This window comes from Odocoileus virginianus, chromosome 5 (assembly GCF_023699985.2).
Source record: "Odocoileus virginianus isolate 20LAN1187 ecotype Illinois chromosome 5, Ovbor_1.2, whole genome shotgun sequence".
Classification (NCBI taxonomy): domain Eukaryota; kingdom Metazoa; phylum Chordata; class Mammalia; order Artiodactyla; family Cervidae; genus Odocoileus; species Odocoileus virginianus.
In genome coordinates, this window is record NC_069678.1 from 9,065,437 (window position 1) to 9,353,794 (window position 288,358).

The 288,358-nt window shown below is 41.0% G+C and overlaps 4 protein-coding genes, 1 long non-coding RNA gene, 2 other non-coding genes and 1 pseudogene across 8 annotated transcripts; 1 reads left to right on the forward strand and 7 right to left on the reverse strand.

Moving 5' to 3' along the window:
* Nucleotides 1-2,715: 2,715 nt before the first annotated feature.
* Nucleotides 2,716-3,290, reverse strand: LOC110125375 (glycine cleavage system H protein, mitochondrial pseudogene; annotated as a pseudogene).
* Nucleotides 3,291-3,555: 265 nt separating this feature from the next.
* LOC139035131 (uncharacterized) lies at nt 3,556-136,026 on the forward strand. The gene is made up of 3 exons (XR_011487655.1): nt 3,556-3,698; nt 8,439-8,527; nt 135,980-136,026. It is a non-coding gene; the product is annotated as an uncharacterized lncRNA (long non-coding RNA).
* On the reverse strand, nt 40,488-40,559 carry TRNAY-AUA (transfer RNA tyrosine (anticodon AUA)). Its single transcript has one exon. It is a non-coding gene; the product is annotated as a tRNA-Tyr (tRNA).
* Nucleotides 90,997-95,775, reverse strand: LOC139035003 (hornerin-like). The gene is made up of 2 exons (XM_070467104.1): nt 95,518-95,775; nt 90,997-95,260 (listed from the first exon to the last, which is right to left on the reverse strand). Exons 1-2 carry the CDS (start codon nt 95,773-95,775, stop codon nt 91,949-91,951), a joined length of 3,570 nt encoding a protein of 1,189 aa, XP_070323205.1. The 3' UTR covers nt 90,997-91,948.
* Nucleotides 133,633-146,327, reverse strand: LOC110145759 (filaggrin). Of its 2 annotated transcripts, XM_020906201.2 has the most exons (3): nt 146,281-146,327; nt 135,854-136,012; nt 133,633-135,282 (listed from the first exon to the last, which is right to left on the reverse strand). In XM_020906201.2, exons 2-3 carry the CDS (start codon nt 135,989-135,991, stop codon nt 133,657-133,659), a joined length of 1,764 nt encoding a protein of 587 aa, XP_020761860.2. In that variant the 5' UTR covers nt 135,992-136,012; nt 146,281-146,327; the 3' UTR covers nt 133,633-133,656. The 2 variants fall into 2 exon arrangements, with proteins under 2 accessions (XP_020761860.2, XP_070323457.1); XM_070467356.1 differs by lacking the exon at nt 146,281-146,327 and having other exon boundaries at nt 135,854-136,123.
* A 43,387-nt stretch (nt 146,328-189,714) lies between these two features.
* On the reverse strand, nt 189,715-189,787 carry TRNAS-GGA (transfer RNA serine (anticodon GGA)). Its single transcript has one exon. It is a non-coding gene; the product is annotated as a tRNA-Ser (tRNA).
* Nucleotides 189,788-192,394: 2,607 nt separating this feature from the next.
* LOC110140013 (filaggrin-2-like) lies at nt 192,395-199,879 on the reverse strand. Its single transcript, XM_070467123.1, has 2 exons — nt 199,738-199,879; nt 192,395-198,771 (listed from the first exon to the last, which is right to left on the reverse strand). Exons 1-2 carry the CDS (start codon nt 199,873-199,875, stop codon nt 193,837-193,839), a joined length of 5,073 nt encoding a protein of 1,690 aa, XP_070323224.1. The 5' UTR covers nt 199,876-199,879; the 3' UTR covers nt 192,395-193,836.
* A 60,076-nt stretch (nt 199,880-259,955) lies between these two features.
* Nucleotides 259,956-263,196, reverse strand: LOC110140006 (cornulin-like). Its single transcript, XM_020898251.2, has 2 exons — nt 263,058-263,196; nt 259,956-262,111 (listed from the first exon to the last, which is right to left on the reverse strand). The coding sequence occupies exons 1-2, from the start codon at nt 263,193-263,195 to the stop codon at nt 260,309-260,311; spliced, it is 1,941 nt and encodes a 646-aa protein (XP_020753910.2). The 5' UTR covers nt 263,196; the 3' UTR covers nt 259,956-260,308.
* Between the last annotated feature and the right edge of the window lie 25,162 nt (nt 263,197-288,358).

The window sequence follows — 288,358 nt, forward strand, 5'->3', positions numbered from 1 at the left end:
GATGTCTGGCTCTAGGTGAGTGATCATACCACTGTGGTTATTTGGGTCATGAAAATCTTTCTTGTATAGTTTTTCTGTGTTTTCTTGCTACCTCTTCTTGATATCTTCTGCTTCTGCTAGGTCCATACCATTTCTGTCCTTTATCGTGCCCAGCTTTGCATGAAAAGTTCCCTTGGTATCTCTAATTTTCTTGAAGAGGTCTTTAGTCTCTCCCATTTTATTGTTTTCCTCTATTTCTTTTCATTGATCACAGAGGAAGGCTTTCTTATCTCTCCTTGCTATTCTTTGGAACTCTGCATTCAAATGGGTATATCTTTCCTTTTCTCCTTTGCCTTTAGCTTCTCTTCTTTTCACAGTTATTTGTAAGGCCTCCTTAGACAACAATTTTGCCTTTTTGGATTTCTTTTTCTTGGGTATGGTCTTGATCACTGCCTTCTATACAATATCATGAACCCCCATCCATAGTTTTCAGGCACTCTGTCTTACTCCATTATATGTTTTCCACTGAGGGTGTATGGTTGTATAATGTTTACCAGAAAGCATTTTCAATTTCTTATAGTATCTATGAAGGGTGACATTAGAGAGAATTTATTCACTGGATATTTTCATTGAGGCTAGAAGGAAATGCAACAAATCACATCCTACCTCCTGCTCTATTTCTAAACAGTGTTGGAATATTAAGCAGGAAGAAAATACAGTAGCCAGAATGCTACTTTCTTACTGATAGTCATGCAGTTATAGGCCGTGGCTCTAGATCTGTTGCTGGGGATTACTCATGACTCGTGGTAGGCCCCATGTTTAGGCAGAGTTACCCACCTAATGGCAGTCCTGGGCTCGGGCAGGCTTCCTTGAACTTATGTAGGTCTCTGCTGTGCCATGGAGGATCTCTGTAGCTCCCAGCGGAAGGCTGGCAGACCTGAGCCATTTACCCTTACTAAATTTTACCAATCAGATAAGTCTTTCTACCATTTCAGGGGCAGAGACAAAAAGAAGTGGAAAGAGTCCAGACATGGGGAAAGGCACTCACATCCTCCAGAGACCTTAGACATCTTGTTGTCTTGCCCTCTTATCCTACAGATACAACAGAATTCCATGGAGGGAAAGGACTCTGATAAGCAAGTGTTACAAGGTCATCAGGGAGCAGAGCCAGGAAACTATATATCCTTACCTGGGTCCAGACTCCACCTACTTTGCACTATTTAGTTCTCCTCCAGGAAGAGTGAGCAGTGGGAGTGCTCTTAGACCTGGTGTGCAAGGGCCCTGGTGGGAAGGGAAGGATGGAAGCCATGAAGCCAGGGTGAATGTGCCTTGTGAACAGAGAATAGAGTGACCCCCTCAGCACTTCAGAGCATCAAATATTGGAGTCAACCTTTCTTTCCCCTGCTGTCCTCCTCACAGTTCTACCTACGTGGAAGCTGGAAAGACTATTTGAAATGACTCACTCTATTAGGTTTCAAATTGGGAAAAGAGTACGTCAAGGCTGTATACTGTCACCCTGCTTATTTAACTTATTATGCAGAGTACATCATGCAGAATGCCAGGCTAGATGAAGCACAAGCTGGAATCAAGATTGCCAGGAGAAATATGAATAACCTCAGATATGCAGATGACACCACCCTTATGGCAGAAAGTGAAGAAGAACTAAAGAGCCTCTTGATGAAAGTGAAAGAGGAGAGTGAAAAAGCTGGCTTAAAACTCAACATTCAAAAAACTAAGATTATGGCATCTGGTCCCATCACTTCATGGCAAAAAGATGGGGAAACAATGGAAACAGTGATAGACTTGGTGATGGACAGGGAAGCCTGACGTGCTGCAGTCCATGGGGTGGTAAAGAGTTGGACCCGACTGGACGACTGAACTGAACTGAGCTCTATTAGGATTCCTCAGTGAAACAGAGCCAATAGGATTTGTATATATGTGGGGAAAGTTTTATTGTAAGATACTGGCTCAGGCAACTATGGAGGCAGGCAAGTCCAGCATCTTCAGCTTGGCGACCCAGGAGATGCCATGGTATAGATGAAGTCTGAAGGCATTCCACTGGAGAATTCCTTCTTGCTCAGGTCATCATCGTTGTTGTTCAGTCATTAAGTCATGGCTGACTCTTTGGAACCATACAAACTGCAGCATGCCAGGCTTCCCTGTACTTCACTATTTCCTGGAGTTTTCTTAAACTCATGTCCATTGAGTTGGTGATGCCATCCAACCGTCTCATCCTGTTACCCCCTTCTCCTTCTGCCCTCAATCTTCCCCAACATCAGGGTTTTTCCCAATGAGTTGGCTCTTTGACTCAGGTTGGTGGGTGTTTTTATTCTATTTACACCTTCAGTTGATTGGATAAGATCTGCTGATGTTATGCATGGCAACCTGCTTTATTCAAAGTGCACTGATTTAAATGTTGAAAGTGAAAGTCGCTCAGTCGAGTATGACTCTGCGACATCATGGACTCCGTGGAATTCTCCAGACCAGAATGCTGGAGTGGGTAGCCTTTCTCTTCTCCAGGGGATCTTTCCAACCCAGGGATCGAACTGGGGTCTCCTGCATTGCAGCCGGATTCTTTACCAACTGAGCTATCAGGGAAGCCCTTTAATGAAACATCCATGTAGTATTTATTCAATTATTTCCTTTAAACTAATGTTAAAGTTAACATTAGTTAACTTAAAAAAGTTAGCCTCAGAGCAAAATAATATTCGAGAAAAGGGGTTGTTATACTAGTAATTTCTTTTTTTTTTTAAAGTTGTTTCAAAGTAGTTTATTTAGGGGTTCCATTTTCATTCCTCAATAGATTTTATGTATTTTTCATATGCGTCTTCACTCATTAGTTCATCTAGTTCTGAAGGGTTACTGAATGTCATCTTGATCAGCCAACCATCTTCAATAACAAGACTTGTTGACAAGTCCTGGATTTTCTGCTAGAGCTTTATTAATTTCAGTTACTTCTCCTGATAGAGGGGAATAGAGTTCATTAGCAGCTTTCACACTTTCCAAAGCACCAAACTCCTGTTGTTTGTTCAACTTTGTCCCAACTTTAGGCTGACTGCAGGAAACAACATCTCCCAAAGCTTCCTGTGCAAAATTGCTGATTCCCACTGTTCCAACACCGTTTTCTGTTGTTACCCATTCGTGTTTTTCTGTGAGTTTCCGCACCGACAGCAGAGCAGGGCCGGTGCGCAGTCCCGGACGGCACCCGCCCGCAGTCCCCAGGGCCCCGGCGAGCAGGGCGCGCTGGGTGCCGAGATGGCGCGCAGGCTGCCGACCGAGGCCCGCACGCTCCGCACCGCTTGCAGCGCCATGTTCGCACGGGTGCAGACGGTCTCCGCGCGGCACCCAGAGCACCCCGGCCGGCGGGGGCGGGGCGGGGCGGGGCCTAGTAATTTCTTTTTAAAACACTCAAGAGTAAATAATTCAAGCATTTCAAAAAAGCTTACCCTGAACCTAAAACCATCTTGCTTTGGGGAAATGGTGTCAACAGAGCTGCAATTAAGGAACGAGCCTAACGCCCCGCTTGACCACTAGGGGGCATACTTGCCCGCCGTCCCAGAAGCCCCGGGCTTTTATCCTATCGAGAGGTGCTGTGCCCCTTCCCCTGGAGGGCTGCCTCGGTGCTCCCAGACCTGGGAGCCATGAGAGGCCCAGAGCTGAGCCCTGGGGTGCCAGGGCCACTCGCTATCCTGAAAGGGCTGCTGGGGTTCGCAGGGAAGGTAAGGACTCTGGCACGGCGCCCTCCCTGATGCGGAGGATCCTAGAAGCAGAGCTCTCTTCACCGAGGAGGTGGGAGCGAGCGGGGGTGGTCAGGCAGCCCAGCTGCCTCGTGCACTGGGAGTGTGTCTGGAAAGTGCGAGAGGCCCTGCTTCAGGTATCTGCCTCAGAGACACTGGTGCGCGTGGCTTTGTCTGACCCGGGGAGAGTGGAGAAGGCTACTTCCGGAAAGAGGGTCAGGGTCCGGCTGACTCAGCCAAGTGAGGCAGTTGGGAGCATCCTAGGGTCACATGGCCTTCTGGGCAACGTCCACTTTCTTCTGAGGTGGCCAGGATGAACTGGGCGGCGTTGGGATCCAGAGCTCAGGACTGAGGTCGTGCCTGGCTTGAGGGGAGGAATGGTTGGTCTGTCACACCTGTCACAGACAGGTGCCCTAGGACTCACTCCCCAGGTGCCGCCAGCACACCGTGCCTTGATTTCTCGTATCAGTATTTTAATTTAAATGGTTTCACTACTTTACTTAAGAGAAAACATTTTTTTAAAAGGAAACTTTCTTCATCTATAAAATGGTAGTCATGGTATGTGTGTCAACGGATTGATACGCAGATAAAACAAATTAATACATGAAAGTTCTTTAAACAGTACCTGACACTAAGAACTCAGTATGTGGTACTGACTAGGAAACACTGGTACAGATAGTCCTTCAGAGGAGGTTTTAACTCTCTTCCAGAAACTTCCCTGATGGCTCAGACTGTAAAGGATCTGCCTGCAATAAGGGAGACCTGGGTTTGATCCCTGGGTTGGGAAGATACCCTGGAGAAGGGAATGGCAACCCACTCCAGTATTGTTGCCTGGAGAATTCCATGGACAGAGGAGCCTGGCGGGCTACAGCCCATGGGGTCACAGAAAGTTGGACATGACTGGTGACTTTTACCACCATTCCAGAAACTTTTGGAAGCTGCTGATTTGCAGTCTGGCTTTCTTTTTTTTTAATGGGTAGCCTGAGTGTCCTCACTTGCTGAAAGGAGAAGTTCCCTACAACTCCATTCCTCACTGTAAATTCATCAAGTTAATTGCTGAATTAGCTACTAAGTAGGATTGCCAGCAGACAGCCCTAGTGCACCATGGTTGCACATGGTTTGCCTTTTGGGGTTTCATTTAGGGATGTTTGAGGGCGTGGGAAGGAGATTTCTTACTGTAGTTTTTTCCTTTCATCAAGTTTTTGCCTTTGATTCATTATTCAAATATTTATTGGATGCTTATTCTGTACCAGATGCTATTCATAGACTTGATATATATCAGTGAACTGGAACAGAGAAAGAGCTTTGCTGTCATGGAATTTACATTCTAGCAGGCAGCAGTAAAGGTAATAGATAAATGATACAGTATGTTAGAAATGTTATGGAAAAGTATAAATCAGAGTGTGTGTGGGTGAGGTTGTTGAAATAGGCTGGTTGCAGTATTGAATAGGGTGTCTAGGATAGGGCTCATTAGGGCGGTGAGATTTGATCAGAGTCAAAAGAAATGAAGTTAGCCAAGCAGAGATCTGGGTAAAAAGTAAGTATATTTTTATTTGAAGCAGTTACATGTGTGCATGCTAAGTCACTTCCGTTGATTCTGACTCTTTGTGACCCTGTGGACTATAGCCCACTAGGCTCCTCTGTCCATGGGATTCTCCAGGTGAGAATACTGGAGTGGGTTGCCATGCCTTCCTCTGGGAATCTTCCCAACGTAGGGATTGAATCATCTTGCATCTCCTGCACTGGCTGGCAGGTTCTTTACCACTTGGAAATTCCCTAGAGCAGTTACATTTACCCTAATTGAGGCTCAGAGAAGTGAAATGACATGGCTGAGGCTGTACAAAGCTGAGGTTGCTTACAAAGGTGGTATAGTTACCCCTCCCAATTTCTAGCTCCATCTTTCTTTACCACTCTGTTTTCCAGGGTGTTGGAGATTTCCTGTAAACCTGCAATTATGTCTTTCCTCCAACTCCTCTCTATCCCTGTTTGTCAGTCTTTTCCATACTCTGTATAAAAGTAGATTTTTGTGTTTTAAAGCAAGCATAACTTGCTTAAATGATGACTTAGGTTGGCTCGGCATATTTCCCCAATTGGGCAATACCAAACTTTTCTCTGTGATCTTTCTTTTTAAGGTAATCAATAAATGTGTATTTGCTTCATGCTGTGGAGGATAGAACTGAGGCATGGTCCCTGCACCTAAGGGACTAATAACCCATCCATGAACATTTTTGACCTTTATTTCTTCTCTTTCATCTAGTGTAGATACTTTCCCCAAACAAGTCCACTGATGATCTGTATCTACAGCTTAACCTTACAATTGAGTCAGGTTATCAGACTTAGTCACCCAGTCTTGGTATATAGGTTCCTGAACTCTCCCCTAGATTCCTTTTATTGCCAGTTGATGCATGATTTCCGTGGTTATCCCCCAGTCACAAGGCTGCACTCCCTGTAGCCTGTTTCTGGACCAGGTCTATGGGACCAGGCTTATGCTTTATCCTCTACTCCTTGGCTTTGATTACATACCCCACCTAGACTTTTACTTCATCACGTAGAACTGTCTCCTTGCCATATATATTCACAATTTTAGAAATCTCTTCATTCTCTTGATTGGAGGTTTTATGTCTTCCTGTTTGGAAATTATGCTTCTTGGACACTGATATATAGACTTGTGGACTTGGAGACTATTCTTGTTTCCCTTGAACTGCCTCTCTGAGCCTGAGTTATTTCTCTTAGCCTTTGGCCCTGAGAACTCTGGGTGTATACTGAATTCAAGTTTGAAAGAAGACACGACTGCACAGAATCTTTCTTTCTTTTTTTTTCTAATCTGCTTTTATATAGAGTATGGAAAAGACTTAAAAACAGGGATAGAGAAGAGTTGGAGGAAAATAAAGAGTATGATGCAGTGTATGAATCTGTGCTCTTTCTTTGCCCCAGAGTGAGTGTGAGGATTTTTTTTTCTTCTGAAAAGAAAGGCATCAGTGTGTTTTCCGAATAAGACCTTGATCACGGTAAGCAGTTCTTTGTGTAGCACATAATACTCACCCCAGAATTAAAGGAGTCCCTTTAAATGCATGTTTCCAGTGTCAGCAAATAGTTTTCTTTCTCTAATATGGGCATCCTAGAGCTAGGTGACAGGTGCCTTTATTCATGTCTCCAAGGTGATTGCAAGCCTTGTAGAGAGGCCCTTTCATTCTGTGGAGGTTAAACATGGTTGGCATGTCTTGGCATGAATGAGTGGGCTGAATTTCTCCTACTCCAAAAGTGGCATTTGCAAGTTCCATCCAATTATTCCGCTTCCTTTCCTGCATACCTGCTGGACTTCCTCTTTACCATTCTGACTTGTCACTTCTCTATTCTGTCTTGAAAAGAGTTAAGTCGAAGGATATGATTTTACCTTGTTCATTTGGGTTCATTTAGACTCACCTCAAATCTCTTCATATGTGACCTCTGTCTCCATTCATCCTTTGACACTTTCCCACAGGTGTTTCCAGAGCTAAAACCACTTCCTAAACCAGAGTCATCTCTTTGTTGACAATATTCTGAAATACCTCTATCTGCTCCCTTGGGTGTGCGTGTGTGTATGTGTAAAATGTAATTTTTTTTAAACCCACATGGTTAAACCATTACTGTAGCTTATTTACAACTTCTTCACTCATTGTCATGTTTAAATAATCAATATGTATGTAATAGTTCATTCTTTTTAAGTATTCCGTAGCTTTGCAATATGAGGATGTTGTGTAGTTTATTTACCCATTTCCACATTCTTCATTACAAGCAGTGCTGCATCAGCCTCATAAATATCTTCTTACACAAGATAGTCAGTGTAGTGCTTTATAAAAAATTGCAACATTATTCCCAAGTGACTGTATTGTTTCACTTTCCCACAGGAAAACACTTGGTGTTGCCAGTATTTTAAATTTTGGCTGTTCTAAGGGGTTTGTAATAGTACTCATTATGTTTTCATTTGCAGTTTTAGATAACTAATGACATTAAACATCTTTTCTTGTATTTATTAGCCATTTGTGCATCTTGTCTTCTAAGTGTCTGTGCAAACTTTTGCTCATTTTTAAATTGAATTGTTTGACTCATTATTTGGTTTAAAAATTTCTTTATATATTCTGACTTGTTTGTGAAGAATTGGACCTTGGGAAATAACTATTTGAGTTAGTTCCTTCTCTGACTACTTGTTTGTGAGAATGGAATGAAACAGAAATGAGACAAATCTCAGTATTTGATCACCATTATTTATTGTTAGTTTTAATACAGTTCAGTTATTTGAACCCAAAGGCTTGAAACAAATATGTTACAATCAAAGCAAGAAACTACATAGCCATGGCACATAGTCTTCCTTTCCATACGAGTATAAATGATATTTTCCTATGTGGAAAGGCCAGTGAAATGCAGCAATAGTTTGGAACCATTGTATTTCCTTGCTATTGCTTTTCCAGAGTTTTTAAACCTGAAACAAATTCTTTTGAGTTGGTAGGGGTGGGGAAGGGAGGTCTTTCTTGATGAAACCAAGTCAGAGCCCACATTTGGATCTTTTCATCTTGAACTGAATCTTCCCTGCTCGTTAAGAAATATGCTGTAACATACTGACTTGGAAGAAGCACCATCTGTTTTAATTTCTCTTGTTAGCTTACTGATTAAAGATGCACCTAAGAATAAAGGCTTGGTGGTTTGATAAGCAAAGAAACTACCAGGGCTTATCTTTACTTTTAGGGCCTTCTCCGTCCTGCCACTATCCAGTATGGGGCACGCCAAGAATTGTGGTCCATGTTGCTATAAGAGAAGCTTTGGTTCCAGAACTGGTAATGTAAATTTTTTGCTCTTTAGAGATGAAAGCTTAGCTTTGGCATCCTGTAATGAGTAAGGAGCTGTCAAAAAGACAGCTAAGCCTCAAGTTCCTAAAATGTTTTGCATTATTCTTCCAAATTTATTCTCACATCTTATTTATTTCCTAAAAGAGTAGTCCCCATAGCCTTACATTCTTTGAAAGGAACTCTTTAACAACGAATTGAGTATAAGGTATTGATAGTATTGGATTTAGACTATCCATAGAAGGGTGTGAACTGTCTAAAGCCACAGCTTGAGGAGCTTTCTACTTATCTATAACTGCTTCCTGGTTGCCCTTCATTATAATTTTTCTTTTGCTTCATTATAATTTGATGGCTGCAATCATCAAATCAGATTCCCTTTGACCTTGGCTGCATCCTTGGCTTTGTTGCCTACATGTCACTGATTATCCATGAATACCCTCATATCCATCAAACTTGCTATGTGATGAGCTACAACTTCTACTTCTTTCTTTTTGACTTTCTACTCTGACCATTCCTGGCTGTTTCTTCTTGATTGATTGGTGTATGTGTGCTAAGTTGCTTCAGTCATGTCCAACTTTTTGCGACCCTATGAACCGTAGACTGCCAGGCTCCTCTGTCCATGGAATTCTCCAAGCATGAATACTGGAGTAGGTTGCCATGTCTGCCCTCCTCCAGGGGATCCTCCTGACCCAGGGCTCAAACCCACATCTTTTAGGACTCCTGCATTGGCAGGCAAATTCTTTATCACTAGCGCCACTGGGGTTTGAGTCTATTTGGGGTTTACTCTGCCTATCATAAGTTCCACTTGGGCTTGACCTACATCTCCTTTGTAATTCAAGTTGTTCATAGCTTGAATACTGACCAGATCTAGAACCACCTTATTTAGAGCAAGATGAGTGACACAAACCAGACCCATATTGTTCAGAACTGAAACATTGACCCAAGTCAGATCCATGTTGACTCTGAGTAGAACACTGACTTGAATTCCCAGAGTATGTATGTTAAAAAGGAGCCTGGTACCCAGAGCCTGTTTGCCTTAGAGCACATTCTAGTAATTGATAGCCTTTGGGAGTATTTCTACTCCTGCTCACTTACATGGTTCACCAGAGGACAAAGTAGGATGGAGACTGAAGCAGCTTACAGGGTGTTGCTAGTTGGGGATAGTGGCCTTTTTATAGAAGGAATAATGGTCTATCTTAGGGAGGAGCTGCTTTCTCTGAGATGTGCTAATTCATTCCCAGACAAGCCCAACTCCACCTCCATCTCTATGTCCCAGGTGTTTACCTTCTCACTTCCTTGCCTGTGCACCTGAGATTGTGTTAGCAGTTCCCAAATCTGGGTTAGTCTCAACCCCACTTGCCAGAGTCTCTGGACACTGCAAAGAAAGACCTCTGTGCTGTTCAATAAAGAGTAAAGCATAATGCATTGATAATGAACTTTGTGGACTTTTCATTGAAGTTGAGTGGACATCAGGGACCAAATGTCAATGAATCATGGAATCTGATCTTTAGAAAGAACCCTGAAGATCATCTAGTCAAACTGTCTTTTTTAAACTTAATTTTCATATACAAAATTCTAGTCAAGGTGTCACCCATGATATTATTACCTCCTGGAATGGAGAATGTCTGCAGAGGCATTTTTACCTAAGTCTGTTTATGAAACCTTAGTCTTTTTACCTAAGTCCATTTATGAAACCTTAGTGGGCACTCATAAATGCAGCTTTCACTCAACCAGCATGTAACCTTGGGAAGAAATCCATGCTCTTTAGAATGGTATCCAGGGTTCCTCATGATCTGAGTTGTGGCCTGTCAACAGCCACATCTCCTCATTCCCTATTCCTGTTTGTGTTCTACCAGTAATTAATTTCATAAACCTTCCTGAATATACCAAACTATTTCATATATATATATATATATTCCCCTCATTATCTGCCTGGAAAATTCATACTCATTTTTCAAACCTATCTTTGATATCCTGTAGGTAATCTTCCTTGAGATGCTTGAGAGAGTATAATTGTGTCCCAATTATTTTATTGTAAGATCAATCACACTATATTATACTCTCTTAAAATTGTGTTACTAGGTAATTAATATTTAATATAAAATTTAGAGAATATAGACAGTCAAAGAAAATGAAAATATTACATGTAATCCTAATACCCAGAGATAGCTGCTGTTGATTATTTGGTGCATATCGTTTCATGCACGCTAAGTTGCTTCAGTCATGTTGACTCTTTGTGACAACATGAACTGTAGCCAGCCAGGCTCCTCTGTCCATGGGATTCTCCAGGCAAGAATACTGGAGTGGGTTGCCATGCCCTCCTCCAGGGGATCTTCCCCACTCAGGGATCGAACCTGTGTCTCCTTTTATACACACACATATATATTTGTCCTTGTGCCTGTGTCACTTCCAGACTATGAGCTCCTTAGAATAGAGAACAGGCTTTATATACTCCCTGGGCTTCCCAGGTGGCTCAGACAGTAAAGAATCTGCCTGCAATGCAGGAGACCTGGGTTTGATCCCTGGGTCAGGAAGATCCCCTGGAGAAGGGAATGGCTACCCATTCCAGTATTCTTGCCTGCAGAATTCCAGGGACAGAGGAGCCTAGCGGGCTACAGTTCATGGAGTTGCAAAGAGTCAGACACGACTGAGTGACTAACACTTTCACTCATGTAATCCCTATGTTACTTATAGACACAGCACATTGGTTGGCACATTAAGGTCCCCCTAAGTGTTTGCCAAATTGAAGTGAAAGCGGAGTAAGGATCATGACTGCAGTGATCTGCATTGACACTTCTAATTTTTCACAGGATTAGGATCTGTCCTTTCTCTTCCCGTGTTTACCTCAGAGGACATGATTTCACATGGATATAAACTGAATCATATGTTAGGGGTCGTCCTTGAGGACCTTGCTCTACACACCATCTGTTGTAAATGTATAGCACAAGTCTCACTGAAGCTGAGTGAAGTCACATAGGCTTACAACTTATACAGTATGATCATCAGGGATTGGGAAGGTGTGGTAGCAACTTTTGGGAAATTCAACCATTATTAGGCTGCATGCTTTGTTCCAAGTGTTACTCAGAAGGCTGCAGAGTCAGTACCCATTCTGTGGCCATGTTTCCTCTGGATGCCTGATTTGGGCCAGGTTGCCACGCTTCATCAGAGGTGTGACTGAGACCGTGGAATTGCAGGGGGAATTTGTTGAGGGCTAATTTCCTGCAGGAGCTGGCTGTCATCACAGGGAAGAAAGCATGGTGGGTGAAACCTGTTTTTGGGGCCAGTGCTCTCCTGCAGCAGGGGTTGGCAGGCTTTTCTGTAAAGGATCAGGTATTAAACATTATAGGCTTGTAGACCGGGTGGGCTACTCACCTCTGCTCTTACAGCACTAAAGGACTCTATAAACAGATGAGTGCCGCTGCGCTTCAATAAAACCTATAGATTGACCTGACCCTTAAATTTCATAATTTCACGTCAAAAGTTTTTTTCAACTTAAAATGTGGAAAACATTTTTAGCTTATGGGTCGTATAAAAACTAATGGTGCCCTAGAGAGGGCCTATGGGCTATAGTTTGCCATCAGCTGGCCCTATTTATTTGCTTGTCAGGAAGTCTTCCCTGGTGGCTCAGACGGTAAAGCGTCTGCCTACAATGCGGGAGACCCGGGTTTGATCCTTGGGTCAGGAAGATCTCCTGGAGAAGGAAATGGCAATCCACTCCAGTGCTCGTGCCTGGAAAATCCCATGGATGGAGGATTCTGTTAGGCTACAGTCCATGAAGTTGCAAAGAGTTGGACACAACTGAGCGACTTCACTTCAGGAAGATTCACAGGTGAGGAGAATCTAGAGGGAAGAGAAGGGCAGGGATGTGTGGGACATCAGACGACTGTTGGGAGAGAAATGCATGGGTGTCTGTGAAAGTTGATGTATGTGAGGTTACAAGAAAGGGAGCAAGTGACCATGAAAGGGAGGTAAAGTTTGACTTGGTTAAAGGAACTAACTTTTAATGTTTGTGTTAGCTGAAAATGCAGTGAGCTCTTTGGGAGGTTGGCTGAAAATTCAACGAAGTCTTTGCATAGTAGTTGAATTTTTTGTCAGGGGGTATTAAAGGAACTTTCACGTATTATGTAAGCGTTTTAATCCTTTCAGTGCTTTATTTTCTGATTTTCCTCCAGAATCAACAACCAGTGTTTGCTGAGCTTTATTTCTCAGTTTGTGTCATGAAAAAACAGGTATTTGGCCTCTTGTCTACTTTTTGAAAATTACTAATGTAAGAATTTTAGCAGATTGTCACAGAAGTCATTTTGAAAACTGAGATTCATGATTTTATCAGAGTAAGTTCTCCACATTAATAGGGTGGGCTGAAATCCCCCTCCCCAGTCTGCCATTGGTTTGGTTGCTGGTTTTCCCCTTGGAGGTGACAGGGTTCAGGAGAAGATATATCTTAAGATATGTGACATGTTATAGGTTTTCCATTGCCTCATATGTTGGTAGAAGAAAGGAAATTATGTTCCCCTTTATGCCAAGCACAGTGCTCTGTGCCCTTGGGTACATCATTCTATTGATCTTCACAATAAGAGAAAATATGAAACTTATTATTAGTCACTCAGTTATTAAGTGGAGAAGGAAGACTCATCTGTTTCTTTCTAAGAATAACTAGGGAATAGGGAACTCTTCCTGTCTTGGGTAAGGAAGGGTTTGGGGGACAGTTCATGAGGAATCTAATTTGACTTAAAAAAAATTAACCAAGAAACAAACAAGACTGAGGAGGATAAACAGCGAGTTTTCTTCCCACCCCTGTTCACATATTTGCACTTGTCTACAAGGTACACTGTTCTCGCCATCAGCTGAGTCTAAAATATGCTAGGAAAAGTCTCTCTGCTTGTCCTTTCCTCTCCTTTTTCCCCATCTCTCCATAAAGTTTCTGAGAACTTTTTGTAGTTTAGAATCTATGAATGAGGAAATTATAAAAATAGGGACAGAACAAGCAGAGAGTGTTGCTGGTCACGATTGGGGTATTTAGTTCAGTTCAGTTGCTCAGTCGTGTTCGACTCTTTGTGACCCCATGAACCACAGCACACCAGGCGTCCCTGTCCATCACCAACTCCTGGAGTTTACCCGAACCCATGTCCATTGAGTCGGTGATGCCATCCAACCATCTCATCCTCTGTCATCCCCTTCTCCTCCTGCCCTCAATCCTTCCCAGCATCAGGGTCTTTTCCAATGAATCAGCCCTTCGCATCAGGTGGCCAAAGTATTGGAGTTTCAGCTTCAGCATCAGTCCTTCCATTGAATACCCAGGACTGATCTCCTTTAGGATGGACTGGTTGGATCTCCTTGCAGTCCAAGGGACTCTCAAGAGTCTTCTCAAACACCACAGTTCAAAAGCATCAATTCTTTGGTACTCAGCTTTATTTATAGTCCAACTCTCACATCCATATATGACTACTGGAAAAATATAAATGGAGTCAAAAGAAGTCAGCTGTAATATAAAACCGGCCAAGAAGCCTTTCTCCTCATATCCTTCTCTTCATTTTTTCTATCTCAAAATAATAAAAATGGATCTGATGTAACTTTATAGTTTATCATGGTTTATTTGGGAGTTGGGCCAGGCACCATGATCTATCTTTCAGCTCCAGACTCAGGCCATGGAATAACTGCTTAAGGACTGACCTTCCTATTCAGTTGCTTCTTTGTCTCAGTGTTCTCTCTTTTTTTTCCTTCAAGTTCTCACAAATGCCCTAGTTGGTTGGACTCCAGAGCTCATTTTTATTGTATCCTCTTATTCTGTCAATGTCTTTCACTAGTGTGTTTCCATCTCCTTAACTTGTTGTATGATTCTGTTACTGACATGGCCATTTATAGCCTGTGTCCCTTAGTTCCTGGCTTCCCTTGTAGCTAAGCTGGTAAAGAATCCGCCCGCAGTGCAGGAGACCCCGGTTCAATCCCTGGGTTGGGGAGTTCCCTAGGAGGAGGGCATGGCAACCCACTCCATTATTCTTGCTTGGAGAATCCCCACGGACAGAGGAGCCTGGAGGGCTACAGTCAATGGGGTTGTGAAGAGTCAGACACGACTGAGCAACTACATTAGGCTTTCTGCATGCAGACCTGGTCTGTCAAAATGAAATGAGCAGATGGGAGTGCTCCCTCGGGATCCTCCAGGTGTTACAGAGGTGGCACAAAAGACCTGCTAGTATGGGAAAGAGCAGAGAGGATGTTGGAGCTTCAGATATGGGATGGGTAAGCTGAGACCTTGGTTGCTGGGAGTCAGATCCAGAAACTTTAACTTTTAGTGTGTGTGTGTGTGTGTGTGTGTGAGAGAGTGTGTGAGTGAGAGAGAGAGAGAGAGAGAGAATGAAAGGAGGGGGCAGGCAGAAGGGAAGAGGGACTGGAAAAAGAGGGAATGTAACGAATGTAATGAATGTAAAGCTGATTGGGTCTCAGTTTCCTCTCTGATCTTCTAACCAAACACTTGAAGGCTCTGTCTGTAAATTCAAGGTATTGCAGTCACAGTGATCTGGTCATGCTGTAGGACTTAATACATCACCTTTAAGAGTCATGTGTAATATCACATTTGGCGCAAATATCAAGATGAGTGCTCATATTTAACTCTAGTTAACCCCACAGATCAAAAATTTTAAATAAAATCGTTAGAATTTAAACTTATTATCAGATGCTAACTGAGGAAGACAAGCATATACTATCATTTTAAATAAGATTAACACTTAGTGGAAGGATTAAAGTGGAATTGCACTATTAAAGAAAAGGATGAAGATAAATAGCTATGTCCTCAAAAATAAGTTTTTCACAATAAATTCCATGATTTTTGTTCTTCTCATGTCTTCACTTTTTTTTTTTTTAGAGTTAGGTCTTTTCTTGGTCGTGATGATAATGTTTCCTTTGCACATGGATAATGTTTCCTTTGCACATAGACTAGAGTGTAGCTTTAATAAAAACTTTTTGTTTGCTTGCTTCCACTATTACTTGTTGTCTCAGAGCTGCCATTTTGATGAACATCTTCATCTGTATCTTGCACTGTCCCTAAGTTGACTTTGCCCAGATACATGTCTATGCTGTCCATTGAGGTGTCTGACCTTGATGAGACCCTGAATGTATACACTGCTGATGACTGGCCATAAGTGGATTCATATTCATTCCTTAAACTGGATTTGGACCATCCATGGGTTTATTCTGACTGCATCTCTGAATCTTATGATTGCCCTTCATTATCACTGGCCTGACCAATGCTGGACCCCTGATGTTTTCTTGTTCTGAATCTAATCTGTGTAAATGATTGCCTATGATATGACCCAGTTTGTCCATAAATAGATCCATGTCTTTATCTTGTGATGAAACCTAATCACCTTGGTAGACCTTGCTCACCTGTGGATAAATGTCTACTCTTGATGAAATACAGGCCTATTTCCAGATTTCCTACAGCTAGAGTAATCTCTCTCTTCTGTTAGACCCAGATTCCTATGGCCATTTCTCAGACACATCATGGGAAAGGGAATAGTGTCTTTCCCTGTTTTCTGACTGTCCTTCAGTATCTTTGACTATAACTGGATGCTCCTTGTCTATTGATAATGGACTCAGTAATTGATGATTTAATTGTTAAGACTGAGTAAATGATGATTGTATATGAGTATATCTTGAGTGTCCACAGCTATGTCTTGTTTGCCCATGGCTAAATTGTTTACTTTTGGATCTGGACTGTTCAGTGTCTTCCAGTGCTTTTATGTTCCTGGTGAGACTCTGAGTGTTTAGAGCTCTAGTCTTCTGACTTCCTGTTTCTCAACTGTTCATAATCATACTCAGACCATGCAGAGACTGATGTTGACTTTCTGTATGTCTCCTGATTGTGTGTTGTGAGTACTGTAACTGGACCCTCAGTAGACATTGCCTTAACTTGATCCAGACCTTGTATGTGCAAATTGTCTATAAGAGTCTCTAGAGATATCTCCTGATTGTCCATAGCCATGTCTTTCTATTATACTGCACCATGTTATCCTTGGGTGGACCCAGAATGTCCTTGAATTGTTGTCTGGTCATGTTGATATCCTGAATGTCTAGACCTGTCTTCTAATTCTCCATGGCTGGAACCTTGTCTTCCTCTTGTATTGGACCAAGATTGCACATGACTATACTCAGACTGACCACAAGTGGAAGCTGTCTCATCAATCTCCTGATTGTCCACCACTATCACTAAATTGACTATAACTGAATGCCTATTTTCTGCTGACACTGATAGCAGGCTGTGTGGATGTAGACCTTGAATGTCCATTGCATTCTCTTGACTGTCTGTGGCTAGGTTGTTGTCTCTTTTTTTCTGCTGGATCTAGATTTTTCAGGGATTAATGCTGGTTCTCCACCTGAGTCTCCTGATTATCATTCACCTCCACCAGGTAAAGGTGACTATAATCAGATTCTTGTCTATTTGTGTTAGTTCCAGACTGTGTTAGTGGTGATTGTCTAGGAGTGGACTCTAAACATTTAGCACTATCTTCCAGGTGTTCGTGGGTGTTTCTGTGTCTTTCTGTTTTACTGGATTTAGCTTCTCCATGATTAGACCTAAACTGTCCATGAATTTATATGTGGCTATGAGGAGATACTGATTGCCCAGAGCTGTCTCATGTCTGTTTAAGCTGTTTTTTCTTTCTAGTGTTGGATCCTGACCATCCACTTGTATATTCAGACTGACCAGTGATGGATGTCTGTCTAGCCCTAGAGTCTATAGAGTTTATAGTGTTATCTCTTCAGTTTCTAAGACTGAATAGTAGTTTTTCTCTTGTGTTTGAGTCTAACTATCTTTGTCTATGACTTCCCTGGTGGCTCATATGGTAAAGTGGTAAAACCTACAATGTGGGAGACATGGGTTCAATCCCTGGTTTGGGAAGATCTCCTGGAGAAGGAAATGGCAACCCACTCCAGTATTCTTGCCTGGAAAATCCCATGGAGGAAGAGCCCGGTAGGCTACAGTCCATGGGGTTGCAGAGTTGGACACGACTGAGTGACTTTTCACCATCACCATCTTTGTCTATACCGACTGCCAGTGGGTTTATTCTGACTTTTACTGTATCTTCAAATTGTATTTCATCATCATTGATCTGAGTATAACTGTGTCTGTTGATGTCTGCATCAAGTGGATCTAGGATATGTTAATGGTGCCTGTCTGTGAGTTGACCATGAAGTTCTGGTGCTGCCTGTTGATTGTCCACAAGTGGATCCATTTCTTTCCCATATGTTGAACAAAGTTTGAGTGGTTGAGTGGATACCCATCTTTGATGAGTTCCTGGCCTATCTTTTAACTGTCCATGGCTAGAGCCATCTTTTTCTTGTGCTAGATCCAGACTGTACATGCTTATATTCAGGTGGGCTTTGAGAATAGTCTGTCCGGTCTCTATTGTCTTTCATTATCACTGGACTGAGTAAAATTAGATCTCTACTGTTTGTACTGAATCTAGATTGCAGAGGTTGAGGACTGACTATGAGAAGTGTCTGGAGCTCTCTCTTAAACTGACTGTGGCTGAATCCATGTCTTCTTATATTGGGTCCAGATTCACCATATGTAGATCCAGACTGTCCATGGACAAATGTTTGTCTTGAGGATCTTGCACTATCTTGTGATTGTCTGTGGCTAGAGTCTTGTTTCTTAATTTTGTCAGATTTTGATTATTTATGGCTATATCCAGATTATTCATGGCTTGATGCTGACTGTGTCTGAGTTTTCTGATTGTCTTTCACTATAACTAGGTTGGATATACCTGGGCACCATTGTCTACTTGTACTGACTCCAGAGTCTGTAGGTAATGATTGGCTATGAGATGATCCTGGATGTCTGGAACTCTCTTGATTGTCCATGATTGGATACATGTCCTCTTATCGCTGACCCAGATTTTCTTGCATAGAACCAGCTAATCCAGAATTAGTTATTTCGGCCTGTTGAGATCTTGACTATCTAAAGTTGTTCCTTCTTTGGCCATGGTTAGAGTTTTGTTTTCCTCATGTCACTGAGCTGAATCTATCTGTACCCACTGATACTGATGGCATGCCACAGGACTGGGTTGTGACTACCTAGTAGATGTGTAGAGATATATGGAAAAAAAGTAAAGGATAGAATTGTTCAACCTTAGATCAAGCAGAGCCAGCTAAGCAGACCAGAAGTAATGGCCACTGAGGGAGGAGGACTCCATGAAAATATGGGAGTGTGGGAGATAAGAGGAATAAGGAGGAAGAGGTCAATTGTGCTACATGCTAAGATATTAAGCAGTAAAAATGAACACTGGCACATGGATGTTATTCAGCTGCCTTTTTGTATTTCAGGATGTGTGTAGGCATTCAAACCTAACATGACCAATATAAATGGAACCATAAAAGGCACCATCATCTATCAACTTGGTCAGACTGTATTGTTGGAAATCATTCTTCATTCCCCATTTCCTCATCTTCAGTATATAATCCATTAACAAGTCATATTGACTTTCTCTTCAAAATACCTTCCATTCATCTTTTTTCCATTTTCACTGCTACCAACCTAGTCAATGCCACCAGCATCTCAGCTATATTATTGCAGTTAGTCTCCCTCTTTCTTCTTGCTTCTTCCCACAATCTACTCTATACAGCAATCAGCTTAAAGTTAAAAAAAAAATGTAAGTCAGGGTGTTACTGCTACTTACAGCTCTCCAAGGGATTTCCATAATATTTAGAATAGTAGATAACTTACTACTACTCTTTGTGATTGGATCCCCATTTGCTTTTCTGATCTCATTTTGTACCTCTATGCCCTCCTTTTTTTTTTTTTTCCCCATCAGGTTGAAGACATACTGAAATTTTCAGCTTGGGATATTGTGTCTGTTCAGCCTGTACCTTCCCAAAGACCTTGTTTTCTAACATGATTACTGATGGTAATTACATGGTTACTGATTCATTGTTTTATGCATAGCTGACTTCTGTTTTTAACTCTGGTCTCTGCTCAATTGATGCCTCCTCAGAGTAACTCTCTTTCCTGCCTAGATACTCTTTACATATTTACTTTCTTTATATTATTTATTTATTTATTTTAAAATTTATTTTAATTGGAGGCTAATTACTTTACAATATTGTAGAGGTTTTGCCATACATTGACATGAATCAGCCACGGGTGTACATGTGTTCCCCATCCTAAACCCCCCTCCCACCTCCCTCCCCATCCTATCCCTCTGGGTCATCCTAATGCAGCAGCCCTGAGCATCCTATCTCATGCATCGAACCTGGACTGGCGATCTGTTTCACATATGATAATATACATGTTTCATGCTATTTTCTCAAATCATCTCACTGTTGCCTTCTCCCACAGAGTCCAAAAGACGGTTCTATACATCTGTGTTTCTTTTCCTGTCTTGCATATAGGGTTATCATTACCATCTTTCTAAATTCCATATTTCAGAATTTTCGACAGTTTAGTGATCCACACAGTCAAAGGCTATGGCATAGTCAATAAAGCAGAAATAGATGTTTTTTGGAACTCTCTTGCTTTTTCAATGATCCAGCGGATGTTGGCAATTTGATCTCTGGTTTCTCTGCCTTTCCTAAAACCAGCTTTAACATATGGAAGTTCATGGTTCATGTGTTGTTGAAGCCTGGCTTGGAGAATTTTGAGCATTACTTTACTAGCATGTGAGATGAGTGCAATTGTGTGGTAGTTTGAGCATTCTTTGGGATTGCCTTGCTTTGTGATTGGAATGAAAACTGACCTTTTCCAGTCCTGTGGCCACTGCTGAGTTTTCCAAATTTGCTGGCATATTGAGTGCAGCACTTTCACAGCATCATCTTTCAGGATTTGAAATAGCTCAACTGGAATTCCATCACCTCCACTAGCTTTGTTCATAGTGATGCTTTCTAAGGCCCACTTGACTTCACATTCCAGGATGTCTGGCTCTAGGTGAGTGATCATGCCATCATGATTATCTGGATCATGAAGATCTTTTTTGTACAGTTCTTCTGTGTACTCTTGCCACCTCTTCTTAATATCTTCTGCTTCTGTTAGGTCCATACCATTTCTGTCCTTTATTGAGCCTATCTTTGCATGAAATGTTCCCTTAGTGTCTCTAATTTTCTTGAAGAGATCTCTAGTCTTTCCCATTCTGTCTATTTCTGCTTTATTGACTATGCCAAAACCTTTGTGTGGATCACAATAAACTGTGGAAAATTCTGAAAGAGATGGAAATATCAGACCACCTGACCTGCCTCTTGAGAAACATATATGCAGGTCAGGAAGCAACAGTTAGAACTGGACATGGAACAACAGACTGGTTCCAAATAGGAAAAGGAGTATGTCAAGACTGTATATTGTCACCCTGCTTATTTAACTTCTATGCAGAGTACATCATGAGAAATGCTGGGCTGGAAGAAGCACACGCTGGAATCAAGATTGCCGGGAGAAATATTGATAACCTCAGATATGCAGATGACACCACCCTTATGGCAGAAAGTGAAGAGGACTAAAAAGCCTCTTGATGAAAGTGAAAGAGGAGAGTGAAAAAGTTGGCTTAAAGCTCAATATTCAGAAAACTAAGATCATGGCATCTGGTTCCATCACTTCATGGGAAATAGATGGGGAAACAGTGGAAACAGTGTCAGACTTTATTTCTTTTGGACTTCAAAATCACTGCAGATGGTGACTGCAGCCATGAAATTAAAAGACACTTACTCCTTGGAAGGAAAGTTATGACCAACCTAGATAGCATATTAAAAAGCTGAGACATTACTTTGCCAACAAAGGTCAGTCTAGTTGAGGCTATGGTTTTTCCAGTGGTCATGTATGGATGTGAGAGTTGGACTGTGAAGAAAGTTGAGCACTGAAGAATTGATGCTTTTAAACTGTGGTGTTGGAGAAGACTCTTGAGAGTCCCTTGGACTGCAAGGAGATCAGTCCTCGGTGTTCGTTGGAAGGACTGATGCTGAAGCTGAATCTCCAATACTTTGGCCACCACATGCGAAGAGTTGACTCATTGGAAAAGACCCTGATGCTGGGAGGGATTGGGGATAGGAGGAGAAGGGGACGACAGAGGATGAGGTGGCTGGATGGCATCACTGACTCCATGAACATGAGTTTGAGTAAACTCTGGGAGTTGGTGATGGACAGGGAGGCCTGGCATGCTTCGTTTCATGGGGTTGCAAAGAGTTGGACACAACTGAGCGACTGAACTGACTGAAATCCATATGTATGTGTTAGTATACTGTTTTGGTGTTTATATTTCTGGCTTACTTCACTCTGTATAATAGGCTCCAGTTTCATCTACCTCATTAGAACTGATTCAAATTTATTCTTTGTAATGGCTGAGTAATATCCCATTGTGTACCTCTACCACAGCTTTCTTATCCATTTGTCTGCTGATGGACATCTAGGTTGCTTCCATGTCCTGGCTGTTATAAACAGCGCTGTGATGAACGTTGGGGTACATGTGTCTCTTTCATTTCTGGTTTTCTCAGTGTGTATGCCCAGTAGTGGGATTGCTGGGTCATATGGCAGTTCTATTTCCAGTTTTTTAAGGAATCTCCATACTGTTCTCCATAGTGGCTGTACTAGTTTGCATTCCCACCAACAGTGTAAGAGGGTTCCCTTTTCTCCACACCCTCTCCAGCATTTACTGTTTGCAGACTTTTGGATAGCAGCCATCCTGACCGTCGTGAAATGGTACCTCATTGTGGTTTTGATTTGCATTTCTCTGACAATGAGTGATGTTGAGCATCTTTTCATGTGTTTGTTAGCCATCTGTGTGTCTTCTTTAGAGAAATGTCTGTTTAGTTCTTTGGCCCATTTTTTGATTGGGTCATTTATTTTTCTGGAATTGAGCTGCAGGAGTTGCTTGTATATTTTTGAGATTAATTGTCAGTTGCTTCATTTGCTATTATTTTCTCCCATGCTGAAGGCTGTCTTTTCACCTTGCTTATAGTTTCCTTCGTTGTGCAAAAGCTTTTAAGTTTCATTAGGTCCCATTTGTTTATTTTTGCTTTTATTTCCAATATTCTGGGAGGTGGGTCATAGAGGATCCTGCTGTGATTTATTTCGGAGGGTGTTTTGCCTATGTTTTCCTCTAGGAGCTTTATAGTTTCTGGTCTTACGCTTAGATATTTAATCCATTTTGAGTTTATTTTTATGTATGGTGTTAGAAAGTGTCCTAATTTCATTCTTTTACAAATGGTTGACCAGTTTTCACAGCACCACTTGTTAAAGAGATTGTCTTTTCTCCATTGTATATTCTTGCCTCCCTTGTCAAAGATAAGGTGTCCATAGGTTCGTGGATTTATCTCTGGGCTTTCTATTTTGTTCCATTGATCTATATGTCTGTCTTTGTGCTAGTACCATACTGTCTTGATGACTGTGGCTTTGTAGTATAGCCTGAAGTCAGGCAGGTTGATACATTATTTAAAAGTTGTGTGGTGTCTCTCTTCCTGCTATCGAGTGTATAAGCTCCTGGGACTTTCCTGGTGGTCCAGTGGTTAAGGATCTACCTTGCAATACAGGGCACACAGGTTTGATCCCTAGTCAGGGAGCTAAGATCCCACATGCCATGGGGCAATTAAGCCCATGCATCACAACTAGGGAGCCTGCATATTGCAACTAAGACCTGACACAGACAAATACATAAATTAATTAATTTAAAAACGAATATGTGAGCTCTTTGAGGGGATGATTTTGTCTGTCTTGCCATCTGCAGTAAACTTAGAACCTGGAACAGAGCCTGGCTCAGAGTAGGCACTTATGAACAAATGAATAGGGTGTCCTTCCTTAGCACATTGTTCACATTGTATCCTTTGCACACTTAGCACATTGTTCTATGTCTAGTATGTAATATACTAAATTATAGTTAGCATTTTATGAAATTGTCTCATGTGATAAGTAATCTTTGTAGTTTATTGATTTTTGTATCTTAAGAGCTTATTCATCTTTGTGTCTCTAGCATATATAGAGTACCTGTTTGATAGTAGAACTCAGTAAATGTTACCTAAATAAATGGAGTCATTGAATTATAATTAGATGAAGTATTGAACTAGAATTTTGCCATCATTTGTCTAGATTATAGGGAATCACAGGATTGGTCTCCTGAGATCAGCTTCTATTTCACTGAAGACTTGTCTAAATTTTCATATATCCCAAAGATTGTAGGAGGACATAGGAGTTTCCTACAAATTTAGATTCAACAGTACAGGAGGCAGTTTGACTCATCTGGTCCAGTTAGACTTGTATGTTATTTAAATAAAGCTCTCTGAAGACATTAGAGTCTGTCAATGATGCAGACCCTCTTTTGACCTCCCTTGTCTTATATAGCTGTACAGTGAGGCTCTGCAAAGAGAGTACTGAGTGACTCAGAAAAGGTACATTTCTCTCCTCAGTTTCCTTTTGTGCAGAATCTCATGATAATAGGCAACTACTGTGGGCCAAGAATCACTTAGAAGAAATGGAGTAGCCCTCACAATCAACAAGAGTCCAAAATGTGGTGCTTGGGTGCAATCTCAAAAACAACAGAGTGATCTTGGTTCATTTCCAAGACAAACCATTCAACATCACAGTAATCCAAGTCTGTTCCTCAATGACTAATGCTGGAGAAGCTGAAGTTGACTGGCTCTGTGAAGACCTACAAGACCTACAAAACCTTCCAGAATTAACAACATGGAAAGATGTCCTCTTCATCATACGGGATTGGAATGCAAAAGTAGGAAGTCAAGAAGTACCTGGAGTAACAGGCAAATTTGGCCTTGGAATACAAAATGAAGCAGGGCAAAGGCTAACAGTTTTGCTGAGAGAACACACTGGTCAAACAAATGTCTGTTTCCAATAACACAAGAGACACCTCTACATATGAATATCACCAGGTGGCCAATACTGAAATCAGATTGATTATAATTTTTGCAGCTGAAGATGGAGAAGCTCTATGTAATCAGCAAAAACAAGACCTGGAGCTGACTGTGGCTCAGTTCATGAGCTCCTTTTTGTAAAATTCAGGCTTAAATTAAAGAAAATAAGGAAAGCCACTAGGCCACTCAGGTATGACCTAAATGAAATCCCTTATGATTATACAGTGGAAGCGACAAATAGATTCAAGGGATTAGATCTGATAGACAGAATGCCTGAAAAACTATGGATGGAGGTTTGTAACATCATACAGGAGGCATTGACCAAAACCATCCCAAAGAAAAGAAATGCAGGAAGGCAAAGTGGTTGTCTGAGGAGGCTTTACAAATAGCTGAGGAAAGAAGAGACATGACAGGCAAGGGAGAAAGGGAAAGATATCCCCAACTGAATGCAGAGTTCCAGAGAATAGCAAGGAGAGATAAGAGGGCCTTCTCAAAGGAACAATGCAAATTGAAGGGAAAAATAGAATGGGAAAGACTAGAGATCTCTTCAAGAAAACTGGAGATATTAAGGGGACATTTCATGTAAGGATGGGCAAGATAAATGACAGAAACAGTAAGGACCCAACAGAAGTAGAAGAGATTAAGAAGAGGTGGCAAGAATACGCAGAACTATACAAAAAAGATCTTCATGACCCAGATAATCACGATGGTGTGATCACTCATCTAGAGCCAGACATCCTGGAATGTGAAGTCAAGTGGACCTTAGAAAGCATCACTATGAACAAAGCTAGTGGAGGTGATGGAATTCCAGCTGAGCTATTTAAAATCTTAGAAGACGATGCTGTGAAAGTGCTGCACTCAGTATGTCAGCAAGTTTGGAAAACTCAGCAGTGGCCACAGGACTGGAAAAGGTCAGTTTTCATTCCAATCCCAAAGAAGGGCAATGCCAAAGAATGTTCAAACTAACATACAATTGCGCTCATTTCAAAAGCTGACAAGGTAATGCTCAAAATCTTTCAAGCTAGGCTTCAACAGTACATGAACCATGAACTTGAACTTCTGGAGGTAGAAACTGGATATAGAAAAGTCGGAGGAACTGGAGATTAAACTGCCAACATTCATTGGCTCATAGAGAAAGCAAGGGAATTCCAGAAACACATCTATTTCTGTTACAGTGACTACGCTAAAGCCTTTGACTGTGTGGATCACAACAAACTGTGGAAAATTCTTCAAGAGACAGGAATACTAGACCACCTTACCTTACAGGAATCATGTCTCCTGAGACACCTGTATGCGGGTCAAGAAGCAACAGCTAGAACTAGACATGATGGTGTGCTCAGGGACTTGTTTGTGGAGCAAAGAGGGTTAGAGTTACCAGTGTATTATTTGTAATTTCTCACCTATTGATAGCTTAGGGGAAGATATTCAAGAAGTAGGGGATAATAATATAAATAAGTCTCCCAAACTGTAAATTTCTGTAAGACCAGAGTAGTCACTGAGACAGTTTCAGAAGTCCTTCAAGTATGGTCTTGTGTCACCAATGATGCATTTCTTCATTGAAGCCATAGATTCTTCATGCAATGCTTGTGGTAGTTTCTCTATCAGTGTCTCCATTAACATTTAAATTACTTTAAATTACTTTATCAGCCTCCCTCAGTGATGAAATGCTGTCACATTTTCCTGTGGTTTCCCAGGGTTTATTGTAGATAAGAGGTTGGTTTCCTGGGTTGGTTTCTGCAGGTGTGGATCAGAGTTCTATTTCTATGCATGGTCTTGTCATTGTTTGTTTACATGTTCAGTTTCTTAGGGCCAGAGTAGAAACTGCCAGTCCTTGAAGACTAGGCCTGAAAATGACCTAGATCACTTTCATTTTAACTCTGTTGGCTCAATCAGTCATGGGTCATGGGACAGATTGAAGTGGAGTGGGACACAAACTCTACCTCTATGATGCCAAGAATGACAAAGAATTTGTCACACTATGACAAACCTAGACAGTGTATTAAAAAGCAGAAATATTACTTTGCCGACAAAGGTCTGTATAGTCAAAGCTATGGTCTTTCCAGGAGTCATGAGAGTTGGACTGTAAAGAAGGCTGAGCATCGAAGAATTGATGCTTTTGAACTGTGGTGTTGGAGAATACTCTTGAGAATCCCTTGGACTGCAAGGAAATCAAACCAGTCAATCATAAAGGAAATCAATCCTGAATGTTCATTGGAAGGACTGATGTTGAAGCTGAAGCTTTAATACTTTGGCCACCTAATACGAAGAACTGACTCATTGGAAAAGACCCTGATTTGGGGAAAGATGAAGGCAAGAGGAGAAGGGGATGACAGAGGAGAAGATGGTTGGATGGCATCACCAACTCAATGAACATGAATTTGAGCAAACTCTGGGAGATAGTGAAGGACAGGGAAGCCTGGTGTGATGCAGTCCATGGGTTTGCAGAGAGTGAGACATGACTGAGTGACTGAACAACAATAGGGAGCATGCAATTTCTCTCTGCAAAGATATTAATAGTTCTTTTATTACTCTAACTGCCTTTTTGAGAGTTCTTCATAAAGTATTTAATGTGAAAATTTACTCTCCTCACACAGATGACAGTTTATGAACTCTTTTCCACGGAGGTAGCTACCCAAGGGTACACATAAGATGAATGCATGCTTCCCAAGGTTCAACCCCACACCTCTCTCCAGATTAACTTTGTGACCAAGGAGAATTTCTTGAATTTATTGTAGTCCTTTAGTTTGATACCTGTAAGAGTGGTTAGTCCTAGAAGCTTGTTTTAGATTTCTTCCTCCTAATCCTGCTCTGATTCCCTCTTGGTATTTAATCCCACCAAGTATCTCAGAACAAAGGAACACATAAGAGATCTGGTAAGAAGAAGAGAATTTTTGGCTCTTTATATCATCGCTGAATTGTATACTTAAAAATTGATGAGATGATAAATTTCATGTTGTGTATTTTTTTAACCACACATACATATCCATTATATGTGGAGTTTACTGTGACTTCCAAGATGCTACATAGTCTTGTTTCTGCTTAATTCTAAAAAAATTATGCTGACTGCTTTTCCAGCTCCCAGCCCAGAATCCATGTATTCCTGGGCACTTAGGAATGGGAAAACCCTAAGGGATTTGGTTAGAAAGTAATTTTTGACTTTCTCACAGAAGTAATGAGGCTAGTTCACTACTCTGAACTTCCTTTATTATGTCCAACTCTCCCCAAACCATTCATTCTTAAGTTTTCCAACAAAGTTTATATATCATCACCTCTCCACAGAAATAGCTGTTTTCAAGTCTCAGATGTCACGTTACCAAATCAGTGGACATATTTCATTTCTCATTTTACTTGACCATTCTTGGAAGTTGAACTATTGAAACTTTGATAAAACTTGTCTCCTTTTCAGTAAGAAGGCAAAATTCTTCTTGGACTTGGAAGACAAAATTCAGTTTCAAATCTTATTTCCACCACTTAGTTGTTATGTGGTTGTGGGTTGAACTTTTAATAGTGGGTTTTCTCAATATTCTATTCTTGGTTTTCACTTTGTATCTTCTCATTCAATCATACCTGTAGCTCCATCCATAATTGTAAACATTTACTGAATGCTTGTTATGTTCTAGGCAACATTTCATGTATCAGCCCAGTCTTCACAGCAATGTTAAGGTGGGTATGTACCTTTCTCATTGATTTCGATGAGAAATCGAGATCCTGAGTAAGTTGCCTAAGGTACACAGCAAATTAATGATAAAACTGACTCTGCCTAGACAGCATCTGGCTTTAGAACTTTCAACCAGTTTAGTAAACTACCTATATATGGATGACTGAGGTCTGATCTTTTGTTTGAAATAGAGATATTTATGTCCATTTACTCATAAGAAAGCTCTACTAGAGTCTCTCCTGGGATTATCAAACTCATGATGTTCAAAACTGATCTTACTGTTTTTCCGTCTCTAATCTTATTCCTTACCTCACTGAATGGCCTCATTCTTCATTCAGTTGCCCAAGTAACAATCCTCTCTTCCTCTTCTTTACCTCTAGATTTGATCAGTAATCAAATTCTGTTGACCTTATTGTTCAGATATTCTATGACCACTAAACTGGTTCAGATTCTCATTTTGTCTCTCCCTTGGATTGATGTGTTTTGGAGAGAGTTTTCCTGCAGGTAGGGGAAGATGGAGTCTGCCCTGTAGGATTGTCCTGGTCAAAGAAAAACTTAACAGACATTTAGCTATTTGGTAAGAAGAATTTTGATTCACGTGTGAAGGAGTTCATTGACTGAGTTAAGGAACAATGTCACAGATAAATTCCACAAGAGAAGGAGAGCATAGAGAAATACCGAAGTCTAGAATGTTCCCAGTGAATCTTGTTTGTACCTTTTGAGGTAGATGATTTTCTGTCAGCTATCAAAGAGGAATGTCTGGTAATTCTGTCCTCAAGGGGATAGATATATGAAAAAAAAAAAAAAAAAGCAATTTCCATTGTTTATGGCATCTTAAGAAAAGGATGAAAGTTTAGCTCTAGGGTATATGTATCTGGCTATCTCTGTTGTAATACCCATCACTGTCCTATCAACCTGCCCCTTACTGAGGCTAGGTCAGCACTGTTTCCTTTGTTATAATTTAAATTATTCAGAATGTTAGTTAGTCCTGACTCCTCTAGAGAAGGGCCTCAAGTGGGAGTTCAGTTACTTCCTTTTGAGACTAAAGTGGCAAATGTGTCACAAAAATGGAAAGAAGCATTTTTTTCCATATCTGTGTCTGTGGCAAATCCATGAAACCTGCATATTTGGTGCTGCCAACTTTGTAGCTTTGTAGGAGTATTTTGGGGACAGCACCTCAAGCAAGGAAGAAGGATGCTTACTGCGGCTAGTGCCCCTTTTATGTGTTGCTTGTGGAGCACAAGCATAGACATAATATTGTTTGAGTCTAATTAGAAGAATTGAGCTTGTTTTATTGATCCTGATGATGAATACATGGAACAATGACTATGTTGGAAAAAATACAGGATTTGATTAAATTACTTCTTCCTTGTATTCCTTATTTATTTATTTATTTTTGGTATGATATATATCTGCCATTTGCAAATACAGTTTTCAGTGAAAGAGGAAAAGCTGTTATTCTTACCTTGGGGAAATAAGTGTTTTAGGGTATATAAGAAATAAGCATGGAAGAGACATACTATGATATATGGTCAATTGTTTATTTTCAGTTTTCATGTAGATCATTTTACTGGATTCTATATGCCCAAGGTGATTAATGAATGCAGAATAATACAGAGTTCTAATAGGAGGATAATAGAAGCAGGTGTGCAAACCCATTATAATATAAAGCAGCTTTGATAAATGGAAGGTGACTTTATATTATTTCCATTGATATTATTGAATATATTGAAGAACCAGTCTGGAGAGATACTGAAATTTAACCTCTCAAGAGAAAAATGCTTACTTGAATGCCAAACTCTAAATATTCACTTTTCAAATTAGAGCAGCTATGATATAGATTTCATCCAAAACCAGTTTCTTACTTCATATTCAACCGTTCCAAGAAAGAAAAAGAAACAACCAGGCTAAAAAAAAGTCACTCAGTCCAAAATAAAGAGAAAAAAATGCAAATTTCCAGAAAGATTAATGAAAATTTCCTTGATTCAAAGCAGTGACATTCAGCTACTCTTTGAAATAATGCTTTTTTTTTCCTTCAAATTAGCTTCTCTCTAATAAGGGCCTCCTGATTGCTCATAGTGGCCCACTTCTTCCGGGAAAGTGCTGGGACCTGAGTCTCCATGGACAGATTCACTCTGCCTATAAGTGTCTGTCCACTTTTGATGTGACTGTGAGTTCCTGGGGGAGTCTCGTGACTGGCCATAGGAAGACCCATGTTGGTTCCTTGAAGTGGATCCGGACCTTCCTTGGGTGGTCACAGAATGCCTCCCTACATCTCCTGAATATCCTTCGCTGTCACTGCCCTGACTAACACTGGATTCCCTGTGTCTACTACTTCCAGTTCCCGTGGAGGTTTGTCCATGGCCAGTCCCAGAGTGTCTGGTTGTGTCGCTTGATTGTTCATGGCGACTGCCCTGTCCGTGGGAAGTTCTGGATCCTGAGTCTCTGTGGACAGATTCTCTCTGCCTATGTGTGTCTGTCTGCCCATGACGCGACTCTGATCGCCGAGAGGTGTCTCTTGACTGGCCATGGGAAGCCCCATGTTGGTTCCTTGAAGTGGATCCGGACCTTCCTTGGGTGGTCACAGAATGCCTCCCTTCATCTCCTGAATATCCTTCACTGTCAGTGGCCTGACTAACACTGGATTCCCTGTGTCTTCTGCTTCCAGTTCCGGTGGAGATTTGTCCATGGCCAGTCCCAGTGCGTCTGGAACCATCTCTTGATTGTTCATGGTGACTCCCCTGTCCGTGGGAAGTTCTGGATCCTGAGTCTCTGTGGACAGATTCTCTCTGTCTATGTGTGTCTGTCTGCCGATGACGTGACTCTGAGTGACCTGCGGTGTCTCCTGACTGGCTATGGGAAGCCCCATGTTGGTTCCTTGAAGTGGATCTGGACCTTCCCTGGGTGGTCACAGAATGCCTCCCGTCGTCTCCTGAATATCCTTCACTGTCAGTGGCCTGACTAACACTGGATTCCCTGTGTCTTCTGCTTCCAGTTCTGGTGGAGGTTTGTCCATGGCCAGTCCCAGTGCGTCTGGAGCCATCTCTTGATTGTTCATGGTGACTCCCCTGTCCGTGGGAAGTTCTGGATCCTGAGTCTCCGTGGACAGATTCTCTCTGCCTATGTGTGTCTGTCTGCCCATGACGTGACTCTGAGTGACCTGCGGTGTCTCTTGACTGGCTATGGGAAGCCCTATGTTGGTTCCTTGAAGTGGATCCGGACCTTCCTTGGGTGGTCACAGAATGCCTCCCTACATCTCCTGAATATCCTTCGCTGTCACTGCCCTGACTAACACTGGATTCCCTCTGTCTTCTGCTTCCAGTTCCGGTGGAGGTTTGCCCATGGCCAGTCCCAGAGTGACTGGTTGTGTGTCTTGATTGTTCATGGCGACTCCCCTGTCCGTGGGAAGTTCTGGATCCTGAGTCTCTGTGGACAGATTCTCTCTGCCTATGTGTGTCTGTCTGCCCATGATGTGACTCTGATCGCCGAGAGGTGTCTCTTGAATGGCTATGGGAAGCCCTATGTTGGTTCCTTGAAGTGGATCCGGACCTTCCTTGGGTGGTCACAGAATGCCTCCCTACATCTCCTGAATATCCTTCGCTGTCACTGCCCTGACTAACACTGGATTCCCTGTGTCTTCTGCTTCCAGTTCCGGTGGAGGTTTGTCCATGGCCAGTCCCAGAGTGTCTGGTTGTGTCTCTTGATTGTTCATGGTGACTCCCCTGTCCGTGGGAAGTTCTGGATCCTGAGTCTCTGTGGACAGATTCTCTCTGCCTATGTGTGTCTGTCTGCCCATGACGTGACTCTGAGTGACCTGCGGTGTCTCCTGACTGGCTATGGGAAGCCCCATGTTGGTTCCTTGAAGTGGATCCGGACCTTCCTTGGGTGGTCACAGAATGCCTCCCTACGTCTCCTGAGTATCCTTCGCTGTCACTGCCCTGACTAACACTGGATTCCCTGTGTCTTCTGCTTCCAGTTCCGGTGGAGGTTTGTCCATGGCCAGTCCCAGAGTGTCTGGCAGTGTCTCTTGATTGTTCATGGTGACTCCCCTGTCCGTGAGAAGTTCTGGATCCTGAGTCTCTGTGAACAGATTCTCTCTGCCTATGTGTGTCTGTCTGCCCATGATGTGACTCTGATCGCCGAGAGGTGTCTCTTGACTGGCCATGGGAAGCCCCATGTTGGTTCCTTGAAGTGGATCCGGACCTTCCTTGGGTGGTCACAGAATGCCTCCCTACATCTCCTGAATATCCTTCGCTGTCACTGCCCTGACTAACACTGGATTCCCTGTGTCGACTACTTCCAGTTCCGGTGGAGGTTTGTCCATGGCCGGTCCCAGAGTGTCTGGTTGTGTCTCTTGATTGTTCATGGTGACTCCCCTGTCCGTGGGAAGTTCTGGATCCTGAGTCTCTGTGGACAGATTCTCTCTGCCCTTGTGTGTCTGTCTGCCCATGATGTGACTCTGATCGCCGAGAGGTGTCTCTTGACTGGCTATGGTTGGCCCTAATTTGGTTCCTTGAAGTGGATCCGGACCTTCCTTGGGTGGTCACAGAATGCCTCCCTACATCTCCTGAGTATCCTTCGCTGTCACTGCCCTGACTAACACTGGATTCCCTGTGTCTTCTGCTTCCAGTTCCGGTGGAGGTTTGTCCATGGCCAGTCCCAGAGTGTCTGGTTGTGTCTCTTGATTGTTCATGGTGACTCCCCTGTCTGTGGGAAGTTCTGGATCCTGAGTCTCTGTGGACAGATTCTCTCTGCCTATGTGTGTCTGTCTGCCCATGATGTGACTCTGATCGCCGAGAGGTGTCTCTTGACTGGCCATGGGAAGCCCCATGTTGGTTCCTTGAAGTGGATCCGGACCTTCCTTGCGTGGTCACAGAGTGCCTCCCTACATCTCCTGAATATCCTTCGCTGTCACTGCCCTGACTAACACTGGATTCCCTGTGTCTACTGCTTCCAGTTCCGGTGGAGGTTTGTCCATGGCCAGTCCCAGAGTGTCTGGTTGTGTCTCTTGATTGTTCATGGCGACTCCCCTGTCCGTGGGAAGTTCTGGATCCTGAGTCTCTGTGGACAGATTCTCTCTGCCTATGTGTGTCTGTCTGCCCATGACGCGACTCTGATCGCCGAGAGGTGTCTCTTGACTGGCCATGGGAAGCCCCATGTTGGTTCCTTGAAGTGGATCCGGACCTTCCTTGGGTGGTCACAGAATGCCTCCCTACATCTCCTGAGTATCCTTCGCTGTCACTGCCCTGACTAACACTGGATTCCCTGTGTCTTCTGCTTCCAGTTCCGGTGGAGGTTTGTCCATGGCCAGTCCCAGAGTGTCTGGTTGTGTCTCTTGATTGTTCATGGTGACTCCCCTGTCCGTGGGAAGTTCTGGATCCTGAGTCTCTGTGGACAGATTCTCTCTGCCTATGTGTGTCTGTCTGCCCATGACGTGACTCTGAGTGACCTGCGGTGTCTCCTGACTGGCTATGGGAAGCCCCATGTTGGTTCCTTGAAGTGGATCCGGACCTTCCTTGGGTGGTCACAGAATGCCTCCCTACGTCTCCTGAGTATCCTTCGCTGTCACTGCCCTGACTAACACTGGATTCCCTGTGTCTTCTGCTTCCAGTTCCGGTGGAGGTTTGTCCATGGCCAGTCCCAGAGTGTCTGGTTGTGTCTCTTGATTGTTCATGGTGACTCCCCTGTCCGTGGGAAGTTCTGGATCCTGAGTCTCTGTGGACAGATTCTCTCTGCCTATGTGTGTCTGTCTGCCCATGACGCGACTCTGATCGCCGAGAGGTGTCTCTTGACTGGCCATGGGAAGCCCCATGTTGGTTCCTTGAAGTGGATCCGGACCTTCCTTGGGTGGTCACAGAATGCCTCCCTACATCTCCTGAGTATCCTTCGCTGTCACTGCCCTGACTAACACTGGATTCCCTCTGTCTTCTGCTTCCAGTTCCGGTGGAGGTTTGTCCATGGCCAGTCCCAGAGTGTCTGGTTGTGTCTCTTGATTGTTCATGGTGACTCCCCTGTCCGTGGGAAGTTCTGGATCCTGAGTCTCTGTGGACAGATTCTCTCTGCCTATGTGTGTCTGTCTGCCCATGACGTGACTCTGAGTGACCTGCGGTGTCTCCTGACTGGCTATGGGAAGCCCCATGTTGGTTCCTTGAAGTGGATCCGGACCTTCCTTGGGTGGTCACAGAATGCCTCCCTACGTCTCCTGAGTATCCTTCACTGTCACTGCCCTGACTAACACTGGATTCCCTGTGTCTACTACTTCCAGTTCCGGTGGAGGTTTGTCCATGGCCAGTCCCAGAGTGTCTGGTTGTGTCTCTTGATTGTTCATGGCGACTCCCCTGTCCGTGGGAAGTTCTGGATCCTGAGTCTCTGTGGACAGATTCTCTCTGCCTATGTGTGTCTGTCTGCCCATGACGCGACTCTGATCTCCGAGAGGTGTCTCTTGACTGGCCATGGGAAGCCCCATGTTGGTTCCTTGAAGTGGATCTGGACCTTCCTTGGGTGGTCACAGAATGCCTTCCTACATCTCCTGAGTATCCTTCGCTGTCACTGCCCTGACTAACACTGGATTCCCTGTGTCTTCTGCTTCCAGTTCCGGTGGAGGTTTGTCCATGGCCAGTCCCAGAGTGTCTGGTTGTGTCTCTTGATTGTTCATGGTGACTCCCCTGTCCGTGAGAAGTTCTGGATCCTGAGTCTCTGTGGACAGATTCTCTCTGCCTATGTGTGTCTGTCTGCCCATGACGTGACTCTGAGTGACCTGCGGTGTCTCTTGACTGGCTATGGGAAGCCCCATGTTGGTTCCTTGAAGTGGATCCGGACCTTCCTTGGGTGGTCACAGAATGCCTCCCTACGTCTCCTGAGTATCCTTCGCTGTCACTGCCCTGACTAACACTGGATTCCCTGTGTCTTCTGCTTCCAGTTCCGGTGGAGGTTTGTCCATGGCCAGTCCCAGAGTGTCTGGTTGTGTCTCTTGATTGTTCATGGTGACTCCCCTGTCCGTGAGAAGTTCTGGATCCTGAGTCTCTGTGGACAGATTCTCTCTGCCTATGTGTGTCTGTCTGCCCATGACGCGACTCTGATCTCCGAGAGGTGTCTCTTGACTGGCCATGGGAAGCCCCATGTTGGTTCCTTGCAGTGGATCCGGACCTTCCTTGGGTGGTCACAGAATGCCTCCCTACATCTCCTGAGTATCCTTCGCTGTCACTGCCCTGACTAACACTGGATTCCCTCTGTCTTCTGCTTCCAGGTCCGGTGGAGGTTTGTCCATGGCCAGTCCCAGAGTGTCTGGTTGTGTCTCTTGATTGTTCATGGTGACTCCCCTGTCCGTGGGAAGTTCTGGATCCTGAGTCTCTGTGGACAGATTCTCTCTGCCTATGTGTGTCTGTCTGCCCATGACGTGACTCTGAGTGACCTGCGGTGTCTCTTGACTGGCTATGGGAAGCCCCATGTTGGTTCCTTGAAGTGGATCCGGACCTTCCTTGGGTGGTCACAGAATGCCTCCCTACGTCTCCTGAGTATCCTTCGCTGTCACTGCCCTGACTAACACTGGATTCCCTGTGTCTTCTGCTTCCAGTTCCGGTGGAGGTTTGTCCATGGCCAGTCCCAGAGTGTCTGGTTGTGTCTCTTGATTGTTCATGGTGACTCCCCTGTCCGTGGGAAGTTCTGGATCCTGAGTCTCTGTGGACAGATTCTCTCTGCCTATGTGTGTCTGTCTGCCCATGACGCGACTCTGATCGCCGAGAGGTGTCTCTTGACTGGCCATGGGAAGCCCCATGTTGGTTCCTTGAAGTGGATCCGGACCTTCCTTGGGTGGTCACAGAATGCCTCCCTACATCTCCTGAGTATCCTTCGCTGTCACTGCCCTGACTAACACTGGATTCCCTGTGTCGACTACTTCCAGTTCCGGTGGAGGTTTGTCCATGGCCGGTCCCAGAGTGTCTGGTTGTGTCTCTTGATTGTTCATGGTGACTCCCCTGTCCGTGGGAAGTTCTGGATCCTGAGTCTCTGTGGACAGATTCTCTCTGCCTATGTGTGTCTGTCTGCCCATGACGTGACTCTGAGTGACCTGCGGTGTCTCCTGACTGGCTATGGGAAGCCCCATGTTGGTTCCTTGAAGTGGATCCGGACCTTCCTTGGGTGGTCACAGAATGCCTCCCTACGTCTCCTGAGTATCCTTCGCTGTCACTGCCCTGACTAACACTGGATTCCCTGTGTCTTCTGCTTCCAGTTCCGGTGGAGGTTTGTCCATGGCCAGTCCCAGAGTGTCTGGTTGTGTCTCTTGATTGTTCATGGTGACTCCCCTGTCCGTGGGAAGTTCTGGATCCTGATTCTCCGTGGACAGATTCTCTCTGCTCATGTGTGTTTTTCTGCCCATGATGTGACTCTGATCGCCGAGAGGTGTCTCTTGACTGGCTATGGGAAGCCCCATGTTGGTTACTTGAAGTGGATGCGGACCTTCCTTGGGTGGTCACAGAATGCCTCCCTATGTCTCCTGAGTATCCTTCACTGTCACTGCCCTGACTAACACTGGATTCCCTGTGTCTCCTGTATCCAGATCCAGTGGAAGTTTGTTCGTGGCCATTCCCAGATTGTCTGGCACTATCTCGTGATTGCTCATGGTAGAATCCATGACTTTGTGTAGTTCTTGATTTCGTTTCAGTGTTGGGAAAGGTGTTTCCTTGCAGAGCAGCCATTTTTATGTGTTTTTGAAGCTCTGTAAAAGAAAATGAAATGTATTCTCATTACAGTTCCTTTCTGTTTCTGCATTATTAGTCTTATTATAATTTATTTCCACATTTTAAGATCTCTGCAGTGTTGGGCAGCTTTAATATTGTTAAAACAAAAAGATGAAAAAATTCTATGCTTTGCATCTTAATATTAGTATGGCTTTATTGAATTACTAAGATTCCCGATTTCTTGTCCATGAATTCTTAACAGTAGGAGCAATACATTGTTACAGACCTCAGTGTGATGTAGATAAGCATGTCATGCTCATCTGGCAGTTTCTTATAGGAAGTTTATTGAAGGACCCTAACAGCAGCTAACTGAAATTTTCTTCATACGAATTTTCTGAAATAAATTTTCTAAAAGCTTATTTCCTAAATTATTAGTGTGTTGAGATACAATTTGCTGTTAGTCAGTTTGCCAAATGCCCCAGCACTTAGTGAGTGTCAGCCTAGTGTTTCTTTTTTCCTGAATAATTCTTGAAGTTTTCATCATTTTTTGTTGTATAGTGTTTTTAATGTATTAAAATATATACATTTTAAATGTATACATATTATATATGTAGAAATATTTATACAATATTTATATTGTATACTGACTTTCAGTATTAGGGAAAACTTTTTTTTTTTGCCTCTTAAGTAATAGCATATAAGCAATGTTATTTTATCTCTTTGAGGAAGCAAGGAAGCTCCCAAGCATTATCAGTAACTCTAAATAAGCATTTATCCTATAATAATACTACATAAAATTTATTATAAAATGATAATTATATTATTTTATGAAAACATTATTTGAAAACAGACAAATTAAAATAGTATAGGAAACAACAATGTGTTAGTCATAGGCATATTAGTCACAGCAAAAGCGTTTATGAACCTTGCCTTGTTTGATAAGAAGAATAGGTGTTGATCAGTCTTTCACATGGTTACACATGTAATTTTGGTAAGTTTATTGGAAATCCTAACAGACTAGAATTTATAACTTTTTAAGCATTAGAGGAAAAAGTGGAATAAAAAACACAATTTTCAGGCCAGGAAGGATCTGGCACAGTAAATGCAGGGTAAGGAAAGTAAAAAATGAGTAGAATTACATAATTTTATCATTAATTACAGTACATATAGTAGGAATAAGACTGCAGATCAAAAGGTAGATTCTAAACATTGTTAAATAAAGTTATATGCTTCTTACAAAATAACACACCTAAGATTTAATATTTTTTCATTCTTTGTTGTTTATGGTAGTATTCAACCTTGAACTTGATTGTAATTACAGTGTCTCCAAAATCTTAGTCTCAAGAATGGCACACTGACTTCCTCTAATACTCTGACTTCAGTCATTCTTAGATCTCGCTGTCTGTTTACGTTCTGTGCACTCACTTTACTTTTTTCCTTGGTTGGCGATTATGTTTAGTCTCTCTCAGTGTGCCTTTGCCACTCCCTCTATTTCTTAACCTACTTTTTGTTATACACACTGGGGAAGCTCCAATGGCTTCTTATTTTCCTTTATTTTAGGACATATCCTTGATGTGGGGGCCTTCTCTGGTGGCTCAGACAGTAAAGAATCTGCCTGCAATGCAGGAGACCCAGGTTCAGTCTCTGAATCAGGAAGATGCCATGGAGAAGGGAATGGCTACCCACTCCAGTATTCTTGCCTGGAGAATTCCATTTTATTTACTGAGAACTTTGGATCTGTGACAAAATAATTTCCTCATTTTTGGCAGTGTCTGATCATCCAACCTATTGCATTTATGTCCATATACCTTAATCTTCACTGCTGTTACACAGATAGATTAACTGTTTGTACTTCTGTCCTTTATTTTGGCACTGGACGTGACTCTCTCTTGACTGTTCAAACTGCTTTTTCAGTTGTCCACTTCCATGAATCATCAATTTATCTTTCTCTACTGGATAATTTCCTTCAGCATATACTCATGCGGATATGTCTCTTATTGAACACCCTCTCCTGCTGTCCCACATAGCCCTTGAGGCATGACCTGATTTGTATTTTCTCTTTTATAGCAAAATCACTCAAAATATAGGCCCATATTTTCTTTCTTCACTTCTTATTTTTTTAACTCAAATTTTCTTTCTCTCTCAAAAATTCACCAAAACTTCTCATGAAGCTAAAAATTCCCTTCACCTTACCAAATCCACCTATCCATTTTCATTTCACGAATTGCTTGACATGTCAGTATCATTTGATGCCGCTTGCTACACCCTCCTTTAAAAAGACCTGACATTTTCTTGTTTCTCCTTTAGCCTCACTACTCACTTTCTCTTAGTCTCCTCTTTTGGCCCCTGATGTTGATATTTCTTGAGATTCACTCCTAAGCTTCTTTTGTCTTTATAGTCCATCAGAGGATCATCTAGCAGTAAGTCTGACAGATGAATTTTCAAAAGAAACAATAGAAGCCAGAAAATATTCTCATCTTTCTCTAGGAAAGTAAGTTCTAGTCTAGAATTCTATACCCAGTGAGAGTATTCATGAAAAAAAAAAAAAAGCCTAAGTAAGGATATTTTCAAGCAAATAGATCTGCTATGAAGGAAAATAAGCTGATAAACATTTACTATATTCAAAAAAGTCAAGAAGAGGGGAAAAAAATGAAAAAAATGGGAAACTAGAAAACAAATAGCAACATGGTAGATTTAAAACAATAATCCAAATCCACTGACTAACAAGTGGGCTAAATAATCTAATTTAAAAATAATGGTTGTCAGGTTGCAAAAAAAAAACAACTATGTGTTGCTTACAAGAAACGTACGTTAAATATGATAAAAATGGTTGAAAGTTAAAGGAGGAAATATATACTGTTCAAAAACTAAAAGAAAGCTATTTTTGCTGTATTAATATCTGTATAGTAGACTTTCAAACAAAAAGAATTACTAGAGGAATATTTCACAATTATAAAAAATTCACCAAGAAGATATAAAAAAACCTAAATTCATATATACCTAATAACATAGCCTCAAAATACATAAAACAAAAATTGATAAAACTATGAGGAGAAATAGACAAATGTATAATCTTAGTGGGTTACATACTGCTATTAACAACTGATAGAATGAGTAGACAAACAAATTGTAAGGATATAAAAGCTTCCACAAAATCTTTGATAAAAGCATCACCTAACATATATTGAACATTATATCCAAGAACTCCAAATTACACATCCTTTTAAAATGAACACAAAACATTTAAATTTTCCTATATGCTGGGTTATAAAGCAAATTTCAACAATTTTTAAAGGATTGAAATCATACAGAATTTTCTACCACAGTGAAATGAAGCTAGAATTCAATAATGGAAAGACACTGAGAAGAATCTCCAAATGTTTAGAAAGTAATAAATTGTTTCTAAATAAGAAATGTGTATAGAATAAATTACAATGTAAATTAGAAAATAGGTTAAGCTAAATGAAAGTGAGAAAAATGTGAAATTGCAAAACTTATAGGATATATTAATTCCATGACTAATGAGAAATGCATAGTTTAAATGCATATATTAAAAAAGAAGATAAAAAGGCTGGAAAGTCAATAACTTAAGCATACATCTCAAGAAGTTTGGAAAAACCCTCAAAGTCGGCTCAAAGATAGTATAATGAAAGTGAAGTGAGGTCGCTCAGTCGTGTCCGACTCTTTGCGACTCCATGGACTGTAGACTACCATGCCCTTCCCTCCATGGGATTTTTCAGGCAAGAGTACTAGAATGGGTTGCCATTTCCTTTTCCAGAGGATCTTCCCAACCCAGGGATCGAACCTGGGTCTCCCGCATTATAGGCAGACACTTTACCGTCTAAGCCATCAGGGAAGTCAATAAAAATAAGAACTGATATTAATGAAAGAGAAAACAAATGTCGAGAATCAACAAAGCCAAGATTTTTGCAAAAATCTAGTAAAAATGAGAAACCCTGAAAGATTAATCAAGGAAAGAGTAAAGGCATAATTAATTAGTATCAGAAAGATAAAAGGGGACATTGCTATAAATTTTACAGACAGTAGAAAGGTAAGTGTGTAATATTAAAAAAAAAACACTTTATGTAAAAAATGTTCAAATTTAAATGAAATGGATATATTTCCAGAAAAACACTTCACACCAAAATGAAAGCAAGAAGAATAGAAAACCTAAATAGAATTTAAAACCTAATAGAATTTAAAAATTCTATTTTTAAAAGAAATTGAATGTTAAATGAATACATTTCCAGTGAAGGAAGGTGGGAACTGCAGGTTAGATGAAAATACTTGTGAATTTTACTTAACTGAAAGTCATTCAGTTGTGTCCGACTCTTTGGGACCCCATGGATCGTAGTCCATGGAATTCTCCAGGTCAGAATATTGGAGTGTGTAGCCTTTCCCTTCTCCAGGGGATCTTCCCAACCCAGGGCTCAAACCTTGGTGGATTCTTTACCAGCTGAGCCACAAGGGAAGCCCAGCAATAGTGGAGTGGGTAGACTATCCCTTCTCCAGCAGATCTTCTCAAACCAGGAATCGAACTGGGGTCTCCTGCATTGCAGGTGGATTCTTTACCAACTGAGCTATCAGGGAAGCCCATTCCAAGTAATACTAACATCTCATGGATTATTTCAGAGAAATGAAAAAGGGGAAAGACACATTTTACAAATCTGGTATAACTTAAGTACTCATAACTTGACAAAGATATTACTGGAAAAAAACTTTTTATGACAATTTCTTTTGTAAATATAGATGCAAAAATCTGAAGGAAAAGAATTAGTAAGCTGAATCCAGTGTTTATACATCATACCTAATTAAGTTTTAATCCCCAGACTCAAGTTTGGTTTAATGTTTGAGAACTGATTGATTAAGTACTCTAATAGTACTTAATCAAATGGGGGAAGTTTTTATGACCCTCTCAAGAGATGTAAAAAACCATTTTATAAAATCAACCATAATTCTTACTTATAAATAAAAGAGATCAATTATATCTATGAAGATGCTATAGCAAACATCATACTTAATAGTTAAATGCTGAAAGCTTTCTGAGTTTGGGGATGAGATCAGTATACCTACTAATATCCTATTCAACACTGTATTGAAGGTCCTGGTCAGAGCAATAGTTAAGACAAAGAATTAAAAACAGAATAATTGGAAAGGAAGTAATAAAACTGTCATTACTCAGAGGATGATGTGATTTTTCTATGTGGAAAATTAAAACAAATGTACAGCTAAACTATTAGAATAAATAATACTAACAATGTTGCTTGGTAAAAGATAAACATAAAACCAATTGTATTTTTATATCAAATCAGTGAAGTATTAGAAAATGAAATTAGCAGTGATGCTATCTACAAAAGTATAAATTCCTAGTAATAAATCTAATGAAAGATATGAAATATCTGTCCTTAGAAAGTTATGAATATTATTGAGATTAAAGAAGATTTAGATAAATGGAGGAATATGCTTTGTTCATGGGTTGAAAGTTATTAAGATGGCAATATTAAGATATCAAATCTTGCCAAATTCATTTTTACATGCAGTAAAATTCCATTCAGAATCCATAAAGTTTTTAAAAATAAAGATTGATAAAATAATGTCTAAAATTTATATGAAAATGTGGAGGGACAAGATTAGCCAAGACAACATTGAAGAAGACAAAGTTTGAGAACATACCACACACTGTAAAGTGTGTTATAGAAGAAGACAGTCTGACATTGGTGAAATGCTAAGCAAATAGATCATTGAAAGGTAACATTCCAAAATCAGACCTATATCACAGTGGATATTTGATTTATGATAATGATGGTGGAGCAAGTCTGTTAGGAAAGGGTAGTCTTTTGAATAAATGGTGTTGGGTTAGTTGAATTCCTGTATGGAAAAATGAATTTGTTCCCAGGAAGTTTTTACATGTAAAAGATAGAAGAAGATAAAAGAAGACAATATAGAAGAATAAATTCAAGAACTTGAAGTAGAGAAATACCTCTTAAATAGAATTCAAAAAGTATTAATCATAAAGAAATTGATTTACAAATTGGACTGCATTAAAAATAGGAATATGTTCTTTAAACTCTTAAAGGAGAGAAGGGAAGCCACTGAGAGGGAGGATATATGTAATACATTTAACCAATAAAAGGATCTCTCCTGAGTATAAAAACAACTCCTGTAAGACAATACGAAAATAAAATGAAAGAGAAAAATGGATAGAGAACAGAAGAACTATAAAAGGATATCTAAATGGCTAACAAATGCACAAAAGATTTTAACCTTATTAATCATCAGATAAATACAAATTAAAATTACAGTGTGAGGCTATGGTAACCTCACCAAAATGACCGAAAAGACAAAAACAAAAAGAATCCCAATTCCACATACTGGTGAGGACATGGAGAAACTGGATCTTTCATACACTGCTAGAAGGAGCATAAACTTGCAGAAGTACTTTCAAAAACTGTTTGCTCATACCTAAGATCAGCAATTTGGACTTCTCTGGTGGCTCAGTAGTAAAGAGGAACCACAGAAGATGTGGGTTTGATCCCTGGGTGGGGAAGACACCTGGAGAATGGCATGGCAACCCACTCCATTATTCTTGCCTGGAGAATTCCATGGACAGAGGAGCATGGCAGGCTATAGTCCATAGGGTTGCGAAGAGTCAGACATGGCTGAAGCAACTTAGCATGCAAGATCAGCAATTTACTCCTAAGAATATTCCCAATATAAATCGCATTTGTAACCAAAAATCATGTACAAAAATGCTCATAGCTGTATTATTTATAATACCTCTGTAAATAGAAACAACCCAATAACTATCAATAAAAAATGACTAAATACATTGTGGAATTTTCATATAATAGAGGTGAGAGTGGAGGATAAACTAGACTAGGATGGAAGTGGTAGACAGGAAGACAGATGGATTGGCATGTGTGACAGTCAGAGTTGGCTGGTCAGAGAGAAAAATCAGTGTAGTGTAAAGCAGAGAATGGAGACATGCGTAGCTTCTAGACTTGTGTTTGAACAAATTACCCCATCGTCTCTCGTCTAAACTGCAGTCCATCTCCTTGCTCCTACCATTGCTTATGATCCTGGCGCTCAAAATGATCTTGTTATTCTTCCTGTTTAATAGTCTCCAATGGCTTCTCATCTACTTCAGATAATGTGCACTCTACTATGCCCCTCTTTACATGGCCTACCCATCTACCCCTTTGACTCACCATAGACCTCTGTTCCTCTTTTATGCATGCTCTAGGCATGCTATGTTCTTTTTTGTTTTAAACTAAGTTTACTCTTGCTTTAGAATCCTCTTATTTGCCTTGACTAGTTTCTTCTGTCATGAAGATCTCTGCTCAAAAGATAATTCCTCACAGAGGCCTTTTCTAACCCTCCAATCTCAAGTACTATCCTCCTATTACATTACTATATCACTGTCTTATTTTCTTCATTGTGCTTATCTCTATTCAAAATTTTCATTCATTTCTTGTTTACTGAATGTATCCCCCTACTAAGTTTACATTGTTCACTGCCACATAATCAGCCAAGAGCAGCATGTGGCAAACAGAAAGTAGTTAAGATGTATTTGTTCAATGAATGGATAAATAGATAATCCAGCAATATTAAGAGAGTAGCCTTGTAAAAAGCAAATTTATGCCCTCATTTTTGTTCTATATCAAAGTGAACTTTTAGTAACATTGCCACTAAAAATAGAGAACCCCAAACATCCAGAACTTTTGGCCTCAGACCACACAGACATCAAGATCTCCACTTTGCTTAAGAATAAGTAGACAAGGTGAGATTTAGTCCCTCTTACTTACTTCCTTCCTTCACCAGAAGAGCAAGGAGATTGTAGCCTGGAGGACCTTGTTGGGTGCTGAAGTCTGGGATCATCACCTTTTTATAGCAGGTCCATCCAGGGAGGAGCCATCCTCTGTAGAATGGTCTGATTCACTCCTAACCAAACTCAGGTCCACCCATATCTCCACCTCTATTTCTCCAGAGACCTGTTTACTTCCAAACTTGCTCACGTATTCATCTGTGCTTGTTTTACCAAGTTACAATTTAGGTTTACATCATTCCTGTGCATACTGTAGATTTCATGGAAGATTCCCTTTGGCTAGCATAGGTTCTTTGTGTGCAGGGTCCACACCTTCTGGGTTTTGTTGTTATTGTTGTTACCCCCACTTTGAAAGGTAGATACTTGATAAATATCTACTGATAAGTGTACTTCCTTATCCTTGTTTTTAGAGGAAAATAGAGTATACATTTTTGAAAAAATTAAATTTGGCTTATACTTAAGCCAACGTTACAAGCACCTACCTACAGGTCCCTTTTACTAATAAATTCCATCTCTGAATCCTGAGAGAATTTGCCATGATGAATGTTGACCTTCTACAAAGTATAGTGAGCACAGAGAAGACAGGCATATTTAATTTTGATTTTTCAAAAAAGCAAGAAAGTGGGCTCTTGAGTTAGAAGCAGTGATCACTAGGAGCTGACATGAACTTATTAGGTAAGAATCATTAGTTTTGTTTTCAAGGTTGCTAATTGGGGTACCAGAGACATGTTCTACCTACTCTTCCTATGGGATAAACTGTGACTTTTCTCATTGGTCTCATAAATATACAGGAGATGCCTATCCTTGGCCTCTCAATTTCCAGACTGTATGTCAGGTTACTTTTCTGCTTGGATGTCCCCTAGTTACCTCAGTCCATACTGTTCAAAACTGAACTCATTTTCATGCCTTATGCCAAAATATACCATCCTCCAGAGGTCTGTATATTGGTCCATCCGCTGAGTGTCTAAAGCCACATAAAGTCTTTTCCTGTCTCTCTCTCTCTCTTTAGCCCTTATGCTCATGTCATACTTGACATATCACTTCTCCCTAGACTTGTATTATGTTCTTAATATACAGGCCTATCCTCTATCTCCAGTATGGCAATTTTAGTTCTGGACCTCACCATCTTTCAGTTGGACATTAGTAAAAAGTGTCATAACCAGCCCCTCCACTAATAGCCTGCTGGATTCATCTTTTATGCTTTTCACTCCTTCTGGTGGCTGTTGCTTGCCTGGAGAATTCCAAATTTCTTTACTTGACATATAAGCTTCCTCACAGTAGGAATGAATCTGTATCTTTTTAGCAGCTTCTCTGTTCACCTTATTTTATGGAAAAGTCACTCTAGACTGATCCACATTCCTTGCATGACCTTTTAATGGTCCAGCACTATTTAGATTCTCCACATGCTGTCCTTACTACTGGGGAGTCCATCAACCTTAGCTTCTTTTCATCCTTTAAGCCTTTCCCGAATCACTACCTCCTTTATAAAGCCTCACCTTACATCTGCAGATAGATCATTGTTCCCTCACATACTCTGTATTTCTCTCTCTTATACCACTGGTGATATTTTAATGATTTATTTTTGTGTCTGCAGCAGCCCTCAGCTTCCCAATTTTGTGTCTCTTCTTACACAGTCAACTGGATCTTGACTCACTTTTTGTGTTCTTAGACCCATATAATTCCTAAGACATAATCAAAACAGAAATGCAGGGTCGGGTGGGGATAGGGTGAAGTTGATCTTGTCAAGGAGGTAAAAATATGCCCAAGTTTTAATACGTTGTTCAGTGCCCTCATTTTTAACCTTATGAGACCACCAGTTCTTTCTTTTCTTTTGTGGAATGTTTAGTTAACATCCACTGAACACAAGTCTTCATTTTCTCCTCTTTTCTTCTGGGCTTAATTATCTTTTTGTGCAAGGACTTTTGTCTCTCTCTTACCAGGCTATAATAATAGTCAAAATCCATATTGGGTGGCCATTCATTATGGGTCAAGAATGTGCTAAAGTTTTACACGCATTCCTCCTAATCCTCAGAACACTCTTTTGAGGTCATTATTATTATCTGTAATTTTGAGATGAGGGAACTGATAGTAATACAGCACCCAAGATTACCCAGCGAGTAGGTTACAGAATCAAGATTCAATCCCAGGTCATTCAGACTCCAATTCCCACATTATTTCCAGTGTAACACATTGCTCTGGGTGTGTGAACCTCCACCCATAAAGCCATTTTTGTATTTTGTTGTTTTAAACAGTGTTTCTCTCAAAGTGCCTTACATCCTGGGTGAACTAAACTATGGAAATCATTGCAGGGGCAGCAGTGTGAGTGAGCTGAGGAAAGTGGGATCAGGAGAGTGGCAAGACTGGGGCAATCTGGGCTGTGATGTTTTAGTGACCAGAGGACACAAATCTTTCAATTTCTATCCATAGAGGGCAGACCTGGTAGTCGGCTCCTGCACTGTTTTCTTGACTATGTTATGATCATTATATTCTTATCAATAACTTGGATGAAAATATGTGCAAATGGCAAATATTTTTAGGACAGAGTGAAGTTCCAAGGACATTGTATCGTGTTGCACCAATAGCTCAAATCTAATAAAAATGTTTTGTTGTTTAGTCGCTAAGTTGTATCCAACTCTTTGTGACCCCATGGGCTATAGCCCGCCAGGCTCCTCAGCCCGCCAGGCTCCTCGGTCCATGGGATTTCCCAGGCAAGAATACTGCAGTAGGTTGCCATTTCCTTCTCCAAGGGAATCTTCCTTGACCAGGGATTGATCCTGCATCTTCTGCATTGGCAGGCAAATTCTTTACCACTGAGCCACCAAGGAAGCCCAGAAAGAGACATACTAAGGACTGAGCTTCAAACTGAGGACAGAGTTAATACCACAACTGACCAGAGTAGGTTGTATGGAGAAAAAAGGAAGCAGCGAAGGCCTTTGTACAAGACAAATCCCACTATTTTTCAGCTGATGGGCCAAGATTTCAACTACAGGGTCCTGGGTGGGTTTAGTTCTGCTCCTGCAGGCCAAAGGCTGGAGATGCTAGCAGCACAGTAAGTAAAATTCTGACTTTGGTTCTAAATTAAACTTTACAAGGACAGGGTATAAGCCTTGAGTAAAACAGGGGATATTGTGGCAGTGGCAATGTGATGTAGTGGCCCCAAATGTATTGCTATTTCAGGCTACATTAAAAGAAGCACATTAACTGGAGCAAAATAAGTGGTGGTGTTCTTGTCAGATTGTTTCTACAGCTTTTTATTTAGTTCTGACCCCAACTTCTCAACAGGAATGTTGTCAACTTGTTATGTGTTCTGAGTCAAGTAAGTAGGGTGATTGACCAGATGGGTGGTAAAGGGAATGGCATGAGATGCAAGCGGTGGAAATAGAATATCTGCTTTCAAATATGTGGGAAGCTCTTATAATTGGGTTGTATAAAAGCTCAGATACATGGGTAGAAAAACATGGGAAAGTGTATTTTGGCTTTGAATAGACAGAACATTTTAATCATCATAATTGTCCAAGCATGGAAGTAAGATGGTTTGGAGACAGTTCCCTATCACTCAACTGAATTGGTTGAGCTGTTGGCATTCAGTTAGTCTAGGCCCCTTGTACTGTGGTTGACCATCAGGAGGTCCAATGCTACATGACTTATAAATCAACAATTCAGAACTTGGGCTTCCAACTCAGATTTTTCACTCCAGATGCACTTTTCATCTGCATCTATTACTGGAGATAGGGTTATTTTTGAGAGTTGTTGAGTAGAGGAACATTTGGATGGATGTTTGATAAATCCCTCTTTCAAACTGGGAGCTGTGATTCTATGATTCAGGTAAATTGCTTTGCCTGATTTGATTCAGCTCAGCTCAGATGGCCTGAGTGCAGCTTACTACTGATCAGTGCAGTTTACTACTGCAGGGGTAACAGAACTATCAATTCCACTTTATAGTGGAATTTCCACTACACTATATATATATGGAATATGCTTCCATATTCTGCTTCTTGCTAACAAACCTGATCTCTCTTACATATTAGCTTTTTACTTTTAGAATCCCAAAGAATTTTCCTTTTAAACTTTTAAAATCACTGACCATGAATAGTAAACTCTAAGATGTAAGGTATCTTCTCTATCCTCAGAGAGACCTTACTCTTCACGTCAGTGTTAACCAGAAAATGATATAGTTTCAGAGGCATTTTAGGTGTCCACAGTTACATCTCATGGCTGCCAGGATTTGATAAGTTGTGAAGTGCTAAGTATGAGCCATGTCCAACTCTTTGTGATCCCCATGGACTACTGTAGCCCACTAGGCTCCTCTGTCCAAGGAATTCTCCAGGCAACAATACTGGAGTGGGGTGCCATTTCCTACTCCAGGGGATCTTCCTAACCCAGGGACTGAACCTGCATTTTGCATGTTTCCTGCATTGGCAGGCAGATTCTTTACCATTGAGCCACCTGGGAAGCCTAAGTTGTGAAGAAAGCTCCCCAAATGTCAAGCATTATTGACAAATCAGAAATTATAGGATTTCAGTTGCAATTATTCATTTGTGGTTGTCCCTCCCTTTTCCTATCCAATGGGCTAGAAGGGCATTTTGCTGCCATATGGCCTGTAGGCCGCTGATGTGTGTCAAGCTGTCACGATTCATGGGAGCAGTCCTTTGAGATGTGTGACTGAGGCTGTAGGAGTGAAGGGGAGTTGGAATTTGTGGTTAAATGATTTCCTATTGGAGTTGTAGTCATCTCCTGGGAGGTGCTGTTTTGGGGGTGGAATTTTTCCAGGTTGAATATTCTCTTGGGTTCCTTGGCATATTGTAGGTGATGTTCCTACTTAGCTATCTGGTGGTGGAGCAATATCTGGCAGGAACACCTCTATTCATAGCTGGTATTTACCAGGACAATAGTGAAGAAAAGTAGTGCTGATCACAAGGAAAAAGTCAAGTGGTCTTCCGTGACTTGAGGTTCCTCTTCAATTGTGTGTGTGTGTGTGTGTGTGTGTGTGTGTGTGTGTGTGACAGAGAGAGAAAAAGAGAGAGAAAGGAGAGAAGGGGGATGAGAGTGAGAAAGACTTTTTTCTAGATGTACACAAGCCATTTTATGCCAATCTGGATTGCCTCTCAGTTTTTTTACATGCCCTATTGACAAGTTGGAAGTCAATAATTGAACTGAAGGAATCCTATTGCAAAGTGTGGTATGTGTGTGTGTGTGTGTATGTGTATGTGTAATTCATGTGATTCCAGCTACTAAAGATACAGGTCACACACATAAACACATGTATACACACAATTTGAATATGTATGAGACAAAAAGACACAGTGGAAATGATTGAAGACAAATCCTTTGAATGTGCTAAGTCACTTTTGTCATGTCTGACTCTTTGTGACCCCATGGACTATAGCCTACCAGGCTTTTCTATCCATGGGATTCTCCAGGCAAGAATACTAGAGTGGGTTGCCATTTCCTTCTCCAGGGGATCTCACCAACCCAGGGATCAAACCCGTGTCTCTTATGTCTCCTGCATTAGCAGGCACAAACACTTTACCATGACACCACCTGGGAAGCCAGATCTTTGTAATAGTGGGGAAATATTTCCCAGGAGCACTTATATCAGTAAGACATTATTTTTTCTGAAAAGCATAATGATTTAATAAATCCCTCAAGTACAACTCCAGAGAAGCCCATAGGCTTTCTTGGATGAGAAGGGTGTAGCATCTATGCAGTACTGTGTTATATGAAAGTTTTCTCTAACAATTATGGACAAAAGCAAGAAGAGAAAAAATAATAGAAAGGATGATAGAAAATGCAACTGATTACCTCATTGTGGTTAAGGAAAAAGCCTTCATGACTTAGCTTTTGAATAGTTATGAACAGAGGGATTGTAAGATCTTTAGAATGGTCACATTGGCAATGACTAATATCAGCACTGAAGGATTGACCAGTCCCCATTCCATGTTCCATAAAAACAGTGACTTTGGGTGACAGAGTGGTATAGCATTAGGAAACTGGAAAAGAAGGATCTAGGAGCAATCTAGGACAGAGACATTATAGCTATTATGACCAGACTTCACCAGTGTCACCTGTTCAGACAGAGACTAGCATAGACCAGTGATTTCAGGAGAATGGAGGGGCTAGAACTTTAAATAAACCCCACTCCCCTTCTTACCTGCTCCCTTTATATATAGGGATATTATAGGCAGAGATAGATTAGAATGTATTCTGGAGGGAATTATTTTTGCAGATATCAGAGGGAAGTTCAGATGAAGAACAGGGCACAGCATTCAGGGATCATTCATTCATTCAACAAACACATGTTACCAGCTGACTACTCACCAGTCATGCCTACCATGGCGGCATCAATGAAGAAGTTATGCTTGCCATCCTCAAAGAATTCATAATCTAAAGACAGACATGTGAACAACATGATATATATTCATATATGATATGAATGTTCTTTTTTATATATGTGTTAATATATCTATATATGTATAAAATTTCTTCATCCATTCATCTGTTGAAGAACATTTAGGGTGTTTCCATATTTTGGTGTTGTGAATAATGCTGTAAATATCTCTGAGATTCTGATTTTCTTTTTTTATATATATACCCCAAAGTGGGATTGCTGATAGCTCTCTTTCAATTTTTTGAGAAATCACTGTACAGTTTTCTATAGTGACTGTACCCATTAAAATTCCTACCAGCAGTGTATAAGGTTTCCCTTTTCTCTACAACTTCACCAACATTTGTTATCTCTTGTTTTTGAAAATAACCATCCTAACAGGTGTGAAGTGATATAGATCACTGTGGTTTTGATACATTTCACTGATGGTTAGTGAGGCTAAACACCTTTTCATGTATGTATTGGCCATTTGCCTGTCTTTTTTCAGAAAAATTTCCATTAGTCCCTTTGCCAATTTTAAATTGGATTATTTGCTATTTTTTCTATAAAGTTGTATGAGTTCTTTATTTTTGATACTAGCCCCTTGTCAGATAAATGTTTTACAAATATTTTCTCTCATTCTGTAGGTTACCTTTGCAATTTATCGATTGTTTCCTTACTGGGCAGAAGATACTTAGTTTGATGTAGTCCCTGTTGTTCATTTTAGCTTATCCTCTTTTAGAGAGATGAAGAAGATTTTATGCTTGAGCTGAGTTTTAAAGAATGTATATTTTTGGAAAAGAGCAGGGGGAGATGAACTTGAAAGTCTGTATGGAAAGACCTCAAAAGTCATAGTAAGTCATGTGATGTTATCCTAATTTACATTGGATAGCAACTGGAGAGTTGTTAACTAAAAATGTGTCAAGATCTAATTCTTACTTAGTAAAAATAACTCTACTAAGATTATGGATGGTAAGTTGAGTTTGATATAGGCAAGGATGCAAACATTTTGTGAAAAAGAAGGGAGATAATGACATTTCAGTTCGACAATGCATTGGATGCAGAGGTTGAGGAAGGGCAAAAACCAAGAGACAATAGGTTCGAGTTTTGCAATTGTGGGCAGACAGGTTACAGAGGAAGAGGGGCAGCCTCAATACATTAGGGTCTGACTGGTGGACAGAACTCAGTGATAGAGAACCTAGGAACAGGAGATTTAGGTGGGTAAGTGATGGGGAATTGCAATCAACAATATCAGTTAGTGGGTAGCAGGATTTTAGGGCTACTTTTTCAGACCAAGATTTTAATTTTGGAAGCAGGAAAGGCAGAAAAACAATGTCCTCACATGGGATACTGAAGGACCAGGAATCAGGCAGAGACCTAATTATAACTACCGAGAGGGATCAAAGCCAGACTAGCAGAAAAGGTGACCTAATGCTGATTCCTGAACTTTGGGCAACTTCCATTCTTAAAATCCTCCTCCTCAAGGTCAGTACTTGTTCTGGGTAATGAGGAATCTCACTGAACTTCCAGCACCTGAAGACCCGTCTACCTGCTCTGCACCCACTTTTTATCAACTTGGACGTTAGTTCTCCCTTGTAAATTTCCTGGTTATTCATCCATCATAATCCACCACCTACACACTGTAGATTATGCAGATGTTTGGCTGATAATCTCCATAATTATAGGTGTCGAGTAGCTCCAGCTACATCACACCCTTCTCACCCAGGTGTAGCTAGGGGAGGGCCCAGAATAATGTGTGTGTCTTAGCTGTGGGGCCAGAAGTTTTGTGTAGTCTAATAGTCCGGGGACTGATGGGTTCAGAAGGCAAACCACTCTGGCATATTGTTTATAATTTCTGCTTATAGCAAATATAAAAAAGCCATTTATGACTCTAAACTACCGTATGTCCAAAAGAATTGCTGAGACTGAAGGCTACAAAGTCCTTAAAGTGTGACTTCATGAGGTAAATGATTCTGTTGTTGTTAACCACATAGATTTCCTCATCAATGGTGATCATGTTGAAGTAGATTGACACACCAACATTTCCACTTGATTTTTCAGCATTGCCTAAAGTATGATCAGATTTTCTCTATTTCTTTTTTTTTTTTAAGTCTAATACCCTGTATTTAAGGGGCTGATAGCTATCAAGATAAGATTATTACACTTGTTTATGTTATTTGTTTTTCAGTGAGAGATAAGAGAAATAATAGCACAAATGGCCAATTCTAACTCTTGAGGTCAGGAATCTCATATCCAATTGGCATAAAGATACAGTGCTTAGGACCCACAATAATTTTAGGGGTCTATATTTTAATTTCTTTTAAAACAAGCTTTTAGGTTAGGTAGAAAGATATTTTAATATATTATTAAATTCAGTCGTGTAACAATTCAACTCTAAAGTATAAATTTTAATTTTAATAGAGAAAAAGGTCCACAGAGGAAAAATTGCTTAAAATCCACAAAAGTAATAAAGCAGTCCTAATTAGAAGAAAGATAAAGGAAAGTTTTTTGAGGAGATGGCTATTTAAGTTGATTAAAATGAAGATAGTTGCTCGCCTATAAGAGGAGGACAAGAGAAGCATTTTAACTAAATGGAGTAGCAAGAGCTAAGGTCCCAAAGGTATGAATTGGCTTAACATATGTTTCAGAAACTCTAAAATCACTATCAGCTCAAATGTATGGAAAAATTCGAGAATGAATATAGATGTTACCAAAATTGGTTTATGTACATGTAGCTCTTTTGGTACATTAAGAAGCAGAATACCTCAAGGATGAGAAATAGAAGATTGGTTTATTTCTGTAATAGATAGGAGCACAGGAAAACAAAGAAACAAAAAGAACACTGACAGACAGTACTATATCCTAGTAATTAACTCAGATAGAGCTCCTCATTTCTAGGCAGGTAAGTATAATTCTTGTGGCTTAGCTGGTAAAGAATCCGCCTGCAATGCAGGAGACCTGGATTCGATCCCTGGATTGGGAAGATCCCCTGGAGAAGGGAAAGGCTACCCACTCCAGTATTGTGGCCTGGAGAATTCCATGGAGTCACAAAGAGTCAGACATGACTGAGTGACTTTCACAAGTATACTTTTTTTAAAATATAAATTTATTTATTTTAATTGGAGGCTAATTACAATATTGTAGTGATTTTGCCATACATTGACATGAATCCACCACGAGTGTACATCAGACTTGCCCAATAAAGGAGTCAATGACATCTCATGTGCTTCCATTGGAATTTCTATGTAATTCATCTTGTTCCTGGGAAGTGTAAATAACAATTCCTAATCAACCCAGGACAAATAAAGAAACAATTGCTGATTACAAAGTATCTGTTTTAGTGACTCTGAAAATGGATGGTGATGTAGCATGGTGGTAACCAGGTAGAAAAACCTCTCTGACTTCTAAGTTCTAACAGCTGACTCCAGACAATTGACAAGTCAGTGAAGTAGCAAGGAACAAAAATGCCCCTGAGAAAGAGTCACCATGATTCAGTGGACCTTCTGCCCAGCTTAGGGGAAAGTCTAGTATTTCCAATGGTCAAAGTCACAGCCTGTGTTACCTCTCAGCAGCCCAGCATCTATTAGTTTAGAGAAGTCAGAGCCTGCTCTTTTCATAGAGAATATTTTGAGCTAATTTTGCTAAAAATGCCATGGTGGTTCTCTTCAAAGTTAGATGACAGGAATTAATCAAATTCACTAAAACAGAAATCTACAAAACAAATAGGCAACACAAGACCACCATAAATGGTACTTTTCCAAGTAATTCCAAGAATTCTACATTCTGAGACCATAGTGATTTAGGACAGGGTTTCTCATCCCCATCACTGTTGATATTGTGGGCTGGGTAATTCTTTGTTGTGAGGGGCTGTCCTGAGCATCACTGGATATTTAGTTACATCCCAGATTTTCTCAATTTCTAAGAGCATTGATTTTGAGGAATTTTTCTTATTTTAGGATATCCTGACAACCTGGGGCAAAGTCCCCCAGGGCTGGATCATTCACCTTTTCTTGACATTTCACAGTGTTGATTATCAAACCAGTGTGTTAGTCTGGAGCCCAGATATTCTGTCTTTGGCTTTTCTCAGAATGACTTCTCTCTTCTGTGACAACCTTTGAGAGACTGAAGTAGTTTTTGTCCTCAATTAAAAAAAATAATTTAAATCTGTATTCCCAGATTCTACCTCTTTAACATATATAGTTTTTATTGACTTGGTCATTAGTTACTCTTACAAAGTATACTCTGGTAGGAATTCATATAAGCAATTCATAGAAAACTATTTGCAGTTCTTTTTACAGTATGAATTTAACAATCCTCAACTATTTTATTTTCCCGTGAAATTACTAATTAACTTTTAAGATTAAGTACATTAAATGATTGAATTGAAATAACTCTGTGGTCACAGTGTTGGTGTCTCACTGGTGCCCGGATCACAAAATCCATGATTTAGAGTTGAGAGCTCAGTTTCACCAGTTCTACGGATTGCCTTAGACTTTTAGCTCCTCTAGTTACCAGCTCTATGATTTTGAACAAATTACTAACTCCTTGAGGGTTTAAAGTAAGAATAAATGTACATACTTTGCCTGGTTGTTGATGGTATTAAAGGAATTATATGTAAATGATTTGGCATTTTGCCTGATATTATAGCAGGTGTTCAATAAATGGCAGTTCTTAGTACTTAGTGTTATAAAATCTTACAGAATTGGTAACTCAATGTGAGGCACTCTTATTTTGACTTGATTTTTACATGTGTTTGTGTTTCCATCAAGAGAGAAGAGTAGGAAGTATTTATCTTTTCCTTATTTTGAGGTATAGTTGATTTATAATATTATATTAGTTTCAAGTATTATATTAGTTATAGCATAGTAGCTCAGTATTTTCACAGGTTGTACTCCTTAAAAGTTATTAAAAGATAATGACCATAATTCCCTGAGCTATAACAATATATCTTTGTTGCTTATCTATTTTATACATGGTAGTTTATACCTCTTAATCTCACACCTCTTTCTTGCCCCTCTCTCTTCACTCTCCCACTGGTAACTACTAGATGTTTTCTATATCTGTTAGTCTGTTTTGCTATATACATTTGTTTGTTTTATATTTTAGATTTAAGATTTATATTTATATTTAAGATTTAAACAGTATTGTCTTTCTCTATTATTTCACTAATGATAATATTTTCTAGGTCCATGCACATTTGCTGAAAATTACAGAATTTCATTCTTTTTTTTGACTGAGTACTATTTCCCTGGTGGCTCAGTGGTAATGAATCTACTTGCCAATGCAAGAGATGCGGGTTTGATCTTTGGGTTGGGCAGATCCCCTGGAGAAGGAAGTGACAACCCACTCCAGTATTCTTGCCTGGGAAATCCCATGGACAGAGGAGCCTGGTGGACTATGGCCCATGGGGTTGCAAAAGAGTCGGACACAATTTAGCAACTAAACAACAACCATTTCATTGTGTGCATATATATATAGATATAGATATCACATCTTTTTTCTAGTTTTATTTTATTTTAGAGTATACTTGATTAATAATGTTGTATTAATTTGGGGTGTATAGCAGAGAGATTCAGTTACACATATTTATGTATCTATTCTCTTTCAGATTATTTTCCCATTTAGGTTATTACACAGTATTGAGCAGAGTTCCCTCTGCGATACAGTATGTCCTTGTTGGATATATATTTTAAGCATAGTGGTGTGTACATCACGTCAACCCCAAACTCTCAATCTATTCCTCCCTACCCCTTTCCCTCTGGTAATCACAAATTCATTCTCTAAGTTTGTGAGTCTGTTTCTGCTTTGTAAATAAGTTCATTTGTATTATTTTTTAGATTCCACATCTAAGTGATATTATGTGATATTTGTCTTTCTCGCTTCACTCAGTTTGAGAATCTCCAGGTCCATCCATGTTGCTTCAGATGATACTATTTCATTTTTTAATGGCTGAGTAATATTTAATTGTTTATATGTACCACATCTTCTTTATCCATCATTTACTGATGTGCACTTGGGTTACGTCCATATCTTAGCTATTGTAAATTGTGCTGCTATGAACGTTGGGGTGCATGAACTTTCCAAATTAGTGTTTTGATTAGTTTTGGATATATACCCAGGAGTGCATATTGCTGGATCCTACAATAGTTCTATTTTCAGTTTTTAAGGAGCCTCCACACTGTTCTCCATAGTGGCTGTGACAATTTACATTCCCACCAACACTGTACAAGCATTCCCTTTTCTTCACATCCTCACCAACATTTTTTTATGTGTAGACTTAGCCATTTTGCTTCAGCAATCTTATGATGATAGGATACCAAAAACGGAGTCAGCAGAGAGGAAAGCAGAGCTAGAAATTAAGAAATGCCCTCAATCCTGATGATACACTTTGATCCTTGGGTTGAGTACCATCTACCAGACTCATGCAGGACTTTTCAATAAATATAGAAAAGCATAGTAAGATAACCAGGGCATCTTAAGGAAAGGGTGTTAATAGAGAAAGGGAGGAAGAGGAAAATCAAGCTTCCCTGCAAATTCTTTAATGGCTTCCTTTTCCCTCCAAACCGAAGACTGAACCAATATTCATCACATTATGATTTTTTTTAAAGATACATTCTTTTATGAGAAAGAGTAAGAACCTGTTTGAGGATGTTGGAAGCCTGTTTGGATGTTTGAACCTCTGCAGAAAGAGAAGTGTGTGTCTGTGACCTCTGCCCTGTTCAGTGTTAGAAGTTACCTGGCAGTCTAAGCATGGTTTCTATTTAGAAAATGATTTAATTTTCCTTTGTCCAACTTCCCTTTTGTCTTCTGAAGTCAGAGATCTGGAATCCGTTTGTTCTTAGGTCTTCTATTCTTTCCTGTGCCTTCACCCCTGCCAGCCCTTCTCACAGATGGTTTTGTGATCTTATAATATTATATTTGATAGACCTTGACCTCAGACTTTTTGCTGACTTGAGACCATCAACACCCAGGACACCAAGGTTCATCCACCTCATTAGAACTGAATTTGAATGTATTCCTTTTTATAGCTGAGTAATAGTCCATTGTGAATATGTACCACAACTTCCTTATCCATTTACCTGCTGATGGACATCTAGGTTTCTTCCATGTCTTAGTTATTGTAAATAGTGCTACAATGAATATTGGGGTGCATGTGTCGCATATTTCTTAATTTGTTTAGGTTCTTTGAAATATGCGTTATTTCTGTGTATGTGTGTACTTTTCTTTTATGCAGTGCTATTATATGGTAGAGCTCATCTGTTCCTTACCTTTTTCACTTAGCATCCATCCTGCTCTATTGTATATCTAGCCCGTTGCTTATAACTTGCCATCGTCATGTACCTACTCTGTATCCCTGTGAGCTCCCCTAGTAACGGACACTCATTTGTTTCTAATTTCTTGGCATTAAAAACAATATCATAATGAATATTGTCTTATGTCCATTAGGGATATCTGAGAAGTGTTTCTCCCAGGCTCTAAACACAGGAACAGAGTTACCTGGTGGTAGGATATATCTGTGCTCGATCTGACAAAATACTGAGATGGTGCTACAGCCCTGTACCATTTTACTTCCCTATCAGAAGTGCTTGAGGTTTCCTAAACATACATCTGTCCCAGCCAACTCCTAGCACTATCTAGTCTGTTTCACTGGTGTCTCAATTTGTGTTTCCCTAATTAATAATAAGTTTGAGTATCTCTATGAATATTTTAAAACAACTTTGGTTATCTTTCCATACATTTCCTGTTCAAATACATTTCTCATTTTTCAGTTAATTTTTTTGATTCGAAGGAGTTCCTTTAAAGTGATCATTATTTTTGTTTTATGTTGTGTGCTTATAAAGTTCTATCTACAATGTCTTTTCCTGCTCTGTGATTATGAAAATATCTTCATATGTTTTCTTCTATTTACTTTATTGTTTTATGTTTCACACTTACATCTTTATCGTGTTTGCAGTCTAGCTTTGAAATAGTTTTAGATAAATTTTATTTTAATTTATAGCGTGAGCTAGGTTTGCAACTCTATTGATGAAACAGTCTTTCTCCCACTGATGTGTGGTGCCCACTTTATTATGTATTAAATTCTAGTGGTTATATTTGTAAGCTCTCCATTATGTTTCACTGATCTATTTGTTGTTGCAGTATCACACTTTTATTATGACTTGTTCATCACTCAGTCGTGTCCGACTCTTTGTGACCCCGTGGACTGCAGCACACCAGGCTTCCCTGTCCATCACTATCTACTGGAGTTTGCTCAAACTCATGTCCATTGAGTAGGTAATGCCATCCAGCCATCTCATCCTCTGTTGTGCCCTTCTCTTCATGCACTCAATCTTTTCCAGCATCAGAGTCTTTTCCAGTGAGTCAGCTCTTCACATCAGGTGGCCAAAGTATTGGAGCTTCAGCTTTAGCATTAGTCCTTTCAATGATATTCAGGATTGATTTCCTTTGGGATTGACTGGTTTGATCTCCTTGCAGTCCAAGGGGCTCTCAAGAGTCTTCTCCAGTACTACAGTTCAAAGGCACCAATTCTTCAGTGCTCAGCCTTCTTTATGGTCTAATTCTCACATCCATACATGACTACTGGAAAAACCATAGCTTTAACTATACAGACCTTTGTCAGCAAAGTGATGTCTCTGCTTTTTAACCCACTGTCTAGGTTTATCACTGTTTTACTTCCAAGGAACAGTGTCTTTTAATTTCATGGCTACAGTCACCATCTGCAGTGATTTTGGAGCCCAAGAAAATAAAGGCTGTTACTGTTTCCATTTTTCCCCATATATTTGCCATGAAATGAGGGGACCAGATGTCATGATCTTAGTTTTTTGAATGTTGAGCTTTAAGCCAACTTTTTCACTCTCTTCTTTCACCTTCATGTAGTATCTAATACCTAGTGGGGCACACTCCTCTTTGCTCTTCTTTTGTTGACTTGTTGACTTACGTATTCACCTATTTTTATTCTTCCAAAAATTTTTTAGATTAAGGTTATCACCTTTCTACAAATTTTATGGTGTATTTGTTATTATATTAAATTTATAGATTCATTTGCTAGATTAATTAGGGATGAACTGATATATTTATAATATTTGGTATATCCCAAATAAGAAATGGAATGTCTCTCCATTTATTCAGATGATCTTCTCTGTTCTTTGTTAGATTTAAAAATTTTCTCCATGAAGGTTTTATGTATTGTCATTAATTTCTAACTTATGTTTTTGTTGGTAATCTGAATGATATCTTGTTTTTTTAAATACACTTTATGATTGGTTATTTTTGGTGAGAAAAATTGCTTTTATTTTTGTATGTTGACCTTACTGACAGATTGTGAATCATTATAGTGATTATAATAGTTTTCTGATTGTGTTTTTTCTAGCTAGAAGATTATATCACCCACAAATAATGATTTTTCTTTTTCTCATCCCCCACCTCACCCGATCAATATGCTTCTTTTTAGCATTTGTCAGGGCACCTCATACTTTTAAAAATACTAACAGTGATATTGTCCCTGATTTTGTTTCTGAAGGAAATGCCTCAATGTTTTTTCATAAATTGTGAGGTACAATGTAAGGTTTTGATATACAGACTTTACCAACTTAATAAACTTTCCATTCCCATCTATTTCTTGTTTGAGTTTTTAATCTCTGATATGCTTTGAGGTTTATCACATACATTCTCTGCATTGTTTTGTTTATTTATTTATTTTTGTTTTCAGCTATGCTAGGCCTTGCTGTCCACAGACTTTCTCTAGTTGTGGCGAGTGGGGCTCCTCTCTAGTTATACCCTCTAGGGGATACTCCCTAATTCTGAGGTGTGTGCACTTCTCATTGCCATAACTTCTCAGTGTGGAGCATGGGCTCTAGAGCAGGCAGGCTTCAGTAGCTGTGGTGTATGGGCTCAGTTGCCCCATGGCATGTGGAGTCTTGGACCAGGGATCAAACGTGCATCCCCAGCATTGGCAGGTAGATTCTTAACCACTGGACCACCAGGGAAATCCTAAAGTGAAATATTTTATCACAGCAGAATTTCTTTACAAAAAAATGAAAATGAGACCACAACCAAGGTAAGTTTCTGACTGACTCATTTGCTAGTCAAGCAAGGAAAGCTGTTTACCTGTGTTGAGTTAATTAAATCATATTCAATTGCAGCAGGTGACAAAATATGTCCAGAGAAAATCAAGTTGCTCTAAAAGACTAGGCTTTTGGAAAAGACTGAGGAAACTTCACCAATGTTCAGTTAAAAACAAAGCAAATAATTTTAAATTATTTTCTGTTGTTCCTGAGAGTTGATTGATGGTCTGAGGCGGCTTAGTTGTTAATCTGAGGAGTAAATGCTGAGTTAGAAGTTTCTCAGGAATTAGTTTCTATGAATAATCTGTGTGTAACAATTACCTGCAAGGTTATTTTCAAAGTAGAAAAAATACTAATTTCTGAAGTAGAATCTGCTAAGCTATATGACAACTGATGGTAAAAATACATGTGGGGAAAAAAAGGGCTGAGTTGGAGAAATGTTCAAGCTCTTGAAAATGTATTGTTAAAGCCTATGATTAATTATGGTGTTATTCATCAGCAGATACTCTGATACTTTGCCTTCGATGTTATGAAACCAGTGGTGCCAGTGGTGAAATTCCTTCACTCTTATGAACTTAGTCATGCTCACTTCTGGGATTTTGAGGTCAGAAGCAGAAGCTGAATACCCTCATTTGCCCTACCACACAACAGTTCAAGGCTTAGCAATGGCAATGTTTCATTGTGATGTCTTGAGTTCAAGGCTGAAATTGAAATTTTTATTGAATGAGAAGAATCATCTTCATCCACTGATTTTGAACATGAATGGCTTTGGAAATCAGCTTTTGTGACAGACTTGATAATGCTTTTTAATTAATTTAATCTAAAGTAACAAGGAAAACAGTGTTGAGGTGTGAAAGTTATACTGTGGTAAAGTTATTTCAAAGACAACTAACATTGTTTGAATCATAAAGTAATAACAAACTTTTATTGGCTTTCATGTTGTCCAGAGTTAAAATAGGAAGTGGGGTCTTCATTGCCATACAAGTTTGTAGCAGATGTATATTCTGAGCTCAAACTACAGTTCCCGCAGCACTTTTTTTAGACCTCAAATGCACATGTAAGGAAATTTCTATTTTTCAAAATCCATATAATTGAAGAGCTTTCTCCTTAACCTTCAATTTGAAGGAATTGCTTTTTAATATAATGCCATGTTTTAAAGTAAATATCAAGAGATTAATCTAGTAGAATTCTATTAATACCTTCAAGGAATGAATATACTCAATTAAATTCATATTTGTGGATTGATATCGGTACTTGGCAATATGTACCATGTGAGATATGAAATATGTAAAATCTCATTACACATCAGTTATTAATAGATGACCATTTGCAGTGGATTTTGGTGATAGGAAAAAATGACTTTGAGCCTCAATTTAATGTTAGTCCTTGAAATTGTAGTTTTTCTCGTTGGTAGACCTATATTACAAAAAGTTGTATTCAATTACTGTTTTAGAACTTTTTATGTTTCAAATGCGTTGCCAATATCTTGCATTTGTACTCTCTTTTTCTCGCAATTGTTGATTTTGATATATTTGTGTGTGGATGATTCCCTATGTTTACTATATATTTGCTGTTACCAGTGAGATTTCCCATTTGAAATTTTCTTATTTCTAGTTATGGGCTTTTCTTTTCCATCTAGAGAAGTTCCTCTAGCATATGTTGTAAAGTTGCTTTGGTGTTGCTAATTCTCTTAGCTTTTGCTTATCTGTAAAGCTTTCGATTTCTCAGTTGAATCTGAATGAGAGTCTTGCTGGGTAGAGTATTCTTGGTTGTAGGTTTTTCCCTTTCACCACTTTATTTTTTTTCAATTTTACAAAGTGGTTTTATTATTAAATTATTTACCAAGAGTGTAAATATTATGTGAGAAATGAATATTAAATGTAAATTGGGTGATTTGACTTAGAGACCTAAATAAGAAAATTTTAATGAAGTATATCGATTTAAAATATTATGTTAGTTTCAAAAAAAAAAAAATATTGTTAGTTTCAGATGTACAGCATAGTGATTTAGTATTTTAGCAGATTCTATTCTTTAAAGGTTATTACTGTAAAATTTATAGTGCCTTTATATTCTTTATAGTGGGTATAATTCCCTGTGTTAAACAGTGTATCCTTACTGCTTAACTATTTTATATGTAGTAGTTTGTATCTGTTAATCCCAAACTCCCAGTTTGTCCCTTCTCCTTTCTCCCCTTTGGTAACCACAATTTTCTTTTCTATGAATGTGAGTCCTTTTCTGTTTTATAGTATATTCATTTGTATTTTTTTATTTCACATATAAGTGGTAGTATATCATATTTTTTTTTCCCTCAGTCTGACTTATTCATGAAGTGTGATATTCTCTAGGTCCATCCATGTTAATGTAAATGACAGTATTTCATTCTTTTTAACAGCTGAGTTATACACACACACACACACATGCAGTCCATGGGGTTGCAAAGAGTTGGACATGACTCAGTGACTGAACAACAACAACAATATATATGTCACATCTGCTTGACCTAGCTGTCTCTTGTTTGGCACTTGGGTTCCTTCCATGTCTTGGCTATTGTATGCAGTGCTGGTGTGAACATATGTGTGCAGGTATAATTTGAATTAGTGTTTTTGATCTTTCTGGATATATACCCAGGAGTGGAATTGCTGGTTCATATATATAGTAGTTATATTTTTAGTTTTTAAATGAACTTCCATACATTTTTCCCCAGTGTCTACACAAATTTACATTGCCACCAACAATGTTTGAATGTGTTCCCTTTCCTCTACAACCCCTCTGACATTTATTATTTGTAGATATTGTGACAAGTGTGAGATGATACCTCATTGTAGTTTTGACTTGCATTTCTCTAATTATTAGTGATGTTGAACATCCTTTCATGTGCCTGTTAGCCACCTGGATATCTTCTCTGAAAAATATCTATTCAAGTCTTCTGTCCATTTGTTTTATTAATTTTTTTATGTTAAATGTGTGAACTGTTTGTATATTTTAAATATTAACCCCTTGTTGATCACATTATTTGAAAATATTTTCTCTCATTCTGTAGGTTGTCTTTTTATTTTGTTGATGGTTTCCTTTGCTGTGCAAAAGCTTTCTTTTATTTATTTATTTATTATTTTTTTTCATTTATTTTTATTAGTTGGAGGCTAATTACTTTACAACAAAAAAAAAAGCTTTCTTAGGTCCCAATTGTTTATTTTTACTTTAGTTTCTTTTGAGTTTGGAGACTGATCCAAGAAAATATTGCTATGATTTATATCAAAGAGTGTTTCATCTATGTTCTTCACCACTTTAAATATATCATGCCACTCTCTTCTGACCTGCAGAACTTGTGCTGAAAAATCAACTGATAACCTTATGGTGATTTTCTTATATGTTATTTGTTACTTTTCCCTTATTGCTTTTAATATTTTCTCTTTGTCTTTAATTTTTGTCAATTTGATGAGTATGTGTCTTGATGTGGTCATCCTTGGGTTTATCCTGTATGGGACTCTTTGCATTTCCTGGACTTGAATGAGTGTTTCCTTTTTTATGTTAGAGAAGGTTTTGACTATTATCTTTTCAAATATTTTCTCTCTCTTCTCCTCCATGGACCCCTATGATGTGAACGTTTGTGCATTTAATGTTGCCCCAACAGTCTCTTAGAATGTCCTCATTTCTTTTCACTCTTTTTTCTTTATTCTGTTCCATGGCAGTCTGTCTTCCAGCTCACTTATTCATTCACCTGCCTGATTTATTGATTCCTTCTAATGTATTTTTCATTTCAGTTATTGTATTGTTCACATCTTTTTTGTTCTTTAAAGTTTATAGCTCTTTATTAAACATTTCTTGTATCCTCTCAGTCTGTGCCTCCATTAATTTTCTTAGATCTTGGATCATCTTTACTATCATTATTCCAAATTCTTTTCCAGATGGATTGCCTATTTCCATTTTACTTAGCTGTTCTTTGGGGGTTTTATCTTATTCCTTTGTCTGGAATCTATTTCTCTGCCTTCTTATTTTGTCTAACTTTCTGTGTCTGTGGTCTTCATTCCTCAGGCCTTTGCTGTCTTCTGCCAGTTTTTCCCAGGATTCTTCAGACTCTGGAACAAGTGGAATGTCCCAGCTGCAGGTGTTAATAGATGTAGGTAAGGGAATCCATGTGCCTTCTGTGATACAGTACCTGATGTTCTCCTGCCAGCTTTTGACAGATATCCCAGGATCTCATAACTGCAGCAACTTTGGAGCAGAGTAATGTCCAGCTGGTAAAGTAGCATCTCATTGTTTTCACCAGCTGTCAGGGAGGTTCTTCTGGCTTGTTTTAAGTACTGTCCTCCGCTATTGAGATATTGAGAGTGGGACTGCTCTTTGTATGGTTGTGTTCAAGAAGGAGGGCGGGAACACTATTTTACAGCTAAGGAAAATGAGGCTCAGAGAAGCTAAGTAACTAATCAGTAACTTAACATATTCAGTATGAGGTGGAGTGAGGATAACCCAGGACTCTGCTTCGCCATGCCGTTCCCTTGCCCTCTGATTAGCATTCTGCTGGACACAGTTGGTTGATTGATCAGAGGATCTCAAGAGGACTTCCCCATTCAAATGGTGAAAAGCGAAAGTGAAAGTTGCTCAGTCATGTCTGACTCTTTGTGACCCCAATGTAGCCCACCAGGCTCCTCTGTCTATGGAATTCTCCAGGCTCAAAATACTGGAATAGGTAGCTGTTCCCTTCTCCAGGGAATCTTTCCAACCCAGGAATCAAACCCAGGTCTCCTGCATTGCAGGCAGATTCTTTACTGTCTGAGCCACCAAATGGTATTGTGCTGCAAACCCAGCAGTAGATTTGCTCATTGCTTTCTTGAAGCATTCTCTTTCAAAATGTGGATTGGCATATTAAGGCATTAACATCCTTGAGTAGGTTTTCTTCATTTACTCACATCCAAGACAAGAATGTGATGCTGAAATCAGGTTTTCCCTTTTCATAGTTTTGCTCAGGGCCTCACAGGACTCATGTCACATGAAAGCTTGTTCTAGGGGAAGAAGAAATGAATCTGGACTCTTCCAGGTAATCTCAGCAGTTGGTCTGTTGCCTGAACCTCTCACAAAGTGCAGGCTTGTTCCGGTGCCCCTCCCCATGGTGATGTTGAGCCTCTGTGTGGTCCTTCCCTCCCCAGTAGGCAGCCTGTCCCACACCTGGGTAGTTCCAGCCATAGGGAATATCTATCTGCTTGGAGCTATAATCTATGGGGAACTCTGTTCCCTGGTTCCCATTCTGCCTTCTGGAACAAGGTAAATCAGGGCTCCTCAGTTTCTTCCTTCAGATGACTTCAGAAAACAATTGTCCAGGCTCCTTCTCACATCTCCCTTTCTCTGTCTCTATCTCTTCTGTTTTTTAAAGTTTTTGTATAGGACAAGGTCTCTAGAACATTCACAATCCTGGCTGCCAGCTCTGGTTACACTGTAATTTGTCAACTCCTGTCATAAAGTTGGCACTCAGAACTGATTGGTCACATTCATTAATGTTAGTTTATTCAACAAACATTTATGTGAGCTTGCTCTATGCTGAGTCTTGAGCGCATGCCTGGGGGATGCAAGATCAGATTCAGTTCCTGGCTTTGTGGTGCTGATTAATTTGATTAGCAAATTATCAGGCTCATTCTCTCACCTCTAGTCTGTCTCACCCCCTTTTCTTCTCTTTGAGAAAGATACAGGCTGAGACAGGCCAAAGTTAGTTGCACAAAAAAGAGTTTTGAGGCAGGGCTCTGTTGGCTCAGCCAGTTCTGGGGAATGCTATGTCTGGGTGGCCATTTTTCACAGATATCAAGGACTTCGCCTCATCCCAGTGAGACTATGTTTCCCGCTAATGTCTTCCCTGGCCCTGAGGCACCAGTTTGAACCAAAGCCAGCTTGGTTGTCCTTGCCTGGCTACAACTGGCTAAGTCGCAGACCTCTGGGTGTCCGCTGTAGCCAGAGATGGTGCAGGTCGGTATGGCTTTTCCTGCCAGTCTTAGAGTAATGACAGGTGCAGACTGCATGGTTGTAGTGAAGTAGAATCTTGGTCTCTTCCCTTGGGCTCTTAAATAAAAAAAGACCAATTGATAACAGTATTATTTTTACTCTCGTTGCTCATGTTTCGCCATTATTATTATTTTTGCTTTCTTTTCTTTTTCTTTTTTTTACTGTAAACTGATTGTTCTGATCATGCAAAATCTAAAGAGGAGTTTCATTTCTAACAGTCAGCCCAGAGCCCAGTAGCTCACCCAGGTCAGAAGAAACCAGAGGGCATTATGAAAGGGCCAGACCTGAAGAGTAAGGCCTCCCCCAGGTGACAGAGCTGGAGCTGGGGCTTGTGGCAGGATTCTGACTTTGCAGATGATGAGGCACACTGGGAAGAGAAGGCTGAATTGCCTCTCAGTCTGAATTGAGAGAAGGTGAATTTCCACCCATCTCCCACTTAATGGGCTTGGGAGCATGGGGCCCACCTGCAGTGTTCCTTCCTGCCTGAGGGACTGTAGACCTGGCTTTGGAGTATGACCTGGTTATTAGAAGGGAAAAGGGTTATAAGGTTGAAAGAGCTCACAATTAAGCCAAAATGAGTAGACACAGAAAGTCTGGAAGAGAACAAAAGGCAGACGGATGGTGATATGATAAGCCTTGGATTCCTGCTTTGAACTCTGTTTGTCCTCCCAGCCAAGGAGCACTTTGCAGCTGGGCTGAGCACTAATCAGCCACTCAAACCTGGATTCTAGTGCAGAGTCAGCTGTCCACTACCAAACCATGTGTCCTTGGGTTAGTTACTCCCCTCTCTGTTTCAGCTTCCACTTTTGTTGACTTAGGAGCCAAAAAGGGGAAGTATGTGTCTGTAGACTGGTGGCAGTTTAGAGGAAATAAAACCAGTGTCATCAGAGAGCAGAGCCCTGGGTACATTGCTCGGGTGTGTGTCATGTGTCCCAAAGCAGTGCCTGCGTTTGGAAGCTAAGTTAGTTAATCTGATATCAATCTGAGGGTTTCGTTATGGGAAGATTGTCCTGTTTTCTAATTCATGTTTGTCTAGAAATGTATCCTTGCTCCTGGCCCAAATTCACATTTGGTTTAATTTGACTATTCCCATGACTTCTACCAAAAGTTTCCTTTCTAGATCCCACAGATTTTATTCTAGAAGTAAAATGCTTGTGGATCTGGAACTAACACAGCATATGAAACATGTTTGTTGTTGTTTAGCCAGTAAATTGTGTCTCACTTTTGGGATCACGTGTATCGTAGCCCACAAGGCTCCTCTATTCATGGAATTTCCCAGGAAAAGACTACTGGAATGGATTGCCATTTCCTTCTCCAGGGGATCCTCCCAAACCAGGGCTCAAACCCATGACTCCTGCATTGATAGATGGATTCTTTACTGTGGAGACATAAGGGAATCCCCATTGAGCATAGCAAGTCTTTCAAGTCCCCATTATTATCCCCATTCTATAGATGAAAAAACTGATGCACAGAGATCTTGAATGACCTACTAATTTCATATAGCTAGTTATGGAGAGGGAAAGGATTTGAACCTAAACAGTCTACTCTTATTCTTTTTTAACTTTGAATAAACCACTGACTGATTTATAGTCATGTATGTTTCTTGAGGGATCCTAAAAAAGGCCTTACTCCAATATATGTTTTCTGCTGAGGCTGTATCATTGTGTGATGTTTACCATAGAGCATTTCCCTTTCTCAGTTTCTTATAATACGTATGAAAGATTATATCAACCCATTGTTGTTGTTTAGTTGCTGAGGCATGTCTGACTCTTTTGCAACCCCATGGACTATAGCCTGCAAGTCTCCTTTATTCATGGGATCTTTCAGGCAAGAATACTGGAGTGGGTGCCATTTCTTTCTCCACATTGATCCACTAGAGAGAATTAATTCATTAGATGTCTTCATTGTCCTATTGAAATGAAGTGGTGGAAGGGCTTGAGGAATTGTTGCATTTTGCTGAAGAATGTCATAAATCACATCCTGCCCCTTGCTGTATTTCTGAATAGGTTTAGAAAATTAAACAGGAGGAAATATGGTAGGCAGAATGCCACTTTCTTACTGATAGTCATACAGTTGTAGACCATGACTCTAGGTTCTGTTGTTAGGTAGGTCACTGCTCATGGTAGACCCCATGGTTAGGCAGAGTTACCCATCTAATGGCAGTCCTGGGCTGAGGCAGGCCTTCCTGCACACTTGTAGGACCCTGTTATGGCAGGGAGGATCCCTGCAGCTCCCAGGAGAAGGAGAGCAGACCTGAGCCAATTACCCTTACTAAATTTATCAATCAGATAAGTCTTTCTACTATTTCAGAGGCAAATAAAGAAAGGGGTGGAAAGAGGCCAGGCCTGGAGAAAGGTACCCATATCCTCCAGGGACTTTAGACATCTTGTAGTCATGCCCTCTTATTCTGCAGATACAATCAAATTCTGGAGAGGGACAGGACTCTGATAAACCAGTGTTGCAAGGTCATCAGGGAGCAGAATTAGGAAATTAAGATATCCTGACCTGGGTCCAGACCCCACCTACTTTGCACTACTAAGTTCTCCTCCAGGAAGAGTGAATAGTGGGAATGCTCCAAAACCTGGTGTACAAGGGCCCTGGTGGGAAGGGAAGGACAGAAGCAGTGAAACCGGGGTGAATGTGCCTGTTGAACAGGACATAGAGTGATCCCCTCTGGACTTCAGAGCATCAGGTATTGATATTTCAGTCAAACTTTCTTTCCCCTGCTGTCCTCCTCACAGCTCTACCTAGTGTGAAAGCTGGAAAGACTATTTGAGATGACCTATTCTATTAGCTGGGCTTCCCAGGTGGTGCTAGTGGTAAAGAACCTGCCTACCAATGCAGGAGATGACAATGCATGAGAGACATTTGATCCCTGGGTTGGGAAGATCCCCCAGGGGAGGGCATTCTTGCCTGGAGAATCCCATGGAAAGAGGAGACTAGCAGGCTGCAGTCCATAGGGTTGCAAAGAGTAGGACACAACTGAAGTGATATAGCATGCATGTACTCCATGAGTTAGGATTCTTCAGTGAAACAGAGCCAATATGACATGTATATATGTAGGAAAATGTTTATTATAAGGAATTGGCTCATTGGAGGCAGGCAAGTCCAACATCTGCACCTTGGAGACCCAGGAGATCCTATGGTACAGGTGAAGTCTGAAGCCATTCCACTGGAAAATTCCCTCTTGCTTAGATTGGTGCTTTTATTCTGTTCACACCTTCAGCTGAATGGATAAGATCCACTCATATTATGGAAAGTCATATGGATATGCTCTACTCAAAGTGCAATGATTTAACTGTTAATGTCAGGGAAAAACACCTTGCAAGTTGACACATAAAAGTAACCATCATACCCACATATCCCCTTCATTTTCCTTGTAAGTCTGATAGTTTTCCTGGATTTTAGTCATTTGAGTACCACTGCCATGATTTTTAAATGCAAAATCCATGTATTATTTATTTAATTATTTCCTTTACTCCAGTGTTAATCACTTACTTTAAAAAAGTTAGCCTCACTAAAGGCATTGTTATATTAGTAATTTCTTTCCAAAAACACTCAAGAGTAAATAGCCAAAGCATTTCAGAAAAGTGACCAGTTCAGTCCTTCAGTTATTTCTGACTATTTGCGACCCATGGACGGCAGCATACCTGCCCTCCCTGTCCATCTCCAACTCCCGAGTTTACTCAAACTCATGTCCATTGAGTCAGTGATGCCATCCAACTTTCTATTCCTCTGTCATCCCTTTGTCCTCCCGCCCTCAATCTTTCCCAGCATCAGGGTCTTTTCAAATGAGTCAATTCTTTGCATCAGGTGGCCAAAGTATTGGAGTTTCAGCTTCAGCATTAGTCCTTCCAATGAATATTCAGGACTGATTTCCTTTAGGATGGACTGATTTGATCTCTTTGCTGTCAGTTCAGTTCAGTTCAGGTGCTCAGTCATGTCCGACTCTTTGTGACCCCATGAACCGCAGCACGCCAGGCCTCCCTGTCTATCACCAACTCCCGGAGTCTACCCAAACCCATGTCCATTGAGTTGGTGATGCCATCCAACCATCTCATCCTCTGTCATCCCCTTCTCCTCCTGCCCTCAATCTTCCCCAGCATCAGGGTCTTTTCAAATAAGTCAGCACTTCACATCAGGTGGCCAAAGTATTGGAGTTTCAGCTTCAAAATCAGTCCTACCAATCAGATCTCCTTTAGGACTGGAGATCTGATGGACTGGTTGGAACTCCTGGCAGTCCAAGGGACTCTCAAGAGTCTTCTCCAACTCCACAGTTCAAAAGCATCAATTCTTCAGTGCTCAGCTTTCTTTATAGTCCAACTCTCACATCCATACGTGACAACTGGAAAAACCATAGCTTTGACTAGATGGACCTTTGTGGCAAAGTAACGTCTCTGCTTTTTAATATGCTGTCTAGGTTGGTCATGGCTTTTCTTCCAAGGAGCAAACATTTTTTAATTTCATGGCTGCAGTCACCATCAGCAGTGATTTGGAACCCAAGGTAATAAAGTCTGTCACTGTTTCCACTGTTTTCCCATCTATTTCCCATGAGATGATGGGACCAGATGCCATGATCTTAGTTTTCTGAATGTTGAGTTTTAAGCCAGCTTTTTCACTCTCCTCTTTCAATTTCATCAAGAGGCTTTTTAGTTCTTCTTCACTTTCTGCCATAAGGGTGGTATCATCTGCATATCTGAGGTTATTGATATTTCTCCTGGCAGTCCTGATTCCAGCTTGTGCTTCATACAGCCCAGTGTTTCTCAGAATGTACTCTGCATACAAGTTAAATAAACAGTGTGACAATATACAGCCTTGATGTACTCCTTTCCTGATTTGGAACCAGTGTGTTGTTCTGTGTCCAGTTCTAACTGTTGCTTCCTAACCTGCATACAGATTTCTCAGGAGGCAGGTCAGATGGTCTGATGTTCCCATCTCTTTAAGAATTTTCCACAGTTTTTTGTGATCCACACAGTCAAAGGCTTTGGTATAGTCAATAAAGCAGAAGTAGACATTTTTCTGGAACTCTCTTGCTTTTTGATGATCCAACAGATGTTGCCAATTTGATCTCTGGTTCCTCTGCCTTTTCTAAGTCCAGCTTGAACATCTGGAAGTTCATGGTTCATGAACTGTTGAAGCTTGGCTTGGAGAATTTTGAGCATTACTTTGCTAGCGTGTGAGATGAGTGCAATTGTGTGGTAGTTTGAGCATTCTTTGGAATTGCCTTTCTTTGGGATTGGAATGAAAACTGACCTTTTCCAGTCCTGTGGCCACTGCTGAATTTTCCAGATTTGCTGGCATATTGAGTGCAGCACTTTCACAGCATCATCTTTTAGGATTTGAAATAGCTCAGCTGGAATTCCATCACCTCCACTAGCTTTGTTCATAGTGATGCTTTCTAAGGCCCACTTGACTTTGCATTCCAGAATGTCTGGCTCTAACTGAGTGATCACACCATCGTGATGATCTGGGTTGTGAAGATCTTTTTTGTACAGTTCTTCTGTGTCTTCTTGCCACCTCTTCTTAATATCTTCTGCTTCTGTTAGGTCCATACCATTTCTAATCTTTATCGTGCCCATCTTTGCATGAAAATTTCCCTTGGTATCTCTGATTTTATTGAAGAGATCTCTAGTCTTTCCCATTCTATTGTTTTCTTCTATTTCTTTGCACTGATCACTGAGGAAGGCTTTCTTATCTCTCCTTGCTATTCTTTGGAGTTCTGCATTCAAATGGGTATATCTTTCCTTTTCTCCTTTGCCTTTCGCTTCTCTTCTTTTCACAGTTATTCAGAAAAGTGTATTTGGTACCTAAAACCATCTTGCATCCTCTTTTGGGGAAACAGTGTTAGCAGAGCTGCAATTAAGGAACCAGCCTGTCGCCCCGCCTGACCACCAGGGAGTGCACTTTCCATCTATCCAGGAAGCCCCAGGCCTTTATTCTACCCTGGGGTGCCTACCAGGCCCGGAGCTGTGCCCCTTGCCTGGAGAGTCTGCCACGGAGCGCTGTCACCATGAGAGGCCCAGCCCCGAACCCTGGGGCGCCAAAGCCCTCTCCATTTGGAGGGGCTGCTGGGTCCCATAGAGGAGGTAAGGCTGGGACTCAGTCGCACCACCCTCCCAGACGTGGAGGATCCTTGAAGCCTTTCTCTTCGAGTAAGTTGTGGGGAGCTGAGGTGCCCAGATAGCCAGGTGGCCTCTTGGGTAGACCCTCGGCTGCTCGACTGTGTGTTTGGAAACTGCGAGATGGCTTGCTTTAGGCATCTGCCCTTAGAACACCGGTCCGTGGGGTGTCTGCTTGTCAAATGGGAAATTAGCGAAAATTACTTCCGGGAAGAGGGGTTGCATTTCCGGAAAGAGGGGGCAGGGCCCAGCTGACTCAGCTGGGAGACTGTTAGGAGCTTCAGAGGCCTGGATACCTGGCTCACATAGCCTTTTGGGGAGCGTTCTCCTTCTTCTGAGGTGACCAGAATGAACCAGGAGGTCTTGGGATCCTGAGACAGGACTGAGCTTGTGCCTGGCTTAAGGGAGAGATTGATGGCCTGTCACACTTTATGCAGGCACACTTTGGCCTCCTGAAGCACAGCATGCACACCTTGTCTTGATTTTTTAAAATCAGTGCATTCGTGCTTCAGTCGTATCCAACTCTTTGCGACCCTGTGGACTGTAGCCTGCCAGACTCCTTTGTTCATGGGATTCTCCAGGCAAGAATACTGGAGTGGGTTGCCATATCTTCCTCCAGGGGATCTTCCTGACCCAGGGATCCAACCGTGTCTCTTATGTCTTCTGCATTGGCAGATGGATTCTTTACCTCTATGGCTACCCGAGAAGCCCCTTTTAAGTCAGTGTTCAAATGATTTCATTGCTTTACATAATGGAATACAATTATTTTAAAAGGAAATTTTCTTATAAAGTTGTGGTAATGGTATGTGTGTCAATGGATGGATTTACAAGATTAAACAAAGTACATGAAAGTTCTTTAAACAGTGCCTGACATGTAAGATCTCAGTACTTGATTACTTAGTGTGATTATCCTAAGTGGAAAGGAGTTCTGGGAAACACTGGGGTATGTGGTCCTTCAGTTCAGTTCAATTCAGTTGCTCAGTCCTGTCTGACTCTTTGCTACCCCATGGACTGCAGCACGCCAGGCCTCCCTGTCCATCACCAATTCCGGAGTTTAGTGACACTCATGTCCTGTTGAGTTGGTGATGCCATCCAACCATCTCATCCTCTGTCATCCCCTTCTCCTCCCGCCTTCAATCTTTCCCAGCATCAGGGTCTTTTCAAATGAGTCAGTTCTTCACATCAGGTGGCCAAAGTACTGGAGTTTCAGCTTCAGCATCAGTCCTTCCAGTGAATATTCAGCACTGATTTCCTTTAGGGTGGACTGGTTGGATCTCCTCGCTGAGACGGTTTTAGCTCTCGTTTCCAAAAACTTTTGGAAGCTCCTGATTTGCGGTCTACCTTTCTTTTCCCTTTTACATGTGTAGCCAAGAGTGTCCTCACTGGCCAAAGGGAGAAGTTCCCTGCAACTCTACTGCTAAGTCACTTCAGTCATGTCCGACTCTGTGCGACCCCATCCCTGGGATTCTCCAGGCAAGAACACTGGAGTGGGTTGCCATTTCCTTCTCCAACGCATAAAAGTGAAAAGTGAAAGTCGCTCAGTCATGTCTGACTCTTCGCGACCCCGTGGTCTGCAGCCTACCAGGCTCCTCCATCCATGGGATTTTCCAGGCAAGAGTACTGGAGTGGGGTGCCATTGCTACCCACTGGAAATTCCTGTCAGGTTAATTGCAGAGGTAACTACTAAATAGAGTTGCCAGCAGGTGGCCCCAGAGTACCGTGGTCGTGTTTGTCTCTTTGGATCCCATCAAGAGGGTATTAGGGCTTCCCTTGTGGCTTAGTGGTAGAGAATCCACCTTCCTGTGCAGGAGAGGTGAGTTTGATCCCTGGGTTGAGAAGATCCCCTGGAGAAGGAAATGGCAACCTATTCCAGTATTCTTGCTTGGGAAATCCCATGGAGAGAGGAGCCTGGAGGACTTAGTCCATGGGGTAGCAAGCAGTCAGACATGACTTAGTGACTAAACAATAACAAGCAGGTGTTCATTTAGGGATGCTTGAGAATGTGGACAAAGAGATTTGTGATTGTTTTTTTCTCTTTCACAAGATTTTGACCTTTATTTGATTCATTCATATAGTCATTCTTCAGATATTATTTTGGATGCCTACAGTGTCAGACTTTATTTTTTTGGGGCTCCAAAATCACTGCAGATGATTATTGCAACCATGAAATTAAAAGATGCTTACTCCTTGGAAGGAAAGTTTTGACCAACCTAGATAGCATATTAAAAAGCAGAGACATTACTTTGCCAACAAAGGTCCGTCTAGTCAAGGATATGGTTTTTCCAGTGGTCATGTATGGATGTGAGAGTTGGACTGTGAAGAAAGCTGAGTCCCGAAGAATTGATGCTTTTGAACTGTGGTGTTGGAGAAGACTCTTGAGAGTCCCTTGGACTGCAAGGAGATCCAACCAGTCCATCCTAAAGGAGATGAGTCCAGGGTGTTCATTGGAAGGACTGATGCTGAAGCTGAAACTCCAATACTTTGGCTATCTCATGCGAAGAGTTGACTCATTGGAAAAGACCCTGATGCTGGCAGGGATTTGGGGCAGGAGGAGAAGGGGATGACAGAGGATGAGATGGTTGGATGGCATCACCGATGTGATGGACATGAGTTTGAGTCAACTCTGGGAGTTGGTGATGGACAGGGAGGCCTGGCATGCTGTGATTCATGGGGTCGCAAAAAGTTGGACACAACTGAGTGACTGAACTGAACTGAATTGAACTCTGTTCCAGATGCCATTCAGAAAGTTGATATCAATGAACTAAAACAAAGATCCTTGCTGTAATGGAGGTCCCATTCTAGCAGGTAGCAACAAAGATAGTAGATAAATTAGGTAGTGTGTTAGAAGTGTTATTGGCTTTTCTGATGGCTCAGTGGGTAAAGAATCCACCTGTAATGCAGGAGACACAGGAGATGCATTTTCGATCCCTGGGTCAGGAAGATCCCCTGGAGAAGAAAATAGCAACCCGCTCCAGTATTCTTGCCTGAAGAATCCCATGGACAGAGGAACCTGGCAGGCTACAGTCCAAAAGGTTGCAAAGAGTTGGACATGACTGAGCACACACAGAGGTGTTATGGAAAAGAAAAGTATAAACCACAGTCTGTGGGAGTGAAGTTGTTGGGATAGGCTGGCTGTAGTATTGAATATGATAGCTAGGTCGGGCTCATTAGGGAGACAGGATGTGAGCAAGATTCAAAAGAAATGAAGTTAGCCAAGCAGAGATCTGGGTGAAGAGTATTTTTATTTGTAACAGTTACATTTACTCTGATTGAGGCTAGAGAAGTGAAATGACATGTCTGAGGTTTTATAGGAGGTTGCTGGCAAAGCTGGAATAATTTCCCCTCTTCATTTCTACCCCCATCTTCCTCACCACAGGAATTACCTCACACAGACATACCACTCTCTGTTTCCCAGGGTGATGGAGGCTTCTTGTAAATCTGCAGTAATACATAGCTTGTTTAAGTGATGGCTCACATTTGCTTGGCATATTTCCCCAATTGGCTAATACCAAACTCTCTGTGATCTTTCTTTTTTATGTAATGAATAATTATGTGCTTCTTGTTGTGGAGGATAGAACTGAGGCATGGTCCCAGCACCTAAGGGCCTAATAATCTATCCAAGAACATTTTGCTCTTCATTTTTTCTCTTTCATCTACTTTCCCCACAAAAATCCACTGATAATCTTTGTCTACAGCTTAACCTCAGAACTGAGTCAGATGATCAAACTTAGTCCCCCAGCCTTGGTGTCTAGGTTCCTGAACTCTCCCCCAGATCTTTTTTGTTGCCTCTTGATACATGGTGCCCCTGGGTATCCCCTGGTCAGAAGAGTGCACTCTCTCTAGCCTGTGTTGGACCACATCTATGAGACAAGGCTTATGCTTTATCCTCTACTCCTAGGCTTTAATTACATACCCCATCTGGGCTTTTATCCCTCCCCGCAACCCCCATCCCCCTGCCAGAACTGTCTCTCTGCCACTTTTATTCACATTTGTAGAAATCTCTTCGCTTGACTGGAGACCCTGTGTCTTCCTGTTTGGAAATGGTGCTTTGTGGGCACTGGTGTGTGGACTTGGGTGCTCTTCTTGGTGCCTTCCAGCTGCTTCTCTGAGCCTGAGTCAGCTCTCTCAGCCTCTGACCCTGAGAACTCTGGTCGTATACTGAATCCCCTTCCCTTCCTGCCCACAGGTGCTGTCAGGAGATTGTGACTGTCTTTGTTAAAGTCCTTGGTTATGTATGGTGCTTGTGAAACAGCAGTGAAACTCAGCCAACTTTGAGGTATTTAAGTGTTTGAGAACTAGTAGTGTAGAGGAGAGGGAGCTTGGTAAGCCTGCAGTAGATAAAAATGAGGAAGCTTGGTCTTGAAGGGTGTGTAGAATTAATAGGTGTAGGGAGAGAACAGAGTGGGTGAGCATGAGGTTTTGTGGGACAATGAGACATTAGCCTAATGGAATGCTGGAGAGGGTGTGTTTGGAAGTGGTGGTGTGAAGAGGTAGGTAGGTAGGGCTGGGCCAGAACAGGGCTGGAGCACAGGTCAAGAAGGTTGCATTACAGTGTCCTAAACTATTCTAAATAGGAATTTTCCTGGGAAGTTGACATTAAGTCATAAGAGGGGCATGTCATTAGGACCTATAAATCCACCTGCCTATCTTTGAGGATCTCAAATTTACAACATTTCCAAATGCTGCTTATAAAAAAGGCTCCCTGGGCTGTTTGGTCGTGGCTTCTTGTTTCTTACCCATTTGCTTGTTTCTTTCTCAGTCTTCTCTAGCGTATCCTGGAATGAATGCTGCCAGAATCTGGTTTCCTTTTGTGTCCCCAGAGTCCCCCACAATATCAGATACTCAATGCTGTGAAAATACTTGTTGACTGAGTGAATAAACTAAACATCTGTTTCTCCCAAGGATTGCACAGAATCAGACACTACTGAAGAGACTTAGCACATGTGCACACACGCACCCAAGCTTATCTGCCCTCTCAATGCTCAAATCTGTTACGGCTGATAGAATCTATCAGGCCTGCAAGGTTGGAAACTTGGAGTCAATCTTGGTGAAGACATGAGCACAGGACCTGGCTGCTCTTGGACTTGACATGGGGGCAGTAATCCCACTGAGACCTTGTTTTTTTACTCCATTATGACAAGATAACACTTATATACCCTGTTGCATTTTAGATGTGAAGGCTGAAAGCCTCAGACTTAAACACTGATAGGAGTAAAAACTCACTGGAAGGCAGGGCTGTGAATTGTAAATTACATATTTCTACAGGTAAACATCATGTTAGCTGTTGTGATTTCTTCCAAGGGGCAGAATCACACAGTGGTCAAGAGTATGGGCTCTGGAATCAGATTGCTTGGGCTCAAATCCTTGTGCTATCTACCAGCTGTGTGTCTTTGGGAAAGCTGTGTAACCTCCCTATGGCTTAGTTTTCTCCTGTGTGAAATATGGGTGAGAATAATACTTCCCTCACAGAGTTGCCATGATCCAGCTCTCAGAGCAGTGCTGGCACATATTAATACTCAGCAAGTTTTAACTATAATTATTCACTCTGGATATTTAATGGACCATTGAGACAAGCTTGTTTCTCTTTCCATTTTGGGCTGCTGCTCTGAGACAAGTGGCCTGGCCTCATTTAAAATGTGGCCACAGGTGTGGTGGGAAGAGATGTTTGAATTTGTCAAGTAAGGAGTGGGTTCCTGCAGGAGATGACAGTGGGCACAGAGGGAGGTCCCAGGTCCAGACGGGATTATTTCAGGTGGAATGTGCATATAATTCACTGACACAGTGAAGGAAGTGTTACTGCCTAGCTATGTACACACAGTGCTGCACAGAGATGGAAGGATCTCTGCTCTGTCCTGGTTTTGCTTTGTAGTGGGAGAAGGCAGCCCAGTCTGAAGACTGTGTTCGGCCTCATCACAGTCCTGCTCTACTTCCCCATCCTCTCCTTCCTCAAATGACTCTCCAGTTCAGTGAGTTTAGCTGGACACTTCACCCCAAGAGGGGTGGTGGTGTTGAGGTGGACCAGAGGGCTTGGTGCTTTTTCCAAACTGGTCAACCGTGAAACTTTACTTTTCACCACTGAGTCCTAGTTCCCCGCAGTATCAAGCATTTAATTCTCCTGCTACTTCCCATAGAAACAGAGAAAATATTATTTTGCACTGTCTAGTGGTTTTATTGTGCTGACTTTTAAGATACTTGGAAATGAAAGTTTGGGGTTTTTTTTAGGTACAGAAACATCTGTGGTCAGCCATATGTAGTATTAATGAGGTCTTTCCCAGCCTGCTGTGGGCTTCACACAGGTGTGCTCTGAGGGCTGCACAGTCCAGATTGAGGGACCCGAGGACAGAAATATCAGCATCCCTTTCTTCTGAATGCAGAAGGCAAGGTGCAGGTGTGAGATGTTCAAATTTGAAAGATGATGCTATTGCACGGAACCTTTATTTTTTCCTACTATGCAGAATAGAGAAAAGACTGCCTAAACAGAGATGGAGGGGAGTTAGAGAAAAATAAAGAGTAGGATACAGTTTGTGGGACTGTATTCTTTCTTTGCCCCAGAGTTAGTGTGAAAGATGGTGAATTTTTTTCTCTTTTCTTTTTTTTACAGAAAGGCATCATTGTATTTTCTGAATAAGACCTTGATCAGGGTAAGCAGTTCTTTGTGTAACACACTGTGTTCTGCCCAGAAATAAAGGAATCTCTTTAAATAAATACTTCCAATGTCAGTGCAGAGTCCTTTCTAATGTGGGCATCTTAGAGCTGAGGGGACACATGCCTCTTTTAGTGTTACCAAGATGACAGCAAACCTTATGGAAAAGTCCTTTCAGACTGTGGAGGACAAACATGGTCTGGCGTGTCTTGGGGTGAGTGAGGGGGCTGAGTTTCTTCCAGCCCCAAAGTGGCATCAAAGGACACCTGCAAGTTCCATCCAGTTATTCCTCTTCCTTTCCTGGATACTCGTCTGTCTTCCTCTTCACCATTCTGACCTTGTCACTTTTCTATTTTGAAAAAATTTAAGTCTTAGAATATGGTTTCACCTTGTCCATTTGGGTCCATTTAGACTCAACCTCAAGTCTCTTCATATGTGACCCCTCTCTCCATTCATGCTTTGACACTTTCCTAGACCTGTTTCCAGAGCCAGAACCACTTCCTAAACTGGAGTCATCTCTTTGTTGACAATATTCTGAAATACCTCTATTTGCTCCCTCCTGTCATTTCACTCTTTCAGTGCCAACTTGATTTCCCAGGACTGAGTATTTTACTGCCTGTGGCAGGTAGGTAGGACCACAGCTAGACTTTGGTATCTTTGTGTGAGTTAGAAAGGCTTCCTCTTTGCATGGATCTAGTCCTCTGGACACATCACCTGGCAAATAGGGGGTCCCTGGGGAAAAGAAAAAAGTACTCAGGTGGACATAGTTTTTTGCTAAGGATACATGGGTTGTTAAGTGGACATGGATTGGATTTCTTGGACTTGCTTCCTGTGGGTACTTCTGAACAGTGGACAGATTTTACAGTTGTAGGTGGTGCCTTGTGTTAAGAAGAAAAACTTCAGAATCATACCACTTGGGTTCAAATGCTAGCTCTGGTGACCATAGCCAATTACTTAATTGCTGTGCCTCGCTGTCCTCATCAGTAAATTGGGTATATGGGATTATCTCTCATGGGGTAATTGAAAGGGTTAGATTCCATAATCACACTTTTGAAAGTATGGGCCTCAGTCATGTTATAATGCATTATGAGTATTGTCAGCATTGGGTAAGCATCTCAAAGAGGTGCAAATCTGATCATCCCAATTGCTCCCGGAGTGGGCAGAAGAGAAGGGTTGGATTAAGGGTGCATCAAGATCAGCTCCTCCTGCTAAGCTTGATGACTCCTCATCTAGACAGGGCTTCCACCTCCACTGAGAGATGTCACAGATAATGACTGTGATGGGCTGAGCTTGTTTTCTTCTCACTTCCTTCTCCTGCCTGTCCTCTCCCTCATGTCCTCAATGTACATATTCCTTCAATCAGCAATCTGATATAATATCTACAACTGCATATTGCTTATTATTTGCTTTCCTGTCACTGTTAATTCTGTATTTTGCTTGTCTCATTTTCTTTACTTCTGTTCCCAAGAAAGGTCCCCATATCCTCAATTCTTCCTTTGGAAACCCCCTGCAACCCCATGTTCTGTGAGACATCTGGTTTTCTGTGATGCTGTTTCTCTTTGCTCTGTGGAGTGGAGCCTGCTGCTCCCAGAGAAGGCAGTGTGGGCTGGTGGATTGAGAATGAGTTTTGTGGTCAGTCACAGCTGACCTACACATCTTGGCTGAGCTGTGTGTCCCTGGACTCACAGTTCACTTCTGAAAACCGCAGTTAGCGCACTGAAAAGCTTAAGGATCTCTGCTCCAAAGAGTTGTGAGGTTAAAAAGCAATAAGTGACCCAGCATTGATACATCAGTCCTAGTATATTCCATACTGTTACTTTACCTTTACCTGAAAAGCTTCTGCTGCTGCTTGGAAGGCCTGTCTTTACAACAGTAATGGAATTAGGGGGAAATTTGATTGCAAAATTATCCCTGCCTTCACAGGCACACAGTTTGGGTCCAGGAGAGGTCCTGTCCATATTTCCCATTCCTGAAACCCTCTCTAGGGATCATTCAGTGTCTGGGACCCTTCACTTGTCCTTCCACCTGCCCTGCCAATTCCATACCTGCCACTAACTTCACTTTATTGTCTATGCTTCCTCTGCCAGGTTGTTGTGTGTTGGTGAATATCATGTACTGTGGTGCATTCGCTGTTCTCTACACATTTGTGATTTTCCATCTTATTTAAGTTCTGAATCCTACCTGACAATCTCGTTCCTCATTCCTAGTTCATGCCCTTCCCAAAGCTCTCAGTGCTTCACACCTTTCTCACTCGTTTCAAACTTCCTTCCCTCCCTTCCCATACTCCTTTTAGCAGATTATTTCACATCCTTTTTTCTTTTTTTTTTTTTTTTTTTTAAATTTTCAATAAAATGAGCATTTACTGAACAATCTGTCAAACTGCTGGCTCTCTCTTCCCTACATTTCTATTTTTTGAGAAGTGTGTAACTTCACAGGCCTGGATGGCCCTCCGCTTTCTCCAGGTCCTGAATGCCTGCGGCCTGAATTTTCACAGCAGGTTTTTCAAGGCGTGTGGGAAACTTAAAAAGGTCAAACTTGAACTTCAGATCAAATGACATCAACTCCATACTCAAACACTGTTTTCATAGGGATTCTCAGTCAGCGGGGTTTTCTTTTCATTCCAAAGGACATCAAACACTACGAACAAGCTCTAAAAGGCATCGCTGGAGGCAGGGCCACGGGGTGAATCTGCTGAAAACGCTCAGGTTGGCCCCTCTGGTGTCGCGGGAGGAGAAGGCGAGGTCCAGGCTGGGCTGTGAGAGGGGGCACTCCTTCGCCAAGGAGCTCTGATTCATATCCTTCAGCAAGTCCTTCAACGCGTTCCTCACGGTGGTGTGCGACCACTGCTCGGGAGGCAGGTCTTCCAGTTTGGGGCAACTGTGTAACTGAATTTTCAATGTGACCACATGATACACGTCTTGAAGCATATCTGCTACTGTAGCATCGGGGGCATCTGTCACGTAAGACAGTGGGACCGGATTCCACTTCCCAACCTGGATCAGCCCTTTGGCCTGGGCAGCAGAACTATGTGAATAACCCAGAGACAGCAAGGCCATTTCTATCAGCTGGTTGAAAAGCATATCCTTCCTCACCAACACAAATTCTGCATGCTCCTCCTTACAATCGTATTCAATGGCATTTTCATAATGTTCCACCACGCAGAAAACCGGGAGCATGGTTCCTTTCCTCAGGGTGCTTTTCATCAGATGACCCGAGTGTTTCAAAGGCACTCCCTGCATTTTTGCACCTGTGCTCCCAAGCCTTCCTCGTCCTAGCGGGCTCCCGTTCTGTTCCAGGCGGGCAATCTTGGCTGGCGGGCCCTTCGCATCACTCACATTGTTAGACATTTCTGAATGTTCTTTCCCCTGAGTTGCCTCATTCAAATGATCCATACTCAGTCAGTCTCTGAAGATCACCTGCAACTTTCTTCCCGCAGCCTCGGGCCCCGCGCGGGGCATCTAGCGGGGGGCCGGGGGCGCCGGGGGCCGCAGGGCGCGCAGGAAGCCCCGGCAAGGCACTGGGGCGCCACTTTGGAGCCGGCCCTCGCGGACGAGCGCCCCGAGGACCCCCCCGCGGCCCATGGACGCGGGGCCGCGAGCGTCTGCGGAGCCTGGAGAGTGAGGCGGGGGGGGGGGGGGGGGGGGCCGGAGGGCGCCCCCGCCGCCTACCCGCCGCCCCCCGAAAGTCGCGGAGCCCTAGGTCAGCCGGAGTCCGAGGTAAACACCCGGGCCCACAATGGCCCCGGGGCGCGGGGGGCCCGGACGCCCCGCAAAACTGAGCAGGAGTTTCGGCGCGGGCGGGCTGGGGGCGCGGGGCGCCCCCCGAGCCGCCTGGGCCCCGCGCCGCCTAGAGCGCGGCGGAGGCGACGAGGCCGGCGGGCGCCGGGCGGCGCGGCGCCGAGTGCGCGCGCGGGCCGCTCCCCGCGCCCGGCCGCTCCGCTGCCCCCTGCGCCGCCGGCGCGGCCCCCATCAAACGCGGGGCGCGCTCCTCCCGGCCGCCGCCGCGCCCCGCTCGGCCCCGCGCGCCCCGCTCGGCCCCGCGCGCCCCGCCGCGCCGCCGCCGCTGCTGCCGCCGCCGCCGCTGTGGCTGCCGCTTCCCCGTCCTCGTCATCTTAACGCACGGCCCCCGCTCGCAGCCCCCGGGCCGCCCGCCGCCCGGCCCTTCCCCAGCGGGGCCGGCTGCGCCGCGTCCGGGCGGCCTCCTTTTTTTCTTAAGAGGGAGAAGTGCCTAAAAAAGCATTAGGGGTCCATTCTTGAGAACAATGTTTCTTTGAATAAATGACATGGAAGACATTTAAAGAAAAAAATGTCTTTGAGGTTACCAGGATTACAGTTGGTCATTTCTTGTGGGTAAAACAGCAATTTCCCCACATGATTAATTATCATACTTGTAGCTATCAGTATTATGAAAGTCAGGGAGAAATATTTTTACATTAGGGAGTCTGCAGTTTATAGGAAAGGGTTCAAGGCTTCATTGACTTGAAGAAACTAATTCTAGGTAGAATGTTGTTCCTTATTTTCAGGTTATCTCAGGGCATAAAGATTTTTTTCCCATCTGCAACAGTGGTATCTGATGTGTTTGGTCGTAATAGTGATGGACAAGGGGTCAGTTTTGTTTTCTCCATAGGGGCATGCGTGCTTGCTAAGTTGCTTCAGTTGTGTCCAGTTCTTTGCAACCCTATGGATTGTAGCCCGCCAGGCTCCTCTGTCCATGGATTCCCCAGGCAAGAATACTGGAGTGAGTTGTCAGGCTCTCCTCCAGAGGATCTTCCTGACTGAGGGGTGGAACTTGCATCTGTTTGTCTCCTGCATTGGCAGGCGGGTTCTTTACCTCTAGTGCCACCTGGGAAGCCCCTCCATAGGGACAACAGATGTGAATTCTCCTAACCTCCATTCTTCTCAAAGGAGTCCCCTGGATCCCAGATCATTTAAATGCAGACTGCTGGATCCTATCTTCTAGAAATTCTGACTCAGTGGGCCTAGCTAGGATAGAATCCAGGAATTGGCTTTTCGAATAAGTACCTCAAGTGATTATTCTCATCCTAGGAGCCTCTTTTAGTAACACTGAGGTAAGAATGTCGTCATTCATTTTTACCTCCTTTTAGCCTCAAGTGTATAGGGAAACCTACCCTTTTCTAAGGCTGATTTCGGTATATGTGCTCTTGTTTCCATTTCTGTCATTTCTTCCAGGTCCTTGAGCCAGCAATGAAACCCCTTTCTGGCATTGACTATCTCTTACTTTTCAGTCTCCTTCTGAAAATATGGCTTACAAATACCAATATTTTTTCAAATATTACAAATTATTAATATTTTCCACTCATTTAGCAAATTTTATTTGGTGTCTCCTAGGTTTTCAACACATACTTTAATTTCCTTCTTTGTAAAGGCTTCTTCTCTCTTCCTTGCCTACTCTTGTATTTCTCTTTCCTGTCCGGCTTCTTGAAAGAATCTTTCCTTTCCATACTGACTTGTAATAATGATAACAGCAACAACAAATAGTAACAAGGTGGCCTAACAGTAACACTTGGAGGGTGACTGTGGACAGGGCACTTTTCTAAGTGCTTTACATATGTTAACTATGTAGCAGATACTCTGTGTGTTCTTTAAAAAATGTATATATTTGTATGTATGTATATATATATACACACACACACACATACTTGTGTATATATGTATATATATTTCTGGACTGTTTATTCAGATATATTGACCTATTTGTTTACTCTTTTCCTAGTTCTCTCTGGTTTTATTTACTGTAACTTTATAAAATACATTTTATATTCATGCCTGTTACTGGAGTTCTCTTTTTTGGCTTCTGGAAGCAGCATTTTCTCCTTCTATCTTTATTCACCTTTATCAACATTCTTCACTGACTTTTCTTCTCTGTGTTCGTCACAGTCCACTTAAGTCTTTCCTAACTAGCATTTCTAGCCACAGTTCCCGATCCTTTTTGCCTGCCTGCTTCAGTCAAAGATGTCTACTCTTTGTTCCCTGAACACCCTACCTCTTTGATGTCTTTGTGCATGGAGTTTCGTTCTCTGCCTATGCAATCTGAGAGTATATTGTATGGCAGATTGTCACAGCTGTGTCTCAGAGTACCTGATGGTTTAATATCATCAACATCTGGAATGCTCTAAGAGTGGTAGACAAGGACCAAGGAGTAGCTGGGAGGGATCTCTCATACGTGGGATAGGGCATGCAGAGTTGGGGAGCCGGAGGACGCAGGAGGGGGTGATGGTGGCAGGGCTGAGGTGGGGGCTTCTGGGTATTGGGGGAGTTGACCTTGGGTCATTGTTTTTAAAGAGTGCTAGACTGTGGGAGGTTGTTTATAATAAGTCCTACCGAACCTTAAATGAGGCTTGCACTAGGGAGGACTAGGTCAGAAATGCCACCCTCTGGAATTGAAGCTAATGAGAGCCATTAATTGTGATGAGATAAATAAAATGTGAGGAGGTGAGTTATCTGCAACAGGGATCCTCCCTTAGGATTGTTCTCAGGTGTCTTGCTGATGAGCAAGGGTGTTTCCTGAAGGACATTAAGTATCTTTGCATGGAGGGTAGGAAAAGGAGAGTCAGAGGATGAGTACCCGTTGGTGTGTCTCCAGCAGTGTCTAGACCATGGGGCTGATCCAATCCTCGGTGTTTGACTGTAGTTGTTTAAAGAAAAATATTACTAGAGTGGACAACATATGGCAACAACACATGTGCTTTTGAGTCAGACTGGGTATAAATCTTGGCTCTACTAATATAGGCAGGTCACTTAACCTTTCAGAGTTTCAGTTTTTTCTTCAATAAAGTGAGTGTAGTTCCTCTAGTCATAGGGTTTCTGTGAGAGTGAAATTAAGCAACAAATAATATATTAGTAATATATGTAAAGCACATGATTTTGTATTCCCAGTTCATAAAATGTTAGTTTCATACTCTTTCCCTTTTAAGACAGATTATTAAAATCATCAGTTTACCGTATCATGGTAGGCCAGCTCTTTGAGAATCAAGCTTCTTTGCTGTAAAGCTCATTGAAGAATCTCTGCTATTTCTTAAATGAACCCAGCCAGTGGGAGGGAAGTTCCCAAGATAGACAACTGGTTCCTATTCTCAATGCATATCTATCTTGCATAAAAAAACTGGACCATTAAGACTTTGCTTTAGTATGAATCTGTCTCCCAGAAATTGATTACATATGAGTGCACAGAAAAACATTGACTTTATTTTCTGGATTGGGATGCAGACCCTGGATAAGTTACTGAGATTCTGTAAGATTCTACCCTCAAGAGTTAGTCTACCCCTTTCTCTTTTCTTTTTTTTTTGGTGAAATATTACAATTCTTAGATTTTGGAGTCATAATAAGGAGAAGAGGAATAGTATGAAAAATTTGACTTAGGTATACAATGAGGTATTTATTTGAAATTTTTTGCTTTATCTCAATTTTCTTTCTCCTGAACCCTGAAATTTAGAAGAGGTAAAGAATAAGGTTGAGATATTGCCTGGTAAAAGGGTCAGATTTGGTCCTCATCCTTGTCGACTTAGATGTGCACTGATGTTGGTGTCTCTAGTTACTTAGATTCAGGAAAGCTGTTTCTCTGTAACTAACCTAACCAGGTCTGAAACATTAAATTAGAATGCCAGATTATTAATTTCCAATCAGAAATGTGCTATCAGAAACACTGATTGTCTTTATTTTTTAAAATTATTATTTATTTATTTTTGACTGCACTGGGTCTTTGTTGCTGCTGAGGCTTTTCTCTAGTTGTAGAGAGTGAGGGCTCATCTCTAGTTGTGTTGTATGGGTTTCCCATTGTGGTGGCTTCTCATTGCGATGGCTTCTCTTGTTGCAGAACACGGGCTCTAGGCACACAGGCCTCAGTAGTTGTGGTACACTGGCTTAGTTGCCCCACGGTATGTGGGAGCTTCTCGGACCAGGGATCGAACCTGTGTCCTCTGCATTGGCAGATGGAGTCTTAACCACTGGACCACCAGAGAAGTCCCTAGGTGTCCTTTTAAATCTGATTAGTCAGTGCTTCCTCCTTTGGGGAAAATAACAGGAAGCCAGCATTTCAGAAGTCTCCCTGGTGAGTTTCAAGTCTGAAGCACACAGGTGGTTGTATGATTTGGATGGTGAATCTCATTAGGTGTTGATTCATTTATTTCAGCCATATGTCAGTGGAGTAGCTTGTCAGAACACTTTCTTCCTTGAATGGTCTTTGATGGCATGCTCACATTGATCTTTGTGTCCTTCTTTTTGTGCAATATTGAATAATTATGGCTTATAAATAAGTGTAGGGAATAATACAATAATACATATCAACTTGCTTAAGAAAACTTTTGGACTTGTTTTTTCTTTCAGTCCCATTTTCATCCCTCTCTCCAGAGGTAACTGCTGTTCTGAATCTGGTGTTTCATTCCCATAAAGACTTTTATATTTACCAAATATGTGTTAGCTACAAATAATAATTAAGTTAACACATATTTGACAAATAATAATGGACTTCCCTTATAGCTCAGTTGGGAAAGAATCTGCCTGCAATTCAGGAGCCCTGGGTTTGATTCCTTGGTCAGGAAGATCCCCTGGAGAAGGAAACGGCAACCCACTCCAGTATTCTTACCTGGAGAATCTCATGGACAGAGGAGCCTGGAGAGCTACAATCCATGGGTTGCAAGAGTCAGACACTACTTAACGACTAAACACCACCACAAATAATAATATAGATATTATGATGTGTATTGTAAGACTTTATAAAGGGTAACACACAGTATACAGATGTTTTACAGTTTTTTCATGTAATGTTTATATTTTGGGGACTTCTCCATATTGAGATACACAGATAGTCCCTGAATTACAGTGGTTTGGCTTATACTTTTTTCAGCTTTGTGATGGTTTGAAAATGATAAGCCTTCAGTGGAAACTGTTCTTTGAATTTTGAATTTAGATCTTTCCCTAGGCTAGTGCCATGTGGTACAATTCTCTCTAGGTGCTCGTCAGTGGCAGGGAGCCATAGCTTCTGGGCAGCTATGCAATCATGAGGGTAAACAACTGATAAACTTACAACCATTCTGTTTTTCTCTTTCAGTAAAATACTCAATAAATTACATGTAATGTACTATAATTTGTTATAAAATAGGCTTTGTTTTAGATGATTTTGCCCAGCTAAAGACTAATATAAGTGTTCTGAGCATATTTAAGGTAGGCTAGACTAATCTATGATGTTTGGTAGAATAGGTGTATTAAATGCATTTTCAGTGTAATATATTTAACCTTACAATGATTTTATTGGGATGTAGCTCCCATAATAAGTTGAGGAAGATTTGAATATACTTAGGAGCGGAAAACTTTTCCCTTCTTCCCTTCTAGTTTCTGTGGCTAGACTAATAATTAAGTTGATATAAGATAGATTAACTGGAGAAAAATAATTTTAATTTCATATATATGGGAGTTCCATAAAAATATGAGACTCAAAGGCAGTCAGGCAGTTGAGGCTTATATAACCATTCTGAGCAAAGGAAAGGAGGGTGTTGTGCTGTGCTGTGTTCAGTTGCTCAGTTGTGTCCAACGCTTTGCTACTCCATGGACTGTAGCCTGCCAGCCTCCTCAGTCCATGGAGTTCTCCAGGCAGGAATGCTGGAGTGGGTAGCTGTTCCGATCTCCAGGGGATCTTCCTGACCCATGAATTGAACCGGGGTCTTCTGCATTGCAGTGGATTCTTTACCAGTTGAACTACCAAGGAAGCCCAGAAACGAGGGTAGGGGACTTCAAAGGGAGGAAGACAATTCATAAGAAGATGAGAAGAGCAAATGTTTGGTTAACAAATGTTTTCCAGGCCATGTAGATAAGTCTTCCTGATGCAAAAAGTTATCTCTGCTAATAGCTTTGATTCTAGTATAGGCCTTGTGAAAAGTGAAAGTGTTAGTCATTCAGTTGTGTCTGACTCTTTGCAACCCCATGGACAGTAGCCCACCAGAGTCCTCTGTCCATAGAATTCTCCAGGTGAGAATACTGGAGTAGGTTGCCATTCCCTTCTCCAGGGGATCTTCCCAACCCAAGGATCGAACATGGCTCTCTTGTATTACGAAAGATTCTTCACCGTCTGAGCCACTCAAGAAGCCCCAATAGGCCCTGTACCTAAACTGTTTTAGACAGTTAAAGGGAGAGCCAAAAACAAACAAACCCCAGAAAAGGAGCTCTTCCCGAGTCAGCTAGGCCTTGATTACCTTCAGCTCAGAATAATCCATATGCCAATGTAGCATAATTTTTGGTGCTGTATTCTGTACTCCCTCCACCCCTTCCTCAGGTATATCTCATTAATTTTAACTGTTGTATAGAATTCTAGTGTATGGATATATCACAATTGATTTATCTATTCTTCTGTTAAACTTTTAAGTTATTTGCAACGTTTTTTGACTCTCGTGTCATCGCCAAATTTCTTCCTAAGTGGTTACCAATGTAGATCTTCATTGCTCAGTATCCTCTCCAATGTTCTATGCCAGAATAATTTTTTTGTAACATGATTGGTATGAAATGATATTTCATTATATCTTAATTTTATGTTTCTCTGAGCATTGTTTTAAAAATGCCACTTGGCTGTTAAAATTTCTATTTTGGTGAACTTTCTTTTTATAAGTTTTCCTGTTTTTCCCCATCATACAAAGAACCATCACCATACAAAGAACTTATAAATATCAAATCAGGGGAAGAACTGACTCATTTGAAAAGACCCTGATGCTGGGAAAGATTGAAGGCAGGAGGAGAAGGGGACAACAGAGGATGAACTGGTTGGATGGCATCACCGACTCAATGGACATGACTCTGAGTAAACTCTGGGAGTTGGCGATGGACAGGGAGGCTTGGCATGCTGCAGTCCATGGGGTCACAAAGAGTCAGACATGACTGAGTGACTGAACTGAATTGAAGAAATTGCCATACTATTTTTCAAAGTGAATATGTCATTTTACTTTTCACCAGTAATACCAGATCTTGGTATTGCCCACATTTTAAATTTTGGCCATTCTAGTGTTTGTGTGGTAGTATTTTATTATGTTTTAATTTGCATTTCTCTGATGACTAAGGACATTGAGCATAATTTCAGGTGCTTATTGTTCATTTTGTTTGGTAAGTGTCGAATCAGATCTTTTGTTCATTTTAAAACTGAGTTGTTTGTCTTGTTTTTGAATTAAAAAATATTTGTATATTCTGGGTTATTTGTGAAGGACAGGGTCTTGGACAATGACTATTTAAGTTAGTTTCTAGTATGCCACCTGTGTGTGAGAGTGAACTGAAGCAGAGATGAGACAAACCTCAGTATTTCATCATCATTATTTATTGTCAGTTTTAATACAGTCAGTTATTTGAATCCAGAGACTTGAAACAAATATGCTACAGTCAAACTAAGAAACTGTAAAGTAGTGGCTGACAGTATTTTGTTCCATTGCTGTATAAATGATATTTTCCTCTGAGGAAGGCCAGTGAACTACAGAGGTAGTTTGGAGCCATTGTGTTTTCATGCTCTTATTCTTCTAATTTTTTTTTTTAGCCTGGAGAAAATTCGTAGCAGTAGGGGTCAAAATCTTTCTTGCTGAAACCAAGTCAGAGCTAACATTTACTTCCTTCAATCCTTCATCCCTGCCCTTTAGGGAAAAAATGCTCTCACTCACAGGTTAGGGAGAAGCATCTGGGGCCAATTTTTAATGCCTCTTGTTAGTTTATTCATTAAAAATGCAGCTAAGAAAAGGAGCTTGGTGGTTTTGATAAGCAAAGATGTTATCAATGCTACATATTTGCTTTTAGGGTCTTTTCTGCCACCACCCATTGTGGAGCATACAGAAAATTATGGTCCATGTTGCTATAAGAGAAGCTTTGGCTCCAGAACTGGTAACACATTTATTATTTTTTGCTCTTTAGAGATGAAAGATTAGTTTTGGCATCATATGATGAGTAAGGAGCTATCAAAAAGACACCTCAACTAAACCCCAAGCTCCTTAAATGTTTTGCATTATTCTTCTGAATTCATTTTCATACATCATTTATTCAACTCTGTATTTCCTAGCAAAGTAGTCCCCATACCCTGCATTCTTTGGAAGGAACACAATAACAAGGAATTAAGTACAGTTACATGTTTAAAAGGAAAAGACAGAAATAGATATATCTACTTTTAGAAAGAAGTTTTGTAATGAATTGCTTGTATGTAAGTTTCATATTTTTTAAAATACTACTTGAGTTAGCTTCACTTCTATTTACTATTCATCACTTGAGTTAGCACCTCTGCTCTTGGACATACTCATAGAGTGGAGTGCTGCTTCGTAACTTGTAGAAACTTGAGTTTGTGTCTCTCCCTCCATAGTGACCTCCTTCTCTCTGGTAATATTTGCCACCTTGTCTATTATCCTCCTTGCATATTAACAATGTATTGCTACTGTTAGATCTAGATTCTCCATAGGACGGTGTAAACTGTCTAAAGCCACAACTTGAGGAGCTTTCCTCTTGTCTATAACTATCTCCTGGTTGCCCTTCATTACAGTTTGAATAGCTGTAGCCAGATTCCGTTTGACCCTGGCTGCATCCTTGGCTTTGTTGCCTACATGTTTCTGATTGTCCACAAATACTCTCATATCCATCAGACTTGCTACTTGTTGGGCTACAACTCCTACTTCTTTCTTTTTGACTGTACCTTGACCATTCCTGGCTGTTTCTTCTTGATTGATTGGGAGTTGAGCCTATTTGGGGTCTACTATACCCACCATGAGTTCCACTTGAACTTGACCTACATCTCCCTTGTAATTCATATTGCTCATAGCTAGAACACTGACCAGATCCAGAACCACATTGTCCAGAGCTAGATGAGTGACATGAGCCAGGCCCAGGTTGTTCAGAAGTAGAACACTGACCCAAGCCCGATCCATGTTGACTCTGGGTAGAACATTGACCTGAGCCAGATCTGTGTTGACTGTAGCTAGAAGACTGACTCCATCCAGACCCAAATTGTCTGCAGCTAGAGGACTGACTTGAGCCAGTGCCACACTGGACATGGCCAGAAGACTGTCCTAATCCAGACCTCTGTTGACTACAGTGAGAAGATTGACCTAATCCAGACCCACATTGGCCATAGCTAGAAGACTGACCTGATCCAGATATCTGTTGACCATAACTGGAAGACTGACCTGATCCAGATCCACCACAGCTTGATGATTGTCCTGAAGTAGACCCATGGTGTCTATATGTAGAAGACTGACCTAAGCCAGATTCATGTTGACCAAAGCCAGATGACTGTCTTGAGCTAGAACCATGCTGACCAAAACTAGAAGACTGACCTGAGGCAGATCCATGTCGTCTGCGGCCAGAATACTGACTTGAACCATATTGACTTGAGCCACGTTGACCATAGCTGGAAGACTGACCTAAGTTAGATCCCTGCTGGCCACAGCTTGATGACTGTCCTGAAGTAGAACCATGTTGCCCATAGCTAGAGGACTGACCTAAACCAGAGCCATGCTGACCAAAGCCAGATGACTCTCTTGAGCTAGAACCATGCTGACCAAAGCTAGAAGACTGACCTGAGCCAGATCCATGTTGGCTATGGCCAGAAGACTGACTTGAGCCAGATCTGTGTCTTCTGTGGCTATAAGATTGACCTGAGCCATATTGACTTGAACCATGTTGGCCATAGCTGGAGGACTGACCTAAGTTAGATCCCTGCTGGCCACAGCTTGATGACTGTCCTGAAGTAGAACCATGTTGCCCATAGCTAGAGGACTGACCTAAACCAGAGCCATGCTGACCAAAGCCAGATGACTCTCTAGAGCTAGAACCATGCTGACCAAAACTAGAAGACTGACCTGAGCCAGATCCATGTTGGCTGTGGCCAGAAGACTGACTTGAGCCAGATCTGTGTCTTCTGTGGCTATAAGATTGACCTGAGCCATATTGACTTGAACCATGTTGGCCATAGCTGGAGGACTGACCTAAGTTAGATCCCTGCTGGCCACAGCTTGATGACTGTCCTGAAGTAGAACCATGTTGCCCATAGCTAGAGGACTGACCTAAACCAGAGCCATGCTGACCAAAGCCAGATGACTCTCTAGAGCTAGAACCATGCTGACCAAAACTAGAAGACTGACCTGAGCCAGATCCATGTTGGCTGTGGCCAGAAGACTGACTTGAGCCAGATCTGTGTCTTCTGTGGCTATAAGATTGACCTGAGCCATATTGACTTGAACCATGTTGGCCATAGCTGGAGGACTGACCTAAGTTAGATCCCTGCTGGCCACAGCCTGATGACTGTCCTGAAGTAGAACCATGTTGCCCATAGCTAGAGGACTGACCTAAACCAGAGCCATGCTGACCAAAGCCAGATGACTCTCTTGAGCTAGAACCATGCTGACCAAAGCTAGAAGACTGACCTGAGCCATATCCATGTTGGCTGTGGCCAGAAGACTGACTTGAGCCAGATCTGTGTCTTCTGTGGCTATAAGATTGACCTGAGCCATATTGACTTGAACCATGTTGGCCATAGCTGGAGGACTGACCTAAGTTAGATCCCTGCTGGCCACAGCCTGATGACTGTCCTGAAGTAGAACCATGTTGCCCATAGCTAGAGGACTGACCTAAACCAGAGCCATGCTGACCAAAGCCAGATGACTCTCTTGAGCTAGAACCATGCTGACCAAAGCTAGAAGACTGACCTGAGCCAGATCCATGTTGGCTATGGCCAGAAGACTGACTTGAGCCAGACCTGTGTCGGCTGTGACCAGAATACTGACTGTACTGACTGGAGCTATATTGACTTGAGCCACATTGACCATGGTTGGAGGACTGACCTAAGTTAGATCCCTGCTGGCCACAGCCTGATGACTGTCCTGAAGTAAAACCATGTTGCCCAAAGCTAGAGGTTTGACCTAAGCCAGAGCCATGCTGACCAAAGCCAGATGACTCTCTTGAGCTAGAACCATGCTGACCAAAGCTAGAAGACTGACCTGAGCCAGATCCATGTTGACTGTGGCCAGAAGACTGACGTGAGCCAGATCTGTGTCTGCTGTGGCTATAAGACTGACTTGAGCCATATTGACTAGAGCCATGTTGCCCATAGGTAGAGGACTGACCTAAGTTAGATCCCTGCTGTCCACAGCTTGATGACTGTCCTGAAGTAGAACCGTGTTGCCCATAGGTAGAGGACTGACCTAAGCCAGATCCATGTTGACCAAAGCCAGATGACTCTCTAGAGCTAGAACCATGCTGACCAAAGCTAGAAGACTGACCTGAGCCAGATCCATGTTGGCTGTGGCCAGAAGACTGACTTGAGCCAGACCTGTGTTGACTGTGACCAGAATACTGGCTTGAGCCATGTTGACCATAGCTAGAGGAGTTAGATCCATGTTGGCCACAGCTTTGTGACTGTCCTGAGGTGGAACCATGTTGTTCATAGCTAGAGGATTGACCTAAGCCAGTTCTATGCTGATTAAATCCAGAAGACTCTCCTGAGCCAGACCTGTGTTGTCTAAAGCCAGAAGGCTGACCTGAACCAGTCCTTTGTTGGCCATAGCTAGATGTCTGACTTGATTCAGACCTATACTGGCCATGATTAAGAGATTGACTTGATCCAGAAATGTGTTGGCCACAGCTGGATGACTGACCTGACCCAGATCCATATTGACCACAGCTAGTAGAGTGACCTGAGCTAGGTCCATGTTGGCTACAGTTCGGTGACTGTCTTGAAGTAGAACTAGGCTGTTCATAGCTAGAGGATTGACCTATGCCAGTTCCGTGGTGACTAAAGCCAGAAGACTGACCTGAGCTAGATCTATGTTGTCCATAGCAAGAGGACTGACCTGATCCAGACCCATGTTGGATACTGCTAGACGGGTGTCCTGAGCCTGACCTGTGTTGGCCATAACTAGATACCTCACTTGAACTAGAAGTAGAACAGTTTCCTTGTTCTTCACAATTTCCTGATTGATATCCTTCATTTGATTCATGCCATCTCTCCTGAGAAGGCTGGCCTGAGCCATAGCCATGACCATAACCAGCAGGCTGATTTGAATTTGACCAGTGGCCTTGTCCTCCACAACTCCCTGAGATGAATCCATGATGCTCCTTACTAGGTGACTGGCTTGATTTTTTCTTATGTTGTCTATTACCCACAGATTCATTTGAGTCAGACCAATTTTGATCAGAACTGAAAGACTGATCCTCTGAGTGGCTCACATGCCCTTGTTCTCCATAAGTGCCTGACCAGTTTCTTGAGTTTGATCTTGTTCCATGGTTGCTTGAATGAGTATAACCAACTTCTTCACTTCTAGACCAAGCATGCTGATGAGAGCCATGCTTGTTTTTCTTGCTACCCTTGGAGTGGCCTGAAATTGACTCCCTCCTTCTTCCCCTAGAGCTTTGCCTGTCCCCAGAACTAGACAAGCCTCCTTGATGCCCAGTTATTCTGGAGCTGGACCTCGACCTGTGTCTAATGCTACCTCTCGAGCCTCTGGAATGGGAATCATTCTCTCCTTCACACCAACTTAAGTTACTGGAAGATGATTTTTGCCCTTCATCTTCTTCTGTTTCACTCTGTTCCTCTTGGTCCTGGTGACTGTGACCTCTTTGCTTTGACCCTGAAGCTTGGCAGTAATCTTTGCTGACGATTTTATTACAGGCCCGAGCCAGCTTGAATATCATCAGAAGATACTCAGTAAATTCTACTTTCTTGTTATGGTCTTGATCTAGATTTTGCATGATGATATCTACAGTGTCTGGATCATCTGGATTCTGTATAGGAACAAAGTACAAAAGGAAGCTCTGTGAGTGTGCAGCACACACTGAGCTAACCAATTGAAGGAAGACTGTAGAAATGTGAGTGCTTAGCTTAATTAAGTGGAGCTCAGTCTCATAGTCCTTTAGACTGGACTTCCCTATTCTGGGCAGAAAGAGAGAGAGTAATATGCAATGAAGACCTAGAAGGGGATGCAACTGGGTATGACAAGGAGCAGGGGATTATTTTTTAAGGAATGGGTCAAATGAATGTGATTAGCTAATTTATAAATAATAATAACCACTGGGGGTTCAAGGATGGTTAATGAGAGGAAGTGATGTCTTTTGATTGATAGGTTGGATTAGTCAAATAAAGAGGTGGGGAAAGGAGAGGGGAGAAAGGCTGTTGCAGACAGGGAACAATATGAACAGAGAGCTGGAGTTGAAAGGAAGCATGGCCCATACAAAGAACTGAGAGATTCGGGATTGCTAAATGTGGAGTCTCAATAGTCAAGAGATATGGCTGGAGAGATAAATCAGGACTAGATCATGCATTTTGAGCTGTGTTAAGGAAATTTGGGATTTTAGAGCTGGGAACTGTGAAGGATTTTGAGTTGAGTTGTGAAATGATTTGATTTGCATATAATGCTGAGCTTGGAAGTAGAAGGTGGTCTGAACCAAACGACTAGTAATAGTGATGAAGAGAAATGAGCTGTTGAGAGACTGTTGGTGAATTTTATGGGGGTTGGAGGGTGGAGGATCCTGCTGAGAGAGAAAGCCAAGAATGGCACCAGATTATGCCTTGGTTGAAGAGGAATAAGGAGTTTAGAGGGGAAGATGATGAGTTTTGCATCTGGTATCGAATTTAAGACCTCCATAGGAATCCAAATAAAACTATTCTGTACACAGCTTGATTTAATGAATTGAAGATCAAGAGCTAGATCTAAGTTTACGAATATTTACTCCTTAGCTAACATTAGAGGGTGGTAGTTACTTTATTTTATGATTTAGGAGTAACATGCTAATTTCCTGAACTCAGAAGCATTATTATGCCAGAATCTCAGAAATGGACAGTGGTCAGGATATCTGAAGAAAGGCAAAGAAAGGGAAGAAGATAAATTTCATCTATTTTAAAGTTTTTCTGAGAACCAACTCAGTTTCTTTCCAGAAGAATTATTCACACAGGACATTATTTAATCCATGGATTTCCCCCTATTGTTTAGTAGGATCACTTCCCTTGGACATGTTATGGAAAAATTATGAATCAACTTTTGATCTTACTGCAAGCCTGTGCTAAGTAGGAAAAGTCCTCTATGGGTTTGACATCTATGACAAAAAGGTAGGAAGGGGTGATGAAAAGAATTGCAGCTGTGTTCAGTCCTGACTTGGAGTTCTTACCTTCAGAATTTGACCAAACTCATTTTCCAAAAGTTCTTTCAGTTCTGCCTTGTTCAACATGTCACACTCCCCATCCTGGTTGGCATATTGGTAGAAAATATCGATGACAGTAACAATGCTTTGTAGAAGTTTTGACATCTTTTTGTAAATTCAAATTAACCTAGAGGGAAAATAAGGACAGAGATCCACCTACTATTATCCTTTTCTCATGTTTAAATAGATAAGTAGTCATTTGTAATAATTGTGCAGCATTAGTCAGCCATAATTAATTTCATCCTGTCACAATAAAGAACCAATCCAGAGTTGAATGACTGGTTCAACCCATGTAGCAAGAAAGTGATGTAATTAGGAACAGTGTCTCTTCTTTCTATGCCTGAATTAATGCAGCAGCAATCACTTTCTGTTTCTGGCTCCCTGCTTCTACCAGGGATAATTGTAAGAGCTTTGTTGTGGAGCTATAGGGATCCTAGGTGCTCCAGTCTGTCCACTTCCTCAGTTTCTCTCTAGTTCCAAACCCTCACTCTAGGGAGGGACAGCCCCATCATCTTTGTTTGTGCCTGCCTCTAGCTGAGAGGCACCAGGACTCACTTGGATGCTCAAGACTCTAGGCCAGAGGAAGTAGACAAAGTAGGCAAAGCCAACCAATATGGAGCTAGGGGCTGTTGCTATGAGGCTCAGCTTCTGTTTTTCTTCTTTAAGCAGGACTGACCCTCAGGCTTCAGGCTTCCCAGGTGGTCCAGTGAGTGGTAAAGAATCCTCCTGCCAATGCAGGAGACCCAGGAGACGTGAGTGCAATCCCTGGGTCAGAAAGATTCCCTGGAGGAGGAAATGGCAACCTACTCCAGTATTCTTGCCTGGAGAACCCCATGGACAGAGGAGCCTGGCAAGCTACAGACCATGGGGTAGCAAAGAGCTGAGTGTGACAGGATGATGAGCATGACTCTCAAGCTTTACACCAAAGAGAAAAATCTCAAAGGAGGCAACAATCCTGGTGGATAACTTGAGCCTTGTGATCTTTAAGGAAATGGCCCCAAAGAAGGAGATACTACTCGTCTCAGTCTTCACTTTCCTCCTCAACAAAGTTAAACTTACACCAAAGTTCCCCCAAGTATGTATATTAAAAAGGAGCCTGGTACCCAGAGCTTGTTTGCCTTAGAGCATGTCATGGATTCTCATAATTTATACCCCTAAATGCTCCTCACTTACCTGGCTCACCAGAGGAACAAGTAGGATGGAGGCTGAAGTAGCTTACAGGGTGCTGCTAGTGGGGATAGTGGCCTTTTTATAGAAGGAATAATGGTCTATCTTAGGGAGGAGCTGCTCTCTTTGAGATGTCCTAATTCATTCCCAGACAAGTCCAGTTCCACCTCCATCTCCACCTTCTCACTTCCTTACCCACCCACCTGAGATTGCGTTAGCAGTTCCCAAATCTGGGCTAGTACCAACCCCACCTGCCAGAGACCTCTTTGCTGTTCAACAAGGTATGAAGCATAATGTGTTGATAAGGAATTATCAACTTTAATTGAAGTTGAATGGAGTGTGTGCAGGGACATCAGAGACCAAATGTTGATAAATCATGAAATCTGATCTTTAGAAAGAACCCCAAAGATCATCTAGTCAAACTGTCTTTTTTAAACTTATTTTCTTCTATAAAATTCCAGTCAAGGTGTCACCCATGATATTATTACCTTTTGGAATGGATAATGACTGCAGAGGCTCTTTTATCTCTTTACTTAAGTCTGTTTATGAGACCTTAGTGTATGCATGTATCTGTGTGCTAAGCTGCTCAGTCGTGCCAACTCTTTGTGACCCCATGCAGTGTAGCCCACCAGGCTCCTCTGTCCATGGAATTCTCTAGGAAAGGATACTGGAGTTGGTTGCCACGCCCTTCTCCAGGGGATCTTCCTGACCTAGGGATCGAACCTGGGTTTCCTGCATTGCAGGTGGATTCTTTACCGTCTGAGACCTTAGTGGCCATTCATAAATGCAACTTTCATTCAACCAGTATCTAACCTTGCAAAGAAATCCAAGCTCTTTCTAGCATTGGTATCCAGGGTTCTTCATAATCTGGACTGCGGCCACTCTGTAACCGCATCTGTTTACTCCCTATTCTTTGTGCTCAACCAGTAATTAACTTCATAAACATTCCTGGATGTATCATACTATTTCATATGTATATTTTGGAATATCTTTTGTTGTTATCTGCTTGGCAAACTGCTATTCATTTTTGAATCTTACCTTTCATATTCTGTAGGAAATCTTTCCTGAATTACTTGAGAGAGAGATATAATTTTATCCCTTATTCATAATTTTAACATTAGTCACACACTATCATAGTCTTTTAAAATTGTCTTACTATGTAATTAATATTTAATAAAATTAGAAAATATAGATAAATATAGAAAGGTTAATGAAAATGCATGTACTCTTATTGCCCAGAAATAGCTGCCGTTAATTATTTGGTGCATATCCTTTCATACACACACGTATATATTTGTCTGTGTGCCTTTGTCACTTCCAGGCTATGATCTCCTTAGAACACAGAACACGCTTTATATAGTCCCTGTGTCGTTTGGAGACACAGCACATTGGTTGGCACATAAAGGTCCCCATAGATGTCTGTTGAATTGAAAGAGGAGTAAGGCTCATGACTGCAGTGATCTGCACTGATCACTTCTGTTTTTTCACAGGTTAGGGTCTGCCCTCTCTCTTCCTCTGTTCACTTCAGAGGACATGATTTTACCTGGATATAAACTGAATCTTAATTGAATCTTCCTTTACATTAGGAATCGTCCCTGAAGACTTTTCTCTACACTCTGTCTGTTGGAAATGTATAGTACAAGTCTCACTGAAGTTGGGTGAATGACACAGACTTACAACTTACACAATATGATCATCAGGGATTGGGAAGGAGTGGTAGCAACTATTGGGAAATGATAAATTATATGATTCCAAATTCAACCACTATTCGGCTGCATGCTTTGTTCTAAGTGTTACTCAGAGGGCTGTAGAGTCACTATCCATTCTGTGGTGATGTTTCCTTTGGATGCCTGATTTGGACCAGGTTGTCACGCTTCATCAGAGGTGTGACTGAGACTGTGGAATTGCAGGGGAGGTGGAATTTGTTGAGGGCTAATTTCCTGCAGGAGCTGGCTGTCATCACAGAGGGAAGAAAGCATGGTGGGTGAAACATGTTTCTGGGGCTAGTGCTCTCCTGCAGGAGGGGTTGGCAAGCTTTTCTGTAAAGGATCAGGTATTAAGTATTATAGGCTTGTAGACCAGGTGGGCTTTGTTACAACTCTCACCTCTGTTCTTGTAGCATGAAAGCATCATAGATGATGTGCAAACAGATCAGCATGGCTGTGTTTCAATAAAACCTAATGATTGACTTGACCCTTAAATTTCATAATTTCACATGTGACATATTTTTTTTTTTCCAACCCTTAAGAGTGTAGAAAGCATTCTTAGCTTGTGTGCCATTTTTAACAAATTGGTGATGCCCTACATATGGCCTGTGGGCTGTAGTTTGCCTCCTGCTGGCCCTGTTCTGTATTTGCTTGCCAAGAAAGCAGAGGAGAATCTAAAGGGAAGAGAAGGGCTGGGAAGTGTGGGACATCGTTACCACAAACAGTTGGGAGAGAAAAGTGTGTATGTCTGTGAAAGTCAGCATACATGAGGAGGCAGGAAGGGGAACAAGCTGACTGTTCAAGGGTGGTAAATTTTGACTTGATATAAGGGAGAAACTTTTAACATCTGTGTTGGCTGAAAGTGCAGTGAGCTTTTTACAAAGTACTTGTATTTATTGTCAGGGGTATTAAAGGAACTTTCATGTATCATGTAGCAGTTTTAATCCTTTCAGTACTTTATGATTTTCTGATTTTCTTCCAAAATCAACAACCAGTATTTGATGAGCTTTACTGCTCAGTTTATTGTCACGAGAAAACAGGCATGGCCAGTGCCTTTTGGCCTCTTGTCTACCTTTTGAGAATTACTAATGTAAGAGTTGGAATGATTGTCACAGAAGTCCTTTCTAAAACAGATTTGTGATTTTACCAGAGTAGGTTCTTTACATTAACAGGGTGGGCATGAAGTCCCCTTCCCCTATCCACCATCAGTTTGGTTGTTGGTTTTCCCCTTGGAGGTGACAGGATTCAGGAAAAGAGATTTCTTAAGGTAAGTGACATGTTATAGGTTTTTCAGTGCCTTATGTGTTGGCCCAAGAAAAAAATTACGTTGCCGTTTATGCCAAGCCTGGTGCTCTGTGCCCTTATGTCCTTCATTCTGTCAATCCTCACAACAACCGTATGATGTGGGTAATATTACCTGCATTTTTCAGATGAAAAAACTGAAGTTCAAAAACAAAACTCATTTCTAGTCACTCAGTTATTAAGTGGAGAAGGAAGTTTCAAACTCAAATTTGTTTCTTCCTAAAAATAGCTAGGGAATGGGGGACTTTTTTTTTCTTTTATTGGAAAAGAAAGGGGGTGAAGGACAGTTCATGAGGACTCTAATTTTAACTTAAAAAAAACCAATCAACAAACAAAAAGATCGGTGAGGATAAACAGTGAGTTTTCTTCCCACCCCTGTTCAGTCACATTTTCACCCTTGTCTGCAAGGTGCACTGTTCCTATAGCGCCATCTGCTGAGTCTGATGGAAATGCTAGGGAAAGCCTCCTTGTCCTTTCTTTTACCCTCAAATCCTCAAGTAATTTCTGAGCGTTCTTTAAAGTTTAGTGTCTTTGAATGAGGAGACTGTGTAAAAACAGGGGAATAACAGCAGAGAGTGTTGCTGGTCATGATTAGGGGATAAATGGAATCAAAAGAAGTCAGCTGTAATATAAAACTGGCCAAGAAGCCTTTCCTCTATATTCTCCCCAGGTACAGGGTTAATTTGTCCTCTTATCTCAAAAGAATAAAAAATGGATTTTATATAATTTTAAAGCTTTGTATGATGTGTTGATCTATCTCTAAGCTCCAGCTCCAGGCCCTGGAATATCTCTGCTTGAGAACTGACCTTCTTTTTCCTATTCTATCTCAGTATTCTCTTTTTTTGCCACCTGATGTGAAGAATTGACTCATTGGAAAAGACCCTGATGCTGGGGAAGATTACGAGATGGTTGGATTGTGTCACTGACGTGATGGACGTGAATTTGAGCAAGCTCCGGGAGTTTGTGATGCACAGGGAAGCCTAGTGTGCTGCAGTCCATGGGGTCGCAAAGAGTTGGACACGACTGAGCAACTGAACTGATTCTCACTTTTCTCCTTGAAGTCCTCACAAATGCTCCATTTACTGGGAATCCAGTGCTCATTCTTACTTGTATCCTCTTCTTTATTCTGTCGATATCTTTCACTAGTGTGTTTCCATCTCTTTAACTTGCTATTTGATTCTCTTATTGACATGTCCATTTATAGCCTGTGTCCCTTAGTTCCTAACTATGTGAGGCTTTCTGCATGTAGACCTGGTCCATCAATGTGGGCAGGTGAAGGAGGGTGATTGGGAGTGCTCCCTAGGGATTCTCCAGGTGTTACAGAGGTGGCCCAAAAGACCTGCTAGCATGGGAGATAGCAGAGGGGTTGTTGGAACTTCAGGTGTGGGAGAGGGTAAGCTGAGACCTTGGTTGTTGGGAGTGAGATCCAGAACCTGTGTGTGTGTGTGTGTGTGTGTGTGTGTGTGTGTGTGTGTGTGTGTGTGAGTGTGTGAGTGAGGGTGGAGGAGGGGCATGGGGATGGGGAAGGGCAGAGGAAGATGGAGAGGGACTGGAAGAACAGAGGAAATGTAGTGAACCTTTTGAGTATGAAGCTGATTGGGCCTTTCCTTTCTGACCTTTTCTCTTCCTACTTGCCCTCTCCTCATAGACTCTGCTGCTTAGAATCTGAAGCCCCACTGCTTCCTTGTTATTCTCCAGAACCTTCATGCACCCTCTTTCCTTAGGAATTTTGTTTCAAGAATGTCTCCCCTCAGCCTCCGCTTGGCTTAATCTTTTATCTCCTTCAAGTCTTTGCTGAAATATCACCACCTCATAAGGCCTCCGCTGCTTGTTCTATGTGATCCATATGTCTAACATACTATACTATGGTTGGCTTATCTATTGTGTAGGATTTTGAGCAGAGGAGACATGACCGACTCACTGCTGTGCTACTTGACAGTAGGGAGATGAGGTTAAATCAGGAAGGTCAGTGAGGTGAGAGATGAGGGGATGGGAGTACCAGTCTTCTGGCTTGGATGACTGTGTTGTTATCATACACACTGAGAAAAGCAATGCACAAGAAAGAGAGGGCTTGAGATGGGAGATGATGAATTGTCATCTAAGTTATCTCCATCATCTAATTCTTTCCACCCCTTCATAACTCTGCTTTCTAAGAGAGCAGTGAGCACTCCCTGTCTCTGATTTCCTTATCTTCTATTTACTTGTCAACCCTTTATGACCTGAGTTTCAGGATATTTTGGAGGCTCATCTTCCAGTCCTGTAAGTGCTTTTGTTCTGCAAAGTTCCATCCTTAGTTCTCAGCCTGTCTGGATCAATTTTTTTTTAACCACTTACAAAGTTAGATAATGGATAATGAATAAGGCAAGACATAGTGTTTATACTTCGTATTGGCAACTTTTATGCAGTTAGACAGTCTGAAACCAAACACTTGAAACTCCTGTCTATAAACTCAAGGTATTGCAGTCACAGTGATCTGATGATGCTGTAAGACCTAATAGGTCACCTTTGAGTCACATATATTATCAGACTTGGCAGAAACTTCAAAACTTCAGTGCTCATATTTAACTGTTATTGAATCCTGCAGTTGATGGTCTTCCTTCTCTGTTAGATTCAGAATGATCACTGGTATCAAATTAAGTTTATAACTTATTCTTGAGTTTAGTTCAGTTTAGTCACTCAGTTGTGTCCGACTGTTTGCAATCCCATGAACCACAGCATGCCAGGCCTCCCTGTCCATCACTAACTACCAGAGTCTACCCAAATCCATGTCCATTGAGTTGGTGATGCCATCCAACCATCTCATCCTCTGTCATCCCCTTCTCCTCCTGCCCTCAGTGTTTCCCAGCATCAGAATCTTTTCAAATGAGTCAGCTCTTCGCATGAGGTGGCCAAAGTATTGGAGTTTCAGCTTCAGCATCAGTCCTTCCAATGAGCACCCAGGACTCATCTCCTTTAGGATGGACTGGTTGGATCTCCTTGCAGTCCAAGGGACTCTCAAGAGTCTTCTCCAACACCACAGTTCAAAAGCATCAATTCTTCAGTGCTCAGCTTTCGTTATAGTCCAACTCTCACATCCATACATGACAACTGGAAAAACCATAGCCTTGACTAGACGGACCTTTGTTGGCAAAGTAATATCTCTGCTTTTTAATATGCTATCTAGGTTGTAACTTTCCTTCCAAGGAGTAAGCGTCTTTTAATTTCATGGCTACAGTCACCATCTGCAGTGATTTTGGAGCCCCCCAAAATAAAGTCAGCCACTGTTTCCACTGTTTCCCCATCTATTTGCCATGAAGTGATGGGACTGGATGCCACGATCTTAATTTTCTGAATGTTGAGCTTTAAGCCAACTTTTTCACTCTCCTCTTTCACTTTTATCAAAAGGCTCTTTAGTTCTTCTTCACTTTCTGCCATAAGGGTGGTGTCATCTGCATGTCTGAGGTTTTTGATATTTCTTGAGTACCTAAAATGAAATCCTCGCCTTCCTGTCTTACCTGTTGACCTGAACTCTGAATGATTAGAAGCAGATCCTGAGTGATCAAGCCTAGGCTTGTTGTACTTTTAATCCCAAATTTCAGTGACTGGAATCAAGGCTAAATGTTCTGTTCTATTGTGTTCAGACATCCGTAGTCATATTTAGCACTTCTGTAACTACCAGAAGCGCTACTGTTTTCAGTTACAACCCAGATGCTTCCCTTTGTCTCTACTAATGACTGTCTATATGTGATTAGACCCAAATTGGCCTTGATTTGATTTGTCTATCTTCTGAGTGTACTATCTTCTGTCTGATTATTACTATGCCTAAATTTTTCATGGAAAGACCTTGTTGTATACATTGTTCTTTTTGCTTTGGATTCTGACTGCTCATGAGTAGATAACATCTATTTATGACTAGACCCTGAGTTTCTAACATTGTCTTCAGAAATGTTCATGGATGGATCTTTTGGGGAGTTATTTTTTTGGGTTCTGTTTGTCCATGGCCCCTACTCACATTGTCTATAAGTTTATGTTGACTCTCTCTTTGAGTCTTCTTTACCACTTCTATGGAGAAGGAAATGGCAACCCACTCTAGTATTCTTGCCTGGGAAATCCCATGGACAGAGGAGCCTGGCAGTTTAGACTGAGCACTTCATGCTGTAATGAGATGCAACTGTGGACACCTGAAATGCCTCTGAAACCGTTTCATTGTTTGGTAACACTGAGGTGGACTATGGGAAGTAAGTGACTGTCTATCCAGTCTCCTGATTGTCCATTGTCACTGGACTGAGTAGAATTAGATCTCTACTGTTTGTTTGTACTGAATCTAGACTGCAGAGGTGAGGACTGTCTGTGAGAAGTGTCTGGAGCTCTCTCTTAAATGACTGTGGCTGGGTCCATGTCTTCTTGTATCGGGCCCTGTATTGGGCCCAGATTCTCCGTGTATATATTCAAACTGCCCATGGACAGATGTTTGTCTTGAGGATCTAGCACTATTTTATGATTGTCTGGGACTAGAATCTTGTTTTTCATTTTGCCAGATTTTGATTGTTTATAACTATACTCAGACTATTCATGACTTGATGCTGACTGTCTATCTCAGTTTTCTGATTGTCTTTCACTGTAACTAGATTGACTATACCTGGGCACCACTGTCTACTCGTAGTGACTCCAGACTCTGTAGGTAATTGGCTGTGAGATGATCCTGAATGTCTGGAACTCTTTCCTGACTAGCCATGCCTGGATACATATCCTCTTATTGCTGACCCAGATTTTCCTGCAGAGACCCAATCTATCCAGGACTAGTTTTTGGGCCTGTTGAGATCTTGACTATCTAGAGTTGTTTCCTCTTTGACCGTGGTTAGAGTGTTGTTTTCCTCTTGTGCTGGATCTCTATTGCCTACGGCTATACTTAGACTGGTCATGCATGGATATTGACAATTCTTCTGAATCTTCTGATTGTTCTTTACTGACTCTAGCTGTATCCACTGACATCCTGATGGCACACCAAGGTACTGGGTTTGACTCCCTAGTAGATGTGTAGAGATATACAGAGAAAAGCAAAAGGTAGAAGTGTAGAATTCAGTTGTAGAATTGACCTTTAGTGGTCAAGCAAAGCCAGCCAAGCATACCCAGAAGTAGTGATAATGAGGCAAGAGAAATCCTTGAGAATATGGTGTCATGGAAGCCAGGAGGATTCAGGAGGAAGAGGTCAACTGTGCTAAATGCTGCTAAGATATCAAGCAGTAAAAATGAACATTCAGTTTGGCACATGAATGTTACCCAGATGCCTTTTTGAATTTCAGGGTGTTTGTAGGCTTCAAACTTAACATGACCAACCAGAGGGAACTATAAAAGGGACCATTGTCTATCAACTTAGTCAGAGTAAATTGTTAGAAGTCATCCTTCATTCATCTTTTCATCATCTTCGGTGTACATCAGCAAATGCTATTGACTTTCCCTTCAAAATACCCTCCACTCATCTCCTTTTTCCATCTTTACTGCCACTAGCCTAGTCCCAGACCACCATTTCAACTATACAGTGAAATTAATGTCCTTCTTTCTTACTACTTTATCCCATGATCTACTTTCAACACAGTATTAGCCTAAAGTTTAAAAATGTAAATCAAAATGTTGCTTTCCTATGTAAAATACTGCAACAACTTTTTTGTCATACTTAGTTGATGGCTTCTTACTAATACTCTGTGGTTGGACCCCCATCTGCCACTCCGTTCTCATTTTGTACCTCTATTCTCCCGTCTGTCACCATGCTAAAGATACACTGAGCTTTCATCTCAGAAGACTATCATGTCTTTTTCACCTGTACCTTCCTGAAGACTTTGTTCTCTGACTTGGTTATTGATTCTTTGTTCTCCACATAGCTGACTTCTATTTGTAATTCTGGTCTCTGCTCAAAGAGACCTCCTCAGAGTAACTCTCCTTCCTGCCTAGATACTCTGATACATTTATTTTCTTTGAGCCTAGAATAGAACCTCGATCAGAGTAGGCACTTATTAATACCTGTTGGAAAAGTGAACACATGAATATATTCAACTATGTAGAGTCTCCCTCCTTCATTTTTGCTTAGCACATGTTCATATTGCATCCTTTGCACACTTAGCACATTGTTCTACATATAGTATGTAATGTACTAAATTATAGTTAACATTTTATGGAATTGTCTTATATGTGGAAAGTGATCTTTGTGAGGATAGTTTATTGATTTTTGTATCTCCACAGCTTATTCATCTTTGTATCTCCAACATGTATGAAAGTACCTATTCAATGGTAAAACTCAATAAATACTACCTGAATAAATGGAGTCATTGGATTATAATCAGATGAATTAAATTAGAATTTAGCCATTATTAATGTAGATAATAGAGTCATGGGATTGGTCTCCTGAAATCAGCTTCTATCTTACTAAAGATTTATCTAAATTTTCATGTATCCCAAAGGTTTTAGGAGGACACAAGAGTTTCTTGCATCTTTATTATTTATTTATTTATTTTTACTATTTTTTAATTATTATTATTTTTTTCATTTATTTTTATTAGTTGGAGGCTAATTACTTCACAACATTGCAGTGGGTTTTGTCATACATTGGCATGAATCAGCCATGGAGTTACATGTATTCCCCATCCCGATCTCCCCTCTCACCTCCCTCTCCACCCGATTTCTCTGGGTCTTTCCGGTGCACCAGGCCCGAGCACTTGTCTCATGCATCCCACCCGGGCTGGTGATCTGTTTCACTATAGATAAGATACATGCTGTTCTCTCGAAACATCCCACCCTCGCCTTCTCCCACAGAGTCCAAAAGTCTGTTCTGTACATCTGTGTCTCTTTTTCTGTTTTGCATATAGGGTTATCATTACCATCTTTCTAAATTCCATATATATGTGTTAGTATGCTGTAATGTTCTTTATCTTTCTGGCTTACTTCATTCTGTATAATGGGCTCCAGTTTCATCCATCTCATTAGAACTGATTCAAATGAATTCTTTTTAATGGCTGAGTAATATTCCATGGTGTATATGTACCACAGCTTCCTCATCCATTAGTCTGCTGATGGGCATCTAGGTTGCTTCCATGTCCTGGCTATTATAAACAGTGCTGCAATGAACATTGGGGTGCACGTGTCTCTTTCAGATCTGGTTTCCTCAGTGTGTATGCCCAGGAGTGGGATTGCTGGGTCATATGGCAGTTTTATTTCCAGTTTTTTAAGAAATCTCCACACTGTTTTCCATAGTGGCTGTACTAGTTTGCATTTCCACCAACAGTGTAAGAGGGTTCCCTTTTCTCCACACCCTCTCCAGCATTTATTGCTTGTAGACTTTTGGATAGCAGCCATCCTGACTGGCATGTAATGGTACCTCATTTTTGGCTTTGATCTGCATTTCTCTGACAATGAGTGATGTTGAGCATCTTTTCATGTGTTTGTTAGCCATCTGTATGTCTTCCTTGGAGAAATGTCTGTTTAGTTCTTTGGCCCATTTTTTGATTGGGTCATTTATTCTTCAGGAATTGAGCTTCAGGAGTTGCTTGTATATTTTTGAGATAAATCCTTTGTCGGTTGCTTCATTTGCTATTATTTTCTCCCAATCTGAGGGCTGTCTTTTCACCTTACTTATAGTTTCCTTTGTTGTGCAAAAGCTTTTAAGTTTCATTAGGTCCCATTTGTTTATTTTTGCTTTTATTTCCAATATTCTGGGAGGTGGGTCATAGAGGATCCTGCTGTGATTTATGTTGGAGAGTGTTTTGCCTATGTTCTCCTCTAGGAGTTTTATAGTTTCTGGTCTTACATTTAGATCTTCAATCCATTTTGAGTTTATTTTTGTGTATGATGTTAGAAAGTGTTCCAGTTTCATCCTTTTACAGGTGGTTGACCAGTTTCCCAGCACCACTTGTTAAAGAGGTTGTCTTTTTTTCTATTGTATATCCTTGCCTCCTCTGTCAAAGATAAGGTGTCCATAGGTTCGTGGATTTATCTCTGGGCTTTCTATTCTGTTCCACTGATCTATCTTTCTGTCTTTGTGCCAGTACCATACTGTCTTGATGACTGTGGCTTTGTAGTAGAGTCTGAAGTCAGGCAGGTTGATTCCTCCAGTTCCATTCTTCTTTCTCAGGATTACTTTGGCTATTCGAGGTTTTTTGTATTTCCATACAAATTGTGAAATTATTTGTTCTAGTTCTGTGAAAAATACCATTGGTAGCTTGATAGGGGTTGCATTGAATCTATAGATTGCTTTGGGTAGTATAGCCATTTTGACGATATTGCGTTTTCAAATCCATGAACACGGTATGTTTCTCCATCTGTTTGTGTCCTCTTTGATTTCTTTCATCAGTGTTTTATAGTTTTCTATGTATAGGTCTTTTGTTTCTTTAGGTAGATATACTCCTAAGTATTTTATTCTTTTTGTTGCAATGGTGAATGGTATTGTTTCCTTAATTTCTCTTTCTGTTTTCTCATTGTTAGTGTATAGGAATGCAAGGGATTTCTGTGTGTTAATTTTATATCCTGCAACTTTACTATATTCGTTGATTAGCTCTAGTAATTTTCTGGTAGAGTCTTAAGGGTTTTCTATGTAGAGGATCATGTCATCTGCAAACAGCGAGAGTTTCACTTCTTCTTTTCCTATCTGGATTCCTTTTACTTCTTTTTCTGCTCTGACTGCTGTGGCCAAAACTTCCAAAATTATGTTGAATAGTAGTGGTGAAAGTGGGCACCCTTGTCTTGTTCCTGATTTCAGGGGAAATGCTTTCAATTTTTCACCATTGAGGGTAATGCTTGCTGTGGATTTGTCATATATAGCTTTTATTATGTTGAGGTATGTTCCTTCTATTCCTGCTTTCTGGAGAGTTTTAATCATAAATGAGTGTTGAATTTTGTCAAAGGCTTTCTCTGCATCTATTGAGATAATCATATGGTTTTTATCTTTCAATTTGTTAATGTTGGGTATTACATTGATTGATTTGTGGATATTAAAGAATCCTTTCATTCCTGGGATAAAGCCCACTTGGTCATGGTGTATGATTTTTTTAATATGTTGTTGGATTCTGTTTGCTAGAATTTTGTTAAGGATTTTTGCATCTATGTTCATCAGTGATATTGGCCGGTAGTTTTGTTTTTTTTTTTTTTTTGTGGCATCTTTGTCTGGTTTTGGAATTAGGGTGATGGTGGCCTCATAGAATGAGTTTGGAAGTTTACCTTCTTCTGCAATTTTCTGGAAGAGTTTGAGTAAGATAGGTGTTAGCTCTTCTCTAAATTTTTGGTAGAATTCAGCTGTGAAGCCGTCTGGTCCTGGGCTTTTGTTTGCTGGAAGATTTCTGATTACAGTTTCAATTTCCTTGCTTGTGATGGGTCTGTTAAGATCTTCTATTTCTTCCTGGTTCAGTTTTGGAAAGTTATACTTTTCTAAGAATTTGTCCGTTTCTTCCAAGTTGTCCATTTTATTGGCATAGAGCTGCTGGTAGTAGTCTCTTATGATCCTTTGTATTTCTGTGTTGTCTGTTGTGATCTCTCCATTTTCATTTCTAATTTTGTTAATTTGGTTCTTCTCTCTTTGTTTCTTAATGAGTCTTGCTAATGGTTTGTCAATTTTGTTTATTTTTTCGAAAAACCAGCTTTTAGCTTTGTTGATTTTTGCTATGGTCTTTTTATTTTATTTTGCATTTATTTCTGCCCTAATTTTTAAGATTTCTTTCCTTCTACTAACCCTGGGGTTCTTCATTTCTTCCTTCTCTAATTGCTTTAGGTGTAGAGTTAGGTTATTTATTTGGCTTTTTTCTTGTTTCTTGAGGTAAGCCTGTAATGCTATGAACCTTCCCCTTAGCACTGCTTTTACAGTGTCCCATAGGTTTTGGGTCGTTGTGTTTTCATTTTCATTCATTTCTATGCATATTTTGATTTCTTTTTTGATTTCTTCTATGATTTGTTGGTTATTCAGAAGTGTGTTATTTAGCTTTCATATGTTTGAATTTTTAACAATTTTTTTTTCCTGTAATTGCGATCTAATCTTACTGCACTGTGGTCAGAAAAGATGACTGGAATGATTTCAATTTTTTTGAATTTTCCAAGACCAAATTTATGGCCCAGGATGTGATCTATTCTGGAGAAGGTTCCGTGTGCACTTGAGAAAACGGTGAAGTTGACTGTTTTGGGGTGAAATGTCCTATAGATATCAATTAGGTCTAGCTGGTCCATTGTGTAATTTAAGGTTTGTGTTTCCTTGTTAATTATCTATTTAGTTGATCTATCCATAGTTGTGAGTGGGGTATTAAAGTCTCTCACTATTATTGTGTTACTATTAATTTCCTCTTCCATACTTGTTAGCATTTGCTGTACATATTGCAATTCTCCTATGTTGGGTGCATATATATTTATAATTATTATATCTTCTACTTGGATTGCTCCTTTGATCATTATGTAGTGTCCTTCTTTGTCTCTTTTCACATTGTTTATTTGAAAGACTATTTTATCTGATATGAGTATTGCAACTCCTGCTTTCTTTTGGTCTCCGTTTGCGTGAAATATTTTTTTCCAGCCCTTCACTTTTAGTCTGTATGTGTCTCTTGTTTTGAGGTGGGTCTCTTGCAGACAGCATATATAGGGGTCTTGTTTTTGTATCCATTTAGCCAGTCTTTGTCTGGGTTGGGGCATTCAACCCATTTACATTTAAGGTTATTATTGATAGGTGTGGTCCCATTGCCATTTACTTTCTTGTTTTGGGTTCACGTTTACACAACCTTTCTGCATTTCCTGTCTAGAGAAGATCCTTTAGCATTTGTTGAAGAGCTGGTTTGGTGGTGCTGAATTCTCTCAGCTTTTGCTTGTCTGTAAAGCTTTTGAATTCTCCTTCATATCTGAATGAGATCCTTGCTGGGTACAGTAATCTAGGTTGTAGGTTATTCTCTTCCATTACTTTAAGTACGTCCTGCCATTCCCTTCTGGCCTGGAGGGTTTCTATTGATAGATCAGCTGTTATCCTTATGGGAATCCCTTTGTGTGTTATTTGTTGTTTCTCCCTTGCTGCATTTAATATTTGTTCTTTCTGTTTGACCTTTGTTAATTTGATTAATATGTGTCTTGGGGTGTTTTGCCTTGGGTTTATCCTGTTTGGGACTCTCTGGGTTTCTTGGACTTGGGTGGCTATTTCCTTCCCCATTTTAGGGAAGTTTTCAGGTATTATCTCCTCGAGTATTTTCTCATGGCCTTTCTTTTTGTCTTCTTCTTCTGGGTCTCCTCTGATTCGAATGTTGGGGCGTTTCACGTTGTCCCAGAGGTCCCTGAGGTTGTCCTCATTTCTTTTGATTCTTTTTTCTTTTTTCCTCTCTACTTCATTTATTTCCACCATTTTATCTTCTACCTCACTTATCCTATCTTCTGTCTCCGTTATTCTACTCTTGGTTCCCTCCAGAGTGTTTTTGATCTCATTTATTGCATTATTCATTTTTAATTGACTCTTTTTTATTTCTTCTAGGTCTTTATTAAACATTTCTTGCATCTCCTCAATCTTTGTCTCCAGGCTATTTATCTGTAACTCCATTTTGTTTTCAAGATTTTGGACCATTTTTCTTATCATTATTCTAAATTCTTTTTCAGGTAGATTCCCTATCTCCTCCTCTTTTGTTTGACTTGGTGGGCATTTTTCATGTTCCTTTACCTGTTGGGTATTTCTCTGCCTTTTCATCTTGTTTAGATTGCTGTGTCTGGAGTGGGCTTTTTGTATTCTGGAGGTCTGTGTTTCCTTTTTATTGTGGAGGTTTTACCCAGTGGGTGGGGTTGGACAATTGGCTTGTCAAGGTTTCCTGGTTAGGGAAGCTTGTGTCAGTGTTCTGGTGCATGGAACTAGATTTCCTCTCTGGAGTGTAATGGAGTGCCCAGTAATGAGTTTTGAGATGGGTCTATGTGTTAGGTGTGACCCTGGGCAGCCTGTAAGTTGTCGCTCAGGGCTATGTTCCTGCGTTGTTGGAGAATTTTCATGGTATGTCTTGCTCTAAAACTTATTGGCTCTTGGGTGGTGGTTGGTTTCAGTGTATGTATGGAGGCTTTTGGATGGTCTCTTATTACTTGATGTTCCGTGTAGTCAGGAGTTTTCTGGTGTTCTCAGGTTTTGGGCTTAAGTCTCCTGCCTCTGGATTTCAGTTTTATTCTTCCAGTAGTCTCAAGACTTCTCCAACTATACAGCACCGATAATAAAACTTCTAGGTTAATGGTGAAAAGATCTCCCCTGCGAGGGACACTCAGAGAGGTTCACAGAGTTACATGAAGAAGAGGAGAGGGAGGAGGCAGATAAAGATGAGCAGGAGGAGAAAAAGGGGGACTCAAGAGGAGAGAGACAGATCTACGCAGTTGTCTGTTCCCAGAGTGTTCTCCATAGCCCAGACACCCCCAAAGATTCACAGAATTGGATTGGGAAGAGACAGGGAAGGGAGGAAATAGAGGTGTTCTGAGGTAGAGAACGGGGAGTCAAGATTGGGAGAGAGTAATCAACACACTCCTGAATGAAAATGGGAACTGAATATTGGATTCTTAAATGTCCACAATTTATATCATATACTGAAAAACAAAGATTAAAAATCTAGAGTAGAGGTTAGACTCTTAAAAATACAATATTAAAAACAAAAACCAAAACACAAAAAAATTTTAGAAATATATATGAAGTTCAGTTTAAAAATAGGGCTTCTCTTTTTTTTTCCCAAGGTTATAGTGCAATGAAAATGAAAATTAAGTAGTAGATGAGTAATAGAGGACTTTAAAAGGAAATAAGAGAAAAGTAAAAATAGAAAAAAGAAGAGAAAAAGAAAAAAAACAAGAAAAAATTGTTTTCCTAATTAATAAAAATCATAAAAATCTATGAAAATGAAAGTTAAGGAGTAATGGGGGAGTAATAGGGAATTTTAAAAGAAAATAAAAGAGAAAAAATAAAAAAAAGAAAAATAAATTTTTTTTAGTTAAAAAAAAAAAAGTAAAAATATATCTAGGAATTTCTCTGGAGCTGTTGCGGTCAGTGTGGGTTCAGTTCAGTTTCAGATAGCTCCTCGTTCCAGCTTACACTTCTTGATATCTACAGGCCCCTTCTGGTGTAGTCAGTGTTATCTACAGGGATTTTAATCTGTTGCACCGGTCCCTTCTGAAGTGGTTCCCTTTGTTTATTTGGATTCTGTTTGCCGGTCTCTTCAGTGCCTAATTTCCGCCCTGACACAGGCGGGCGGAGGTGGTCTCATTCAGGTTGCTAGTTATGTCCGTCGCGCTGCGGGGAGAGGCTGGTGCTGCTTTCCTCTCTGTGCTGCTCAGGCTCCCGGCTGCTCTATATGGAGCGTGCCCTGTGCTGCGCGCGGTTCCAGCCCTTGGGTGTTCCACAAAAGCGCGGAACAAAAAGCTGCGCCTGTGTTTGTGCCTTACCAGGCCCGAGCAGCTCAGGCAGCCAGGAGCTTGACGGGCGCACTCTCCCCGGCTGCAGCGCTCCTTCTCCCCTCCGTGGTCCCAGTCTCAGTTTCTGCCCGCTCTGATCGGGTGCGTGCGCCCTCCCTCCTCCGTGTCCCCAGCCCCAGTCCCCGCCTGCACCGGTTGGGTGCGTGCGCCCTGTGTTTAGCCGGGACCCTCCCGGCGGATGTCGCCCATCCAGAATCTCAGGAGGTCTTTGATTAGAAACTAGAGGCCTATTTGCTGTGTGGTACGGGATGCGGTCCTTGGGGCCGAGCCTGCCCCTTTCCCCTCCCCCCTGGCCCCTGCCTCCGGTGGGGCTGGGCCGGTCCGCAGCCTGCGAGCTCTTCTCTGGACTTGCTCAGACCCTTTGTTCTGCGAACGACCAGCAGTGTGTTCGGGCCGGTTAATTTTCTCTCTCTCTCTCTCTCTCTCTCTCTCTCTCTCTCTCTCTCTTTCTCTCTCTCTCTCTTGCTATCCCACAGTTTAAGTTGGTAACTCATAAAAGCTCCCTCCAATTGTCCTCAGGGCACTCAGGTCCAGTCCTTACGCTAAGCAATGCTGCCCGCTCTTCTCCGTTCCGCCCCCACTTGCTGGTGGCGGGATGCGGGCATCTGGGGTACTTTTCTGCTGGGAGTTGTTTTTAGGCACCTAATCTGTGGGTTTTATTTATTCTTCCCCTCCCAGTCAGGTTGCCCCTGAGATTCAAAAACTTCCCCCAGACCCGCCAGTGCGAGGGTCTCCTGGTGTTTGGAAACTTCCTCTATTACAACTCCCTTCTCGGGACGGATCTCTGTCCTTAGCTCTTTTGTCTCTTTTTATCTTTTTTATTTTGTCCTACCTCCTTTCGAAGACAATGGACTGCTTTTCTGGGCGCCTGATGACCTCAGCTAGCGATCAGAAGTTGTTTTGTGAAGTTTGCTCTGCATTCAATTGTTCTTTCGATGAATTTGTTGGGGAGAAAGTGGTCTCCCCATCCTATTCCTCCGCCATCTTGGCTCCTCCCAGTTTCTTGCATCTTTAGATTCAACTGTGCAGGAGGCGGTTTGACTCATCTGATCCACAGTAAGAGCTTATGATATTTAGATAAAGCCCTGGAAGACAGTGGATTCTTTACCACTTTAAAGAATACAGAAGACACAAGAGATGTTGGTTTGATCCCTGGGTCAGGAAGATCCCCTGGAGGAGGAAATGGAAACCCACCCCAGTATATTCTTGCCTGGAAAACATCATGGGGTCACAAAAGAGTCAGCAACTGAGCACAAACACACACTCTGAAGACAGCAGAGACTACCAGTGATGCTGACTGTCTTTTGGCCTCACATGTCTTAGGGCTGTATAGTACAGCTCTGCAAGGAGAGTAAGGGGTAATCTCAAAAAAAGGCTCATTTCTGTCTTCAGTTTCCTCTCTATACAAAATGTCATGCTAATACAGAGCCTAAAATAAAGGGAATAAAAAGCCAAGCTTCCAGTGGTATTATGCCTTAGAGCACATTCCTAGATTTCCACCTTGGGTAATATTAAGTAGGAATAGTTGTATACATTTTTTCTTACATATATACATTTTTTTCTTACATAGTTTGCCTAAGGAGTTGTCAGGGTGCAGAATGAGTTGGCAGGATATGGCCTGAAGGAGTTGGCAGGTTGCTGAAGTTCAGGAGAGTGGCCATTTTATAGCAGCTAAAACTTCATACTTAGGAGGACTCATCCTTTATGAGATGGTCTGATTCATATGGTGAAATATATATTTGGGCTTAGTTGCCTCATGGCATGTGGGATCTTCCCAAACCAGAGATTGAATTCATGTCCCTTGCATTGGCAGGTGGATTCTTAACCACTGGACCACCAGAGAAGCCCCTCATAGCTTCTTTAGTGCTCATTTCTGCTAATATTCACAACTTCCAGATTTAGATTAGTACTAGTGCAATATACAAGACATTTTTACAGAAAGATTTCTTTGGAAATCACACATTCCTTGTATACACCTATCATCACTTATACATTCTTGTGTCTGCCATTGTGATTTAACAAAAATGCTTGATGTAATTTGCTGAAGAGTAGTGATCCTTGGACTGAGAATGAAAGAATGCATGTGGAAGAGGTCCAAGAGATGTCAATAGTGTAAAAGAGTATGCTCAGCTAGGATTCCATGTGACCTGGTTGGTTACTGTGAATTCCATCTCTGAGTATTGAAGAAACCTGCTTATGGGATTAGTGAGTCACTGATAGTAGTCTTTGAAGCTCTGTGTTAAATAGGACAGAAAGGACATTGTATGTGGAAAAATTTAGTTATGTCATCCTGAGTTGGGAGGAGGGTCTATTTCTCTCGGGGCTACCTTGGTAATCTGCCTGCAATGCAGGAGACTCCAGTTAGATTCCTGGATTGGGCAGATGCCCTGGAGAAGGGAAAGGCTGCCTACTCCAGTGTTCTGGCCTGAAAAATTCCACAGACTGTGTAGTCCATGGGGTTGTAAAGAGTCAGAGGTGACTGAGCGACTTTCACTTTCTATTTCTCTCTCTTTCCCTACGCTCATACAGTAAAGAATCTGCCTGCAATGCAGGAGACCTGGGTTCAGTCCCTGGGTTAGGAAACTCCCCTGGAGAAGGCAGTGGCAACCCACTCCAGTACTCTTGCCTGGAGAATTCCGTGGACAGAGGAGCCTGGCAGGCTACAGTCCATGGGGTCACAAAGAGTCAGACAATGACTGAGTGACTTTCACTTTTTTCACTTTGAAGTACTGTGGTAAATGGAACAGAGAGGACCTTGTGGGTGGGAAAATTTAGTTATATCATCGTGAGTTGGAAGGAGGGTCTATTTTTCTCTGTTTTATCATTGTTATTACCCTGGAATATTAGACATAGACCATATGTAGTGTTTTTACTGCTATAAAAACACCACTAACTCTTTGGGGACACATTCAGCCTTGCACTTAATTTTTCTAGACCATTGTTTCTCACTGCCTGATGATTCAAGCTGGTTTTAGAAAAGGCAGAGGAACCAGAGATCAAATTGCCAACATCCACTGGATCATCGAAAAAGCAAGAGAGTTCCAGAAAAAACATCTATTTCTGCTTTATTGACTATGCCAAAGCCTTCGACTGTGTGGATCACAATAAACTGTGGAAAATTCTGAAAGAGATGGGCATACCAGACCACCTGACCTGCCTCTTGAGAAACCTATATGCAGGTCAGGAAGCAACAGTTAGAACTGGACATGGAACAACAGACTGGTTTCAAATAGGAAAAGGAGTACGTCAAGACTGTATATTGTCATTCTGATTATTTAACTTCTATGCAGAGTACATCATGAGAAACACTGGGCTGGAAGAAGCACAAGCTGGAATCAAGATTGCCGAGAGAAATATCAATAACCTCAGATATGCAGATGACACCACCCTTATGGCAGAAAGTGAAGAGGAACTAAAAAGCCTCTTGATGAAAGTGAAAGAGGAGCGTGAAAAAGTTGGCTTAAAGCTAAACATTCAGAAAACTAAGATCATGGCACCTGGTCCCATCATCTCATGGGAAATAGATGGGGAGACAGTGGAAACAGTGTCAGACTTTATTTTTTGGGCTTCAAAATCACTGCAGATGGTGACTACAGCCATGAAATTAAAAGACGCTTACTCCTTGGAAGGAAAGTTATGACCAACCTAGATAGCATATTAAAAAGCAGAGACATTACTTTGCCAACAAAGGTCCGTCTAGTCAAGGATATGGTTTTTCCAGCAGTTATGTATGGATGTGAGAGTTGGACTGTGAAGAAAGCCGAGCCCTGAAAAATTGATGCTTTTGAACTGTGATGTTGCAGGACGCTTGAGAGTCCCTTGGACTGCAAGGAGATCCAACCAGTCCGTCCTAAAGGAGATGAGTCCTGGGTGTTCATTGGAAGGACTGATGCGGAAGCTGAAACTTCAATACTTTGGTCACCTCATGTGAAGAGTTGACTAATTGGAAAAGACCCTGATGCTTGGATGGATTGGGGACAGGAGGAGAAGGGGACGACATAGGATGAGATGGCTGGATGGCATCACCAACTCAATGGACATGAGTTTGAGTAAACTCTGGCAGTTGGTGATGGACAGGGAGGCCTGGCATGCTGCGATTCATTGCAGAGTCAGACAGGACTGAGCGACTGAACTGAACTGAATTGAATGATTCATTCTCCACTTGGTGCTTAGATGTCCCTGTTATTTCAAACCTAAGAGGTTCAAACTGATTCCTTATAATATATAATGAGAAGTATCTTTTCTCCTGTTGTCTTTTGTCATATCAATAACATCATCATCATCTAGTGTCTCAGGCTATGAACTTCTATAGTCATTCTTCATTTCTCACCTTTTTTTTAACCTGCATCTTCAGATAACCACCACATCCTATCCTGTTAGTCCTACCTCAGACTTTTCTCCTGGACCCAGCTCTCCTCTGTCTTCAGCACAGCTAATTTTATTTTGACCCTGGTCACCTTGCATCCTGACCTTTACAGCAGCTTTGCAATCAGTTTTTCTCTGCTACCTGGATATCTCCCTGCTACCCCTTCTATATTGCTCCCCAGTTCATCTTCCTATAAACAAAACTTATCATGTCATTTTCCTGCTTTAAAGCTCCTGGTGTCTCTCTTTTGCCCGTAGAATAATTTCAAATTATTTGAATAATTTCAAATAATTTGAAATTTGGACCCATAGGCCTCCTTGAAATTGGATAGGAATCACTTTTTTAGCTTCCTCTCCTACCACTGCCTCTTATGGGATTGTCCTTTTGAATGTTAAAACTATTCTTGATCATACCCTCACTCTTGATCTCGTGTCATTGCATATGCTATTTTTTCTGCTGCATATATTGTCGTCCAACAAGTTCTCCTGTATATACTGTGAGATCTGCCTGAAATGCCATCACTTATATCCTTTCTGTGACTTCCTCTGAGGTCATGGACTTTATGATCTTATGGAATGTAGCCCACTAGGCTCCTATTGCCTTGGGATTTCCAAGGCAATGATAATGAAGTGGGTTGCCATTCCCTTCTCCAGGGGATTTTCCTGACCCAGGGATTGAACCCAGGTCTCCTGCATTGCAGACAGATTCTTTATCATCTGAACCACCAGCTAAACTACAGTATTTGGGACCCTTAGGGAAAGGCACACACTGTTCTCTTGGAGGCACCATGTGCAGTAAAACCATGAAAGACTCTGACTCTGAGAAGCTCTGCTTCACCTAAGACCCTTGTCTAACCAGGATTTCCCAAATGTTTTTTACTTTGGAATTCTTTGAAGAAGAATGCATTACTAGTTAGGGAAGATATTAAGGGAAATGTTGCCTATGTTAAACACTCCCTGAAGCATAATAAAAGGACAAAAAAAGTCCATGTGTTATTTTTGTTGTTGTTGTTGTTTTCAGCATTCACTCCTCTTAATTTCTCCTCTATTTGTGTCTGTGTGCACTCAGTTATGTTGACTTTTTGTGACTCATGGGCTGTGGTCTGCCAGTCTCCTCTGTCCATGGAATTTTCCAGGCAAGAATATTGGAATAGGTTGCCATTTCCTGCTCCAGGGGCTCCTCCTGACCCAGGGATTGAACTCATATCTCCTATGTCTTCTGCATTGGCAAGTGGATTCTTTACCACTGACCCACCTGGGAAGTCCCTTCTCAGAAGCTTTTGGCACTTGATGACTCTAGCCACATTGCTGGAAATTTATGAGGTGACTGAGGCCCTCAGGGGAGTGGTGGCAGGGTCTGTCCTTATGATGAAAGGGCATCTGAATCTTGTTGACTCATGGGTTGCTAACAGTTTGCAGGGTGGTTAGCTGGTGTGATGAAAGACTGTTTCTCTGATTTGTATGTAGGTTGCCATATTCTAGAGAGGATGTGGAGAAAAGGGATCCCTTTGGCACTGTTTGTGGGAATGTGAATTGATACAACCACTATGGAGAACAGTATGGATATTCCTTAAAAAAAAAACTAGGAGTAAAACTACCATATGGCCCAGCAATCCCAGTTCTGGGTATATACCCTGAGAAAACCATAATTCAAAAAGACACATATATGCCAATGTTCATTTCCACACTATTTATGGTAGCCATGACATGGTAACAACCTCTGTGTCCATAGACAGATGGATAAAGAAGATATGGTATATATACACAATGGAATATTACTCAACCATAAAAAAGAACGAATATGAGTCAGCTGAACTGAAGTGAATGAACATACAGCCCGTTATACAGAGTGAAGTAAGTCAGAAAGAGAAAACACATATCGTATATTAACGCATATATATGGAATCTAGAAAAATGGTACTGATGAACCTATTTGTAGGGCAGGAATAGAGATCCTCACATAGAGAACAGATTTTTGTACACAGTGTGGGGAGGAGAAGGTGGGATGAATTGAGAAAATAGCATTGACATATGTATATACTACCATGTGTAAAGTGGGTAGCTAGTGAGAAGCTGCTATATAACCCAGGGAGCCCAGCCTGGCTGTGATGAACTCTGTGATGAACTAGAGGGATTAGGGGGTGGGCAGTGGGAAGGTGGCTCAAGAGGGAGGGGATATATGCAAGTATATATATATATACACACACACTCATGGCTGATTTGAGTTATTGAACAGCAGAAGTCAACACTTATAAAGCAATTATTCTCCAATTAAAAATAAAAGAAGGAAGGCAGTTATTCATGTTTTTATGTGGAATCATTCAGCTAAATCAGATTCAGAATATTCGAGCTAAAATGGTGCAGGCCAAATAAAACACATCTGTAGCCCAGATTTGGCCCTTAGGTGACTAGTAAAACCTCTGGTTGGGATGTGATTCAACTTTAAAACTGTTAGAAAGTTCCTAGTAAAGTACATTCATCTATTAAGGTATTGTTTTTCACCTCTGATATGCTCCATTTACTTAGAAATCCAAGCCAGAAATTTGGTAGAGTTTCTGAGACTTTACTCTTGCACAATCACCGCATTCAGTGTATCCCCAAATCATATTTGTTTTGTCTCAGTCATGTCTTTGATATTCAGTTCTGTTTTACTGTTACTGACTCCTAACATAATTTTGCCTAGATTTGCAATGATCTCCTAACTAGTCTTCTTGCTACTTTCATGTCTTGCCACCAAATGATCTTTCAAAATGCAACTGTAACTGTATTTTCTATTAAAACTCTTTGTTGGCTCTTCCTATCAGACTGTGGAGACTAAATCCTTTATGATGGTTTACCAGGAGCCTTTTGATCTGTTTCCTAGGTTTCCAGAATCACCTAATGCCATTTCCCAACATCCATCTTATATCTTAGCTATGCCGAGCTACTGTCGCTTCCTTTACTGCACCTTTATTTATTTATGTATTTAATCTTTGGGATTCTGAACAGGATGGTTAACTCCCCTGCAGTACTCTCCCATCTAAGTCATCATGGCACATTTCCAGGCATTTGTAGAGATTCAGTGCACATTTCTTCTAAATTCAAAAGTTTTATCTGAATCAGGTCTTCCTTACCAGTAAATACAGTTAGCTAGCACCTTTACTTTTAACCACCACTGCATATTAATAGTATCTTTTAATTTTTTTCATTTATTTTTATTAGTTGGAGGCTAATTACTTTGGTAATAGTATCTTTTAAAATCTCCTTGCCATGCTATTATGACTTTCCTCCATTGTTAGTGATTTCTTAAAGGAACAAATCTGTCTCATTTTTGTAACTCTAACATTTAGTATAGAGACTAACAATTAAATTGTTAATAATTTCCTTGAATCCTCCTGATGAAAGAATGAAGTAATGTTCGTCAAGAGCCAACCAACAACCCATATTATCTGAATTCTTTTTTTTTTTTTTAATTTTTATTAGTTGGAGGCTAATTACTTTACATCATTACAGTAGTTTTTGTTATACATTGATATGAATTAGCCATGGATTTACATGTATTCCCCATCCCAGTCCCCCCTCCCACCTCCCTCTCCACCCAATCCCTCTGGGTCTTCCCAGTGCACCAGGCCCGAGCACTTGTCTCATGTACCCAACCTGAGCTGGTTATCCGTTTCACCCTAGATAATATACATGTTTCAATGCTGTTCTCCTGAAACATCCCACCATATACACCATGGAATATTACTCAGCCATTAAAAAGAATTCATTTGAATCAGTTCTAATGAGATGGATGAAACTGGAGCCCATTATACAGAGCGAAGTAAGCCAGAAAGATAAAGACCAATACAGTATACTAACACATATATATGGACTTTAGAAAGATGGTAACGATAACCCTATATCTGAATTCTGATTAGTCTAATCCTTATTCTCAGCTTTCTGTTTGTAGATGTGTGGAAATGTGTTTGTCTAGAGCCAGACATTCATTGACATGTACTTATCCCAGCCTTCCCTCACATGACAGGTTGGGAGGGGTGCTGAGAAGAGGAACAAATTTTTGGAAGGGAAGAGCAATGAAAATTGATGGCTATATGGGCCCACAAAGAGCTAGGGACTATTTTCATATGAAGCTATGTAGATAAGTCTTTTGTTAAATTAAAACTGCAATCTTTTTGCCAAGAGTTGTCACTTTGGTAATAGCATATGATATGATTGTAATTTACTCATTTTCTTCTCATGTCTCCTAGTCCCCTGAATGCTAACATCTTAGCAGTAAGTGGTCATCTTGGTGGTATGATTTTTTAACTGCTTAGAACCTGAAATGGCACCATTAGTCAATGATTGATGTTTTTGTACATTTTAATGGTATAGTTTTCTAGAATCAAGAAGAGACTCTGCTTGGATTATGATAAGCTTTCATTTTGAGAATTTTAGGTTCCACTGATTTTCTACTAAAGCTTTACTACCAAGGAAGGAAAAAGACAATGCTGAGTGAATGTGAAAATTTGCCCTCTCTTTTTAGACTCTAAAAGTGGAGCTATAAGCTGTATTTTTAGAGGAAAACAGGAAAGGAAACTTGCTTAATCTGGATCCATTGTGTGTCAGAAACTGTGCTAGTCCTTATGTTGTAGTAGAAGGGGCCTAGGCTTCGAGGCTTTATCATTCAGTCCATACCTGTAGGTAAATTATTGTTGATGTCTTTGCTCATCAGTTTTATAATTTGTAAAGGGTAAATTATAATTTTTTTATTTACTATATTGTGAGTAAGGTGATGTGTAGTGAGAAATCAATAAAGTTCCACTCTCTTTTTATATGGTAGAAAAAATAACATTGTAATTCAATATTTTGAGTAAGGTCAACTTACAGAAGGTTACTACCAGTGAAGTAGAATGTTGCTAGCTGTGGATGAATTTTTTTTAATTTACGTATTGACATGTAACATTATGTTAGTTTCAGATTTACAACATAATTCAGTATTTTGTATACATTGCAAAATGTTTACTTCAATAAGTCTGCTTAACATCCATCACCATATATAGTTAATTTTTTTCTTGTGATGGGAACTTTTAAGATTTACTCTTTTAGTACTTTCAAATATGCAACACAATATTATTAACTATAGCCACTATACTGTGCATTATGTCCCCTTGACTTATTTATTTTACAACTGAAAGTATGTAAGTTTTGTCATCTAGTACCCATTTCGACCACCCTGAAACCTCCACCAACCACCAGTCTGTTCTCTATATCTGTGAACTTGTTTTCTCTTTTTTCCATTTGTTTATTTCTTTTATATCCCACCTGTAAGTGAGATTATGTGGTATTTGTTTTCCTCTGTCTGACTTATTTCCCTTAGCATAATGCCCTCAAGGTCCATCCATGTTGTTGCTGATGTCAAGATTTCATTCCTTTAGTGGCTGAATAATATTCCATTGTGTGTATGTGTGCCACATTTTCTGTATCCATTTATCTACAGATGGACTTTCAGGTTGTTTCCAGATCATGGTTATTATAAGTAATGCTGCAGTGAATATGTGGATTCATATTGAGTATATCTTTTTGAGTTACTGTTTTTGTTTTCTTTGGATAAATACCCCAAAGTGGACTTGCTGAATTATTGTTGTTGTTCAGTCACTAAGTTGTGTCTGACCCTTTGTGACCCCATGGACTGCAGCACACCAGGCTTCCCTGTCTTTCACTATCTGGATTATATATAGTTCTAATTTTACTATTTTGAGGAACCTCCACACTGTTTTACATAGTGACTGTACTGATTTACTTTTCCACCAGCAGTGCATAAGGGTTCTTTTTATCCCCTTATTCTGACCAACACTTGTTATCTCTTATCTTTTTGATAATAGCCATTCTAGCAAGTCTGAGTTGATGTCTCACTGTGGTTTTTATTTGCATTTTCCTCATTAGTTGTGTTGAGGGTCTTTTCTTGTATCTGCTGGCCATCTGTATGTCTTCTTTGAAAAAACTCGTATTGACATCTGTCTGTTTTTTACGAATTAGTTTTTGTTCTTGCTTTTGTTTTTGCTATTAAGTTGTATGAATTCTTCATACACTATTTTGGATATTAACTCCTTATCAGATGTATGACTTGCAAGTGTTTTCTCCTACTCAGTGTGCTGCCTTGGATGAATCCTGACTTTAAGCTGATGGTATTCAAACTTAACTTCTTTTTTTTTTTTTTCCCATTTATTTTTATTAGTTGGAGGCTAATTACTTTACATCATTACAGTAGTTTCTGTCATACATTGAAATGAATTAGCCATGGATTTACATGTATTCCCCATCCCGGTCCCCCCTCCCACCTCCCTCTCCACCCGATCCCTCTGGGTCTTAACTTCTTTCTTTGAGTTCCTTAGATTTCACATTTGGGTCCACACCGATTATCTAATTGTATTCCAAGTTTCTGCATATTCCTTTAACTCCAGGAAGCTGACCTCTCATCCATCTCTCATATTTATGTTCTAATTGAGGAATTCACTTAAATTCTTTACCTTTAAAATTTTTATCCTAGAAAAAGTTGACAAAGTGTAGTGGTTTTGAAAACTGTTCTTCAATTGCTTGGCATTTCTCTCTTTGAAAGATGGGGGTCCTTCTGCTTGAATTTGAGCCAACCTTTGTGACTTGCTTGTAACCACTAGAATACAGAGGAAGTGATTCTATGTCATTTCTGAGGGTAATTCAGAAAAGACCATGTAGCTTCTACTTGGTTTTCTTGGCATGCTTTCTCTGAGGAAGACAGGTATGTAAGACATCAGACCACTTTGGGATTACCAGGCTGGAGAGGACACATAGAGGTGCTCTAGTCAGTGGCCCAGCTCAGCTCCCAACTGACAGCCTGTTTTATGGATGAACCACATGTATTTTTATCTTTTGTCTAGTTGAGCCTTCAGATGATTGAAACCCCAGATGACATCTAATTATTACTTACAACTTGATGAGAAACTCAAAGTTAGAACTGCTCAGCCAAGCCCTTCCAAGCCCAAAGATCTGGGAATTATCCTTGAATCTACACTGTCTCATATACTCCAGAACAAATCCATCAGCAAGTTCTACTGATTCTGTTTTTAAAATATATACCAATTATAACCATTTCCTACTCCCCTCTATTGCCTCTGGCCTCATCCCAGCTGCTATAATATTTTGTATTGACTCCTGTTATTCTTCATTCTTGCCTTTAATCCCAACTAAAACATGTCCTCCATCAGGCAGTTAAAATGATGTTTTTGAAATGAAAAATCATATTGTTATCACTCTACTGGTTAAAATCTTTCAGAAGCTTCCTATCAAAGCAGAATAAAATTCAGCCTTCAGCCCAGGCCTCAAAACCAAAGTTAAACAAATGGGACTACATCAGACTTAAAAAGTTCTGTACATGAAAAGATAGAAAAGCAACTTCTCTGATAATCCAGTGGCTAAGACTCTGCAGTCTCAATGTGGGGAGCACAGGTTCAAACTCTGGGCAGGGAATTAGATCCCAAAGGCTGTGACTCTGAGCTCTCTTGCTGCAACTAAAGATCCCCCTTACCACAGCGAAGATCGAAGATCCCATGTGCCATAACTGAGACCTGGCTTACAACCAAATAGATGAATAAATAAATATATTTTTTTAAAAAGAGAAGAATGAAAAGGCAATGTATGTTATAGGAAAAAATTTGCAAATTACATATCCCCAAGGGGCTAGTATCCAAAATATGGGAAGTCCTATTAACATATCAGCAATTAAAGAACTGATTAAAAAATGGGCAAAGGTCTTGAATGGACAGTTACCCAAAGATGATATATAAAACATCAGGTGTGCAACACCCCAGTTATTAGAGAAATGCAAATCAAAACCATGCTGTGATACCACTTCATACTCATTAAGATAGTCACTATCAAGAAAACAAAAATACCAGGTGTTGGTGAGGACCTGGAGAAATCAGAACCCTTGTGCACTGTTGGTGGGAATGTAAAATGCTATAGCTTCTATGGAAAAAATTATGATAGCTCCTCAATTAAGTATGAAATTTCCCTATGATCTAGCAACAAAAGAATTGAAAACAGGGTGTGGAAGATATATACCCACAACCATGCTCTTAGAAGCATTATTCAAAATAGCCCAAAAGTGGAAGAAACCTAAATGTCTTTTTAAGAGATGAATAGATAGACAAAAGTGGAATATACACACAGTGGAATATTATTTGGCCTTATAAAGGGAAAAATCTTCACATGCTATAATACAGCATGTCTCATTAGTTTCCTTTGGAAAATGTCTCTTTATGTCTTTGTAAGAAGGACTTATGGTCAGTATTCTGTTTCCTGACCTTGGTTTGACATGGTTATATAGTCACTTGGATTAATGTTCTGATAATAATTATGCTGCTGTCTATAATGGCGCTAAGCCTTTTTTCATCCTGATGGTGATTGTATGGAACAAGGACTGTGTTGGAGAAAAATACAGGATTTGATTAAATTCTTTCTTCCTTGGACTCCTTATTTCTTTGCATGGTATACATCTGCCATTTGGACATACAGTTGTCAGTGACAGAAGAAAAAGATGTCATTCTTACCATGGGGAGATAAGTCTTTTAGGGTCTATGAGAAATAAGCATGGAAGAGACAAACTATGATATATGATCAATTGTTTATTTTCCATTTTCACACTGTTCACTCTTATATTCTATATGCCCAAAGTGATTAATAAGTGCAGAATAATACAGAGTTCCAAAAGAAGGATACTTGAGGCAGGTGTTCTGACTGATATAGCAGCTTTGCTTGATGGAACAGTGACTTTGCCCTGTTGATTTCTTTAATATTTTTGATTAATATTAATCTGTACCAATCTGGAGAGGTCCAGATATGTACCTCTCAAAAGAAAAATCCTTCCTTGAACCACATCTCCCCCAATACTCATGGTTTTCCAAGTTTAACACTCCATGATATCTATTTCTTCTATTAACCAGTACTTAACCACAAAGCTCAAAGTTTCCTATAGAATAAAAAGAAATTATCACCAATGTAAAAAAATAGTGTCACTAATTTTTAAAAAATGACAACAAGAGGTAACACCCTGAAGGGGTAATGCAAATTTCCTTGAATCAAAGTTATGCCTTTGTAATAATATCCTAAACTTTGGGTTAATTACTTTATTAATATTTTATTAATACTCATTCATAATAATAGTGTCTACATGACTGTCCAAAGCCCAGCTGTTTTGGAATATAATTTGAATAGCCATAAGTTCCAGGGGGTATATTACGGACTGTTATATTGGATCTCATTAGTTCTCCTCTATATTTAGATTTGTCCCTGTTTTCCATATGACTGGAATTGTGAATGAAATTTTCAGCTGGAGAATGTCCAATCCCTAACTGTCCATAGTCATAATTGGAACTGCCATAGCTGCCATGTCTCCAAACTTGGCCTGCACCATGATTTTGGATGCTTGAGTAGAATGCAGACATTCCTTGGGAGGTCACAGTCTGATTACCTGAACCTCTTGAATGACCCTTGCTGTCACTGGATTGACTAACTCTGGATTCCCTATGTCTGCTGCTTCCAAATCCAGAGGATGTTTCTCCATGACCAGTTCCAGAGTGTCTGGAGCTGTCCCTTGACTGCTCATGGTGGCTCCCCTCTCTTTGCCCCGTGCTGGATCCTGACCTTCCGTGAACGGATTCACTGTGGCTCCCTTGGTGGGACTCTGAGTGCCTAGAACTGTCTCCTGTCTGTCCATGGACAGATCCATGTTGGTTCCTTGAGCTGGAACCAGACCTTCCATGAGTTGTCTCAGAATGCCTACCGGAATCTCTTGCATGGCCCTCACTGTCACTGGCCTGACTAACACTGGATTGTCTGTGCCTACTGCTTCCGGATACAGTGGAGGTTTGTCCATGACTGGTTCCAGCATGTCTGGAGTGGTCTCTTGACTGCTCATGGTGGCTCCCCTCTCTTTGTCCAGTGCTGGATCCTGACCTTCCGTGAACAGTATCACTGTGGCTCCTTTGGTGGGACTCTGAGTGCCTAGAACTGTCTCCAGCCTGTCCATGGGCAGATCCATGTTGGTTTCTTGAGGTGGAACCAGGCCTTCCATGAGTTGTCACGGACTGTCTACCTGAGTCTTCTGAATGTCCTTCACTGTCACTGGCCTGACTACCACTGGATTGCCTGTGTCTGCTGCCTCCGGATACAGTAGAGGTTTGTCCATGTCGAGTTCCAGAGTGTCTGGAGCTGTCCCTTGACTGCTCATGGTGGCTCCCGTCTCTTTGTCCGGTCCTGGATCCTGACCTTCCATGAACAGATTCACTGTGGCTCCCTTGGTGGGACTCTGAGTGCCTAGAACTGTCTCCTGTCTGTCCATGGGAGGATCCATGTTGGCTCCTTGAGCTGGAACCAGGCCTTCCATGAGTTGTCTCAGAATGCCTACCGGAATCTCTTGCATGTCCCTCACTGTCACTGGCCTGACTAACACTGGATTGTCTGTGCCTACTGCTTCCGGATACAGTGGAGGTTTGTCCATGACTGGTTCCAGCATGTCTGGAGCTGTCTCTTGACTGCTCATGGTGGCTCCCGTCTCTTTGTCCAGTGCTGGATCCTGACCATCCGTGAACAGTATCACTGTGGCTCCTTTGGTGGGACTCTGAGTGCCTAGAACTGTCTCCAGCCTGTTCATGGGCAGATCCATGTTGGTTTCTTGAGCTGGAACCAGGCCTTCCATGAGTTGTCTCAGAATGCCTACCGAAATCTCTTGCATGTCCCTCACTGTCACTGGCCTGACTAACACTGGATTGTCTGTGTCTACTGCTTCCGGATCTAGTGGAGGATTGTCCATGACTGGTTCCCGCGTGTCTGGAGCTGTCTCTTGACTGCTCATGGTGGCTCCCCTCTCTTTGTCCAGTGCTGGATCCTGACCTTCCGTGAACAGTATCACTGTGGCTCCTTTGGTGGGACTCTGAGTGCCTAGAACTGTCTCCAGCCTGTCCATGGGAGGATCCATGTTGGCTCCTTGAGCTGGAACCAGGCCTTCCATGAGTTGTCTCAGAATGCCTACCGGAATCTCTTGCATGTCCCTCACTGTCACTGGCCTGACTACCACTGGATTGCCTGTGTCTGCTGCCTCCGGATACAGTAGAGGTTTGTCCATGTCGAGTTCCAGAGTGTCTGGAGCTGTCCCTTGACTGCTCATGGTGGCTCCCGTCTCTTTGTCCGGTCCTGGATCCTGACCTTCCGTGAACAGATTCACTGTGGCTCCCTTGGTGGGACTCTGAGTGCCTAGAACTGTCTCCTGTCTGTCCATGGGAGGATCCATGTTGGCTCCTTGAGCTGGAACCAGGCCTTCCATGAGTTGTCTCAGAATGCCTACCGGAATCTCTTGCATGTCCCTCACTGTCACTGGCCTGACTAACACTGGATTGTCTGTGCCTACTGCTTCCAGATACAGTGGAGGTTTGTCCATGACTGGTTCCAGCATGTCTGGAGCTGTCTCTTGACTGCTCATGGTGGCTCCCGTCTCTTTGTCCAGTGCTGGATCCTGACCTTCCGTGAACAGTATCACTGTGGCTCCTTTGGTGGGACTCTGAGTGCCTAGAACTGTCTCCAGCCTGCCTATGGGCAGATCCATGTTGGTTTCTTGAGCTGGAACCAGGCCTTCCATGAGTTGTCTCAGAATGCCTACCGGAATCTCTTGCATGTCCCTCACTGTCACTGGCCTGACTACCACTGGATTGCCTGTGTCTGCTGCCTCCGGATACAGTAGAGGTTTGTCCATGTCGAGTTCCAGAGTGTCTGGAGCTGTCCCTTGACTGCTCATGGTGGCTCCCCTCTCTTTGTCCGGTGCTGGATCCTGACCTTCTGTGAACAGTGTCACTGTGGCTCCCTTGGTGGGACTCTGAGTGCCTAGAACTGTCTCCTGTCTGTCCATGGGAGGATCCATGTTGGCTCCTTGAGCTGGAACCAGGCCTTCCATGAGTTGTCCGAAGCACCTATCTTTGAATGTCCTCACTGTCACTGGCCTACTACACTGGATTGCTGTGCTCTGCCTCGGATAATGAGTTGTCCACGGTTCCAGAGTCTGACTCTGATGTTGGGCTCCTCCTTTTCTCTGACCGACCTTCTGAACAGTACTGTGGCCCCTTGTGGACTTGAGTGCTAGACTGTCTCGTCATGGAGATCATTTGTCTTGAGCTGACCAGCTTCCATAGTGTCCGATGCTCGATCTCTGATTCTCCTGTCATGCTGATAAACTGATGCTGTGCTACTGCTTCCGGATCGTGAGGTTGTCATGAGTTCATGTCTGGAGCTGTCCTTGACTGCTCATGGTGCTCCTCTTGCAGTTTCTGACCTTCTGACTTCACTGTGCTCCTTGGGTCTGAGTGTAGAACTTCTCCTAGGAGATCATTTTTTCTTGATGAACCGCTTCCTGTTGTCAGATCTACATCTCTGATCTTCCTGTCCTGCTGACTCATGATTGCCTGTGTCTTGTGATAGGTTGTCTGCGTCGTTCTAGCTGATGCTCATTGCTCTCCTTCGGTATCACCTTCTGACAGTTCATTCTCCTGGTGGCTGACCTAGAACTGTCCCGTCATGGATCATTTCTTGTGCGCTCATGGTGTCCGATGTCTCCGATCTGAGTCCTCTGTCAGCGATACCTGTTTTCTTCTCCTCTGGTTTGTCCTGCTTCCAATTCTGACTGTCTTCTCTTGTCTCCTCTCTTTGTCTCTCTACCTTCGTGAGTTCACTTTCTTGTGGTCTGTGCTGCTGTTCGCTGCTGGATTGTCTTGACTGAAAGGCTTCTGTTGTGTCCTACCGTTCTGATTCCTCTTCTGGCTGAACATGATGCTCTTCGATCATTTTGTCATGGTCCAGTGTCTATCTAGATGTCCTCCTTTTCTTGGTCCACCTCTGAAATTATGTGGCTCTTGTGGACTTGAGTGCCTAAACTCCCTGCCAGGATCCATGTCTTGAGGGAACAGCTTCATGATGTCCGATGCTACCGATTATGTCCTACTCACTCTTACATGGATTGCTTGTCTCGAAATGAGTTGTCATCGTTCAATTGACGTCTGATTCAGGGTCCTCCTGTCTCGGATCGACCTCTGAACGTCATTGCTCTTGGACTCGATGCTAACTTTCTCTGCATGGAGATCCTTGGTCTAGCGACAGCTTCTGATGTCAGAGCTACGATCTCTGATTCTCCTTCATGCTGATAACTGGATTGCTGTCTCTGCTCGATCTGGTTGCCATGTCTGTCTGGGTGCCTTGAGTCAGTGGTCCTTCTTGCGTGTCTACTGAAGTCATTGCTCTTGGATGATGCAAACTTCCGTGCATGATCATTTTTTCTGATGACGCTTCTGTTGATACCATTGATTCATCTGCCACTACGTGCTGCTGTTGGATAAAGATTGTCCTGTCGTAGTGTCTACTGCCTTACTATGTGCCCTCTCTTTCTCATCCTCTGACATTCACTGTGCCTGGATTGATCTACTCTTCTGCAGGATCGTGTCTGAGTGACACTCCTATGTCTCAGAACATCTCTGCATCTCCTACTGCTCACACTTTGTGTGCTGCTCTTGCATGTCATCTGACTCCTTATCAGTGGTTCTTTTCGTGTCCTGCTCTAAGTTCAGCCTGTGCCGATCAAATGTCTTTTGAATCGTCTAGTGAGGTTTGTCCATGTGGTTCCAGGTGTCTGGAGCTGTCTCTTGACTGCTCATGGTGGCTCCCCTCTCTTTGTCCGTGCTGGATCCTGACCTTCCGTGAACAGTATCACTGTGGCTCCTTGGTGGGACTCTGAGTGCTAGAACTGTCTCCGCTGTCCATGGCAGGATCCATGTTGGTTTCTTGAGCTAGAACCAGGCCTTCCTTGAGTTGTCACGGACTGTCTACCTGAGTCTTCTGAATGTCCTTCGCTGTCAGTGGCCTGACTAACACTGGATTGCCTGTGTCTACTGCTTCCGGATCCAGTGGAGGTTTGTCCATGACTGGTCCCAGCGTGTCTGGAGCTGTCTCTTGACTGCTCATGGTGGCTCCCCTGTCTTTGCCCCGTGCTGGATCCAGACCTTTGGTGGACAGATTCACTGTGGCTCCCTTGGTGGGACTCTGAGTGCCTAGAACTGTCTCCTGTCTGTCCATGGACAGATCCATGTTGGTTCCTTGAGCTGGAACCAGACCTTCCATGAGTTGTCTCAGAATGCCTACCGGAATCTCTTGCATGGCCCTCACTGTCACTGGCCTGACTAACACTGGATTGTCTGTGCCTACTGCTTCCGGATATAGTGGAGGTTTGTCCATGACTGGTTCCAGCATGTCTGGAGCTGTCTCTTGACTGGTCATGGTGGCTCCCCTCCCTTTGTCCAGTGCTGGATCCTGACCTTCGTGAACAGTATCACTGTGGCTCCTTTGGTGGGACTCTGAGTGCCTAGAACTGTCTCTAGCCTGTCCATGGGCAGATCCATGTTGGTTTCTTGAGCTGGATCCAGGCCTTCCATGAGTTGTCACAGACTGTCTACCTGAGTCTTCTGAACGTCCTTCGCTGTCACTGGCCTGACTAACACTGGATTGACTGTGTCTACTGCTTCCGGATCCAGTGGAGGTTTGTGCATGTTGAGTTTCAGAGTGTCTGGAGCTGTCCCTTGACTGCTCATGGTGGCTCCCCTGTCTTTGCCCAGTGTTTTTTGACCTTCCATGGACAGATTCACTGTGCGTCTCTTTTTGGGATTCTGAGTGGGTAGAACTATCTCCTGTATGAGTCAAGATAGAGTCATTTTCATTCCTTGAACTGGACCCTGATCTTCCATGTGTGATCACGGATTTACTACCTGTATCTCGTGAATGTTCTTCTGTGTCTCTGCCCTTAGTGATGTTTGACCCATAGTTTGTATTGTGACTGGATTGAAAATTCGTGGTCACTTGGTCTTCGCAAACTTGATACGAGTCATCATACTCTGATCCTATGCATTTTGCTCTTCCTTTACCTTTATTTTCATAACCACATTCTTCTTCTTTTTCTTCATATCTCCTGGTTGGGCTGACACTTGACATGTGCCTTCTTTCTTTTAGTTCAGTAGAGCTTGATCTCCTTTTCTTTTCCCTTCTTGACTCATGATGTTTTTTGCTACATCCATGTCTGTGTCCAGAGGTAGGTGAGTCACCTCCTCTTTGTTTACTTCCAGATTTAGACCCATGTCTTTTTTTTCCTCTTCCTCTTGGGCTCTTTGATCTATCTTGATTCTTTCCATCACTTCTTCTTGAGTGACTGTGCTTTCTTTTTGTTTCTTCCTTGTCTTCTTCTGTATCATCTTCTTCATCTTCATAGTGGTATGTATACTTTTTCTGTTTTTGTCCTGCTGTCTCTAAATTGTGTCTTTGAGTATAATCATAATATGCTTGAGCCAATTTGAATACCATCAGAAAAAACTCTGTAAAGTCTATTTTCTTGTTGTGATCTACATCGAGGATATGCATGAAAACTTCAGTGGTGTCTGGGTCATCAGGATTCTGTAAACAGGGAAGACAGGGAGAGTACATGAGAGTGACTGACGTGGAAGATTAAATAATTAAAGTGAACTTTGGAAATGTGAATTCTTGCTATATAAAAGTAGAACCTAATGTTTTCTTTAATAACGTTTGTTTTATCTTGACTTAGTAAAGAGATGTCTGTACTGTCCTAAAAGACTTAAATCTTAAATGCTAGTGTGGTGACACAAAAAATTTGATGGGACATGTTCTTCTTTTAATTCTTCAAATGTCAGCATTTTATGAATTTTCTCAAAGGAATTATCTTTTAGACATACCCTCTTTACATTCTTGAAATTAGAGGGAATATTATGATAAGTTAACTTTTGTTTACTTCTTTTTAACTAAATATTTATGTTTTTCCATAGACAATGTGTGTGTGTAATAGATCTAGAGGTATAAAGAGCTGAACAAATTTTATCTGTTTTGAAATAAAATTATGTTTGTTCCTATTCTAAGAGAAACAGCTCATAAAGATTTCACAGTAATATTTTGACATTTTTTGGTGCAGAACAAAAATGATATACCATTTTATCTGGCAAATAACTTTTACCTTCAAGATGGGCCGAAACTCCAATTCCAGAAGTTCCTTCAGCTCTTTTTCACTCAATGTGTCAGTCTCCTTATCTGTTTTTGAATATTTGTGAAATATTTTGATGATGCCATTGATGTTTTCCAGGAGAGTCGACATATTTTGGAACTATAGGTGAACCTAGAAAGAAGTTAAAATGTACATTTATTTCTTTTATTTTGTAGGTCATATCAATTATTATAATAAATTTTCACATTTATAAACCTAAATCTTTTCCTAGGTAGTCCAGCTTTAAAAATGGAAGATGGCCATGAAAAACTTCTATCCATTATCTACATGATGAATATCAACACAGAGTTTGACTGGACTGCCAACATTTTAGCCTTGATCTCTTTTTTTTTCACATCAAACTACTCTTTTATTTGCGTGCCTAGAATTCATAAGTCATAAAATATCAAAATATCTCTCAAAACTCACTTTTCTTTTTTGCTTTTTTACTCAATAGCTTTATTTTTTTTAATTTATTTATTTTAACTGGGGGCTAATTCCTTTACAACACTGCAGTGGTTTTTGCCATACATTGACATGAATCAGCCATGGGTTTACGTATGTTCCCCATCCTGATCCTCCCTCCCCATCTCATCCCTCAGGGTCATCCCAGTGCACCAGCCCTGAGCACCCTGCCTCCTGCATCGAACCTGGACTGGCGATCTGTTTCACATATGATAATATACATGCTTCAATGCTATTCTCTCAGATCATCCCACCCTCACCTTCTCCCACAGAGTCCAAAAGACTGTTCCATACATCTGTGTCTCTTTTGCTGTCTCACATATAGGGTTATTGTTACCATCTTTCTAAATTCCATATATATGCATTAGTGTATAGTATTGGTGCCTTTCACATTGGAATTTAGATATTCTCACAGACCTTTGGCAAAAGCTGCAATAGATTCTTCCTTTCCTTTATCTCAGAAGATGACATTGAATTTTCTTTCACTGAAAACTTGCTCTCTATTAGGAAAGAATTTCGTTTTTCCAGCATCTGTTCATCCAGCCTATTGAATTTGTATCCACATACTTTAACCTTCACTACTGTTTTGTGGATAAATTGTCCTTCTGTCCTTTATTTTGGCACAGGATCTCACTCTCTCTTGCCTATTCAAACAATTTGCTTTTGTAGTTAGTAGTTATTCACTTTTTCTCCTACCTTATCAATTTCTTTTTTTTTTTCTGAAACATTCACTACAGCATGTGTTCATGCTGAAATGTCTCTTATTTAAATCCCCTCCCTCATCCTACATCTCCCTTTATGCACCATTTATCTTTTCTCTACTATACCGAAACCCATCACAAGATATACCTGTATTTTTTCTTCACTTTCTATTTTCTTTTATTCAGGTTATCTTTCTGTCTCAAAAATCCACTGAAGCTCTCATGATGATTTAAAAGATGCCCTTTATCTTACTATGTCCAACTATCCATTTTCATTTCACATATGCTTCATGTATCAGCAGCATTTGATGCAGGTCGTTACATCCTCCTTCAGAGACCCCATTCTCTTTAGTTTTTTCTTTTGACCTCATTGCCTATTTTTCTTGGTCTCCTATTACAGGCTCTAATGTTGATGTGCCTGAGATTGAGTCCTTAGTTCCTTTTCTGTATTTTATCCTCCCTTGGGCAGAGTGGAGGGGTCTCAACTGGCTGTGTAACTTTAAATCCTATGTATAGGTTGACAACTCTGAAATTTATATATTCAGCCATAAAGTCTCCTCTAAGCTTGACATATGTATGTCTAAGTACCTATCAAATATTTCTGCTTTGGCCTTGAACAATATTTCCCCCACCACCAAGATGTTCCACTCCATCCAGTTCTCCTAGTGAATGGTTTACTTTCTCAGCAAAGAGTCTTCAAAGAGTTTTCTGTGCTTCCCCTCATTTTATGTTTACCACTCATTTAAAATCAGTTCTCTCAATTTTTTGTCTCCAAACTTGAAACTGATTTGTGTTAAATAACCTATGGTCTATATTGCTAAATACAGTGGTCAGTTGTTCGTCTTCCTCATCTTACTCACCGGCTTAGGGGTGTGGAATTGCTCATTCCCTTTTTCATGGAAGTTTTGGTTGTTTGTTTCTTGGATCTTAACAGTGCATTCTCCTTATATACCTCTAATCTATCAGCTGCTCTTTCTCAATATTCTTTACTAATCTCTCATCTTTTGCTTCATTTCAAAACGTTGGAAAATCCCCATGGCTTATGTCCTTGACCTTCTCTTTTAAAATATATCTATTCACTGAAATCTCATTGGACCTCTTGACTTCAGATACTATCTAATTTACTTCCAGACTGATACCTCCAAGCATGACCTTACCTTTCTTTGATTTCTACACTCACTCATTCATACCTTAATTTATTTAACAAATATTCAACACCTACTACAGGATTAGCTAATATTTTATGCTCTGGGGATATAATAATAAACAAGATGAATGAAGTACCTATTCTTCTGAAGACAATAAACAAATGAATGGAGAAATTAGACATTGAGAAGTGATATGCATACCGTTAAAATAAGAATGGTGCTATTAATATATAGAATTGTTTTGAGGGATGTGCTTTAGATTGATCAGAGGAGATTTTGTGTTAAAAAAGATATTTGAGCTTAAAATAGAAAAATAAGAAGGAACTAACCTTGTTGATTAGTTGAAGAATTTTAGGTAAAAGGAACAGTTCAGGGATCTGAATGTGGGAGTCAACTTGGAAGGTTAATGATATAGAAAAAATACCAATTCCAGAACAAATCAGGAGTAATACAACTTAAAGTCAGATTTACAGACAGGGGTTAGAAAATGATTATCTTCTAAATAGGGTAACATTTGTGCTTTTTATTGTAGGTGCGATGGGAAGTCACTAAATGATTTTTTTTTTTTTTTGGAAACAGAGCAATCTGATTCAGTTTTTAAAGGATCAATTTGTAGAATCACTAATTAGGGTTCTTTCAGAGTAAGATTCTTTTAAGAACAACTGGAAAGTTGGTGTTTATGTGTGTGTGTGTAGGTATCATAACACTATCAAAACTGTGACAATTTGTTGAAGCTTACATTCAGATTGGAAGGGAACTACAGTAATTTGGGGAGTTAAATAACTGCAATTATTAAAAACTGGTGGAAGATATCAAGCCACAGATTCAAGACATATTATCAACTCCAAGCAGATATATAAAAGAAAACAATACCTAGACACATAATAAAAAATGTCTGAACACTTAAGACAATGAGGAAATCTTAAAACCAGCCAGAGAAAAAGCATATTATCTTCAAAAAACCAATTACTGACTTTTCAAAAGAAATAATGGAAGCCAGGAGACAGTGAAATGTTTTTCTTATCTTCCTGTAGGAAAGTAAGTTCTACCCTAGAATTCTATACCCACTGAAAGTATAGATGAAGAAGAAAGCTTAAGTAAGGATATTTTCAAGCAAACAAAGCAGATTTACCTTACACCATAAGATTTACTCTAAAAGAAATATTAAAGAATGATCCTAGTCAGAAGCACAGAGAGGTAGGAAAGAATGAAGAAAAAGTCAAAAGTGTAAGTATAGGGAAAATCTAAATGAATAGTGATGGAAAAAACAGCAATAATAATATCTTTCACAATTCATGATAATGCATAACTATCATAAATAAGGTTGGAAAGGGTAAATAGAGTTCAGGTACTATAGGATACTTGGATTGTTGGAGTAAAGTACTAGCAGTGTTAAAGTATTTTTTTTAATAATATACTCTAATAAGTCCAAGGGTAGGTGTTGTGTTGTAATGTCTAAGGTAAGCATGAAAAGACCAGTAAAAGGATATGTAATTAAAAAGCTGATATGACAAAAATTAACTGACAAATATGTAATTCATCCAAAAAAGTTAGAAAAGAGAAAAAGAAATGTAAAACAGGTAGGGTATTAGAAACCAAGTAGTAATATGGTGGATTTAAACCAAATAGATTTAAGCAGTAATGATACTGAATAAGAATGGACTAAATACTGTAACTTAGAAACAAAGATTGTCAGACTAGATGGGAAAAAAAGTACATACTATCTATAGGAGACACACTTAAGTCTGATATATGTTGGAAAAAGATGTTATTCAAATGTTAAAGGAGAGCTATTGTTTTTGCTATATTAACATCTGTAGAGTAGACTTTAAGACAAAAGTATAACTAGAAGATATTTCATAACAATAAATGGCTAGTTCATGAGGAAGATATAACAATTCAAATTGATATGTACTTAATAACATAGCCTCATAATATGTACAACAAAAAAATGACAGAATTATAAGGACAAATTGACAAATCTATAATTATAGTAGGTAACATACTTCTCTCAGCAACTGATAGAACAAGTAAACAAAAATATTATAAGGCTATAGAAGAGTTCCACAAAATTCATAAGACAGTAACTAATATATATTGAACACTGTATCTAACAAATACAACATACACTTCCTACTGAAATGAATATGAGACTTCTGAAAATTTACTATATGCTTATCATAAAGAAAATTTCAACAAATTTTAAAGGATTAAAATCATGCATAATTTGTTTTGTACCACAGTGGAATGAAGCTAGATTTCAATGATAGAAAGAAACATACAAAAATCTCCACAAATGTTTGGAAATTAAGCAGTAACTTCTAAATAACAAATAGGTCATAGAATACATTGCAGTGTAAATTAGAAAATATTTTGAGCTAAATACAAATGAGAAAAATATGAAATAGCAAAACTTGTAGGATACAGTCACTCCATACCTAATGAAAAATTTATAGTTTTATTACATATATTAGAAAAGAAAGGCTGAAAAATCAATAACCTAACCATATATGTTACGAAGTTTGGAGAAGAACAACAAATTCAGTCCAAAGAAAGTATAATAAAGATAAAAACTGATATTAATGAAATAGGAAACAAATTTAGAGAATCAAAAAGCCAAGATATTTGAAAAATTGATAAAACTGAGAAACTCTGAATAAATAAGAAAAGAGGAGAAAGGCATAGGTAATCAATATCAGGAAAATAAAAGGGGATATTGTCTTAGATTTTACAGGTACTAGAAAGATAAGTGCATATTATAAACTTTATAGAAAAATTTTGAAAATTTAAATGAAGTGGACATATTTCTAGAAAAATGCTTCCTATGCAAATGTAAACAACAGGAAGTATTCCATATTGAGGGAAGGGGTGACTACAAATCAGCTGGCTTTACTAGTGAATTTTGTTTAATGTGTAAGAAATAAATAACTCTAATACCACAGATTGTTTCAGGGAAATTAAAAAAGGAGAATACTGATTTTATGAATCCAACATAACCTCAGTACCCATAACCTGACAAGGATATTACAAGAAACAAAGTTTTGAGGAGAATTTCCTTTATGAATATAGATGCAAAAATCTGAAAGAAAATATTAAACTGAATCTAGTATTGTACAAAAAGAATATGCATTATACTTAAGAAAGTTTCACTCCAAAGATCATGTTTGTTTTAATATATGAGAACTGATAAAATACTGGGAAAACAGCTTTTTTGAACCTCTTAATAGATGGAAAAAACATTTGATAAAACCCCTACAATGGACATGCAAATTAAAGCTTAGCATATTCCTGGCTCAATTTTTCTCATTCCAATAGAATCTGAAAATTCTGGCAGTGAATGAATAAAATGCATTATAAGGAAGTAATTATAATAAAAATATGTTCTTGTCCATAAAAAAGTCCAACATTAATTTTTATTTATAAATATGAATTGTACTTACGATGGTACAATTAGGGCTTCCCTGATAGCTCAGTTGGTAAAGAATCCACCTGCAATGCAGGAGACCCTGGTTGGATTCCTGTGTTGGAAAGATCCACTGGAGAAAGGGAAGGCTACCCTCTTCAGTATTCTGGCCTGGAGAATTCCATGGACCATAGTCCATGGGGTCAGAAAGAGTCGGATAGGACCGAACGATTTTCACTTTCACTTTCACCTTGATGGTACTATAGTAAACAGCATACTTAATGGTTACATGCTGAAAACTTTTCTTGCTCAGTTTTTGGATGAGATCAGTACACCTGCTAATATATGCAACATTGTTTTGAAGTTCCTAGGTAGAGCAAAAATTAAGACAAAGAATGAAAAACAGAATAATTGAAAATGAAGTAAGAAAACTGCCGTTACTGAAGAATGATGTGGCTTCCATATGTTGAAATTTAAAAAAAATGTATAAGCTACTAGAATAAATAAAATTAACAATGTTGCTGGATACAAGATAAATATACAAAATTCATTTGTATTTCTATACAAAACCAAGAAACAGAAATTTAAATAAGGAATGATGCTATTTACAAAAGTGTATAAAAAGTCAGGGAATTGCTAGAAGTTAAAACTAACAAAGGTTTAATCTCAAAGAAAGTCAATGCCAAAGAATGCTCAAACTACCAGACAATTGCACTCATCTCACACACTAGCAAAGTAATGCTTAAACTTCTCCAAGCCAGGCTTCAATAGTACATGAACCCAGAACTTCCAGATGTTCAAGCTGGATTTAGAAAAGGCAGAGGAACCAGAGATCAAATTGCCAACATCTGTTAGATCATTGAAAAAGCAAGAGAGTTCCAGAAAAAACATCTACTTCTGCTTTATTGACTATGCCAAAGCCTTTGACTGTGTGGATCACAAGAAACTGTGGAAAATTCTTCAAGAGATGGGGATGCTAGACCACCTGACCTGCCTCCTGAGAAATCTGTATGCAGATCAAGAAACAACATTTAGAACTGGACATGGAACAAACAGATTGGTTCCAAATTGGGAAGGGAGTACGTCAAGGCTGTATATTGTTGCCCTGCTTATTTAACTTATATGCAGAGTACATCATGAGAAAATGCTGGACTGGATGAAGCACAAGCTGGAATCAAGATTGCCAGGAGAAATATCAATAACCTCAGATATGCAGATGACACCACCCTTATGGAAGAAAGTGAAGAAGAATTGAAGAGCCTCTTAATGAAAGTGAAAGAGGAGAGTGAAAAATTTGGCTTAAAATTCAACATGAGAAAAACTAAGAACATGGCATCTGGTCCCATCACTTCATGGCAAATAGATGGGGAAACAATGGAAACAGTGACAGACTATCTTTTTGCACTCCAAAATCACTGCAGATGGTGACTGCAGCCATGAAATTAAAAGACGCTTACTCCTTGGAAGAAAAGTTATGACCAACCTAGAAAGCATATTAAAAAGCAGAAATATTACTTTGCCAACAAAGGTCCGTCTAGTCAAAGCTGTGGTTTTTCCAGTAGTCATGTATGGATGTGAGAGTTGGACCATAAAGAAAGCTGAGCGTCGAGGAATTGATGCTTTTGAACTGTGGTGTTGGAGAAGAGTCTTGAGAGTCCCTTGGACTGCAAGGAGATCCAACCTGTCCATCCTAAAGGAAATCAGTCCTGGGTGCTCATTGGAAGGACTGATGCTGAAGCTGAAACTCCAATACTTTGGCCACCTGATGCAAAGAACTGAAGCTGAAACTCCAATACTTTGGCCACCTGATGCAAAGAACTGATTCATTTAAAAGACCCTGGTGCTGGGAAAGATGGAAGGTGGGAGGAGAAGGGGATGACAGAGGATGACATGGATGGCATCATTGACACAATGGACATGAGTTTGAGTAAACTCTGGGAGTTGGTGATGGACAGGGAGGCCTGGTGTGCTGCAGTCCATGGCATTGCAAAGAGTCAGACACAACGGAGCGACTGCACTGAACTGAAATCTAACAAAAGATATGAAATATATGAACTCAGAAAATTATAAGCATTATTGAGACTAATTTAAAAAGATATGGATAAATGGAAGATTGTGCCTTGTTTGTGTGTTGAAAGTGTCAATGTTGTCAAGATGTTAGATCTCCCCAAACTCATTTTTACGTGCAATAAAATTTCATTCAGAATCTGAAAATTTTTTTTCTTTTTAAAAAAATTTTTTCATTTATTTTTATTAGTTGGAGGCTAATTACTTTATAATATTGTAGTGGTTTTTGTCATACATTGACGTGAATCAGCCATGGATTTACATGTATTCCCCATCCTGATCCCCACTCCCACCTCCCTTTCTACCCGATTCCTCTGGGTTTTCCCAGTGCACCAGGCCCAAGCACTTGTCTCATGCATCCAGCCTGGGCTGGTGATCTGTTTCATTGGTAAGGCAGTGTCTGAAATTTATATTAAAATGTGGGGGTCCAGGATTAGCCAGAACAACACTGAAGACCAACTTTGTGGACATATTGGATGTTAAGTGTATTATAAAAGAAGACAGCATGACACTGATGCAACATTAAACAAATAGGTAAGTGAAATATCTTATATATCATTATGCACATTTAATTTATGAAAAAGGTTGTTATGAGAGTTGGCAGGGAAAGTATGGTCTTTTGAATAAATGGTGCTGGGTTAATTGAATTCCCATATGGAAAAATGAATTTCTTCTCAGGTGGATTTTACATGTGAAAGATAAAGGGGACTGAACTTCAGTGGCTAAGACTCCACACTCCCAATGCAGGGGGCACAGGTTCAGTTCTGGTCAGGGAACTGGATCCCACGTGCTGCAACTAAAAGATCCCACATGCCACAACAAAGATCAAAGACCCCATGTGCTGCAACTAAGACCCGGCACAGCCAAACAAATAAATGAATATTTTTTAAAAGAGAGTGATTATTTGCCTCCAAGTCTAACATAGTCTTTAAAGAAAGGTGAAGGAAATAACATAGGAGAATATTTTCAAGAACTTGGGGTAGAGACATACTTCTTAAAGAGAACTTAAAACATATTAATGATAAAGAACAAAATTGATAAATTGGAGTGCATTAAAAATAGGAATGTCTGTTTATTCAAAGACTCTTAAGAAGAGAAGGAAAGCCATTGAGTGAAAGAATATATGCAACATTTAACCAATAAAGGGCTCTGTCCTGAATATATAATAACTACTCTAAATCAATACAAGAAATATGGATGGCCCCATAGCAAAATGGTTAGATGGTATGAGAGCTTTGCAAAATAGGATATACAAATGTCTAATAAACACAAAAGGTTCTCAATTTTGTTAATTGTCAGGGAGCTACAAGTTAAAATTAACAGTGTGAGACTACAACACCCCCACCAAAATGACTAAAAAGACAAAAAGAAAAAAAGAATACTAATTCCACCTATTGGGGAAGATATGGAGAAACTGGGTGTTTCATACACTCCTAGAAGGAGCATAAGCTGGCAGAAATACTTTCAAGAATTGTTTGATAATACCTAAGACCAGCAATTTACTCCTAGGAATATCCTCAATGGAAATATATACACATTTGTAACCAAAAATCATGAACAAAAATGTTCATAGCTCCATTATTTATAATATCTCCCCAAAGGAAAACAACCCAAATATCTATCAATAAAAATGAATAAATAATTTGTGGTATTTTCATATAATAGAGGTGGAATGAAGGGATAGCCTATATTAAGATGGTAGTGTGGATAGGAGGACAGATGGACTGGCATGTTTTACAGTCAGAGTTGGCTGATCAGAGAGAATAATCAGTGTAGTGTAAAGCAGAGAATGGAGACATGCGTAGCTTCTAGACTTGTGTTTGAACAAATGACCCCATCATCTCTCATCTAAACTGCAGTCCATCTCCTTTCTCCCACCATTACCTATGATCCTATTTTCCATATAGCAGCTCAGAGTGATCTTGTTACTCTTCCTGCTTAATACTCTCCAGTGGCTTCTCATCGACTTCAAATAATGTACAAACTCTACCGTGCCCCTCTTTACATGGCCTGTCTAGTTCTGTGACTCACTATATACCACTGTTCCTCGTGTTAAACATGCTCTAGGCACCTAAGCATCTTTATGTCCTTTAAAGGGTTTACTACTGCTTTAGAATCCTTTTGTTTGCCTTTCTTCAGTCATTAATATCTCTGCTCAAAAGATAATTCCCCAAACAGTCCTTTCCTAACCCTTCAATCTCAAGTACCATCCTATTACTTTACTGTATCACTGTCTTATTTTCTTCATTGTTCTTATCACTGTTTGAATTTTTATTCATTTCTTGTTGACTGAATGTCTTCTGCTGCTAAGTTTATGTTGTTCATTGCCGCATAATCAGCCAAGAGTAGCATATGGCAAATAGAAGGTAGTTCATACATATTTGTTCAGTGAATGGGTAAATAGATAAACAAACAATATTAAGAAAGTAGCCAGGTGGAAAGCAAATTTACGCCCTCATTTTCCTTCTGTGTCAAAATAAACTTTTAGTAACATAACGACTAAAAATAAAGGACCCCAAACATCCAGAACTTTTGGCCTGAGACCACATGTACAACCAGATCTCCACCTTGCTTAAGAACAAGTAAACAAGGTGAGATTTAGTCCCTCTTACTTACTTCCTTCCTTCACCAGAAGAGCAAGGAGATTGTAGCCTGGAGGAGCTTGCTGGGTACTGAAATCTGGGATCATGGCCTTTTTATAGTAGGTCCATCCAGGGAGGAGCCGTCCTCTGTAGGATGGTCTGATTCATTCCTAACCAAACTCAGATCCACCCATATCTCCACCTCTGTTTCTCTAGTGACCTGTTTACTTCCCAACTTGCTCACTTATTCATCTGTACTTGTTTTACCAAGTTACAATTTAGGTTTACATCATTCCCGTGCATACTGTAGATTTCATGGAAGATTCCCTTTGGCTAGCATAGGTTCTTTGTGTGCAGGGTCCACACCTTCTGGGTTTTGTTGTTGTTGTTATTACCCCCACTTTGAATGGTAGATGCTTGATAAATATCTACTGATAAGTGTGCTTCCTTATCCTTGTCTCTAGAGGAGTAGTAGAGTATACATTTTTGAAAAAATTAAATTTGGCTTATATTTAAGCCAATGTTACATGCATCTACTTACAGGTCCCTTTTTTATTAATAAATTCCATCTCTGAATCCTGAGAGAATTTGCCATGATGAATGTTGATCTTCTACAAAGTGTAATGAATCCAGAGAAGATAGGCAAATTTAATTTTGATTTTTCAAAAGAGAACAAGAAAGTGGGCTCTTGAATTAGAAGCAGTGATCACTAGGAGGTGGCATGAACTTATTGGATAAGAATCATTAGTCTTATTTTCAAGGTTGTTAATTGGGGTATCAGAGACATGTTCTACCTACTCTTCCTGTGGAATAAGCTGTGGCTTTTCTCATTGACCTCATAAATATACAGGAGATGCCTATCCTTGGCCTCTCTCTTTATTCCCAGACTGTATATTGAACAGATTACATTTCCATTTGGATGTCCCCCTGTATCTCAGTCCATACTATTCAAACTGAATTAATTATCATGCCTTGTACCAAAATATGCCATCTTCCAGGTTGAGGAGGATGAGACCACATGTACATCCAGATCTCCACCTTGCTTAGGAACAGGTAGACAAGGTGAAATGTATTCCCTTTTATTTCCTTCCTTCACCAGAAGAGCAAGGAGATGGTAGCCTGGAGGAGCTTGCTGGGTTCTGAAGTCTGGGATCATGGCCCATGTTACATGCCAATGTTACAATCACCTACCACAGGTCCCTTTTTATTAATAAATTCCACCTTTTAATCCTGAGAGAACTTACCTGACATCTCTATGTGCTGAGTGTCTAAAGCCCCACAGAGTCATTTTCCATTTCTCTCTCTCTTTAGCCCTCATGTCATGTCATGATGTGTCACTTCTATATGAAGGTCTATTATGCAGACCTTTATCTCTAGTGTGGCAATCTCAGTTCTAGGCCTCACCATCTTTTGACTGGACATTAGTAAAAAGTGTTATAACCAACCCTTCCACTGTTAGCCTTCTTGATTCATCTTTTACTCTTATCATTTTTCTCTTATACTTTACTCTTTCTCCTACTTGCCTGGAGAATTCCAAATTTCTTTACCGGACATATAAGCCCCTTCACAGTAGTAAAGAATCTGTATCCTTTTAGCTACTTCTCTTATCACCTGCATTTTATGGGAAAGTCACTCTATACTGATCCATATTCCTTGCATAACCTTTTAATAGTCTACTACTATTCAGAATCTCTATATGCTGTCTTTACTACTGGGGAGTCCCTCAACCTTAGCTTCTTTTCATTCTTTAAGCCTCTCCAGAATCACCAGCTCCTTCATAAAGCCTCACCTTACATCTCCAGGTAAATCACTGTCCTCTCATATACTCTATATTAATCTCCCTTATAGCACTGATGATACTTTAATTACTTATGTATCTGTAGTGCCCAGTGCCCTATTTTGCATTTCTTCTCATTCTGGTATTGACTGGGTCTTGAATCATCTTTTGTATTCTTGGACCCTGTAACAGTTCCTGAGATATGATCAAATAAATGTATGGGTGCGATGTTTGGCAGGGGTTGGGGGGTGGGGTGAGGAGATGATCTTGTTTAGAGTTGGTGAGGTATGCGTATGTCCGAGCTTTAAAATCTTTGTTTAATGCCCTCATTTTCTTTCCTTTTGTGAAACATTAGTAGTTAACATCCACAGAACATAGATCTTCATTTTCTTCTCTTTTCTTCTTAGGTTTATGTTTTTGTGCCAGGAGCTACTGTCTGTCTCTCACCAGGATAATAATAGTTATAATCTATACTGTATGTCCATTCAGTATGTGCCAAGAATGTGCTAGGATTTTGTATATATTTCTTCTAATCTTCAGAAACAATCCTGTGAGGTCATTATTATCATCCCTAATTTTGAGATGAGGGAACTGATTGTGATAGGGAGAAGATTACCCAGCGTGTAAGTTACAGAACCAGGATTCAATTCTAGGTCATTTTGACTCCAACTTCCACATTATTTCCCGTACACCACATTACTCTAGGAGTGAACTTTTCTCCTTTTTAAAAAGACATTTTTATATTTTTGGCACTTGAAACGGTAGTTTCTTTCAAAGTATCCTATGTCCTGGGTGACCTTAATGGTGGAAATCGTTGCAGGGGCAGAAGTGAGTGAGCTGAGAAAAGTGGAGTCAGAGAGTGGCAATGCTGGGGCAATCTAGGCTGCAATGTTTTAATGATCAGAGGACACAAATCTTACCATTTCTTATCCACATAGAGGACAATCCTAGTAGTTGGCTCCAGGACTGTTTTCTTGACCATGTTATGATCATTATATTCTTATCAGTAACCTGGATGAAAATTTGGGCAGAGGGACTTCCCTGGTGGTGCAGTGGTTAAGATTCTGTGCTTCCATTGCAGGGGGCATGATTTGATCCTTGGTTTCAGAATTAATATCCCCCATGCTATGTGGTACAGTCAAAAAACAGAAAAAGAAAAGAAAATGTAGAAGATGTCAAGTATTTTTAGGAGAGACTGAAGATCCAAGGAGATTTTAGCATATCACGTAAGTAGCTCAAATCTAATAAAATTGAATCTTACTGAATTAAAAGTAAAATTCTGACTTTGGTTCTAAATTCAACTTTGCAAGTACAGGGTAGAAGCCATGAGTAAAAGAAGGGGTATTGTGGCAGTGGTGGTGTGATGTAGTAGCCCAAAAGGTAATGCTATTTCAGGATGCATTAAGAAAAGTAAATTAACTAGAACAAAATAAGTGGTGGTGTCCTTCAGTTGGCCATTGTCAGATGGTTTCTCTAGCTTTTCATTCAGTTCTGACAGTCACTTCTCAATACGGATATGGACAACTTGTTATGTGTTCTGAGTCAAGTAAGTAGATGATTGGCCAGATGGATGGTAAAGGGAACAAGGGCTTTCCAGGTATCTTAGTAGTAAAGAATCCACTTGTCAATGAAGGAGCCTCAGGTTTGATCCCTGGGTCAGAAAGAACCCCTGGAGAAGGAAATGGCAGTCCACTCCAGTATTCTTGTCTGGGAAATCCCATTGACAGAGGAACCTGGTGGGACTATGGTCCATGGGGTCACAAAAGAGTTGAACATGACTTAGCAACTAAACAACAACAACAAAGGGAACAAAGTAAGAAGCAGCTGGTGGGAGAAGATTATCTGCTTGTTGTATAAAAACTCAGATTGGTAGAAAGCATAGGCAAATGTACTTTGACTTTGAATAAGTAAGAACATTTTAATAGTCAGAATTGTCCAGTCGCAAAAAGAATTATCTCTGGAGATAATTCCCTATCACTGCCTAGAGAATGTTGAATTGAATGAATTGTTGGCAGTCAATTAGTCTAGGCTCCTCATATTGTGGTTGACAATTAGGAAGGCCAATGCTGCATGGCTGATAAATCAACAATTCAGGACTCAGGCCTGCACTCAGATTTTTCCCTCAAAATGCACTTCGTATTGCACAGGTTGCATCTATTACTGGGAGATGAGCATCAGACAAGGATATTTTGGAGTGTCATTAAGTAGAGGAACATTTGGAGGATGTGTGATAAATCCCTCTTTCCATGTGAGAGCTATGATTCTGTTATTCATGTAAATTTCTTTGCCTGACTTGATTCAACTCAGCTCAGATGCCTGTTTGATCAGTGCAGTTTACTAACTGCAGGCATAATAGGACTATCAATTCCACTTTATGTGCAATTCCCACTACATCCTATGTATATGGTATATGTTTCCATATTCCACTTCCTGCCAACATGCCTGGTCCCTCTTGCATCTTAGCTTTTTATCTTTAGAATGCCAAGAATCTTTACCCCCCAAATCTTTAAAATTACTGACCAAGGAATAATGCAGTCTGAGATGTAGGGCATCTTCTCTATTCTCAGACAGAACTTAACTCTTTGCCTCATTGTTCCCAGACAATGAAATGCTTTCAGAGGCATTTTAGGTGTCCACAGTTACATCTTCTGGCTGCCAAGAGTTATTAAGGTATGAAGACAATCCCCAAATGTCAAAGGTTATTGACAAATAAGAAATTACAGGATTTCAGTTGCAATCATTCATTTGTGGTCGTCCCTCCCTTTTCCTATCCAATGGGCTAGAAGGGCATTATGCTGCCATACGGCCTGTGGGCTGCTGATGTGGGTCAAGCTGTCACGATTCAAGGGAGCAGTCCTTTGAAATGTGTGACTGAGGCTGTAGGAGTGAAGAGGAGTTGGGATTTGTAGTTAAGTGATTTCCTATTGGAACTGTAGTCATCTCCTGGGAGGTGCTATTTTGGGGATGGAATTTTTCCTGGTTGAATATTCTCTTGGGTTCCTTGGCATATTGTAGGTGATGTTCCTGCTTAGCTATCTGGTGGTGGAGCAATATCTGGTAGGAACACCTCTACCTATAGCTGGGATTTATCAGGACAATAGTGAAGAAAAGTAGTGTTGATTCCAAGGAAAGATTTCAAGTTGTCCTCAGTGATTTCAGCTTCTTATGTAATATTGTGTGTGTGTGTGTGTGTGTGTGTGTGTGTGTGTGTGTGTAAAGGAAAGATAAAGAGAGGGGGAGAGAGAAATGTTGTAGGTGGAGTGAAAGTAAGGATGAGCTTTTTCTATATATAAGCATGCTATTTTATGCCAATCTGGATTGCCTCTCAGTTTTTAAAATACCCAACATAGTAATTGGGCAAGAGAGTTCCAGAAAAACATCTACTTCTGCTTTATTGACTATGCCAAAGCCTTTGACTGTGTGGATCACAACAAACTGTGGAAAATTCTTCAAGAGATGGGAATATCAGACCACCTGACTTGCCTCCTGAGAAATCTGTATGCAGGTCAGGAAACAAGAGTTAGAACTGAACATGGAACAACAGACTGGTTCCAAATTGGGAAACGAGTACGTCAAGGCTGTATATTGTCACCCTGCTTATTTAACTTATATGCAGAGTACATCATGAGAAATGCTGGGCTGGAGGAAGCACAAGCTGAAATTAAGATTGCCAGGAGAAATATCAATAACCTCAGATATGTAGATGACACCACCCTTATGGCAGAGAGTGAAGAAGAACTAAGGAGCCTCTTGATGAAAGTGAAAGAGGAGAGTAAAAAAGTTGGCTTAAAACTCAACATTCAGAAAACTAAGATCATGGCATCTGGTCCCATCACTTCGTGGCAAATAGATGGGGAAACAATGGAAACAGTGACAGACTTTATTTTGGGGGGCTCCAAAATCACTGCGGATGGTGATTGCAGCCATGAAATTAAAAGACGCTTGCTCTTTGGAAGAAAAGTTATGACCAACCTAGACAGCATACTCAAAAGCAGAAATATTACTTTGCCAACAAAGGTCCATCAAGTCAAGGCTATGGTTTTTCCAGTGGTCATGTATGGATGTGAGAGTTGGACTATAAAGAAAGCTGAGTGCCAAAGAATTGATGCTTTTGAACTGTGGTGTTGGAGAAGAGTCTTGAGAGTCCCTTGGACTGCAAGGAGATCCAGCCTGTCCATCCTAAAGGAAATCAGTTCTGGGTGCTCATTGGAAGGACTGATGCTGAAGCTGAAACTCCAATACTTTGGCCACCTGATGCAAAGAACTGATTCATTTGAAAAGACCCTGATGCTGGGAAAGATTAAAGGCAGGAGGAGAAGGGGACAATAGAGGATGAGATGGTTGGATGGCATCACCTACTCAATGGACATGAGTTTGAGTAAACTCTGGGAGTTGGTGATGGACAGGGAGGCCTGATGTGCTGCAGTCTATGGGGTCGCAAAGAGTCAGACATGACAGTTCACGTGAACTGAAGTGAATGTAATAATTCCTAGGTACTCACTGACAGTTTTATTTAGGTATGGAGAAAAGTTGAAATGGCCTCAGTGTTGGAAATTGAGAATATCATTAAAGGAACATGGGGCAGACATATGGTTTTAAGGGTGTGTGTGTGCATGTGTAACATGTTATCTCAGCTACTGCAGATGCAAGAGTCACACACACCCACCCCCCAGGTGAAAATGAAAGAGAGATTCAGAGAAAACAAAAATTAAAGGACGTGTCTTTTGAATAGTGGGGAAATATTTCCAGAAGTATTTTTATCAATAAGGCGTTATTTTTCTAAAAACCATGGTGGTTTATTAAACCCCTCAAGCACAACGGCAAAGATGGCCAGAGGCTTTCTAGGATGAGAAGGGAATGGCACCTAGGCAGTACTGTGTTTTTTAGAAGTTTTTTTTCTAAGAATTAGAAATAAAAATAAGAAGAGAAAAAAATAACAGAAGGGATGATAGAAATGTAACTAATTACCTCATTGTAGTTAAGGGAAAGGCTTCATGACTTAACTTTAAAATGGTTATGAACAGAGGGATTATGAGATCTTTAGAGTGGCCACATTGGCAATGACCAGTACCAGCACTAAAGTATTAACCAGTCTCCATTCTGTGTTCCATAGGAACAGTGAGTTTTGGTGACAGAGTGGTGCAGCATTAGGAAACTGGAAAAGAAGGATCTAGGAGCAAGCTAGGACAGAGACTTTATAGCCATTATGACTAGACTGCACCAGCGTCACTTATTCAGACAGGGACTAGGATACGCCATTGATTACAGGAGACTGTGGAAGATCAGGGAGGGCTCAAACTTGGAAAAACCTCCTACTTCCTTTCCTACCTGCTTCATTTGTATGTGAGGATATTATAGACAGAAGATAGAGTGTATTCTGGAGGGAAACTTTTGGCAGGTGTCAGAGTGAGGTTCAGATGAAGAACAGGTCACAATATTCAGGGATCATTATTCATTCAACAAACATCAGTTACTAGCTGACTACTCACCAATCATCATGCCTGTCATGGGGCCATCAATGAAGAAGTTATGCTGCCTGTCCTCAAAGCATTCATAATCTAATGAAGAAAACAGACATATAAACAACATAATATATGTTAGTATAGATAGTTATAAATCATTATGAAAAGACAGATGAGGGAGCAACTCATTTTCTTCCACTTCTTTACTTTTCCCCAAACTTCATTGAGGAATAATTGAGAAATATACTTGTATATATTCAGTGTGCAGTGTGTTGATCTGATGTAAATAGGTACTGTGGAATGAACACCAAAATCAAGATAATCCACTCATGTATCCCCTAACATTGCCAGGAGAAATATCAATAACCTCAGATATGCAGATGACACCACCCTTATGGAAGAAAGTGAAGAACTAAAGAGCCTCTTGATGAAAGAGGAAAGTGAAAAAGTTGATTTAAAACTCAACATTCAGAAAACTAAGATCATGGCATCTGGTCCCATCACTTCATGGCAAGAAATGGGGAAACAATGGAAGCAGTGACAGACTTTATTTTTTTGGGCTCCAAAATCACTGCAGATGGTGACTGCAGCCTTGAAATTAAAAGATGCTTGCTCCTTGGAAGAAAAGTTATGACCAACCTAGACAGCATATTAAAAAGCAGAAATATTACTTTGCCAACAAAGGTCTGTCTAGTCAAAGCTATGGTTTTTCCAGTAGTTATGTATGGATGTGAGAGATGGACTATAAAGCTGAGCGCCAAAGAATTGATGCTTTTGAACTGTGGTGTTGGAGAAGAGTCTTGAGAGTCCCTTGGACTGCAAGGAGATCCAACCTGTCCATCCTAAAGGAAATCAGTCCTGAATATTCATTGGAAAGACTTGATGCTGAACTGAAACTCCAATACTTTGGCCACCTGATGCAAAGAACTGATTCATTTGAAAAGACCCTGATGCTGGGAAAGATTGAAGGCAGGAGGAGAATGGGATGACAGAGGATTAGGTGGTTGGATGGCATCACCGACTCGATGGACATGAGTTTGACCTAACTCCAGGAATTGGTGAAGGACAGGGAAGCCTGGCGTGCTGCAGTCCATGGGGTCGCAAAGAGTTGAACACGAGTGAGCGACTGAGCTAACTAATTAATATGTAATATATAAAGTTTTCTTTATCCATTCACACGTTGAAGAAAATTTAAATTATTTTTATATCTTGATATTGTGAATTATCCTGCAATGAATACGGGACTATCTTTTTGAGATACTGATACTTTAACTAAATACTCAGGAATGGGATTGCTGGATTATATGGTAGTTGATAGTTCTATTTTTAGTTTTTTGAGGAACTCCCATACTGTTTTTCACAATGACTCCATCAATTTTTAATCCCTAACAACTGGTGTATAAGGGTTCCCTTTTCTATACATTCTCAAAACTTATCTCTTGTCTTTTTCATAGCAGCCATCCTAACAGGTGTGAGGTGATATCTTACCATGGTTTTGCTTTGCATTTCTCTGATTAGCTTTCATTTCTCTGAGTAGTTCTGATTAGAGTCTCTGTTTAGTGATGCTGAGTACCTTTTCATATACCTATGGGATATTTGTATGTCTTTGGGGGAAAATATCTATTCAGATCTTTTGACCATTTTTATAATAACTTGGATTATTTGCTTTTTGGCTGTTGAGTTTTATGAGTTCTTTATGTATTTTTATCTTCACCCACTATCAGATATTTGGTTTGTAAATATGTTCTCCTTACTTATAGATTGCCTTTTCAATGTTTTATTTGAAGCTCTAATTTAATATAGTCCCTCTAGTTTATTTTAGCTTGTTCTCTTTTAGAGAGTTGAAAAGATGATATTTGAGCTGAACTTTAAAGAATGAATTTATTGGATTTCATGGGACAGAACATGGGAAGATTGACCTGAAAGGCTATATGGAAAGGTTTCAAAAACCATATAATGTCATCTTATTTACATTGGAGACCAACTGAAGAATTTTTAAGTGGAAAAGTGACAGGATCAGATTTTTATTTAGTAAAAATACCTCTAGTAAGAATATGGATGGTAAATTGAGTTTGATACAGGCAAGGATGCAGGCAATTTGAGAAAAGGGAGGCAATAATGAGGTTTCAAAATAAGGTGTTGCACTAGGATCGAAGGGAAGAGACATTTCAGAGCTAGAGCTTAACAAAGCATTGGAAATGGTGGTTGAGGGAGGAAAAAAAACAAGAGGCAATAGGTTAGAGTTTTGGCAATAGCTGGTGTAGGCAGACAGGTTAGGGAGGGGCAGCCACAGTAGTGTCTGAAAGGTGGACAGAACTCAGTGATGGAGAAACCAGGAACAGGAGATTTAGCAGGTGATGGGGAGTTAGTATCAGCAACATCAGTTAGCAGGTAGTAGGATTGGGGGGCTCATATTTCAGGCCAGAATTTTAATTTTGGGAGCAGGAAAGGCATAAAGACAAAGAGCTCCTAACATGGGACATTCAAGGACCAGGAACAAGGCAGAGACCTAATTATCACTACTGAGAGGATCAAAACCAGACCAGCAGAACAGGTGACCTGATGTTGATTCCTGAACTTTGGGGAACTTCTGTTCTTAAATTTCTCCTGCTGAAGGTCAGTACTTGTTCTGGGTGATAAAGGGTCTCACTGAACTTCTACTGTGTGAAGACCCCTTTATCTACTCTGTACCTACTTTTTTTTTTAATCAACTTGGACTTTAGACCCCCTTGCAAATCTCCTAATTACTCATCCATCTTAATTCACCACCTACACCCTGTAGATAAGGCAGATGTTTGGCTGATAGTCTCCATGATTATTGCTGCCAAGTAGCTCCAGTGACTACACCACACCCCTCTCACCAGGTGTAGGTGGGGGAAGGCCCAGAATAGTGTATGTGGCTTACTATGGGGTCAGCAGGTTTGCATAGTCTGATAATCTGGGGAGTGATGGGTTTAGAAGGTGAACCATTCTGGCATATTGTTTATAATTTCTGCTTATAGCAAAAATTAAAAACAGTTATTTAGGACTCTAAACTACCATATGTCCAAAAGAATCACTGAGACTAAGGGCTGCAAAGTCCTTAAAGTGTGACTTCATGAGGTGAATAATGCATTTTTAACCTCATAGATTTCTTCGTCAATGATGATCTTGTTGAAGTTAAGGTAGATTCTTGGCCCACCAGCATTTCTACTAGTTTTACCAGTGTTGCCTAAAGTATTACCAGATTTTCTCAACTTCTTAAAGCATTGATTTCAAGGGATTTATCTTATTTTAGGATATCCCAACAACTTGGGGCAAAGTCCCCCAGGGCTGGATTGTTGTAGCCACGTGTTCTGGGAAACAAACTCACTCAGAAGGACAATGCAGATAGTGGAGTGCAGTTTATTACACCGGCGGGCCCAAGGCAGAGTCTCCTCTTAGCCGAGGACCCCGACCAGTTTTTGTGAAAACCTTATATACCTTAAGTGTACTTGTTCAAACCCATCTCCCAAATTCCTTGAAACTAGTCTGGACAAGGTAAAAGAGAGATACAATCAAAGTTAACCCATGATTCCTGTGTCACAAGACTAGATAAACAGTGGATATTTATCAATAGGCCTGAGGTCATATCCCAATAAACATAATGGAATTTACCACTTTGTTCTGTTACAGAGATAATTAGCATATTCTTTTAGGCAACGGAGAGTCCAAGTACAAGTCCTGAGGCTCTTTTATCCGGGGGGTCTGTTTTCCATTGGTTTGCCATTTCTATAGACACTGGGCACAAAGTTCAGAGTCCATTGGGAGGGTGACCATGTGTGTAGCCTAATGTTCGCAGCCTGGCCTAAGACAGAGTCCAGCTCTGTCTGTTTCCTCCTTCAGGATGAGATATCTTTTCTTGTCATCCAGATCATTAGTTACACTTGCGAAGTATATTCTGGCAGCATTTCATATCTATCTGTGCTTAAAGCAGTCTATAGAAAACTATTTGCAGTTCTTTTTATAGTATAGATTTAGTAATCCTCAACGAATTATTTCATTTTCCTCATGAAATTCCTAATTATTAGAACTTTTCAGATGAGGCACATGAAAGGATTGAATTGAAATAACACTGTGGTCACAATATTGGTGCCTAATGGGTGCCCAGATCCCAGAGTTCTTGGTTTAGGGTTGAGAGCCCCGTCTCATAAGTCCTACTGATTGCCTTTGACCATTGACTCCCCCAGTTACCAGATCTCTTTGAGCAGATTTCTTAACCTCTCTGACTGTTTCCTCATCTTTAAAGTAGGGATAATAATATATAATTTGCATGCTTGTTGAGGGTGCTAAATGAATTATACGTCAATGGTCTGCACTTTGGCTGACATTATAGCAGGTGTTCAATAAATGGCAGTTACTAGTATTATGTTTTCCTGCTGGCTCAGACAGTAAAGAACCTGCTTGCGATGTGGGAGACCTGGATTCGATCCCTGAGTTGGGAAGATCCCCTGGAGAAGGGAACAGCTACCCACTCCAGTATTCTGGCCTGGAGAATTCCATGGACTGTATATAGTCCATGTGGTCGCAGAGTCAGACATGACTGAGTGACCTTCACTTCACTTCAGTATTATGTTATTATGAAATCTTAACAGAATTGAAAACTAAATGTGACTCATTTGATTCAATTTTATATGTGTTTTCATCAAGAGAGAAGAGCAAGAAATATATATATCTTTTTCTTCAATATTTGATCCCCTTTCCCTGAGAATGTGGAGGTTATTGAAGAGTGTAGGGTGATATGTTAGATTCCTTTAGTAAATCTGGGAGATCAGAGAGAAGATTTTCACCTGCTTTAGGAAAAGTAAGTTTAAAAGAAAAGTGAATGATAAATGAAAATACTAAAAGAAAAAACTTAGTGAAAATTACTCTAGGTACATTCATTGTTTGTCTCCCTTGTGTATATTCTACCTTTTGCAAGAGTCCCACATGGGAATTCATCTATTCCCATTCTTATTCCATGTGATTAGAGGGGTACAGTAAAAGGTCTAGCTTTGACTCTGAGGTGAAGAATGTCTCTTGAATAGAGCTGTCAGCAGTAGGTGGGCATGTAACCTGGGCCGATTCAGGCAGAATCTCAGGACGCCTGTAGGAACCACCAGTAAAGAAACATCATTTCATGCTCCTCCACCTGCTACACCTTGAAATTTGAACTTGGAAGCATGTGTGCTGAGCTACTGCAGCCACCTTGAAACTGTATGTCAGCAGTCTGCTGAAAATGCAGTCTGCAGAGAGGAAAGCAGAATTAGAAATTAAGAAACTCCTTACATCCTGATTACACCCTTTGAGCCTTGGCATGAGTACTGTCTGCAGGACCCATGCAGAACTTTTTGATTACATGAACCAATAAATCCCCCTTTTTATTTAATAAAGTTTGAGTTGAGTTTTTCTGTTACTTCAAGTAGAACTAACTACTATAATTGCTATTTGCCTTTTACCATGTTCTGCATTTATAATAAATATGAAAACATAGCAAGTTAACCAGGGCATGTGGAGGAAGAATGATAGTAGAGGAAGGGAAGGAAGAGGAAAGACAAGGTCTCCCTGCAAATTCTCTCATGGTTTCCCCTTCCCTCCAAACCGAAGACTGAACCAGTCTCTGTCACATTATACATTTTTTGAAAGAATACATTCTTTTGTGAACAAGAGTAGAGGCTGGCCTGAAACCTCTACTCAAAGAGGAGTGCATCTGTGGCTCCTGCCCTGTTCAACCCTGGAAGCTACCTAGCAGTCTAAGCCTGGTTCCTATTTTTAAAATGATTTACTTTTCCCTTTTCTAACTTCCTTTTTATCTTCTGAAGTCAGAAATGCAGAAACCATTTCCCCCCCTTAGAGCTTCTGTTCTTTCCTGTGCCTTCGCTCTTCCCAAGACGTTTCCTGTTCTCATAGACAGTTTTGTGATCTTCTGTTACTCTTCATAGACTTCTCCAAACTTTTTGCTGACTTTGAGATTATCAACACCCAGGATAACAAGGATTATTTTTTTTTAAATTCCAATTGTAAAGATCTGAGTTAATCAGGTTCCTCACTTCATGGCATATTATCCTTATTGGTCTATGCACATTTTATTGGAATGGTTGATTGATTAACTTATATCCTTATTCTTCATTCCCATCTCTCTGTCCCTCACCCACTAGAAAATTGTTCTAATGAGTTTACACTGTATTTCTTAATTTGTATATGTTCTTTAAAATATGCATCATTATTTTTGTGTGCATGTAGTTTTCTTTTATGTAAGTGCTATTATATGGTAGATCTCATTCTGTTTCTTCCCTTTTTCCCTTAGCATCCATCCTGCTTTATGTATTTAATATATCTAGCTCAGTGCTTGCAACTGTGCCACTGTTGTACACCTACTCTCTGTACCTATGTGCTTCCCCAGTAATGAACATTCAGATTGTTTGCAATTCTCCACTGGACATCCTTTTACATCCACTAGGGATGTATGAGAAGTGTTTTTTTGGAGGATCTAAACACAGAATTAGAGTTGCCTGCTGGTAGGGTATGTGTATGCTTGAGTTGACAAAATACTGAGATTGCTCTTTGGGACAGCTGTACTACTATACTATACTTTAATTTTATACCCAAAGAATTTCCTAAACCCTCATCCACCCCAACCAATGCCTAGCTTATCTAGTCCATTTCACTGTTACTTCCATTTGTGTTTCCCTAACTAATAAGTTTGAACATTTCTGTGTATGTTTCTGAAGTATATTGATTATCTATACCATAATTGCCTGTTCAAATATATTTTCCATTTTTCAGCTAATTTTTTGGAAATAGTTCCTTGTATATTCCTATTAGTCCATTGTTGGATGTAGACCATACAAATAATTTCTCCCAGTCTGTTACTTGTCAGTTAACTTTGTCATGACATCTTTCACTGAATAGAAACCTTTATGCTGTCATAAAAGAAAAATCACAATTTTAAAAAATATGTGTATATAAAGTTCTATTAACAGTGTCCTTTCCTACTCTGAGATTGCAAAATTATTTTCTATTTATTTTATTGTTTTATGTTTATCATTTAGATCTTAGATTTTTTTATTGCAGTTGTAGTCTATCTTTGATGTAGTTTTAGGTAAAGATCCAATTTTATTTTAATCTATAGCATGAGCTAAGTTTGTAGCTTCATTCCCCTTAATAGGTGGCACCCATTTGTGTTGGGACCCACTGGGACATGCCCAGACCGTGACAAGGTCACGGGATGAGAGAGGAACCTGCAAGGCAGCTCTTCCCCTCTGGGTTGCCCCAGGGGCCCAATATTCCCCCTTCTCTTTCTGTCTTACTGTTATTGGGTTTCCTGCTACTTCTTGGGAACGTAACATACCGTGACCAGGCCTCCCCAGAAAAGTCCAATCCTATTAAGAAAGATCCCCCAAAGCCAAGGCCTATTCTGCCTCCTGGGCATTGGGAACCTTATGATCAACCAGGAATGAAAGGCCTGTTCAGGTTTGTGACAGACCATCCACCACGCAAGTGGTATTATGCTTGGGAGGGCATCAGAAATGCTCATGACTGCTTTGGCCCAGGACATGACCATAAGCACTGTACCAAGCCAAAAAGGAAAAGGCCACAGGCATAGACTGACTGCTTGCTTAGAAGATTATAATGTTATAATCTTATAAGATTATAATGATTAGAAGGAGGAGCCAAGATGGCGGAGGAATAGGACGGGGAGACCACTTTCTCTCCTACAAATTCATCAAAAGAATAATTGAACGCAGAGCAAACTTCACAAACAACTTCTGATCACTAGCTGAGGTCATCAGGTGCACAGAAAAGCAGCCCATTGTCTTCGAAAAGAGGTAGGACAAAATATAAAAGATAAAAAGAGAGACAAAAGAGCTAAGGACTGAGATCCATCCCGAGAAGGGAGTCTTAATAGAGGAAGTTTCCAAACACCAGGAAACCCTCGCACTGGCGGGTCTGGGGGAAGTTTTTGAGTCTCGGAGGGCAACCTGACTGGGAGGGGAAGAATAAATAAAACCCACAGATTACTTGCTGAAAAGCAACTCCCAGCAGAAAAGTACCCCAGACGCCCGCATCCGCCACCAGCAAGTGGGGGCGGAACGGAGAGGAGTGGGCGGCATTGCTTAGGGTAAGGACCGGGCCTGAGTGCCCTGAGGACAATCAGAGGGAGCTTTTGTGAGTTACCAACTTAAACTGTGGGATAGCAAGAGAGAGAGAGAGAGATAATTAACCGGCCCAAACACTGCCGGTCGTTCGCAGAACAAAGGGTCTGAGCAAGTCCAGAGAAGAGCTCGCAGGCTGTGGACTGGCCCAGCCCCGCCGGAGGCAGGAGGCAGGGGGGAGGGGAAAGGGGCAGGCTCGGCCCCAAGGACCGCATCCCCTACCACACTGCAAACAGGCCTCCAGTTTGTAATCAAAGACCTGCTGAGATTCTGGATGGGCGACATCCACTGGGAGGGTCGCGGCGAGACAGGGCCCATGCACCCGACTGGTGTGGGCAGAAACTGAGACTGGGTCCGCGGAGGGGAGAAGGAGTGCTGCACCCGGGGAGAGTGCGCCTGTCAAGCTCCTGGCTGCCTAAGCCGCTCGGACGGGGAAGGCGCAAAAAGCAGGCGCAGCTTTTTGTTGCGCGCTTTTGTGGAACACCCGAGGACTGGAACCGCGCGCAGCTCAGGGTATGCTCCATATAGAACAGCCGGGAGCCTGAGCAGCGTAGACGGGGAAAACAGCGCCAGTCCCTCCCCTCAGCGCAACAAAACTAGCAACCTGAATAAGAGACCACCTCCGCCCGCCTGTGTCAGGGCGGAAATTAGGCACTGAAGAGACGGGCAAACAGAATCCAAATAAACAAAGGGATCGGTGCAACAGAATAAAATCCCTGTAGATAACACCGACTACAACAGAAGGGGCCTGTTAGATATCGAGAAGTGTAAGCTGGAACGAGGAGCTATCTGAAACTGAACTGAACCCACACTGACCACAACAGCTCCAGAGAAATTCCTAGATATATTTTTACTTTTTTTTTTTTTTAAGTAAAAAAAAATTTTTTTTCTTTTTTCTCTTTTATTTTCTTTTAAAATTCCCTATTACTCCCCCATTACTCCTTAACTTTCATTTTCATAGATTTTTACGATTTTTTTAATTAGGAAAATTTTTTTTCTTGGTGTTTTTTTTTCTTTTTCTGTTCTATTTTCTATTTTTATTTTTCTCTTATTTCCTTTTAAAGTCCTCTATTACTCCTCTACTACTCCTCAATTTTCATTTTCATTACACTATAACCTTGCAAAAAAAAGAGAGAAGCCCTTATTTTTAAACTGAACTTCATATATATTTCTAAAAATTTTTTGTGTGTTTTGGTTTTTGTTTTTAATATTGTATTTTTAAGAGTCTAACCTCTACTCTAGATTTTTAATCTTTGTTTTTCAGTATATGATATAAATTGTGGACATTTAAGATCCAATATTCAGTTCCCATTTTCATTCAGGAGTGTGTTGTTTACTCTCTCCCAATCTTGACTCTCCATTTTCTACCTCAGAACACCTTTATTTCCTCCTTTCCCCTTCTCTTCCCATTCCAATTCTGTGAATCTTTGTGGGTGTCTGGGCTATGGAGAACACTCTGGGAACAGACAACTGTGTAGATCTGTCTCTCTCCTCTTGAGTCCCCCTTTTTCTCCTCCTGCTCATCTGTATCTCCCTCCTCCCTCTCCTCTTCTTCATGTAACTCTGTGAAACTCTCTGGGTGTCCCTCATGGGGGAGAATCTTTTCGCCATTAACCTAGAAGTTTTATTATCAGTGCTGTATAGTTGGAGAAGTCTTGAGACTACTGGAAGAATAAAACTGAAATCCGGAGGCAGGAGACTTAAGCCCAAAACCTGAAAACACCAGAAATCTCCTGACTACATGGAACTTTAAGTAATAAGAGACCATCCAAAAGCCTCCATACCTACACTGAAACCAACCACCACCCAAGAGCCAATAAGTTTTAGAGCAAGACATACCACGCAAATTCTCCAGCAACACAGGAACATAGCCCTGAACGTCAACATACAGGCTGGCCAGGGTCACACCTAACACATAGACCCATTTCAAAACTCATTACTGGGCACTCCATTGCACTTCAGAGAGAAGAAATCTAGTTCCACGCACCAGAACACCGACACAAACTTCCCTAACCAGGAAACCTTGACAGGCCAATTGTCCAACCCCACCCACTGGGTAAAAGCTCCACAATAAAAAGGAAACACAGACCTCCAGAATACAAAAAGCCCACTCCAGACACAGCAATCTAAACAAGATGAAAAGGCAGAGAAATACCCAACAGGTAAAGGAACATGAAAAATGCCCACCAAGTCAAACAAAAGAGGAGGAGATAGGGAATCTACCTGAAAAAGAATTTAGAATAGTGATAATAAAAATGATCCAAAATCTTGAAAACAAAATGGAGTTACAGATAAATAGCCTGGAGACAAAGATTGAGGAGATGCAAGAAATGTTTAATAAAGACCTAGAAGAAATAAAAAAGAGTCAATTAAAAATGAATAATGCAATAAATGAGATCAAAAACACTCTGGAGGGAACCAAGAACGGAGACAGAAGATAGGATAAGTGAGGTAGAAGATAAAATGGTGGAAATAAATGAAGCAGAGAGGAAAAAAGAAAAAAGGATCAAAAGAAATGAGGACAACCTCAGGGACCTCTGGGACAACGTGAAACACCCCAACATTCGAATCAGAGGAGACCCAGAAGAAGAAGACAAAAAGAAAGGCCATGAGAAAATACTCGAGGAGATAATAGCTGAAAACTTCCCTAAAATGGGGAAGGAAATAGCCACCCAAGTCCAAGAAACCCAGAGAGTCCCAAACAGGATAAACCCAAGGCGAAACACCCCAAGACACATATTAATCAAATTAACAAAGGTCAAACACAAAGAACAAATATTAAAAGCAGCAAGGGAGAAACAACAAATAACACACAAAGGGATTCCCATAAGGATAACAACTGATCTATCAATAGAAAACTTCCAGGCCAGAAGGGAATGGCAGGACGTACTTAAAGTAATGGAAGAGAATAACCTACAACCTAGATTACTGTACCCAGCAAGTATCTCATTCAGATATGAAGGAGAATTCAAAAGCTACCACCAAACCAGCTCTTCAACAAATGCTAAAGGATCTTCTCTAGACAGGACATGCAGAAAGGTTGTATAAAGGTGAACCCAAAACAACAAAGTAAATGGCAACAGGACCACACCTATCAATAATTACCTTAAATGTAAATGGGTTGAATGCCCCAACCAAAAGACAAAGATTGGCTGAATGGATACAAAAACAAGACCCCTATATATGCTGTCTGCAAGAGACCCACCTCAAAACAAGAGACACATACAGACTAAAAGTGAAGGGCTGGAAAAAAAATATTTCATGCAAAGGGAGACCAAAAGAAAGCAGGAGTCGCAATACTCATATCAGATGAAATAGACTTTCAAATAAAGGATGTGAAAAGAGACAAAGAACACTACATAATGATCAAAGGATCAATCCAAGTAGAAGATATACCAATTATAAATATATATATACACAACATTGGAGCACCGCAATATGTACAGCAAACGCTAACAAGTATGAAAGAGGAAATTAATAGTAGCACAATAATAGTGGGAGACTTTAATACCCCACTCACAACTATGGATAGATCAACTAAGCAGAAAATTAACAAGGAAACACAAACCTTAAATGACACAATGGACCAGCTAGACCTAATTGATATCTAAAGGACATTTCACCGCAAAACAGTCAACTTCACCTTTTTCTCAAGTGCACACGGAACCTTCTCCAGAATAGATCACATCCTGGGCCATAAATCTGGTCTTGGAAAATTCAAAAAAATTGAAATCATTCCAGTCATCTTTTCTTTCTTTTTCCCCCCATTTATTTTTATTAGTTGGAGGCTAATTACTTTACAACATTGCAGTGGTTTTTGTCATACATTGAAATGAATTAGCCATGGATTTACATGTATTCCCCATCCCGGTCCCCCCTCCCACCTCCCTCTCCGCCCTATCCCTCTGGGTCTTCCCAGTGCACCAGGTCCGAGCACTTGTCTCATGCATCCAACCTGGGCTGGTGATCTGTTTCACCCTAGATATACATGTTTCAATGCTGTACTCTTGAAACATCCCACCCTCGCCTTCTCCCACAGAGTCCACAAGTCTGTTCTCTACATCTGAGTCTCTTTTTCTGTTTTGCATATAGATAAAGAATCTGCCTGGACGACATGGAAGCAACCTAGATGCCCATCAGCAGACGAATGGATGAGGAAGCTGTGGTACATATACACCATGGAATATTACTCCGCCGTTAAAAAGAATTCATTTGAATCAGTGCTAATAGATGGATGAAACTGGAGCCCATTATACAGAATGAAATAAGCCAGAAAGATAAAGAACATTACAGCATACTAACACATATATATGGGACTTAGAAAGATGGTAATGATAACCCTATATGCAAAACAGAAAAAGAGACACAGATGTACAGAACAGACTTTTGGACTCTGTGGGAGAAGGTGAGGGTGGGATGTTTTGAGAGAACAGCATGTATGTTATCTGTAGTGAAACAGATCACCAGCCCAGGTGGGATGCATGAGACAAGTGCTCGGGTCTGGTGCACTGGGAAGACCCAGAGGAATCGGGTGGAGAGGGAGGTGGGAGGGGGGATCGGAAGGGGGAATACATGTAACTCCATGGCTGATTCATGTCAATGTATGACAAAACCGACTACAATGTTGTAAAGTAATTAGCCTCCAACTAATGAAAAAAAAAATGCTGAAGGGGGGGCGCTTTGAGCTGGGCTAGGAAGAATGGGGTTTTCTGTAATAAAAACTTAAAAAAAAAAAGAGTAGAGGCATTTAGATTCAGGAGTAGATGTATGATAGCTTAATGTTCTTTGGTTAAGAGGGTTTTCAGTGTTGCTATATCAGTGCTGCTATTTGTCCCTTGTTTCCCTTCCTTAATTCAGCATGTAATATTACAGGTATTTTTGTAGAATTGGAAAATATGTAGGATAGTATTTCAATAGTATAGAAGATTCATATTAACCAGCCTCACCGCCATTACCTCAATATTAATAGAGGTGTTTTGCTGCTTCATAGTCAAATATTGTAGACTGAGGTTTTGTGGTCTTAGACAAAGAAAAATATCAAGGTTTTCTTATGGTACTATTCTCAGAAATGTCAAACATGTTTTTTTATTACCCTTCCCATATATTGCTTTATTGTCCAAAAAATTTATATTATATTTAGATTCTATGCTGTGAACGTGCTGTACTCAATATGCCAGCAAATTTGGAAAACTCAGCAGTGGCCACGGAACTGGAAAAGGTCAGTTTTCATTCCAATCCCTAAGAAAGGCAATCCTAAAGAATGCTCCAACTACCACACAATTGCACTCATCTCACATGCTAGTAAAGTAATGCTCAAAATTCTCCGAGCCATGCTTCAGCAATACGTGAACCGAGAACTTCCAGATGTTCAAGCTGGTTTTAGAAAAGGCCGAGGAACCAGAGATCAAATTGCCAATATCTTCTGGATCATCGAAAAAGCAAGAGAGTTCCAGAGAAACATCTATTTCTGCTTTATTGACTACGCCAAAGCCTTCGACTGTGTGGATCACAATAAACTGTGGAAAATTCTGAAGGAGATGGGAATACCAGACCACCTGACCTGCCTCTTGAGAAACCTGTATGCAGGTCAGGAAGCAACATTTAGAACTGGACATGGACCAACAGACTGGTTCCAAATAGGAAAAGGAGTGGGGCAAGGCTGTATATTGTCACCCTGCTTATTTAACTTATATGCAAAGTACATCATGAGAAATGCTGGGCTGGAAGAAGCTCAAGCTGGAATTAAGACTGCCAGGAGAAATACCAATAACCTCAGATATGCAGATGACACTAACCTTATGGCAGAAAGTGAAGAGGAACTAAAAAGCCTCTTAATGAAAGTGAAAGAGGAGAGTGAAAAAGTTGGCTTAAAGCTAAACATTCAGAAAACTAAGATCATGGCATCTGGTCCCATCATCTCATGGGAAATAGATGGGGAGACAGTGGAAACAGTGTCAGACTTTATTTTTCTGGGCTCCAAAATCACTGCAGATGGTGACTGTAGCTATGAATTTAAAAGATGCTTACTCCTTGGAAGGAAAGTTATGACCAAACTAGATAGCATATTAAAAAGCAGAGACATTACTTTGCCAACAAAGGTCCATCTAGTCAAGGCTATGGTTTTTCCAGTGGTCATGTATGGATGTGAGAGTTGGACTATAAAGAAAGCTGAGTGCCAAAGATTTGATGCTTTTGAACTGTGGTGTTGGAGAAGACTCTTGAGAGTCTCTTGGACAGCAAGGAGGTCCAACCAGTCCATCCTAAAGGAGATCAGTCCTGGGTGTTCATTGGAAGGACTGATGCTGAAGCTGAAATTCCACTACTTTGACCATCTCATGCGAAGAGTTGACTCATTGGAAAAGACCCTGATGCTTGGAGGGATTGGGGGTAGGAGGAGAAGGGGACGACATAGGATGAGATGGCTGGATGGCATCGCTGACTCGATGGGCATGAGTTTGACTAAACTCCAGGAGTTGGTGATGGACAGGGAGGCCTGGCGTGCTGCAATTCATGGGGTCACAAAGAGTGGGACACGACTGAGTGACTGCACTGAACTGAACTGAACTGATGGAACATTGTTTTTGGCAGAGTGAAAATGTTAGGCCATTAAGGCAAGAAGACCAATGTATGGGACATTCAAGGAAAAAACCCTGTAATCAGGAATGTTCCAAATGAAAACGTAGGGGAAACATATGGGGGAAAATATATTGACGGAAGCACGAAACCAATATCTGATGTAATATGGGGTGGCTTAAGGGGGAGGTAATGTTTATTCTATAAAATTGAGCTGTCCTAAAAATAAAGAGCTTTTTCTTCGCACACAACCTTCTGAGTGGGTCCGTCTCCTTCCTTGCCAATGCCACTCATCCCTTGGGTACTCTTGGACCTGCTGGGGCTGGACTCTGGCACATTTGTGTATTAAATTCTCCTATAACCAAGGTTATATATCTAAACTCTCCGTTATTTCACTGATTTATTTGTTGTTCCAGTCATATCACACTTTTTTGTTATTGTGATGATATTATGCTGATATTTCTTAATACCTAATAGGTATTCTTTCTTTTTGCTTTTTTTAGTCTATGTGCTGCCGAAGCGAGCACGTTTTTTCTCTTTTTGTTTTTTTGAAACCTCAACTTACTTATTCATGGGTCTTTATTCTTCCATAAAAATTTTAGATAAAGTTATCACTTTCCTCAAAAGAATTAAAAAAATATTTGAGGTATTTGTGATTGTATTACATTTATAGATTAATATGGGATAAACTGATATATTTATAATATTATTATCATTGCAGCAAACTGTGGAAAATTCTGAAAGAGGCTGGAATACCAGACCACCTTACCTTCCTCCTGAGAAACCTGTATGGAGGATAAGAAGCAACAGGTTAGAACTGGACATGAAACAATTGACTGGATCAGAATCAGGAAAGGAGTTTGTCATGGCTGTATATTGTCACCCTGCTTATTTAACTTCTATGCAGAGTACATCATATGAAATGCCTGGCTGGATGAATCACAAGCTAGAATCAAGGTTTCTGGGAGAAATACAAATCTAGACAGCATATTAAAACACAGAGACATCATTTTGCCAACAAAGGTCTGTATAGTCAAAGCTATGGTTTTTCCAGTAGTCATTTATGGATGTAAGAGTTGGACCATAAAAATGGCTGATTGCCAAAGAATTGATGCTTTCAAAACTGTGATGCTGGAGAAGACTCCTGAGAGTCACTTGGACTGCAAGGAGATCAAACCAGTCAATTCTAAAGGAAGTCAATGCTGAATTTTCATTGGAAGACTGATGCTGAAGCTGAAACTACTATACTTTGCCCTCCTGATGCAAAGAGCCAACTCCTTGGAAAATACCCTGATTCTGGGAAAGTTGAGTGCAAGAGGAGAAGGTGGTGACAGAGGGTGAGATGATTGGATGGCATCACTGATTCAATAGACATGAGTTTCAGCAAGCTCTGGGAGATAGTGAAGGACAGGGAAGGCTGGCATGCTGCAGTCCATGGGGTCGCAAAGAGTCAGACACAGCTTAGTGACTGAATAACAACAAAGGACCAACACCAAACCACGACCAAAACAAAGCAAATAAAACTCTTAAGTTATTTAAATATGGAGAAGAATGAAAACTTTTGTTTTTAGGAAAGAGAATTTTCTTTCCTTTTTTTTTTTTTTTTTTAGGATTGCTTTTTTTTTCCTTCATTTATTTTTATTAGTTGGAAGCTAATTACTTTACAACATTGCAGTGGTTTTTGTCATACATTGAAATGAATTAGCCATGGATTTACATGTATTCCCCTTCCTGGTCCCCCCTCCCACCTCCCTCTCCACCCCATCCCTCTGGATCTTCCCAGTGCACCAGGCCTGAGCACTTGTCTCATGCATCCAACCTGGGCTGGTGATCTGTTTCACCCTAGATATACATGTTTCGATGCTGTTCTCTTGAAACATCCCACCCTCGCCTTCTCCCACAGAGTCCACAAGTCTGTTCTATACATCTGAGTCTCTTTTTCTTTTTCTGCATATAGGGTTATCGTTACCATCTTTCTAAATTCCATATATATGTGTTAGTATACTGTAATGGTCTTTATCTTTCTGGCTTACTTCGCTCTGTAGAATGGGCTCCAGTTTCACCCATCTCATTAGAACTGATTCAAATGAATTCTTTTTAATGGCTGAGTAATATTCCATGGTGTATATGTACCACAGCTTCCTCATCCATTCGTCTGCTGATGGGCATCTAGGTTGCTTCCATGTCCTGGCTATTGTAAACAGTGCTGCGATGAACATTGGGGTGCACGTGTCTCTTTCAGATCTGGTTTCCTCAGTGTGTATGCCCAGGAGTGGGATTGCTGGGTCATATGGCAGTTCTATTTCCAGTTTTTTAAGAAATCTCCACACTGTTCTCCATAGTGGCTGTACTAGTGTGCATTCCCACCAACAGTGTAAGAGGTTTCCCTTTTCTCCACACCCTCTCCAGCATTTATTGCTTGTAGACTTTTGGATAGCAGCCATCCTGACTGGCGTGTAATGGTACCTCACTGTGGTTTTGATTTGCATTTCTCTGATAATGAGTGATGTTGAGCATCTTTTCATGTGTTTGTTAGCCACCTGTATGTCTTCCTTGGAGAAATGTCTGTTTAGTTCTTTGGCCCATTTTTTGATTGGGTCATTTATTCTTCAGGAATTGAGCTTCAGGAGTTGCTTGTACATTTTTGAGATTAATCCTTTGTCTGTTTCTTCATTTGTATTATTTTCTCCCAATCTGAGGGTTGTCTTTTCACCTTACTTATAGTTTCCTTTGTTGTGCAAAAGCTTTTAAGTTTCATTAGGTCCCATTTGTTTATTTTTGCTTTTGTTTCTAAAATTCTTGGGAATTGGGTCATAGAGGATCCTGCTGTGATTTATGTCGGAGAGTGTTTTGCCTATGTTCTCCTCTAGGAGTTTTATAGTTTCTGGTCTTACATTTAGATCTTTAATCCATTTTGAGTTTATTTTTGTGTATGGTGTTAGAAAGTGTTCTAGTTTCATTCTTTTACAAATGGTTGACCAGTTTTCCCAGCACCACTTGTTAAAGAGGTTGTCTTTTTTCCATTGTATATCCTTGCCTCCTTTGTCGAAGATAAGGTGACCATAGGTTTGTGGATTTATCTCTGGGCTTTCTATTCTGTTCCATTGATCTATATTTCTGTCTTTGTGCCAGTACCATACTGTCTTGATGACTGTGGCTTTGTAGTAGAGTCTGAAGTCAGGCAGGTTGATTCCTCCAGTTCCATTCTTCTTTCTCAAGGTTACTTTGGCTATTCAGGTTTTTTGTATTTCCATACAAATTGTGAAATTATTTGTTCTAGTTCTGTGAAAAATACCGTTGGTAGCTTGATAGGGATTACATTGAATCTATAGATTGCTTTGGGTAGTATAGCCATTTTGACAATATTGATTCTTCCAATCCATGAACATGGTATGTTTCTCCATCTGTTTGTGTCTTCTTTGATTTCTTTCATCAGTGTTTTATAGTTTTCTATGTATAGGTCTTTTGTTTCTTTAGGTAGATATACTCCTAAGTATTTTATTCTTTTTGTTGCAATGGTGAATGGTATTGTTTCCTTAATTTCTAGAAAGAGGATTTTCTTGACTATGTCCCCAAAAGCTGAATTCATGAAGAAAAGTTTAGATACATTTGACTGCATAAAAATTCCAAATTTGTATTTGACAAAAGGCACTATATATTAAAAGAAAACTTTGAAATGGGAGAAAATGCCAGCAACATAGTTGACAAGCAATGTGTTTTCATTCAAACTACATTAAGAGATAATATAGAGAAGATAATATAATAGTAAAAAGATCAGTATTAAAATAAATATTTCATAGAAAACTGTTTTGACATTTTTTTTATCTTGTGTGTCCTTTAGCTAATACTGTAATCATGGTTATTTTTACTACTTATGCCTTTTAACCTTCATACTAGCTTTATAGATGGTTAATCAGGCATATTTACTACATATTTACCTTTCCAGTGAGGTTTATCCTTGTATATGTTTTATTATTAGTATTTGGTGCCCTTCTTTTTGGTTTAAAGAAATCTCTTTTAACATTTTTATAAGGCAGTTTAGTGGCAATGAGCTATTTGAATGTTTACTTGTCTGGAAAACTCTTTGTCTCTTGTATAGTTCTAAATGATCAGTTTGCTGGGTAGAGTATTCTTGGTTGAAAGTTTTTTTTTTTTCTTTCAGCATTTTGAATATATCATGCCAGCCTCTTCTGGCTTGCAAAGTTTCTGCTGAAAAAAAATCTTCTAATTTTTTTATGGAGATTCCTTTGTACATTAGAAGTTGTTTTTTTGTTGACGCTTTTATGATTCTCTCTTCATCTTTAACTTTTGACATTTTAATTATAATATATGTGGATCTTTTTGGATGCCTCTTAATGGAACTCTCTCTGATTACTGGATGGAGATATTTGTTTCCTTCCCTAGGTTAGGAAAAATTTTTGCCATTATTTTTTTCAAATAAGATTTCTTCCTCTTTAAAGATGTAAAATGTGACATCAGAAACAAAATATGGCAGAAGGGAGAGTAAAAATGTTTAGTTTTAATGAGATGAAACTTAAGTTGTTATCAACTTAAAATAGACTGTTAGAGACACAGATATTCATATGTAAGCCTCATGGTAAAAACAAAGCAAAAACCTATAGTAAATAAACAAAAGATAAAGAAATATAAACATATCACCTAAGAAATAATCAAACCACAAAGGAAGAGAGCAAAGAAGAAGAAAGGAACAGAGAAGATGTAAAAAACATTCAGAAAACAATTAACAAAATGGAAATAAGTACATACTTATCAATAATTAGTGGACTTACCTGGTGGCTCAGATGGTAAAGAGTCTGCTTACAGTGTGGGAGACCCAGGTCTGACCCCTGGTTTGGGAAGATCCCCTGAAGAAGGAAATGGCAACCCACTCCAGTATTCTTGCCTGGAAAATCCCAAGACTGGAGGAGCCTGGCAAGCTACAGTCCATAGAGTTGCAAAGAGTCAGACACAACTGACCAACTTCACTATCAATAATTACTCTAAATGTAAATGGATTGTATTTTCTAATCAAAAGACGGAGAGTAGCTTAATGGATAGAAACAGGACCCAAACAAAAGAGACTATAGCAAAAATCAACAAAACTAAAATCTGGTTCTTTGAGAAGATAAATAAAATAGACAAACCATTAGCCAGACACATCAGGAAGAAAGGGAGAAGAATCAAATCAAAATTAGAAATGAAAATGCAGAAATCACAACAGACAACACAGAAATACAAAGGATCATAATGGACTACTATCAGCAACTATATGCCAATAAAATGGACAACTTGGAAGAAATGGACAAATTCTTAAAAAAGTATAACTTTCCAAAACTGAACCAGGAAGAAATAGAATATCTTAACAGACCCATCACAAGCAAGGAAATCGAAACTGTAATCAGAAATCTTCCAGCAAACAAAAGCCCGGGACCTGACGGCTTCACAGCTGAATTCTACCAAAAATTTAGAGAAGAGCTAACACCTATCCTACTCAAAGTCTTCCAGAAAATTGCAGAAGAAGGTAAACTTCCAAACTCATTCTATGAGGCCACCATCACCCTAATACCAAAACCAGACAAAAATGCCACAAAAGAAGAAAACTACAGGCCAATATCACTGATGTGCATAGATGCAAAAATCCTTAACAAAATTCTAGCAAACAGGATCCAACAACATATTAAAAAGATCATATATCATGACCCAGTGGGCTTTAACCCAGGAATGCAAGGATTCTTTAATATCCACAAATCAATTAATGTAATACACCACATTAATAAATTGAAAGATAAAAACCATATGATTATCTCAATAGATGCAGAAAAAGCCTTTGACAAAACTCAACACTCATTTATGATTAAAACTCTCCAGAAAGCAGGGATAGAAAGAACATAGCTCAACATAATAAAAGCTATATAAGACAAATCCACAGCAAGCATTACCCTCAATGGTGAAAAATTGAAAGCATTTCCCCTGAAATCAGGAACAAGACAAGGGTGCCCACTCTCACTACTCCTATTCAACATAGTTTTGGAAGTTTTGGCCACAGCAATCAGAGCAGAAAACGAAGGAAAAGGAATCCAGATAGGAAAAGAAGAAGTGAAACTCTCACTGTTTGCAGATGACATGATCCTCTACATAGAAAACCCTAAAGAATCTACCAGAAAATTACTAGAGCTAATCAATGAATATAATAAAGTTGCAGGATATAAAACACACAGAAATCCCTTGCATTCCTATACACTAACAATGAGAAAACAGAAAGAGAAATTAAGGAAACAATTCTATTCACCATTGCAATGAATAAAATATTTAGGAATATATCTACCTAAAGAAACAAAAGACCTATATATATATATAGAAAATTAGAAAGCACTGATGAAAGGAATCAAAGAGGACACAAATAGATGGAGAAATATACCATGTTCATGGATTGAAAGAATCAATATAGTGAAAATGAGTATACTACCCAAAGCAATCTATAGAGTCAGTGCAATCCCTATCAAGCTACCGACAGTATTTTTCACAGAACTAGAACAAATAATTTCACAATTTGTATGGAAATACAAAAAACCTCGAATAGCCAAAGCAATCTTGAGAAAGAAGAATGGAACTGGAGGAATCAATCTGCCTGACTTCAGACTCTACTACAAAGCCACAGTCATCAAGACAGTATGGTACTGGCAGAAAGACAGAAATATAGATCAATGGAACAAAATAGAAAGCCCAGAGATAAATCCACGCACCACTGGACACCTTATCTTTGACAAAGGAGGCAAGAATATACAATGGAGAAAAGACAATCTCTTTAACAAGTGGCGCTGGGAAAACTGCTCAACCACTTATAAAAGAATGAAACTAGAACACCTTCTAACACCATACACAAAAATAAACTCAAAATGGATTAAAGATCTAAATGTAAGACCAGAAACTATAAAACTTCTAGAGGAAAACATAGGCAAAGCACTCTCCGACATAAATCACAAGATCCTCTATGACCCATCTCCCAGAGTAGTGGAAATAAAAGCAAAAATAAACAAATGGGACCTAATGAAACTTAAAAGCTTTTGCACAACAAAGGAAACTATAAGTAAGGTGAAAAGACAGCCCTCAGATTGGGATAAAATAATAGCTAATGAAGAAACAGACAAAGGATTTATCTCAAAAATATACAAGCAACTCCTGCAGCTCAATTCCAGAAAAATAAACGACCCAATCAAAAAATGGGCCAAAGATCTAAACAGACATTTCTCCAAAGAAGACATACAGATGGCTAACAAACACATGAAAAGATGCTCAACATCACTCATTATCAGAGAAATGCAAATCAAAACCACAGTGAGGTACCATTACACGCCAGTCAGAATGGCTGCTATCCAAAAGTCTACAAGCAATAAATGCTGGAGAGGGTGTGGAGAAAAGGGAAACCTCTTACACTGTTGGTGGGAATGCACACTAGTACAGCCACTATGGAGAACAGTGTGGAGATTTCTTAAAAAACTGGAAACAGAACTGTCATATGACCCAGCAATCCCACTCCTGGGCATACACACTGAGGAAACCAGATCTGAAAGAGACACGTGCACCCCAATGTTCATCGCAGCACTGTTTATAATAGCCAGGACATGGAAGCAACCTAGATGCCCATCAGCAGACGAATGGATGAGGAAGCTGTGGTACATATACACCATGGAATATTACTCAGCCATTAAAAAGAATTCATTTGAATCAGTTCTAATGAGATGGGTGAAACTGGAGCCCATTCTACAGAGCGAAGTAAGCCAGAAAGATAAAGACCATTACAGTATACTAACACATATATATGGAATTTAGAAAGATGGTAACGATAACCCTATATGCAGAAAAAGAAAAAGAGACTCAGATGTATAGAACAGACTTGTGGACTCTGTGGGAGAAGGCGAGGGTGGGATGTTTCAAGAGAACAGCATCGAAACATGTATATCTAGGGTGAAACAGATCACCAGCCCAGGTTGGATGCATGAGACAAGTGCTCAGGCCTGGTGCACTGGGAAGATCCAGAGGGATGGGGTGGAGAGGGAGGTGGGAGGGGGGACCAGGATGGGGAATACATGTAAATCCATGGCTAATTCATTTCAATGTATGACAAAAACCACTGCAATGTTGTAAAGTAATTAGCCTCCAACTAATAAAAATAAATGAAAAAAAAAAAAAGGAAAAAAAAAAGGAAGCTGTGATACATATACACCATGGAATATTACTCAGCCATTAAAAAGAATTCATTTGAATCAGTGATAATGAGATGGATGAATCTGGGGCCAATTTTACAGAGTGAAGTAGCCAGAAAAATAAAGACCAATACAGTATATTAATGCATATATATGGAATTTAAAAAGATGGTAATGATAACCCTATATGCAAAACAGAAAAAGAGACACAGTTGTACAGAAAAGACTTTTGGACTCTGTGGGAGAAGGCGAGGGTGGGATGTTCTGAGAGAATAGCATTGAAACAAGTATACCATCAAGGTTGAAAGAGATCTCCAGCCCAGGTTGGATGCATGAGACAAGTGCTCAGGCCTGGTGCACTGGGAAGACCCAGAGGGATGAGATGGAGAGGGAGGCGGGAGGGGGGATCAGGATGGGGAACACATGTAAATCCATGGCTGATTCATGCCAATGTATGGCAAAACCCACTACAATATTGTAAAGTAATTAGCCTCCAACTAATAAAAATAAGTGGAAAAAAAAATATGATGCTAAGAAAATTGATCTACTCACAAAAAATAAATGACACTGGAAATTGAATAAAGGCAAAACATAAGCTCTTAAAAAAATAAATAAAAATAAAAAAGGAATCCAGTTAAAAGATGGGCAAAGATCTAAACATTTTTCCAGAAATGGTATACAGATGGCAGGCAGGTACATGAAGAGATTCTCAACATTATTAATGATCAGGAAAATGCAAATAAAAACCAAAACAAAATGTCACCTTACCTTTTAGAATGGCTATTTTCAAAAACACAAACAATGACAATTGTTGGCAAGGATGTGAAGAAAGGGAAGCCTTGTCCATTGTTTTTGGGGATATAAATTGATGCAGCTACTATGGAAAACAGTATGGAAGTTTCTTAAAAACTTAAGAATAGTACTACCATGTGATCTTGCAATTCCGCTTCTGAGTAAACCAGAAGAAGAAAGAAACCAAAAACACTTAACTTGGAAAGATATGTGTAATTGCAGCATTAATCACAATACTCAAGATATGGAAACAACCTTAGCAATAGATGAATTAATGAATAAAGAAATTGTGTATATATATAAAATATACACACACACACAATGTAATATTTTCAGGATAAAGAAAAAAGAAAATGACACTTATGACAACATGGATAGGCTTTGAGGGCATTGTGCTAAGTGAAATGTCAGATGTGTGCTCAGTCATGTCTGATTCTTTGCGACCCCATGGACTGTAACCTCCCAGGCTCCTCTGTCCGTGGGATTTTCTAGGCAAGAATACTGGAGTGGACAAATACAGTATGATTTCTCTTATATGTCATATCTAAACCATCATCACCATCATCAACAACAACAATACACAGAGGCACAAAACAAGCTCACGGATTCAAAGAACAGTCTGGTGTTTCCCAGAGGTGGAGGCAGCTGGGATGTGGGTGGGAGAAATGGATGAAGGGGGTCAAAAATAAAAAAAGTTTAAAAAAAAGTTTATCTATGCTCAAATGAAGTGAATAGTAACTGTTCAGTACTACCCTGTGTTTGGAATGACTTGCTTCCCTTATTTATGCTCAAGATTGGATGGTAATAGCAAGAAAGAAAAATAAAAGAAAACCCAACAAAGCAATACAATTTAGAGAAAACACTTAACTTGCTGGTATTCAGGAAGATACAAATTAAAATGATGTTAGATGCTATTATTTACCTGTAAGATTAACAAAACTTCTAAAGTTGATAATATTAACTTTTGACCCAGTGTTGGGGGGAGGGAACTTTCATATACTAATAGTTTGATACAATTACTTTTGAGGATACTTTGGGAATATCTGTTAAATTTAAAGTTGCACACAACCTATCTGCCAGTAATTCCATTCTAGGTATCCGCCCTAGAGAAACATATATGTGAACAAGAAGACAAGTGCAAGATACTAATCACAGCATTGTTTACAATACTGAAAAACTGAAAACAACCTAAATACCCACCAATAGATGGATGGCTAAATAAAATTCAGTGTATCTATATCACAATTCTATAGCAAAAAGAATAAACTAGATTTATATTAACATCTCCAAACATTATTCAGTGAAGAATGTGTAATGAGAAAAAATAAGTGCAATATGATTTCTTTTACATAAAAATTAATGTAAGCATATTTTCTCTGTGTACCAGTTTATGTATGTAAAAATATCTGTAAGGTGTCTGGAAGGAATAAAGCTCAGCTTCCCAGTGGTTATCTCTTGGGTAGGAGGAAAGGAATTGAAATTGGAATGACGATCAGAAAGGACTATAGCTTTATCTACAAATATTCTAAATTTAAAAGGAAAAATATATTCATGTATTACTTCATAATGAAAATTTAAAAAAACACTTTCAATTACTCTGGTATGTCTTTGTTGAAAGACATTGTATGAACTGATAATGATGTGCACAGTCATTTTTATTCATATGGTTAATAGAGGCAAGGTTAATTTTGGCATAAGTTTTGTTTATTTACAGTAGTAAATTGACTCATTGTCCTAGTAGCCTTACATGTTTATTTGTTGTTGTTCAGTTGCTCAGTTGTGTCTAACTCTTTGTGACCCCATAGACTGCCCCATGCCAAGCTTCCCTGTCCTTCATCTCCTGGAGCTTGCTCAAACTCATGTCCATTGAGTTGGTGATGACATCTAGCCATCTTGTCCTCTGTCATCCCCTTCTCATCCTATCTTCAATCTTTCCCAGCATCAGGGTCTTCTCAAATGAGTCAGCTCTCCATATCAGGTGGCCAAAGTATTGGAGCTTCAGCTTCAGCATCAGTCCTTCCAATGAATATTCAGGATTGATATCCTTTAGGATGGACTGGTTGGATCTCCTTGCAGTCCAAGGGACACCCAAGAATCTTCTTCAACACCGCAGTTCAAAAGCATAAATTCTTCAGTGCTCAGCCTTCTTTATGGTCCACCTCTCACATCCATACATGACTACTGGAAAAACCACAGCTTTGACTTGACTGACCTTTGTTGGCAAAGTAATGTCTCTGCTTTTTGACAGGATGTCTAGGTTGGTCATAGCTTTTCTTCCAAGAAGCAAGTGTCTTTTAGTGTCATGGCTGCAGTCACCACACACAGTGATTTTGGAGCCCAAGAAAATAAAATCTGTCACTGTTTCCATTGTTTCCTCATCTATTTACCATAAAGTGACGGGACCAGATGCCTTGATCTTAGTTTTTTGAATGCTGAGTTTTAAGCTGGCTTTTTCACTCTCCGCTTTCACCCTCATCAATAAGCTCTTTAGTTCCTCTTTGCTTTCTGCCTTAAGGGTTGTATCACCTGCATATCTGAGGTTATCAATATTTCTCCTGGAAGTCTTGATTCCAGCTGTGCTTCATCCAGCCCAGCGTTTTTCATGATGTATTCTACATATAAGTTAAAAATAGCAGGGTGAAAATATACAGCCTTGACATACTCCTTTCCCAATTTTGAACCAGTCTGTTGTCCCATACTTGGTTTTAACTATTGCTTCTTGACCTTACATACAGGTTTCTCAGGAGGCAGGAGGTTCTTTTTCTGCCATATTCTGTTGTGTTTCAGAGACAGAACCAAAGGAAAATGGATTTGTATTGGTGTAGATTGAAGTTAAAGGAGAAGTTGACATGAGAGCCTTGCTTTTTGACTAGTCTTAATAGAGTAGTCAAATATGTCAATAGCTATGAGCAAACTTTAGTGGGTCTGCAAAGTCCTTGAAATTAAAGGAAAAAATTTGTGTGTATATAAGTGTCTGTTTTTTTTTGTTGTTGTTGTTGTTGGGAGGGCATTTGAGAGAGAGATGCTTAAATGGTTATGGAGCAACAAAAATCACAACATAGAAACTTTTATAACCATTGACTTAGGGTAGTCTTCAGTGTCCTCTTCAGCTGTGAAATTATGTTAAAGGTAAATACTGGTAATTTTATACTGTCCTTTCTTTTTCTCTTTCCTCTCATCAAACAGAAAGAGAAACACAGTTAACAAGTTTTATCAACCATAAAATTTCAAAATTAGTATGATTACTAAATGAAATAATCCATATAAAGCCCAAAGCTGACTTCAGTGTAGGAGAGAGATTCACAAACTGGCATGTGCATGTCCAGTGCAATGAGATCACAGCTACTCAGATTTGACTGATTGTTGAGGGAAGTATTGGCACAGACTGAATGTTTGGCTTAGAAAACAGAAAACCTGGGACTTTTTTTTTTATGGGTGTGTCATCTCCCAATTTCTATATGTGCATGTGTGCTAAGTCACTTCAGTCATGTCTGACTCTTTGTGACCTCATGGACTGTAGCCCACCAGGATTTTCCAGGCAAGAATAGAGTGGGTTGCCATGTCCTCCTCCAGGGGATCTTCCTGACCCAGGGATTAAACCTGAGTCTCTTATGTCTCCTGTTGGCAGGCAGGTTCTTTACCACTAGCGCCATCGATGTTATTTTTATTGTTTTTAAGATTGATTTATTTAATTTTAGCTGTGCTAAGTCTTTGTTGCTGTGCATGGTATTCCTCTAGTTGTGCTAGTAGGGGCTACTTTCTAGCTGTGGTACTTCTCACTGCAGTGGTTTTTGTTGTGGAACATGGGCTGTAGGCAATTTGCCTTCACTAGTTGTGGTGTACAAACTTAGTTGCCCCACAGCATGTGGAATCTTCCTGGACCAGGGATTGAATCCATGTCCCCTGCATTGGCAAGCAGATTCTTAACCATTGGACCACCAGGGAAGCCCCATATTTTACCAGCTGAGCCACAAAGGGAGCCCGTAAGCCCCATATTTTAAAGAGTATGAACTAGTGGTGTGCTGATAGACTTGGTATAGCCTGTTGATCACTTTTGAACTACTACATTTCTGTATATGACCAATGACCTGAACCAAAAGAAAATATAAACAAAGTTCACTTTCTCATGAAAGCCTCATTTCCCCCCTTTCCTACAAAGTTCTATGACTCAAGCCAGAAATTTAGCAAATCGTCTTAGATACCTTCATCTCAGTCACTGTATACCGTCTAACCACAAATCAGAAATATGTTCTGCATCCAGCCCCTTTTTGTACCCCAGATCACCCCTGTCATCTTTTATCCAGATTACTGTAGTAGTTGCTGGATTGCTCTTCACACCTACATTCTTGAGCCTCTGCCATGAAAAAATTAAAAAGTTCTGAAATGAATATATGATCATATGATTTTATAAAAGTGCTTTGATGGTTTTTCATTGCTTATAAAGACTAATGTTCTCAGCAAGACTTAGGTTCATTGTGATTCTACTTCTGACTATTGTTCTGACATCATTTCTTGCTATGCTGCCACATACAACCTGTGTCTTGCATGTGCATGCATGCTAAGTCGCTTCAGTCATGTCTGACTCTTTGCGATGCTATTGACTGTAATCTGCCAGGCTCCTCTACCCATGAGATTCTCCAGGTGAGTGGGTTGTCATCCCCTACTCCAGGGGATCTTGCTGACCCAGGGATTGAACTTGCCTCTCTTATGTCTCCTGCATTGACAGACTGATTCTTTACCACTAGCACCACCTGAGAAGCCCACAACATGTGTCTTACCTATCAGTTCAGTTCAGTCTCTCAGTAGTGTGCAACTCTTTGCATCCCCATGGACTGCAGCATGCCAGGCTTCCCTGTCCATCACCAACTCCTGGCGTTTGCTCAAACTCATGTCCATTGAGTCAGTGATGCCATCCCATGATCTCATCCTCTGTCATCCCCTTCTCCTCCTGCCTTCAATTTTTCCCAGCATCAGGGTCTTTTGCAGTGAGTCAGCTCTTCACATCAGGTGGCCAAAGATTGGATCCTCAGTTTCAGCATCAGTCCTTTCAATGAATATTCAGGACTGATTTCCTTTAGGATTGACTGGGTTGATCTCCTTGCAGTCCAAGGGACTCTCAAGACTCTTCTCCAACACCATAGTCCAAAAGCATCAATTCTTCAGCACTCAGATTTATATACCTGATTACTAGAAAAACCATAGCTTTGACTAGATGGACTTTTGTTGGCAAAGTAATGTCTCTGCTTTTTAATATGATATCTAGATTGGTCATGGCTTTTCTTCCAAGGAGCAAGTGTCTTTTAATTTCATGGCTGCAATCACCATCCGCAGTGATTTTGGAGCCCAAAAAATAAAGTCTGTCACTGCTTCCATTGTTTCCCCATCTATTTGCCATGAAGTGATGGGACTGGATGCCATGATCTTAGTTGTTTGCAAGTTGAGTTTTAAGCTGGTTTTTCATTGCCTCTTTCACTTTCATCAAGAGGCTTTTCAGTTCCTCTTTGCTTTCTGCTATAAGGGTGGTGTTATATGCATATCTGAGGTTATTGATATTTCTCCTGGCAGTCTTGATTCCAGCTTGTGCTTCATCCAGCCGGGCATTTTTCATGATGTACTCTGCATATAAATTAAATAAACAGGGTGACAATATACAGCGTTGATGTACTCCTTTCCCAATTTGGAACCAGTCTGTTGTTCCATGTCTGGTTCCAGCTGTTGCTTCTTGACCTACATAGAGGTTTCTCAGGAGGTAGGTAAGGTGGTCTGGTATTTCCATCTCTTGAAGAATTTTCCACAGTTTCTTGTGATCCACACAGTCAAAGGCTTTGGCATAGTCAATAAAGCAGTAGTAAATATTTTTCTGGAACTTGCTTGCTTTTTCTATTATCCAACAGATGTTGAAAATTTGTTCTCTGATTCCTCTGCCTTTTCTAAATCCAGCTTGAACAGCTGGAAGCTCTGGGTTCATGTACTTTTGAAGCCTCACTTGGAGAATTTTGAGCATTACTTTTCTATTGTGTGAGATCAGTGCAATTGTGCAGTAGTTTGAACATTCTTTGGCAATGCCTTTCTCTGGGATTGGAGTGAAAACTGACCTTTACTAGTCCTGTGGCTACTACTGAGTTTTCCAAATTTGCTGGCATAGAGCGCACCACTTTAACAGCCTAGTCTTTTAGGATTTGAAATATCTTAGCTGGAATTCCATCACCTCTACTAGCTTTGTTTATAGTGATGCTTCCTAAGGCTCACTTGACTTCAGACTCCAGGATATCTGACTCTAGATGAGTGATCACACCATCGTGGTTATCTGGGTCATTAAGATATTTTTTGTACAGTTCTTCTGTGTAGTCTTGCCACCTTTTCTGAATATCTTCTGCTTCTGTTAGGTCCATACCATTTCTGTCCTTTATTGTGTCTGTCTTTGCATGAAATATTCCCTTGGTATCTCTAATTGTCTTGAAGAGATCTCTAGTCTTCCCCATTCTGTTGTTTTCCTCTATTTCTTTTCATTGATCACTGAGGAAGGCTTTCTTATCACTCCTAGATATTCTTTGGAACTCTGCATTCAGATGGGTATATCTTTCTTTTCTCCTTTACCTTTAGCTTCTCTTCTTTTCTCAGCTATTTGTAAGTCCTCCTCAGACAACCATTTTGCCTTTTTCTATTTCTTGGGAATGGTCTTGGTCACTGCCTTGCATACAATGTCATGAACCTCTGTCCATTGTTCTTCAGGCACTCTGTCTATCAGATTTAATCCCTTGAATCTACTTGTCACTTCCACTGTGTAATAATAAGGGATTTGATTTAGGTCATACCTGAACCATCTAGTGGTTTTCCCTGCTTTCTTAATTTACATCTGAATTTTGCAATAAGAAATTCATGATCTGAGCCACAGTCAGCTCCCAGTCTTGTTTTTGCTGACCTATAGAGTTTCTCCATCTTCGGCTGCAAAGAATGTAATCATTCTGATTTCGGTGTTGACTATCTGGTGATGTCCGTGTGTAGAGTCTTCTCTTGTGTTGTTGGAAGAGGGTGCTTGCTATGACCAGTGCATTCTGTTGGCAAACCCTGTTAGCCTTTTCCCTGCTTCATTTTGTGATCCAAGGCCAAACTTGCCTCTTACTCCAAGTATCTCTTGACTTCCTACTTTTGCATTCCAGTCCCTTAGGATGAAAAGGACATCTTTTTTTTTTTTTTTTTTTTTTTGGTGTTACTTCTAGAAGGTCTTGTAGGTCCTCATAGAACCGTTCAACTTCAGCTTCAGCACTAGTGGTTTGGGCATAGATTTGAATTACTGTGACAATGAACGGTTTGCCTTAGAAATGAACAGAGATCATTCTGATGTTTTTGAGATTGCACCCAAGTAGTGTGTTTCAGACTCTTTTGTTGACTGTGAGGTCTACTCCATTTCTTCTAAGGGACTTTTGCCCACTGTAGTAGATATAATGGTTATCTGAGTGAAATTTGCCCATTCCAGTCCATTCCAATCCAGTTCACTAACTCCTAAAACGCTGATGTTCACTCTTGCCATCTCCTGTTTGACCACTTCCAATTTACCTTGATTCATGGACCTAACATTCCAGGTTCCTATGCAATATTGTTCTTTACAGCATCAGATTTTACTCCTATCAGCAGTCCCATCCAAAATTGGGCATTGTTTTTGCTTTGGCTCCATCTCTTCATTATTTCTGGAGTTGTTTCTCCACTGATCTCCAGTATCATATTGGGCACCTACCAGCCTGAGGATTTCATCTTTCAGTGTCCTATGTTTTTGCCTTTTCATACTATTCATGGGGTTCTCAAGTCAAGAATACTGAAGTGGTTTGCCATTCTGTTTTGTAGTGGACCACATTTTGTCAGAACTCTTCACCATGACCCATCTGTCTTGGGTGGCCCTACATAGCATGGCTCATAGTTTCATTGAGTTATACAAGGTTGTGGTCCATGTGATCAGTATGGTTAATTTTCTGTGATTGTGTCTTACCTATACTGAATTATTTTTGAATTCCTTTAGCTGACCATGGTCTTTCTTACTTTAAGACCTAAAAATATATTTTCCTGGGGTAATCTCCCCAAATAAACCTGGATAACTCCTGGCTACTTCTAGAGACTTATTGCAAATTCTTCTCTCAAGATTTCTTTGAATCTTATTTCTTCACTTTTAATCAGAGTTAAAATCAGTTAATCACTTCATTGCAAACACAGTCCCTTCATCATATCTATTACAGCATTTGCCACAGTATTCATCTGTTGCTTTCTCATATTTGGTCTCCCTGATGAATATGTAAACTCCTAAAGGACAGGGACAGTGTCTTTCTGATATTTGTTACTTCAGTGTTACATCTGTCATAGCATCTGTCAACCAAGAAGTTATGAACTTCCCTCCAATGAAAGAATGAGTGAATGAATGATGGTAATGCTGCATTGACAACCCTACATTATCTGGATCATCTGGATTGTTTCACTGAACTGATCAGAGAGGGATTGCTCATCAGCCTATCCCACATTCTTGGATTACTTGTTGGAGAGGTGTAGAAGTGTATTTTGTCACACATAGGTGGAGCTAGATAAGCATTTATTCTTCCAGGCTTGGCTAGCTGAGTTTGACAAAATTTGTCAAGAAAACTATTAGAATAGAAGAGTGAGGCAAGGATTTGGAAGAAAAAAAAACAAAACAATAGGAACTAGACAGTATTATTACTGGAAAACGAAGGTTGTTGGGTATTTCCCTATTCCCCCAAATATTCAAATCTAGGGCTTATGTGGTACACTTTGGGAGGCAATGTAAGCCTTGTCCAGCCTCTGAAATTGTACCAGTTGGAAATAATTTCTCAAATGTATTTTAAATGCTACTTGGAATAAATTAGTGTGAATGGGATGTGATTTTGTTTATGTGTTGGTCGATTGGGTTTTAAGACACCTAGCTAGCCCAGCAATTCAACAAAAACATCAGAGCTGACAAAGTTCATCTTGAGAATTTGAGGAAGAAGAAGAGTTGAATTACTGTCTTATTAAAGCCCTCTTGACAAAAGGGAAAGATACTGCTTTGTGAGGTATGACAAAGACTTTAATACTTATTAATAAAAAATTAAAAATCTATCTATCTATCATCAACCTATCTATCTAAAAGCAGAGACATGAGCTAACTTTTAGAGCAAAGAAAGTAAAGGAAAGCAACATTTGATGAATGTTCTCTGGGTGTTAGAATTCTGTGTTGGGTAGTCTGAGACAGTGAAAGACACTGGGCTTTTGAGTGAGTAGGGTCTTGATTTTGCTGCTTAGTTGTATACCAGCTATGTGGATTTGAGTAAGTTTTTTTAAACTGCTCTAAGCCTCATTTTTGTCTGTAAAGTATGGTGCACTTTTAATTTGCAAGGTAATTGTAGGGAAAGTATCTGAAGCACATAAGTAGGCATTCAATACATTTTAATTTTCTTTCTTTAATCCACAATGGAATAAATAACACAAATATTGCATGATTTGTATTAACTCACATAATAGAAGTAGACTGGAACTCAGTTTTTTGACTCTCAGGCCTAGTGGAATTAAGTAATGACTCTAAGCTGGATCATTAGAGGGGGCTAATTTACCCATACTGGAATCTAAGTTATTGAGTCCTTAGGTCCTGTCTCCCCAACCCTCTCAGCAGATCATCTCATTTGTATATTTCAGATTCTCTCTATATTTCCTCTTCTCTAATAGCCTCACTATGGGAAACTGCTTCACTTACCCTTCATGTCTATGTTCTAATGAAGGATTGAAGACCAGTAACCCTTTGAAACTTTAATCTTAGAAAAAGTTGGTAAAGCCAGAAACACATCTAAGTGTTTGGAAACAGAGAGTGATTCTCCGTTTCATCTTTTTCCTAATTACTTTATTGTAGTCATTAGGAAATCATAAGATTTTCATCAGTGATCATCATGGAAAAATGAACAAAATAGGTAATATAAGAGAAAATTTAATGTATTTAAATAATTTTTAAAAAATGAACAAGCACCTTGCAAATTCTATACTTCCTTGTGCCAAATAGCTTCATAATACAAACAGAGTATTTATAACTGTCTACTGGTACCTCTATGTATTTACTAAGTAGAACTTGTCTCACTTTCACTTAATATACTCCCCAAAGTTGGTAAAGTGTTGCTTAGAATAGGTTTTAAGAGTCTGGGTTAGTGGCCCTTTAATTGTGCCAAATTGTTTATTATTAGAGAAGGAGCTGACCTCTGTTTATTGGCTGGATTCCTTTCCAGTCAAATCCAGCATTGCCTCAGTCTTCATCCTTTTCTTGTTCTACTTCCTTTTTCTCATTGCCGCCACAGCTTGCATACTCACCTTTGATTGCATGTAGTATTTTTATTTTATATTGGATTATAGTTGAGTTACAAAGTTGTGTTAGGATCAGGTATGCAGCAAAGTGATTCAGTTATGCATATACATATATACATTCTTTTTCAAATTATTTTCCCATTTTGGTTATTGAGGTATATTGAGTAGAGTTTCTTGTGCTATACAGTATGTCTTTGTTGGTTATCTATTTTAAATATAGTAGTGTGGGTAAGTCAATCCCAAACTCCCAATTTTTCTCTCCCATTACTTTTTCCCTTTGGTAACCACAAGTTTGCTTTCTAAAGTCTGTGAGTCTGTTTCTGCTTTGTAAACAAATTTATCTGTATCTTTTTAGATTCCACATATAGGTAATATTGTATAATATTTTGTTTTTCTCCGTTTAGCTTATTTAACTTACTATGATAATCTCTAAGTCCATCCATGTTGCTGCAAATGGCATTATTTCATTCTTTTTAATGGCTGAGTAATAGTCCATTGTATATACCACATCTTCTTTATCCGTCCATTCATTGGGCAATGGACATTTAAGTTACTTCTACATCTTGGCTATTTTAAATAGCCCTGCAATGAATGTTATGGTGTCCTTTTAAACCATATTTTTCTCTGGATATATGCCCGGGAGTGGGATTGCTGGATCATATGGTAGTTCTATTTTTAGCTTCTTAAGTAACCTCCATACTATTCTCCATAGTGGCTGTATCAATTACATTCCTGCCAGCAGTGTAGGAGGACCCCCTTTTCTCCACACTGTCTCCAGTATTTATTGCTTATAGATTTTTAAGTGATGGTCATTCTGACTGGTTGTGAGGTGATATCTCATTATAGTTTTGATTTGAGTTTCTCTAATAGTTACTGCTGCCGAGCATCTTTTTATGTGCTTCTCAGCCATCTGTATATGTTCTTTGGAGGAATGCCTATAAAGGTCTTCCACCCATTTTTTGATTGGATTGTTTGTTTTTTTTTATATTGAGATGCATAAGTTGTTTGTAAATTTTGGAGATTAATCCCTTGTTAGTCACATTGTTTGTAAACACTTTCTCCCATTCTGTGGGTTGTCTTTTTATTTTATTTATGGTTTCCTTTGGTGTGCAAAAGCCTTTGAGTTTCATTAGGTCCCATTTGTTTATTTTTGGTTTTGTTTCCATTACTTTAGGAGATGGGTCAAAAAAATATATCGCTATGATTTATGTGAAAGAATGTTCTTCCTATGTTTTCCTCTAAGAGTTTTACAGTATTTAGTATTACATTTGGGTGTTTAATCCATGTTCTTGGATTGGAAGACTCAATTTTGTCAAAATGATTATGCCACCCAAGGCAATCTACAGATTCAATGAAATCCCTGTCAAATCACCAGTTTTTCACAGAACTAGAACAAAAAATAATTAAAATTTGTGTGGAGGCACAAAAGACCCTGAATGGCCAAAGCAATCTTGAGAAAGAGAAAGGAAGCTGGAGGAATCAGGCTCCCTGACTTCAAACTATACTACAAAATTATAATCATCAAAAGAGTATGGTACTAGCACAGAAAACAAATATAGATTAATGGAGCAGGATAGAAAGCCCAGAAATAAACCCACACATGTATGATCGGTTTATCTATGACAAAGGTTGTTGTTGAGTCGCTCAGTTGTGTCTGACTCTTTGTGACCCCATGGACTGCAGCCCACTAGGCTCCTCTGTCCATGGTATTTCCCAGGCAAGAATACTGGACTGGGTTACCATTTCCTACTCCAGGGATCTTCCTGGCCCAGGAATCAATCTCACATCTCCTGCTAGTCTCCTGCATTGCACACAGAGCCACTGGGGATTTTGACAAAGGCAGCAAGGCGATATAATGGAGATAAATGGTGCTGGGCAAACTGGTCAGCTATGTGTAAAAGAATGAAATTAAAACATTCTTTAACACCATGTATAAAAAAAAGATACATGTAGTATTATTTTAAAAGGTCCTTTCTGGTTATCTCATAACTCAAAACATAGACGTCTCTCATAACACAGAGGACTATGACTTAGCAGCAGTAGTAGTAGTAGTAGTGTTAGTCACTCAGTCACGTCTGACTCTTTTCGACCCCATGGACTATAGCCTGCAAGGCTCCTCTGTCCATGGAATTCTCCAGGTAAGAATACTGGACTAGGTTGCCATTCCCTTCTCCAGGGGATTTTCCTGACCTGGGGATCGAACCCAGGCCTCCTGCATTCCAGGCAGATTCTTTACCATCTAAGCCACCAGGGAAACCCCAGACTATGACTTACACTCCAACAAAACAACCAGTGCATGCAGTATGTCCAGCTTAAACTGATATTCAGTTTCCCATGTCTAAATGTCATCTTTATCTAGAAATTTAAGGAAAGAAGAATTTTTTTCTCTGGTCCTCCTAATTTAGCCACTCAGAGTTTCTCCTCAATGCCACATGCTCCTCCCTGATAGTACAGACATGCTTTGAAGAATGCTTTGACTTCACTTAGTATCCTTTGGCACAGAAATGTTTTATCCATAGAATACTGATACACAGGTTGTACTAGAGGGAAAATCTCTAATTGTACACACCATATGACTCATTTCTCAACAGAATTGCATCTAATTCAACTCTTCACAAGGGTTCCATATGTATGCACTCCAGTTTCTAACCTTTTACCTTGTAGAGCATACCTGCTGTCTCACTTTTACCTTTCATCTTAGAAGGGGAATGTGTAATTTTTTTGAATTATTTTAGAATACTTTTGGTATAATTTATAAGGGATAATTGCCTTCAATTTGACTAAAGCAAATTACTTATGGTCTTAACAGTCTAGAATATAATTTTTTTTCATTATATTTGTACTTCAGATGAGTTTGGTCAAGGAATTATCAGTATCACTGATAAATATACACTCACAGAGTAAAGGCGAATTAACATTGATTCAAGGAACTGGTCAAGTTTTAGACACCCTTAAATTTCATATTTAGAGGTTAAACAGTGGGCAACTTATGAATGAATGAATGGAGTGCAGAGCCCCTGGAAGAATGGAAAGTACTTTGGTTTAAGAATCAGAAACCTATACCCTGATCATAGCAGCACTTCTAATTATCTGCACAATAGAGGCAAGTTAATCTCTTTGAGTCTCATTTACTTAACCTACAATAGATTTTGTTTGGATGAGATTAAACATGATATTTAAATTTATAATGATTCTTTGATAATTAGCATTTATTCAATGATGAAATATAATGGAATTATATATAAAGTATATATAATGATGGATATAAATTTTCATACATATGCATATAAAGCTTATAAATGATGGATATATAGATTTGTATAAATTGGTTACCATTTAGAGTTAACTACCATATCAGTTCAGTTCAGTTCAGTATCTTAGTCATGTCTGACCCTTTGCAACCCCATGAACCACAGCACACCAGGCTTCCCTGTCCATCATCAACTTCTGGAGCTTGCTCAAACTCCTGTTCATTGAGTCAGTGATACCACCCAACCATCTCATCCTCTGTTGTCCGCTCCTCCTGCTTTCAATCCCTCCCAGCATCAGGGTCTTTTCCAATGAGTCAGTTCTTCACATCAGGTGGCCAAAGGATTGGAGTTTCAGCTTCAGCATCAGTCCTTCCAATGAACACCCAGGACTCAGCTCCTTTAGGATGGACTGGTTTGATCTCCTTGCTGTCCAAGGGACTTTCAAGAGTCTTATCCAACACCACAGTTCAAAAGCACAAATTCTTTGGTGTTGAGCTTTCTTTATGGTCCAACTCTTACATATACTCAGTTATTTTTATGTGTGTCACTACTAGTATAACAATAATTTTATTTTCTTCCACTAATAAAGTAACATGACTAGTGTTTTATTTATCACATAGCATGACTTAAAATTTGGATAGTTCTTAAAATGTTAAAAGCTGGATAGAATATGTTTTAAGTCTAATCAGAGGAATGAGACTATTCTTTTGGTCTTTCATGTAATTTCTTTCTCAAATATTGGCTTGCAATCTTGAACACCCATTGATGAATTGCACTTCAGTTTGAAATCCAAAGGTGAAGGTGGAAAAAAAGAAGCTTGAGTTTCTGATGGGAGGAGAAGATGATGGAGCATCAAATTCTGATTTAATGAATTATAACTTATTTTGGTTAGATTAAATGTGCTTTGCTTTGATTTTTTTTTCCTTTTAATCTGTAAATTAGGGGGATGATCTTTAATGTCTGTACTAGTTTTCACATTGTGAAATTTGCCTTTTGATTTTATTATAGCAATAAACTTTCTACTGAAGTTATTATTTTTTGTACCTATTTTTCTACTCCTTGTTATGTCTCTTTCTGTTTATAATAAACTCACATATTTTTCTTGCTAAGGGGGAGTATACTTTTAATTGTTTTTATTTGACTAGGAGCTATAGGACCCCACTAGCCTCCATTGCTAAGGGATATTTCAATTAATATCTCTGACAGAGAAAGTCTGTGACTCATCAATATTATTTTCAGAGGTTGTCTGGTCTCAGGAAATAGCCACTTGGGGTTATGTTTAATAATGATTGTTCTGATAATCACGGTTGACTAAAGTATCTGAGATCAACTCCTCAATATAAAACATTTCTTATAAACGCTTTGGATAGTGATTAGACTGAGGAAAAGATAAATGTGATTGAGTTTTGCCTTCTTTGGACTTTGAATAGTATCCAGGTATTTTCCTGTCATCTAGGTGTTCAAAGGTAGACAAGAGAAATATGCATCTGACCCCATAGCAGAAGGCTGTATTTGTTTTTGTGAGGATGAATGAGAAGACAAAATGTAACTTGATGAAAAGTTTATTGGCAATTTTTATGCAATACAATTTTCTGGATCCTGATTCCAGGTGGTCATGTCAATAAATTAAAAAACAGCAGTACAGTGTTCCAGTGGTGGTACAAAAGACGCAAATATTCTGAATCTTAAACTACTACATTTTTTTGTTGTTTAGGACACAGAATATATTACAATGTTTTTAGAGAAATTTTGGCTCCTAAACCATGTCTCTTAGCTTCTTGGATAGGTTTGTCAACAATAAATTAAATCAACCTGGAATATATAAAATTATTTTTAAATGCTCACTTTATTCCAGAGAATCCAATCATTTTTGCCAAGTAGTTCTAAATATGTCCCAAATGCAATTTACTTTTTCCATCCACTATTTTCTAAGAGCTCAATGATTATGGATCCTTACAAAAAAGCCTTGTACCAAACAAAAGAAATAGAAAACAGTACTACAGTTAAATAGGAAATCAGATGTAAGCCCCCACTACCAAAAGAAAGGATCATTTAAAATATCTTAATTTCATGTTGTATGTCTCATTTCTCGATTGGATTAATTCTTATCTTGAGTTAGTTTGTCTTCCTTTGGTTTAAAATTATTATTCAAAGTAATAGCACCTTTGTTCTTTGATATATTCATAGAGTGGGGTGTTGCTATCTAAGTAAAAGGAACCTGAATCTGTTCTCTCTCTTCCATGGTAACCTCTGACCTCAGAGTCTCTTGTCTGCTTATCATCAACATCCTGATTGTATTTTCTCATGGTCCCTGATGGACTTGATCCAGACTCTTGCTTTTGCCTTTCCCCACTCCATGTAATTACACTGCTTGATAAATATCTAAAACTATTTTCTTCAGTTCCCAAAGGGACTTGGCTATCAAGTGAGTGACTGCCACTTGACTGCCCATAGCTGTCCCTTGACTGGCCATGGCTGTATACTTGTCTTTCATTGGTGCTGAATCCAGACTGACCCTGAATATGTCCTGATTGTCCATCACTTGATCCCTGTGTTGCTAAATTTGTGCTGGATCTTACCAGATCATGAGAAGATGAATCTCCCAAGTGCTGATGGCTGGATTCAGGTACATCTATTGTATTGAACTCCAATTGTCTATGCCTCAATTCTGATTGTTCATGACTCTTTTCCCCCAAATCTTCTGAATACCCCTTACTATCACTATGGGAGGTTTGACTTCTAGTTGAACTAGAATCTGAATGGCTGTGGGCTGATAAGGGTTTTCCATGGTCAGAGGCAGAGTGGTTCCTAATCTGACTGCTATGAGTAGACCCCATCTTGCAGACTGAACAAGGATATCTCTTGACTGTTCCTGAGTTGCTACTGAATGTCTATGACTAGATCCCTGACCTCCAGTTGTACCAAATCCAGAATGGTTATGGGAATCAATTGATAGCCCATCACTTATCTCTGATTGTCCATGACTTGAATCTTGTCTTCCTATTTTTTCAGTTGCTTTTGATCCCATGTAGTAAAAACTAGAAACTGATAGTCAATGACTAGATGCTCGCGTGGTTGCAGCTCTGTCTGTTGACCTAAAAGGACTAGAATTACGACTGCTTGTCCTGCTACCACCAGAAGGTCCATAACCAGACTGCCCATAGTCATATTCGGCACTCCCATAACTGCCATGTCTCCAGCCTTGATATGATCTGTGTCTTTGTCTGCCAATAATCTGTGATGTAGAATGACTTTTACCAGAATGAGCATGAGTATGACTTGACTGTCTGTTTGACCAAGTAGATTGCCCAAGATCAGAGTGACCATGTCTGGTGGTGTCTCCTGACTGCCCATGAGCAGTTCCATGTCTCCCTCTCACTGTGGCTCCTGACTCTCCATGTTGAGATCCAGCCTGCCCATGAGTGGATCCGGAGTGTCTCTCTGAGACTTCTGAATGCCTTTCACTGTCGCTAGCCTCACTGTGACTGGATCCCTGTCTTCCCGCCTGACTGGCATCTGACCGTGTAGATTGTCCCTGACTGGAGTGGCCATGTCTGGTGGTGTCTCCTGACTGCCCATGAGCAGTTCCGTGTCTCCCTCTCACTGTGGCTCCTGACTCTCCATGTTGAGATCCAGCCTGCCCATGAGTGGATCCGGAGTGTCTCTCTGAGAATTCTGAATGCCTTTCACTGTCGCTAGCCTCACTGTGACTGGATCCCTGTCTTCCCGCCTGACTGGCACCTGACCGTGTAGATTGTCCCTGACTGGAGTGGCCATGTCTGGTGGTGTCTCCTGACTGCCCATGAGCAGTTCCGTGTCTCCCTCTCACTGTGGCTCCTGACTCTCCATGTTGAGATCCAGCCTGCCCATGAGTGGATCCGGAGTGTCTCTCTGAGACTTCTGAATGCCTTTCACTGTCGCTAGCCTCACTGTGACTGGATCCCTGTCTTCCTGCCTGACTGGAACCTGACCATGTAGATTGTCCCTGGCTGGAGTGGCCACGTCTGGTGGTGTCTCCTGACTGCCCATGAGCATTTCCATGTCTCCCTCTCACTGTGCCTCCTGACTCTCCATGTTGAGATCCAGCCTGCCCATGAGTGGATCCGGAGTGTCTCTCTGAGACTTCTGAATGCCTTTCACTGTCACTAGCCTCACTGTGACTGGATCCCTGTCTTCCTGCCTGACTGGACCCTGACCGTGTAGATTGTCCCTGACTGGAGTGGCCATGTCTGGTGGTGTCTCGTGACTGCCCATGAGCAGTTCCATGTCTCCCTCTCACTGTGGCTCCTGACTCTCCATGTTGAGATCCAGCCTGCCCATGAGTGGATCCGGAGTGTCTCTCTGAGAATTCTGAATGCCTTTCACTGTCGCTAGCCTCACTGTGACCGGATCCCTGTCTTCCTGCCTGACTGGAACCTGACCATGTAGATTGTCCCTGGCTGGAGTGGCCACGTCTGGTGGTGTCTCCTGACTGCCCATGAGCAGTTCCATGTCTCCCTCTCACTGTGGCTCCTGACTCTCCATGTTGAGATCCAGCCTGCCCATGAGTGGATCCGGAGTGTCTCTCTGAGACTTCTGAATGCCTTTCACTGTCACTAGCCTCACTGTGACTGGATCCCTGTCTTCCTGCCTGACTGGACCCTGACCGTGTAGATTGTCCCTGACTGGAGTGGCCATGTCTGGTGGTGTCTCCTGACTGCCCATGAGCAGTTCCGTGTCTCCCTCTCACTGTGGCTCCTGACTCTCCATGTTGAGATCCAGCCTGCCCATGAGTGGATCCGGAGTGTCTCTCTGAGACTTCTGAATGCCTTTCACTGTCGCTAGCCTCACTGTGACTGGATCCCTGTCTTCCCGCCTGACTGGACCCTGACTGTGTAGATTGTCCCTGACTGGAGTGACCATGTCTGGTGGTGTCTCCTGACTGCCCATGAGCAGTTCCGTGTCTCCCTCTCACTGTGGCTCCTGACTCTCCATGTTGAGATCCAGCCTGCCCATGAGTGGATCCGGAGTGTCTCTCTGAGACTTCTGAATGCCTTTCACTGTCGCTAGCCTCACTGTGACTGGATCCCTGTCTTCCCGCCTGACTGGACCCTGACCGTGTAGATTGTCCCTGACTGGAGTGGCCATGTCTGGTGGTGTCTCCTGACTGCCCATGAGCAGTTCCGTGTCTCCCTCTCACTGTGGCTCCTGACTCTCCATGTTGAGATCCAGCCTGCCCATGAGTGGATCCGGAGTGTCTCTCTGAGACTTCTGAATGCCTTTCACTGTCACTAGCCTCACTGTGACTGGATCCCTGTCTTCCCGCCTGACTGGACCCTGACTGTGTAGATTGTCCCTGACTGGAGTGGCCACGTCTGGTGGTGTCTCCTGACTGCCCATGAGCATTTCCATGTCTCCCTCTCACTGTGCCTCCTGACTCTCCATGTTGAGATCCAGCCTGCCCATGAGTGGATCCGTAGTGTCTCTCTGAGAATTCTGAATGCCTTTCACTGTCGCTAGCCTCACTGTGACCGGATCCCTGTCTTCCTGCCTGACTGGAACCTGACCATGTAGATTGTCCCTGGCTGGAGTGGCCATGTCTGGTGGTGTCTCCTGACTGCCCATGAGCAGTTCCATGTCTCCCTCTCACTGTGCCTCCTGACTCTCCATGTTGAGATCCAGCCTGCCCATGAGTGGATCCGGAGTGTCTCTCTGAGACTTCTGAATGCCTTTCACTGTCACTAGCCTCACTGTGACTGGATCCCTGTCTTCCTGCCTGACTGGACCCTGACCGTGTAGATTGTCCCTGACTGGAGTGGCCATGTCTGGTGGTGTCTCGTGACTGCCCATGAGCAGTTCCGTGTCTCCCTCTCACTGTGGCTCCTGACTCTCCATGTTGAGATCCAGCCTGCCCATGAGTGGATCCGGAGTGTCTCTCTGAGACTTCTGAATGCCTTTCACTGTCGCTAGCCTCACTGTGACTGGATCCCTGTCTTCCCGCCTGACTGGACCCTGACTGTGTAGATTGTCCCTGACTGGAGTGACCATGTCTGGTGGTGTCTCGTGACTGCCCATGAGCAGTTCCGTGTCTCCCTCTCACTGTGGCTCCTGACTCTCCATGTTGAGATCCAGCCTGCCCATGAGTGGATCCGGAGTGTCTCTCTGAAACTTCTGAATGCCTTTCACTGTCACTAGCCTCACTGTGACTGGATCCCTGTCTTCCCGCCTGACTGGACCCTGACCGTGTAGATTGTCCCTGACTGGAGTGGCCATGTCTGGTGGTGTCTCCTGACTGCCCATGAGCAGTTCCGTGTCTCCCTCTCACTGTGGCTCCTGACTCCCCATGTTGAAATCCAGCCTGCCCATGAGTGGATCCTGAGTGTCTCTCTGAGACTTCTGAGTGCCTTTCACTGTCGCTAGAGGACTGATCTGAGCCAGACTCATGATGTCCAAAGCCAGAAGACTGATTTGAACTTGACCCTTGTTGGTCTATGCCCGATGATTGACCTGAGCCCAACTCATGATGGCCATAACCAGACTGCTGTGATCTACAGTCATGGTGTTCAAAGCCAGAGGACTGACCAGTGCTTGAACCATGTTGGCCAAAGCCTGAGGATTGACCTGAACCAGATCCATGTTGGCCACAGGTAGACTGTCCTGATTTAGACTTCTGGCTTCCAAATCCAGAGTACTGAGCTGAGCCTGATCCATATTGTCCAGCACCAGAGTGCTGACATGAGCCTGACCCATGTTGGCCATAGCAAGACTGTCCTGATGTAGACTCATGGTGTCCAAAGCCAGAGGACTGACCTGAGCCACACCCACCATGTCCAAAGCCAGAATACTGACCTGAGCCTGACCCATGTTGACCAAAGCCAGAAGATTGACCTGAGCTGGATCTATGTTGACTACATCTAGAAGTTTCATTTGAACCACACCTCTTTTGATGAGAGTTTGAGGAGTATCCACAGGAACCAGATCCCTGTTGACCATAAGTAGAAGACTGACTTACTCCTGACCCATATTGTCCACAAGAAGAGGACTGACATGAACCTGTTCCCTGTTGTCCTCCACAATTCTGTGGTTGACCACATGTTCTATATCCATATCCTTTCTGCCTAGTAGACTGGCTACAGGAGCTAGGCTCATGTTGACAATATCCAGAGGCCCAACCTCCTGAGATACATCTATGACCTTCTCCACTACTTCCTGATTGATAACCTGATTGGGTACAGCTAGGTTGGTTTCCTTGCTCTCCAAATCTACCTGCCTGACAGGAACTAGAAGTGTTTTTTCGTCTTCCACGTCCACCTGAATTGCTGGAACCACATGCATGACTTTCCCTCCCACCATCTCCTGAACATTTAGTGCTAGACCCATGTTTTTGTCCTGCACAACTTGACTGAGTAGAGTTTGATTCATATTCATATGACAGACCACCATGACCTCTCCGTCTACCACTCTTTGATCCAGACTTGTATTCATCCCCAGATGCCCTAGAGGGGCTAACATGTGATTTGTTTCTTTTTCCCTCCAGTTCTCCAGAGCTGGAACCATGTCTTTGTTTGTCATTACTCCATGAGTAACCAGAGCTGGACCCATGGCACCTTTTTTCAAATCCCTTTTGGTTCTCTGAGCTAGATAAACCACCTTGCCTTCTCAGCCTTCTGGAGCCAGACCCATGTCTGTGTTTTGGAGTTCCCCGAGAGCCCTCAGAACTATAACCATGCTCCTCCCCCTCACTCCAACTTGAATATCTGTAACCTGAGTTTTGTCCTGATGTATCCTCTTCTTCACCTTCAGTTTCACTTTCTTCCTCTTGGTGTCGGCGACTATGCCTGTGCTTCTTTGACCCTGAAGCTTTGCAGTATTTTTTGCTGAGAACCTTGTTGCAGGCCATAGCCAGTTTGAATATCATCAGAAGAAACTCAGTAAAGTCCAGTCTTCGGTCATGATCTCGATCCAGCATATGCATGATGACATCCACTGTGTCTGGATCATCTGGGTTCTGTGTACAGGCAATACACCAAAGAAGACCTGGTCAGCCTAGTCCATATACTCAGCTAAAATATTTGGGTAAAGCTGTAGAATTGTGGGAGGCTTCCCTTGTGGCTCAGCTGGTAAAGAATCTGCCCACAATGTGGAGACCTGGGTTCAATCCCTGGGGTGGGAAGATCTCCTGGAGAAGGGAAAGGCTACCCACTCCAGGATTCTGGCCTGGAGAATTCCATCTGCTGTATAATCCATGGGATTGCAAAGAGTCAGGCATGACTGAGGGAATGTTTGATGTTAGGTATTTTAATCCAATCAAGAAATACTTTAGGCTAAAACAGCCTAACAACACCTAGCAAGTGTGAAGAGGTAATAAAAAAGAATAAAGGCCATTGGTATCCTCAGCACATACAGTTCAAGGACCTAAGCTAGAGAAGTAGATACTCAGGTGTGGCAAATAAGGGGGAGTCGAATAAACCAAATTCAGTACCTGGTGTGTTTCACATACATTTTAAGCCTTGCCTGCTAATATATTCTATGTTATGATCTATAATTTTGAAGTTAATAACTGAGTCCTTTCCAAGTAAATAGGAAAAAAATTCTTGTATTTTGTTTTCAGTTTTTAGTCACCTTGGTTACTTGATCAATACCCCTAATACATGTTTTCCCTCTCTATATCTTTTCTTCCTCATTTGCTGGGGTAATTTATAAATTGATAGGGCAAATTTATTGTATGCTTTTTTAGAAGGAAAAACCTGGGGACATGAAAATGTCTGACAGTCTGTATGGTGGGAGGAAGAAAATGATCACCTCTTTAAAAATAAATGCTGCCTCAACAGCCTTTCTGATGTCCCCCAAAAGTACCATTCATAGTGTGAGCTCAAAGACCATGGGGATTGTGCACTTTTTAGCTATTCCTTGGTCATAAAACAGAGAATGTACAGGACGCTAGTAGTTTTCAGTCCTGGTACACGGTCCTCACCTTCAGAATCGGACGAAACTCTTTCTCCAGAAGTTCCTTTAGTTCATCCTTGCTCAGTGTGGCACACTCCCCATCCTGCTTGGTGTATTTGTAGAAAGTATCAATTACGGTGACAACGCTTCTCAAGAGATTGGTCATCTTTTTGCAGGTTTAAATGAACCTGAAGGGAGAAAAAAAGATCCTCTCATTCATTTTATTTTAAGTTATAAACAGTTCTGATTTTAATAGCAATCATCCCAGTTTTTCAAATATCTTGTCTCTTTAAACCAAAATACCTCAACAAGTAAGACTAGGTCGGGGTGATACAATACACATAAACACAGTGAAAGCTAATCTTGTTAACTTTGAGTTACTTTGCTAAGATTGAGCCATACATGGCATGTTATTGACTGATCTGGGACTAGATTTCAGATCTCCATGTCCTGGATGAATATATTCTCTACACAGCATCTCTACACTTTGTGTACTTTGGTGTTCTGGGTGTTGTCTTGGGGCTTCCAAAATTTCTAGAACCACCAAGATATATTGCTCCAGTCTCTCTGGCTAGTTTCACTGTTTTTGTTTGTTTGTCTTTTAAATCAAACGTACCAGACCATCTAACATGCATACCTGCCTCCCCTCTGGGTACCAGAAGCTAATTGGATTGTTAAGGCATTTAGCAAATTAAGAATGGACAAAGTGGGCTAACTCTATCCTGGTGCTTCAGAAGCATGAGATAGCCCTCATCAAAGCTCACGAGATATCCTAATCTCTGCCTTAACCAAACTCTGTTTTCTTTTAGTAATCAGGGGAAAAGATTGAGCAATGCAGACTGCAGTTTGACTAGAGGATGATTAGATCTTGCCACTGAACAAGGATGGATTTCTGTAACAGTGCTGGTCTTTTCCCTATTTCAGCTGGACAACCCAGAAAATATGGCACAAAAAATGACTAGGAAGAGAATGTGGAACAGCCTAGAAGAAACAAATTTCTACTTGCATTATTTTCCATAACAAAGAAAAATTTATTCTAAAAAGACCCTGGAATAAATGAAACTGACCAAACAAATAAGCAAACAAAAAGAAGAAAAAGGAAAGAAACGAAAAGGAGGGAAAGCAGGAAAACCAAATATATATTAACTCTGTCTTAGCTCATACCCCTGGATTTATACCACGAACAATAGCCAACCAAATATCCACTGATGTAGCTGGATGAGTTTTCTCTCACCTGGTTCACCAAAGGAGAAAGTAGGATAAAGCCTGATGCAGCTTTCAGGGTGACAAAGGATTGAGCTAGTGGCCCTTATATAGCTAGCAAGTGGGTGCTGTCCTCTGTGGGTTGGACTGATTCATTTTCAACAATCCTATCTCCTCCTCTGTCTGTGTTTATCTTCCTACTTCGCATTCTCATCTCTGTGATGATTGCAGAAAGGCCGGTACTGGCCCACCCTCCAATATGAGAACATGTCGCACAACACTTTTCTCAGGGTCATACACTTGTGAAAAGCAGAGATAATGTTTTAGAGGACAAATGTCGTTCAATCCCTTTACTATCCACCAAAAGTGGCAAAATGTAAGTTACTTGGCAGTGTGTAATAGATGCTTATTTAATTGAAAATGAACCTGGGCCACCAGGCTGACATAATTAATGTCTTTTTTGCAATAATAATAGCTACTATTTATTGAGAATTTAGTATGTACTAGATACTATGCTCAATTCTTTTCACATATCATCTCATTGAATCTCTACAGCATTTCTATAAAGTTTGCACTGTATTCCATTTTACAGATGAAGAAACAGGTTCAGAGGTCATAAGAGCCCTCTCTAAGGTAACAGCTTATGAATGGAGGAACTAGGGTTTGAACTGTATCTATCTTATCATAATGCCCTTTCTTTTAACTGTTATACTAGCTTACCTCTACTATACACACCTATTACACAAAAAAGCATGCAGTTTTAGGAAATATATGGAAGTACATAAAAGGAGTATTATCAGCCAGAAAGAGAAGAAACATACTCTCTGGAAGGCTTTTTTCTAGGTTATAAAATTATGTTAGTGGGCTATACATAAAAGTTGTTTCTTTCAGAAGTGTTCAAGGTGAATTTAGAGGGGGCTTTCTTCTAGCATTCTGCTATTCATTGGTAGTCTGGCAGTTTTGGGCCTAGACCCTTGGGAAAATGTCATTTTTGTACATAAAGTATATAAAATATAATACCTGAGGGAACTGCCTGACATGGCAGTTTTACATGCTTACATATTTATTGTTTGCAATAATCCTGTGAGGTCAGTATTATTGTCATTCTCATTTTACAAATAAGGAAATGAAAGCATAGAGAAATTTAATAATTTGTCCAAAATCACATCTCGGAAGTGGCAACACTAGCATAGAAACCCATACTGTCCAATGCTAAAGCCTGCCTCTTAATCACACATATACCACATATTTGGGGTCAGTCAGTTCCTATTTGGGTGTTTCTTCAGGGAGGCCATTTATTTTATTTACCTCACCATCTTAGACAATGCCTAGCACTTAGTTAGCAGTTAGAATCTCTGCTCACAAAATGTTAAGGGATATACTGCTGATATATATCCATTGCTTTCCTAGTCAGGGGTTCCCTGACCAAAATGACCACATGGAAAGTGATGTTGTCCCATGGATATTATGGTCATTTTCAATTGTGTGTGTCTTTTGGAATTGTGCTTGTTTTTATTGAGATGACTGTTGTGTCAGGAGGACTTTCAGACCCCCAGATTCCACACTGAAGTAGATTTTTAAAGTCATCCTTGCCCTGCAACTTTAGGATTCTAGTTCCATTGTTTGCCCGCTCTCAGAACTCTGCCACTCTTGCTTGTATTTTTTGTGTTCAGGCCTCTTTTCCTCTTCTGACTTGCAGATCACACTAGGTAAAAATATTGACTTAGGAATCAGAAATATTTGAGTTTAAATTTCAGCTCTGTCTCTTATAGGTAGTGTTTCTTGGGCAATTATCTGATCCTCTGAGCCTCAGTTTTCCAATTTCAATAATACGTACCTCACTGTGGAGATAACTTAGGATAACATGTGAAATTGTTTAGTACTTACCTGGCATATAATAAATGCTTAGTAAACTGTGAAATTATTGCAAGATGCTTTAAAATATTTTATAGCAACTATCACAGTTTTTTATACATAGGAGGCACTCAATAATGTATGATAAAAATAAATCAGGAGCTAATGGTAGCTCCTTTAAGGGCAGAAATACTCCTTATTTGTCAAAAGCATTGCTCCAGAAGATGTCATGACTTTTTTAAAAACAATTTTATTGAGATGTAATGAACATATTAAAATTCAACCTTTTAAAGTATATAATTCAGTGGCTTTTAGCATATTCACAGGATTGTGCAGCTGGGTTTTAGTTAGTGTTCTTAAGTTTCTTCACGTCTCAATGCTTCACTTTTCTCTCTGTAATAACTGCAACGTGTTCTTAGTGTCAGGGGAATAAGTGGACACCTGTCAGATCATTTCAGCTGCAATTTTGGAGAATAGTTATGATCCTACCAGAGGCCTAAGCACTATTTGGAAAGAAAACAAGGTGATGTAGGGATCAATTTGATGACACCTGCAGAGAAATTTCCTGCCTGGCTTCTGAAAGATTGTTTAGCCCGGTGAAGCCGAGGCCTGGAGTCAGGGGTTAGGGCACAACCCAGCTTACCATTTCTCCATGTCTGGATCTTCTTCTTGCACTATTCACTCATCTCATCAGATTCTTTGATTTTAGGCCCATTTAGTGAAGTTGTGCACTGTTGGCAAAAGGATTATCTTGAGAGGGAAGCAACACCTTAGAATATTAAAAACAACTTTCATTATACCTGTAAAAGTCCTAGCTTTGGGTTTTTCCACTGAATATCAGCTGAATTTTGTTTCCTATCTCACTGTATTCAAGGGGGGCCTTCTCCAAGTTAAATTAGTCTCTTTTAGCGTCCTGTTCAGTTCAAAGGGAATTCCGTAAAGGACTTGCCTTAGAGCTTAAATGATCCTGTCCCTATCATTAAGAGCCAAACATTTCCTCTGTGCTGGGACTCTTAGGAGTTTGGGGTTTCTGAACAAACTCGACTTAGAACTGATAACCTCAGAGTTGATCCAATGCTGATAGCTATTATATGTCTCTCTTCTATAAAAGCAATTTAGGGAACTGTTCTTGGCTCATAATATGATGTAGTAGGAAAGAATACTGACTTTGCAGTAAGACAGATTGTTTTTATATTACAGCTCCAACATTTACTACCTGTAATACCTTGGGCAAATTTCTAAATCCGAGTCTCTTTCCATTTCTGTGAAATGAGAATAATGTCAGACATGTGAGACAAGATAATATTAGGGTAATATTGACCACATAAATAAATTTTTAAAAAAGAATTTAATTTCTTTTCTTTTCTTTCCTTCTTACGTTCAGGTTTAATCTGAGTGGTAGGGGGTTATCAGTAGATTTTTTTGGGGTGATGTTTCTTGGAGATGGTTCTTAACTCTGTTTCCTCCTGGTAATCTCTCCCTAGGTGAAATGAGAGGCCAATTGGGTTGAACTGTTGGAATCTAGCCTTCAAAGGAGCTTATATTTTCTGTTATGAGAAGTCTGTGGTGAAGATGGAAACATTAGTCACACCAGATAAGAATGTCCCCACACCTAGATCCATTTCTTGTTTTCTTACATCACTGTTGATATCTCAAGATTCATGTACTGGAGCAACAGAGTTTCACAAAGAGATGCCTACTGACACATCCAGGCTTTTAGTCTATAAGGGGAGGCTTCAGTGACTCATTCTGTGCAGATGGACATGAGATGTGCCAGCTGGGGCCTCCAGATGCTTGCTGAAATCTACTCAGGGCCATTTCTGAAGGCTGAGTCTCAGAAACTCAAGTGGTTTTTGCAGTCACAATATCCATCACCTGTGATAACAATATGAAGCTGAGGCTTCTGCCCAATGGATATGGAAACTTACTGACTAGATAGACTAAAGAAGAAGGGACTTGGATTAGCACTGGAGTTTAGGATTCTCTAGATCATCTAGAATTTGTATTTTGACAATTTGCAACATATGATTATTAAGTAAGGCAGGGGATTTTTTCCCTTAAAACACATATAATCTCTACAATAAAATTTCCCTGAAAGGCTGTATATGTGTATATATATATACACATATACATATATGCTCATATATACACATATATGCTCAAAATTTTAACAAGAGCTCTTCCTTCAAAGCAGTCAGAGCATCACATCCTTTTAAATATCACTTGGTAGGTGAAAATATTGGCTGTTTAAGCATGAATTTGATTTTTTGAATCATTTATAAGCATTTGGAACCAAATTTCATTACAAAGAGAATAAATCATAAGATTTTTTAAAAGGAGGAAGAGTCCATTTTTAAGTATGAATTTAAAGTAACCAAACTAATTTCTTCAGTACAGTGGTTCTCAGCAATTCCTGTTACTTCAGCAAGCATATTTTTGAGGACCTGTTGTGCTCCTATGACCATTTTCTTTGTGTGAATGTGCTTCCAGTGGTGAAGCAGTCCAAGATTGTATGAAATAGTATAATGAAGCTAGGTTAGGACTGAATACTGGCCTGGAACTTGGCATCAGAAAAGACTGTTGTTATTCATTTGCTCAGTTGTGTCTGACTCTATGTGACCCCACGGACTGTAGCACGCCAGGCTTCCCTGTCTTTCACCATCTCCCAGAGTTTGCTCAAACTCATGTCCATTGAGTCAATGATACCATCCAACCATCTCATCCTCTGTCTCCCCTTCTCCTGCCTTCAATCTTTCCCAGCATCAGGGTCTTTTCCAATGAGTTGACTCTTTACATCAGGTTGCCAAAGTATTGGAGCTTCAGCCTCAGTCCTTCCAATGAGTGTTCAGGGTTGATTTCCTCTAGGATTGGTTTGATCTTCTTGCTATCCAAGGGACTCTCAAGAGTCTTCTCCAGCACCACAGCTTGAAAGCATCAGTTCCTTGATATACAAGCAGAGAATAACATGGAAATTTACAATACCGTATGTAAAATATATAGCCAGTGGGAATTTGCTGTGTAACTCAGAAGACTCAAACAGGGGCTCTGTGACAATTAGAAGGGTTGGATGGGGAGGGAGATGGGCGGGAGGTTTGGGAGGGAGGAGTGGGACATGGTTGTACCTATGGCTGATTCTTATTAATGTATGACAGAAAACCACAGAATTATGTAAATAAATTATCCTTCAATTAAAAAAATAAAAATAATTCTTCAGCATTGAGCCTTCTTTATGGTCCAGCTCTCACAATCCATACATGACTACTGAAAAAACCATAGCTTCGACTATATGGACCTTTGTTGGCAAAGTGATGTCTTTGCTTTTTAACATGCTGTCTAGGTTTGCCATAGCTTTTCTTCTGAGGAGCAAGAATCTTTAAATCAGAAAAAAATTGGCATTATTTAAAGATTTATATATCATGGTACACACACTCATACACATTCACTCCTCTTTACACATATTCCCATACACATTTCATATACATTATTGAAGTGTTATAATATGCAAAGGCCAGTGCTAAGCATGGTCTCTTCTATGAAGGTATATTAGTTTGGGATTATTTATGAGCCTGAGGTTTTCCATCATGTCCTTTCAACAATCTTGGCACTCTTCTGTTTGAAAGCGTACTGAGGATGTGCACTTTTGGATTGCCCAGGATACACTATGTGCACACAATTACACAAATATATAGATATGTATATACATTTATTCATCCCCAAACCATTGAATTTTAACAAGGGGCAGACTTGCTATACAGTACCAAAATAAGGCTGATTTTGCATGCCTTATGGATGAGGAGAAAATTGACAAAAAATATCTTGGACTGCCTAGGATGACATCTTTGTATACTTTAAAAAATTTTTATGGAAGTGTAGTTGATTTTCAGTGTAGTGTTAATTTCTTCTGTACAGCAAAATGATTCAGTTATACATATTTGTATTCTTTTTCATATTCTTTTCCATTATGATTTATCACAGGATATGGAATATAGTTTCCTGTGCTATATAGTATGACCTTATTCTTTATCCATCCTATATATAGTAGTTTGCATCTACTAATGGGTGACATCTTTGAATCAGACTATGGAAAAATAAATATAGCACCTTTATGAGTTACAGCTATCAGGCTTAGGTTTTATTAATTTTGGATTATTAGTTTTATTGATTGTTTCCATTATCTCTGGTAAGTTTGTTTGTTTTCCCTTTAAAATTAATTATGTTTATTTTGTGCGTTAGTCACTCCATTTGTGTGCTAATTTCTTGCCTCTAGGCACTAATGATGCATCAGAGTTTTAGTCTTCTGGAATTATCTAGTTTAAATCACTTCTGAGCATTTGGACTCTTAGAGGAAGGATAATAAAGTGGGATCTGTGGAAAAGCACGTCTGCAATGTCTTACTTTTTCTTCAGTGGGAGGTTTTCTTCTTGGGGACTGGTAACTTGATTTATGGATACTGTATTAATAGCAAGATAACAGCAAGATAATTGTAAAATGCAGATAAAGTATTTCATGTAATTATTATGGGTAGACTAAAGTCTCAGGATTGACCTGATGTTCTCTAACCCAATTACCCCACCTCCTGCTCCTAGTATTGTTCAGGTCAAAGACACTTGGAGCATAATCTATTCCCTGAGGGTCCAGGACCCCTGGCATAGGGAGACCAATATTTAGCTTTTTGAGATGTTCAAAGATGACACCCCACTCATTTCTGAGATGAATATGGATAGAGAGGCAGATATACTCATGCAGAATGGGGCTTGAGACCTTTGCTACAAGAGGAGCAGTTATTAGCCCAGACTTGCTTCTCATATTCATTCCCTAAGTCTGATCCACACAGAAGAATTCAGGGCAAAGTCAGAGTAGGACTCTTAAAGAAATGTGTTTTTTGACTTCTTCCTAAAAACGAACATAAAATCTACAGCCAAGTTGTTGAGTCCAGTAATTAAGAGCATAACACTTGGAATTTGACAGATTTAGGTTGGAATCCTGTCTCTGCCACTCACTAGTTATGTGATTTAATATCTCTTTAAATGTGAGACATTTTCTTCATAGGTGTTGTTATAAAGCCTCAAAGAATTAAGTCAAGTGCCTGAAACAAAACACTCATTCAATAAGAGGTAGAAATTGCTGGGTTTTGGCTCAAAAAAGGCTATCTTTTCTCTGCATCTGATTAAAATACTGTATTTTTATGCCTGTTCTGTATGTTCCTCTTAATAGTTTTGTTTTGAGAGCTAAAATCATAAGTCAGAGGTGCTCAGGATTAATTAGCATCTCTGGGCATCAAATACTGTACAAAGTGGCCTATGATTGGTCAGCTTGGGAGAGGATCTTGGTTCTGACTCAGTTGGCTGGTGGATCACATTGATTAAAGGTAATTATGAAGCCAGTAATCTTGATGCTGTTTATAGTGATGATGATGACACAAACTCCATTCATGATGGATATAGAATCTTCAGATGAGAATCATTTACTTTTACATCAGCAATTCAAAACATAGGCCCTAGATTTGCTCTCAAGGGCACATCAATTGTTTCCTTCTTTCTTTTCCATTCATTCTATGATTGATCCACTGCCAGGAAGGGGGTCTATGGCATATTTATCTTGCTTTTACAGTCTGAACCCTTTCTTCCTCTAGTTACATTTTAGCCTCTGGAAGCCCCTTCCTGGTTGTATATACTTCCTAGCTACCTCATCCTCAGTAGGAACACTTACTCTTTTCAAACTTTGAAACCATGGATTCTTTCAGAGTTTTATAGATAGAAAAATCCTTCTGTCCCTTTTCTTTCATAAAGAAGCCAGAGTCCTAGCAGTCTTTAATGGCTTATGGATTTATGGGCTTCTCTACTGCCTCTTACTCTCCTACCACATAGAATTCTGTTGAACAGATAGTTCTAAGTGGTTCAAATTGGCCTAAATGTCAAGGAGACATTAGCTGACTGAGGTATATTTTGCAGTTTTGCCTTCTTCTACCTATATGTAAAGCTAAGCTATCAAGTTCAGCTGCTTCTTTCTCCTGCAAGGTGCTCAAGGCTGTTAGTGGCCAAAATAGTAAAACTCAACCCACTTTAGGGCTTCATGTAAAGCCAGAGGCAAGTTGAGTCAGGTGCATACTAGCCAAGTTCAGATTCTGCCAGCTGTAGGACTGGTTCCCTCACCTGTTGGTTCCACAACCCAGCAATCTGGGGCCTAGGCTAAGCTATTTGTCAAGCAGCAACATGAGTGATAAGACAGGCTGGATCTCTATTTTGAGAATGATTGTGAAGGGAGGGACCTTTATATTAATTTAAATATAGATTCTGTGGCCCCCACCCTAAGAAACTCAGAGGCTGGCTGCTCTAATCCACCTCTGCATCAACCCTATAGTAGAGGACTGTACTTCAGCTCTTAGCCAGTTTGAAAAGAGAGTCCGATATGCCTTAATTCTTATAACCAAGAAATATTCACAGGAGCCGACATGTACTGGGCCATTAGAAAAGAAATGGGAAAAAAAGTGTGATGTAGAAAGTCAGTGCCCATTCTCTAGACACAACCTCAACCACAGGAGAACTAATCCCTAAACCTTTTGTGAGAATATAAAAGATAAATATGATACAGTATAATACAGAGAACACTGGTTCATTATTAACTTCTTTCTTTCTCTCATACCTCAAAGGCAAACTGTCAGCAAATCCTATTGACTCTTCTTCCAGATGGTAACCAGAGTCTATGCAATTCTCACCATCTTCACTTTTGCCATACTAATCCACCTGCCATTGTTTCTCACTGGCTCACTTACCGCCTGACTGATGTGCCTGCTTCCACTCTCAACCCTCTAAAGTATATTGTCAAGATTGTAGACTGACTTGATGTTTTAACACAGAAGGCTGAGTATGTCACTCCCCTGCTTTAGAGTAGGCGGAAGCCTGAGAAAGACTAAAGGATCTCTGACCTCACCTCTTGCTGTTCTCATCACTCTCTCTTCCTCAGCCATGCTAGCCTCCCTGGTGCTCCATGAACTCGCCAGGCACACTCCCATCACAGAGTTTCCTGTCTCTAGAGTACTCTTTTGCAGCGAGTGCACTCTCATCTCTTTTGAGTTTCTGCTTGATTATTGCCTTCAGGATCCTCCCACTTCCATCAACTAACATCTAGTAAACAAAAAGGAAACTGATGTTTTCACCCATTGGACAACAAACAACACAAGGAAAATAAATAAAGTGAGCAAATAATAATATCGCCAGCTTAAAACCTGGAGATGCTCTGTGAACTTTACAGGGAGAGGACATTTATAGGCTGCAGCACAAGAAAGGAAAACTAAGCAAGGTCAATTCATCAAAAGAACATCATAATTCTAAGGATTTTATGAACCAAAACTGAATAGAACTACAAGAACTAGTCATTTATAGTCAGAGATTTCAAAAACCCCTCCCAGTTATTGATAAAACCAGTAGATAGAAAATCAATAGGATATGGAAGGGCTTCCCTGGTGGCTCAGATGGTAAAGAATCTGCCTGCAATGCGGGAGACCCGAGTTTGATCCCTGGAGAAGGAAATGGCAACCCACTCCAGTATTCTTGCCTGGAGAATCCCATGGATAGAGGAGCCTAACGGGCTACAGTTCATGGAGTCACAAAGAGTCGGACACAACTGAATGACTAACATTTTACTTTCACGTTATGGAAGTCTTGAAGAATACTATTAATCAACTTGCCCTAAATGACAGTTGCAGAACACCCAACACCAGAATACACATTCTTTTTAAGTGCATATGGAACATTTATCAAGATAGACTGTATTCTGGGCCATAAAACAAGTCTCAGTAAATTAAAACAATTCAACTTCTACAGAGTATGTTCTCTGATAACAATGGAATTAAATTAGAAACTAACAGAAAGTTATCTGGAAATTCAAATATTCAGAAACTAAAACACACTTCAGGATAATCTGGGATTGAAGAACAAATCAAAGGAGAGATTAGAATGTATTTAATTGAATAGAAATGAAAAAATATATGTCAAAATTTGTGAGTTGAATCTAAGCAGTGTTTAGAGGAAAATTTGTAGACAAAAATATCTATATTAGAAAAGACAAAAAGTGTCAAATCAATGACATAAACTTCCCCTTTAAGAAACCAGAAAAAAGGAAAAGCAAATTATACCTAAAGTAAGAAGAAAAGAGATACTAAAGATAAGTGAATATGTCAATGAAATAGAAAACACAAACATAATACATAAAAGTCAGTGAAAATAGAATCTAGTTCTTGGAAAAGATCAACAGATTGAAAAACCTTTACCCAGACTAATTAGGAAAAAAAAGAAAGAAAGGTGACACAAATTTTTACTACCTCAATGACAGATGGGATGTCACAACCAGTAAACAGACCTTAAAAGTTTAATAAGGGAATATTATGAACAACATTATGCTAATTATTTAAACAACTTAAATGGATGAATTCCTCAAAAGACATTGACTGTTAAAGCTTACTCAAAGATAAATGACTAAATTGAATACACTAGTATTTATTAAGTTAATTCTTCAGTTCAGTTCAGTTGCTCAGTCATGTCCAACTCTTTTTGACTCCATGGATAGCAGCATGCCAGGCTTCCCTGTCCATCACCAACTCCTGGAGCTTGCTCAAACTCCTGTTCATTGAGTTGGTAATGCCATCCAACCATCTCATTCTCTGTTGTCCCCTTCTCCTCCTGCCTTCAATCTTTCCCAGCATCACAGTCTTTTCAAATGAGTCAGTTCTTTGCATCTGGTGGCCAAAGTATTCGAGTTTCAGCTTCAACATCAGTCCTTCCAATGAATATTTAGGACTGATTTCCTTTAGGATGGACCGGTTGGATCTCCTTGCAGTCCAAGGGACTCTCAAGAGTCTTCTCCAACACCACAGTTCAAAAGCATCAATTCTTTGGCACTCAGCTTTCTTTATCGTCCAACTCTCACATCCATATATGACTACTGGAAAAACCAAAGCCTTGACTTGATGGACATTTGTTGGCAAAGTAATGTCCCTGCCTTTTAATATTCTGTCTAGGTTGGTCATAACTTTCCTTCCAAGGAGTAAGCGTCTTTTAATTTCATGGCTGCAGTCCCCATATGCAATGACTTTGGAGCTCAAGAAAATAAAATCTGTCACTGTTTCCCCATCTATTTGCCATGAAGTGATGGGACCAGATGCCATGATCTTAGTTTTTTGAATGTTGAGTTTTAAGCCAACTTTTTCACTCTCCTCTTTCACTTTCATCAAGAGGCTCTTCAGTTCTTCACTTTCTTCCATAAGGGTGGTGTCATCTGCATATCTGAGGTTATTGATATTTCTTCTAGGAATCTTGATTCAGCTTGGGCTTCATCAAGCACAGCATTTCTCATGATGTACTCTGCATATAAGTCAAATAAGCAAGGTGACAATATACAGCCTTGATGCACTCCTTTCCTGATTTGGAAACAGTCCGTCATTCCATGTCCAGTGCAAACTGTTGCTTCTTGACCTGCATACAGATTTCTCAGGAGGCAGGTAAGGTGGTCTGGTATTCCCATCTCTTGAAGAATTTTCCACAGTTTATTGTGATCCACACAGTCAAAGGCTTTGGCATAGTCAATAAAGCAGAAGTAGATGTTTTTTCTGGAACTCTCTTGCTTTTTCTATGATCCAATGGATGTTGGCAATTTGTTCTCTGGTTCCTCTGCCTTTTCTAAATCCAGCTTGAACATCTGGAAGCTCTGGGTTCACGTACTGTTGAAGCCTCGCTTGGAGAATTTTGAGCATTACTTTGCTAGTGTGTTAGATGAGTGCAATCGTGTGGTAGTTTGAATATTCTTTGGCATTGTCTTTCTTTGGGATTGGGATGAAAACTGACCTTCTCCAGTCCTGTGGCCATTGTTGAGTCTTCCAAATTTGTTGGCATATTGATGCAGCACTTTCACAGCATCATCTTTTAGGATTTGAAATATCTCAACTGGAATTCTGTCACCTCTACTAGCTTTGTTTGTAGTGATGCTTTCGAAGGCCCACTTGACTTTGGACTCTGGGATGTCTGGCTCTAGGTGAGTGATCACACCATCGTGGTTATCTTGGTCCTTAAGATATTTTTTGTATAGTTTTTCTGTGTATTCTTGCCACCTTTTCTTAATATCTTCTGCTTTTGTTCTGTCCATACCATTTTTATCCTTTATTGTGCCCATCTATGCAGTGTCAGACTTTATTTTTCTGGGTTCCAAAATCACTGCAGATGGTGACTGCAGCCATGAAATTAAAAGATGCTTACTCCTTGGAAGGAAAGTTATGACCAACCTAGATAGCATATTAAAAAGCAGAGACATTACTTTGCCAACAAAGGTCCATCTGGTCAAGGCTATGGTTTTTCCAGTGGTCATGTGTGGATGTGAGATTTGGACTGTGAAGAAAGCTGAGTGCTGAAAAATTGATGCTTTTGAACTGTGGTGTTGGAGAAGACTCTTGAGAGTCCCTTGGACTGCAAGGAGATCCAACCAGTCCATACTAAAGGAGATCAGTCCTGGGTGTTTATTGGAAGGACTGATGTTGAAGCTGAAACTCCAGTACTTTGGCCATCTCATGTGAACAGCTGACACATTGGAAAAGACCCTGATACTGGGAGGGATTGAGGGCAGGAGGAGAAGGGGATGACAGAGGATGAGATGGGTGGATGGCATCACCAACTCGATGGGCATGAGTTTGAGTAAACTCCGGAGTTGGTGATGGACAGGGAGGCCTGGTGTGCTGCGATTCATGGGGTCGCAGAGTTGGACATGACTGAGCGACTGAACTGAACTGAACTGATGCAGGTCAGGAAGCAAAAGTTCTAACTGGACATGGAACAACAGACTGGTTCGAAATTGGGAAAGGAGTACATCAAGGCTGTATATTGTCACCCTGCTTATTTAACTTATATGCAGAGTACATCATGAGAAACACTGAGCTGGAGGAAGTACAAGCTGGAATCAAGATTTCCAGGAGATATATCAATAACCTCAGATAAGCAGATGACACCACCCTTATGGAACAAAGTGAAGAAGAACTAAAAAGCCTCTTGATGAAAGTGAAAGAGGAAAGTGAAAAAGTTGGCTTAAAGCTCAACAGTCAGAAAACTAAGATCATGGCATCTGGTTCCATCAATTCATGGCAAATAGATGGGGAAACAGTGTCAGACTTTGTTTTGGGGGGCTCCAAAATCACTGCAGATGGTGATTGCAGCCATGAAATTAAAAGACGCTTACTCCTTGGAAGGAAAGTTACCAACCTTGAAAGGATATTAAAAAGCAGAGACACTACTTTGCCAACAAAGGTCCTTCTAGTCAAGGCTATGGTTTTTCCAGTAGTCATGTATAGGTGTGAGAGTTGGACTATAAAGAAAGCTGAGTGCAGAAGAATTGATGCTTTTGAACTGTGGTGTTGGAGAAGACTCTTGAGAGTCCCTTGGACTTCAAGGAGAGGCAACCTGTCCATCCTAAAGGAGATCAGTTCTGAGTGTTCATTGGAAGGACTGATATTGAACCTGAAACTCCAATACTTTGGCCACCTGATGGGAAGAGCTGACTCATTTGAAAAAACCCTGATGCTGGGAAAGATTGAGGGCAGGAGGAGAAGGGGATGACAGAGGATGAGATGGTTGGATGGCATCACCGACTCAATGGACATGAGTTTAGGTAAACTGTGGGAGTTGGTGATGGACAGGGAGGCATGGCGTGCTGTGGTTCATGGGGTCGGGAAGAGTGGGGCACGACTGAGCTACTTAACTGAGCTGAACTTGCATGAAATGTTTCATTGGTATCTCTAATTTTCTTACATTATCCTGATACTAAACGAGACCAGCATTATCCTGATACTAAAACTGGACAAAGATGTTATAAGGAGAGAAAAATAGAGATTAACCTCTCTCATAAATATAGATGCCAAAATTCTCAAGAAAAAATTGGCAAACCATTCAATAATGTATTAAATTTGTAACATGTGACCAAGTAGTGTTTACCTTGGGAATGCCAGGCTGATTGAATATTCAAAATCAATTAATGTAATGTATTATATCAATAGATGAAAGAAGACAAGCTGTATTATCATCTCAATAGGTACAGAAAAAGCATTTAATGAAATTCAGCTTCCATTTGTGATACTTACTCTCTTGCTAAATTGGAATAGAAGAGAACTTTCTCAGCCTGATAGTAGGCATCTAGAAAATTCCTACAGCTAGCATCTTACCTAATACTAAATGACTGAATGCTTTCCCTTTAAAATTAAGAGCACACATCTCACCATCATATTTGGCATGCGACCCTAGCCAGTGCAATAAGGCAGGTGGGAAAGGAGAAAGTAAAATTTTATTTATTTGCTGATGATATGATTGTTGATGTAGAAAATCCCAAAGAAACTACAATAACAAAGAAAACCTAGTATGACTAATAGGTAAGTTTATCAAAGTCCCAATATATAAGGTTGGTATACAAAACAATCAATCATATTTTTGTATACTGTTAATAAAGAACTAAAATTAAAAGTATCATTTTTAAGAACACCAAAATCATGAAATACTTTTATAATTCTTAAAAATTTAATTTTTAAATTAATTTCAATTTACTTTTAAATAATTCTTAAAAATACATGCAAGATACATGTACCAAATGCTGCAAAACATTAATGAAAGAAATAAAACAAAAATCTGAATAAATGAAGTTATCCATATTCATGGACTCTAGTCTTCTAAGACTTAATATGAGTCTTCTAAGACTCATATTAAGTTGCTACTTTTCTCCCAATTGTTGTGTACATTCGACGAGATCCTTAAAATATCTTATTAGATTTTTCTTTTATAAATGGACAAGTTGATTGTAAAATTTGAGAGAATGGTAAAGAAAGTAGACTAGGCAAACAACTTGAAGAAGAACATAATTAGAGAACTCATAGTGGTTGACTTCAAGGCCTCTGTAAAGCCACAGTTAACAAGCAAGTGTCTTACTGGCTAAAACTTAGCCATACAGAATAATGCAATAGAATAGAAAGTCCAGACTCATGTGGTTAGTTAATTTTCAACAGAAGTGCAAAGGCACCAATTGAAGAGAGATAGTCTTTTCAACATAGGACGCTGGAAAAATTGGATAGCCATATGTAAAAAAAAGAGAAGGAAAAATCCACTTTTATTAGTTCTTTGTACCATTCATAAAAATTACCTTAAAATGGATGTGGACTTAAATTTCAAACCTAGATAAATAAATATTTCAGAAGAAAATAGAAAAAAAAAAAACACAACTCTGTGGCTTTGGATAAGGCAAGTTTTCTCATATTGATTCATTGACACTGAAAGATTAACCCATGAAAAAAAAAGAAGTTAAATGGGTCATCATTAAAATTCAGAGCTTCTCTTCCAAAGACATTGTAAAGAAAATGGTAAAACAAGCCACAGGCTGAGAAATTATTTGCAAACCTATCTGATAAAGATTTGTATCTAGAATTTACAGAGAACTCCTAAAATCAATCATAAGAAAATAAACTCAATGAGAAAATTAGAAAAAAATTGAATGGATACTTCACTGAAGAAGATAATTCTAATGGTGTCTTGGAATTATGGTTCTCTCCCAGTATATGCCCAGGAGTGGGATTTCTGGTTCATATGGTAGTTCTATTTTTAGTTTTTTAGGGAACCTTTACACAGTTCTCCATAGTGGCTGCACCAATCCACATGTCTACCAACAGTGAAGTCTTTTCTCCACACCTCTCCAGCATTTATTGTTTGTAGATCTTTTGGTGATAGCCATTCTGACCATCATGAGGTGATACCTCATTGTAGTTTGTATTTGCATTTTTCTAATGACTAGTGAATGTGTATATGTTAGATCTAGAAAAATGGTACCTATGAACCTATTTACAAACCATAAACAGAGAGACAGACAGAGAGCAAACCTACAGACACCAAGAGGGGAAATGATGGGGGGTGGGATGCATTAGGAGACTTGGATTAACATATACACAATACTATTATAAAATGGTTGGATGGCATCACTGACTAGATGGACATGAGTTTGAGCAAGCTCCAGGAGTTGGTGATAGACAGGGAAGCCTGGCGTGCTGCAGTTCATGGGGTTGGACATGACTGAGCGACTGAACTGAACTGAATATATAAAATAGAAAACTAATGAGAAGCTACTGTGTGGCATGGGGAACTCTACTCAATACACTGTGGTAACCTAAATGGGAAGAAAATCCAAAAAGAGGAGGAATATACATATGTGTGCATGCTAAGTTGCTTCAGTTGTGTCTGATTCTTTGCGACCCTACAGACTGTAGCCCACCAGGCTCCTCTGTCCATGGGATTCACCAGGCAAGAATACTGGAGTCGGTTGCCATAACCTCCTCCAGGGGATCTTCCTGTCTCAAGCATTGAACCCATGTCTCTAACATCTCCTGCACTGGCAAGCATGTTCTTTACCACTAGCGCCACCCATACATGTGGTTGATTCACTTTGCTGTAAAGCAGAAAGTAACATTGTAAAACAACTATACTCTAATAAAAAATTTTAAATATATACACTAATGGTAAATGAGCATGTGGAAAGATGTTCAATATCATTAGTCATTGCATGTGTGCCTGCTCAGTCATGTCTGACTCTTTGCAACCCCATGAACCCCATGGATCCCATGGACCCTGCTAGTCTCCTTGTCCATGGGGTTTTCCTGGCAAGAATACTGGAATGGGTTGCTCTTTCCTTCTCAGGGGATCTTCCCAACCCAGGGATGAAACCCACGTCTCCTGTATTGGCAGGAGGATTCTTTACCACTGAGCCACCTGGGAATCCCAGCTATTAGTCATTAGGGAAATGCAAATTATTAATAAAACTACAATGAGATACCACTAACACCGAGTAGAATAGTGTTTTTTAAATCTAGTAATACAGAGTACTACCTGGGATACAGAGTAACTAGAACTCTTGCAATGAAAAAATGGTATAGCTGCTTTGGAAAATTAACAGTTTCTTATGAATGTAAATGTGCATTCACTGTCTGACTTCACAGTCTCACTCCCAGCCATTTACCCAAGTGAAGTGAAAATTTATATGCACATAGAAGCCTGTAAGAAAATATTTATAGTAGCTTCACTTGTGATAACCAAAGACTGAAGACAATGGAAATGTCCTTCATATGATGAATTAGCCTTTGAAACAAAAATGGATTCACAGTTTTATATACAACAAAATTGATGAATCTCAAATCCATTTGCTTAGTGAAAAACGCCAGGCTCAGAAGGCCAAATTCTGTGTGACTCCATTTACATGACATTCTGGAAAAAGACAAAGCTATAGGGACAGAAATCAGTTGTGCCAGGTCCTGGGGTTGGAGGGAGAGGTTGACTACAAAGGTACATGAGGTTAGTTTTTTGGATAATGACACCATTCTATGTCTTGATTCTGATGGTGGTTAAACAGACATTGCATTTGTCAAAGCTTGCAGGACTGTATACTAAAAGGACTACATTTTAGTATATGTAAATTACATCTTAATAAAATTTTTAAAATAAATTTAAAACATATTACCTTTATGATGTATTTCTGGAACTCTCTTGCTTTTTTGATGATCCAGTGGATGTTGGCAATTTGATCTCTGGTTCCTCTGCTTTTTCTAAAACCAGCTTGAACATCTGGAAATTCATGATTCACGCATTGCTGAAGCCTGGCTTGGTGAATTTTAAGCATCAGTTTACTAGCGTGTGAGATGAGTGCAATTGTGCAGTAGTTTGAGCATTTTTTGGCATTGCCTTTCTTTGGGATTGGAATGAAAACTGACCTTTTCCAGTCCTGTGCCCACTGCTGAGTTTTCCAAATTTTCTGGCATATTGAGTGCAGCACTTTCACAGCATCATCTTTCAGGATTTGAAATAGCTCAACTGGAATTCCATCACCTCTACTAGCTTCGTTCATAGTGATGCTTCCTAAGGCCCACTTGACTTCACATTCCAAGATGTCTGGCACTAGGTGAGTGATTACACCATAGTGATTATCTGGGTCATGAAGATCTTTTTTGTACAGTTCTTCTGTGTATTCTTGCCACCTCTTCTTAATATCTTCTGCTTCTGTTAGGTCCATACCATTTCTGTTCTTTATTGAGCCCATCTCTGCATGAAATGTTCCCTTGGTATCTCTAATTTTCTTGAGGAGATCTCAAGTCTTTCCCATTCTATTATTTTCTTCTATTTCTTCTCATTGATCACTGAGGAAGGCTTTCTTATCTCTCCTTGCTATTCTTCGGAACTCTGTGTGGATCACAATAAACTATGGAGAATTCTGAAAAAGATGGGCATACCAGACCACCTGACCTGCCTCTTGAGAAACCTGTACACAGGTCAGGAAGCAACTGTTATAACTGGACATGGAACAACAGACTGGTTCCAAATAGGAAAAGGAGTACGTCAAGGCTGTATATTGTCACCCTGCTTATTTAACTTATATGCAGAGTACATCATGAGAACGCTGGGCTGGAGGAAGCACAAACTGGAATCAAGATTGCCGGGAGAAATATCAATAACCTCAAATATGCAGATGACACCATCCTTATGACAGAAAGTGAAGAAGAACTAAAGAGGCTCTTGATGAAAGTGAAAGAGGAGAGTGAAAAGTTGGCTTAAAGCTCAACATTCAGAAAACTAAGATCATGGCATCTGGTCCCATCACTTCATGGCAAATAGATGGGGAAACAGTGGAAACAGTGTCAGACTTAATTTTGGGGGGCTCCAAAATCACTGCAGATGGTGATTGTAGCCATGAAGTTAAAAGACATTTACTCCTTGGAAGGAAAGTTATGACCAACCTAGATAGCATATTAAAAAACAGAGATATTACTTTGCCAACAAAGGTCCGTCTAGTCAAGGCTATGGTTTTTCCAGTTGTCATGTATGGATGTGAGAGTTGGACTATAACGAAAGCTGAGCACTGAAGAATTGATGCTTTTGAACTGTGGTGTTGGAGAAGACTCTTGAGAGTCCCTTGGACTGCAAGGAGATCCAACCAGTCCATCCTAAAGAAGATCTGTTCTGGGTGTTCATTGGAAGGACTGATGTTGAAGCTGAAGCTCCAATACTTTGGCCACCTGATGCGAAGAGCTGACTCATTTGAAAAGCCTCTGATGCTGGGAAAGATTGAGGGCAGGAGGAGAAGGGGACGACAGAGGATGAGATGATTTGTTGGCATCACCGACTCAATAGACATGGGTTCGGATGAACTCCGGGAGTTGGTGATAGACAGGGAGTATTGGCGTGCTGCAGTTCATGGGGTCGCAAAGAGTCAGACACGACTGAGTAACTGAACTGAACTGAACTGAATGAACTTTTATGATAACTTCTGTTGCTGGTCTATTTTTTTCCTTGTTTAAAATTAATTTTTATTGGAATATAGTTTCTTTACAGTGCTGTGTTAGTTACTGTACAGCAAAGTGAATCAGCTATGTATACACTTATATCCCCTCTTTTTTGGATTTCAGTCCCATTTGGGTCAACAGAGCAGGGCTCCACGTGCTATATAATAGGTCCTCTTTAGTTCTCTATTTTATACACAGTATCAATCATGTATCTTTGTCAATCCCAATCTCCCAATTCATCCCACCATCCCTTTTCCTCCTTAGTGTCCATATGTTTGTCCTCTACATCTGTGTCTATTTCTGTTTTGTAAATAAGATAATCTATGCCATTTTTTAAGATTTCACTTATATGCATTTGTATATGATATTTATGACTTCAGTCTGTATGGCAGTCTCTAGATCCATTCACATCTCTACCAGTGACTCACTTTCATTCCTTTTTATGACTGAGTAGCATTAAATTATAGTTTCCTCTGGGTATATGCCCAAAAGTGAGACTGCTGGGTCATATGCTAGTTCTATTTTTAGTTTTTTAAGGAAGCTCCATACTCTTCTCCATAGTGGATGTATCAATTTACATTTCCACCAACAGTGCAAGAAGGTTCCCTTTCATTCACACTCTCTCTAGCATTTATTTTTCATAGATTTTTTGATGATGACCATTCTGACATATGTGAGGCGATACTTTATAGTAGTTTTAATCTGCCTTTCTCTAATAATAAGTGATGCTGAGCATCTTTTCATGTGTCTCTTGGCCATCTGCACGTTCTCTTTGGAGAAATGTCTATTTAGGTCTTCTGCCCATTTTTTGATTGGGTTATTTGGTTTTTTTTTTTAGATATTGAGCTACATGAGCTGTTTAGACATTTTGGAGAGTAACCCTTTGTCAGTTGCTTGATTTGCAGTTTATCTCGCTTATGCTTTCCTTTGCTATGCAAAAAATTTTAAATTTAATTAGGTCCCATTTGTTAAAATTTGTTTTTATTTTCATTACTCTAGAAAGTGGGTCAAAAAAGATCCTGTTGCTATTTACGTCAAAGAGTGTTCTAGGTGGCCACTCTATTTAATATCCCCTTTCCAGCACTCCCACTTCTGTTTCTCTTTGCTTTATTTTTTCCATAGTGATTATCATTAACCAACATACTATGTAATTTACTTATGTGTTATGACACTATCTGTTATGGTATGTGTCTCTCTGGTATGTAAGCTCTGTAAGGGTAGCACTTTATCAGTTTTATTTATGGCTGTATTCCAAATACCTGGAACAATGCCTGACACTTCACCGGATACATAAAATATTTATTGAATAAAATACTCTGGTTTCTCTCAGATTGTATAAATCTTTTACCTTTTGTTTATTGAATAGTGAATAAATTAATGAATAATATAGCATCAGGAGATCTCCTGTTTTCTTCTAATTCTTCCTAGTTTTATTCCCTGGATAAATTATATAGACTGTCTCTTTACTCAGCTATCTCTTCTTTAAAATGGGGTGATAACATATGCTTTACTTTAAAGGGCTTCATGAAGATAAAATGGAAAGAAATGTATAAAAGCTTATTATAAACTCAATAGTATATGAAATATAACCATCATTACTATTGCTTCCTAAAATTCATGTAATCTTTAATTTTTTGTTTACACCTTTCTTTTCTCTTTCCCACTTATGTAACACGAACAGTCTCAGATCTGCAACTTAGCACCTTGTTGTCTCTTGATCTAATTATTTAAAATGTGAAATGTTTTGTCAGCCCAACTAGATTTTAAGTTGAGACAGTGGAAACCATAGTGCTATATTATATGCTTTAAATTCTTCCTGATAAAATGATTTTGTTCTTTTTATTCAACCAAGAAATCAACCAATGCAAAGGCCTCAAGGTGGAGTGTACCTAGCAAGTTCAGGGAGAAATCAGGAGGCCAGTGGGACTGCAGCAGAGTGAAAGAAGGGGAGAGAAATCAGAATGTGTGGCCCACAACTTTAGGCCTTAGATTTGGCTTTTACTTTAAGTGAGATGGGGAATTATTGTCAGGTTTAGAACAGAAGGGTGATCCGATTTCTTTTTTCAGAGCTTCTTTCTACCCACTGAAGTTGTAGACTGTGAAGGAGCAAGGGTAGAATTGAGGAGACAAGTTATGAAGCTATTGCAATAATGCAGGCAAGATATGATTTGTTAAATATATAATTATTTTTGATCAAATTTATCATTGTTTTTCAGTCGCTAAGTTGTATCCAATTCTTTGTGACCCAATGAACTGCAGCACGCCAGGCTTCTCTGTCTTGCACTATGTCCCAGAGTTTGCTCAAACTCATGTCCATAGAGTCAATGATGCCATCCAACCATCTAATTCTCTGTCACCCTCTTCTTCTGCCCTCAAAAGTGTTTCCTTATTGATGTAAATAAGCAACAAAGGAAAAAATATTTTGTCAGTTCACATGTCATCAGGCTTAGAAAATGGGATCATTTTACTCTATTTCCTAAACACTTGACATAGTAAACAAAATACATGCTGAAAAGTTGCTTATTAGTTGGTGGATTTGAATTCTTGTTAACAGGATTGAAAGTTGGGCAGTCTTCTTAAAGAATCTAAAATCGTCTTGTCTTGCTCTTTGAGCCTGCAGGTAGAGATGTACCTGGGACCTTTTCCAGCTGGAGGTGTTGGTTGTGAGATGGGCCAAGTTGTGTGACAAAGCCGCCTAGGATTGATGCACTTGGATATCCTCCCCATCTTCTGCTGTTGCTCTTCTGGGTCACTAGTGCCAGTAGGAGCACTTGACACATGGAGACTCCTGTGACCAGGCCAGTGTGCACCCCAGCACAGGCCAGGTCCTGTCTAGCAATCCTGCCTGACTCATTGGGATACAGCTGGAGTCACCACTACTGATTATTATTATTTTTTTAAGTATCTGGAAAGTTATTTACCAAGGAAGTTACAACTTCCAGGGAATCAATGAGGGCCTCACAGAAGTGAGTTTTCTTCAGTTAACAGCACAACGTCTGAAGTAGAATGGATTTGGGTTTGATTCTTCTTTCTGTTTCTTGGCTGGGTCACCCTGGACAGTGATTGAATTTCTGTGATCTTGCATTTCCTCAAATGTAAAATTGATATTCATTCATTTAATCACTCATTCACTAATCATGAGCTAGACATTGTGTTAGATGCTTGGAATACAGTGGTGAATGAATAGATGTGGTCTTTGCCTTCAAGGCATTTACATTATAAAGGATAGTAATAATAAATATCTCGTAGTGTTGTTCTAATGATAAATAAGAAAATATGTGGATAGTGAATACTATGGGTCAGCTTCCCTACTCTTACCTTTTCTAGGAACTTCCCATCCCCTTCTAAGCTCTCTCCATGGTTATTTGGTCTGGGTCATCTGCCCAGTCAAGACAGGCCAATGGACATCTTTTCTTGGGATTCAGTGCTAGCACTCTGTAGTTTCATTCTTAGTCTCTACATAGTGTCTTACATGGAAGAGGCATTGACGCCAGAAGTATGAACAGCAGTTTAGTTTGAGAAGCAGGAAAGACCACTCTCTAGGAAGAGTGAATAACGAAGCAGGGAGCAGAGGCGCAAAGAAGACTGGAGACATGAGATGACAGAAGTCCTGATGGCAGGGTCCTCCCTGACTCCAGTGCATTGCCAGGACCAACTGTGTCCTTGCCCTTAGGTCTAGTGACACATCTTTGTATCTTTATCTATGTAGTAATTTTGCTTAAATAAGCTCAAACTAGTCTTTGTTACTCCCAGGCAGTCACAACACACTGAAGGTACTGAAAAAGTGAAAACTTGGGACTTCCCTGGTGTGGTCCAGTGGCTTGGACTCCATGCTCCCAATGCAGGAGCCCTGGATTCAATCTCTGGTCAGGGAACTAAATTACACATGCTACAACTATTAGTAAGAGTTCGTATGCTGCAACTAAGACCCAATGAAGTCAAATAAATATTTTTTAAAAGTGAAATCTTATAATCATTATTTAGAAACATGCAACTTCCTATATTTTTTCTACCCCTCCCCTCACTCCCAAAACACACCCTCTACCACCACCACACACATCTTTAGGCAGAACATCACTCTCTCTCCAATTCTGTCTACCCCAAGTTCTGAACAATGCCCTGGAGAGCCCCATCTGGATATCTTACAGAAACATCAAACCCAAACCTAACATGTTCCAAACTGAAATTCCTTATCCCAATCAATTCACTTAGCTTCATATACTTCTTCTGTCTGTCAGCATTAAACTCACTCATCCAGTTGCTCAAAATCCTGTGAGTTATCCTAGATTTCTCCTGCTCATGCATTTCCCACATCCGTTCAGTCAACAAGCTATATGGTGGTAATGTCCATACATCCGACTCTTGTGACCCCATGAACTATAGCCTGCCAGGCTCCTCTGTTCATAGGATTCTCCAGACAAGAATATTGGAGTGGGTTACCATTTCCTTCTCCAAGGGATCTTCCCAACCCAGGAATTAAACCCAGGTTTCCTGCATTGCAGGCAGATTCTTTACCGACTGAGCTACAAGGGGAACCCCAGCAAGCTGTATAGATTTTGTGTTCTAAACACCTCATGAATTCTTCCTCTCTACTTCATCCCCACAGTCATTGCAGCTGTTTCAGTCACATCACTGCTCTTCTAGGCTCTAGTTCTGGCTTCCTATCAGTCTCTTTTCTTCCATCCTGCTGTTTCCTAGCTCACCTTTCTCATTTCAGCCAGAGAAAACTGTGTGGAAAGTAAGTTGATCAAATCATGCCTCTCACAGAGTAACCAACCATCCTAGTTTGCCCAGAACTGAGGGGTTTCCTGGGTCTCAGGACTGCCATACTACAACCAGGATGATCCTCACTTGACTGGGGTGGTTCATCTCCTCCATGCTTAAAAGATTTAAATGACTTCTCATTACATGCAGAACTGATCACAACAGAAGGAGGTAGAACGAAACATTTCTTCATCTCCCCTTTCTTCTCTGACATTGTTTTCTGCACCTCCCCATAGTGGGCGAATGATCCGTTAATATCAAACGCCCTTGGAGTTCTCTAAATGCTCAGTGCAGTTTCACACCTCTGTGCTTTTGCATGGGCTGCTTTTCTGTCAAAAATTAACTGCATCTTCTATCTGTCTGCAAATTGAGCTGTGCTGCCAAACCTTGTTCAAATTGCTACTTGGTCTGTGAAGTCTTCCTAGACACATTCCCTCTCTTTCTTAAAGAAACCACTCATTCTTTGATCTCCTTATACATACTCATATTGTTGCTCTAATTCCACTGAATTGTAATATTTTGGGTTACCTGCTTTCTAGACTATTCTTTGATGGTAGGGATTTGTCTTATTTGTTCATGGTATTCCAGCGTCTATACCTGCCACGCACACAGCATGGGGTTGGGACAGTTTGTTGAACAGAACCAAACTAAACTTTAATGAATTATGGCTGACCAAGTATTCATGTATAATTAGTTCATTTGATCCTCACACTAGCCATTAGAAGTATCATTATCTCCATTTTAAGAAATGAGCGCATAGAGACCACTTGATTTGTTTCAATCACACAGATGGAGGAGAGAAGACAAGCTCAGACCTAGACTTTCTGACCTGAAATCCATTGTTGAAGAGGAGGAGCCAAGATGGCGGAGGAATAGGATGGGGAGACCACTTTCTTTCCTACAAATTCATCGAAAGAACAATTGAACGCAGAGCAAACTTCACAAAACAACTTCTGATCGCTAGCTGAGGTCATCAGGTGCACAGAAAAGCAGCCCATTGTCTTCAAAAGGAGGTAGGACAAAATATAAAAGATAAAAAGAGAGACAAAAGAGCTAAGGACTGAGATCTGTCCCAGGAGGGAGTCTTAATAGAGGAAGTTTCCAAACACCAGGAAACCCTCGCACTGGCGGGTCTGGGGGAAGTTTTTGAATCTCAGGGGCAACCTGACTGGGAGGGGAAGAATAAATAAAACCCACAGATTACATGCCGAAAAGCAACTCCCAGCAGAAAAGTACCCCAGACGCCTGCATCCGCCACCAGCAAGTGGGGGCAGAACGGAGAGGAGCAGGCGGCATTGCTTAGGGTAAGGACCGGGCCTGAGTGCCCCGAGGACAATCAGAGGGAGCTTTTGTGAGTTACCAACTTAAACTGTGGGATAGCAAGAGAGAGAGAGAAAATTAACCGGCCCAAACACACTGCCGGCCATTCGCAGAACAAAGGGACCGAGCAAGTCCAGAGAAGAGCTCGCAGGCTACAGACCGGCCCAGCCCCGCCGGAGGCAGGAGGCAGGGGGGAGGGGAAAGGGGCAGGCTCGGCCCCAAGGACCGCATCCCTGACCACACGGCAAACAGGCCTCCAGTTTCTAACCAAAGACTTTCTGAGATTCTCAATGGTCGACATCCGCCGGGAGTGTCGCGGCAAGACACAGGGCACAGGCACCCGACCGGCGCGGATGGAAACTGAGACTGGGACCTCGGAGGGGAGAAGGCACGTTGCACCCGGGGAGAGTGCGCCCATCAAGCTCCTGGCTGCCTGAGCCTCGTGGACGGGGAAGGCACAAAAAGCACGTGCAGCTTTTTGTTCCGCGCTTTTGTGGAACACCTGAGGGCTGGAACCAAGCGCAGCGCAGGGTACGCTCCATTTAGAACAGCCGGGAGCCTGAGCAGCATAGACAGGGAAAGCAGCGGCAGTCCCTCCCCACAGCGTGATGGAACTAGCAACCCGAATAAGAGTCCATCTCCGCCCGCCTGTGTTAGGGCGGAAATTGGGCACTGAAGAGACCGGCAAAAAGAAGCCAAATAAACAAAGGGAACCGCTTCAGAAGGGACCAGTGCAACAGATTAAAATCCCTGTAGATAACACCGACTACACCAGAAGGGGCCTGTAGATATCAAAAAATGTAAGCTGGAACGAGGAGCTATCTGAAACTGAACCAAACCCACACTGACCCCAACAGCTCCAGAGAAATTCCTAGATATATTTTTACTTTTTTTTTTTAAGTAAAAAAAACTTTTTTTCTTTTTTCTCTTTTATTTTATTTTAAAATTCCCTATTACTCCCCCATTACTCCTTAACTTTCATTTTCATAGATTTTTACGATTTTTTAATTAGGAAAAAATTTTTTTCTTGTTTTTTTTTTTCCTTTTTCTCTTCTTTTTTCTATTTTTCTTTTTCTCTTATTTCCTTTCAAAGTCCTCTATTACTCCTCTACTACTCCTTAATTTTCATTTTCATTACACTATATAACCTTGCCAAAAAAAAAAAAAAAAAAAAAGAGAGAGAGAAGCCCTATTTTTAAACCGAACTTCATATATATTTCTAAAATTTTTTTGTGTTTTGGTTTTTGTTTTTAATATTGTATTTTTAAGAGTCTAACCTCTACTCTAGATTTTTAATCTTTGTTTTTCAGTATATGATATAAATTGTGGACATTTAAGAATCCAATATTCAGTTCCCATTTTTATTCAGGAGTGTGTTGATTCTCCCAATCTTGACTCTCCATTCTCTACCTCAGAACACCTCTATTTTCTCCTTTCTCCTTCTCTTCCCAATCCAATTCTGTGAATCTTTGTGGGTGTCTGGGCTATGGAGAACACTCCGGGAACAGACAACTGCATAGATCTGTCTCTCTCCTCTTGAGTCCCCCTTTTTCTCCTCCTGCTCATCTGTATCTCCCTCCTCCCTCTCCTCTTCTTCATGTAAGTCTGTGAACCTCTCTGGGTGTCCCTCACGGGGCAGAATCTTTTCACTATTAACCTAGAAGCTTTATTATCAGTGCTGTATAGTTGGAGAAGTCTTGAGACTACTGGAAGAATAAAACTGAAATCCAGAGGCAGGAGACTTAAGCCCAAAACCTGAGAACACGTGAAATCTCCTGACTACATGGAACTTTAAGTAATAAGAGACCGTCCAAAAGCCTCCATACATACACTGAAACAAACCACCACCCAAGAGCCAATAAGTTTTAGAGCAAGACATACCACGCAAATTCTCCAGCAACGCAGGAACATAGCCCTGAATGTCAACATGCAGGCTGCCCAAGGTCACACCTAACACATAGACCCATCTCAAAACTCATTACTGGGCACTCCATTGCACTCCAGAGAGAAGAAATCTAGTTCCACGCACCAGAACACAGACGCAAGCTTCCCTAACCAGGAAACCTTGACAGGCCAATTGTCCAACCCCACCCACTGGGTAAAACCTTCATAATAAAAAGGAACCACAGACCTCCAGAATACAGAAAGCCCACTCCAGACACAGCAATCTAAACAAGATGAAAAGGCAGAGAAATACCCAACAGCTAAAGGAACATGAAAAATGCCCACCAAGTCAAACAAAAGAGGAGGAGATAGGGAATCTACCTGAAAAAGAATTTAGAATAATGATAAGAAAAATGATCCAAAATCTTGAAAACAAAATGGAGTTACAGATAAATAGCCTGGAGACGAAGATTGAGAAGATGCAAGAAATGTTTAATAAAGACCTAGAAGAAATAAAAAAGAGTCAATTAAAAATGAATAATGCAATAAATGAGATAAAAAACACTCTGAAGAGAACCAAGAGTAGAATAATGGAGACAGAAGATAGGATAAGTGAGGTAGAAGATAAAATGGTGGAAATAAATGAAGCAGAGAGGAAAAAAGAAAAAAGAATCAAAAGAAATGAGGACAAACTCAGGGACCTCTGGGACAATGTGAAACTCCCCAACATTCGAATCAGAGGAGACCCAGAAGAAGAAGACAAAAAGAAAGGCCATGAGAAAATACTTGAGGAGATAATAAATGAAAACTTCCCTAAAATGGGGAAGGAAATAGCCACCCAAGTCCAAGAAACCCAGAGAGTCCCAAACAGGATAAACCCAAGGCAAAACACCCCAAGACACATATTAATCAAATTAGCAAAGATCAAACACAAAGAACAAATATTAAAAGCAGCAAGGGAGAAACAACAAATAACACACAAAGGGATTCCCATAAGGATAACAGCTGATCTATCAATAGAAACCCTCCAGGCCAGAAGCGAATGGCAGGACATACTTAGAGTAATGAAAGAGAATAACCTACAACCTAGATTACTGTACCCAGCAAGTATCTCATTCAGATATGAAGGAGAATTCAAAAGCTTTACAGACAAGCAAAAGCTGAGAGAATTCAGCACCACCAAACCAGCTCTTCAACAACTGCTGAAGGATCTTCTCTAGACAGGACATGCAGAAAGGTTGTGTAAACGTGAACCCAAAACAACAAAGTAAATGTCAACAGGACCACACCTATCAACAATTAACTTAAATATAAATGGGTTGAATGCCCCAACCAAAAGACAAAGACTGGCTGAATGGATACAAAAACAAGACCCCTATATATGCTGTCTGCAAGAGACCCACCTCAAAACAAGAGACACATACAGACTAAAAGTGAAGGGCTGGAAAAAAATATTTCACGCAAACAGAGACCAAAAGAAAGCAGGAGTCGCAATACTCATATCAGATAAAATAGACTTTCAAATAAAGGATGTGAAAAGAGACAAAGAAGGACACTACATAATGATCAAAGGATCAATCCAAGTAGAAGATATAACAATTATAAATATATATGCACCCAACATTGGAGCATTACAATATGTACAGCAAACGCTAACGAGTATGGAAGAGGAAATTAATAGTAGCACAATAATAGTGGGAGACTTTAATACCCCACTCACAACTATGGATAGATCAACTAAATAGATAATTAACAAGGAAACACAAACCTTAAATGACACAATGGACCAGCTAGACCTAATTGATATCTATAGGACATTTCACCCCAAAACAGTCAACTTCACCTTTTTCTCAAGTGCACACGTAGATCACATCCTGGGCCATAAATCTGGTCTTGGAAAATTCAAAAAACTTGAAATCATTCCATTCATCTTTTCTGACCACAGTGAAGTAAGATTAGACCGCAATTACAGGAAAAAAATTGTTAAAAATTCAAACATATGGAGGCTAAATAGCATGCTTCTGAATAACCAACAAATCATGGAAGAAATAAAAAAGGAAATCAAAATATGCATAGAAATGAATGAAAATGAAAACACAGCAACCCAAAACCTATGGGACACTGTAAAAGCAGTGCTAAGGGGAAGGTTCATAGCATTACAGGCTTACCTCAAGAAACAAGAAAAAAGCCAAATAAATAACCTAACTCTACACCTAATGCAATTAGAGAAGGAAGAAATGAAGAACCCCAGGGTTAGTAGAAGGAAAGAAATCTTAAAAATTAGGGCAGAAATAAATGCAAAAGAAAATAAACAGACCATAGCAAAAATCAGCAAAGCTAAAAGCTGGATTTTTGAAAAAATAAACAAAATTGACAAACCATTAGCAAGACTCATTAAGAAACAAAGAGAGAAGAACCAAATTAACAAAATTAGAAATGAAAATGGAGAGATCACAACAGACAACACTGAAATACAAAGGGTCATAAGAGACTACTACCAGCAGCTCTATGCCAATAAAATGGACAACTTGGAAGAAATGGACAAATTCTTAGAAAAGTATAACTTTCCAAAACTGAACCAGGAAGAAATAGAAGATCTTAACAGAGCCATCACAAGCAAGGAAATCGAAACTGTAATCAGAAATCTTCCAGCAAACAAAAGCCCAGGACCAGACGGCTTCACAGCTGAATTCTACCAAAAATTTAGAGAAGAGCTAACAACTATATTACTCAAACTCTTCCAGAAAATTGCAGAAGAAGGTAAACTTCCAAACTCATTCTATGAGGCCACCATCACCCTAATTCCAAAACCAGACAAAGATGCCAAAAAAAAAAAAAAAAAAAAAAAAAACTACAGGCCAATATCACTGATGAACATAGATGCAAAAATCCTTAACAAAATTCTAGCAAACAGAATCCAACAACATATTAAAAAAATCATACACCATGACCAAGTGGGCTTTAACCCAGGAATGCAAGGATTCTTTAATATCCACAAATCAATCAATGTAATACACCACATTAATAAATTGAAAGATAAAAACCATATGATTATCTCAATAGATGCAGAGAAAGCCTTTGACAAAATTCAACACTCATTTATGATTAAAACTCTCCAGAAAGCAGGAATAGAAAGAACATAGCTCAACATAATAAAAGCCATATATGACAAATCCACAGCAAGCATTATCCTCAATGGTGAAAAATTGAAAGCATTTCCTCTGAAATCAGGAACAAGACAAGGGTGCCCACTCTCACCACTACTATTCAACATAGTTTTGGAAGTGTTGGCCACAGCAATCAGAGCAGAAAAAGAAGGAAAAGGAATCCAGATAGGAAAAGAAGAAGTGAAACTCTCGCTGTTCGTAGATGACATGATCCTCTACATAGAGAACCCTAAAGATTCTACCAGAAAATTACTAGAGCTAATCAACCAATATAGTAAAGTTGCAGTATATAAAATTAACACATAGAAATCCCTTGCATTCCTATACACTAACAGTGAGAAAACAGAAAGAGAAATTAAGGAAACAATACCATTCACCATTGCAACAAAAAGAATAAAATACTTAGGAGTATATCTACCTAAAGAAGCGAAAGACTTATACATAGAAAACTATAAATCACTGATGAAAGAAATCAAAGAGTACACAAACAGATGGAGAAACATACCGTGTTCATGGATTGGAAGAATCAATATTGTCAAAATGGCTATACTACCCAAAGCAATCTATAGATTCAATGCAATCCCTATCAAGCTACCAACGGTATTTTTCACAGAACTAGAACAAATAATTTCACAATTTTTATGGAAATACAAAAAACCTCGAATAGCCAAAGTAATCTTGAGAAAGAAGAATGGAACTGGAGTAATCAACCTGCCTGACTTCAGACTATACTACAAAGCCACAGTCATCAAGACAGTATGGTACTGGCACAAAGACAGAAAGATAGATCAACGGAACAGAATAGAAAGCCCAGAGATAAGTCCACAAACCTATGGACACCTTATCTTCGACAGAGGAGGCAAGGATATACAATGGAAAAAAAGACAACCTCTTTAACAAGTGGTGCTGGGAAAACTGGTCAACCACTTGTAAAAGAATGAAACGACAACACTTTCTAACACCATACACAAAAATAAACTCAAAATGGATTAAAGATCTAAATGTAAGACCAGAAACTATAAAACTCCTAGAGGAGAACATAGGCAAAACACTCTTCGACATAAATCACAGCAGGATCCTCTATGACCCACATCCCAGAATATTAGAAATAAAAGCAAAAATAAACAAGTGGGACCTAATGAAACTTAAAAGCTTTTGCACAAACAAGGAAACTATAAGGTGAAAAGATAGCCCTCAGATTGGGAGAAAATAATAGCAAACGAAGCAACAGACAAAGGATTAATCTCAAAAATATACAAGCAACTCCTGAGGTCAACTCCAGAAAAATAAATGACCCAATCAAAAAATGGGCCAAAGAACTAAACAGACATTTCTCCAAGGAAGACATACAGGTGGCAAAAAAACACAAGAAAAGATGCTCAACATCACTCATTGTCAGAGAAATGCAAATCAAAACCACAATGAGGTACCATTACATGCCAGTCGGGATGGCTGCTATCCAAAAGTCTACAAGCAATAAATGCTGGAGAGGGTGTGGAGAAAAGGGAACCCTCTTACACTGTTGGTGGGAATGCAAACTAGTACAGCCACTATGGAGAACAGTGTGGAGATTCCTTAAAAAACTGAAAATAGAACTGCCATATGACCCAGCAATCCCACTTCTGGGCATACACACTGAGGAAACCAGATCTGAAAGAGACACGTGTACCCCAATGTTTATCACAGTACTGTTTATAATAGCCAGGACATGGAAGCAACCTAGATGCCCATCAGCAGACGAATGGATAAGGAAGCTGTGGTACATATACACCATGGAATATTACTCAGCCATTAAAAAGAATTCATTTGAATCAGTTCTAATGAGATGGATGAAACTGGAGCCCATTATACAGAGCGAAGTAAGCCAGAAAGATATAGACCATTACAGTATACTAACACATATATATGGACTTTAGAAAGATGGTAACGATAACCCTATATGCAAAACAGAAAAAGAGACTCAGATGTATAGAACAGACTTGTGGACCCTGGGAGAAGGCGAGGGTGGGATGTTTCAAGAGAACAGCATTGAAACATGTATACTATCTAGGGTGAAACACATCACCAGCCCAGGTTGGGTGCATGAGACAAGTGCTCGGGCCTGGTGCACTGGGAAGACCCAGAGGGATTGGGTGGAGAGGGAGGTGGGAGGGGGGACTGGGATGGGGAATACATATAAATCCATGGCTAATTCATTTCAATGTATGACAAAAACTACTGTAATGATGTAAAGTAATTAGCCTCCAACTAATAAAAGTAAATGGAAAAAAAATAAATAAAAATAAATAAAGATGCAAGAAACTCTTGTGTCCTCCTAAAACCTTTGGGATACATGAAAATTTAGATAAATCTTTAGTAAGATAGGAGCTGATTTCAGGAGACCAATCCCATGACTCTCTACTATCTACATTAATAATGGCTAAATTCTAATTCAATCCATTGTTTTATTCATTAGAACCATGTGGTTATTTACATAATGATCATTGTGGCAGACAGAACAGTGGTCCTTCAGAGATGGCTGCATCTTGATCCTTGGAACCTGTGAATCGTGCTACCTTACATGGCTAAAGGGATTTGCAAATTTGTTAAATCAAAGTTCTTGAGATGGGGAGTGGGTTCTGGATTATCCAGGTGGGCCTAAATGTAATCACAGTGGTCCTTATAAGAGGGAGGCAAGAGGGTCAGAGAGAGGAGATATGATAATGGGAGCAGAGGCCAGAGTGTTGCACTTTAAAGATGGAGGAGGGGTCCATAAGCCAAAGAATGCAGTCAACCACTAGATGCTGGAAAAGAAAGATATTAATTCTCTCCTAGAGCCTCCGGATGGAATGCAGTGTTTGTGTTGCATACTTTTAGATACTCCTAGATGGCATGGCTACGGTCTTTCACTTCCTAAATCCCATGTCTCAAATCATCAATTTTAGGCTATTAATGGTGCAGTTTGAGAACTGCCTATTGATTGATTTCTGTAGCATTCTTGTAGACACTTGGTAAATATCCACTGATATATGCTTTGGAATCTATAAATGTGAATTTCCAAAATCAAATACAGAAACCAATCTCATGATCTTTGTTTGATCCTCTCTAAACTCTGGGAGAAGGCTTATTGTTTTCCATCATAGAGATTAACTCAGTATGAAATGATCTCCAGTGGATCTAATTAGGAATGGACAAAATCATTAAGATAGAATTTCTAAGGAGGCCAACACAATGTCTTTCTGCAACCCTACCCAGCATGTCACATTTTTCAATTTGCACATAAGTGAACTTGTGCAACATCTTAACTCCAGATATCTGCTTATCAATATTTCTTATTTCTATAATTTTATACACACAAAGAAATACATAGTCTTTTTGTTTGTTTTCCACAATGTTTATCACTTGCCTCCTATGTATTCCTCCAGCTTCTTGTTTAACTCATGGCCAAAGATAAGAGCATGACCGTAATTAGATAAAATATTCATAAGACAGTAGCTGTTGTCTTGCCTTATTTTGGAAAACTAAACTATTCTATCACTCTTTAAAAGTTATATTTGATTTTAAAAAAGGAGGATTTAAGTCAGGACATGGAAACAACCTAGATGTCCATTGACAGATGAATGGATAAGAAAGCTGTGGTACATAGACACAATAAAATATTACTCAGCCATTAAAAAGAATGCATTTGAATCAGTTTGAATGAGGTGGATGAAACTGGAGCCTATTATACAGAGTGAAGTAAGTCAGAAAGAAAAACACCAATACAGTATACCAACACATATATGTGGAATTTAGAAAGATGGTAATGATGACCCTATATGAGAGACAGCAAAAGAGACACAGATATAAAGAATAGTCTTTTGGACTCTGTGGAAGAAGGCAAGGGTGGGATGATTTGAGAGGGTAGTGTTGAAACATGTATATTATCATATGTGAAACAGATCACCAGTCCAGGTTTGATGCATGAGACAGGGTGCTCAGGGCTGGTGCACTGGGATGACCCAGAGGGATGTAATGGGGAGGGAGGTGGGAGGGGGTTTCTGGATGGGGGACATATGTGCGCCCATGGCAGATTCATGTCAATATTTGGCAAAAACCACTACAATATTGTAAAGTAATTAGCCTCCAATTAAAATAAATAAATTAATTTTAAAAAAGAAAATACTAAAAAAATAAATAAATAAAAAGGAGGATTTAGAGGTGTCTAGAAAGAAATGCCAACTGGAGAAGGCAATGGCACCCCACTCCAGTACTGTTGCCTGGAAAATCCCATGGATGGAAGAGCCTGGTAGGCTGCAGTCCATGGGGTCGCTAAGAGTCGGGCATGACTGAGCAACTTCACCTTTTACTTTCATGCACTGGAGAAGGAAATGGCAACCCACTCCAGTGTTCTTGCCTGGAGAATCCCAGGGACAGAGGAGCCTAGTGGGCTGCCATCTATGGGGTCGCACAGAGTCGGACACGACTGAAGCTACTTAGCAGCAGTAGCAGCATTAAATGAATAAATATATGACAGATGGTGATAAGTACTGTGGAGAAAATAAAGGAGGATTGGGAGTTGAGGGTGTGGGGTGTATTTTACATATGGTGTTGAGAGAAGGCCAAACTGGAAAGTGACATTTGTACAAAGGCATGCTCCCAGGGAAAAAGTTTTCGAGGGAGAAATACAAGGGTAAAGGTCCTGTGGTAGGAGCTGTTTGGTGCATTTAAGGGATAGCAAGAAAGTGTGGCTGGAGTAAAGTGAGCAAGGGAGAGAGGGACAGAGGATGAGATTAGAAATGTGGTGCAGGCAAGATCTTATGCCATAAAACAGTTGCTGAATAGGAAAGTTTTGAGAGTAAGCTAGGCCAAGCTGTAAGTGTGACCAGACACAAATAAAAAAGCTATTTGGTGGTTGTCAGAGGGGAGTAGAGTGGGACTGGGTAAAATGGGTGAAGGAGATCAAGAGGTACAAACTTCTAGTTATAAAATAAGTAAGTCATGGGATATATGGTACAGCATGGTGGCTGTAGTCAATACCATTGTATTCAAACTTGCAAGATGCTAAGAAAGTAAATCTTAATAATTCTCATCTCAAGAAATAATGAATTTTGTAATGTTGTGTGCTGTCAGATGGTAACTAGACTTATTATCATTTCATGATATATACAAATCATTATGTTGTACACCTGAAGCTAGTCTAATGTGTTAATTATACTTTGGAAATACATCTATTTGATAGTACATATTGTATATCAAGTGGAAGGAAAATAGAGAGTATGCCTGGCAAACCTAGGCGAACATATCCTTATTTGCCCCATATTTACGGTAAAATAGGTAAATGGCACCAAGAGAACAACTAGGAAGAGAAATCAGATTTTAATGCAGAGCCAGTAAAGGTATTGTTACCATATGCTTATTATGTGCCAGGAATATACTGAGCACTTTAACTGTAGTATTTCTTTGATCCTTAACTATTATTAGCCCTGTTTTGTAGGTGAGTTATGGAGACGTTAAGCAACTTTCTCAAAGTTAAACCAGGATTTAACTCAGGCAGTCTGGCTTCCCAGGTGGCACAGTGGTGAAGAATCCTCCTGCCAATGTAGGAGACACAAAATATGCAGGTTTGATCCCTGGGTCAGGAAAATCCCCTGGAGGAGGAAATGGTAACCTGCTCCAGTATTCTTTCAGGGAAAATCCCATGGACAGATGAATCTGGCAGGCTGTCATCCATGGTGTGGCAAAGAGTTGGACACAACTGAGCATGAGCGTGAACGAACGAACAAAGTCTACACTATGGATTACAAAAGTAGCCAGCCTCTGTATTTGAAATAAGAGAAAGACAGCTGGCTGTCAAAGAGGATTCAGAAGCCCAGCTTCCGCATGCCTTGCGTAAATTAGGCCCTCATTGTGTTTAAACTCTGTCGCATCCAAGTAATTAGCTAAACCCTGTGTATTCAGTTGGCTTTGGAGCCTGCACTACCTGAGGCATGATATTTCCAGTGGTGTAGTTAAGAACCATCTTGTTCTCTAAACAAGTAACTGGGTTTAATCATGATGAATCACTACTTAGGAAGGTGTTGAAGAGGATCCAGTGTCAGCCCCACAATGTGTGCAAGTCCCATACCCATGGCCTGGTTCTTTATTGATGAGGCAGCCAAGAATGCAAGGCTTATGTCTGAGATGACAGCATCCAATTATGCAAGAGTATTGTGGAAGTAATGGCACCCAAGAAGAAGTCTGCTGTCAAGAATGCAGGAAACATTTTAGGTTGACAGGTGCCAAGAATCCAAAGGAATTGTGTTGGCTGTGTCCCCAGTTTTTTTCCAGCTGACACTGCCAAGGAAAACAGAGTTGAGTGGTAGTAGCAGTGTTAGTAGCTCAGTCATGTCTGACTCTTTGCGACCACAAGGACTGTAGCCCACCAGGACTCCTCTGTCCATGGGATTCTCCAGGCAAGAATACTGGAGTGGGTTGCCATTCCCTTCTCCAGAGGATCTTCCCTACCCAGGAATTGAACCTGGGTCTCCTGCATTGCAGGCAGATTCTTTAACATCTAAGCTACAGGAAAGTACCTTGAGCTGAGTGGAGGTCAGAATAATTAGATTTGTGTTCTTTTTTCCTTTCAAAAAGAGCCAGGACACCTGTACCAATACTAGACCTGGTATACCCATCTTGTTTTGATTAGGAAAAGGGAGCCAATATGAGTATTATGAGAATAAGAGATTTAATGTAGGGATCAGAGATTATGTGAATGTGGGAGGAACTGAGAGAGTGAAAGTCTCCAGAGGACTCGAGAAGAAGACATGTGGGGAAGTTCTAGAAACTGGCCACCTTTACCTCCATGGAATAAGGGCTTCCTCTTTGCTCCTACCATCCATGTTTCACACACGTTTCGTTCATTGAAAATGAAAGTGAAATCACTCAGTCATGTCCAACTCTTTGTGACCCCATGGATTATAGCCTGCCACAGTCCTCTGTCCATGGGATTTTCCAGGCAGGAGTACTGGAGTGGTATGCCATTTCCTTCTCCAGAGGATCTTCCTGACCCAGGCATTGAACCTGGCTCTCCTGCCTTGTACCAGATGCTTTACCGTCTGAGCCACAAGCAAGTTCTTTCATTGACAAACTAATTTCGAACTATATAGGAAGGAGTTCTGGGAAATGTAGTTCTCAGACTTGAAAAGGCATGGTGTTGGAGATGGTGTGAAGTTTGTAGCAGATAATGTGACAAACCTGGGATAAAATCTCCAAGAATGCAAGAATCAAGTGATGGAGAGAGGAAATATACAAACTGCTTTCACCAATATCCTCTACTTTTGACCTTCATCCTTATACTACACATGCTTCTCAGAATCCTTATTTTGGACCAACAAACATGTGATTGTCCCAGCATTCACAGTCTTAGCAAAGGGTGAGAAACTTGCAGGATTTTAGCTAGTTAAGGAAGCTTCTCACCAATGCTAAGATTTCAGTGTCTTCACAGTGTTACCACATTTTGTTGTGAGCCACACAGTCAAAGGCTTTGGCATAGTCATTAAAGCAGAAGTAGAAGTTTTTCTGGAACTCTCTTGCTTTTTTGATGATCCAGCAAATGTTGGCAATTTGATCTCTGGCTCCTCTGCCTTTTCTAAATCCAGCTTGAACATCTGGAATTTCATGGTTCACATACTGTTGAAGCCTGACTTGGAAAATTTTGAACATTACTTTGCTAGCATGTGGGTTGAGTACAGTTGTGTGGTAGTTTGAATATTCTTTGGCATTGCCCTTCTTCGGGATTGGAATGAAAACTGACCTTTACCAGTCCTGTGGCCACAGCTTAGTTTTCCAGATTTTCTGGCATATTGAGTGCAGCACTTTCACAGCACCATCTTTCAGGATTTGAAATAGCTCAACTGGAATTCCATCACCTCCACTAGCTTTGTTTGTAGTGATGCTTCCTAAGGCCCACTTGACTTCACATTCCAGGATGTCTGGCTCTAGGTGAATGATCACACCATTGTGATCATCTGGGTCATGAAGATCTTTTCCATATAGTTCTTCTGTGTATTCTTGCCACCTCTTCTTAATATCTTCTGCTTCTGCTAGGTCCATACCATTTCTGTCCTTTATTGAGCCCATCTTTGCATGAAATATTCTCTTGGTATCTCTAATTTTCTTGAAGAGATTGCTAGTCTTTTCCATTCTGTTAATTTCCTCTATTACTTTGCATTGATCACTGAGGAAGGCTTTCTTATCTCTCCTTGCTATTCTTTGGAACTCTGAATTCAAATGGGTATATCTTTCCCTTTCCCCTTTGCCTTTAGATTCTCTTCTTTTCTCAGCTATTTGTAAGGCCTCCTCAGACAACCATTTTGCCTTTTGCATTTCTTTTTCTTGGGAATGGTCTTGATCTCTGTACAATGTCACAAACCTCTGTCCATTGTTCTTCAGGCACTCTATCAGATCTAATCCATTGAATCTATTTGTCAAACTTTGGAAAATTCTTAAAGAGATGGGAATACCAGACCACTTGACCTGCCTCTGAGAAATCTGTATGTAGGTCAAGAAGCAACAGTTATAAGTGGACATGGAACAACAGACTGGTTCAAAATTGGGAAAGGAGTACATCAAGGCTGTATATTGTCACTCTGCTTATTCAACTTATATGCAGAGTACAACATGAGAAATGCTGGGCTGGAGGAAGTACAAGCTGAAATTAAGATTGCCAGGAGAAATATCAATAACCTCAGATATGCAAAGGACATGACCCTTATGGCAGAAGTGAAGAAGAACTAAAGAGCCTCTTGATGAAGGTGAAAGAGGAGAGTGAAAAACTAGGCTTAAAACTCCACACTCAGAAAACTAAGATCATGGCATCTGGTCCCATAACTTCATGGCAAATAGATGGGGAAACAATGGAAACAGTGACAGATTTTACTTTTTTGGGCTCCAAAATCACTGCAGATGGTGACTGTAGCCATGAAATTAAAGACACTTGCTCCTTGGAAGAAAAACTATGACCAACCTAGACAGCCTATTAAAAAGCAGAGATATTACTTTGCCAACAAAGGTCCATAGAGTCAAAGCTATGGTTTTTCCAGTAGTCATGTATGGATGTGAGAGTTGGGCTATAAAGAAAGCTGAGCACTGAAGAATTGATGCTTTTGAACTGTGGTGTTGGAGAAGACTCTTGAGAGTCCCTTGGACTGAAAGGAGATCCAATCTGTCCATCCTAAAGGAAATCATTCCTGAATACTCATTGGACAGACTGATGCTGAAGTTGAAACTCCAATCCTTTGGCCACCTGATGCGAAGAACTGACTTATTGGAGAAGAACCTGATGCTGGGAAAGATTGAAGGCAGGAGAAGGGGACAATAGAGGATAAGATGGTTGGATGGCATCACCGACATGATGGACATGAGTTTGAGCAAGCTCTGGGAGTTAGTGATGGACAGGGAAGCCTGGCGTGCTGCAGTCCATGGGGTCACAAATAGTCGGACACAACTGAGTGCCTGAACTGAAGCTGCTGTAATAAAATGACTAAATATTTAATGGCTTAATGAGCAATTAGTTTATTTTCCTATCAAGTAAATAACCTAAGGTTAGGGTTCTAAGATCAGGAGACATCTCTGATACACATAGGGTTCTAGGCTAACTGTTGCTCTGTCATCTTCAACCTGTGACTTCTTCCTAGGTCATTCTAGTAATTACCATTCCAAATAGCAGAAGAAGGAAAAGGCAGATATCCAAGGACAAGGATTTCTTCTTAAGCAAATGAGAAAGAAGTTCCATACTTACTCCTGGCCCAGCCACATGCTAGATACTATTTATGTGGAAAAAAGGAGAAAATGGAATCTGGTAGACAGTTAACAATCTAATCCACAAATGGAAACATTTACTAAATGGACTTCACAATTGACCCTAATTTCTATTTTCTCTTCTTCCTTATAATCCTCTGTGCATCACAATCTACCCCATTGCCTGTACTAGAAACACAAGAATCATCCTAAAGTTCACTCTTTCTTACTTCCCAAAGTGAGAACATCCCCATCTGTGGGGAGAGAGCAAATTCACCAAGATGGCATGTTCAGGCTCTCTCGCACCATGTTTTGTAAATAATTATTTAACAGCTGAGATCATTTATAGCACTGTGCGTGTGTATCACGAGGTACTTGCTTGGTCATGGGTTACTTTGTGCGGTAGGGATGTATGAGCTCCACCCCCAAAAGCGGTGGCATTACTTCTGCGTCACAGCTGTGTCTGTTGGGTCAGCCATGAGAGGAGAGAATACAGCGTGTTCGGATGCTGTGGCTGCTGCATCAGCCAGGAGAGAATAAGCGCCTCTGCGGCTCCTTGAGCTTTGTTCTAGCTTCCCTGTTTGCACCTTGTCTGTCATGCGTTCAAGGAACAGTGTGCACAGTGAGATACAGCGAGACAATTGACGTCATAAACACAGTCAGCGACATACCATCAAAAAAGGAATCTGACCAAATTCTGCCAATTCTAATGTCTGCATGCTTCCTTGAACCTCGTCCCTGGATTTCTGAAATGGCTTCCCAAGGGATCTCTACTCTTGCCACCATCTAAATAATCTACCGCCCAACCTCCAGCATGAACTTTCTAGAATATAAATTGAATCATAGGACTTTCAAATCCTTCAGTAGGTACTCCATGCTGTTTAGATAAAATCCAGGCTTCTTAGCATGGATTAGGAAATCCTTCATGAGTAGGTGATCAAGATTGATTTGGCCCTTGCCTACCTCTCTGGTCTTGTCAGCTACTACTCCCCCACATCTACCTGTGTGCAAACATATGGAAGTTCTCTGGGTTCTCTGTACCTGCCATGTCATTTCCTGGCCCCTGCATTCACAAGAGCTGCTCCATCTACCTTCAGTGTCCTTCCTATCTTCTCTTTCTCCCATAAGGCTCAATTAATTCAAGTTTTATTAGTTCAAATATGCCTTGTCTCCTGAAAACTGTGTATATACTGTATAATGCTTGTCAAACTCTGCTTTAAATCAGTCTTTGTGTGTATGATTCAACAAATTTATTAAGTGTTTATGATATGCCAGGCATAATCCCTGATGCCCTTATAGAGAATTAGGAGACAGTATAATATGAACACTTAATTAGATTGGGGGGCAGGGGCCAAGGAAAACTTCTCTAAAGAAGTTACATTTAAGCAGAAACCTAGAGTATAAATTTGGTACTTTTTCTGTCATCACTTTCTTATCTCCCATTTACTTCTTAACCCACTGTTTTAATCCCTGCCCTAGGGATTCAAGTGTATATTTTCCCCTTTGCCTCAGATGATCTGCTCTGCTGGTGGTAAAGTCCTTCCCATTATTTTTAAAATTCAGTTTCAGCCATTCCCTTCTGTGAAAACTTTCCTGACTCTCCCAGGCAAAATTAGTTCTTTCTTCCCCATTTTAAATCTGTCTCTATCATTACACTCATCATCTAGTATGTGACCTCCTAGAGATGAGAATCTATCCTATATGTTTTGCATCTTACTCCTTCCTGTTCTGTTCCCTTAGAACCTTTGGGATGTCATCCATGATCTAAAAATCCTGCTTCCTTCAAACATTCTCTTATGACATGGTTCATACTCCTAATGATTTCCTGTTTAAATACATTTCAGCTTGCCAATATCTATCCTAAAATGTGCCACCCTTAGCTGAATTCAACTCCAAAGATGTGATCTAGCTGCATAAGATAGAGGAAGCCTTTTACCTCCCTTATTCTGAAGCTAGACATCTAAGACATCCTAAGATTATATTGATTTGGGGAACAATTATACAACAATATGGAATCATTAAGTTGACTGTGCAAGAGTGACTCCTGCTAAACCAATTCAGCCTTATCCTACAGTTGTGCTGCTAGCTTATTAGACTCAAAGAAGGAATTTTACATTTGCCCCCTTTAAACTTCTTGTTTTATTCAGCATCAATACATCCTGCTAATATATATATATATATATATATATATACATATGTATGTATATGTGTATATATATGTGTGTGTGTGTGTGTGTGTGTGTGTGTTTGTGTATATTTGAAAACCATTTCTGACTTGAAGGTGTTTATTAACCATCCCAGCTTTCTGTCATCTGTAAATTTGATTCATCAGTTTTAGAAATCAACATTCAAATGATTAATAAAAATGTTAAGTAGAATAAGAGGTGGGTAGAATGCTGGCATGATACTATAAACTTTCTTAATATTTTATTTCGTTAGTCATCACCTTTAGTTTTAGCAAAATATAATCATCCTTGTATTCAAGATTCCTCTAGCTTGTCACATGGTTAGTATAAAAGATCTTGCCCTGTTGAAGTTCAATGACATACATTTTAAGCACAATAGAATAATAATGATATACATTTAAATTAAATTAAGAATGCAAATACCTTTATGGAGCTAAAATGAAGTGAACAATCAACATGGGTTTTATGCAAAGCAGCACCAAGGAAGTGGCACCAGGACTTTTGGTAGAAAAAGTTGAAAGTAGAGAAACTGGGAACAACAGGCAGCAATAAGAATGGCTGTGGATGGGACCATCAGAAGATATTTGAAACTGCGACTTAAAGAACATCACAGAAACAAATTAAAAGAAGAGACTCAAACAGTTATACTCTGTATCTTCCTTACTTGGGCATTGTAGTAACCTTATGAAAGAAACATTAAAGACTTGACTGAAGACTCACAGCTAGAGGTGGATCTGTCAATTTAACCCAGATCTCTCTGGCTCTAGAAGACTATGAGTTTTTTTTTTTTCTTTCTTTCTTTCTTCTTTTTAACTATACTAGACGGCTCAGTTTAAGGGGAATCTAGAAGGCTAATTACCAGTCAATCCTAAAGGAAATCAACCCTGAATATTCATTGGAAGGACTGCTGCTGAAGCTGAAGCTCCAATAATTTGGCCACCTGATGTGAAAAGCCGATTCATTGGAATAGACCCTGATGCTGGGAAAGATTGAGGGCAGGAGGAGAAGCGGCCAACAGAGGATGAGATGGTTGGATCCATTGCCGATGACTCAATGACATGAGTTTGAGCAAACTCCTGGAGATGGTGATAGATAGGGAAGCCGGGCGTGCTGTAGTCCGTGGGGTTGCAGTCAGACATGACTTAGCGACTGAACACATGGAAGGCTGATATGGACTTCCCTGGTGGCTCAGATGGTAAAGTGTCTGCCTGCAACACGGGAGACCTGAGTTCCATCCCTGGGTCAGGAAGATCCCCTGGATGAGGAAATGGCAACCCACTCCAGTACTCTTGCCTGAAAAATCCCATAGATGGAGGAGCCTGGTAGGCTCTAGTCCATGGGGTCACAAAGAGTCGGACATGACTGAGCGACTTTACTCACTTGTGGGTTCACAGGAGTGGATTCTAGACTCAGAGTGAAGAGGCTTTTCTTCAATAAATAAGAAAGCTAATCCTAAAATAATGTTAACCTAACCTTTAAAGCACAAGTCAACCTGGAAATAGCAAAGAGAGGCTGAGTCACATTCTAGGTCCAAGACTAAAAGAATGATCCTTCTAGCCAGGGGAAAAGTCTAAATAATAAATTGGTGACTGGAGTTGAGGCTTGGGCTTGAAACAGATGGATCTTCACAATAATTTAAGGCTGAAGAGAAAGCAGACGGTACTGGCATCAGACCTGAAAGCACACTCTATAGACAGTCCCTAGGGACCAAGCTGCCTGCAGAAGTGATTGATGTTGTTGTTCAGTCATTAAGTCATGTTTGACTCTGTGACCACATGGACTGCAGCACACCAGGCTTCCCTGTCCTTCACTATCTCCCAGAGTTTTCTCAAACTCATGTCCATTGGGTCAGTGAAGCTATCTAACCATCTCATTCTCTGTCATCTCATTTTCCTCCCTCCTTCAATCTTTCCCAGCATCAGGGTCTTTTCCAATGAGTCAGCTCTTCGCATCAGGTGGCCGAAGTATTGGAGCTTCAGCTTTGGTATCAGTCATTCCAATGAATATTCAGGATTGGTTTCCTTTAGGATGGACTGGTTTGAACTCCTTGCAGTCCAAGTGACTCTCAAGAATATTCTCCAGCACTACAATTCCAAAACATCAATTTTTCGGCGCTCAGCCTTCTTTATGGTCCAACTCTCACATCCATATGTGACTACTGGAAAACCCATAGCTTTGACTACATGGACATTTGTTGGCAAAGTCGTGTCTCTGTTTTTTAATACACAGTCTAGGTGATTACTGGGTAGATATACTTATTGTCACTCATTTATGGATGAGAGAACTGAGGGCCAGAAACATTAAGCAACTTGCCCAAGCTTACATATCTAGTGTGTGGCAGAAGTGGGATGTAAGCCTGAGTTGTCTGGCTTCAGAGCCTACTCTCTCTACTGAGGCTGCATTGCCTCTTTGGTTGGCACCTCCTCTACGAAGCCTTCTCAGTCTCTCCATCTGAGTTCCCTGAGAGCCAAGTTATATTTTCATAAGTATTCACGTGAATACTTTAATTACCTGTACCTTTAATTACCTTGCATTGTTTCTCTCTCTCCCTCTCTTTTTTATTTGTACAGATGTGAGCTCCTCATGAACAGAACTGAGGCCTTGTATTCGCTCTACGCCAGCACAGGTGCCTGGAACTCAGTGACATTCAGTGGAGGCTTGCTAGATAAATGTCTTATAAGACAAGATTACTGGTTTAAGCAGTAGTCATCAGCTCTGGCTCACTTAGGCAGAATAGCATTTCATAGGAAGGCTGTCTACAGGTTTATAGACTCAACTGGAGGGTAAAGAACTATGCTAAGAAAATAGGCAGAAAACTAATGGAGTGAGGCAGCAGGGATTTGTTCTGGATTTGACAGTGTGGGAAAAGGATGAATTATTAAAGGCAAGGTACTCAGAACATTATTAGTCACATTGTAAAAGACTGGCAATGTTTGCTGTTATTGTGCATGTTGGGTCTTGAAGAGTATTTCATTCGCCAGCTGGAGGAAGAAGGACCAGTATATAACAAGTCCCCTGCCTAACAGGGCGTGGTGTGTTAGGGAATTTCTGGAAGCTTGATATAGCCATGCAGTAAAGGATGCCAAGAGGGCAGAGCAGGGGTAAAGCAAAAGCTGAGTCTGTAAGGGAAGACAGAAAACACAGCAGGTAGGGCCTTGTGACTATGTATAAGAATAAAGTCCTCATTTGGAATTTGTTCTACAGGCAAACCAGAACCAATGGTGGCTTCTAAATAGGGCGACTGAAGTGCTCAGCACACACACAGGGTCTGTTTGTGAGTTGCCTGAGGCCCACTTAATCACATATGAATGAGTTTCCCTGCTAGGGATAGAAGGACAGGCAGGACTGGAAGACTTGTGACCTTGACTCCTGGGGACTCCTGAACACTTTTGAAAATCACTTAAGAACTTACATGTAAACCTTGACCACATCTTGATAGTGAAGCATATGAAGCCATGACTGCTGAGGTGACCCTAGGAGTCTGGAGGACTTCATCAGGGAATTGTCCTGGGGCAAGCAAATCCTGAGCTCGCTCTGAGGGAGGGGTCTTGGTTTGCTTCATCTTAGCTATGAAGGAGGGAGCTTCTTTGGTGGTTCAGACGGTAAAGACTCTGCCTGCAATACAGGAGACCTGGGTTCCATCCCTGGGTTGGGAAGATCCCCTGGAGAAGAGAATGGCAACCCACTCCAGTATTCTTGCCTGGAGAATCCCATGGACAGAGGAGCCTAGTGGAATACAGTCCATAAAACACAGAGTCAGATACGACTGAGTGACTGACATTTTTCACTTTCTTCATCAGTGAAGGAAGGAAGAGCCAGAGAGAGGTCTGCCTGGCCGATGGGCACATTGCAGAGTTCCATAGCTGACTCATCTGTGACCCTTCTCCTACTGCACTGTGCTGCGGCCACAGGCAGCCTCGATACGACTCTTGGCTGTAAGTCAGGTGGAATAGTTCCCAGCATAGCTTCTGGGGCCACTGGGAGGAATCCCTCAAGAAACAGCCATAAATTCATCTACAAGGTTCAAAGAGAACCTCGTAAATGCTCTCCAGCTGTGTCCATATGTGGGTGAAAGACTCTTTACGAGCTCTGCAAGCCTGAAGCCACCTTGTAAAGGCAGAGCGCAGGACTGAGAGGAAACATTCCTGGGGCGGAACACACATGCATCTACCTGTAGGGCCACCTCCTCCTTGGCCAAAGCTAAGAGCCTATTTGAGGAAATTCAAGTTGATTTAAAGAAACACAATTAATTTTTCCTGAAAAAAGTAATACGTGTTCATGATGGAAAAATTGTAAAATGCAGAAAAATACAAAGAAGAAGGAAAAATATCATAATTTCACAATTCAGAATTCACTGCTGACATTTGGCTTATAGCTGTTCAGTATTTTATTTACATATGCATGTCTGTATGTATTGGTATTGTATAAATGCATATGTACTTGTGTGTGTGTGTGTGTGTATATATATATATATATATATGTATTTTTATTACAGTGAGTTAAATACAATTTACCATTTTGTTCATTTTTAAATGTCCAGTTCTATGGCATTAAACACATTTGCACTGTTATGCAATTATCTCCACTATCATCTCCAGAAATTTTTCACCTTCCCAAACTGAAACTCTGTACCCATTGAACACTAACTCCCCAATTACTCCCTCTCCCCATCCCTGGCACCCACCATTTTAATTTCTGTCTCGAATTCTGACTACTTTAGGTACCTCATTTAAGTGGAATCATACACTATTTGTCCCTTTGTGACTGACCTTTTACACCTACCATGATGCCCTAAAGATTCTTTCGTGTTGTCGCGTGTGTCAGAGTTTCATTCATTTGCTTGAAAGGATTGTCATTACATTCCACTGTATGTGTACAGACCGCATTGTGTGTATCCATTTGTCCACTGATAGACACTTGATCTAATTCCACCTTTTGACTATTGTGAATAATGTGGCTGTGAGCATGAGTTTACAAATATGTTTTGAGTCTCTGCTTTCATTCTTTTTGGGTATATACCCAGAAGTGAAATTGCTAGATCATATAGTAAACCTGGGCTTCCCTGGTGGCTCAGATTGTAAAGAATCTACCTGCAATGCAGAAGACCTGGGTTCGATCCCTCAGTCAGGAAGATCCCCTGGAGAAGGGAATGGCAACTCACTCCAGTATTCTTGCCTGGAGAATCCCATGGACAGAGGAGCCTGGTGGGCTACAGTCCACAGGGTTGCAAAGAGTTGGACATGACTGAGCAACTAATACTTTCACTTTCACAGTAATACTATGTTTTATATATTTTAAAAATCGATAATATACTCACAATTTTATATAAAATTGTGAGCATTTTCCACTGTCATTATAAACTCCTTTAAAACATAGTTTTTAATGACTAGCTAGTATTTACTATCTTGGCATCCTATTCTTAGATATTTTTTATTATTTCTAATTTTTCACTAGTACAATACTATAACAAACATCCTATACACAAATATTTTATTATATCTGATTATTTCCTTAACATGATAAACTCTTAGAGGGAAAAGCATTGTCAAAAGATAACATTTTTAAAGCTTTTGATGTATATTTTTCTCATAAAATTTTCTCCAATTTTATACACTTCAGTGATGTTTTACCCACCTTACTCTAACATTTATTAAAAATAATTCATTCTTTTTGCAACCTGACCCACCACCAACACCACATTTCTGGTCCTGGCTTCTTAAGAACCTTATCAGGCTAAGGTTGTGGATATACAGATTAGAAAGAAGACTTTGGAAGTATTATTATAATTATTATTATTAGAGAAGAAGAAGAGAGTTTCTTGTATGAAAAAGAAAGAGGAAGATTGGTGAGGCGGTAGGGCTAAGTGCAGATGGGAGAGGGGAGAGCACAGGGCACTGATGTTTGTTAAGCATCTGTACCTGCTTTACATATGGTATTACTCTGTCAACAGCTCTAAAAGTTATAAGCTATGGTTTTTCCAGTAGTCACATATGAATATGAGAGCTGGACCATAAAGAAGGCTGAGAGCCAAAGAACTGATGCTTTCGAACTGTGGTGCTGGAGAAGACTCTTGAGAGTCCCTTGGACTGCAAGATCACACCAGTCAATCCTAAAGGAAATCAACCCTGAATATTCATTGGAAGGACTGCTGCTGAAGCTGAAGCTCCAAAACTTTGGCTACCTGATGAGAAGAGCTGACTCACTGGAAAAGACCCTAGTACTGGGAAAGATTGAGGGCAAAAGGAGAAGTGGGTGGCAGAGGATGAGACGGTTAGATAGTATCACTGACTCAATGGGCATGAGTTTGAGCAAGCTCAGGGAGATAGTGAAGGACAGGGAAACTTGGCATGCTGCAGTCCATGGGGTTGCAAAGAGTCATACATGACTTAGCAACTGAACAAGAACGACAACAAACATATGATGACCTTCATTTTCCAGTGAGGAAACTGAAGCTCAGAAAGAGCCTCGGTTATAAAGTTATATAGATGGTAGGTGGCAGAACCAATTCAGCTAACACAAATACTCTGACTCCCAGGACTGGCACTGATCTCTTTCTTCACTACGATGCTCTCAGGAGAAGACCAGAACCCTACGATATAGGACAAAGAAGATGTGTGCAAGGTCAAAATGAAAAAGCTTGATACAGACAAATTTTGTTGTTAGTTCCTAGATCCAGGGAGAGGTATGGGCTGTAATTCTGTGTAAGAGGATGAAAGTTGCTTTCATGCGGTGGATAGTCAAACTCCCGTGCAAAAGTGTGTGGATTTAGCACTTGTGGCATGCCGTGGAACTAAGTAATCTGAATGATTCAACAGATCTCACAAAACACAGCAGAGCCACCTACAGGCCCCACGTCTTCCTAGATGAGGTACTTAGGAGGTGTGTGGAGCAGAGTAATCAGTAGCTTATCCTGATGGCAAAACTCAAAGGGGGAGGCAGATGGCCAAAACCAGCTAAGTGAGAAAGATCAGGTTATGGGTAGAAAGCCATAAATCTGTGGTTAACCTCAGATTTCTGCATTGTTGCTTAAGTGGAGATAAATAATACCCTATGTTATGTTAGGGTGTGACTTAATCTTTCATTATTTGTGGGTGTAATTAAGTTTTCCAACACCCTTTCATAAGACAAACACTTCAACAATACATATGGTCACTGATCTTATCATAAAATAGATGCTATAATTAGAGCAGTAAGTTCCTGGCTAGTGTATCATGGAAAACTGAAGTGGATTTTAGTCCTCTATTGTATTAGGATTACTATGTGTTTGTTGTGAGTGGTAGGTAGTGGAAAAAATCTCTGATGAAATGACAGAGTGTTTTTGGTGGGGAGAGTATTGCAGTTATTGTGAGTAGAGTTACAAAACATCTTTGTCTGCACTGGAGAATAAATGCAGATAACCATTTTCAAGATTGACAGTGGTTGTAATGGAGCCAACTGGAATCATATCAAAGCTAAGATTAGTTTAGGGGGGCCTATAGGCAGACAGCATGGGCATTTACTCTCTGAGCTAAGATTCTTTGGTTGTTTCAATATACTTTCCGTTGTATCTATTAATTTCATTACGTTCCTTGACAAAGAGACTAGGTCTGGTTCCTTTTATAAAATGCCAAGCATAAAATTGTTGTTGCTGTTGTTCAGTTGCTCTTTGCGACCCCTATGGACTGGAGCACGCCAGGTGCCAGTGCTTCATCATCCACCAGAATTTACTCAGAAGTGATAGTCCTTTGAGTCGATGATGCCATCCAATCGTCTGATCCTCTGTTGCTCCCTTCTCCTCCTGCCTTCAATCTTTCCCAGCATCAGGGTCTTTTCTAATGAGTCAGCGCTTCACATCAGATTGCCAAAGTACTGGAGCTTCAGCTTCAGCATCAGTCCTTTCAATGAATATTCAGGGTTGATTTCCTTTAGGACTGACTGGTTTGATCTCCTTGTAGTCCAAAAGACTGTCAAGAATCTTCTCCAACACCACAGTTCAAAAGCATCAATTCTTTGGTGCTCAGCTTTCTTTATGATCCAACTCTCACATCCATACATGACTACTGGAAAAACCATAGCTTTGAGTATATGGACCTTTGTCAGCAGAGTGATGTACCTGCTTTTTAATATGCTGTCTAGGTTGGTCATAGCTTTTCTTCTAAGAGGCAAGTGTCTTTTAATTTCATGACTACAGTCACCATCTGCAGTGATTTTGGAGCCCAAGAAAATAAAGTCTGTTACTGTTTCCATTGTTTTCCCAATCTATTTGTCATGAAGTGATAGGACCAGAAGCCACGATCTTAGTTTTTTGAATGTTGAGTTTTAAGCCAGCTTTTTCACTCTTCTCTTTCACCTTCATCAAGAGGCTCTTTAGTTCCTCTTCATTTTCTGCCATAAGGGTGAGGTCATCTGCATATCTGAGGTTATTGATATTTCTCCCAGCAATCTTGATTTTGGCTTGAGCTTCATTCAGCCTGACATTTCACATAATGAATAAAGTTGGTATTTAGTAAATTCATAGTAATATACAAATAGGCATGCAGCATAGCCTTGCATTTTTATTATTTGTGATTATTTATATTTGAGATTAGGATTAAAAGACTGCAGTCCATGCGGTGCCAAAGAGTTGGACACAACTCAGCAACTGAACACCAGCAAATTATAAAATAAGGTAGATTTCAGCCTGTGCATGGGAATTTCCCTCTGTGGATGGTAACTTTCCCTTGGAAGAAAAAAGTCAAACCCAAATGATGAGTACATGAGGATAGGTGATGAAATGTCTCATGAAACAAGAGACTGATTTTTCTGGTCAGTGTGGCCCAGCTTGTTCTAGTTTGTTAAATATACCTCTCAAATTCAGATGGAAAAGTTGGGGCCCTGATAGGTGACTCTGGTTTCCCCAATGACACACACCCTCCATTCTGCTTCCTGAATCTTGTGAAAAAATAAGCCTGTTGAGATCCACTCCCTACCCTCTTCTTAGGTCACAGCCTAGTAATCCTGAGAGGGAGAGAGATGGCAGTGAGAAACCGATTTTACCTGGTGAACAGACGGGGGTTTGAGAGAGAAGGGAGGAGGGCTGCTGTTACATGGGTACGTATAGACTAATTCTCTGACATTCAGCCCTGATCCTCAGATTTTCTTTGATATGGAAATCTCCACAGTTGTGACATGGTTGAGAGCAGCTGCTAAAAGCCGTAATTATCCTTATAAGGAAGAAAGTCCAACCTGTGTGAAGCCTCTATATTGGATCAAAGTCAAGCTGATTAGGACCATTTGTATCTTCTTCTCCTTCTTCAAACATCCCTTGCTTTATAAATAGCTAGAAGCTATTCTGCAATCATTTATGTTTGTATAATGTATATACGCATATACATATAATTTACAGAAGATTATCATTTTATATGTTTTACATAGAGATGCATAACTTACAAATATAATTTACATAGTCATCTGCACATATAATAATAGATGTACATTTTCATATAGATATTTATATGGCAATTTGCATAAAGAGGAGGGTGTGGAAGGGATTTATTGTTGGTGTTTTTTTGTATTCATCTCTTTGCTTGCTTATTTTATGATTTCTCTATGATAAACATAAAATTTTCTCAGTTTAAAAAAGGATTTTGGGAATTCCCTGGCAATCCAGTGGTTAGGATTACACAACTTTCACTGCCAAGGGTCTGGGTTCAATCCGTGATTGGGGAACTAAGATCCCAGAAGCTGCATGCCCCCCCACCCCCCAAAAATTTTTTTTGTTTTTCTTTATTTAAGATATTTCCTTGGAGAAGGAAATGACAGCCCACTACAGTATTCTTGTCTGGGAACTCCCATGGACAGAAGAGCCTGGTGGGCTCTAGTCCATGGGGTTGCAAAGAGTCAGAGATGACCTAGCAACTAGACAACAACATTTAAGATATTTAAACACATGCACTGAGTTCCCACCTGCTCAGGACAAGATGACCCAAAGCCCAGGGAGAACCCTGGGTCTGGAACAGCAACAGGTTATCTCATTACCATAAGAGGTTTTACATTTTATTTTTTCCAAGAGAGAGTAGAGGCTTCCAACGGCATGCATTACTATATCGGTTCCCAGGAATCCAACAAGCATTCCTATTAGAGCTGACTTCATTTTCTCTCTGGCGATGTCATTTGTTTTCAGAGAATCCCTAGATAAACTAGAACAATTATTCTTCCACATTTCACCCAGAGCCGTGGGCCTCAAAACTGCCTTAGCTGCTCTGATAGCACCAGGGAATGGGGAGTCTCTTCCCCTAGAGATCCATTCAGTGCTGTAAGAGGAAGGCTCAGGAGCCCCTCTCAGCCTTGGTGGGTAGGAGGCCGTACTGCCTTGAGAGGTCAGCTGTGTCTGTTTCAACAGGCCCCAGTCCTGCTCCTCAGACCCTCCACAATCACTGGCCTTGTGAATTTCAAAGTTTCTCAGCATTCAGGCAACAATAGACGCAAAACCATTTGGCTTTTTCCCCTTAGCTTTTTCTCTTTGTTAAATGGAAACACATAAGGATAGGGTTGTGCCCACTCCACCCCAAACCTTGCCTACCTTTTGCAAGTGGGTAGAATGGAATCACCGTTTATTGCCTGTAGTTCACATATAACTGGGGGGCACTGAGGACACTCCACGCAGAGTCGAGGGGCCTACATCAGCCCTGGGAGATGACTCTGGAGAGGTCCTGTGAGTGGCTAAGACAAGGGTGAGCCACAGCCACGGTCTTAAGGGCCCCGGGGGGAGTGTAGAGACTGCTGTCTTCTGCTTTGAGGCAGGAGAGACGAGGGGTGTATACCTCACTGCCTGTCTGCACGGACTGCTCCAGGCGTGTACTTTCTCACGTGAGATAATCAGGTCCCCATAAGGCTGTCCCTGCCCAGTGGAGCCACAGGCCTGGCAAGAGGTCTAGCTCCACAGATGAAGCAGGGCCTGCCCCAAACCAGGTGCGAGGAGCCCATTTGTCAGTGGGAGCAGCTCTGTGAAGGACACCTCCCCAAAAGCAAACACATAAACAAAAACAAACATGCTCACTGTCAGTTCTGCAGCTCACAGCAGCCTGGCGTGAGTCACTGCTGAGATTTCAGGGTCACTTCCTCCAGAGGCTGCTGTGCCTGGTGCCACAGTACTGAGCCTGTCCTCCTTTCTTGATACCGTGTTCCATTCCAGCCTAAGCCAATTTGTTGCAGCAGTTCCTTTATAGGCATCCTTCCTCGCCACCACCAGGGGGCAGCAGTGAGGTACACCTACTCTCAGTGAACCTGATGGGAAAAGTTTGTGGGGCTTTTGCAGTGGGGCTTCAGCCCTGAGTATTCCTGAGGATAGGGCCACTTTTCATGCTACAAACCATATATCTGGGACTTATGAGTTCTGAAAAGGCCAACAAGATGTTTGAGTAAAAAATAAATAGATGCCATTCTATATATGGGGGCTTCCCAAGTGGCTCAATAGGTAAAGAATCATCTGCCAATTCAGGAGACACAAGAGACACGGGTTTGATCTCTGGTTGAGGAAGATCCCCTGGAGAAGGAAATGGCAACCCACTGCAGTATTCTTGCCTAGAAAATTCCATGGACATTCCTGGTGGGCTATAGTCCATGGGGTCATGAAGAGTCTGACATGACTGAGCACAGCACAGCATTCTATCTATAATGTGTATGTCAGCTCCAAAATTTTAAAAATGTGCTTACATATGTATTAATAGAACATTACTCAGCCATTAAAGAGAATGAAATAATGCCATTTGCCACAACAGGCATGGACCTAGAGACTGTCATGCTGAGTGAAGTAAGTCAAGACAGAGAAGGAGAAATATTGTGTGACATCCCTTAGCAAATGCCCTGGTTCAAAGGGGCTAGGGCACATACACAGGCTCCCAGGTTATGACTCTGACTCTGAGAGGAGAGCCTGCTTGCGTGGCAGACTTACAGCTGCCAAGCCCAGAGCCTAGGACTGACCTTCATGACTTCGGTTCATTGATTTACAACAAGAAACATGAATGTTGAGTTCATGAACTCTGTTGAAAGAACACTAGTCATTCACATCCCTGGGCAGTGCTTTCGCCCACATGGACCCATATCATGAATGGTCACAGAAGCAGAGAAGGAGAGTTCATTTCCTGATGTGGAGGTTAATGGCATCCAATCAGCTATTCACCTGATGGATTTCCACGGATACATAGACTTTGCCACTGGGAGGTGGTCTTCTTGCCTAGACACAGACTGCTTATATGGATCCCGCGTCACTGACTCCATGACTCCCCTTTTCTGTATTTGGCTGAATAACCCCCCCACACACACTTCTGAAAGGTGAATGCCTTAAATTAAAGTTGAGTCAGATTCTGTTGACTTGGATTCAATTCTTTCTTTTTAAGGTTCACCATGACTATGTCTCTGATTTGACCCATTCCAATGTTTAACATTTATAAGAAATCTATATTCATTTATACCTGAAACATGGAGGAAGGGGGACTTTCACAGTAGCTTCCAGATCCATCCAGCAAGGGACAGGCTGCCAGTTTCACCTCTCCATGACTCATGGTTGCTTAACTTCTCTTTCAGAACCACTTATACTTTCAAATTTCCCTGGACCGTTCCAGGGCAACTCCCTTCCTCCTCCTGGAAGCTCCCTGAGAACAGAGATCCTGAGGGTGGCATCTATCCCAAGGTGTCAGTGGGCTCCATGCTTTCATGGCCAGAATCTCCTTTTGGGGCTGGAGGTGGGACTGGAAGGGCCACTCTCTGTGACACCCTCCCAACCCCTTTGGGTAGATTCTCACACACTCCCAAGCCCTTTTTTCTCTGTGAGGTATCATCAGTCACTGAGTTTATACCCAAAAGTCTGAGTTTAGTTTTACTGCTGCCATTTTCTAATTTCTAACTCTGACTTTGACAGCACTAAAGAAACTCCATTTTCTTATTCGATAAGAGCTTGATTATAGTTGCCTTTCCATATTCACAACTCTGCATAGAGATTATACAAACTTTAATGTATAATTTTTTAAACAGATAATTATTGAATGCTACTATCTGTCAAGATCTGTTTCAGAGAAACAGCAAGAACAAAACAGGCAGATATAATAATGATGAATTTTGTCAAATTCTCTCCAATGAGGCTGTATCATTTCTCACTCTCATCAGAAAAATATGGGGGTATCTATTCTTTACACCTTCTTCAGCAAAGTCTATTCTCGGAAAGTCTTCTCAAAGTCTATTGCCAAACTGATGTGGAGAAGTGGTATCTATATGTAGTTTTAATTTGTGTTTCTATTAGTACAAAAACTAAAATCATGGCATCAGGTTTCATCACTTCATGGCAGATAGATGGGGAACAATGAAAGCAGTGACAGACTTTATTATCTTGGCCAGAATCACTGCAGTGGTGGCTTCAGCCATGAAATTAAAAGGTGCTTGCTCCTTGGAAGAAAAGCTATGACAAACCTAGACAGCATATTAAAAAGCAGAACATTACTTTGCCAACAAAGGTCCATCTAGTCAAGGTTATGGTTTTTCCAGTAGTCATGTATGGATGTGAGAGTTGGACTATAAAGAAAGCTGAGCACAGAAGAATTGATGCTTTTGAACTGTGGTGTTGGAGAAGACTCTTGAGAGTCCCTTGGACTGCAAGAAGATCAAACTAGTCAATCCTAAAGGAAATCAGTCCTGAATATTCATTGGAAGGATGCTGAAGCTGAAGTTCCAATCCTTTGGCCACCTAATGTGAAAAGCTGACTCCTTAGAAAAGACCCCAATGATGGGAAAGATTAAAGACAGGAGGAGAAGGGGATGACAGAGGATGAGATGGTTGGATGGCATCATTGCCAGTGACTGAACTGACTGATTTTTCATACATATTCTCCTTCCTCTGTTTTTGTTAGTTGTATTATATTTATATTTAAAGCATATAATGTCAAATGTTATTCTGTCAGCTTTTCCTCCCTTTTTAGTCTTAGTCTACAGTTAAATATGTTGAAATGCCTTGTATCACATTCTATGGCAAACACTTTTATGATTCTCTGTCTTGTTTGTTTGTTTTGGAAGCTCATTCTCTAATACAGTCCCCATGAAAGGATTGTGAGAATACTATTCCATGTTTCCTTGCAAGTCCTTTGCTATTTGTCTTTGGCCTTTATACCTAAAGGTTAGTAGTTCAGTCAGTTCAGTCACTCAGTTGTGTCTGACTCTTTACAATTCCATGAACTGCAGCATGCCAGGCCTCCCTGTCCAATGCCAACTCCTGGAGTTTACCCAAACTCATGTCCATCGAGTCGGTGATGCCATCCAATCATCTCATCCTCTATTGTCCCCTTCTCCTCCTGCCCTCTATGTTTCCCAGCATGAGGGTCTTTTCAAATGAGTCAGCTCTTTGCATCAGGTGGCCAAAGTATTGACGTTTCAGCCTCAGCATCAGTCCTTCCAATGAACACCCAGGACTGATCTCCTTTAGGATGGACTGGTTGGATCTCTTGCAGGCCAAGGGACTCTCAAGAGTCTTCTCCAACACCACAGTTCAAAAGCAACAGTTCTTCAGCGCTCAGCCTTCTTTATAGTAGGAAAGAAAAGAAAGTGCACTCACTCGTGTCCGACTCTTTGCGACCCCATGGACTATAGCCTACCAGGCTCCTCCATCCATGCAATTTTCCAGGCAAGAGTACTGGAGTGGGTTGCCATTTTCTTCTCCAGGGTATCTTCCTGACCCAGGGATTGAACCCAGGTCTCCTGCATTGTAAGCAAGATGCTTTACCATCTTTATAGTAGGGACAGATACAAAATCACTTTGTCCTGAGAAGGACAACCTTACCTTTTACACATGCTTCCTCCTTACTCTTCTGGCTCTAGTTCTGAGTTTTTGTTTTGGGTATTAGTTTTCTATTGCTGTGTAACAAATTACCAGAAACCTAATGGCTTAAAACAATTAAAAAAATTATTCCCTTGCATCCTTGGAAATCAGAAGTCTAAAATCAAGGTGCTGGAAAGGGAACTAGAGGCTCTAGGGGAATTCTATTTCCTTACATTTTCTTGCTTCTAGAAGCCACCTGAATTCCTTGGCTTATGACACATCACTACAACTCCAATCCTTTTACTGACTTTGGTCCTCTTGCTTCACCTTTATGAGGACCTTTGTGATTACATGGGGCCCATCTGGATAATCCAGAACAATATCCTCATCTCAAGACTCTTAATTTAATCACATCTACTAAGTTCCATTTGCCATATAACATAATATATTCACATATTCCTTGGATCAGGATATGGACATTTTGGGAGATTATTATTCAGCCTAACACATTTTGTTTGCTCCTGGGAGATTTCCGTTTTTTCCTATAAACCAATAATGTAATGAAAGAAATGTGGTTTATATAGGATCTACTTGCTTTCTTATGGAGGTCCTTCAGAGTATCTAGTCTGCCATTCTATCAGAAGTCAAATTTCACTTAAGAAGTTCCTAAACACTTTGTGTAGGCTATGCTCCAAACTTTGGGACTCAGCGTCTCTAGGTTTAGGTTTATAAACCTGTATTTTAAAACCTACTTCCGAGGTGATTCTCACAATAAACCAAAATGGAGAGGTTCTACTCATAACCTGTTCATATCCAATGAGTGAGACATCATGAATGATCAGAGCTGACATGGGTGAGAGAGTGGGAAAGGGGAGCCCAGGCTCTTGGCTCAGTTCCTGGGAACACATGCCTTTTCCTTTCTTTACACAGTCCCTGGAAGCCTTCTTTCACTTTTTGATACCCTTAGGTCAGCGTTCCTTTGTGACCTTACAAGGTAAACAGAGACTTTGCACTGTAGAATTAGAGATTGTGAGATTACCTTAGAGACTGAGAATACCTTTGCCTACCTAAATCCTGATTGTCCTTTAAGAGCATTTACCAAAAGGAACCTCTTCTGACTGCAACTTTCCTGATCCATTTCTGCCAAATATAAAAGTATGGTATCTCTTCTCTTTGACTCTGACAGCCCTTGAAATCTCTTTTTTTAGAGGTATAGTTGACTTAACTATATTGTGTTAGTTCCAGGTGTTTGACAAAGTGATTTGGTTATATATATATGTAAATGTATATATTGTCTTTTTTCAATGATTTTCTATTATAGTTTATTAGAAGATATTGAATATAGTTCTCTGTGCTATACAGTCAAACCTTGTTACTTAAATCTATTTTATTTATAGTATTATGCATCTGTTAATCCCTTCCCCCTTCCCCTTTGATAACTGTAAGCTTGTTTTCTATGTCTGGGAGTCTGTTTCTGTCTTGTAAATAAGTTCACTTGTACTATTTATTAGATTTTACATATAAATGATATCATATAATATGTTTCTTTATCTGACTTACCTCACTTAGTATGATAATCTCTAGGTCCATTCATGTTGTTGCAAATGGCATTATTTCGCTCCTTTTTATGACTAAGTAGTATTCCATTGTGTATATATGTAACACATCTTTATCCATTCATTTGTTGATGGACATTTGCACTGCTTCCGTGACTTGGCTGTTATACATAGTGCTGCTATGAATACTGTAGTGCCTGTACCTTTTTGAATTAGAGCTTTTGTCTTTTCCTAGATATATGCCCAGGAGTGGAATTGCTGGATCATATGGTAAATCTACTTTTAGTGTTTTTAAGGAATCTCCATACTCTTTCCCACAGTGGTTACATAACTTGTGGAATCTTGCATAGTGTTTTCTCAACCAGATGTTCTACAAGGGTAGGGACCACGTCCAGTTCATCACCAAAGTCCTGTCATCAAAGTCCTGTAGTCTTTAGTCCATCATGTTAATAGTAATTGAATGAAACATGAAGCCCAGTTGCTTAGGAAGCTTTTATTGATTCATTAGGATAGATGAGGCAATGGCAGACAACAGAATCTATAAAAGTAACTGAAACCCCCCACAAGCTAAGGAAAACGTGGCACAAAGGGATGAGTTGTTCCATGTCTTCTTGCCCCTGAGAGCGTCTGCTCAGCAAAGCAGGTAAGAGACAAAATTTTAGGATAGCAATCACCTTGCAGAAATGGCCTCACTGAGAAAGAACTAAGAGCGAAGTACCGCGATGAAGAGCTAACGTTCAGAGACTTGCTAACCGGACTGGCCAGGGCACAGCAAGCCAACTGCCCTCTGCTCTTCTCTGTGCTGGGCACCGGAGTCCAGGGCTGGGGCACTCATGGCTTGCTGCTTTTGAAGTAGGAATACAGTCCCCTAGCTGTGAGTCCTCGCTTCCCTTCTGGCTGGGCTGCCTCCCGGCCTTGTGCTGAAGGGACACTAGCGTGCAGACTGCCCTGGTCCTGCCTTCGGATCACTGTCTCCCTTGTGTGGTCATCAACCCACTCCTGCTGAACCGCGGTGGGATCTCTTTCTCCCTGACCTCCTGTCACACTGCACGGTGGGTGGGTACCGCTCGTGTCCCTTCTGCCCGTCACAGTGCTCGCCCCAGTCTGGGCCTGCCCTCCCAGCACTGTCTCTCCTGCCTCGCAGTTGCTCACCTGTGTCTGTCTTTGAGTACTGCCTGACTGCCTCTGGGTCTGGCCCTGTTCTCCTGTCCTGGTGTGGCTTGTAATCTGGCCCCTGTCCTGTTCCACGGCCTGGGGGGCACCTCCCTGTGTGTGAATGTGTCCTCCCGTCACAGCCTGTCTCGACTGATACCCATCCTGACTGTGGATCTCAGTGCCTCTGATGGACTCCTGTGACTGGATGCTAGTGTTTCCTCCCTGATGGCTCCTGTCAAGCTCCCTGGTCTGAGTGCGTGTCTGGGTTTGTGACCCCGGCTGTGTCTGAATGTGTCCTCCTGTCACAACCTGTCTCGTCTGATACCCGTCTTGACTGTGGGTCTCAGTCCCCCTGGCCTGGCTGCAGGTGGACTCCCGTGGCTGGGTGCTGGCACTTCCAGTCTGATGGCTCCTATTTTGTTCCACCGTCTGGGTTTGTGACCTTGTCTCTGCCTGAATGTGTCCTCCTGTCACCACTTGGCTTGTCTGCCTCCCATCTTGACTGTGGGTCTCAGTCCCTCTGGTGGACTCCTGTGGCTGGGTGCTGGCGCTTCCAGTCTGATGGCTCCTATTTTGTTCCACCGTCTGGGTTTGTGACCTTGTTTCTGCCTGAATATGTCCTCCTGTCACCACTTGGCTTGTCTGCCTCCCGTCTTGACTGTGGGTCCCAGTCCCTCTGGTGGACTCCTGTGGCTGGGTGCTGGCACTTCCAGTCTGATGGCTCCTATTTTGTTCCACCGTCTGGGTTTGTGAGCTTGTCTGTGTCTGAATATGTCCTCCTGTCACCACTTGGCTTGTCTGCCTCCCGTCTTGACTGTGGGTCTCAGTCCCTCTGGTGGACTCCTGTGGCTGGGTGCTGGCGCTTCCAGTCTGATGGCTCCTATTTTGTTCCACTGTCTGAGTGGTACTTGTGTGGGTCTGAGTTATGGTTCCAGTGCCGGCCTCACTTGTCTGGTGGGCTCTGTCCTGTTCCCTGGCCTGCGGCTCTCTCTCTGTCCCCCTCTCTCTGGTCTGAGGACTCTTGTCTTCTCGCACTCTCTGGGCCTGCTCCACGTGACTCCTTGCTTGTGTAGACTGGCTCACTCCCTCCTGTCTCTGAGACTCAAACTGCCTGTCCTGGTGACTGATCTGAGCAGAGCTGATGTCCTGACCCTGGGTCTGCAGCCCAGGCCCTCCTGGCCCCCCGGAAGCCTGCTCACTCTGTGCGTCGCTGCTCCCTGCAGGGCCTTGCCTGCTCCCAGGCCTTCCCACTGCAGGGCTGCTTCTCTGTCCTTCCCCTGGCTCTTGGGTGGCTGCAGGGGCATCACGGCCAGACTCCTGAGATCCACACGCTCCCTCAGGACCCTCACTCAGTGTCTCGAAACAGGCCTGGGCGACTTTGAACACCAAGACCAAGAATTCCTTGAATTCCACTGTCCCTGTGTCATCTTCATCCAGCAGGCGCAGGACTTCATCCACAGTGGCCGGATCATGGGGTTTCTGTGGGGAAGATGAGGCTACATCAGTACCCCTCCTCTGAGGAGGACAAGGTCAGGCCAGTCAGCTGTTTCCAGGCATCCCACCCCTGGGCCTGGGGGCCTAGCTACTTGGCACCCCGACACTGCACACACACACACACACACAAACACACACACACACACACACACACACACACACACACACACACTGCTACCACAGAAGCACTAACACAGAATCACTCTCATTTAGTCCAGCCTCTCTCCCTCAAAGGCAGGAAGCAGGCTCTGTTTTGTATCCTCTGTGTTGGACCCAGTTTCTGGTCTACAGGAGAACTGGATAAAGATTTCATGAAGAATGACTAAATGACTGAGCTTGTAGTGATTCTTCAGGCTGTCCTCAGCCCCTGGACCCTGGCATAGAGGTGGTTTTTCCCTTCAGCGAGCCCGACACCAAGAGAAGCTCAGCAAGAAGATGGCCCCGTGGGAATTCTGTGAGGTCCTCACTGAAGGGGTCAGGTGTTTTGCCAAGTAGGGGCATCTGGTGGGTTTCCCTCAGTGTGCAGAAACAGCACACACCTTCCTGCCCCCAGGACTTTCACCATCCTGGTTTCTTTAGCTGCACACCAAAGGCAGGGAGAGACAGCGAAGTGCATCAGGGCCCTGGGGCTGTCTTGTAGGGAGGGGCTCCCAGAGTCTCCTCCAGCTGCTACCCCTCACTTCTGATGCGACCTCTCAGCTAATATCTTGGAGCAACTGCTTCCAGCCAAGCACAAAGCCGTGCTTCTCGTGAATGCTCGTTACTGATGATCACACTTCCGGTAGATGTAGAAGTGGCCGCCATATCAGATTTAAGAAGCAACAGAAAGTAACGATTGCCATTGCTAGAATAGTCAGATGAATCCCAAGGCAAATATGGTCATTCTCTCTTCCCTCCCGCTCCCCGCACCCTTGACCCGTGGGTCTCCTACCACGATGACGTCAGCGAACTCTTTCTCCAGGAGCCTTTTCAGCTCCCCTCTTTGCAGCACTGCGCAATCACCCTCCATCCTGGCATAGCGCCTGAAGGCTTCGATGATCCCGTTAATGTTTCGCAGTAACTGCGGCATCTTCGAGTCCTGCTGAGGAAAGAGGAAAAGCCCCCGCTTGGGGGCTCCGTAATCAAGCTAGCTGTTCCTAGAAAGCACTCCTGCTTCTAAGTCCTTTCTTTGCCTATTCAGCTCTGCTTTGGGCTCCTCTGCTGTGTCTTCCTTGGCATTGCCTACCTAACGCGTTTTATCGACGGGAAGGAGGAGCAGGTGTGGTTGCAGGCTGGGTCTAGATGCGGCCCCACCGCCTCCCTGTCTGGTGAGCGGGCTCGGGATGCTTTGCCTCTCTGTGCCTCAGTTTGCTCACTGTGAAATGAAGGCAGTACTAGTATTTATTTTATACCATTATTGTGAAGATTTAAAGAGATTTTTCATGTAAAACACTTGGCAGAGGCTGTCAAGACTAAGTGCTAGCTATTAAATATCATTAGCAGGTTATTATACCCACATATAATTTGTGCACATCTATGTACACTCTTCTGCTCACCAGGCACTTTCAGAGGCATCATCTCCTGTAATTCTGATTATCTTCACTTTTTTTTCTTCACCTATAGGTGAAGAAACAGGCTCAGAGAAGTTAGGTCATTTGCCCAAGGCCACACAGCTTGTAAGGAACCAAGAAATCCTAGAAGCCAAATGCAGTGAGCCTTCTAGACTGTACCCCATGGACAGGGCAATGCCATTGCTATCACAGGTATTAGGGTCCTGCTGGGAACACCCACATGCAGTAAGTACATATGTGGGTCAACTCCTGCCTCTGATGGGGGCCAACCAGGGCTCAACTCTGCCCTTTCTGGCTTCCTTTTCAGAATGTGTTCACGGAGAAGCCGGGCTGCCAGCTGCCAGGAATACTGTGGAGCTGGTGCCTTCCTGGGTGGGAGGGCTTCCAGTTCTGAGAGTTCATGTTTCTCTGAATGTGACCTCTGTCCTCAGCGCTAGGATCTTGGAGGAAGTCAGCTGCCCATAGCTGTGTGGTTCCTCCATGGCCCTGGTGGCCTGTGAGGAACTGAAGGGAGAGTTTCCCTGGTTTCTGGATTTGGTGGATGGGCAAGAGGCAACGAAACCTGGAGATGCATTGATCATAGCTTTGTAGAGCCCAAAAGAGATGACCATCACACATGGTGAGCTTCAGATGCAAGCGGGGGTTGTGAGGAATGGAAAGCTACAGAAGCTGGAAAACCAGGGGAGAGAGTACCGTGGAGAAGGGAAGGAGAAGGCCGTGGGGGAGAGAAAGGCATGATTAGAGAGCTAAGTGAGTAAAGGAGGGAAGGGGTGGGGGGACTCAGTGCTGGAGGAAGCAGATTATGTGGAAAGTTACAGACCCTAGGGGAGCTCTTCAAGGGGTGTCCTTGCTACCATCTAGTAGCCAAAAATCACAGCAGACCTTGCTTTCAAGGTCTTTCAACAAGACCTTGCTCCTTGTGTAGGTCAAACTCACACTATTGCACCTCAACAGAGAAGTGAAAAGATCTTTAAAAGAAAAAAAAAAATCCTTGTGGAAGACGGAGGTCACTGACCTTTAAACTGTACAGATAATAATAAGATAACCTTTTAGTTACATTTCAAATCCCTTAGAATAAATGTGCAGACTCATGACTTTCTTGGTGGTCCAGTGGTTAAGAGTCCATGTTCCCATTGCAGCAGTCCCAGGTTTGATCCCTGGTCAGAAAACTAAATCCCACATGTTGCAACTAAGTTTGCCTGCTGCAACTAAGACCTGGTGCAGCCAAATAAATAAATAAATAATATTAAAAATGAAGTCTCAAAAAAAAAATAAAATTCACGAACACATTTTGCCTACATATGACCCTGGGGTGGGAGAGAGCTGCCATGTAAGCCTCTCCCTCCACGAGAAGGCTCAACCCCATTGTTGGGTTTGGCAGAAGTTGCTTGGTGGCACAGACTCTGAGCACTGCATTGAGGCTTCCAGAACCTTAAAAGCCAGACAACTTAGCTGCTCTAGGAAGGTACGTGGGTGGCTCTGTCGCTATTTCCAACACAGCCTCTCAGTGAAAGGAGCTGCTGCCAGAGCAGCCACAGGGGAGGAGGAGAGATTGTAGCTGCTTTGGAAGAACACCTGGTTTGCCCAAGCCCATCAGAGCAGACGCTTTCTGCCCACAGCCACCACTGGTAGCCCTACAAGACCCTATCTGGTAGCCCTGGTTTTATCAGCTCAGATCACCAAGACACTGCGAGCAAGAAAGAGGTTCCTCAGGAGGGGACTTACCTAATGCACAGGCAGGATGAAGCAAGTAGCTGTTATGCGGTCTGTGGAGTACCAGGTGAGTGGGACAGAAACCTTTTATAAGGGATTTAAACAAGGCTAGTGTTTTAGACAGGATGTCCCCGCCCCATGGGAAGGCTTGATTCATCCAAGCTCATCCAGCCCAGCCTCACCTCCCTTCTTGTCTGTTTCACCTACTGGTCTAATTAGCAGGCCCCTCCTACCACATTTGGTGTCCTCTTTCCAGGTCTCATCTCTTCCTGGGTCTATCTCCTCCTGACAGTACATCACCTTTCCAAAGTGATGGTCTTGGCACAGGTAGGGGTTCCTGGTAAGCATTCTTCCTCTTGGTGTGACAGCCCAGTCATGGACTCCCACCCTCCTTTTTTTTTTAAATACAAACATTTATGAACATAGCCATCTACTAAGGGTTATCCTTTTCAAAGTGGTCACTTTGTGAGGTTACACATGTTTTTCTGATGATGTTGCCATTCCTTAGAGCATTCTTGGGATTTTTCTTGTGGAAATTGCCTTACCAAATTTATGAGACATGAAAAAACTCCTGTCTCGTGCCTTGGTGGTTAGCCTCATTTTTTTTTTTTTTATCAAAACAAAGAAGGCTAATACCTCTTAGCCCGCAAACCCATCCTATATGTGGGCAGCTTCTTAACAGCTGGTGAGAGAAGAGGCTTAAGATGACTGTGTAACTCCTTCATTGAAAAGACAGGGAACTCAGCTGATCAACTGATCAGCAGATATTTATGGAGAGCCATTCAGACACAGAGCTATGAGGCCCGAGGACTCAGTGTTGACCAGCAGGTAGGTCACGTCAGCAGGCTCATGTCTCAGGGAGTTTACGGCCGGCAGTTGCATGAGAAAGTCCCCAAGAAGGTAGCAGTAATGGCAATCACTCTTTGATTGGATTTCATTCTCATAGCTATCTCATTTCCTTGGATCCTCATGACAGCCCTGTGAGGCATTGTGGCCAAGCCTCTTTTATAAATGAGGATACTGAAAATTCTCAGAGAAGTGGCCACTCCATGTGGAAGGGACAGGGCTGCAGAAAGCCCTCTGCTTTGGGCTGTGGTCCTTCCATCCCAGCATGCTGCCACTTTTTCTTTTCTCTGTGACTTTTGACATTTTCCACACATTGAATTTGTTCTCCATGGATGAAGAACAACCATCCCTGAGGATGCTGAGAAGGAAGAATTCTTTGCTCCGAAGCCAAGCCCAAAGGAGCTCTGAAGCCACACTTTGCAGAAAGTACTAGTAACTTCTCAAGTGCCTCTGGGTGGGGAACAGCATCTTTGCCGTTCTCACTTACATGCCAGTGTGTGCATGCAGGAAAGTCAGTGTGATGGGCAGGTGCAGGAAGGGCCTTGGTTGCAGCATTTGGCATAGCAAACGCAGCCCCACAGTCATGGCAGGGGCCTCCGCACAGGACAAAGAGCAGGGGTGACATGCGGACAGCAGTGGGGGGCTGCAGCAGGCTTTGGGGTTGGAGAGGTCTATCTACAGGGGGTTGGGATGGGGGCAGAGGTTGCTATGGTTACGGGTCAGAGTTAGGAGAAGGCTAGTATGAGAGCGAAGTTGGTGAGCAGGAGGGGGTTCAGCAAATTAGCACTGCTTTGAGTGATGTGCTAAATCTCATCGGAATGGGCTTCGAACTTCCAGAATGACTTGGAAACTAAAGGAAAATAAGTTAGGAAAGGGATAAGCCAGGTGCTTTATCTACGGGGTAACTTTGAGGCAGGTATCATACGTCCAATTCACAGATGAGGAAGCTGAGGTATAGAGAGGTTATGTAACCTATTCAAGGTCTCATATTTAGAAAGCGACACACTTGGGTTTGAACTTGGGTCTGCCTGCCTCTGAAGCCTATGTCTTTCCACGTGCCTGGAACAGGGCTAAGCCTGGGAGTGGGGGGTTGTGAAGAGCTGAGGATCCATAGAAATAGAGATAAATGAGGTATGTGTGTATATTAGGTGGAGGGAGGTTGGCTGGAATGGGGGATGGGGCTGGGGGAGATGAGGTGGCAAAGCTGGGGACCCACACTCTAACTGAGTATGTAAATTTACTAGTTGGTAAATTTGTGAAGAATTGTTGCAAATGAGTGACTTTACCATGCACTGGCATCTCCTGGGTATGGTGGGTGGTGCAGAGACAGGCCAGGAACCCTAGCAGAAGTGGAGTGAAACTCGTCCTCTACCCTTCTGCCTTGGAATAAAAATCTCAAGGAAACCAGTTAATTTTTCCCTTTGTTGTCTTCTCACACACTGACTCAGAAATGCACTGCTGACCTCTGCCTGGTTGATTTCTACAAGCATCTGACAACTGGTACTTGCTGCATAACAGTGGGCTACAAATAGAGAATAAGATCCTGCTTTCCTGGAAGTGAGTCTAATTGGGAGAACAGACCATGCACACGCAACATAATTACTTAATAATGGAAGACAAAGTTTTGTAATGTTAAATAAAAGAGTCTGCTCACCAAACACCTTTGTCTCTACCCAGGAGCAGAGAATGGTGACATTGGGCCAGGCCCCATGGGGACAGAATGGCCAGGTGACAGGGGTCTAGCCACCAGGAGTGCTTAGAGAGTGGCCATTCAAGTCTCCTTCCAAAAAAAAAAGCAGAAGATGGGAAAATTCCATAATCCTGGGCTTCACCCTGAGAAAAACGCAAAAGCAAGTCTAAAAGCCAGAGAGTTGTTGCCTAAAGTTATCTGGGGATCAAGATAATTTTCCCGTCCATTCAAAGCCCACACATCCTGACTGCAGGGCAGGGTGATGGGTGTGGTTCTTAGAGGGAAAATGAATAGTGGACAGTTCTGGGCCTCCTTATCCTCTCTCTGCCCCAACTGGAGCCTCTTCTCCCCAAACCAGCCTACCTGGGCTCTGATTAGAACATCTGGAAGCCCTGATACTCAAGTTCAGCCCCAGAAATACCAGGGAGGATTAGGCAGGTACCAGACACGTTCCTGTTGACACAGTTTCCAGTGACTTGTGAGTTAGACATTCTGAGCAGAATCCCTGACCTGACAGGTTGTATTGGCCCTGTGGTTTCTCTGAATCCTGATTCAGGCAGGGAGCACATGGCTGACACTGTCATTGGCATCCTTGGTTTGGCCAGGAAAGCTGGAAAATGCCATTTAAAAGAGAATCCAAATGTCCCAGATCTAAGCGTCCAGCCCACAGGCAGAGCTCTTGGAATCAGCAAACTGGAAGATTGCAACCTGCTTCTTCCCACTACGAAAAAGAAATATTGTGGAAGGAGAAGGAATTCTTTCTTTTCTTGCTTCACCAGGGCTTGGATCTCTACAAAGTCCCTGTTTTATCAAAGGTTTGTTGACTTAAATGTAATGTTAACAGGCATTTCCCACTATGCCCTTATTTCTGTCGTAGCCACTGGCCTAAAGCATGGACCTGTCAGTTCCCACAAAAGCCCAACTTGCAAGCCCTCTTTTTGCCTTAGATGCAATTCTCTCCATCTCCGCCATGCAGGTGGCTCCCATCATTCAGAACAACCCAGCCACTACTGATTCTATCATCTAGTTCCAGATAATCCCAACAGGATAGATCTCTCTCTCTCTTTATTTTTTTAGAATTTTTAAAGTTTATTTGGCTGTGCTGGGTCTTTGTTGCTGCGTGGGCTTTCCTCTGGCTGTGCTGAATGAGCTTCTCATTGCGGTGGCTCATCTTGTTGCAGAGCACAGGCTCTTGTTGCTGTACATTGACTCAATAGTTGCAGCTCCCAGGCTGTATAGAGAACAGTCTCAGTAGCTGTGGTGCGCAGGCTTAGTTGTCCCTTGGTGTGTGGGATCTTCCCAGACCAGGGATCAAACTCGTGTCTCCTGCACTGGCAGGCAGATTCTTTACCACTGAGCCACCAGGGAAGTCCCAGATGGGATCTCTCTTAAACATCTCAGCTTGCCTTCGGTAATCTTACAGTCTTTTGGGGGTGGTGTATCTTTTACAGAATTTATTTTACTCTACTCTCATTATCATTGCTTGTCTCTTTGCTTAATCATCCCTTTTTTATTGATCATTTCTGTACTGACAAGGCTATTTTGCAATAAGTGTGTGATGACTTGATATCGAAGTGTGTGATGAGGGCTGGACAGTGTGTCTTTCTTTATATCATGCCTGGTCCCATATTCCATCCCACTTGGACTTCGAGGCTTCATTCCTGGGTCCTCTGGGATACAGTAGGATGGCACAGCATCCAAGGCTAAGGGATCCCGGGACCAAATGAAGGAAAGTTCCATTGCAGCTCTCATCAGGATGGACTGGATTTGTGCCAGTCTCCCCACAAACCCTACAAACCTGCCTGAGTGGGTTTCCACTAGGGTTGGTCAGCTTTCAGCTATTTCCTCCTTCATTGATTAAAGCGCCCATCCCTCCCAGTGAGCCAGGATTAAGAGGTGATGACAGGGTGTTCAGAGCACAGTGAATGACAGAGGAATGCCGAGGGTGTGCAAAGGTGAAAGCCGAGAAGTAGGGAGTTACTGTCGGGGCTTGGAATGCAGTCCCTGTTTAACAGGAAGAGGGTGAGATGCAGTGGGCTGTGGGCCACTGAGGTCATTGTAGGGGCTACTGGCTCTTGGTAAATGTGCACATTCCCTGTCTTCAGGTCACCTTGATGGTAGGAGGTCAAGGAAGCATGTGGCATGACTTTTATCCCCAGCAGTGGAAACAGACCAACCCAGGCTCCATGGCTTGAGGATGTCCCTTGTTTATGCCTGATAGTTATTATGAGGTTAAAAATCAGTGGGTCTGAGAGAGCACAGTAAACTGGTTAACACTAAAACATGCATGTGTGTGTTAGTTGCTTAGTCATGTCCGACTCTTTGTGACCCCATGGACTGTAGCTTGCCAGCCTCCTCTGTCCACGGGATTCCCCAGGCAAGTATACTGGAGTGGGTTGCCATTCCCTTCTCCAGGGGATATTCCTGATCCTTGGAATTGAACTGGGTCTCCTGCATAGCAGGCAGATTCTTTACCATTTGAGCTACCAGGGAGGACCTAAAATATGCATAGGAAATTATTATTTAAATTATTTAAATATTATTTAAATAAAAATTATGTTGTTATTTAAATTAGTAGTGGCAAGTAGTCCTTTTGAATACAGAGACGAGGAATGCACGTACACAAAATTAATTTCACATGAATCCCTCATTCCACTGATCTAAAATTATAAAAACAGACACACCTTGGAAAATAAAAAAATAGAAATTTAAAGAAAACAGTGGGTAATTGTTCATGAATAAAGATACGTTTATTCTCCCCCAAAAGGGTGTACCACAGACTTCCTTTAATTACCTTTGTATGAGTTTATACAACATTAACTATTTTAGAACAAATAGCTAATGTTAAGAGCCTTTATTTGTAGATCGTCCCAAGGTGAAAGATAGTTATCTATGTAACAGAAAGAGATAATGTTCAACTTTCACAACTTCTGTGGTCCAGAAAGCTAGACACAGCCTGGTAGTGGGCCTGCCTAAGGTCACCTGGGTGCAGAGCTGCTGGGGGACTCTCTGGGGCCGCGACTGAGGGTCTGACTGTGCAGGACTCCCCTCTGAGGGCTGAGAATCTGCTTTCACTCCCTGGTTCACAAATCAACAGCTTCTGATATTTGGTGGCCTTTGCAATTCCTGTCAGGGTTCCCTGAATCCATGTACCTGAGAACCGTTGCTGCCTAAGGAGTATACATCTGGACCCTGTGCGTGCTATCGTTTTTCACATACATGCTGGTGAAGCGGCAACAGTGGCCAAGGCAGACGTCACCTCCTCCAGGCACACCAGCGGGGGCCTGACTACTGAGTCGGAGTCCCAGACTGAGTATGGGCGATGGTCATGAGCAAGCCTGGAAGGCTGCGTGGTAACAGAGGCCAGTGCCAGGGAGCAGTCACAGAGGCCAAGTTTCTTCACTCAGACTGAGGAGTAAATTCAGGTGCAATAGATGCCCTGACCTTGGACATTGGCCAACGCCACTGAGGAGGTGGCGATGAGTCCATTGGGGTCAGGAGAGACCCTATTAGTGAAGTGCGCTCAGCTCCCTCACCGAGGCCAGCACCTGCGGACTGTGTGCTGACCATATGCCAGCCACCATGCCAAGGTGACTTCACACACCCCGGAAACGTAGCCTCTCACAGCACCCTGGAATGTTCTTCTTTCATGTTTCATAGGAGGGACCTGAGTTCCAAAGAGGTGAAATGACATATCCAAAGCCACATGGGTTTGGGTGGAGATGGGACTGAAGCTGCCATTTTTATTCCAGGGTTTGCCTCTTGCTTGCACGTTGGCCTCCATGGTGGGTCTTGGGGAAGGGGGAAGAGTGAGGAGCAGGAGTGGCCATGAGAGGCAGGTAGGGCGTGTTTTGTGAGCATGCAGCCCTCTGTCACAGCCCCCTGAGCTGGGTAGAAGCAGAGACTGAGGCAGAAGTTCCCACTGAGGAATCCTGGCATATGCCGGGTGGCAGATTTTCAAAAGTGGCTTCATGAGGCTTGGGCGTGGAAGCCTGAGGCCTCATCTGAGGTCATCAATGACAGATGGCTTTAGCCTCTTCCTTTGCTGTCGCCAGCTAAGGACTTGGGGCTTCCTTCCCTGCTTCTGAGTCTTCTGTTTAGCCTGTCCTCGGGCAGGCATGACTTTTCTTTTCTATTGGTCAAAATGGAAACTGAGGGTCTCACAGGCCAACCAGTCCCAGGGTCTAGCCTGGCTCTACCACTTGCAAGCTCAGTGACTTAGGACAAATCCCTTAGTGTCTCTGAACCGTGGTCTCTTCTCTAAAAATGGCATTTATCTAATGCCTCTTCCTTCATGGATGGTGTGTAGATTAAGTAAAATAATGAGTCACCAGTGGTTTTCCTGGTGACTGTTCAAAGCAGACTCTCAATAGATGTTTGATGTCAATTATGAAAATTATCAATAACATTCTTAAATTTGAAACTAATTAAAGCCAAGGAAAAGGAAAAAAAAAAAGAAAAGAACACTGGCGATAACAACATGAGCTGCTCGGCACTGGGCTTTAAGTCTTACCACATGAAGTGCAAGAAGACTTGGTGTGAGGGGGTCTGTAATCGTCTCTAGAATGTAACACAGTTGAATTATGATTATTGCATGTGTGTTCATCTGCAGAGGACATATCTCCTTAAGTTGCAACATGTATTTCTCTATACCAAATAGGACCAGAAGTAGTTTGAACTACAGTTGATGAAAAGTCTGAACTTTGAGCAACAGTGAATAGAAAGTCAGAAATTATCTGTGATTTCTGTAACAGCTCCTGGCACAAGGATGTGAGTATTTGGAGGTTTGTTGATAAAGAGGTTTGGCAGGTGACACAGATCCAGAACAGCACAAGAAGGAAATCCGAGAGGACCACACCTGGGAGGTTCATCCATTCCTCAGTGAGGAGGGACTCTGCTTAACCCCAGAAGTGCTCTGAAAATTGCTTGGTAATTTCAGAATGCAGTTTTCCTTAATATTTTTTTAAAATCAAACTTCACATCATTTACACAAGTAGGCTTCAGCATGTTGAACCCTCCTTGCTGTCCATTCCTAAGCTCTGAGTTGAAAGAAACCCTGCAGGTCTTGCTAAGGCTAGAGCTCTGAGCAGTGGGGGAGGGGCCCCAGCTGCTTCCTTCTAGGTCCGCAGCCCAGACCTGGCGCTCTAGTCTGTGGCTTGCCCAGGGCTTGTTTCTCTCTGGTCGTGCTGCAGGTTTCATGGGAGCTTCTTCTAAAATGAGACTTCTTCTTGGCTCAGTTTTCTTTGATGCCACTGCTGCTACATGTATAAAAACCTATTGTAGAACATGCAGGATGTGAGGTGGTCCCATTTGGGGCAGGACCGAATCTGTTCCACCACGAAAGGGTCTGTGCTTTTCTTTTCTTTCTTAAATGAAGAAGGCTGTGCTCTTTTATATTTCCAGCACTAACAGTCAGTCCTCTTTTTTTAAGCATAAACAGAGGATATAGACTGATAATTACAGGCTGGCTCACCACCCTTAGGGAGGCTGTCGACATGGAGCACTGTGTTGGAAGCATGCTCACGGCTTCTTCGTATAGTCCCGTATATTACGGTTCTCCAGAGAAACAGAACCAACAGAGAGTTTATTTTAAGGAAATGGCCCTTCTGCCTGGTTGGACTTGGCAAGTCTGAAATTCACAGAGCAGGTCAGCAGGCTGGAAATTCTGGGAAGAGTTGATGTTACAGTCTTGAGGCCAAAGGCAGGCTGGAGGGAAATTTCCCTGTCTTCCTGGGACCTCAATATTTTTCTCTTAAGGCCTTCAACTGATAAAATGAGGCCCCCCAAATTAAGGAACGTAATCTGCTATACTCAAAGTTGACTGATTTAAATGTCAATCATATCTAAAGCATAGCAACATCTAGACTGATGTTTGAGCTAGATGGCCTAGCGGAGTTGGCAAATTAACTATCACAGTCTGGATACAGGTCTGGTTTTCTCAGTCTTGGCTTTTCATACTTTAGGGATCTCCCCAATCCCTGCCCTGATTTCTTAGCAAGTCATCAATGCCTTGTACCTTGATGTGGACTTTTATTCCTTGTCTTTTTCCCTAAGAAGTTTGTCCCAAATTTCTTTAATTATAGTAAAACAATTCTTTTCTTATTAAAAGCACTATATGTACATGAAAGAAAATTTAGAAATATTGAGAAAGCAAAATAAACATTACTGTAATACCACTCATAAGAAATAATCCTAAATTGTTTATTCTTGCAGTCATTTTTCCATGTGTAAGCAATGACAATAATAGCTAATACATATAACTTACTCTGTTCCAGTTATTAACTCATTCAGTCTTCCAAGCATCAGTGAGGTAAGTACCATTATTATTCCTACAACAAATGAGTTTAAAAAGGCATAATGCAGTTAAGTGACCTGCCCAAGGTCACACAGCTTGTAAAGGGCAGTCTCAGACTGAGACCCAACCACTCTGGCTCTGGAGTATGGGCTTTTAATCACTTCATTATAGTGTCCCTGTATACATAGATTTTTCTATAATATGGGGATTAGTCTATATACAGTGTATCATGTATTTTTGTCTGCTTTTCATAATTAATATTCATTTTTTGGCTGTGCCAGGTGGCATGTGGGATCCTATTTCCCCAACCAGATAGCAAACCTGTGCCCCTTACATTGGAAGCCCGGAGTCTCCTATGGAACTGCCAGGGAAGTCCCACAGTTAACATTTTTAAGGTTGTTAAATAATCTTCACCTTTTCCATGTCATATTTAGTGGCAAAGAATTCCACTGAATGGAGGAGCTGTTACTTATTTAATCATTCTCTTCTCCAGCTTTTTAGATTGCTGCGTTTTTTTTTTCTCTTTTGTGAAACACACTACATGAATCTTCTTAAATATATTTTATACATTTTTTCTTAATAAATGAAAATTTTCATTTCATTTAGAAATGAAATCGTGAGGGCAAAGAACACGAATAATGTTAAGCCTGCCCATGGTGCTCAGTTGCTATGTTGTGTTTGACTCTGCTACTCTATGGACTGCAGTGTGGCTGCATGCCAGGCTCTCCTGTCCTCCACTATCTCCTGGAACCACAGACTAAATCACTCTCTCAAAAAGTGGTTCAATTTATACTTCCCTGAAAGTTCAGCCCCGGCAATTGCCTGCCCCTGCCCTAACTCCGATGTCTATTATTTTAAAAGTTCCCACTTTAATTGGTGGTGTCTCAGTGTTATGTTTTGAATTCTTCTCATAGATTATGAGAACATTCTATTGGTCATTTGTATTTTATGTGTAAATTTTTGGTTCAACTCTTTTATCCATTTTTTAGAGATGGAAAATATTGACTTCCAAACAAAACCCTTTTGATGGTGGATGCTCATCAAATTAGAAGTAGATATGCTTCATAAAAAATCCTTTAGGGAATTTCTCTGGTGGTCCAGTGGCTGAGACTTTGCATTCCCTATACAGGGGCCAGGGTTTGATCCCTGGTCAGGGAACTAGATCCTACGTGCCGCAACTAAGGATACTGCATGCCACAACCAAGACCTGGTGTAGCTAAATAAATAAATATTTTTTAGAAATCCTTGTACATCATTACTTTTTTGTATTTTCAAACTCTTTTATTTTAAAAATGACTTCTAAACACTTCTTTCTCTATTGTTTGGTAATGGTTTTCTTTTTTTGTCATCTCTAGATCCTGGGGCCTTAGCTATTTTTTTGTAAACTCATTGACCTTGATGGTATGAACTGGGCTCCTGGCAGCCATGGTGGGCCCTGGGCAGAGACTAGGGTGGATTTGTCTGAAGGATGAGTTGGCTGGGACATGGGGAAGACAGGGGAGTGGGGTTGTGGCCAGCTGCCTGATGCCCTGTGGCCCCGCCTCCGGGCTGGAGGCTGCTTGGGCCTGGTGGAGGCTCATGGACCTGGAACCACAGAGCCTGCTTCTCCAAGTCTCACTGCCTCTCCAGGCCTCATGAATTTGTTTGAAAAGCAGGGGCAGTGATGGTTCTCTCATAGGAGTGTAGTGAGGGTCCAATGTGAAAGCACTTAGCAGATGGTTATGAATTATAATGAAAGCAAAGCTATTATTTTGAGGTATGATTGTAGTTCTGTTTCTTCAGGGGAAGAGTTGGATGGTTGGGGGTAAGCAGGTCCAAGTTTGCCATGTTTGGAAGGTTTGCCATTTTGGGGTAGGATATCCCAGGTGGTGGTAGTGGTAAACAATTTGCCTGCCATTGCAGGAGACACAAGAGACATGGGTTTGATCCAGGGGTCAGGCAGATCCCCTGGAGGAGGGCTTGGTAATCCACTCTAGCATTCTTGCCTGAGGAATCCCATGGCCAGAGGAGCCTGGCAGGCTCCATAGTGTCCATAGCATCACAAGGAGCCAGACAAGACTGAAGCGACTTATCATGCACGTATGCAAGCTAATGACCTCCCCATCCCAGTTTCTCTGAGTCTCAGTTTCTTCACTTTAACGTGAGGATAATGATAGTATCAACCTCACTGGGCTATGATTAAATGAGTTAATCTGTATAAAGCATTGAGATTAGCTGTTGGCACCTAGTAAGTGTTTTACATGAATTAATTCATTAAATCATCATGTAATCCAGTGAGTTAGATACTACTTGACCCACACTTTACAGGGAGGAAGAAACGGAGACCAGATGGGTGGCCAGGCCAAGGTCACACAGCTATTAATTGGCTGAGGATATATATCTGGGCAGTCTGTCTTGAGAGTCTGCATTTCTAACCACTATACATACTGCCACTATTCTATACTGGGATGAGGGAAAGGCTGGGTGAGGAAGGAGAGAAACCTGGCCTTTGCCTCCCAAAACTTAACAGATTTTGGTCACGATTCTCAGCCCCACCTGGCACAGCTTCCTCCAGCCACACCTCCTCCTGGAAGTCTTCCCAGATAAGCCCTACCCATATGATCACTCCTCTTTTTTCCATATGCTTTGAACTTATGAACCTAGTTGTCTGCATGGTGCTTTGTAAAATTGCATGGTGTAATGCTTTGATAATTGTCATTCAATTTAATGCACACTTATCACATGCCTAGAACACAGGGGTAGAACCATCGGAAATGTAGACATGGCTAAAACAGTTCCTCCTTGCCAGGCATTTATGATCTTGTCAAGAACATCATCAGACAGTCATAGGAAATACCAGTGAAAGAGAAATTGAGATTAATGTCATAAAAGAAATAGGGCTTCCCAGGTGGTGCTAGGGGTAAAGAATCTGCCTGCCAATACAGGAGACGCCAGAGATGTGGATTCCATCCCTGGGTCAGGAAGATCCCCTGGAGAAGGAAATAGCAATCCACTCCAGTATTCTTGCCTGGGCAATCCTATGGACAGGGGAGCCTGGCAGGCTGCAGTCCATGGGGCCGCAAAGAGTAGGACACTACTGAGAGACTGAATATTATAGAAGGGGAAGATAAGGCTTAACACAGGCTTGGGGTGGGGTGGGGGGCTCTGAGAAAGCTTCACAGATCATGCATTTGCACTGGGTTTTGAGGGATGGCTAAGACTTTAAGAGACAGTGTGGTGGGAGAGCAATCAGAGAAAAGAGCAGGAACAAAGACCCAGCCTATAAAGCGGGTTCTGAAACGTAAGACATCATTGACAATGCTACCGTGGCCTGCTGCACTCATTATTGGTAGGAGCAGGCATCTGGGCTTCTATTTCCTGGCATCTGTCCAGGTTCCAGACCCCCAGGTTTTAGTCAATGGGCTCTGCCTTTGAGAGAGAGGCTGAGGGTTGAGAAATGAATCAAGGTTTTCTCCCTCATTGGTATTTTATTCATTTTTCTGGAAGCTATTTCAGGGAAGACAAACAAGCCTGGGGGCCACATTGAATACAAAAAAAGTCTTTGTCCTTAAGACTTGTTCCTATGTTTGCATCTCATATAAAATGTTTATTTACAGTTTATTAAATTAAAATATTTCCCAGGAATGCAAGGATTCTTTAATATCCACAAATCAATCAATGTGATACACCACATTAACAAATTGAAAGATAAAAACCATATGATTATCTCAATAGATGCAGAAAAAGCCTTTGACAAAATTCAACATCCATTTATGATTAAAACTCTCCAGAAAGCAGGAATAGAAGGAACATACCTCAACATAATAAAAGCTATATATGACAAACCCACAGCAAGCATTATCCTCAATGGTGAAAAATTGAAAGCATTTCCCCTGAAATCAGGAACAAGACAAGGGTGCCCACTCTCACCACTACTATTCAACATAGTTTTGGAAGTGTTGGCCACAGCAATCAGAGCAGAAAAAGAAGGAAAAGGAATCCAGATAGGAAAAGAAGAAGTGAAACTCTCGCTGTTTGCAGATGACATGATCCTCTACATAGAAAACCCTAAAGACTCTACCAGAAAATTATTAGAGCTAATCAATGAATATAGTAAAGTTGCAGGATATAAAATTAACACACAGAAATCCCTTGCATTCCTATACACTAACAATGAGAAAACAGAAAGAGAAATTAAGGAAACAATACCATTCACCATTGCAACAAAAAAAAATAAAATACTTAGGAGTATATCTACCTAAAGAAACAAAAGACCTATACATAGAAAACTATAAATCACTGATGAAAGAAATCAAAGAGGACACAAACAGATGGAGAAACATACCGTGTTCATGGATTGGAAGAATCAATATTGTCAAAATGGCTATACTACCCAAAGCAATCTATAGATTCAATGCAATCCCTATCAAGCTACCAACGGTATTTTTCACAGAACTAGAACAAATAATTTCACAATTTGTATGGAAATACAAAAAACCTCGAATAGCCAAAGTAATCTTGAGAAAGAAGAATGGAACTGGAGGAATAACCTGCCTGACTTCAGACTCTACTACAAAGCCACAGTCATCAAGCTGGCACAAAGACAGAAAGATAGATCAATGGAACAGAATAGAAAGCCCAGAGATAAATCCACGAACCTATGGTCACCTTATTTTCGACAAAAGAGGCAAGGATATACAATGGAAAAAAGACAACCTCTTTAACAAGTGGTGCTGGGAAAACTGGTCAACCACTTGTAAAAGAATGAAACTACAACACTTTCTAACACCATACACAAAAATAAACTCAAAATGGATTGAAGATCTAAATGTAAGACCAGAAACTATAAAACTCCTAGAGGAGAACATACGCAAAACACTCTTTGACATAAATCACAGCAGGATCCTCTGTGACCCACCTCCCGAAATATTAGAAACAAAAGCAAAAATAAACAAATGGGACCTAATGAAACTTAAAAGCTTTTGCACAACAAAGGAAACTATAAGTAAGGTGAAAAGACAGCCCTCAGATTGGGAGAAAATAATAATATCAAACGAAGCAACAAAGGATTAATCTCAAAAATATACAAGCAACTCCTCCAGCTCAACTCCAGAAAAATAAATGACCCAATCAAAAAAATGGGCCAAAGAACTAAACAGACATTTCTCCAAGGAAGACATACAGATGGCTAAAAAACACATGAAAAGATGCTCAACATCACTCATTATCAGAGAAATGCAAATCAAAACCACAGTGAGGTACCATTACACGCCAGTCAGGATGGCTGCTATCCAAAAGTCTACAAGCAATAAATGCTGGAGAGGGTGTGGAGAAAAGGGAACCCTCTTACACTGTTGGTGGGAATGCAAATTAGTACAGCCACTATGGAGAACAGTGTGGAGATTTCTTAAAAAACTGAAAATAGAACTGCCATATGACCCAGCAATCCCACTTCTGGGCATACACACCGAGGAAACCAGATCTGAAAGAGACACGTGCACCCCAATGTTCATCACAGCACTGTTTATAATAGCCAGGACATGGAAGCAACCTAGATGCCCATCAGCAGACGAATGGATAAGGAAGCTGTGGTACATATACACCATGGAATATTACTCAGCCATTAAAAAGAATTCATTTGAATCAGTTCTAATGAGATGGATGAAACTGGAGCCCATTATACAGAGTGAAGTAAGCCAGAAAGATAAAGACCATTACAGTATACTAACACATATATATGGAATTTAGAAAGAGGGTAACAATAACCCTATATGCAAAACAGAAAAAGAGACACAGATGTATAGAACAGACTATTGGACTCTGTGGGAGATGGCGAGGGTGGGATGTTTCAAGAGAACAGCATCGAAACATGTATATTATCTAGGGTGAAACAGATCACCAGCCCAGGTTGGATGCATAAGACAAGTGCTCGGACCTGGTGCACTGGGAAGACCCAGAGGGATGGGGTGGAGAGGGAGGTGGGAGGGGGCATTGGGATGGGGAATACATGTAAATCCATGGCTAATTCATGTCAATGTATGACAAAAACCACTACAATATTGTAAAGTAATTAGCCTCCAACTAATAAAAAATAAAATAAAATATTAATTTATATTATTTTATTACCTATTTTATTAATAAAATTTATTAAAATATTAAATATTTTATTTATTTTATATTTTTAACTTTTTGTTTTACACTGAGGTATAGTTGATTAACTATGTTGTATTAGTTTCAGATGTACAACAAAATGATTCAGTTACACATATGTGCTAAGTCACTTTGCGACCCTGTTGACTGTAACCTGCCAGGCTCCTCTGTCCATGGGATTCTCCAGGTAAGAATACTGGAGTGGGTTGTCATTCCCTTTGGGAAGGGGATCTTTCTGACCCAGGGATCGAACCCTTGCCTCTTATGTCTCCTGCACTGGCAGGTGGGTTCTTTACCACTAGTGCCACCTGGGAACATATATCTATTCTTTTACAAATTCTTTTCCCAATTAGACTATTACAGAATATTGAGCAGAGTTCCCTGTGCTATACAGTAGGTCCTTGCTGGTTATCCATTTTAAATATAGCAGTGTATAAATGTCAATCTCAAACTCACTATTCCTCTCCTCTCCCCTTTCCTCCTGGTAACCATGGATTCTTCTTTAAGTCTGTGTATCTGTTTCTGTTTTATAATTAAGTTCATTTGTATCATTTGTTTGATTCCAATATCAATTCAGTTCAGTTCAGTCGCTCAGTCGTGATTCCAATATGTGATATCATATGATCTTTCTTTCTCTGTCTGACTTCATTCAATGTGTCAATCTCTAGGTCCAGTCATGTTGCTACAGATGGCCTTATTTCATTCTTTTTAATGGCTGAGTAATGTTCCATTGTGTATATCCCCAGACTGGTGCATTGTTCAGCGCTCCCTTTTTCTGCAGCAGACAAACTGTAGAGAGGTTGGCTTTGTCTTCTGGTCAAGTGCTTTACTGTATTGCTCCCATCTCCCTGGTTTGACAAGGCACTCCTCCGGGCCACATTGAGAGCAGAGCTGGAGCCCTGCTTCGGTTGCATGCTACCCAGTGCCTAAACTTTCTGCCAGGAACCTAGAGAAGGTGTTCCCATCCCCTTGGTCCCAGGGAAAGCACTCTGATGTGTTGCTTTGGATCCTTCTGAGGTCCGACTTCATGTAACAGGTGCCAGACTCTTGGGGTTAAGGTGAGAAATCTGAAAGCCAGACTACCTCTGAATAATCAGGAAACTTTTCCTGCACAATAATTTTTCATTTCCCACCCATCCATCTACCCATCAAACAAATATTTGTTTTACTCCTTCTCTATGTCAAGCGATGACTTGGTGCCGGGGATCCAAAGACCAAAAAAAGCACATTTCTTGTCCTCAAGTTTAAAGTGTAGTGAGGTGTGATCACACAATTGCAATAGTGATTACTTTAATCAAGGAAGCTCAGGCAAGGTGTCCCTAGTACAGCACAGGGGTTAGAGAATTAGAAATTCTAAGCAGAGTCCCAGTGGACAAAAAGGAGGTAGGAGAGGAAGAACAGAGAGAAGAGACACTAGAAGGCAAGGGTGTAGCATATCCAAGGACAGTTTTGCTGCAATAGAGAGTTGAGGGTGGATGCCGCCAAGCTGCGTGGCTGGAGAAAGCAGGCAGACTCAGGTTGTGAAAGTTCTTGTGAGCCATGCAATAATATTTAGATGCTACCCTCGGGGCACTGAAGACTATCGAGCATAGAAACTACCCGTTTAGCTCTGCGTTTTATAGAGAACGCTGACTGCAGTGAGGAGATGCAGTGGTAGCGGCGGGGGGCGGTGGAATGAGAGCAGAGAGACCAATTTGGAGCCCGCTGCAGTTGTTGCAGGGAGGAGATGAGGACCTGTCCGGGCATGGGAGGGACTGTGATGGGGAGATATCTGAGGGGTACTAAGGGGGCAGAGTGGACAGGACGTGGTTATCAAGTGGATGTAGCGGGGAGGGTCAGGGAAGGGCAGCGGTGACTTGCAATGGTCTGGCTTTGGTCACTGCTGTGGTTGCTGGGGATGCTCTGTCCTGAGACAGAGATGGGAGGAGGACATCAGGCCTAGGGTGGAGGAGAAGCTCAGTCTTGGGAGTGTTTAAACGGCTGGAGACAGGGCCCTGGAGCCGAGGGATGCCAGGTCCTAAGGCAGAGGTTCGAAAAGCTTTGGGATATAAGTGCTGAGTAAAAAACTGAGAGTATTAAGTTTGAGGAGAGTGTATGAAATAGATCAAGAATATTTTAAAGCGGGGTGAAGAGAATCATATCAAGGAGGGGGCATTTGTGTATGCAGTCGCTTGAGTCATGTCTGACCCTTTGCAACCCTATGGATTGTAGCCACCAGGCACCTCTGTCCAAGGGATTCTCCAGGAAAGAATAATGGAGTGGGTTGCCATGCCCTCCTCCAGGTAACAAACTCATGTCTCATATGTCTCCTGCATTGGCAGATGAGTTCTTTACCACGAGCACCACCTGGGAAGCCCCAAGGAGGGGTCATAAGTGTGGTCTAAGAGATGAAGCAAAATGAAGACTGAAATGGGCCTTAGAGTTGGCAAGATAGGAGTAGGGCCAGCATCCGAAGACACAGATTTTGAGACAGAGGAGAAAACAGAACAGTGAGTGGGCTGAGGTGTAAGTGGTAGGCAGTGAGAGGGGAGAGAGCGAAGAAAGCTTTTCAATCAGTTTGACTAAGAAGAGAGAGACCAGATGAAGAGAATTGTTTTCAGAATGGAAACGCCTAATGCACCTCAATGTTCAATGCAGCATTATTTACAACAGCCAGGATGTGGAAGCAATCTAAATGTCCCTTGACAGAGGAATGGATAACAAAGATGTGGTACATATATACAACGCAATGGAATATTACTTAGCTGTAAAAAGAAAGGAAACTGTATCATTTGCAGAGACATGGATGAACCTAGAGTCTGTCATATACAGTGAAATGTCACAAAGAGAAAAACAAACACCATGTATTAATGCATATATGTGAAATCTAGAAAAATGGCATCTATGAAGGATCTTATTTGCAAAGCAGAGAAAAAAAAAAAACCAAAACAGAAACAGAGACACAGACATAAAGGACATGTATGGATGCCAAGGGGGAAAGGAGGTGGTAGGATGAATTGGGAGATTGGGATCGACACAAATACCCTATTGAAACTATGTATAAAATAGGTAACTTGAGAACCTACTGTATAGCACAGAGAACTTTCCTTGGTGCTTTGTAGCGACCTAAATGGGAAGGAAATCCAAGAGGGGATCTATGCATACATACGGCTGATTTACTTTGCTGTGTAGAAATCAACAGAGCAGTGGAAGCAACTCTGTGTGTGCCATGTGTGTGCTAAGTCACTTCAACTGTGTCTGACTCTGTGCGACCCTATGGACCGTAGCCCGCTGGGCTCCTCTGTCCATGGGATTCTCCAGGTAAGAATACTGGAGTGGGTTGCCATTCCCTAGTCCAGGGGATCTTCCAGACCCAGGGATTGTACCTGCATCTCTCATGTGCCCTGCATTAGCAGGCAGGTTCTTTACCACTAGCTTGACCTGGGAAGCCCCCAAGCAACTAAACTCCAAAGGGAAAAAAATATATGTAAAAAGAAAAAAAAAAAGCAACAAAAACTCAAACTCTTAAAGAGCAAAAGATTACATAAAAAATAAAACTGACCTAAAGTGAAGTCTATTTTGAAAAGAGGGGAAAAAAACCCAAACAAACCAGAAAACAGCTTGAGTTACCTCATTTCTATCATTGTATGTCACTACTTGGATTTTTCATTTATTTAAAGTTTAATTTAAAATTAAATTAATTTAATTATATATTAAAGTTTAATTTCAAATAAATTTATTTAAGTTGGTTTAAAAAAAAAAAGAATGGGAACGTTCTGACCATGCCCATGTTGAGGGAAGTCAGTGGGGAAAAAGGTTGAACATTGAATGCTTGTGTCCCCAAGCTCAGTGGGATCCCAGTGGGGCCTCTGGGTTACTGGGAACTCCAAGCCCTGAAAGGAGAAAGGCTGCCAGGCCAGGCCCCTCAGCAGGCACCCAGGCCTCAGCTCCCTCTAGCTCCACCAAGGGCTGTGTTGGAAGTTTGTTCTACAAAGGTAGCCCCAGCTGGCAGAAGAGCTGACTTGGGACCTGATCCAAGCCGCCTTTTGTTTCCCTGGCTTCAGCCTGAATGTAGCAGCAGGAAGCTTTTCTTGGGTCTCTGCTACTAAGAGCCGCAGTTACAGGATAGGGCAAATCCTGAGAGGTGCCTGCTACATGGCTAACTCCGTGGAAGCCTCAGGCCTGGGTTCTGAGTCAGGTCAGGAGGCGAGGCGCATCCAGCAAGAGCTTGTGGTTAGGCTGCCACCTAGTGTTGAGCTGGGCGTACAGCAGAAAGGCCTCTACAGGGCACCCAACCTGAGTGGCGGACAGGCGAGAAAGAGGGAAAACCAGAAAATCTGCAAAGAAGCCAGGCTCCTGAGAGGCCCCAACCACCCCAGACCAGACGGAAAATGTACTTCAGGCGAAGACAAACGATGAAGTCAGCCTGCAGCCGGAGGCTAAGAAAACTAACAGCGCACTTCTAGAGGTAACAAGACACTTTTTCCTATGGTGCCTCTCACTGGATTCTTTGTTAGTTATGATCCCTTTACCTATTTTACAGACGTGGCTTATCCCTGGAAGTTTCAAAAGCTTTGTCCACGTCAGCTGTCTGTTAAATGGCAGAGCTGGGATTTGAGAAGGGGTTTTCAGACTTTGAGAGGTTGGGTGGGCAATGAAGGGCGCTGAGTTCCATTTCAGGGGCAATGGGAACAGTCCAGGCAGATGGAAGCAAGACACGAGGAGCATCTGGGCAGAACGGGACCATACGGACCTGTGCCTGGTTGCCTTGAAGGTGGAGTGAGGCCAGGAAGTGAGGAGCCTCATCACGGACCAGATCTGTGCAAATGGCCGCTGGGACTGATGTCTGCAGTGAAACAAGCTCCAGCGAGTCTGCGCAGGAGCCAGGGAAGGGGCGGCAGGCTCTGGGGCTTGGAGAGGCGGGACTAAGGGGTGACTGACAGGACGGTCAACGACAGGCCCAAGGAGCATTTGGGCTGCTATTGGCCAGGGGGACGGAAGACCCAAGCTTAGAGAAATGCACCAGCGAGTAGATGGGGCCCTGAGAACAGGGCAACAGCGGGTATCTGAGCTGGGGCCTCTCTTGATAAGATTACAGAAGAGAAAAACTCAGGCAGCTCACCTGCTGACAGGTATCAGCTAGGGAGGGAGACAAGGGGCCCTAGGGGATCTTATTTGCCCTAGGTGGGCAGAACTGTCCTCAGTTCAGAGCCCCCAGGTGAGAAATAGCAAAATATTCTCTTCTAAAAAAAATGTTTTCTTCTCACCAGCCGGGACCCTGTCAGTAAGGCATGGGGGCATCTTCTGGGAGAGCAGGCCGCAAATCACTGGGGAGAGTAGGAAAACAGAGTCCTGAGTTGTCCACTCCGCAAGTTCAATGCTGCAGATAAGGAGTGTGTGCCTGGTATAGCTGTCCACGTCTATGACTTCTAATTACTTTTGCTTTGCTTTCCTCCTGGTTTGCCAAATGAAGTTCCCTTCAAAGAAAAAAACAACACACACACACACACACACACCCCTCCCCTATTTTTTTTTTCTAAGCAAGAAGGCAGAGTCATTGGTTCCCGTGCAGGGCAGCCTAACTAAAGGGACAGAACTGCTCTAGGGGCTCAGGCCTTAGGGTTCTAGTTGGAAAGGAGGTGAGCTGAGATAGAAGGCAATTTGGGAAGAAGCCTGGCAACAATGGGTCTGTCTTGCTCATGATATCACTGCTCTGACAATGCCCCCCGAGGCTTCTGTAGTCCTGCTCCCTCCACCCTCCCATTGCCCCCACCAGCTTCACTTCTTTCCACACACACTCAGTACCTCCCTTTTTCCCATTCACAGCTAGTGACTAAATAGGTGGATAGCAAATTGAAGCCTATTGGCAATCTATCAATTAATATTAATCAGCAATTGTGTTCCTGAAATTGTGACCACTCCCATTCAGGTTGTTTCAAAATCTTCTTTTTAATCAAAATTTAGCTGTATAAGTAAGACAGGCTCACTATGGGAAGGTCAGGAAATATATAATATACATCAGATGGTCTTTTCAATGAATTAAAAAGAAATGACCTTAATCTCCTCTTTGATGACTGGTAAGCTCTTCCCACTTCTCTTCCTCGCCACTGACTGGTCCTGGTGCTGTGATGCCTTGTATGCGGTGAGGGCTCAGTCAACACTCGGGGGTAGCTGATTGCTGACTGGTGCCCAGTGCTCACCAAGAAACTCTGGTGCATGTTGGAGATGGCCGCTGGCCTGTGGCATGCTGGCAGGGGAACTGGCTGGATTCCATGCAGACTTGTTTTTCCCAAGTTAACTGATGGCTTCCTGCCATGACAACAAGCTTAGCCTTGCAGGATGTGGGTCTGGGTGGTGCTTCTGGATCACCTGCGTGTGAGTCCATTCTGGGAGGGGTTAGCCTCTTGACAATCAGATGTTGAGGACCTACTGTGTGCTAGGCACTGTGTGGGCTACTAGGCAGATAAAGAAGCAGGATCTGAAAACTCACGGGAGTGATAAATGTGGTCCCCCACTGAGGGAGCAGAGGGGGATGGCTCTGGGGCTGAGTCACTCCAGGAAGGCTTCTCAGAGGAGGTGGCCTGAGAGTTAGAACTTGAAGGGTGGGTAGAGTATGAGTGGACTAGGGCTCATTGGTAGAGAGTAGAGAAGCTACTAGTAACCTGGTGGTATAAGAGCCTTAAGTCTGTTCCAGGAACACCAGGAGGAGCTTCTGTGACTTACATTTTCAAATCTGAGCTGAAGAGTCTCAGAGCCCCTGTGTGAGGCCCTCTCCCTTGCTTTTCCATGGGCTGATTTGTCAGGAAACAGCCATGTCTTCTTATGCTGTCAGGCCCAGTTCTGATGCCCCCTTCTCTAAACCTCGGGGATTATCTAGACACATGTGGCTGCTCCCACCTGCACTCTCACTCCACCCTGTGATGGCCTTGTACACACTTGTTGTCACTGTTGTGTGTGTGTGTGTGTGTGTGTGTGTGTTAGTTGCTCAGTCATGTCAGACTCTTTGTGATCCCATGAACTGTAGCTCTCAAGGCTCCTTTGTCCATGGAATTCTCCAGGCAAGAATACTGGAGTGGGTAGCCATTCCCTTCTCCAGGGATTGAACCTGGGTCTCCCACGTTGCAGACAGATTCTTTACCATCTGCACTACTGTCTTAGGTTCTGTTTTCTCCTCTAGACTGCGTGCTTACAGGCAAGTACTGTGCTAGGATCATCCTTGCATGCCTAGCACCTGGCAATGGATCTCATATCAGACACATACTGCACACATGTTTAATTCTTTAGTTTGTTCTGTGAACACATCCCAGTCACTCAGCGGACCCTGGCTCAGTTTCCCCCTCTAGCCTCATTAGGGGTGAAGGTAGGACTCTAAGGAGTCTGATGCAGGGTGACAAGGTCCAGGGCATATTGTCCTCATTAACCCCAACTAGTGCTTGATTGAGAAGGTCACAATCTAGGCTTATGTAATGAGAATCCATTGTTTAATTGATTAAAACAGGTTTTCAGTTGGCAGCTTGGCAAGTGCATACTTCACTGCCTCTCCCACTCTACCCGCAGGGCAAGAATGTAACAGATTGAGCCGGCAAATGCTCGGAATGCCTTGAAGATCCTGTTCTAGCTGGCCAACTGGGACAGGGAGGACCCCAGTGACAAATGTGACCTGATTAATGTTCCCAGGATGGGCCTTGGGAACCTGCTCAGTTGCGGAACCAGCTGTCAATCATCCCACCAGGGACCAAGGGAAGATGAGAAGCACTGGGTCCTGCCCTGTTGCAGCACTGACCCCATTCGGGAACGTGGACCTAGCTTTTTCATACCTGATTTTTCAGCTGAAGAATAAGGACATTTTTATAAGTCCTGTAAGGGAATTTCATGATGATATCCTTCCAAGGAAGAGTAGATGGGTAAATGGCAGAGGGGCGGGAATATGGATGGACAGATAGTGAATCCTAAAATGGATAGACCAGTAGATGGTAGAGGAAGTGGATGGATAGATGGGAATTCAGCCTGCACTGATGGCCTTCCCAGAG

Excerpts from the sequence above, each read along its gene's own strand:
- LOC110140006 (XM_020898251.2), bottom strand. The coding sequence starts at position 263,195 with ATGCCGCAGTTACTGCGAAACATTAACGGGATCATCGAAGCCTTCAGG. Across the intron at positions 262,112-263,057 it reads AGTTCGCTGACGTCATCGTG|AAACCCCATGATCCGGCCAC; the intron begins GTAGGAGACCCA and ends TCTTCCCCACAG.
- LOC110140013 (XM_070467123.1), bottom strand. The coding sequence starts at position 199,875 with ATGACCAATCTCTTGAGAAGCGTTGTCACCGTAATTGATACTTTCTAC. Across the intron at positions 198,772-199,737 it reads AGTTTCGTCCGATTCTGAAG|AACCCAGATGATCCAGACAC; the intron begins GTGAGGACCGTG and ends GCCTGTACACAG.
- LOC110145759 (XM_020906201.2), bottom strand. The coding sequence starts at position 135,991 with ATGTCGACTCTCCTGGAAAACATCAATGGCATCATCAAAATATTTCAC. Across the intron at positions 135,283-135,853 it reads AGTTTCGGCCCATCTTGAAG|AATCCTGATGACCCAGACAC; the intron begins GTAAAAGTTATT and ends CCCTGTTTACAG.
- LOC139035003 (XM_070467104.1), bottom strand. The coding sequence starts at position 95,775 with ATGGATTCATCTCAGGGAGTTGTGGAGGACAAGGCCACTGGTCAAATT. Across the intron at positions 95,261-95,517 it reads CCAACATGGGTCTGGATCAG|TATAGGTCTGAATCAAGTCA; the intron begins GTCAGTCCTCTT and ends AATCATGGCCAG.